The sequence below is a fragment of the Siphateles boraxobius genome, unplaced genomic scaffold (assembly GCF_051911475.1).
Source record: "Siphateles boraxobius isolate OS27281-9 unplaced genomic scaffold, OSU_SipBor_1 22, whole genome shotgun sequence".
NCBI classification, from domain to species: domain Eukaryota; kingdom Metazoa; phylum Chordata; class Actinopteri; order Cypriniformes; family Leuciscidae; genus Siphateles; species Siphateles boraxobius.
The window spans coordinates 12,593,364-12,876,226 of NW_027508833.1; the positions used below are offsets into that span (position 1 = coordinate 12,593,364).

Here is a 282,863-nt window from a genome sequence, read left to right on the forward strand (position 1 = left end):
TGTCTGCTGGCCCTCCAAAGGGTTTCCAGGAGGAGCGTTCCAACCCTAACTTTCAGAGTCGTTTTGACGGCCGCGGTGGAAGTTCATCAGGGCCAGCTTGGAATCGTGGACCCGGGCCTTCCTTTAACCCCAACATGCACCAGGACTACGACGATCGACGAAGACCTTGGGAAAGGCAGAAAGATCGAGACGACAGGGACATGGACTTCAGGGCCGAAATGAACGGCAATCGCCATAACCGGGAGCGAGACCGGGAAAGGGAGAGGGACAGGAATCGGGACCGTGAACGAGCCAGAGTGAGGAATCGCGAGAGAGAGCGGGAGTGCGAAAAGGAGAGGGAGAATGAGAAGGACAAAGAGCGGGAACGCTGGACTCCACTTTCTTCACAATCTCAGCCTCAACCGCTGCTTCCTCAACCCAAGTCTCAGCCACTTCTCCCTCTGCCGACCCCTCTGCTCGCTCAGCCTCAAGCACAAGAACAAGCGCAAATCAACTCTCTGTCTCCGTCAGTGTCCCAACACCAGCCTCAACCAGAACTGCAGCCAACAAAACCAGACGCTAAACTGCACCCAGAGGAGAAACCAGAGCCCAAGTCCCTCAGCCCCCCTAAAGAGACAGCAAGTAGTCAAGAGCAGGAGGAAGCTTCAATTATCAATGGAATGGAAACGGATTCAAAACCTCAATTAAACATTTTGGAGCCTGCGTCCCAGGCTGCTACAGAGCGCTCTCGTAGCCCCTCTCCTTCCCGTACCTCCACACCCAGCTGCTTCAAGAATGAGCCCTCGAAAGAAGAGGAGACTCCAGAAATGTGCGTTTCCTCATCTGTGGATGCAGACACTAAACAGACTGGGCCAAAGGTGAACGCTGAGACTGAACCTGAGCTAGAGAAAACTGACACTGAGGAAACATAATCATCACTCAGTAGGTAAAGATCATTTTGTATAGTCATCTCTGTAATCGTTTTGAAAGCTCTCGCAGGACCCACTCAGTTCGCTAGAATATTGCAGACACCTTAATGAATGATTGTTGTCTCTCAAGCTTCAAATGTATATGCATTCTAGGCGGCTCACACTAGAGGATCTAAATGGTAGGTGGGATTTTAATATTTTATTTTATTCCCTGTTTTTAGTTTTTAATGCAACCCCATTGTTTTAAACTAGGTGTGTTTTTTTCTCTCATGACACTTGCTTGCCAAAATATTATGTAGCTTAATTGTAAATGCAGGGGGAAAAGAGGTTTGACCTTCCTTTGGAAGAGTGTACGGATTCTGGCGGTCTCCTTTGGATTGATTGCAGAATTCTTGAAAACAGCACTGGCTTGTTTCGACTTTTCTTTTCAACACTGCAGCAGCGAAGTTTGAAATGAATGCTTCTGTGGTGTCCAGTGCTTGTCTCTAAAGCAGAATATACGTACATCAAATACAGTGAGAACAGTACTAAGTTTTAGTTGCTTTAAAAGGAAGCCTTACTAAAAAAAGAATTAAACTGCGATGTATTATCCCAATATTAAATGTCTGTGATTTTTCCTTCATCAAACTTCAATGGAAATACATGTGCTCAGAAAAGGCGTTTAAAGGAAAAATGGATGTTGGGTGCAATCTGTTTTGGTTTTAAATAAACATGCTCTGATTGTTAAAACATTCTTTAGGACTGTGTTTTGTATCGTGGACAGAAACCATCTGCACACAAAACCATTAAAGCCATGAGCCAAGTGATAATGGCCCCAGTGTCATGGATGAGATGAAATGTTTTTGGTTGTGAACTGATCTAAAGTTTGGGCGGCCACCAGATGTTTGACTGTGTGCTGTGAGGTTTGCATTTAGATCTCTCCTCCGTCTTTTACCCAGAAGATCAGCTTTGCATGCCACATTAAAGGGATAGTTGACCCAAAAATGAAAATCTGTCATTAATTACTCACACTCGTGTTGTTCCAAACCCGTAAGACTTGCGCTTCTCTTTAAAACACAAATTAAGATCTTTTAGATGAAATCTGAAAGCTTTCTGTCCCTCTATTGACAACTATGCAACTAACACTAGTTCAAAAAGAGATTGTAAAACTGATTCATGAATCGAGCGGTGTATATTCATCTTATAAAGCGATCATGTCTCTTCAGAAAATTAGGACTAAACTGCTCAATTCCTATGGATTAGTTTTACATTGTCAAAGTGGTAGTTGTGTAGTCGTCAATGGAATGACAGAAAGCCCTCGGATTTCATCAAAAAGATCTTCATTTGTGTTCCGAAGATGAACGAAAGTCTTATGGGTTTAGAACGACATGAGGGTGAGTAAATAACAATTTTCATTTTGGGTAAACTAACCCTTTATGTCTTGAAAGCATTGGAGATATGTCATGCACACATCAGTTTTGATACAGCTCTGCTTTGGCACACACTCCAAATGTAATAGCTCAGTGTGTAATTGCACCAGGTTTTGCTGCAGAATTCACTGCTTGTGTTTAATCACATAACACTCAGACATAAATGCTGTCCCTGAACTTAATAGAATGTTAACCAGCATTATTTTCTCTAATATTGTGAAGTAGATGTGTACAGAGTCATTTTTTAAGAATAAAAAAAAAGAAGCTAGAAATCAAATTTGAGTTCTTTTGTTGTTGTTTGTATAATGGTTTATGAGAAAGCAGGCATACTTTAAATTAGTTCAAAAGGAAGCTACTTTCACAAGAAGTTTACTGCACTTAGGTCTAATTTTATATAAATATATTAAATTGTCCAATTAAAAAATTCCCTGAAGTTTAACAATCAGTCAGATTCACAGTCTGTCATTAAAACCAAACGGCTCATTGAAACAGAAGTCATTTTCATTTTGCAACTTGAAATGAAAATTCAAGTTTCTGAGACATTAATCTAATTACTGAATGTAGGATATTGTGTCAGTAATATGGTATTTTAGTAAAGCATGACCATTTTGTGTCAAGCAGACATGCATGCTTTATCAAAACAGTGGTAAATTGGTGGCCCAAATGCAAATAACATGTTCATATTTGAAAGGTATAGTTCACCCAAAAATGAATATTGTTCTTTACTCATTCTAATATCTTTCCAAACTCATAAGACTTTGGGTTCTGGAAGAATCTTCGGAGCACAAATCAAGATCTTTTTTTAATATTCTCATTTTTGTCAAACAAAAATTTGCAACCAATATTTTCATGCTTCAAAAAATAAAAAAAAGCATTGTAAAACTAACCATTTGAATCGATCGATTTAATCTAAGCTGAAGTGAAGACAAACCACATTGGTGCTGAAGCATCTACTGTAGTGAGCATGTTTGTGCTTCTAATTATGTTGATCTTTGAAGTTTAAATGTGAATAAAAACCTAAATTCAAAAAACTTTTCATCATGTAATGCGATTGTCTCTTCAGAAAAATCTGATTCAACTGCTTGATTCATATGGATTCATTTAATGAAGTTTTTGTGTATATATTAACTTTTTAATGTGAGTAAAGTGTATCAGCTCTTTAAAACATCAGCTCAGCTTAATTTTTTTTGATGGAACTTTAAATGTGCTGTGTCTGCCAGATCCAACAGCTGTGATTATGAATACCCACAATTCCTATACAATACAGTTGACAAAAAGCAGTGTGTGAAATTAGTATGTGTGAATTTGTAGAATTCAGAAATCCAAATGACCTGCTACTAACACCTGAAGTGTGTGTCCAATGGACATCTAACTATATATGAGGCCCCTGGAGACGATTAAAAAGCGGTGGGGAAGAAACAACACTGGTGCCAATAGTCACAACAATGCCAACATTATGGCTGAATTGCATTCATATCACGCATACATTGTGACAATTAAAAAAGTATGTTCAATAAAGTAAGTCTTTCGTCAAATGTAGTACCTACTATGACTATGATTTTGGAAGCAGCCGTAGTATTTTGATTTGATGGCAAAGCTATAAGCCAATTTCAATGATATCACATGATTGAGTTCTTAAGCAGTGCACCGCTAATCAATCACATGTCCATGTGTGTCATGCTTACCCAGTGTCTGCTGCTGGCGTGAGTGCTTGAGGGGCGAGGACGGGGAAGGGGGGTTCATTCGCTCTTTCTTGCTGGGCTAAAATGTTTAATCAGCAGACATCTTTTTGACTTCGTAAAACATAATGCAATGCAATACAATATAACAGTCATTGTGAGGTTATAAACAAGTTCCTCATTTTTCAAATGATGACAAAGTAAACCTAAGCTGCTTCAGTCCAGTAGGTGTTCATCTTGAAATATTGCTAACAATATAAAAGTTGTTTGTTCTAAAATTTTCACAGCAAAAAGCTACACGTACAATGAACTGAAGGGGGATGTTTTATAATGATAATAAAAGGCCTTTACTTGCTAAAAAAAAAAAAAAAACCTTGTAGAAGATTTGTTCAAGTGTCGATCATGTTTATATTTTATAGGCCTTAGTAATACACGTATCAAATATGATACATTAGAGCAGGGATATGAGTCCTGGAGCATGGAGGACCAGGAGTGCCACTTAAAAATAAAATGAAGATTCAATATATCAATTTAATAATTCAAACCTAAAAATTTATATGAATAAATCACTTTTAAATGCACAAATTAATAGACATTTTTAAAGTTGTTTATTTAATTAGTGTTTTTAAGTGTATTGCAATAAATAAATAAAAACATTTAAAATGTATAAATAACATTTAATTTTTTTTATTTAATTCATGTTTTTAAACGTAGATTAATAAAACAATAAAAAGTACTTCAAAAAATCATTAAAGAGTGCCGCTGTCCTGCAGAGTTTTGCTCTAACTCTGAGAAAAAAAGCTCACCTCCCTGTAGCCTTAGGCTGTGTCCGAAATCACCCCCATACACTGTTTGAGGGAACAGCAATTTGTAGTCGTGTCCCAAACCATAGTGGATGTTATCGAGCGCACTCATTCAATCCCACAATGCACCACAATAACAAGTGTACAACCGATGTAAGCTCAACATCTAGAAAATATCCATAATGCACTCTGACGTCACGGTGAATGAATTCCTGCATCTCGCCAGAAGATTGCGCCTGCAGCTGAATCATCTATCCATCCATTTTCCAAATCTCTGGTCCAATGTGGCTACAGTGTAATATTGTATCTGTATTAATTGATTATTAAAATAGTTTATTTTAGGTTTATACATAAGCTGCGTTCCTTTCGACAGGTTCCCTACGCAGTGTTCAGTGTTCATTGCTCCCTGAGCACAGGATATCTGTTGAAGTGGACTTCTGACAATAATCACTCATTTGAGCCTGCAACGATGCACAGATTATGATATAAATATTGTAATTTATTTTACTTTAAATTTTATCATATCAGTATCATATAATACACATATCCAAAACAAACATTATGTATCTAATAATTAAAATTAAAACAATGTTTATTACATATACTACTTGTTATTTAATTAACCATTGCAGGTATTAATTGACTATTAATAGATTTGAAATAAAAAATGACAGAACCTCAGCTGCTTCTCAACTCTTTTACTTTGCTTGCACAACTATTCACACAATAGAATGTGCAAACGTAAAATTAAACGCAATAACCATTCATAAATATTCTAGTTTGCTAGCGATGCGCAATGACAGTTGTGTGATATTCGCTCTCCACTTCCTGTGAAGTGATGTATCAGCCCTTCGAACTGAACATGTTCCCTGTGTTCTTCGAACTGAACATGTTCCCTGTGCCCCTCGAACTGAACATGTTCCCTGTGCCTTCGAACTGAACATGTTCCCTGTGCCCCTCGAACTGAACATGTTCCCTGTGCCTTCGAACTGAACATGTTCCCTGTGCCCTTCGAACTGAACATGTTCCCTGCGCCCCTCGAACTGAACGTGTTCCCTGCGCCCCTCGAACTGAACGTGTTCCCTGCGCCCCTCGAACTGAACGTGTTCCCTGCGCCCCTCGAAATGAACGTCTTCCCTGTGCTCTTCGAACTGAACGTGTTCCCTGTGCTCTTCGAACTGAACATGTTCCCTGCGCCCCTCGAACTGGACGTGTTCCCTGTGCCCCTCGAACTGAACGTGCTCCCTGTGCCCCTCGAACTGAACGTGTTCCCTGGGCCCCTCGAAGTGAACGTGTTCCCTGCGCCCCTCGAAGTGAACGTGTTCCCTGCGCCCCTCGAAATGAACGTCTTCCCTGTGCTCTTCGAACTGAACGTGTTCCCTGTGCTCTTCTAACTGAAAATGTTCCCTGCGCCCCTCGAACTGAACATGTTCTCTGTGCCCCTCTAACTGAACATGTTCCCTGCGCCCCTTGAACTGAATATGTTCCCTGCGCCCCTCGAACTGAACATGTTCCCTGCACCCCTCGAACTGGACGTGTTCCCTGTGCCCCTCGAACTGAACGTGTTCCCTGGGCCCCTCGAACTGAACGTGTTCCCTGCGCCCCTCGAAATGAACGTCTTCCCTGTGCTCTTCGAACTGAACGTGTTCCCTGTGCTCTTCTAACTGAAAGTGTTCCCTGCGCCCTCGAACTGAACATGTTCTCTGTGCCCCTCGAACTGAACATGTTCCCTGCGCCCCTCGAACTGAATATGTTCCCTGCGCCCCTCGAACTGAACATGTTCCCTGCGCCCCTCGAACTGAACATGTTCCCTGTGCCCCTCGAACTGAACATGTTCCCTGTGCCCCTCGAACTGAACATGTTCCCTGCGCCCCTCGAACTGAACATGTTCCCTGTGCCCTTCGAACTGAACATGTTCCCTGCGCCCCTCGAACTGAACATGTTCCCTGTGCCCCTCAAACTGAACATGTTCCTTGTGCCCTTCGAACTGAACATGTTCCCTGTGCCCCTCGAACTGAACGTGTTCCCTGCACCCCTCGAACTGAACGTGTTCCCTGCACCCCTCGAAATGAACGTGTTCCCTGCACCCCTCGAAATGAACGTGTTCCCTGCGCCCCTCGAAATGAACATGTTCCCTGCGCCCCTCGAACTGAACATGTTCCCTGTGCTCTTCGAACTGAACATGTTCCCTGTGCTCATGTTCCCTGTGCCCCTCGAACTGAACATGTTCCCTGTGCCCTGCGCCCCTCGAACTGAACATGTTCCCTGTGCCCTGCGCCCCTCGAACTGAACATGTTCCCTGTGCTCTTCGAACTGCACATGTTCCCTGTGCTCTTCGAACTGAACATGTTCCCTGTGCTCTTCGAACTGCACATGTTCCCTGTGCTCTTCGACCTGAAATGTTCCCTGTGCTCTTCGACCTGAAATGTTCCCTGTGCCCCTCAAACTGAACATGTTCCCTGTGCCCCTCGAACTGAACATGTTCCCTTTGCCTCTCGAACTGCACATGTTCGCTCCCTTCGGATTGGAATCTCACATAAGATGGAGGAATACCCTGTGAATTCCACTTACGGTCGAATGGAACACACCTATAGTTTCCATGACAGTTCGTACTTACTGCTAGAACTGCCAGTTTGCTAAATAGCATTGAAAATGTTTATCTTGAACTCTATGAAAAAGCAGGAACCCTTCCGGTGCACTCAGTGCCCGAATTCACTGTGAACTATATTAGTGGACTAATGTAGGGAATAGTGAATGATTTCAAACACAGCCTTTGTAATCCCGAAGACACTGATTACCCTGTTCATGTGTTTGATCAGGGTTGGGGTTTAACTCTACAGGACTGGTGTTGTCTATCCCTGCATTAGAGGAATAAGAACCCAGCCTTTAGTGGTCCCTACATACACTGATCAGTTAGAAGCTTTTGGTTTTGAGGGCTGGAGAAGTCGAGGGAATGTGTGAAACTCCATCTGTTTAGCTCTCCGCAGGTTCCTCCACTCAGACTGTTCTCTGAGGACCAATGCTCAGTTCTGGTTAGTTTACAGAGCTTTCATATGTTAGTGCGTCAAACTTTTCTTATAGATTATGCTCTTACATTTTCAATGAAAAAATGTGAACCTCCTGCCTGACCTTCCAGTAACATTGCATGTAATGTAGATGACATTCAATTTCTTATATAAATATTTCACATTCTTTAAAGAAACTTTGTATAATTTCTTGCATTACTGTACATGGTTGAATATTTGTTACATATTGCAGTATGGTAGGATTTTTTTTTTTTACATTGTCTATTTACAAAAACTATCAAATATCAGCATGAATTCAACTGATCCTATTTATTTTCTTGATGCATGTTTCTGGTCTTATGAATGATTCATCCATGCATTTCTTTATAATTATTTTGACCTTGTAATATTTAGTCAAAATGTCAACTTGCTCTCTGCTGACCTATGGAATATGGAGTCGAGCCAGTCACATTCAGATATGCAACTCACTTTTCCTAACCCAACCTAAGGATAAAATCAAGTCTCTCACTACATTTTTTTGTTTCTTGCTCAATAAGACGTTTCACTCAGTGATGTCAAAACAGTAGTTAGTGTGTTTGCAACTTCCTCTTTATGCCAACTTTTTGTTTTGTCCAATAGAAGACACCTTTTCTCAAATACTGTGCCTCCATTGTCCAAAAACAACGGAACAATATTTTATTGTACTTTCAGGATTTTAAAATTTGATCGTGTCATCAGTACCCGCATGCGCATTTACTGCTGTTTGTGAAGATAACATTACGTTTTGAATTGTTTCAAATAAAGTTTACCTGTAATATGTATCTGACAGTTCTGAGCCATTTATGAGCCGGCGAGGTTTAAGTATTCAACACTTTTGAATAGTGCTTTTTTTTCAGGAAATAAACTGTTAGGGAAACTGGTATCACTTCACTAATATTTCAATAATTCAACAACACATTCGCATGTTCGTGGTTTTCTGATGTTGGTTAACGGTCACATGACATGCAGGTAAATGGATGAAATATTGAATCTTTCTTTAGTACGTTTTATTTTTATTGTTTTTATTTTAATATTTATATTTATAGTATTTATTTTATATAGGGCTGCATGTATTATTATTTATTGTATAGTTTTAACTAATTATAAAAATGAAGATATCAAATATAAAAAAATATATTTTACATGACGGTTGTAATTTACACTAATAATATATTTATGGAAGTTACAATACTAATACTTATGTCCAAAATTCCTTGGTTTCAAACATTCAAATCTTCAAGCTTTACAATAATGTTCCATTAGTAGACAATAGTTAATGCATTGACTAACATTAACAATGAGAAATACATTTGTTCATTGTAAGTTCATGCTAGCTAAGATCCATTGAATAATATTAACAAGCACAACATTTTATTTTAATGTGTTAGTAAACATCGAAATTGACAAAGGAAAAGAAACTTTTTTTTTTTTACTTAATTCTTTTAGTTTTAGATTGGAACATATATATTACACACTATTATTATATAGAGTACAGATATAGAATTTACTTTGTTTTATAAATTCTTGCCTGAGCTAAATTATTTGGGTAGAAATTACATTTATTGTTTGTTTGTTTTCTGTTGTATTTACTTCACCACAGAAACATGTTTACCAGTGCATGAACTAAGATTAATAAATGCTTTAGATGCATTTTTCATTGTAAGTTCATGTTAACTAATGTTAACAAATGGAGCCTTATAAAGTGTTCCAGTTCAGTTCCATGCTGTGAAAACCACAACCGTTTGTGGCGTCATTGACAGCTGTGACCGCGAGTTCAGTCCTTGCTATTGGTCCGAACTAGAACTGTTGTTGGTGGTCCAAAATCAATACGTTTGGTGATTATCTGGATTTAATGTCTATATATGTTTCACTAAAACAAATATAACCTCAGTTATTATCTGAGCTCAATCACTTCTCAGAGTAACAAAATCAATTATAATCTAGATGAATAAACGTTTCACCATATCAAGGCCTTTTTGTAATATTTTGTAGCAGATGCGGAGCATAACCAGTAGAGGTCAGACTGACTCCTCTTCAAGCTTCTTCAGAGATCCTGGAGGTTTTCTGAGGACCGTCCACTGGCCTTCATGCACTAAACCATACATTCCAAAATATACACAGAAACTTGTCTAATCATGCCATGAACCATGTCTCTGTGGACTCAAAAAGCGTTCCTATCTTATAGAAATAAATGAACTAGCTTTAGCTTCTATTCAGTGACTTTCCATGATTTGAGGACCATGATGGAAAGCTTCCATGACACACACCAGATGGGTGGTTTTATAGGACACCAACTGGTCCAGTCCATCAGCGGGCAGACTGACTAATGCAGCGACTCAGGCTTTGACACCTGGTTTTGTGCTCTGGAACAAAAGTCTTATTGTTTCCTCTAGAGAACCTCTGTTTGTTTAAAACAGATGTACATGATTTCAGCTCTTCGGCTTCGTTGATTTCCGGTTTGAACCAAAATTCCTTTATCGACAGCCTAATATGCCCCAAACTACCTAAGTTAACATGAAATAAAAATTAACAAAATTTCAGCATTTATTAGTTAATATTATTTTCAACATTTACTAGTACATTATTAATATGAAAGGTTGTATTTGTTAACATTAGTTAATGCATTGTGAACTAACATGAACAAACAATGAACAGCTGTATTTTTATTAACTAACATTAACAAAGATTAATAAATACTGTAACAAATGTATTGCGCATTGGTAGTTCATGTTAGTTAATACATTAGCGAATGTTAACTATTGAACCTTAAGTTTTACCATTGAATTTGTAAAAATGAAGCACTTTTGCATACATAATATAATTTAACGACAAAGTATGCATAAGATATTCACACAATTGTAAAATGTGACGAACATGTTACACAATATCTATTTCAGATTAAACACAATTAACCAAATTTTACAAAAATAATAAAGTAAGTGAAAACAGAAATTGTCCAATAAGAAGTATCCAGTAGATTAACCAATTTGAGAGTGTGCATCACCAAGTAAAGCCCAACATTTGGACAGCAAGATTCTCGTGACTTTAAATCTCTTAGTATACAGCCTCCCATGTGGTTACTCCAATCTGGTCCGTCAGTATTCACTCACTTATGGAGATTAATTATTCATGATCATGCTTATTAATGACGGTAAGCATCTGTGCTCCCCTGTGCCCTCCCTCACACTGCGAGCCAAACAAGCGCTCAGATTAGAGAAGGAGCTTTGAGTTTCATCCTCATTTAACAAGGGCATGGATATGGATCCATCAAAGCGTGAAATAAGAAAATGAACCCTTTTCCTGTTTGATCTTGTGGTCCGGGACCGGATCTTTGTATGAAAATCTGTGACCCGGTATATGACCTTTGGCCTGTTCAGAACTCAGAATAAATGCTCAGTTTTGTGTAAATATTTCAACAAAAGTTTGTAGTGTGAAGTAGAAGCTTAATAAAAATTAGCCCCTGCTCTCTCTTTCATTTAACTAGAGTTAGAAAGATCACATTTAATGAAGTGTCCTCTTCCTTTTAAAAGCAAGCTGAATTAAACCTATTTCATGTTGAACTTAGGAAACAAAAGGAAAGTTCCTATATGAGGCAGACAGAGGGTAATATCTAATACTTCCAAATGATTTCTCTAAATTGTTAATTCATGATTTGCACTTGTTTGTTATCTTTCCCACCCTGCTCACTTCCAAACCATGCAACAGAGACGCAGCTATGCAAACGATAATATTTGTGTTAAATGTGCAAGATAAAATGGAAATTTATAGAGGCTTAATGATAGTGTTCAAATATAATATTACAATGCATATAATACATATTATAATGTATTGAGGAAAATATTCGCACCCCATGATGCCGGATAATAAAACCAAAAAACAATTATCAGCACAAAATTGTTTTAGAAAAGACGCAGCAAATTCAGTAATTTTGGGCCTCAATAATCAGAAAAAAAGTCCCACAAAAGAGTTTAAGCCTCATGAGATGTATCCTAGGGTGCTCCTCCAGCGTTATTGAAATTGAAATTTATGTTAACTATTTAAATTTACCTACAAAACTAACTTCAAGCATTTAAGTGTAAGTTTTTAGATGAAGCCATTTTACTACTGTAAAGCCTGACACATGAAATCATTTTTTTTAAGGGAATGGTTTAACCTTTAGAAAAACATCTTTGAAAAAAATAAGTGTGTGTGTGTGTGTATTTTTTTTTTTTTTTTTTTGAGGATCATATATTGTATTATGATATAGGGAAATATAGAGCTCATACTTGAGAGGAAAAACAATCTTCATTTTATTCAGAGGCCCAAATTGAGCAGAAATGTATTGCAGTTGCTGATATTTATGGCTGGAATGTAAGATGGAATTCTGATATATTATAATGTACATCAATGTGATCTTTAGAACAGTATATTAGACTAATTGCATAAAATGCAGTATTTTTTATTGTGGGAGGCAAATAATGCAATTATTGAGAAATGTACAAATTAACGTTCCTCAAAAGCCTGATGGATCATATTTGAGACATTTTAAAATTACACATTATAAAAAGTGATGTATGGATAATCAAGTAAACCTAAGTGTCCATCTTAAATCATTAAAAACCATTTTAAATGTATTCTTGTGTTTACTTTATAAAATTCAAGATTTCAAAGCAAACAGTGGACAGTTTTAGAATTATGTTAAAAGCACTTGCTTAAAAAAGTATTAACTATCAATGAGATGACAATATTGTGTACAACAGGTTTTATAGTTTTGATCATGTTGATCATTTAGAGGCCAGAAGTTTGTGTATCAAAATTTTATGGTTACGGCCATAAGAAATATCAATTCAGCCAAGTGCATTTGATCTTTTTGCTGCTACTACAGTATATGCAGCTACAATTTGATTTTTGGTATCCATTTATCCATTTATTAGCTAATCCAGCCTTCCTCTCTTTTTGCTTGCTCATAAAATATATTTTTCTGTTTTCATTAAATCTAAACTGTTATTATTCAGATATTTCTTACAGTTCTCTCTCTCTCCCTCTCTTTCCCTCTCTCTCCCTCTATCTCCCTCTCTCTCTCCCTCTCTCTCCCTCTCCCTCTCCCTCTCTCTCTCTCTCTCTCTCTCTCTCCCTATCCCTCTCTCTCTCTCTCTCTCTCTCTCTCTCCTTCTTGCATAAACACTCTGCATGAGCAATGAACCAACTCACACCAATATGAACGTGAGAATTGAATGAGAATGACTGACAGCAGGGGGCGTAATACATCTTTACACACACACAGACCCTGCACACACTTCAGAGGTATATGTGGGTGTGATGACCAGGTCTCTAATGCTGGCTATTTTATTGATCGGAGGAGACAAATGGAAATTGTCCCATCAGCTTATGCATACATAATCCAGTGTTCCACCTTTCTGTCCTACACTCACACTTAGAGGACAGCAGCGAAAATGGGAAACCCTCCTTCATCACAAATGACAGTTAGGTTACATGAACATTTTGTCATAATGATCGTGCTGCTTGTTTGGAAGGAATAGATCGTGTTTCTCTGTCATTCTAAAGACCGTATGTCCAGACTCTGTTTACTCTTCAGCACATGAGAAATTGCTTTTCCTTGCAAAAGCAGTGGGAGTCACATTTTCAAGAGTTGGAACACAGGCAAGAAATATCCCTAAATTAATCCGCAAAGAACAGATATATTGTTTGATGTACTCTGTCAACTGACAGACCTGACAACTGTTTTCACTCACATTGTAATATAATTAACAGCTAAATGTGTGAAGCATGAAAGCCATATTTGGATTAATAATAATAAAAATGACTGCAGATGCTTTTATTTCAAAAGGGAGATTTATCCATTTATCATTAACCTAACCTTAAAAAACGATTTGAAAGAAGAAAGAATTGTACATACTCTTGATTTTCTTTATCTATGAACAGTTCACCCAATGAAGAAATAAAAAATTAGTTGTGGATGTCTAACTATTTACTATATACTACCTAACCTTACAACCTAACCTTAGGCACATTTCATTTAAATGGTTTATAAGTGTAAAGTATAAAGTTTAAGTTTATAAGTGTAAAGTAAAGTATAAGTTTATAAGTGTAAAGTATTTAAAAATACTGTAAAGCCTAACAATCTCTGTTCCATTTATATATCGCTATATAAATGAAAGTGACTTGATTTGTAGGTGACTTGAGCTGAGGAAGGCTCAGTGGAACCGGCAAAATGGGATACTCTGACAGCTGGAAGGATGATGAGCCAAAGCGAAGCCTTAGGAATTGCAGACCAGGATCGAGCCAGCGAAGCTGGAGACCAATGAGTAACCAGAGGCCTGAAGAACCAGGTTGACGGCGCTGGGCTGGAGAGCCAAGGTGGAGCCGGAGGATCCCAGGGGAAGCTGGAGGCTTAGAAAAAGTGAGGCAGAGCTGGTGGGAGTGAAGACAACAGTGGAGCCGAAGGAGTGGAGGGAATAGGTGCAGCTGCAGACCCGGAAGTCCACAGCAGAGCCAGAGGGAGGAGGAGCCAGGGCAGAGATGGTAAGATGAGGGACCCCGGTGGAGCCGTAGGGATGACAGGACATGGTGGAGCCGATGAGTTGAAGGGCTGAGGTGAAATCCAGGGCAGAGCCATAGTATCCAAACTCTGAGGCCTGTATTCTGCTGACCATGGTGGTTGTGGGTGGCCCAGAGACTGTGATCATAATAGGGGCTTTAACACCGGTTAGTTCTAGGAACTAGCCGCCAGGGTGGTTCCCCGAGAACTAATGGTTCCCTTAGGGACATTTTCCTGGTTGCATTCGCACTGCCAGTAGGAACTCTGAAGTGACGTAAGCCTTTATTTTGATGGCGCTGAGAACGTCAGAATTTACTGTTTAACAGTCCAGTCTAATATGTCATTAGATAAAACTGTTATACATAGAAATTAGACCGTATATGAAAAGGTATTAGCGTATGCCGTGAAGGTTAAGACCCATCTATCAATGTTTTCCATGTTTGTAGAGTTAGTTTCTGGAGTAAATATATAGGCTTTAATCTGTGTGTTTACACAGCTTTTTAAAATGGTGGTTGCTGGTGTTTTGCGTGCGTTTGGCCAATCAGCGTATTCTAACGTCACTGGTAGTTCCTATAGTGCTGGTTTAGACCCTACTCTGAAGTAGGAGCTAAATTAGTTCCTCCAAAAGGAGTTCCTTGAACTAAAATCCTAGTTCCTTTAGTGCGAACACGCCAAAATCCGGGTACTTCCGCCAATAGTTCTAGGAACTATGAAAAGGTTTCTCCGGTCCGAAAGCCCCCAATGGTGGAGCTGGAAGGCTGACTAGAGCCAGCGGAGGAGGCAGAGCCAGGGAAAAGGGCGGAGCCAGTGGATCAGAAAGGCGCACTAGTGTGGGGACTAGTTCTGTAGTCCACAAGTCTATAAGCAATTCCTCTCATACCTGTTCTGGGACGGACATGGCAGCAGGCTTTGGCTCCATGAGGGACTCTGTGGCAATCTTTCTTTCTGAGATGGACTATTCTGCAGGCTCTCGGTCCAGCTCAGGGTTGTTGGCGGCTGGCGTAACCTCTGGGCTTGGGGTGTTCTCTGGAGGATTTCACATGGAATTGGGGGAATGGGCATGATGGTGGTGGTGGAGTAGACGTCCTCATAGACCACCTCCACAATTAAGGGGGAACCAACCGGCCACAAAGCATACTTGACTTACTGGAGAAGAGAGCACTGTTGATTTCACGATAGGCATGGACTGCAGGAGGTGGTTGTCGAGCCCTTTTGATGGCACAGAACTAGTCCTCCACAAAATCTGTGACCCCCTTGATATAGGAGAATAGTCAGGAACTCACCGCGCCATCAAACTTGCACACTACCAAATAAGTTGTCATCAAATGCGAGATAAAAACAATATTTTACTGAAAAAATGGCAAACGTTTCAGTCCTATGTGACCTTTGTCAAGGCCAAGCTTACAATAGGTGTGTTGGACATCGGTTGCGGCTGGATGCAACTGATCGGTGAAATTTGCCGCGTGCAGGCGGTGCTGAAAACGGAGACGTGAAGTCGGACACTTTCTGCTTCCCGTAGTGACGCTTGCGCTGTGTTCGCATACTTTACCACAGCTGAAGTGAAATAAATGCAATATTTGCCAAATACACAGATGCTTCAGATACATTTCCATACAATACTTTAATACAGCATCTGTTTGTTCAAGAATAAAGTTCAACATAAGCCTATACTATCAATGAAGTGAGGTCTACGTTTTTTTATCAATTTTGCATGGATAAACATGACACAATATAACATCGTGACTATATGAAAAGAGATTTTACTGTTATAAAAAAACTGATTTGTGACCATTAGTGGAACTGAATGTGTGAGAATAAACACGAAAAATACGTGATTGGTGTCATGCAGTGAATCCGGCCAATCATAAGACAGTTGGTCATCAGAGCTTTTGCTGCCGCTCTGGAGAAACTGCACTGGCTGTCCTCCCGCTGCTCTCATGACATGTGTCACAGTCACATGGCATCGGCACTGTTTCAAGACGGACACAATTCCTAAACAGCATGCACTGCTTAAAGTCAGCCACCGATCAGTCTGGACAGCGCTGCATGAAATCGAACAAGTCAAGTCACATTTATACAGCGCTATTTACAATACAAATTGTTTTAATGCAGCTTTACAGTAATAACAGGAAAATAATGCCAGTTCTGTTCTGGCCAACAAACGAACAGTGTATGATGATGATTTAGGCAGCATTATAGGTCAGAAGTCAGATTGGATAAGAACATTCAGAATATTATCCAGTTCCATCTGATTGAAGATCAGAGACACACCGGTATCCTTAGTGCAGGAGCCATCTTAATTTAAGGAATCACATGGTTACACAGATCACATGATCAACCAAGCAAAATATTGTAAAGCATGCTACCTGAAAAACAAAAGTTACAGAAGGAAAAAAATGTCAACATACTAACTCAAAAAGTTTATAAATAAATATAAACCCATAAAAATATGTATACAACAGTTATATCTCGCAATATAAATAGATATTTTTTTTAAATTGTTTTAGAGAACAAAAACTGTATTTAGGATTAACAAGAAGATATAATTCATTAGAAACATGACAATTGAAGTTCTTCATTCAATCCCTCTGGATATACACAATCCATATAATAAATCCATTTAGCTTCATATTGTAACAGTTTTTTTTTTTTTTTTTTGTTAGAATCAGCACCTCTTCTTAAACTAGTCAGTCCCTTAAAGTTTGCATACTGTGTGCACAATATTATATATACTGCAACAATAGTGATGCTATTCCAATCATAGCCACAGACCCAAGTGTTTATATGTAGTAATTTAGCAATTAATGGAATACTTAAAACAAGTGAACCGGTGCTGCTCATAAAATCCTCATTAAAGACACCAAACTTCCCAACTAAGAATAAAGGACAATTTTAATACTACTCCCTCACATTTGGATTTTTTTTTTTAATTAATAGAATGTAGCTTTGATTAGGTCTTAAATGCAGATGCAGTTTTAACATGCCAATTAAATTTAAGTAGTATTATGAAATGTTTTTACCTCTACTTTTGTGGCTGTTCAGATTTTGTTTGGATTAGAAAGTGATTTGAGGTTTTCTAAGCGCCAGCACTGAGGAGGCAGAGAAAACCTGAGCTCTATTTATCATGTCAATTCACGTGCGTGTACTATTTTGTATAAATCAGATTATCTTGTGCACAAAGCCCAGCATTCCACAAGTTGAACACAGTATGACTAAAACCTTTGAAACACGTCTGCTTTCATTGTCATGATACCTCTGTTTCTATGGTTCTTTGAGGGCATAGAAATAGGCTAACTATATATTTGTGTGAAGAAGGTGTAGACTTGTCAAATGGTCTTGAAACATTAACATCTTTCAACTGCAAGTTTGCTGCACTTTCTTGAAGATAACTGTAGCTCAGACATAGACCTTTTGTTTCAGCATGAGTTCTGATCTAATAAACAATGTACACATGCATGTGACGAGCATCTGACCCATAATAAATAGTGCTATCTAGAGAAATTTTGGATGTAAAACAAGGATTTCATAACCATTAATTGGATGCAATCCTGACCTGGAACTCCCAGACGCGTATATAAGAGGTTGTTTATTATATCTATGTGATTGTCCTCACCTCTACTGTTTATTGCAGAAACAATTGATACAATATCAACTTTATTCAGTTTTACATGTAGGCCTACTGGCAAAGCACAATATTTTTTTAATCTGCAACTTACATTGTAAATCATAAATGACAAGGAATTTCCTCATAAACCACTCTGTGGTGATAAACTGAAGCGGTTACCATATGAGTGAATCAACAGTGAGATATAGGGAGCAAACATAATTTATGTTTCATGTGCAATAGGCTAACCGAAGGAGGATTTTGAAATATGCCTTACACCACTGGGTAACCTCAAAACCTTCTCTCAAAAATATAATAAAACTGCACAGCCACAAACCTAATTTTTTTAAACAAAGAGTCAGTTTAATACAGGAGTCAGTAGCTACCTGTCACCAAACAGCCATTTAAATCACCCTGATAATGTAACCCAGCAACCAAACACGCGTTTCTCGGATAAACATTGTGAACTCCACACCTCCTGAAATGTGATTGGATCTTTTGAGGGCAGAATCTAGATAGGTTTGCGACTGCTTCCATCTGATTGGTAGACTGTGCTGTCTGTTAAATTTAGGGGCGTGACAATCTGTTCAAGAGGCGTAGTAAGAGTTGAAGAGCTGGAGTTTGCGTGCTCAATCTTTACAGAGGAGAACGGGATTAAAACTTTGAGTCTTTGCTCTCAAAAATATTACATAGAAGCGCATATGTTCCAAACCCATCCAGTCGCTGTGTTTTATATGGTAAGCGCAAGTTTTCTGTGTCTTTGTTTGCAGTAGGCTATTTTATAAAATCTAATTTCTAGTGGTTATTGTTTTTCACGTGGCTTTATCTCGAGCGGGTATTTTGTTTAACTTGAGAAACTAAAGTTAAACTAGATTTTTTCATTTTCTTTAATTTCCTTTTCATGTATGGTTACATGGTTTAAATGTTTATATGAAGTGCTAAATATTTTATATATTTATTGTCTAAAATTAGCACATTTTAACAAAGTAAACACAGAAACCGTTCTTCTACATTTCAAAGTGTTCAACCGCTCAGGGAATTGTTTTTGTCAGCTTGCAACAAACGGAATAAACGCCTTTTTGCCGTTATATAAGATACTTTGTTCTATTTAAAAAAAAAAAAGTAAACAGACAATCACCAGAAATATTATCTAAAAAGCAAGAAACTTAAATATGTCCGTAAAAGTAACATGACCTAACAATGAGCAATACATTTGTTACAGTGGGCTATTTATTCATATTTGTTAATATTAGTTAATAAAAATACAGCTATTAATTGTTTGTTTATGTAAGTTCACAGTGCATTAATTAATGTTAACAAATACAACCTTTCATTTTAATGTATTAGTAAAGGTTGAAATTAATATTAACTAAGATTTATAAATGCTGCAGAAGTATATTGTTCATTCTTAGTGCATGTTAACTAATGTAAACCAATAAACATTATGATAAAGTGTTACCATGTTGTCTAATGTTTTTTGATAGGTTGGTTGTTGAAAATGATTAAAACCAGCCAGTAACCCTTATTTGTGCCTTCACTGTTCTGTGGAAGAAAATACTGGATTATTCTTGTTTAAGGAAATAATGATGACATGGAGAATAGTTGTAGTATATTATGTGTTATGCCTATTGCATGCAAATAAAGTGATAAATGGATAAATGGAAGTAGGCCTACTAAATTATATAGTGACCTGTTTTGAAACAAATGATAAGCGAACTGTAATATTCAAACTGCAATTTATATTTGGCTGTGAAATAACTGGATGACTGATGTGTTGATCATGTTCTCTTTAGGTTACATATCTAGGTTGCAGTACACATACCTTATTTGTTACTAGTCTTTCTTGTTTTACCATGTGAGAAATGTGACTTTATTTCAGGAAAGGTGGACAGTCAGTCTTGCATGCTAGCATCATTAAAGTTCACCTTTGGTGGAAAGAGAAGATCTATTCTAGTGGAAGGGTGTGGTGATGAATTTCAGAATGTAAAATAATAGTTTACAACATTAAGTGTGTTAGCGGTTACCGTGGTCTAATATGGGATTTAGGACCTCACTGATCTAAATTGAAGAGAGATCTCCTTTTTCTTGTATTGTTACAGTTCTCGTGTTATATTTGGACTATGCAATATCTATTTAAATTGTGGAGTTTATAAAGGTCTTCAACGTTACATATTTTGAGCTGCCGTTTTAAAACACTAGTTCAATTCACTGCCCTAAGGAACATTTCAAACTTATTTTTACAACTCGCCCTCAAAGTTCCTGGCCCTAATTCTGTGAAGCAAACCGCTCTTTGGAAAATCATATATCATGTCCACCCTTTACACATTTTCCCCATATAAGGTGGTGTGTGCTGTAAAATCTCTATTGTACAGTGTGTGTGTGTGTAGATTCTGCGGGACAGTCATTATGAATTTCTTTTCAAATGCTTTTAATGTTTACTATTTCTAAGTCCTGTTAACAAGCCTGTTAAAATGAGAAGGATTTTGTTATTCTGTGAAACTTAAGTCTTTTATATTTTGAGTCATTAGCGGTTAATCTTGGTCATTTTGATGACGTGTTTCTGTCTTTGGAGATTATTTTTGGTTCAGAAGTAGTCTAATTGCACAAGGGCAGCCTCTGTGCACGTGGCCAATGTGTTTAGAGCTAGCTATAAAAAGCAGGTGAGGTAAGGCGGGTGTTGAATATGTCCTGGAGCCAGTGAGCCACTGTCTAGAGTCCAGTCAACAGTTTCTCCTAACCATCTTTCCAGGCTGTCCAAGGACAGACTGCCATATCACAGTCATGTTTGTCTGACAAGAAACATATTTTCTTTTTTTTGTTTCAGACTGTCCACTGACATCATCTTGAAGAAAACAAATCCCTTTAGAAATTCTGGTTTGTGATTTACCAGAGAGACATAGTAAATGGGGACTAAATGAAAGTTTTCGGAATATTAATACGGCTATTCAAACTAAATGCATTTCTTTCATGTTACATCTCAGGGGTTTGTCAGCATGATTTATAAAACAATTTCTGTCGGTGCATTAGAGATTACCAATGTCACTGGAGATGTTGGTATTGTTGGGTGTGCTTGTGAGGTGTGCAGAAGTAGCTGTGTTAAAGGAATAGTTCACCAAAAAATGTTGTTCCAATCCTAGCCATCTTTCTTCAGGAGAACACAAAGGAAAAGATATTTTGAAGAATGTTGGTAACCAAACAGTTTTGCTGCCAATTGACTACCATTGTTTGAGCAAACAAACACTAAATATTTCTCATAATATTTCCTTGTAATTTTTTTTTCAAAGAAGAGACAAAGTAAAACAGTTTGGAAACAACATATTGGTAAACAATGACGACATTTTTGGGTGAACCATCCATTTAATGTTAAACAATAAAGAAAGGAACTCTATTGGAAGTAGTTGGGGTTGTCAAGGTACTTAACGGTAACATTTTATGGCTCTCAGTACCAATATCAGTACTATAGCAAAAAACTGTTGAATTAGCCTAGGTACTAAAAAAATTTGTCCTCGTCCATTGATTATCACTGTCAATCACTGCAGTTTCCGATTCAATCGCGCATTTAAAATGTGTTTGTCTCTCTAGAAACTTGGCAGAGATATAGTGTTAGAATGTTATGACTAGATGCTTAGTAACAGACAGCCAATTGTGTGCCTTATAGTCATGTGCTTTATACAGTAACACAGTTAACTATTTAAAATTGAACAACCCTTTGTGGTGATGCATATGGTGATGCATTGTTTTTTAAAAATCTTTTTTTCTTTTCTTTTTTTGATGAAAGCTGTCTTAAATGAATTTGTTTGCTTGGTAACTGTTAAAATGCTGTGGTCATAGATTTTGTAGTGTGAGGGAAGGAGGCAGGGAATGAGAAAGTGATTGATCTGGCCAATGTGCATCCAGCTAACATTTGGTTCTGCAGCCGTTCTTTCAACACTAATCATAAGAGTAAACACAGCTGGGACTGGAAGCTCTGAAATAAAGTGCTGCATTTCTAGGACAGCCTCTTTTGTTCTCAGTGATGGATATGTTTAGTAAAGCCACAAGCCAGAGGTTCATCCCTTTAAATCCTTTTTCTTGTCTTTTGTCTAAATCAAACTATATTGACTGATTATATTGCCTTGTCTGACTTCGGGCTTGAGAAACCCTTCAAAACAGTTCATTTGAATGGAGCAAACGTCTGGTCTTGGTTGGGGAGCCTGTATGCATGAAGACTTTTTTAGGTTAGACCTTATTTAACCATTTTTCGCTGATAATTAGATGCATTTTCAGTGATCTGATTACAGTGGTCAATCAAACTGCATTACTGCTTCCACCTTCCACCATTAACACACATTTCAAATGCATCCCCTATGACCATTTGTGTTCAGATTTCATTGTAACATGCCCCTCAATGTAATTTCATTACATTCTACTTCAATTTTGCAGGAGCACCGAGTACAGCGTATATTGAATGAATGAACCCATGTTACCCATGCTGTGCCAAGAGACTCACAGCAGAGTGAAGAACCAACAATTTTATGCGATGCATTGCAGACGCGACTCTCGACAGGTTGCTTTAATAATGGCCTCAGCAACTAAACTTCTGTTATGTTTGAAAATAACAGAGACAGTCAGTGGATCCAGCTCTTGTGGACTTGTTGCTGACCACTGTGCTTCAGAAGGACTATAACGTCAAATCGTTAAATAAAATGGTAGTTTCAAAAGTTTTTGCTATGGTACTGAAATTGGTACAGAGAAGAACAATGAAACTTTACTGGTATTGGAACTAACTACCGAAACTTTGGTATCATGACAACAGTAATTGTGATTGTGATCGTGAAAGCATGTTTGTGGCTATGGGAGGCCGACATTCACTTGTCATTTGAGAAGCTTTCTCCTAATCCATATCAGCTCAGCCTCTATTGCCTTAAGACGTGCCAGGAGAACAAAGCCTTAGATGCACAGGTTATAGAGAGAGATGGCAAACCATAGGGTGTTCAGTAGGACTCGCCCCTCCTCTAGCTGCTTAAGTAGCGGTATTGTCATTTCTCCCGTCCGGGACTGGGTTTGAGTGTGTGATTTGCCCTGAGGGATTAGATTCTTAGGGTCATCACTATCCCACCATGCCTCAGACACAACAAGCCTTTTGTTGCAATCTTCAGATGGGCCCTTTTGGACTAAAATGTGAGGGGGTTGTGGTGTTTCACTACTGCCACCATTTGTTTGTGCCATATATCTGTGCACTTGTTTCACCCCTTATACGTATTACTTATTGGTTTCATTAGAGCTTTCTAGAAAAGGATTGGAACTAATAGATCTGCCTTTTCAAAGGACTCAAGGATTGTTACTCGGTTCATTCCAGTCCAGCACCATGTCCTTTAAGTAGAACAGTGTCGAGCCAAGCACACCTTGTATTGTAATGAATAATCCGCCTGTTATCTGACTACAAGCAGTTTAAGAAGGCAACATCCAGTTATCCTTCTTTACAAAGTACGTTCTTCACATTTTGGGTTAACCTCCTTATGGCTTCTGACAGGAAAATTGACAAAGAAATCCTGACAGGAAAATTGACAAAGAAATCCTGACAAAGAAATTTTCAGAACGAAAGATTTATTTGTCCTTTTAAAAAGTGCTGTGACCCTGTGGTCTAATTGCGCATGGAGACTTGTGCCAGTCTGGAAACTTTGGGCTCAGTTGTTTATTTTGGTTTAAAACTGATTCACTGGTTCCTAATGATGCCGTTAATTATAGCCATGAACTGGTTTGTGCCATCTTGTTTTCAACTCTGCACTGTATATTCTCTTGCTAAATTTAAGTTGCTTAATCATATAATTTATTCTGTGATTCTGTTAAAAATCTGCTGGATGACTGCATTTTTTTACTATTTATTTGTCAAAGTGGTAGGCCGAAAAATATGGGGACAGTCTGTTGTAGGGCTGCACGATATATAATTTTAGCATCGATATCGCGATGTGCGCATCCACAATAGTCACATCGCATGATGTGCGATACAAGTAGCCTTAGGGATCGTAGTTGATCCGTGATTCATGATCAGTACGGGCCAGCAGATCACCGGCCCGTAACGCTTGCGATTCGCGGATTAATTGCAAAGTTTAACCATCATATAGTGAACGTTTATAATTTAAAGTGTATTTTGATGTGATAGATGACTGATTGCTGCGCTTGTTAAACAGAGAACGAGCAGAGAGAGAGAGAGAGAGCCCCGGTCGCGCGCGCGCACTCACCGTTTTCAAACTGTCATGATGTCAAACTGTCCCTCCCTCGCGCACATTAATGAATTAAGTTCACTGAATATCTTTGAGAATACACGATGGTAAAAGGTCGGAAGACCGAAGTTTCACGTGAAGCATTCGGATATATCTTTTTCCTGAACTACCGCTGGTTGTAAATTGTGCTAGAAAAATCTTCTCTGAAAAGCGTTCCCACACATTCAGATAAACCACACTTTCAATAAATAAACAAACAACAACAACAAAAAATCTATCCAGTGATGAAATGTTTTCTGTGTTGAGACAAATCTTGTGTGATGTCCTAACTGCCGGGATAATCGCACAACTGTGCCGTGGTCCGTTAATGACAGCTCCAATTTGCGAACTAATGACTCATTTGAACCGATTCACTTTAATGAATGGTTAAAACAACTGATCTGTTCAACACTGAACTCACGAGACATAACAAATCGGTAACACTTTACAATAAGGTTCCATTTATTAAACTCTAGTTAACTACATTAGTTAAATATAATAGTTTCTATGCAGATTTACTCCATTACAAAATCACCCCAGTCATTTAGATGATTCATTCTTTCAAAGTCATCTGGTGAAATTGTTTTCATATCGCGATATATATCGCAGAAAAATTAAATATCGCAATGTAATTTTTTCCCAATATCGTGCAGCCCTAGTCTGTTGTCCTGAATCCCTAATCCAGCTCTAATGGCGCTTTTCCACTGCATGGTACGGCTCAGTATGGTTTGGCTCGGCCTGACACGGTTCGGCTCGCTTCGCTTTTCCACTGTGTGGTACGACGCGGCTTGGCACAGCGCGGTTCGCTTTAAGCTTAGTTGCTTTTCAACTGCAGTTAGTATCGCTTCAAAGTGGGTGGGATTATGACTGATCGTTATAGTTTATCCGCTCCTCATCAACCAACAAGATGAACGTCTGCACTTCTCGTCCACTGACCACGATACAGCCATTTCTTTTTTGGAAGTTTTTTTTCTTCCAAGCGCCAAAGCGTGCAGTACCGAACCGTACCATGCAGTGGAAAAGTGCCATAATTGTCCTGAAAATTATACTAAAACAAAGTCTTGTAGTTATTGTCTGATAAAACATTAAAAACTGTTCGTGGAGGATGAGTCGTCCTGCAGCCATCCCCTGCCGGCTGCTCATTGGCTGCAGCATCTTTTGTTTATTTTTTTGATGTTCTTCTAAGATACCGTAGGCGTGAATTTAGATATGCATTGATAAGCTAATTTTCATTTATTCATTTCGTTGACATGGCTGGTGTACCAGAACCCCAACACGCCGCTTTTTTGTGCCAGACTAAAGACTAATGACAGACTGTTGATCTTTGAATAAAAATATGTTTGGTTCAGGTTTGAAATTCATTATTTTTTATTATAGGCTATGTAGTCTAATATCATAGTAGGCAATCATGCATAGATCCACACCAACCTAATCAGTCAGAGATTGCCTGTATGAGGTTGCCTCAGCCCGAAAATGAACTCTGGAGCATTTCGGTTGTGGTGAGAAAGCAATCAGATCCAATGGAGCATTGAATCAATAATTCATAATCATAATTCATAATGGGAAATGCATTACTTAAGAAGTAGCAGTGTCTGTTTCTGTGAGTGTGCACATTTGTTATGGCAGTTAAAAACCAAAGAGTGCTTCTTCGTCTTAAAATGTTGTCTGAATGCTCTTCTTCCCTTGATTGTCATTCTAACTGGAAAAAAGCAAACCAAACCAAGAAAATGCAGCTTTGTAACAATCAAGGTTGACTTCTGGTCAAGGCAGCTACAAGCGAGTTCTGGTACATGGAGCAAACACTTTCTTGTCTTCTTTGTGAACGAACAGTTTGACCTGTGCTAACCTCTCAGCGCTCGGGCATCTGTTTGTCTGCTCAGTTTCTGTGGAGAACAGCATCATATATCCTTTCCTGCAGGAATAAGATAAAAGGCCATGAGAAATTAAGGCACTCCATAGCTCTTTTACAAAAATTACCAACAGTAGACATCGTAGGTGTATTTATAAAAGTTTTAGATGAAAAATTTATCTGTTTAACCTAGTATTTGTGTGTGTTATTTATTTTGAATGCTAGTGTATGTAGTATTGCGCTGTTAGCGGGTCCCGGATCAACGCAAGATGTCAGCAACACCATATTGAGACATTGGTGGCTTCACTTTTTCTACAATGGAAGAGAGTGAAGTTGCTTTGTCCATCTTTTTTTACAGTCTATGGTAGCAACATGTGCTAGCGCCATGTGCTGTATTTGTGGAGAGATGTTTGTGTCACGCTGTCTACGAAAGACACCTTATAAAGGGTCCCTATGAAGGCAGCAAGGTTTTGGAACAGGGCAAATGTGTTTATATCACGAACATTTGTTTTTCTTTTGTGTTGAAAGTCTAATATGTAGCTGCATGATTAATCGTTCAAAGATTGTGATCTTGATTTAAACACCCATGTAATCTTATTGGTGAATAAAAAAAAGTTATCAATTTATCTACAATTGTGCAGCTCTATGCAGTACTATGTTTTTACAAATATCGGTTATATTGTTCTGTGTATGTTCCCAATTTGTCATATTCACAACAATCTCCCTCTGTGTCTCTCTGGTGTGAAACCTGTCCCGGCTCCTGCAGTTTGGCTCTGATCCACAGTCATTTATTACTCACTCACTCAGAGCAGCCTGGATGTGTTTGTATTTGAAATTGGTCTCATTTTATTGCACTGGTTTTGAGGCTGATACCCTGGGGATCGATACATTACATTCCCCTTGTAACACCGTATACTATCAAGTTGAACATCAAGCTTGAAATTACTCATTTGTACTACCTGGCAACAGTTACCTTTATGTAGTTGTGCCTTTTCAAAGTATAAGTATTTTGCTCATCATTTTTCAATATTTGCTGAAATTGAATAATACTTTGTACTGCTGCCCAAGTCCAGCACTAGCTTTTGTGTAAATTAAATGTCTTGTCAACAAAAAAAAAAATGGTTCTTGTTTTGGCGATGTTACCCCTCTAAGTCTTTTCTGTGCATGTCAGCATGTGTGGATGCAAAAAAAGATTTTGATGCACTCTGAAAACACACTGTAACTGTCAGAGTTCAAAACGTCCTCCCCGTTCCCAAAAGACCAGTAAGCTATGGCTCTTTACAAACTTTGTCAAGTTTCTGATATTTGACAGGTACAATGTTTATTTAGTAATTAGTAGGGTGATTTTTAGTATTTTACAATTTGATGAATTTAATTTTACTGTAACGAATATATATTATGATATAGAAGTTATATTTTATTTTAGTTATTAGAAATAAGAACAATGATGATAATAATACAAACAATAGGATGAATACAATAGAACAAAGATTAAAATTAAATAAACTTTCAGGTGCAGTAGGTTAATTTTACATGTAAGATATACTGCAGAAATTAATCAAATGTAAAAAAAAACAACAGTTAATCATCTTCTCTGTATGATTTAAATATAAATTGATTCTTATTAAAGATACAAAAGTTATTCAGTCAAGACAGCGAGTCATTTTCTTTGTCTTTTGTTTTTTGAGTAATATTAATGTCACAGACGGCAGCAGGTATATTAGACTCCTGTCACGAATGTGCGAACAGAAAATACTGACACCTCCGGTTTTCGCCCAAATGTACAGTTTGAAACGTCATCTAATTAATAATTGTTAGCCCAGGAAAATTATCAGCAGTGTGAAACGTGAAGCAAGATAAGTTTAGAATGACACAGGGTTAACTACGTCAAGTGTGAAAAGCCCTTAATGATCTCAGTCACAAAGAAACCATTGGGTGGTATTAACCCCAATCCAATTCGATTGAAACAAGATAATAAATCTACAGTACTGCTGGCTTATGTTTCATTTCTCACATAGTCAAATCTGATCTAATTAGACTCAGAATTACTGCATGAACCTGTCAAACATGCTTACAGGACTAACTGCTCTATATTAAGCTTTAAATGATCCCCACATGTGTTTAGACCACATACAAACAGTTATTCAATAAAGTTGTTTATTCTTAGAAAAATATCCACAAAAATGAACCACATTTATCCAGTGCAGAGATGCAAAGTTTTGCTCCAACCCTAATCAAACACACCTGAGTACGCTAATCAATGTCTTCAGGATTACTAGAAAGATAAAGGTGAGTTTTTATCGGGATGGAGCTAAACTCGGAAGAGGAGAGGTGTTATTGTCGTCTGTCTTCTGTTATCTTACACTGCACCCTGTAATTGATCAGGCTAAATCAAGAAAAAAAATCCTTTAATTCTTTTTCACCACTGCTTCAGATTTCATCTCCATTAACAAGAAGGAAGAACAAAGACAAGACGCTATAAACATCTGAAGGCAGTTTTCAGACTTACTTTAGGACCTGGATTTGACTAAACTACATTTGTTTATAGGAATGTTCATCCTTCGAGGGAAATCTTTTGCAGTCCAAGATATCTGATCTGGCTTCAAAATGTATCATGACAGTTGATTTTATTTTTATTAGCCTGGCCTCTTGTGAAGTGTTATGGCTATCGTACTGAACTGAATGACAGATTCTGCCTGTGAGGAGATGTTTTAAAGATACATGAAATACCGAGCTGAAAGAAGAAAGCTCTAAAGGCTTTTTACAAATAGATCCAGCAGTCTTGAGAGATGAGCCATGCAGTTGTCTGTCTTGCAGTGTTAAGATAACATTTAACCTTTTTGGCTCTGGGCTATGAGGTCACGTTACTGGCTGTCCTCATTACTGCTTATTGGTGTGTGTGTGTTTGTGTTTGTTTTTGTTTGTGTGGACCCAATAATTAACCCAAACTCAATAGGCTTGTTTGAGATGCGCCTTGCCTCGCCTGAAATGTAGTCGAGAGTAGGCGGCTGCAGTGAGAGGAGGAGTGAAAAAAGCGCAGGCAAGCCGGACAGTTCTCGCTTCTCGCAGTGGATCGGACACCTGCGAGATCAATGATGGATATCGCGGGATTCACGGGATTCACGCGCGTGCACAGTGTTGCTAATAAACTGGATGTAATTTAAGTTCTGTTGCCTTTATATGAAAATAAATATAATGAACAAGACAATAACAAGTACTTGTTATTTAATTCCATTCCAAATAAGTGTTTATCAATCATTTTTTCTTTAATACAGACATAGGCTGTGACATGGATGTTATTTTTTTGTGTGTGTTTTTTTTAAATAATAAAATGACATTGCATAACTCATAGAGATCGCACTGTCCGAGAGTACATATACACATAAAACATGATATCCGAGTTTTAAAATCAAACATTTTAAAAGAGAACAATACATCACGGTTGTTTAAACCAATCAACATTAAGCTGTGTCGTCAGCAAGTCGTTTCCCATCATGCTTTTGATCAGCGCAGTCGGTGGAGAGCAACTGCGCGCGACTGCAGAATCCGACACGTGCGCCTTGCGCTCGCGAGAGCTTTTTGACACACGTCAGCATGACATCAGCGCAAGGCGGACCGCACTCTGACACATTTCTAACCGGCATGCATTACGCGCTGATCACCGGTGATCGGTTCTGCGCAGATTTTGCTCATCTCAAACAAGCCTAATGCTTCCAGCTTGTTTGTTTATTTAAAAGGGACAATGTCCAAATGTAAATGTAAATTTCCAGTTATTCTCAGATTCCAGTTTATTAATAGTCATTGTCCCCACAACAAATTCAGAACTCTGTAGATAAACACTGATGTCATATAAAGCAGCTGTAAGCGAGTTTTATGTGAAACACAACTGTAAGTGTTTCCATGCTACACTCCCTTCCACCATTGTTTGGAAAAAACGATAGTTCTACTCCAAACCTTTGGTTGTTCTACAAGTTAACATGTCGAAACACTCAAACAAACATTTTTCAAAGCCGGGTTTAAAATTGCCTCAGAGTTACACTTTTATACAAACAAATAGATTACTGTTGACTCTGCACATAAACTGGATTAAATATTGTAACGCCCCAAACAATTACACTAAGAATCACATGTGTAAAAAGGACAATTTGACTGCACAGAAAATATTTAGAACTTGGTAAAGAGCCTGATCTTTCAGACTTTAGGGTGCCTGTGCTCTCTCAAAAAAAAAAAAGACAATGAATAACTCCGTTGTTATGCTGAAAAATTCAGACCAGTATCAGACCCTGGTTTTGTTCATTGAGAATGAACAAAGTCCCTTAATGCCAGAACATTTACTGTAACTACAGAATGTTTTCCAGAAAGAATCTCTGAATGAAAAGGGCTACACATTCAATCAAGAAATGACAGCAGGTTTCTAAAAGCTATAAACTGCCACACTACCACCATAAGCTCGAAAGCCATCTGTACTAGTACTTTATCGGCTAAGAATGGAAAGTGATCTGTGAGGAGGAGATTCCTGCTTTGTGTCTGACCTCTCCTGATGGGTCAGTTGTAAACCAGTCTCCTCTTGTAAATTTTTCTGATGGTGACTAAAGGCAGCATCCCACATTCCAGATTAACACAACACCGGCTGTGTGTTTACGAAAAGCATGTTTCGCCCGTTAATGCTAATATCGGTCAGGATGGCTGAAGTCGACAACAAATGGTTTGTGGTTGGAGGTGTCCTACTAGGCATGTGAAAGTATCAAATTTTCATATCATGAAAATCGTTTTTATCACGTGTTGTCTTCGAAGTAAAGCAAAAATAACTTGGAACATTTAAATGCAATAAAACAAGAAACAACATGTATGAAGTAACTAATGTTTCAAACAGATTAAAGTTGAAGGATTAGTTAGGATTAATTAGAATTTAGAAAATTTCCTGATGTTAACTGTCTAACACATTTTTGCTCCCATCTTTCCTTATCTATCTTCAATCCGAGGTCTTGTTCCCACATGGCTAGTCTACGGTGGCCGAGAGAGCTCAACTAAAGAAAACTCATGCAAATAGAAAGACACCCGCAAATTAAGAAAACATCTTCATAAGTTTCACAACACACGTGTGCTCCAAATACTCACAACACATCCAAATACAGAAACGCAATGCAAAAGCTCACAACACAAGCAAATACAGAAACGCACTGCAAAAGCTCACAACACAAGCAAATACAGAAACGTGCTGCAAAAGCTCAACACAAGCAAATACAGAAACGTGCTGCAAAAGCTCACAACACAAGCAAATACAGAAACGTGCTGCAAAAGCTCACAACACAAGCAAATACAGAAACGTGCTGCAAAAGCTCACAACACAAGCAAATACAGAAACGCTCCGCAAAAGCTCACAACACAACCAAATACAGAAACGCGCTGCAAATAACACAGACCACAACGGAAATGTTTCCTGGGGAACCAAATAAGTGACGAAGAGCCCTTCAAGTGGGGACTTTGGAGTGAGCATGGCACTAGTGTGCTATTTATGTAGCGGTTCGGAACGCACTTGATGAAGAGAGCAACGAAAGACAACGTAATTTAATCATTATTTTCACCTGGGATGTTCCCATGACAACGCAGCACGTTGTCCATCAGCTGAATAGCTTTTCTGACGACATAAATATAATGCTGTTAACATAACGGTTGCAAATAAATTATTTTTTTTATTTTTACTTTACAAAAATACTTTTAAAATATGCGTTATATATCTGTGTGCAGTGTCTCAACTCTAAAACCCTACATTACGTAACATTTCTTATGAAACTTTCTTTATGAAAATTTAAACATAACATGAAACAATTTGTACAGTGTAACTGATGTATAGATTAATATCTTTCCATGTTCTTTATCTTATTTATTTATTTTAGTTTTCAGCTCATTTGTTCTTTTCTCATTTGTATTCTGATGACATTGAACATATTGTTAATACATTTTGTATATTATATACAAGTTGTATGTCATAATGTAATCTTTGGTTAAGGTAAAATAAAGTAGAATTTTGAGCTGTAAGCACGTCCCAGCCGGGTTCGTCACTTATTTGGTTCCCCGGAAACCTTTCTGTTGTGGTCTGTGTTGTGTTCTGTGTTATTTGCAGTGCGTTTCTGTATTTGGTTGTGTTGTGAGCTTTTGCAGCGCGTTTCTGTATTTGGTTGTGTTGGGAGTATTTGGAGCATACGTGTGTTGTGAAACTGATGAAGATGTTTTCTTAATATGCGTGAGTTTTTTTTTTATTTGCATGCATTTTTTTCTATTTGCATGCGTTTTCTTCAGTTGCAGCATGTTGAGCTCTCTCGGCCACCGTACTAATCTGGATGTAGATGACTCCTGAGAACCTAACAATTACATGTTGTATAAACAAGATACAGGTCCTTCTAAAAAAATTAGCATATTGTGATAAAGTTCATTATTTTCCATAATGTGATGATAAAAATTAAACTTTCATATATTTTAGATTTATTGCACACCAACTGAAATATTTCAGGTCTTTTATTGTTTTAATACTGATGATTTTGGCATACAGCTCATGAAAACCCAAAATTCCTATCTCAAAAATTTAGCATATCATGAAAAGGGTCTCTAAACGAGATATTAACCTAATCATCTGAATCAACTAATTAACTCTAAACACCTGCAAAAGATTCCTGAGGCTTTTAAAAACTCCCTGCCTGTTTCATTACTCAAAACCGCAATCATGGGTAAGACTGCCGACCTGACTGCTGTCCAGAAGGCCATCATTGACACCCTCAAGCAAGAGGGTAAGACACAGAAAGAAATTTCTGAACAAATAGGCTGTTCCCAGAGTGCTGTATCAAGGCACCTCAGTGGGAAGTCTGTGGGAAGGAAAAAGTGTGGCAAAAAACGCTGCACAACGAGAAGAGGTGACCGGACCCTGAGAAAGATTGTGGAGAAGGACCGATTCCAGACCTTGGGGGACCTGCGGAAGCAGTGGACTGAGTCTGGAGTAGAAACATCCAGAGCCACCGTGCACAGGCGTGTGCAGGAAAGGGGCTACAGGTGCCGCTTTCCCCAGGTCAAGCCACTTTTGAACCAGAAACAGCGGCAGAAGCGCCTGACCTGGGCTACAGAGAAGCAGCACTGGACTGTTGCTAAGTGGTCCAAAGTACTTTTTTCGGATGAAAGCAAATTTTGCATGTCATTCGGAAATCAAGGTGCCAGAGTCTGGAGGAAGACTGGGGAGAAGGAAATGCCAAAATGCTCTGCTTCTCTGTAGCCCAGGTCAGGCGCTTCTGCCACTGTTTCTGGTTCAAAAGTGGCTTGACCTGTGGAATGCAGCACCTGTAGCCCATTTCCTGCACACGCCTGTGCACGGTGGCTCTGGATGTTTCTACTCCAGACTCGGTCAACTGAGTGCAATGAATCTAAAATATATGAAAGTTTAATTTTTATCATTACATTATGGAAAATAATGAACTTTATCACAATATGCTAATTTTTTTAGAAGGACCTGTATGTGTCCTCCACTTTGGCTTGGTTTAGATAAACATTTCTCCAGATTAGTTAGCTCTGGCTCAGCAAGTCCTTGTCCCTGGGAGGTACGTTTAAAATTCTTAATTAGCAGAATAACTGATTGCCTCTGGCTTTTATTTTAACTCTGATTCCCTGTCACGTAAAGCTCAAATAGTAAATAAATAGCAAATTAAGTATTTTTTTTAAAGTAAGGAGGACATGTCCTCTCCAGTTGTAATGGTTGCTATACCCCTGAATTTAACCATTAGGAAGAAGCTGCAGATGTTAAGGCTCCTATTTCCTTGCTCAGCGACTCACTATGAAAATCATCTGAGACACTGGCAAAATCTCCCAGCAACCAGACCACATCAGACCCACCATTGATTTCAATGAACTCCAGCACCTTGACGTGACAGATTGCTCGCCAAAGGACACAGAGCGAGTTGGGTCAACCTTATTCAATTTAGTGGTTTAAGTAATACGATTTAGGTTCCCTCCATGTGTAGCGTCAATGTCAGTGGAGACAGATTGCAGCAGGTGTGGGCTGTGGACAGGGTTAATAGATATGGGCACAAGGTTTTTTACACCCCTTTAATATCAAAATATGGTTCCCTTCACAAGTATCCATGCATGTTCTTGTCTCTTCCTCTTCATTGTCAGCATTTGGTCTTCCAGCTCTCTGTTTTATCACTGAACCATCACAGATTCATCTTTTGGTTCAAGTGATCTGACTGGACACATCTGTAACAGATTTGCCTTTGTGGCACTCGTTGATTCTCATACTCTGTTTGGCTCCAGAGACCAGAATGTCTGGCTGCGTGATTAATTAGAAATGCACAATGTTAGCTTTTTATATCCTTTATTCCAGTTTACTCCTATTTCTTTGTCTCTCACGAACCGTCATGATCAATCATAAGATGTTCTGCCAAGGTTTAATGATGTGGCCTGATGTGCACTGATGTTTACAACTGTCAATTTTGGCAGTGTTGCCTTTGTCAGTGACTTACTGCAACTTCATGATAGCTCTTCTGATCACTGCTGACATTTAGGTCTTCTATACAAGATTTTTAAAGAGCAAGTTCCTTCAGGCTACAGAGTCTAGTCAAGAGGGTGATTTTGTCTCTGCTGATCTCCAATGTGTGTTTGACCACTCTCATGAACTATACAGACTCACAAGAACACAGGTTGATTGAAACAAAGAACTTGGAAAAGGCAGTCCTTCCAGAAAAATTGAAAGAGTTTTTTTGTGATTGTTGCGGGCAAAAATCCTTGATTATGCGGCACGTTTTCTTAAAAAATGCGATGGAATATGCGGGATATTTATGCAATTTTATGCGATGAAATTGCGGGAACTTGCAAAAACTGTTTGAAAAAAAAAAAAAGTGATTCCCCAACACCCTGTTCTCACTAGGCTACTACCTTAATGTAAGGATCATTTCTCATTACTTCCTATGATAAGCAAGCATACTACATCACAGAAAGTCTGGGAATATTTAAGTTCTCATCTTTTTTTATTTCAGACTTTAATAAACACATGGTGTTAAACACAAACTTACAAAACATTGAGTCAAAGAAGTTTTGTAGCTTTACAAAATGAATATGCTACAACTTCTGTAAAAATGAATAAATAAAATATAAAAAAATATAATAAAATTGTGCTTCCTGTTTTACAGAGGTAGCTATACAAAACAGACATCTTTTGTTAAAATAAGTGCTTCCCATGCACAAAGTGCAATCTCTTACTGTAACGTAAATTTACATACTACTAATATACTTACAACTGTAAGGTTTTTGAAACTAGTATGATTTAACCCACTGGTAACAAAAAAGTGCAATCTTACAACTGTAAAGTGAATGAGACTGATGATTTGCGGGCTTCATCATGGCTTCGTCGCGGGGTTTGCAGCTTTTCGATGATGTTCACGTCGCGTAATTACGTCACTTCATAACGTTCCAATGGTAACAGGGGGAAATGCGCTCTTGTGTGAAGTAAACGCAACATCTTTCAACTTTCTGCTAAGATATGTGTCTTTTTGCAACGAAAATGCGGGGATTATGAAATCATGCAAGCCCCACATATTTTGCGCGGAAATCGGCAATTTATGCGACGAAAGTGCGGGGTATTTGAAAAAATGCGACCCCCGCATGAATATGCGGACTTTGGCTGATTATGCACTAAATCATGCGATCGCATAATTGCGTTTATCTGGAAGGACTGAAAAGGAAATGCAGTGACAGTAGTGAATACACTTTTAGGGGATAGGTCAAGTGGAAAGTAGTGCAAGTGGATTGGTCAAAACAAACATGATAGTAATCTATACGACCCCAGTTGATGAATCAATAGTTCCTTTCACATAGCAATCCCGGTAAATTACTGTAAAACCTGATCGACTTTTCCGGTAAATACGTGTTTCTCTGTTCACACAAGCAACGGCGTTGTGTCTCTTTACCGGTAAGATACCATTCACACACCAGTACCAAAATACCGGCAAACTCTGTGATGTTAATCATCGGAAATGGCCTTAATACACTGAGGCGTTTTCTTCATCCACCTAGATGAGGGGTAGTGCTTTAGTTTCATTTAGTCCAATTTGACTATTTGAATGACAGCGGTCAGACGTCCGTCTAGCAGCAGAAAACTTACCATAAACAGATTGGTCTAAAGTAGACTTCTTACGTCAACGTAGTCAACTTTACTTTTAACGTAAGAGTGAACGTAGCCATTTGAAAATTGAATGTGTCTGGCTTCTGGTGTCATCAGCTTCCAGTTATTTTTAGCTGTACAAAAAACAGCTTGTTATCCTGCTTGATATTGCTTGATATATGCTTACACTCCTCTCACCGCCTGATTTATGAAGCTCTGCGTACCTTTGAAATCCAGGTGTACGCAATACCTGCCCTTGATAAATGCGGCGGCTGAAAACGATCGTCATTTGAATAACACGCCCCTATATATTCAGGTATCCGCTTCCCCCACACCCTCATTTTACGCCATGGACACACGGAAGACGGCAAAGAGGAGACACTTCTCTGGAGATCGAGACCATCACCATCATGAAAAATTATTATTATTAAATCAAACAACAATATTGTTGATGATAAATTCAAAGTTAATTGTATTTTTTTTACAAAACGCTATAAATCCATCCATTTTTTGTCTAAAAAAACAACAAAAACAACAACAAGAAGAGAACATGCAACATATAATCAGGGACTCATACTATAAATTAATATAAATTAAATAACTGCAACTGCATGAAATAAATAAAAGCCAAACAAAATAAATAGTAAAATAAATTAAATAGTAAAAATAAAATAAATATTTCCAATGTCACGTTCCAATATTGTCCACCACATAAAACAAATAATTTAAAAATAACACACAAATACAGTCCTTGAATACTAAATGATTTGAATGTATTTTTAACATTGTTGTAACACATTTAGGCTATTAGTAATTCGTGCCGAACTTGAAAAAAGTAATGATAACAATATTCAGGCCTACTATTAGGCTACGTGTTGTAGCCATTAACTAAGTGCATTTAGTTTCATATTTGTTAAAAAATAATAATGTTATTTTTTTCCCCATCTATGTTGATTATGAAAAGTGAACATAGGCTAAGATAGGATGCGCAATATATCGGGAGACATGCTCAGACATGATTTTGGCCACTTAAGTTTTGTTTTGTAGAAAGCCTTTCTTTAAAGTGAATTTCGTTTTGTATAAATTGTATCTTAATTTTAATATTTTTTTCATCAACCAATTGCCTGGATTTAATAAATAAGAAGCAAATAGCAGACAATATAATCATGAGTCATGACATGGAGGCGCGGGCGCGGCCCCTTCCATTGCACGTGAACTGGAGCGCATCTCATCACAAATTAACCGAAACTCAGTATATGCCTCACAGACATGAGAAATATATCTATAAAGAAAGCTTGAAATGTCTTTAAACGAAACAATTATAAACGAAAAGAAATAGGCTACTCTCTCTATAGGCGCGTTCACTACGGAGATGGTAATCATCAATTTCATCTTTGCAGACACAACACTAGTTTATTAATAGAAATAATAGTCAAGTCATCCTCATTTATATAGTGCTTTAAACAATGTAGATTATTTCAAAGCAGCTTTACAGAGATAAACATATAATTTAAGGTAACAGAGATTGGTTTGGTTTTATAGTGGCTCTTGAAAAATGTTCTTTTCCAGCTAAAGTTAGTTTTGATTGATTCACTTCCGTCTAAATGATCATTTGTTATTAAATTAGGGGCCGCTAAGACGACACCGTTCTCTCTAAACAGACTTTAAACGTGAACCTGTGATAGACGCTGATGGCGTTCACATGCGCATTAAGAATTGATTCTATAGTTATGTGCATTTGAATATATGTGCGCAGGTTTGTAGTTCCTTACAAACCATGCCTAAACAAACTACTTGTCTATAAATTTTGTTGCAGAATTTTTATTTTATCTTATCACTTTGGGTAGGTACTCGAACCGAAAAATTCCACAACGCTTTATCTGTAGAGTGGTATAGGGATCCTCCATAGGGAGAGGCTAGTTGGCACTTCAGCACTGCATTGTCATCAGGTCCAGGCGAAAGTCCTTCGTCAGATCTGGAAATGGCCTGGATCCAGCAGGCTGCGGGAAAACCTCGGGATAAACAAAGACACTAAAATTAGCGTTGATGCCATTCTTCTTATGATGTAACGAGTACATCAGGATATGAGGGAAGTGTTCCCAGTTCCGGCTGACCTAATCTAAGCAGCATAATATTGAATTATAGAAGGCTATAGAGTGTTATGTGAATGCTAGGTCAAAGAGATGTGTTTTTAGTCTAGCTTTGAACTGACAGACTGTGTCTGCTTCCCGGACAATGTTAGGAAGATTGTTCCAAAGTTTTGGTGCTAAATAGGAGAAGGATCTACCGCCAGCAGTCGATTTAGATATTCTAGGTATTATCAACTGGCCGGAGTTTTGAGATCGCAATAGACGTGAAGGACTATAATGCGTTAAGAGCTCGCTCAAGTACTGGGGACCTAAACCATTTAGTGCTTTGTAAGTAATCAGCAATATTTTAAAATTTATACGATGTTTAATAGGGAGCCAATGCAGTGTTGACAGAACCGGGCTAATATGGTCGTACTTCCTGGTTCTGGTAAGAACTCTAGCGGCTGCGTTTTGAACTAGCTGTAGTTTGTTTATTAAGCGTGCAGGGCAACCACCCAGTAGAGCATTACAATAATCTAGCCTTGATGTCATGAACGCATGAACTAGTTGTTCCGCATTTGTCAATGAGAGCATATGACGTAATTTAGATATATTTTTAAGATGGAAAAATGCGGGTTTTACAGACACTGGACACGTGACTTTCAAATGAAAGATTGGTATCAAAGAGCACACCCAGGTTCCTAACTGACGACGAAGACTTAACAGAGCAGCCATCAAGTGTTAGATGGTATTCTAGGTTATTCCGTGTGGAAGTTTTTTGTCCAATAATTAGAATCTCTGTTTTTTCAGAATTTAGTAGTAGGAAATTACTAGTCATCCAATTTTTGATATCAACTATGCATTCCGATAATTTTGTGAATTGGTGAGTTTCGTTAGGTTTAAATAATATACAAATTTATTTTTAAAAATGGCGTTTATCGCGTTTTGGAAAAGAGCTCGTCATATCTTTTAGTTTGTCAGTGTGTTTTGTGGTGTTAGGAATTGTTTTTCTGCGCATTTCCGCACTAACTCAAAACGTGCGTACATGTACACCACCTCCTGACCTGGCGGAGGATTTGAGCGTGCCGTACGCCAACGTCCATATTGATAAATATCAAAGTCACCGTGGTTTTGGGTGTACGCCAGTTGTACGCTGGAAATTTGGTGTACGCACTTTTGATAAATGAGGGCCATTGACTACAGCCGAGTCCCCTAACTATACTCCAGGAAGTCTACACATCGACTACAGCCGAATCCCCTATCTATCCCCCTGAATGATCCCCTACTCCAGCGAGTCTACACATCGACTACATCGACTACAGCCGAAGAATCCCCTATCTATCCCCCTGAATGATCCCCTACTCCAGCGAGTCTACACATCGACTACAGCCGAGTCCCCTAACTATACTCCAGCGAGTCTACACATCGACTACAGCCGAGTCCCCTAATTATACTCCAGCGACTCTACACATCGACTACAGCCGAGTCCCCTAACTATACTCCAACGAGTCTACACATCGACTACAGCCGAGTCCCCTAACTATGCGCCAGCGAGTCTACACATCGACTACAGCCGAGTCCCCTAACTATACTCCAGCGAGTCTACACATCGACTACAGCCGAGTCCCCTAATTATACTCCAGCGACTCTACACATCGTCTACAGCCGAGTCCCCTAACTATACTCCAGCGAGTCTACACATCGACTACAGCCGAGTCCCCTAACTATACTCCAGCGAGTCTACACATCGACTACAGCCGAGTCCCCTAACTATACTCCAGCGAGTCTACACATCGTCTACAGCCGAGTCCCCTAACTATACTCCAGTAAGTCTACACATCGTCTACAGCCGAGTCCCCTAACTATACTCCAGTAAGTCTACACATCGACTACAGCCGAGTCCCCTAACTCTAACTTGCTGCGCAGCATTTATCAGACAGACTTCAGACAATGCCTTCAAATGTGCTTTAATCACGACCAGGAGAGTTCTCGAGCAATTCTCAGAGAATCCCACCCAAAAAGTAGAATACATCAGGTTTTATAGAATAGGAACATGGCAAAAATGACATGAAACATTACATAATTTCCCTACAATTTGATTGGTTCTTCATATGCAAACCCTTCTGTTACTAGGTAGGAGCAAATTCTGTTTTTTTTTTATTACTTCATAATCACAAGTTTTGAAACCAAGACATCTGTCTAGTTTAATTTCCCCTATTTGTAATTTTTACACTCACACACCCAAAGTCACGATTTTTCGACCAAAGGTTTTGGAAACATTTAAGATTTCAAAAGCATATGAATGTTGTTCCTGCAAGGAAAATAAATGTTAGTTCTGATTAATTAAAAAATCCATTACAGGCTTTAAAGGAAATGTTGTGCGGAAGCTCTTATATGTAGGTGTTTGGGCATGTTATATAAAAAAAACGGCCGCTCCTTTAGAATACTTTAAATTCACTAGAATTTAAAGTTAACATCAGAACAAGGTTAAGAACAAATTCATGTGCGTACGCATGCAATGTGAATTAGGTTGGCATTTTTCGTGAGAAGTTTTCCTGTGTGTACAAATACAAAATAATCCATTTAATCCAATTATTAGTCAGAGACCCTGTTTGTATCTATAGTTACTGATTTTCTTCACCGGTTGTTCCTTGAGTTACCTCATTAGTCCCTGACTGTGTCCGAAATTGCACCCTATACCCAAGGGGGTAATCCATCAGGCGGAAGTTGAAGCTGCCTCCGGGGGCCGCCATTGTAGCTGGCTATCACCTGCTGTTAGCATCCCATTGACTCCCATTCATTTTGGCGTCACTTTGACAGCGAATAACTTTACATCTGAGGCGTCCAAAGACTTCATTTGTCCATTATTTATTCCTAAAGAAACACGACAATGTATAAAAGGCTCCATTACTTTGTATCTTACGTTATAGCCCCGTAGAAGCCATTCTTGTAAAAATAGGCTAAAAATTGCGTCATAACCACGCGACTTCATGTCGCACAATAGAGACATTACCGTATAGACAGGAGGAGAAGCTCGCACAGTCTCGCAGGCGTACTGACGTTAAATTTTAAATAAATAAATATTAAGCAAAATGACAAAATAATTAATCAGAATACTTACCAAAAGTTGCTGCAGGTCGCGCTTCACCGTCTCTGTGCACGATTAACGTTGGGTGACTGTCTATGGGTGATTCAGATTTGTCTTGGCACAGCTACTAGAAGATTTACAACTGTCAGTCAGGTTGCTCACGTGACATCTACGTCATCAAGCTCAGTTTTAGCCTGCGCAGAACGCTTGGCTATCAGGAAGTGAGTGCCCATGTTCGGCTTCAACTCTCTCCGTTGAAATCAACGGGGTCGCTGTGTCCATTTCTTTTACTGTCTATGCCTATACCCTTAAATAGGGCACTGTTTGAGAAGACAGCCATTTGTAGTGGTGTCCAAAACCATAGTGAACATTGAGTGCACTCATTCAATACCATAATGCACCGCGATAAAAATTGTACAACTGATGTACGCTCAATGGCTAAAGAATACCCATAATGCACTGTGAGGGTCTTGCTGAATGAATTCTCTTGTCTTGTCAGAAGATGGTGCTCATAGCTATAGATATACATGCATAGATACCTGATTGGCAGCTGATACCTCATTGGCAGATGGTGGTGATGGTGCAGTGGATAAGACACATGCCTTTGGTGTGAGAGACCTGGGTTCGAATCCACTGTGAGACACCAATGTGTCCCTGAGCAAGACACTTAACCCCTAGTTGCTCCAGAGGTGTGCGACCTCTGACATATATAGCAATTGTAAGTCGCTTTGGATAAAAGCGTCAGCTAAATGAAGAAATGTAAATGGTTCTATGAGCCACTATACGTAAGCTGTCCGCCACATTGGAACGGTCAAAGCCAGTCCGTAGCCTAAATCGTTTTCATTTTACACAGCTTTTTGTTTTTGTCCTCTGTTTTGTTGACAGACCACTGACTGTGTGCTTATGTACAGTATGTTTCGCCCATTACCATTAAAGATGGTCAGGATGGCTGGAGTCTAGACAATTTGTTCCATTTAAGGTTACATATACTGATTTTGTCTATGAAGCTTGTGTTTGCCGAAATAATGCGAAATAGGCTTTGAAACCCGTCTCATACAGCACTACAGAAGACTACTTGTGAGTTCTTGCTCTCTTTAATGTTGGCTAGTGCACTTTTTGATTATGCCAACAGATGCTGTTAATGAGCTTTGTGCGCAGCCCAGTAAAGGCCAAAATCTATTGTTCTGAGTATAATTAGCAGGATCATGCCTTTAGTGAATATGTATGACCTTGTGTCCCTAATCCTCACAAAGACATTTCCCATTTCAAAGGCACCAGCTCCTTTAAACAATTAATAATAGAGACTCTCATTGTCACCCTGATCCGCTTTGCTCATTCCGCTCTTTTGTTGTTCAGCTTATCACCAGTCACTGCATGAAATCCTTTAAAGCATGATCTACTAACTAGGATCATCCACTGCATGCTTATCTTTATAAAAATAGTAAATTGTAGAGGCTGTACAGAAAAGTAGATGTTTACATCTTATCTTCAATAGAAGTGAGAAAAGTAATTTCTGTCCTGTGTATGCTTTTCAATAAAAATGCTTACTGAGCTTGCCATTACACTATAATTTTGAATCGAAATACAAGTTGAAGGAGTTTTCACACTCTTAATATGGTTAACTTTCATAATGAAGTATACACTGTGTTGTAACCAGGAAAGCTATTTCTTTTTTCATAACTAATTGGAGTTAAACAGCCATAATAGTGTTAAGTGATTAGAGAGAGTACATTTTGTCAGTCATTTGTTATCTGCAGGATCGTGCTTGGGTAGCTCTGCTCGCATTGAAACCTCAAACTTCAAAATCAAGCATAGACAAACCTAAAAGAGACTGATTGCTTAAAGTGCCCCTATTGTGTATTTTTTAAAATGTCCTTTCATGTAGTGCGTAACATAGCTCTAAGTGAATGAAAACATCCTGCAAAGTTTTAAATCTGAAATTGCACTGTATATAAAGTTATTGTCTTTCAAAAGTAAGAGTTGACTCTTGAGTCAATGAAATGAATGGTTTTTCAAACAAGTCATAAGCCATTTCGTTGTGACGTCAAGACTAAACATTAGCATATTGCCCGCCCACTTATTGCGCTTGCAGATACCCAGAGAAAACTTGAACCTCAAACACTGCAGCTGATTCCTGTGGATACTGGATAGCATCATGTCGAGAAGACTGCTCTGTGCTCTATATTGTGAAGGTAAAGCCAGTTTTTCTTCACTGCCCAAGGACGAGTATGTGAAGAATCAGTGGTTAAAATTCATCTTTACCACGATACCACAGCAGTATAATCATAAACTTTTGCTGTGTTCCCTTTATTTTACTGATGACTGCTTCTCATGAGTTGGGGACATGCCCCCACGGAAGAAATAGAAATAGAAATAACCCCTGAAATGATGAATTCTGGTGAATTGTATGCTATCATACATTATAGCATATTATAATACAACTTTTTTAGGCCTATATATTTATAGAATAGCAAAGTAGGCCTAATCAATATACAAGACTGAACCACATAGATATATAAAGGCTGTCATGATCATTTTGCCAACAATGAACCATGGATTTGTTTAGTTTATAATACGTTTTATTTTTTTACTTAAACAAATACAACATATAACATTCAAAACTCATCGGCTTAGACTGCATTTGAAGAAAAATAAACACAACAGTCTTCTGTAGCCTTGTGCGAACTTATTCAATAGAATTAGACTTCTTGAATGTTCTTTCCAGTGCAAAAATAATATTTTTAATTTAGTTAGACAGCATTTTAAGGAAGTGTAGTGCAAATATCTTTATATAATTATACTTCCATTATAGTTAACTTTCTTTTCGCCGGAGCCCTGATCGGAGGTAGTCATTTTTACATTTCCCGCTGTTGTCACTTGTCGTCATTGTTGCTACGATGCATGACTCACAATGACTAACGACCAATTAAAAGGGCATTCTCTGATGATGTTCCAAGGTGTTAAAACGCTACGCGGCTGATCATAGACAAACAGGGGGAGAAATAAGTATCTACCGCACCGTTTTTTTTCGTTTTTTTCTTATCATAGCCTACAAATGTCTTCGTTCATAGTCTGTCTGACATATATTAGAAGCTATGTGTCTGTCATGGATTTGCACTGAATTGATTCTCAAAAATACGGAACAAAGTGCGTTCCGTATCCGTTCAATACGGAACAAGCCTTTTATGTGTCAAATACGGGACGATTCCGTATTCTACGGAAAGGTTGGCAAACCATTTTTTTTGTTTTCGACATGCGCGTTGTACGCATTAGACCAATCACAACAGTCTACTGCGTACAACAGCCAATCAGAGCAGAGTAGCTCACAGAAAGAAGGGATTTAGAGAGATTGATTCATCTGACGAGTCGTTTGAGAATCATTGAAAATGTGGTGATTAGGGGTGTTACGGTTCACAAAATTCACGGTTCGGTTCGATACGATACAGTGGTGTCATGGTTCGTTTTCGATACAGCAAAAAGAAAGAAATGCCAGAGAAATGTCCTATGTATTAAAAGAATTTTTTTTTTTAAATAAGTGTGAGTTTTCCTACATCTTGAAACTTTTAGTTTTATAAATGGGGGTAATCTTTGAAGGATGAACAAAATAATGTTTTAGTCATCACATTAAAAATTACATTTAAATATGATAATGTTTGAGTTTTGAAGTGCTGGAAAAAGATGTGGGATGTAACCATGGAAGTTTGGCAGAAATAGTAAAATGCTTTCAAGTTAGTGTTACTACAATAAATCCATGGTGAATGTTGCTGATCTGTGGACTTACAACCTATAACTAGCTCATTCATGGAACAGTGTTTCTCCTGGTTTCCACGTCAGCGCTGTTTGATCCGTTAATAACGGATAAATTTGACTACTTCTCACTAGATCTCGCAGCAATGTTATTACTATAGTGGCGAATTCAAATGCTTTCTTTACTGGATCTTTTAGCCTTGTAGTAGTGTCGCTTGATCAAGATCGGCTCGCGCTGCACTGACATTGATGGTCCAAACTGATAAAAGGTCCGTGAAGCACAAAATAATGAGTAGCACAGTTTCGTTCCACTTTAATTACATTTGCCATTTGATGTTGTGCAACGTTGTGGGGATCGCACCAGCGCGGATTTTGGTCGGCAGGAAAAATGGTCCAACGACTCATTCGGTTTGTAATGTGTAGCCTACCGATTACTAGGGCTGGGTAAAAAATATCGATTCCTCGATTTGAATCGATTCTCATTTTTACGAACCGATATCGATTCTTAAATCCCAAGAATCGATTAGTCATCTTGTTTTCAGTTGATGAATTAATGGAACATCGTAACGCGCATCCCATCCAATAAACACGATAATCTTTGTGCTTTACTATTGATATGAAACAAAGTCTCAGATTTCAAATTACATTTTCTTACGAAATTCAAAAACATAACCGTTTTGGCGCTGTGGCGTGAGATCGCTCTGGCGCGCACTGCTCAGCTCAGCTCAAGAGAAGCAGCAGCGCCGATCACACATGATCTTCTCTTCCGCCTTAATAATACCAGTTACAGCGTGAAATAAACAAGAATGAGCATCTGAAAGTGTGTTAAAAGATAGAGTACAACTTATCGAAATCCGTATTGTCACATAGAATCGCTCAATCTTTTCAACCGTGTAAGACGTCAGTGAAACAGCTTGTACACAATGACATCTAACGTCACATTTACCTCAGAAAAACCCTATCCAGTGACCTTAAACGCGTTAGTCAGATAGAAAAATTAACTCTAGAGAGGAGCATTTTGCTAAATATATGCACCATATTACATATTCATTATAATTTTTTATGTTCTTCAATATTTAATGCATGTTTGAATAAATCTGGCAAGTTTTTATGACAGCCACCCAGAGGTGGGCTGTCAGGCCCATCAGGGCCTTCTCTGCTGGCCCTGTCAGAATCTAAAATATAATATAATATAATATGTAAAATAAATATTTTTGATTTTTACGTTTATATTTCCATAAAGAATATGGTTATTTTTTGTGAGGCTGAGCTGGATTTTCCATATGGTCATCTAAACGCATCACAGCTCCGTGGACCAGCACTAGAAGTATAGCTACCGTTCAGTTGAAGCTGCCATTTCCCATTTGATCATAACTTTGACTGAAGTGTATCATTAGCCAATCAAATTTCGATGCGCAGTGACAGAACGCCCTCAGGGCTCAGCGATGTGTCGGCGCTAGCCCCCGCTGATGTCATCAACCGTTTGAAATGTTGGCGGGTTGTGAGCAATGTCAGTGAACTGAGCTATGGCCGCTGCCTTCACACCTCTTACCAGTCCAGTTGACGATCTCCTTTGTGTGCCTTTTTCAAGGCGTATGTTTGGAGAGAAGAAAGAGATCTTTTAAAAAGGAAGATCTACACCTAAGCTGGATGGGCTGACCAAGGCCGGAAAAGGTTTTGTGCGGCACTTCACTGAGGGTAACTATGACCGCTATGATTGGCTAACAGCTAGCACTGAGCTGAATAGGTTATTTATCATTCACACAGGAAGTGCAGTGAGGAACGGGGTGCAGCCTTTCTTTTACTGTCTATTGGTGCAGCTGACAACACTGCGAGGGGTGTTAGTAAGTTTGTTACCCACGCAGTGCTTTCAGCTGCCCCCTGTTCTCTCTCCCTCACATGCACGCACACAGTATCATTCACACAGGAAGTGCAGTGAAGAACGGAATGAGGAAGCACGTTCACGTCTGTCTGTTGCCAGGCGTCTGGAGCCAGCAAACTTGTTCAACATGTTGACGTTAAAGGCCCTGTTGGGACCAAGTTTTTGTAAATGTTTTGTAAAAGAGTAAGAGTAAATTTTGTCGCTATGCAAGCATTTTCATCGACTAGCTTATTAATAAAAAAAAATTACGTTGTATGAATTATTTTTTATGTATAGAAATATTGTAATCAGTTTCAAATACATTTTAATCATTTTAAATAAATGCACAAAAATATTTTCAACATTCATGGTTGTGTGTTTCATATTATTTTTAAATCCATGTTATATACACTTTTAAACTATAAGTCCTTAGCTAAACTATGAGTTTAATGTAATTGGTGGCTAAGAGCCGTTTGTTAAACAGAGAAGAAGACTTATTATAAATACGAGCTGTATACAATAATATTAGGCACAGTAGCTTCTTTTCTTTTCTTTTTAACCAAGAACTTTATGAACAATGTGAAAAACCATAAATGGCCCGGTACAAAATAGGGATATCACGATATTCGATCAGTAAGACACATAAAGCTTGCCACAAAGAACCGGCAAATGTAGCCTAATCATTATGAATGTGTCAAATATAACAAGGAGACATTTTAATTGTTTCTTAATAAATAGTGTTTTCTGTGACGATGCTGACTCGTGCCCCTTCACAGTATTGTGAAGGTGCCTACAGAGAGAAATGCACACTTCATACGGATTATAAGAGAGTTGTCTGTTTCTTTTCGTTTTGAATTGTTTTGTTTAAAAGTAGACATTTCAAGCTTAGATATATTTCTGAGTTTCTGTTCATTTATGAGACAAGCTCCACTTCACGTGGGATGCAAGTTATATCGCGTCGGCGCCTCCATGTCCTGATTATAGGCTGCTATATTTGCTTCTTATTTATTAAATCCAGGCAATTGGTTAAAACATTGATTAAAATTAAGATACAATTTATACAAAACGAAATTCACTTTAAAGGGCTTTATACAAAACAAAACTTAATAAAGCGGTCAAAATGTCTCTCGATATTACGCATGATTAGGCTACTCATACTGGGTGATAGGCTGATCACTTTTCATATAATCAACATAGATGAAATGGAAAAAATAACATATTTAAACATAAGTATGAAACTAACTTTACTTTAATGGCTACAACACGTAGGCCTACAGTACAGAGAAATGTAATGTAATTAAATGAAATGTAAAGGGGGGGCGGGGTTTTGAATAATAATCAAATTATTGCAAGCGATCGTCAAATATTATTTTTGCTTGAAATGCCCATCCCTACAAAATACGAAATGTCTTAATCAGACAAAATACAAGCATCATAGAATAAGAAAGAAATGTAAAATAAAAATACATTACATTAAAGTAGGCCGCATCATAGCATAAGAAAGAAATGTAAAATAAAAATACATTAAAGTAGGCCTAAATAATAAATAAAGAAATAAAAGAGGCTCAGTAGCTTCTGAAGCAGGAACACAAGCATGGAGGTGGAGGGGGGGTTGTGCTTTACTGAAGGCCCTGACTGAAACCCCACAGTACGCTACTGCAGCCACCATTATATTTCATATAACTTTATTATTAGAAAAATAAATAAAAGTGTACTTTAAGTGTTTGTACACAAATCAGCAAATCTTTACCTTCAATATTAGGCAATAATAGACTAATGAAACAATTTTAATGATTCAACTGAGATTTGTTTTCCTTGAGAAAATTTGCCATGTATTGTGCCTGATATCCAAAATAATCAATATTGAGTCGAATCGAATCGGAATCGAAATTGGAATCGAATTGCAAGCTTGTGAATCAAAATGCAAATCAAATTGTGAAATTTGTGTCAATACCCAGCCCTACCGATTACCGAACTGAAAACCTCGTCCCGAAAGGTTCAATACGAATACATGTGTCGTCACACCACTAGTGATGATGTGCAAATGCATGTAAATGATGCATGTAAACATGTTGTAGGAGAGTCCAAAACAACATTAGTAGACTCCAAAACAACATTAGGGAACTTTAAAATAGTTGGGGCATTATTGGGGCACTTTAAGTTCTACAAGGAAAACCTTAAAGGTACACTATGTAACTTTTGGTCCTCTAGCGGTTAAAAAACAAAACTGCATGTATTTTGTGGACGAAAATTGTTTTGGTTGTGCTTCGGTTCTGCGTGACTGTGCGAATGAGTATGACCCTTCACAATGGATAATGCTTTACAATGAACTCTGTTAGAGAGCTACATATGGCAATTTGTCAGCACAATAAAATACCTTACTCACCTGCTGAGTGATAAAAACGAAAACGCCATCTCTGCATCACTTGTACAACATTTCAAATCCCTCAGTTCTTGCCATCTTCGAAAAGCCAAGCCAATGTTGATTCTTGTTTTATTACTAGCTCTGTCGGGTTCTCTTTTTCACAGCAGACTCTCCTCTGTCCTCATTTTTCTAAAAGGGTGATGTTCCCAGTGGTTCAAGGCTTAGCTGTTCAAGCTTTCTCGCTGTGTGTGTGTGTGTGTGTGTGTGTGTGTGTGTGTGTGTGTGTGTGTGTGTGTGTGTGTGTGTGTGTGTGTGTGTGTGTGTGTGTGTGTGTGTGTGTGTGTGTGTGTGTGTGTGTGTGTGTGTGTGTGTGTGTGTGTGTGTGTGTGTGTGTGTGTGTGTGTGTGTGTGTGTGTGTGTGTGTGTCTCAGTATATACACACAGACATATAATATATATATATATATATATATACGCATATGTTATGTTAATAAACTTTTATGTTAAATGCGATTAATCTATTTGACAGCACTTATTTATTTATTTGCCTTGCAATATAAGCGATTTTCTGCAATAAAGAATTACATTATGGCAGAAATTTGTGTTCAAACTTGTCTAATAAGCTGTGATCCTGTTTAATGAATTAGCCAGTTTGAATGAACTTTTTGTTTGATTGAAACTGAGAAAGAATGTTTGTTTTTAGGCAGCATGGTGGAATTGAGGGCTGCCAGGAAAACACAACATTCCTTGTACTTGTTTATACCTAGAAAATAAAAATATGTAGACTTGTCAGTGCCATCCAACCTCACTGTAATCAAATTTTGGGATTTTGTTCCCCATAGAGTTGAAAATGAATCCGTCTTTAACCCCTCCTCTTTCTTTAACCCGTCCATTTCCCCCATTTCTCTGGCTGCCCTCCCTGCCGTCCCGCCTCTCAGTGTGGGGGTGATGGTGCTATGTAGGGTCAGATAACACTGTGGACACGGGAACATTCGGTTAGCGTTAACCCTCCATGGGAAACTGCGGGGGTTCAGCTTCTGTCCTCAGCTTTGAATAAAGAACAACAGAGATGTAACTTCAGGTGGATTTCTTAAGGAGTTTATGCTACCAAAGAAACGAGAAGCACTGGCTTGACAGACATCAGATTTTCCCTTCACACCGAAGCAGTGCTGTCCAGGGCAGGAGTCACTCTCAGTCTGGGAGGGAGTTTCCACGTGTGCGCATGTGCTTTTGTGTCATTTTGTCTCTTAAGTGTGTGTATTTCTATGAGAGCTGACGTTGAGATCAGACAGACTGGATTCATCTTCCTTTTCAAAGACTTGTAGATTAAAGCTTTTTCCCGGTTTCAAAGGTAAGGGAAAGGTGTTTTTGTCTGTGTTTTTCGTCCTTGCTTTTGTTGCCTATAACTGGATTAAGAACAAAAAAACCAACAGGCTGCAGGTGTAGGCTTAGTGACAGACTGTTGCTGTTGTTCACTTTAGCTTATTGCTGTCTGAATCATTGACTGTTCATTGAAACTTCATTTGCCTACAGTTCTTTTTAAACCAAAGACTCCTGCTCAGGACAGATCTGTGGTTTACTGAACTGTAGTCAGTCAGTGTGTTGCATAGATTGATTCGTCTACAATACGTCAGAAAGATTTATGAGATGGGTGGACTGGACTGGAATTTAATCCCTCTTTTAATTTTCTTTTTAATATTTATCTTTCATTTAGAATTCCATTTATTGCAGGTGACATGAGCAAATTAAGTCAGATATGCAAATGCTGTACCAAAGTGACTGTCTGACAACGATGGAAGTGTTTGTTTCTACACAGTTCGTTCAACTTCTCTGATCTTTCTGAAAGCTTGTAGAGTGGTGAACCTGTATATATGATCTATTACTCTTAAGGGTGTAACGATTCACTTGTTTGCTCCATGCATTGATCCCAAATTCTGCCAATACAAATGCATCAATCTTGAAACATGGATTATTTGAATCTTGACTCATTTGTTTTAGTCAAGAATAATAGTTTGTCTTTTTCCTCTTCTTATGAGACACAAGAGAAGAATTTACATAATACTATGAATGCAATAAACAAAATAGAATTGAATCATTAATCAAAATCAAATCGAATTGAATCAGTCTCATTGTGAATTTGATAAAATCAATGCTTATCGCATTATGAAATAAATGTTTTTCTCCAAAACATGTTGGCCACAATTATTGGCACACCTTAATTTTTTTATGTGTAAAATATCTCTGAAGTATATTCCCATTAATATTTACATTTTTTTTAGCACACCAGGGTGACTAGGAACATGAAATTGTCTAGCTATGACTTCTTGTTTCACAGGAGTATAAATATGATCAAAGCTAGAGAATTTCAGAGATTACTTGAGTCTTGGGTCAGAAAGCCTAAAAAAAATAAAAAAAATTCAAACAACCCCTACATCACCACATATTGTTTGGGAGGGTTTCAAGAAAAATCCTCCTTGCCAATCCAAAAACAAACTCCAGCATATTCAGTCGTCAGACACGACTGGAACTTCAAAAGGGACCGGTTTCTATGGTCAGATGAAACTAAACGACAAAAAAAAAAAAAAAATTGCCAGCAAACCCACTAAATGGTTTTGGTGCAAACAGGGATTAAAAGTACCCCATTCCTACGGTTAAATATATACCAATGGATTTTTGTTGTGGGCCTATTTTTTTTGCTGGAGGTCCTGAACATCTTGTTCAGATACATGGTATTATATAGCAAATACCAGCAGATAAAAAATCTAAACCTGAATGCCTCTGCTAGAAATCTTATAATGGGCCGTGGTTGGATCTTTCATCCGGACGATGGTCCAAAACAAACATCAAAATCAACACAAAAATGGGTAACTGAGCACAAAATGAAGCTTCTGCAATGACTGTCCCAGTTCCCTGACCTGAACCCTGTAGAAAATAAGTAGGCTGGGCTGAACTGAAGAAAAGAAGCATGGCAATCTGAAGGATCTAGAGAGATTCTGTGTGGAGGAATGTTCTCTGATCTCTTTTCAGTTGTTCTCCAAACTCATCAGGCATTATAGCAGAAAACTCAGAGCTAATATCTGGGGAAAAGGAGGTCGCCAAAAATTATGCTCAACATGTTTTGGAGAAAAACATTTATTTCATAATTTACCCCCCAATTTCAATTTTCTTTTACTTCAATGAAAGGTTATATTTTAGCAATTTTTTTGAATGACAGATCAAAAGGATAAACTGCAGATTTATTTTTACAGCCATCTTTGATCATATTTACCAGGGGTGCCATTAATTCTGACCACCACTGTATTTTTTTTTTTATGTGCAGCTTGTCAGTGACGCATAGCTCTGTAAATGCTGCTCGATCTGAAAGAACTGTGAGTTTGAGTCACTTATAAAGTGCATTTGAAAAAGCAACACGTGTAAAACATCTTTCCAAACATGAGAAGCATTTATGAACCTCTTGTCCAACAAAAGACAACATTTTATAACTTGTTTTTACCCCAACTCACTTCATAATGTCAGTTGGGTGTTTGAAAACATCCTTTTATGAGCTGATCTGGCCTCTTACACAGAATAAGGGACACAACATTATTATTTTATAGTATTCTATACAGTGATAAAGGCTATCTAGCATTGAACTATACTTTAACCCTTCTCAGGTATTTTCATGATAATAAAGGAACACGCCGACTTTTTGGGACTTAAGCTTTATTCAACGTATCCCCCAGAGTTAGATAAGTCCATACCCTTTTCATCTCGGTGCGTGCTGTAACTCTGTCTGATGCACTTCACTTATAAACTTATTTAATTTTTATTCACTTATTGGGATTAGTATGCTAGCTGGAGCCATTTACTTCCAGTCTTTGTGCTGAGCTAGGCTAGCGGTGGGTGCGTCAGACAGAGTTACAGCACGCACGGAGATGAGAAGGGTATGTATGGACTTATCTAACTCCGGGGGATACGGTGAATAAGCTAAAGTCCCAAAAAATTGGCATATTCCTTTAAACTCATAGCTACAACAATATCTGGTTTATCTGAGTTCTTTAATCAATCAAAACTTTTCAATCTTCTGTTTATTCAGCTACAGCAATAGTATGATGCCCATAGGGATTTCCTAGAACGGCGAGCATTTATCATACTTATGCAAGGCATATTTGGGGTTTCTGCGCAAGAGCGCCCTCTGGCTTTCAGATGGAGCAGCATTTACTACTGATCACAGAGCCGTGCTTCACTGACAAGCATTAAAAAAATGCAGCCTTTGCCAAATCACTGGCGGTTTAACTTCGATTCATCATGCAGCCCAACTCCCAACCCACCCTGTTTTGCCCCTCTAAGGACAACAGTGAAATGCTATGCCTATATCTAAACGCTAGTCTCAGCTGCTGCTGTCAAGTCTCGGGACGGTAACATGATGAGGGAGAAAGTGATCTGGGGGCTGCATGTCTAATAATAAAGAGTTCTCTTATGTAACAACAATTACAGCAAAAGAGCCTCCAATACTTTCTCTGTCATTGTTCTCTTATGTTCTGCATGCTAGTTATGTGTCTTTTGCATGTGCCTTTTGCTTTTTGTGTCAACTTGATATTAGAGATTGTTCCATCAACTGTGTGTTCAAAGTTGTGTGATTTCTCATATGAACCTTTTGCTATGTAAAGTTCTTTAAATGCTTTCTTAACTTTTTTCACATTTTTCATTATTGATTGTAAGCCACATTCTGTCACTGAAATATTGTTATTTACATGTCTGCTAGGGTTTCTGCCTGAGTTTCTGCCAGCTTTAACCACCAAATTGTCAAAGCAACTATTTAAATAGTTAGGTAGTTAAGGAAAATTAGCATTTTAACTTTAGCATTGCACTGCGACAGGTTTATTTGTCAGACTAAAGCATTTTTTATTTCATTCTATGTGAAAAAGCATTCTGTGTTCTTCCAGTAAGCCTCAGCAATCATAATACAACACATGCTTTGCTTTCTCAGGCTGTTTTTTAATCAAAGTTCAGATGATGTTTGAGCCTTGTTTCAGCTAGATATTTTAAAGTACCAAAAAAAAAAAAAAAGATACCAAACCCTTTGTATATTTTAGCTTATGTGCAAAATGATACCACAGCGTGATTGTCTTTACCCCCTTTAGCAACAACACCACTAACCATTTCGGGTAATGGGGGATCAGTCCTGTCTAGGAAGAGCATTGGAGAAATTTTGGCTCATTTCTCCATATAACAGTTCTTCCACCTTCGTGACTTTTGTTGGGTTTCCAACATTTCTGTGTGTGTATGTGTGAACTGCTATCTTTAGATCTTTCCACAACACTTCTATTGGGTTACACTCATGTCTAGCCATGCTAAAACATTTTTTGTGCTTCAAACATGGTAGACCTTATATGTTTAGGGCTATTGTCTTGCTGCAGTGTCAGTGTTTTAAGTGTCAGTTCCCAGACTGACAGCTTTATATTGTCCTGTAGACTTTTTCAGTTTAACTGTGGTTCAAATCATTTTACTGCCACCACTGTGCTTTACAGTTAGGATTAGGTTCCTATTATTGCACACAGTATGTGGTTTTTATCCAAATGTAACACTTCTTATTTAAAGCCAAGAAGTTCTCTGGACCCATGAGACCACAGGACATTCTTCTTACAGTCCTCGGCCTCATCCACATGTTCCTTGGCAAACTTTAGACGGGAAGCAATGTTCTTTTTAGAGAGCAGTGGTTTCTTGTTGCAATCCTGCCATATACTGTAAAATGTGTTTTGTTGACTACCTAACAACTGAGAAAAACTTCACAAATGAAAACAAAGTTTTGTTGTAGTTAATTGGATTATCTTCACAATGTGTTAAACTGAAATGCTTTCACAACTTTCTACAACGACTGCATTATTGTCTTGAGTTACGTGAATTCATCTGGATGTTCTTTATTAGTGAATGTTAAAGTATAGCATGACTTCTAGGTTCAATCGTTAGCTTTGATTCAGCAGTGAATAAATTGAACATACAGAAAACAAACTACCGTTCAAAAGTATGGGGTCGGTAAGATTTTATGTGTTTGAAAAGTCTCTAATGCCCTGCAAAGTGTATTTATTTGATAAAAAATACAGTAAAAACAGTATTATTTGGAAATTATGAAAATGATTTGGTGATTAAGAAACTTTTCTTATTATCACAGTTTAAAACGACTATGCTGCTTAATATTTTTGTGGAAACCTAATACTTTTTTTATTTTTTAGGATTCTTTGATAAATAAAATAAAACATTTCATTTGAAATATAATTCTTTGTAACTGTGACCTTTGGTCAGTATAATGCGTCCTTAAAAAAAACAGAGGTTAAATAAAATTAACTACTGTAACCCCCTGCTCTCTCTGGAATTTTCTATAGTGATCTCTGAAATTCACTTGATTCCTGATCTCTCCTTCCGCTAAAGCTGATGAGGATTTAACCTCTTTTAATAACGGTTACGACATCTCTTGGCTTGAATACACATGTTCTTAGAAATGTGTAGGACACCGTTTTCTTAAAGGGATCGTTCACACAAAAATGAAAAATCCGTACAGACTAAGAGTCTAAGGTTTTTTTTTTGGCAACCAAGCGCTGGGTATTTGACCAACTGTTTTATTTTATTCAATTATTGTTTAAAAATTACTTTATTGATGGGTTAAAATGAGCCCAAAATAGGTTGGAAATGAACGTCACACTCAGAATTACTAGAGCATCAACACAAACAACCGTAATAATCAAAAGTTGAACATTTATTAAGGAATTGACATTTAACTCAGGAATTGACAAAAATATAGTCAAGAGTAAAAACATGTGTGTGTATATGAGGAAACATTTTTAATACTTAACTAAGTAGAACAAATATTATCATATTTCGCTTATTTTTCTCCCACCAAGGAACAAACTATTTAGCACTACAGCCAGAACCATCAGGCTAAGTGGGGTGGTATAATGCCCTTTTCACAAGATGTAAAATAAGTCCTTGATGTCCCCAGAGTGTGTATGTGAAGTTTTAGCTCAAAATACCCCACAGATATTTTTATATAGCATGTCAAATTGTCACTTTTTGTGGGTTAGCAAAAAGGCACATTTTTTGTGTCTGTCCCTTTAAAGGCAAATGAGCTGCTGCTCCGTCACAGAGGGTGGAGCTTCAACAGCTTGTGTCCTTTTACATCACACAGACAATTTCAAAAACTTTTCGCCTTTTATGTTCAAACCAGAGTCAGAACATGATGGAGAAGCTCTCGAAGAAGTGACATGTAGAATGCAACAGGACATTTCTGAATGGTTAGTTGAAGAGTTTTTGCAGCTGCTGTTGAGTTAACTATCTTCTAGTCATTGATTAGCATATTCTGTCATGATAATCTATAAATCGCGTTCTCGGGGGCGGGCTTTATGTAAATTCTAGGGTTGGTGATGTCACTAACCTGGGAGGAAGGTCGTGTAGTCCCTACCAGCCGTTTGTTGTAGTCCTTAAAAAAACAATTTCTTTAAAAGCAAAAAAAAGTCGATTAAGTGAAATCTTAATCAACCATCCCTTTAAAAGAACATATTGTCCATTTCAGTCAGTTTCAAAATTCTCTCTCCTTTGCGCTTTTATTAGTTTTCTTCCATTCTATTCGTCTATTTTCTTCTAGTATCCACATACTGTATCCCTGTCATAAGCACAGTGGTGTGTTGACGAAATCCTGCAATCCTGCGTCAGAGGGTGGGTGGGGGAGGGGTGCATTGTTTCAACTTTTAGTAAGATTGACACATCCACTAACCTAGCGGCTGGGTAACACAAAAACTACCCAACAGGCTCAACCCAACATTTGGACAGAAAAATAACCCAGAGTGTAGGGATGTGTAGCCTGTGTTTGTGTGGTCCAGTGGATCACACAAAGTAGGCCTACTGAGAGCATGTTCTGACCACAGCTTTATTTGGTATCTAGCTCAAAGCTTTTTTAGCAGTGTAGCCAAAAAAAGGTTGCTGGAACTTGTGTGTCAAAAAATAGTAAATGAAGTCAACTTTTTTTCTTTTTTTTCTTCAAAACCAAAACTGTCAGGGCAAGATATGGACAGCTCAGGGATAAAAGAAGTTTAAAGAGGATATGAAAATGCCAGTGAGTCTTCAGATATAATTAGTCTTATTAATCAAAGGTTTTCCAGGGTTACATATTGAATGTCGACCACATTTCCTGAGATGGTAAAAATGGTGGACCATTCTATTGATATTTTTGCTGTACTGTAAATGTTTTTCACCTTTTAAAACTAATGCATTCTAAGACCAGTATTTTTTTTGTCCCCACAGATAACCAAGGACAGAATGGTGACTGTGCACACATCAAGGCCATAAGAGGCCTAACTGCCTTGGTAAGTGTGTATACTATGGCGTTTCACTGCCAATCCCATGGATTGCTTACTTTACTGGAAAATCTCAGTAACTTGTTGCAGACTTTTATATCACTTAAAATTCACAAACAAACACTATGGGCCAGATTTACTAAACAGGGCAAATTAGAATGAGAGCGCAATTCCAAAACAGCGCTGATGGGGGTGGAAAGTTCTGTGCGTGATCTACTGATGACTCGCAAATTAAAGAACACAGACGCAGTCAGATCATTTCCATAATGACCAACGCAATCTACCAGGTAGTGTCTGGTTTAAGACATCCTTTTTTTGGGTGGGAAATAAAAACACAAGTAAATTGACGAGCGCAAACCTTAGTAAATCACCTTGCATGATTCATTTAAATACTCTCCTCCCATACATTTTGCGCCTGAAAGGGAAACTACAAATGCATAAGCAATAAGGTCAGCCGCAAAAATAACTGTGTCTACGCCTTTTCAGTGCTAATTTTTCAATGCGTGTCTTTAGTAGATTCTGACAGTAGTTTTTTAATGCCAAAAGAGGGTTTGCGCTGGCGTAAACTGTAAATCTGGCCCTAGAGCTAAATCAGAATCTCAAAACACACAGTAGTCATAATCCATAACAGCAATATTTAAAAGACTTAGCATAGCTTTGTGTACTGACAGAATCTTTCTCTTGCTCTTCTAGATCCAGGATGGGAAACTCTGAGAGCCAGTATAGCATCCAGGGCTCTAGAAACAATAGCTTCATCATCCCTGGCAGACAGAAACCCTACTCATTCAAGGTCCACTCTGCCAAAGAAGACGCTTTATCACCTCTTGGCTTTTGGAGTGCTGGTTCAGGATTTTCTGCATTGAAGTCCAGAAATGTAGATCGTGGTTCCTCCCTATCGAAGAGCAGCCACACCTTTATGTCCCGCCATTATGATTACATCACACATAAACTAAAGAGTGGTGCAAATAGTCAGTGGAATGGGGTTTCAGAAGACTTGTTGTCTGATGGCTGCTTGACATTGCCTTCAAAAAATGGCAGCTTGTATGGTGGTCACAAGGAGAAGAGAAAACCCTGTAATAATTATGCTATTAACACAATGAAGATGCTTGAGAAAAGTCCCAGGTTTGAGGATATTGAGGACCAGAGCAGCCCCAGGGTTGTTATAAAGAAAGATGGTAGTGTACGAGTAGAATTTAACAGCAGTTCAAACAGTGCCCTTACTTTGGATGATTGCGCTGGACCAGTTCAGCTCCTCAAGTTTTCCCCTACATTAGAGTCCAGTTCTAGCTTATCTGGTGTAAGTCCCTCATTAGACGCCCATCTTGGAGCTGCTCAGGCAGTTTCCTGTTTCAAGAGCAGTAAAGGTAGCTCTCTGAGCTCAGATGGCTCCTTGTACGACTTGCCCTGGGGGACCAGTGTCGAACATAACGATTCAGACAGTGCATCCCCTAACAGCCAAAGACAAATCATTTCATCAAACGTGGGGTTTTTAGATGAGCAGTTGGCTGCCAATGCTTCAACCATCCTCTTCAGGGATCCCAGAATTGCTGCCACCTTCTCTACAGTTAAGGATTTGCAGTTTTCAAATGACAGCCATTTAAAGCACAGATCCTCCTTTGTGTCTGTGATGGAGGAACACTGTTCGAAAGGAGGCCCAGAGGAAGAGCAATATTCCTCCTTCACCTTACCTTGTCGTAAACCTAAGCCTTTTCTAGACAATAATGGAAAGAAAGTGTCCACCAGGAACAGATTTAGGCGCATCAGTGACTGGACTGGAAGTTTGACCAGGAAAAAGTTTCAGGTAAGGACAATCCTTTTATTCCATTTTATTTTAAACATGCAAATTTTGAACCTCTCATTTTCTGGTAATAGGGCTGTTTTGTGAATATTATCGTTGTTTTAGTTTTATTTAGTAAAGTGCATTATGTAATAAGATTTAAAATCCAATCCCTGCCTCTGTCTGCAGTTCTAGTCAGAGTTAAAATCAGTTCTATATTGTTTGTGGTGCTTGTTACTGCAAACAACCATTTCTATTGCTTACTTTCAGTGTTAGGGGTTGTGTCTCTCCTTTTTTTTTTGTGGAAATCGCAAATAAGATTGTTTGTACTACAGCTCCTCAACAAGCCACACAATTTAAGGAATCATTCATGTCACGTCTTTCACATCAGCACAAACTTCAAAAGTGGCCATTGTAAATCAGCAAGATCACAAGTGAGCATGAAGCAATGGCGAAGACACGTAAAATAGTGGCCCACCCAATCAAAAGTTGGTCATTTTCCAAATATGTGAAATAATTTAATAAACAATAATAATTGTAATAAATGTCTTATTACACTATAACTTTATTTATTTTGTTAAAATAATAAATAAATGTAAGTTTTCGTGGTAAATTTCAGGCAGTTTCCTATATCCCTTTAGGTGCGCGCTTGTCAAAATGACTAGTCAGTTTCTGTTAGTCCCGCCCACAATGCAAGGTTGTAAAACTTGTAATAGTATGAATTGTGGGTTTGTGGAGATAAATTTGAAATGGTGAAGCCATGGGTGATACTTCAAAAAGCCTAAATTGGTTATCGCAGTCGTACAGCGGCAAGAAACCAAGCCTAGCATTGAAACTGACAGACACTTGATTATAATGAGATCATCTCCGTTTTTAAGTTCTGTCGTCTTAGACTAATATTGTAGGAGGAAATTAAACATTTTCTCAATGTTTATAGTTACACAATTCTAAACATTATTTCATATAATGTTTATATTGACAAACTTAGGAAAGAACTTAATTAGGAAGAGCCAGTTTATTGTGTCTTGCACTATAAAATATGATAGCCTAATTAGTAAGTCATGGCAACGTATGATTTTACATTACTTATAAAAGAAAAAAAAAGCTTAAATTATTTAAGTTATACGAGATTCAACTTGATTTTTTAAAGTCAGTTTTAATATAGTTTAAGTTGAAATTACTTGTACAGCCAATTTGATTATAATTAATTTAAAGCAGCAAAAAAGTTTTTAAGTTGAAATAAGTGAAACATTTTTATAGTGTAGTTTTTATAGGTTGTTGTTGTTGTTTGCTGTTTTGAAACTTTGAACTTGAAACTTGTTGGTAATTTGGGGTGCAGTTTTCATACTCTTAAGGCCTCATTATGCTTCTGCGTCAACTCCACTGCGTAGCTACGCCGTCACTCCTACGGCGTCGTGGCTGTTTTATGGTTCTGCGTCAGGTCGAGTTGCATCGCAGTGCATCTGCCCAATCACAGCCCTTGTGGTCTGCGTCACCTCGACGCGTAGTTAAAATTTTTTGGAGGTGCATGTCGAGCTACGGCGGAGGGGTTCGCGGCGACGCAGAGGGGTCTGCGGGGGTACGCCGTCGATTCGACGCAGAAGCATAAAACAGGCCTTAGCCTATGGTTTTCCTATGGCCTTGTGTTATGAAGGCCCACTCCCTTGAACATTACTGGCCTCTCCCCTGACATAAGGTGTGCCATTTGGGACAGGGACGATATCTAGTTTACATTTTTACTTATTTAACCTGCCCAGTATATTGGTGAGCAGTGAGGTAACAGGGAGAAAGAGGCTTTTAGCCAATCATAACAGTGGGTGCTTACTTGGTTGTGGGCTCATTTAACTCAAGCCAGTAAGCAGCCACCTAGAAGAGCTGACACATTTTCTTATATCACCACTTACACAGGGATTAAAGTTCTCTGTCAATAAGATGGAGCGTGTCATTTGGAGAGGCCACGCACTGTATATAGTGATGTGTCATTTGTGAACAAATCTGTGTTTTTGAACTAATATTTTTAAGTGAATGAATCAATCTTGTTTAATCTCATACACACTCACATTTCTTGTTCACTGAAGACTCTTCTTTGAAGCTCTATTTTGAAGCATGTAACTTCTTTGGTGGCTTTTCCTGCCTGTAAAGACAGATCATGAGCCAGTAGTTTGCTAGTGAAGGTGTATTTCACTGGGTTGGACCTACTGAACGGATATGTCCAGTTTCAATAAACCAGTCACTGAAATAGTCAGCGTTTACTCTGTTAGTGAATGAAATAAGAGTCAGACATCTTGTTCATGAACGTAGATCGATCAATCAATCAAGTCGTTCTTGTTCACAACAAAAAACAGAATGAATACATTTTTAATGTACTAATGTGTAAATTTAATATGACACACAATATTTTACAATACCATAAAGACATGTATGAAGTGTATTTAAGACTATTATTGTCTTGTTGTATATTTTGATCAAAGCCATGCTCCGCAGTTTACACAATGGAGAAAATAGATCCTTTTTTTGTTGTTGTTTATGAGGAAAACGCTTTGTAAGACCTGAAGGACTCTCTGGACAGTCAGGCCAGTGCTGCATCGTCACGAAAGTTTATCATGCTTGTGCCTTAAAGTCTTGCCATTTAATCTTTCAAGCAATTTTGAACCATTCAAACACAAGAAGTCTTGAAAGAGAAATTAAATTCTGTACTTGAACCACTGACCTGACCGAGCCAGTAGAGAAAAAAATCCTTGGCTTTGAGCCCTGATAGATTTATAGACACACACAGCCGCACACATTTTTAATAAAGTGTTGCATTTTAGTAAAATCAATTCAATGACTCACTCATAACACTTAAAAGACGCTCGAAACATATAATATCTAGTGGAAACGTATAATATCAGTAAACGAATAAGAAATAATCTTTTTGGTTTCTAAAGACTCTGCAAAAAATAGTTTCATTTCACATATTTAAACTACTTTTCGAAATTGACCAAACTGAATATAGAAAGGGTGATTAGAAAAGATTCTAAAACATTGTCCCTTTAAATGCTGTTGGTCTTGAGTCCCTAAATAAATGTAAAAAAGTTTTTCAAAATCAGAATTTTTTTTTTCTTTTTTTCTTTTCTTTAATCCCTGCTCACATTTTCTTATTTTTTCACAAATTAAAGTTTTTATGCAAGTTTTTCGTCTTTTAGCCACATGGTTTATAGTCAGTGCATTCCTTAAGTCCAAGTCTTGCCTGTAACTTGTGCCAGGTGCCACTGTGGGCATTGTTGCTTTGCCAGGAGCACATGTAGGGCAAAATATTGAAAGCTGCAACATGCCAGTTCAATGAGACTGCATACCCAAGTTTAGATTTAGTGCTCTGAAGATGATGGGTATTCATCGCAAAAGCAGTGCTTGGTGTTTGGTGAGTCCAAAAAGGAAACAGGGGAGAATTTCTGTTTATGGTGTTGAAGAAAGCAAGGAGTCGATTATTTGAAGATTGAATTGGAGAAAGACCAAAACCATGAGTACCTCATTTCATAAAATAAGTGTTACATTTACTTTGTAACATGTAGGCCTAGTTTATAAGCTATATTAATTCTGATTAGATCTTATATTCATTTGATTGGCTGAATGTGTATGTGAATTTCAAATTTCATATTTCAATTTTCGAATTTGAATTTCATATGTGTCTTTTTCATTCTGCCTTACTATAGTACTCATAGCCATCATTTTGTTTTTGTAATCTTATATGTTTGGGGGTTTTTTTTTACCATCAGTAGTGAGATATTCCTGTTCTATGGCTTTTATGGTGTGTTTGAGTAAGAGTAGAATAGCTCTTTGATATTTTTTTTCTGTGGAGTCTGTGTCTGTAGAGTTTTTTTTTTTAACAGACAGCCATTACTCTGGTATTACACACTTCAGACTTGTAATATGATATGATACAGTCTAGTTCTTCTTAATCAGTCATTTGAAGCGGCTGTTTTCTTCTGCTCTTATCATAAAAAAGCAGTGAATTTTTTTTTTTTTTAACTAAAGGCATTTTTAGCGTAGTAATCTAGTCTAAAACAGATACGCAGCCGTGGAATTTGGTTTTAAAGTCATTTTTAGCAACTTAGTACGGATTAGCTGCTGAGGTAGTCAAGACCTTATTCAGAGCAGCTTCATGACAGTTATGAGAGCGAATCTGTGAGGGATAGACTTGATAGACGTGTTTTTAATGACATCCAATGTAAAAAGCTGTATAAAGCTCCCAGATCACTTTTAATTTTCCACAGCTCATGTTGTCTGGAGATTTTGTCTACTGAAATTCCTTGGAGATTTTGTCTACTGAAATTCCTTGGAAATTTTTACAGTGTTTCATCAGCAGACCAATCCTAAAATTAAATGATAGAACAAACCTCTGAAGAGATGTAAGACTATCCCTCACAGCCGATTTCATTCCTGTTAAAAATCAAAGATCGTGCTGCTGTGAATAAGATCTATTGTCAATGACAAATTTCTTGCCAACTTTGTAATAAATTATAATGCAGCTTTTTAATGTAGATTACCGAGATCAGAAAATACATTATAGGGGATAGGGAGTTTTAGTTTCTAAATATATGAGTTCTCATACTTTTCCATCAGTGACCTGGAATGTGTGCTGAATAAAGATTTGGCTCTGGACAAATTTAGTAAAAATCTATTTTTTGCCGATATCGAGATAATCATAACCGTAACTATGTAAAGCAATCTAAAATGTATCATTATGAACCAGTCTAAACGCTTCAGCCAAGAAACACTCTGTCAATTTGACAGCGTCAAAAACCATTTGACAGAACTCTAATCTGCCAGACTGCCTGGTAAGATCATCGCCCTCTGGATCACTGGACAGCTTCAATATAGATACATAAACTGTGGTATGTCATGTTGTCATGAATCAATACACTGGAGGCGAGTTGGTGAGAACCCAAACACAACTTTAATAAAAACACTTATCAAACATAAAACAAAAGCATGGCAAGGCATGAAACTGAAATGGAAACAAGAACAACGATAGGCAACCTGGACAAGAAACATTCAATCACCGACAAAGAAACAGGGGAAACATGAGGGCTGAAATACACTGACTAATTACAAGACAAGGAACACCTGTGGACAATGAGCAAACAATTACCAAATGACAAGACGCCTGGCAGGATCACATGACAAACAGGGAATCACGAGACAGACAAGACCAAACCCACACCGTGAAGCATGTCAACTTGTTCATTTATTTAACTTTAGGAATTCATGTTAAACAATATTTTAAAAATAAGTTTCCGTTCTCTCATAAATTTCCACGTCAAGTCACCTTCATTTATATAGCGCTTTTAACAACGTAGAAGTTTCAAAGCAGCTTTACAGAGATAATCGGTAATTAAAGTAACCAAGATTGTTTTGGCTAAACAGCAGTTCTAGAATAAAGTTATTGTCCAGCTAAAGTTAGTTTTTGATTGATTGACTAATTTCCGTTTCCGTAAATATTAACTTAGGGGCCGCTAACACGACACTGTTCTAACAGAAAACCCTTAATGCGCTCTGGCCCGGAGCGGTGAAAAATTTGGAAAAAACGCTATCTCCGCGTAAACCTCAAAATCACGAATCTGTGAAAACTCTAACAGCGTGCACATGCGTATTACGTGTTTAATCTATAGGTTTATAGGCCACGTGAATGTCAGAGCTCAGCTGTAGTGTAAAGGTTTACTCAGTGTTGTTGGCACGTCTGAACCCTTGTGTAATTAGTGTCAGCTGCTGGAGATGTGTTGAATTTGAAGGATGCTCGAGAAGGATCCTACCCAGATTTCATTTGAAGTGCACTCCTCATAAGAGCAGAGGGGAACTGATGGTCTTATTAGTGGGATTTTCAAATAACACGCCTGTAAACAATACTGTGATGGAGGAATGGGCTTTTTTATTTTTAATAAATTTGTGTAACATTATGAAAATCTGCGCTTGAGCTTACTCTCATACACGGGCCATAACTGACTTCTCTGTTATTCTGTTTTTTTTTTTATTTTAATAGTGGCTGTTGCTTAGTTTTACTATTGCTGTTTTAAAGTAGCCTACCTTGGGTCATACTTTCAGATGCCTTAACTGCTATGTACTAATATTAATTAACTACAAGATTATGTATTTACTTTGTAACTACAAAATAACTACTCATAATTGTTGCCACCTAATGATACCTCAAATTGATGTAATTTGTGTTTCTATGGTTTTCTGCTTAAAAACCACTCTGAACATTAAAAAATTAATAGCAACTCTATTAAATTGCTGTGGCAAAACATTTGCATAAACATTTGCACCACTCATATTTTCTTTAGAATATTGAAGAAAAAAAATTGGTCTGAAATGACCAGATTTCAAAATCAATGATGAATTTTGTGCTATGTACAAGTTTAAGTTCATTCTTTGTTTTAAAAGCTGATAATTTGATAAAGTGAACAGGATTTCAGCTCACATTTCAGCATAAATATAACACCATTCTCATAATATTTACTCTTTACTGTTTGTTGTAGGAGCCCAGATATAGTGAGTCCGTCGATTGCTTTGACAGTGGTGTGGATGTCCTCACTGCAGATACCAGCTCTCCCTCGCAGGTCTCCAGCTTTAAGACTCTCCCCAACGGCATGTCTCAAACCCGCTCTCACTCTCTGACAATGAACACCTGCAGCGGCTCTGCTGGTGCCCTTCATTCGGGGACTGATGCTTTGCGGCAGAACATCTACAAGAACTTCATGAGGGAGTTGAAGACTGGTCGGCCTTCAGAAGACTGGTGTGAGAGCTCCTCAGAGGAGACAGAGAGCAGTAGTCAGGAAATCCTAGGGTCTCTAGAGCAGATGGACTTGCTGTTTGAGAAAGAACAAGGTGTAGTTAGGCGGGCCGGATGGCTCTCCTTCAAGCCCTTGCTCACTGTACACAAGGACCACAAACTAGAGCTAGTGGGCCGTCGAAAATGGAAGCAATTCTGGGTCACTCTAAAGGGTAAGTATGCCATGATTCTTGTAACTACCACTGTGATTTACAGTGCCACTCACGTTTGTGCAGTAAAGAAACTGCTTGAACTGATCGATCATGGCAAGGTTTTTTTTCCTGAAGGTTGCACATTACTGTTCTATGAGACCTATGGAAAAGCCTCTTCGGAACCAGAGTCTCCATGCTATGCCTTGTTAGCAGAGGACGGTGTAGTCCAGACTGTTCCTGAGCACCCCAAGAAAGAGAATGTGTTCTGCCTCAGTAATACCTATGGTGATGTCTACCTTTTTCAGGTCAGTTAAAAACCTGAGCTTACAAACTCTTGTTCATTTCACACTGGACGTATTAGTGGATTGGAAGCAGTGCAGAAGCTGCGGGTTTGCAGAGCAGAAGCAATGTGCCGCAACTGAAGTGGAGCTGAAGGTGTAGTCCTCTAATCATAGCATATGTCCCTTTCTCCCACACACTCACCCCATATGACCATAGCACATGTTAAACCATTTAACATGCTGTGCATTGCAATTTATATGATGAAAATACTTAGACTTTAAAATGTTTTAGCATGCTTTTTGTGTTTGCAACTGAACTGGGAATAGTGTGTTTTAGTTTTTTTCAGGTTACTAATCGAAATGAGAGTAGATTCCAGTATAGTGTCAGGCCATTATGTCGCTGAGTACCAGCCAATTGCTTGTTCTTGGAAGAATGACTGATCATTTTTGATGAAAATTAATGGATAGAACTTTTTTCTCAGTGTAAGGTCTGGCATTCCATTTTTATATTATGCAACATTTTCTGGCTTAGTTAGCCAGACAATCTCTTGCTATTCCAAATGCTGATTAGTGCAGTGTGTAAATAAAAAAAAACTACACACACATTACCTGTCAGTAATGTTTATGGTGGAATAAGTACCTTTTGATATCAAGCATAAACTTAAATGCTTGAAATCTGTTTTTAGACAAATACAAAGTGGGGTCCAAAAGTCTGCGACACTGACAATCTAGGCCACATAATATAATTGAAAATACATACATTTTTAGGAATTTGAAAAAAATGAAAACAAAGTAATGTTGTTATTATATAAAATGAAGTGATGCAAAATTCTGCAACGCTTTCTAGGTCACTAATAAAATAACATTATTTGTGATACTGATACAGTAATTTCTATGTATAAAATGTCACATTTCCTTCCTTGTATGTTTTTTCCCACTCTAGGCCTCCAACCAAACTGACCTGGAGAACTGGGTAACTGCCATTCATTCGGCTAGTGCGTCTTTGTTTGCGAAACGCTACGGGAAGGAGGACACACTGCGTTTGTTACGTGGGCAGATCCGTGGTCTTCTCCAGAAGATCGACATGGATGGCAAGATGAGGAAAATGGCAGAGCTGCAGTTGTCCATCGTTGGTGACCCCAAAAATAGAAAGGCTATTGAAAACCAGGTAAGCAACCAATCAAGTTCATTAGGTGTAACACCGTTATGTAGTCCTTTTTTGTTTCAGCTATGCTTGATAAGTACTAATAAGTGAGATATGTTGAACAAGGGAAGAGAAGAGTGCATGAATTTCTTAAAGACTTTTAGGTGCACATGTGAAGATTTGAAGTTTAGTGCTTTTAACCAAGTCATTATGTTTGAGGCTTTGTGGTGTGATTGTATGTGTTGACGAATTTAAGAATTTACTAAGTTCGCCGTTTTGTCTGAAACATTGGGATTAATCATTGAGAGCTTAGTCATGCTAACAGAAGGCATGTTAATCTTACTGCCACATACCGCTTTAGAGGTTGCATGACCCACATAGCTTTAGTTGACCAATGGTATTAGTTTTCTCCCACTGCCTGATAAACAATCAAGGTAATGCTTCATGGGAACCTCTAAAGTTGATGCAAAGGTCAAAGGGGGTGTCAGGGGGGTGCCAGGCTGGATGAGGGATTTGGAGAAGGGGAAGAGGTTAGAATTGCCTGAGAAACTGGACTACTTTGAAGTCTTGTCTGTCTCCACAAGTCAGTGCCAGCTGGGCAGTTTAAAGTCTCCACTGGACTCCCCTCACCCTTCCTCCCAAACTCAAGTCTCATGTCTTGCATCCACTGCAACTTAACTAAACATATGCCTTTTATATGAATCAGGGAAAAGGTCAGATGAACAAATGAAAGAGAAATCTGTAGAACTACACATTTAGAACTACAATCAGAAATGTTGCCCATCCAGAAGTAGTAAGCATTGGTTATTTATTTCAAATACATATACCTCAGAAGGCAAAAATAAATTTGGCCAGACTCATGCATAATCTAGTTTACTTAAGTGTGTCAAACTCGGCATCATTTAGAAATTCAGTGACACGAAGCACTGAATGTAAAAAATCATAAAAAAGTATCAATCTTCATTATAAGCTCATTATCATCCTGGTACCTCTTAATTGCAACTTTGTTTCAAGTCTCAGAAGTTGTCACTGACTTTATGTCAGTGGGTATATGTACACATTTGATGTTTGTGTGTCCTAATGGCCTGGTGGGAGAATTTCTGGTAAACTTGCCAGATGTTCTGGGTTGTAATCTGTCTTTGTTAGGGTTGGGTACTGTTCACATTTGAACCGGTGCCAATATCCAGCGGTACCTTTTTTTCTTTACTTTAGGCATGTTTACCTCAATAACTGTAAAGAAACTGTAGGCTAAGTCATTTATAGAAGTGTTATTGACATTATGCCAGAGCTGCCTTGGTCGCTGTCTGCCATTTTCTGTGATGCTTGAATATTAATAATAAACAACCATTTTACTAACAATAAAAAATAAAATGTTTTGTTGTGAATTTTCTAGTAATCCAATTAAGACATATAACATCAATTTAATTGATCTCTTATATGAAATTAAACTTTTTTTTGTCAAACAATATGCAGCACAACTGAGATTATACTGTTAAAATTACAACATAGAAGACAAAATATATTAAAATATAATATGAAATATAAATATGATCATTTATTATTATTATTAGTGTTAGTATTATGATTAAATTGAGATATCTAAATTGTACTGTACAACAGTAATATATTGTCAAGTTAAACCAAACTTTTATTTTGACGGGTTGGGGTGAAGACCTTTTGAGTTTCCGTGTGTTAATGATATAACAATAGTTTTTCTTAAATGTAACTCTTAAATGCTGATGAACTTCTGTGACTCTCAGAGCGGCTCTGGAAATGCATTCATGTTCTCATATAATGAGACTGCAGAGGCTGAAGAACACAGCGTGCTTCAGTGTGTGTGTGTGTGGTTATTGAAACCACGCGCCACTCATTCACACAGACACGCAGAACATGCAGGATGCGTATTTAAATAGTTTTACTCAGATGCGTTCTCAGGTACCGCAATTTGGCATCGATTGATTAAATGTGAATCGGTACTGTAATTCGGTCGGTGTCATTAAAACTACCGAGTTCGGTATCCAACCCTAGTCTTCCTATATATAAATATTTTTTTTGTTTTTCTTGAACCAAAAATGTTCATCAGTAATTGTGCACCAAGAGCATGGACACATTTGTGTGCATTTTGTTTTGTGATTTCACCGTAATATATAGAGACTCTGCTCCTTGCAACAGCGTTAGATTGAAGCACCCGTCTATTTGTGAAGACTGTGCATGAGCCGCGAGAGAACAGAGCAAACACTGTTCAAAAACAACACATTCCCTCGCCAGATTGCCTCTTAACACAAACTAACTGAATGAGTATTCTACTACACAACTGGAGATTTTTCCTTTGCATTAGGTACATCCATGCTGTGATATGTTGAAAAAGGTGGTGGGGACATGTCCTATGTGAAGCCTATGTTAAGCCTATGTGCATCAGACAGTCAATGAACAGACTCTGATAGAACTTTCAACTATTATATCTTCACTTACAGTAATCAACACAAGTGGTTATCAGTTGATGCTGTATCAAATACCCTGGGACACAATTAGAACAAATTTCTCAAACAGGTTCCAAGACTTAGGCAAGCTAGTGTGTTTGTAATGGGCTCTGAGCTACAGCAAACAGGCCTCTTTTTTTGTAGTAAATGGGAGGATGCCGGTATCCAGTGTCACACTTCTAAAACTGCACTCCTGTGTTAGGGTAAGTTCCCATGACTTATGGTTACTTATTCCCATGACCCATGATTAACAGCACAGTGTCTATCCAGCCTCATTATACTTGTTTTAACAGTGTGGGGTTGAGTTGGTAGGATTTAATAAACCAAAAGCCAAGAAACTGTAATGGCACAGTGTCTCTAGACTCATTGCCAGTGGTATGAATTGATGCTGAAAGCTCAAATCAAAGCATACAGGCAACACACAAAAGTAACATCAATGCCAAAGTGCTGTAATTGATTAACTGCAGGGTTTGACATTAACTTTTTAGCTCGACACCCTGTGGCTAGTGGTTTTCCAAAGTTTCTAGCCACTCAGCATTTTCACTGTTGAAATTTTGACATCAATTCCATGGGGAACTGCCATATAGATATTTGTAATATTATATTATACTGTTATACATGCGTTTTCTTTCTCAACTGTTTACATTCACATAAAACATAAATGTCTGGCATTTTGACATTGTTTTGTGTCTATTTGACCGCAGCTTGTATTTTGTATCTTTTTTGCGGAAAATGAGTATTGGAAGCATTTCAGATATTTCAGTATTGATATGTAATTAAAAATCTATATTTTTTGACAGCACTACATTGCACTTTATCATTTCAGATGCGTCTTTAAAAGACTACATCTAAAAAAGGTATATATTCTATTAAAAAAATTCAATCCAAAGTGGCTAGTATGAATGACTTCTTTACACGCCGCTGCTGAAATCCACCCGCATTTGGCGGGTGTTAATGTCAAACCCTGATTAGCTGTGTGATTTTAAAAAAAAATGTATCTATTGCTAAATTAAATATTTGTATTTATTTTTCTTAAAAATAATGAGTGAACAATATACAATTACATTATTGGTGTTGATAGACTTTTATTAATTGTGGCCTCAGACGGTGTAGAAAGGGCCTATGATACATTAAAACAAAACAAACACTGGTCATGTTACATGTCAGACGGACAATCTCTTCCTGTTTAAGTGGGAGGGGTTTTTGTCTGCAATATTGACCAGACTAGTTGAATGTCTAGCTTTGTGAGATGAGTGTTTTTCATATGCAAACTGATAACGTTCATAGAGCTGTGACTAATGGCCCTGGCATGTTCTTTTTCCTTCATCTGTTTTGTCAAAAGAGCAAAGCATTCAATCCAATAGTTTCCCCTATGAGATTTTATTACAAAGTATAATGGCAATTGAAGATTAGAGGAAAAAACTCCCTTTATGCCCCACTCACATCTGAGAGCAATTACAGCCCCGGAGATCCATTACTCATGCTGTTTCTGCCACCATAGATCACAGATGATTCTTGTGAAAGGAAGTTTGTTAACTGGTGGATGCGATTTTCTTCCTCACCAACCATTTTTTTAATTTGCGGACAGATCCAACAGTGGGAACAGAATCTTGAGCGCTTCAACATGGACCTTTTCCGCATGCGCTGCTACCTGGCCAGTCTGCAGGGCAGCGAGTTACCCAATCCCAAGAGCCTCCTGGCCACGGCCAGCCGCCCAACCAAAGCTGCACTGGCCCGACTGGGAATCTTCTCCGTCTCCTCCTTCCATGCACTGGTTAGTATCCTTGAACACTACAGTTACAGCCCTACAGTTTCCAATTAATTTTCTCCATGAAGATCTAAAAAAAATCACAAGTTGAATCACAACTTTGTCTTCCAATGACATTGCTTTAAAACAAAGTTTGCAAAGGTACATAAGATATAAACTACTAAGCATTTAACTATTCATCTCATGAAGCATTGTAAATTACGCGATTGAAGCAAAACAACAGTACAATATAACATTTTTAGTGCTGGGCAATGATTCATTGCGATTAATCACATCCAAAATAAAAGTTTGTGACTTATTATACACAAAATAATTATACACAGTACACACACATTATGTAAACACAAACTTTTATTTTGGATTAGATTAATTGCAATTAATCGTTGCCCAGCCCTAAAAAATTTTGATTTAGAGACATTTATAAGATTAAGATTAAAATACAATATATTTGCAGTTTAATTGCAAAATATTCACATATATAAGTTGGTTGAGTGTAGGGAGACTGGCTTGATTGCCATTTGCAATGCTTCATGGGAGTCTGTAGTTGCTGCTTAGCTCTCTTGGCATGATTCTCATTTCCATGGCGACAGTGACTTCTCTGATCGATGGATCAGGACTGTGGGTAGTATTGTTCTTCATGGGGAATTCAGCTATTATACACTTCTTTTTTTTTTAAATGAAGTTGTGACAGGTTTACACATTATTGTTAAAAATTAGAAAATTAATGGGACTGTTGAGATAATAAACAGTTATGCTCTAATCCCAATGTCGTTTTCATCATAAAATTACTGCAAGCAGATGCCATTTCCAAAACAGAAATACTTGTCTAGTTACCATTAACACTAATCTCTCTGTTGCTCTACAGATCTGTTCCAGAGACGAGGCCACAATGCGAAAGCGTTCTCTGTCTATCTCCCATCGAGGTTGCAGTAAGAAAGGGGTCTTTTCATCCCTGAAGGGCCTTGATACTCTTACCAAGCGAGGTCATGAAAATAAGCCTTCTGTCTCTCAGGTACTGCACTCACTCTGTCTGATTTAACCATTCATGACTGTGTGCCGTTACACCAATGCTTGGAAAGTACATTTGCATATCAATTTTCCTACCTTTTATGTTTTGAAACTCATGCGTCATGCTGGTGGGAAATTCCTCCCACAGGTGCAAATAACAGGACTTTGATAAATAAAGACTCTCTAAAGGTAGTAATTACAGAGCTGACAGGATTAAAAATGTTGTTCTTTCTCCCATCTCAACCTCCGTTCTCAGAAATGCACCAAGATAATAAATGGGCTATTTTAGTGTGTAAGGTTTCATTTCTGGTTATCCAGTGTAAAGCCTTGTGACTTTGAAGCTGATGATGTTTCCTCCCTGTTGAGATGTTTCTGCACTGTGCTAATAATGGTGGTAAATCGGCAGTTAAGGAACTGCACTGGGCCGTTTGTTTAAACCCAGAGACAGGTGACAGATGAGCCGGAGAATTTTATAGATTTCCTGTCATGTCTGTGCCCTTGAGCAAGGCATTTAATCGCAGGTTGTTGCTGGGGGACTGTCTCTACAATTAGAGCACTGTGTTGTTTGGAATAAAAACTGGCAGCTAAATAAGTAACTAATGCTTGTTTTGTTGAGTCTGTTTGCACTTCTTTGCCACCCAGTAAACTACCTTAGTCTGTATACAAATGGAAAATCCCTAATTTATTTCTTTTGGTTTTGTCCCTGTGAAAAGGATATCAGTGATTTGAGCTGCTGTTCTTACAGTGGTCTTCCTCAGGTAAGGGGGATGCTGTTTTGCTGGATCACAGTCTAGCATGGCTCCTTGTAGAAATATAGGTGCTTCTGAAGTTTGACCCCTTGTTGACCTGCAAAATATAGCTATATCCTAAAACATAGTAAGCTACCTAGTAAGGGTGCTCCAATTGATTGGGCAACGGTCGTTATTGGGCGAAAATAGCTTTATGTATTTTGATCAGTGGTCTCTATAAAGGCCGATCAGAAGAGCCAGATAACGCAAGACTCGCTAGACATTTTCTCTATGCGCAGCTAAAATTCCTTCACAACATTCACCGGTCTGGCAGATCTACCAGGTGTTTGAAAAGGACAATACATTTGCAACGTCTTTGGAGACATTACAACAACAGCAACCCTACACCAATGACAGCAAGAAACTAGAGCTGTGATATATTAGTGCATTTTTTTTTTGCCTTCACAGCGGTGCACTTTCATTCCTCCCTGAAAGCCCAAACTTAATGTCCAAATCAGCTAGATCAGTGATTGCCATGAAATACAGTCTACTGTTGCTAAACTGCAGGATGTGCCCCATAGTAAAAAGAGTTGTTTAAACTGCATTAAGCCGTAAAAAAGAGATACTCTTCCTCGAGTGGCTTTGTGTGGATGCGCTCCGAGACTGAGTTGGAGACAGACAAGCAAGGTGAACGGTCAAATACACACAGAAATATGTCATAATGCCTGACTTGGTGAGTATTCGCTTAAGCACAGTCGTGTTTAAGTGAGCATAAACAGTTGTGAAATAAGTTGCATGTATAACAGTTTACGGATTCGTACATTAGCTCTTAAAGTGACAGCAGCATAATATTACTGCTGCAGTCTGTGTGATTAATGTTAATCAAACAACACAAGACCAAGAGAAAACACTCATTGCTCTTTAGTAGATGTAGTGGGAAAATCTAAATTTTATATTAGTGAAGACTATGCAGTGTTTTTACATCTGCTCACTTTCTGTTGATAAAGACTGTTTTGTTTTTTATTTATATTATTTATTTCACAGCAATGCTATATTTGTTAAACTCTAAGCTGTTCCTAATCATCTAAGAGAGGGAATGGAATATGTTGCACATGTTGCTTGCCAATAAATATAGAGTTGGCAAATCATGATACTTTCTCATCTCTTATTTTTTTATATACTTAAAAAATATTGTTGTTAAGAATACTATTATTTATTATTGTGATCGGTATCTGTGATCATATCGGCCAATACTTCTTCATAATCTGTAATTGGACCAACAAATTCTAATTGGAGCATCCTTGCTACCTAGCTAGAAAACCTTTTAAGGCGTCATAGATGCAACTCCAAGAGCTTGATCTTCTAAATTCTAAAGCAAAATCTCATATGCTTCTCAGATAAAGCAATTCCAGAATGTATTGCAATGAGCTCAGTGGGAATTTTTTTAATTGCTTTTTTTTTTTTTAATTGTTAGTACTAGGGGTCGACCGATATGTGATTTTCAGGGCCGATACCGATTATTACAGATCAAGTAGACCGATAACCGATATTTTAAAACCGATATATAGCCTATGTCTGGTGTAAAAATGTAAGTTAATGTCAAAATTAAGAATAACAAAGAGTTTTGACAAATACTTTCTTTAAATTATTTTAAACATATCTTTAAATCTGAGAACTGTTAATAATAACATTATTATTATTATTATTAATAATAACTAAAAAAAAATTGCAGGGAGCACCCAGCAGCATTCTGTAAAACTTAAAGACTCTACTAAAATTTAATTTAACCATTAAAATAATCAAAAAGCATTTCTCATTCATTTAACTCATCAAACTTATTCAATTTATTTACAGTTTAACAAAAATTACATGTTTAGGGCCCTATGAAAAAACTAACTTTTATTTTGACGGGTTGCCGTGGAGATCTTTGAGTTTCTGTGTGTTTATGATATGACTATAACTTTTCTCAGTTGAAGCTTTAAAAAGCTCATGAAGTGACTAAGCGGCTCTGGAGATGATGTTTATGCAATCATGTCCTCATATAAAGATGCAAAACAGCGCAAGCGTCACGCGTGCTCCAGTGTGTGTGTGTGTGTGTGTGTGTGTGTGTGTGTGTGTGTGTGTGTGTGTGTGTGTGTGTGTGTGTGTGTGTGTGTGTGTGTGTGTGTGTGTGTGTGTGTGTGTGTGTGTGTGTGTGTGTGTGTGTGTGTGTGTGTGTGTGTGTGTGTGTGGAAAATGAAATCACGCGTCTGCACCATTCATTTATCACAGGCAGGATTCATATTTAAATAGTCTTTTTGCGGTTTGAAATTCGATTTGATATGTACTGACCTGCTTTTTATTAATTCATCAAGAAGTTGACAAATTCCGTGACATTCCGCTTTATACAGTAAATTCCGTTTTTATGTCTGGATTCCGCGATGCGGTCCGTGTTTTCTGCATCACGGAGATCACAGGACCCTATTATATTGAGGTGTTTTGCAACTTCAGTGGAGTAATGTATTGCTACTTCAGCAAAGTCTGCTGCTGCCTTAACTTTGAGAGACAAGACAAGTGATGCGTGATCAGTGCAGCAGCTCCAGTCAGCGAGTGCTGTTGGTGTGAGTGCTAAACTTTCAGTGCCTTCAGCTTTCCGCATTGATTGGCCGGACTCGTGACTCCCAACAAATCAGATTGCATTGGTCTAGTCTACAAGCCGTTTCTCAATGTCAAGGATACTTCCTTGGCAGGATTGATCCTTCCAAGTCATTTCGTTCAGAGGCTAGGCGAGGCTCCTCTTTAGCATTCGGAGAGAACGTAAATGGAACAGGCTAGCAAGTGCACGTCATTGCGTCATTACGTCAGTGAAAAGGTCCGCTTTTGGCGCTGCAAAAAGTAAAAAAGATCAAAAAGTTGTGATGTACACTACCGTTCAAAAGTTTGGGGCCAGTACGATTTTAAATGCTTTTAAAAGAATTCTCTTCTGCTAACCATGTTAAATTACTTTGAACAACTTAACTAGTTATTTATAAAAGAAATGCCGGTGACGGCAACCAAGCTAAATGACAGGTCTGGTTCAGTTAGCCATCAATGACGTAATTTGTATATATTTGCATAATTTGTAATATCAATACGGTAGTAATTTGTACTGGCATTTAAACGTTAAACTTCACTTATATGTACAACGGTTATAACAAATGTATGGTAACTTACATGTACAAGCATATTGCCCCGTTATTGCTCCGACTCCGCTAACGTCTGACATTTTTTATTTTTTAAACAAGATAGCAAAGCTGGCGCATAGGATTGTGGGTGATTTGAGAGCGCGAAGGCTACACATATGCATCCTTTCCTGTGTATGGGATATTTTTCGAACGAAGGACTCAGTCCTTGGTTGAAATTCTGAGGATCCTCGACATTGGAACAGTCCTTCGACGGATGTCGATGACGTAGCATCCTCGAAATAACAGCTTCCGAGGATCCTTCCTTGACATTGAGAAACACCTAGAGTGGTGAGTTCCGACAGAGGTGGCTGCGTCAGAGCCAAATATAGCGCATTTCAAAATTTAATTATTTTATCGGCAAATCGGTTTTGAAAATGGCCGATACCGATAACCATAAAAATGCTCAATATCGGCGCCGATAATCGGTCGACCCCTAGTTAATACTGAACAAAAATCAGTACTAAAAAATATCCTTTGAAAATAATGAAAATGCATTAGGAGTAGCTTGGTGAACCAAACTGGCTCTTGCATCGATTAGATATCCAAATAATATGCTAAAATATTAGAATGTTACTATAGTCACTTCAAGTCACATTTATTTATATAGCGCTTTTTACAATACAGATTGTTTCAAAACAGCTTTACAGAGATAACAAGAAAATAATGCAAACAAGTTTGTTTCCAGAAGAAAATAACAACACAGTCCAGCTCAATAAAATTCAGTGATGTTTCATTTTTATTTTAAAAAAGTTATTAATTTAGTTAATTTACATATAGCCGCTCTGGAGAAAACCGTAATGTCATCGTCCAGCTCAGTTCAGTCCTCATATAATGGTGTCAATGCAGGCAGATCAATATTATTGTTGAATATTAAATTAAATGTTAAATTTAATGTCCCCAACTAGGGCTGGGGCGGTTACCGCATTACCGCAATACCGCGGTCACGTGACTCCAACCGCGGGTCTGAGCTCGTCACTGTCATCACCGCAAAAAAAACAAAAAAAACAAACAAACATTGGCCTGCACATGTGTTCACGTTGTGTCTAATGGCATGGATTCATGATTCTCATGACATTATGTCTAATAATATTGTGTCTTACATGGATTCAAGGTTTTCTAAACAAAACTTAACATCAAAAGATGGAGCAAATCCGATCTTTCGCGAGTTGTGGAGCGCAATGTTCCATGACACATAATAACATTCCATTTGTATTAGAGATGCGCGGACGGGCTATTATTATTTCATCCACAACCGCATCACAAAACTCATCTGTCCGCATCAACATTTTTTGATAAATTTCCGAAACTACATCTGTTTTAAGGTCTAAGCGATGTAAGGCGCTGCTGCAGCGAGGCTAGAAAGCACTTGGCTGTTCTAGAAAGGAGACCGTTCCAATGCAGCAAAGATATTTAAAGGCTAAAGTCCCTAGTATAGCCTATTGGCTATGTTGTATCCCCAGATATCAGCAGTGAACTCCGTCTCCGATCGGCGCACAGGGATAAAAATAAATAAATAAATAGTCTATAAGGCACATCGGCAAACCTGACCTTACCTGACTAGGCTACTGCCTAAAATTTATCATTTTGTTTTAAGCTTTCCATTTATTTCTCATGTCTGTGAGGCAAGTAGGCCTAGCCTATACGCAGAGTTTCGTCTCATTTATGAGAGTAGCTCCAGTTCACGTGCAAGAGATCACACCGGCGCTTCCACATCCTCCTGATTATATGTCTGCTATATTTGCTTCTTATTTATTAATTCCAGGCAATTAGTTAATGAAACAGTGATTAAAATTAAGATACAATTTATACAAAACGAAATTTAATTTAAAGAAAGGCTTTCTACAAAACAAAACTTAATAAAGTGGTCAAAATCATGTCTGACCCATCTTATGATCCTATCTTACTCATGCTGTTCACTTTTCAGTCGGGTTTGTGTGTATTTAAAGCAGTTTACCGCTATACCGCGGGAATATCTTGCTTTTCAACCGCGGTTAGAAAAAATCCATACCGCCCCAGCCCTATCCCCTACTGAGCAAGCCAAAACCAATGGTAACAAAGGTGGAAAAAGGCGACAGTGGCAAGGAACCAAAACTCCATCAGGTGGCAGAATGGAGAAAAAACCTTGGGAGAACCCAGGCTCAGTCGGGGGGCCAGTTCTCCTCTGGCCAACGAACGAACAGTGTATGATTATGATTCAGGCAGCATTAGGTCAGAAGTCAGATTGGATTGTAACAATCAGAATATTATCCAGTTCATCTGGTTGAAGATCAGAGTTACGTCGGCAGGGCTGGACTGGCCATCGGGCATACCGGGCACTTTCCCGGTGGGCCGACCTGCTTTTTGGGCCGATACAGATAATTCTTTAAAAAAAATGCAAAAATGTTTTTTGTCTGAACGGCCCATAATACTCGTACATCGGCGGCCCATTCGTTTAGTTTTGCTTGAATGGCGGCGCTGGGATCTTTGTGTCGGTTTAACGTTAATGCATTGGACAGAAAAGTCAGCGTAGGGTTTTTTTTCACAGACCGGGCCATGAAACGCGCCGATCAGCGGCCCATTGGTTCTTTTCTTGATTGACACTGGGCTGGTCCAATCACGTCTTTAAACTCCTCCCCCTTTGGGCTCTGACCGAGCCTGCAGTGTCAGTGTGTATGTGTCAAAATAGTCAGAGATGGAGAAGAAACGCAAGGAATGTGCAGAGAAATAGCGTGAAAAAAAGAAACGGGCCCTTCAAGTGGCTGATGAGGATATTGAGGAGGATCCAGAGAGAATGAGTGAGTGTAGAGAACTGTGGTAAGCAGAACTAGGCAACTTTCAGAACACTTAGGCTATGAGTGTAGGAACCCATTACCCAGTTACGCATTATTTACACATATGCATTATAGTTGACGATTACGCATTTTACTAGAATTGTAATGAGACGCGTTTGTAAACCATGTTTTCTGCCAAAATAAAAGATCATGTGTTTATCTCCTTTAAAGGTGCCCTAGAATGTTTTTTTTTATTATTTTATAATGTTTCCTGGGTTACCCTTATAATGTTAGTATGTTTTTTAGATAAAAAATAATCATAATTTAGAAATAAATGGCATTTTTCCTAGCCTGCTTTTAGCCTCTGATTTGAACACTCTGTTTGAAGGGGCGTGTCTGCTGTGGGATTCAGTGTAACCGCGGCCACTGCTGTGATTGGCTGACATAGTTGCATATGAAATAGCTACGCATTAGATGTGAAACTCTCTCCCGAATACTTTTACTACTGCTATTATACGTTTTTACTATAACAGCTATCGAGATTAACGAATCGTGAGATGTTTTTAAAGTATTTAGATCTATTCCCATCACATAAAATGTTGCCGTGATGAGCATTGAGCAGATGACAGTGTGTTGATCGCGAGAATGAAGATCTTATCATTGCAAAGCAGTTTCTGCACTCTCTAATGCTTTCACCAATGCAAACACGATGATGTAAATACAGTAAGAGCTTCGTTGTGCAGTAACGTGCGGCATTGATTTCATAACGAGTTTGGCAAGTGTCCAGAAACTCGCGCTGTGTGGAAAGATTGTCCTTTGATCGCTTTCTGTATATAATTTGTTCACAATTTAAATACGATTATCCATTACAATTTATTCATCCTACTAAAAGAAACGATGTGAAGCTGATATTTTAGTCACTGGCTTGACTTACTGATGCATAAACAGTATTGAACGATTTTGAGAGAAAGATTACCTGTCTGGACTTGAACAATTACACATCAGAAAGTGTTGCTTGGTAGCTCGATCCGAGGCCAGCTCTGTATTGGCCCAAGTTGAGGAAACAGTCGGTGAAATGTTTGGAAATTTCCAGAGAAAATAAAATTAACCCATTGTTTCTTCAGAGGCTCAGATGAAGGAACTAAAAAATACTTTTGTGTTCATGTGTACATCCACACTGAGCAACTGCCATGCTTCGGCTGCGCAGTTCCGCCTGGCATTGAGGGCTGGCATTATGCAAATATTTGGAGGCGTATATATTAATGATCCCGACTATTGCGTCACAGTCGGCATTGTGTGGAGAACCGACCGTTTTTCAGGGGTGTTTTTCATAAACGTGAATTAAATGAGAACGCGAAAACAGTCCAGTTTGAGATTCACTCTATGTCATGTCCATGCACTGAACTCTTGTTATTTGACTATACCAAGGTAAATTCAATTTTGAATTATAGGTCACCTTTAAGCATAGAAATTAGTACAAAACTAATTATGAAAGTTGCTTTTATTTTTCAGTGCATTTGTTTTACAATATATGGCTATTACTGTCATGGGATTAATATTATAACTTTTATTATGTAGTAGTGTAATGCAGACAGACACTATATCACTATATCAGTTTTTCTTTGTTCAATTTGCACACTGAACATGGATTGGGGATCTTAATTTTAAACTCTTAAAGTGCACCAGATTGATGAATTTAACATTAAAAATCACACATTTTTCTTACGGGGGGCTCCCCCGAACCCCTCTAAAGGGACAAATGTCCACCCCCCACAGATTTACCAAAAATCCTGTGTCAAACACTGTATTGCTATGCCAATGCAGCTTTATAGCTTGTTTTAGGATTCATCATTATGGAGTAGTTCGATTTGTATTTTACAGTTAGTAGTTATTATTTGATCTATTAACTCTTACTCATTCCTACTCACTCATTACATGGCATTAGTGGTTTTAATAGGAGTGAGTATACACATTCAGGGGCGTGCAAAGATCGGTTGTGTTTATGATTATATGTAGTGGGCCAGTCTGGGCCAAAATGCCAGGGCCGATTTTTAGTCCCAGTCCAGCCCTGTACGTCGGTATGGAGACGGGTTTGTCGAGGATCAGTACAGATGGCTGTCATGTCGATGAGGCCTTCACAGGGGAGAGTCTAGTTGACACAATCTCTGTTGTGGTCGTGTCTAGGTGCAGGTCCTCCATCTGGTCTGGATACGGCCCGGATCCGTCTGATTACAGTAAACCTCAGAATAAGCAGAAAGACTAACATTAGTGTAGATGCCATTCTTCACTGAAGTAATCGACACGTTTTTTTTATATTCGAACTTACAGTAAAAAAAATGCCACTGAAAACCAATTCCAGGGGCCAAATTTCTGCCCTTAATAAAGAAAATTAAAATTCTTAATTTCTGTCACTAAATGAATCCTGTAACATCTTGGTAGCATCCAGTAGGGAAACAAAAAAAAAGAATTTAATCACAGAGTCCTTGTCCCTCCCTGATATGTGTTGTGTAATGGGAGATCCAGCCATCTTGGCTAACAAGCCCCATTTTCATTTCACACCACAGAAGGCAGAGGTGTGGAGACAGACAGAGGGAGAAATGTATGAATTATTAAAAGCCATATGTGGTAAATTGCAGCATGCTATACTCTACCCCGCAGGGACACACAGATGGCTGCTATAAGTGCCCTATGATAGTTGCTAAATATTAAACAGGCCAACCTTTTGCTAAGGATTCTGTTGTAGCCATCAAGTCAAAGTGTATTTTTTTGTTTCTTTCTCCCTCTTTGTCTTTCACTTAGTTTTGAGAACCTTGACATTAATCCTGTTTAGCCTTGGGTTTGACAGTTATGTATACTCTAAATAAACTTACTGACCAAACTTTTGACATTAATTTAATTAATTTATTTATTTAAAAAAAAAAGAAAGAAATGAATGCCTTCATTTAGCAAGGATGGATTAAGTTGATCAAAAGTGACAATAAAGACACAATTTTACAAAAGATTTCTATTTCAAATAAAGGCTTTTCTGGCTTTTCTTTGAATCCTGGGAAAAATTAGCAGCTTAACTGCTTTCAACATGGATGATAGTAAGAATTGTTTCCTTAGCAGCAAATCAGAATCTTAGAATGAATTCTGACACTGAAGACTGCAGGAATGATGCTTAAAATTCACATTTGATCATAGGAATAAATTACATTTTTAAAAACGTATTAAAAAAGTTACCGTAATTTAAATTGTATTGTTTTATGTTTTGTAGCACAATATAAGTGTCCTTAATATATTTTAAATAAAATAAAAAGCCCTTAGTGCGCATTAGAGATGTGTTTTTTTTTAGTCAATGGAATTTTTTTCCAATTTTTCCCCAAGATTTGCAATCTTTTTTACACAATAAATTGATTAATGTTTTTCCTGACCAAAACAAAAATGAGCTTTCCCTTTATTCCAATTTAGACGTAACATTACCTTGAAATTATGAGTAGCCTAACAGCATCATTGTTGCCAATACCTATTTTACAAAGGTAAAAAATGATGACTATTTTTTGGTCGAATATTAAATAAACAAGAAACAATGTATACTTTGATTAATCTCATTATAATGGTCGTGTGATGGTGTTAAACGCCTCATGTCTTAGGCACAATAAGCTGTCTGGATGGGAGAGTTCAAAATACAAAAATGCATCAAATAATGTACACTTATTGATGGGAGTTTTTACGATTAGTTTAATGATTATGAACAAATTAGGTTAACCATTGGAAAAACAATAATAATTGCATTAATATAACATCAGTGAAACTACAAAGCTGACACAGAAGTTTGTATTATTATAATGTAAAGTTACCATGACTCTTTTTTTTTCTAAAGTAAGCTACAAAAATAACATGTTTCTGCGACACACTGTGTAAGCTACAAAAATAAAAGTAGCATAAATGACAGTTGTTTCTGCGACAGCTCTTATGCACCGTGTAATATGTCAGTGTCGAAATTCCTCGCTTCGCTTCGTTCACTCCTTGGTGATATAGTGCGTGTGTAAAGATCAATTATGTTGTTTAGTTTAGTTTTCCCCGTTTTCTGTGCCTGAATTCTGCTTGTTTGTTTCCATGGTTGTTGATTAAGTTACACACCTGTTCCATGTTACCTTGATATTATCCCTGTATATTTAAGCCAATAGTTCCTTCTGTTGCTTGTTTTGTGTCGTTTATGTTGTTGCGGATCTGTTTCTACATTGTTTGCTTCTGCATGTTATTTTTAATAAACCGTTTGTGTTGAATTCTCCATCGTCATACCCTTTCTACAGCCACAGATTCTGACAGCATTCAACTTCCAATGCACAAAATAGGGATTAGAAAAAGAATGAAATCTTGAGCAATTTCGGAAACAACAACAGAGTCAACAGCGAGGCTCAATTCCTGTGCTGGAGTCAGTCACAACTCTAGGGCTATTCAGAATCGAGGAATCGACTTCCATAAATTACTCACGATATACATTACAGTTAAAAATGTAATGATGGGAAGTAAAATAATGGCAAATGTTTTTGAAACAAAAAGCCTGTTGAATTGTACTACTTGAAAAAAATATGCATTGCATTAACCCTGCTTGTATTTTAATGCATTGTATTTTTAGGGCTTGCATTTTTATGGACTGAAATTTAGCATGGTTGAATATTTAAGCTGTGAATATTTAAATTCAAAACATTTCAGACACATTTTCATTAGTAAAATTTCAATAATCCATATTCACCTTTCATATTTCACTTCCAAAATATTCAAACTGATTAAAAATACAACCTATAATATTCAACAGGCGGTTTTCAGTCAAATTCAGTGGTTCAAATTCGACAGTAAATTCAACGTTGACATACAGGAACTGCAGGAAAAGCAGTAGATTACCGAGCATAATCTCCTTCTGCTGTTAGTCGACCTCACCAGCAGGGCGTGCAAGCGCGTGTTGTTGACGAAGACCAGAGCAACAGTTAGAGCAACCCATTCATTCATAAAAACTCCTTTACAACAAAGTTAGCGTATCGGTGATTATTATGTTTTTGTGAAATTCAGTGTCTTCACGATTACTTTTCCTGTGTAGCCTACATCAGTGGTTTTCAAACTTTTTCAAGAGGGACCCTTTTCTTTTTTTTTTGATGCGACCCATTGGCTTGTGCGCAGAAAAAAATCGGCTCAGCACTTTTTTTAACCACTTTTGATGATGCACGTGCACTTGACGCGATTGCAACGCAAAGTCGATTCTGAACTAATTTGATCAAGTTATAGGCCTACATACAGGATTTTTCACCAATTAATAGCCTATCGTTTGCTGCATGCTTAAAAAATACACAAAACATATTCCACAACAATCTCTTTAAATGTAATATTCAGAACAGAACAAGAATTTAAAAACTAATAATAACTATAAACAAGCCAAAACGAAATAATTTAAAGCGAAAGTAAAAGTAAGGGGCATTATGCTCACGTAACTCTCTCATTAGAATCAAAATGTTTCAACATTCAACATAGTCTATGATGGTAAACTATTCTTTATTATAGGCTTTGTACAGTGCTTGAAGTGGGAAAAGAAAGGTGCAGGTACTCTTGCATTGGCAAATCATGACATTTGAGATTTCTACAGTAAAAAACAAAACTCATAACAAAACTTGTTGTTTATTAACAACATAAATGTATTAAAACAAGTCGTGCGTGCGAAAACGGAACTCCTCCAAGTCTGCAAGTCCAAAAATACATTTAGATTACTACATTTTAATTAAATGCATTTATGGTGGGATTATTATATTTTCATGTCAATCTGTGTTTTGACCACTAACCATGAGCTGTCACTTTAATTCAGCGTGTGCAGCACTGCAAAAATAGACTCGGAACGATCACTGCACTGCTGTAGGCCTATACACAAAGCACCAGGAGCACATTGACGGACCGCATGCGCGTGCAGTGTGAAAGCTCGAATCTGTTAACATGAAGGCGGAAAAAATACGCACTGCATACGCACTGCAAACGAAGTATATCAACGGGCGTGACACTGGCGCTTTTTTGTCAGTGGTCGAGTACCGGCTACATGCGAGAAGTAGCGGTACGCAAGAAAAAGTGCAGGTACGCTTAAGAGTAAAATGTAGAAGTGCCGGTACTGCGTACCGGTGAGTACCGCCCCACTTCGAGCACTGGTTTTGTAGCAACTTCACTCACGTTGCAATATCGACAGGAAAAAATAATCCTTTTCACATGCGCAAAAATGTGCATGGAATCATCACAGTTGAGCGGTGCTTACGCTGAATGGTACGAATTGTAGCTGAATGGTACGAATTGTAGCCTAGTACTGCCATTTAAACAGAGCAGTGTGATTTTTATATTAGGTAGTCCATTAAATTTTATTATTTTAAAACACAACATTGTGCTTTTGTCAAAATGTAAACTCTTGTCAAACTTAACCTACAACTGTCACTCTACCAAAATCACACACAGTTTAAAAGCAAACATATTTATAATTCAAATGAGAATAAAGTTAGTGTTAATTACAATTTTAAGGAAAACAAATATATTGATCTGAAATGTGTGTGTTGCTGCCAATGGAGTAGAGCTTAGATCGGGCCCAAAAAATCAAGCCCGATCCGACCCGAGCCCGTGCACGTTGTGTCCGAGCCCGGCCCGGCCCGACACATTAACTGTAATTATGAGCCCGAGCCCGATTTAAACCCGACCATTTTTAATATGTGGGCCGTTATAACCAGGGGCGAAGACAGATCATTTAACGCAGGTGCTGAATGGGTGCTAGACCATTGACAGTGTGGAGCTGCGCAATTTTATATACAGGTCCTTCTCAAAAAATTAGCATATTGTGATAAAGTTCATTATTTTCCATAATGTAATGATAAAAATTAAACTTTCATATATTTTAGATTCATTGCACACCAACTGAAATATTTCAGGTATTTTATTGTTTTAATACTGATGATTTTGGCATACAGCTCATGAAAACCCAAAATTCCTGTCTAAAAAAATTAGCATATTTCATCCGACCAATAAAAGAAGTGTTTTTAATACAAAAAAAAAAGTCAACCTTCAAATAATTATGTTCAGTTATGCACCCAATAGTCAATACTTGGTCGGGAATCCTTTTGCAGAAATGACTGCTTCAATGCGGCGTGGCATGGAGGCAATCAGCCTGTGGCACTGCTGAGGTGTTATGGAGGCCCAGGATGCTTCGATAGCGGCCTTAAGCTCATCCAGAGTGTTGGGTCTTGCGTCTCTCAACTTTCTCTTCACAATATCCCACAGATTCTCTATGGGGTTCAGGTCAGGAGAGTTGGCAGGCCAATTGAGCACAGTAATACCATGGTCAGTAAACCATTTATCAGTGGTTTTGGCACTGTGAGCAGGTGCCAGGTCGTGCTGAAAAATGAAATCCTCATCACCATTAAGCTTTTCAGCAGATGGAAGCATGAAGTGCTCCAAAATCTCCTGATAGCTAGCTGCATTGACCCTGCCCTTGATAAAACACAGTGGACCAACACCAGCAGTTGACATGGCACCCCAGACCATCACTGACTGTAGGTACTTGACACTGGACTTCAGGCATTTTGGCATTTCCTTCTCCCCAGTCTTCCTCCAGACTCTGGCACCTTGATTTCCGAATGACATGCAAAACTGAGCAACAGTCCAGCGCTGCTTCTCTGTAGCCCAGGTCAGGCGCTTCTGCCGCTGTTTCTGGTTCAAAAGTGGCTTGACCTGGGGAATGCGGCACCTGTAGCCCATTTCCTGCACACGCCTGTGCACGGTGGCTCTGGATGTTTCTACTCCAGACTCAGTCCACTGCTTCCGCAGGTCCCCCAAGGTCTGGAATCGGTCCTTCTCCACAATCTTCCTCAGGGTCCGGTCACCTCTTCTCGTTGGGCAGCGTTTTTTTGCCACACTTTTTCCTTCCCACAGACTTCCCACTGAGGTGCCTTGATACAGCACTCTGGGAACAGCCTATTTGTTCAGAAATTTCTTTCTGTCTTACAGAGGGTGTCAATGGGTGCTTGAGGGTGTCAATGATGGCCTTCTGGACAGCAGTCAGGTCGGCAGTCTTACCCATGATTGCGGTTTTGAGTAATGAGGCTGGGAGTTTTTAAAAGCCTCAAGAATCTTTTGTAGGTGTTTAGAGTTAATTATTTGATTCAGATGATTAGGTTAATAGCTTGTTTAGAGACCCTTTTCATCATATGCTAATTTTTTGAGACAGGAATTTTGGGTTTTCATGAGCTGTATGCCAAAATCATCAGTATTAAAACAATAAAAGACCTGAAATATTTCAGTTGGTGTGCAATGAATCTAAAATATATGAAAGTTTAATTTTTATCATTACATTATGGAAAATAATGAACTTTATCACAATATGCTAATTCTTTGAGAAGGACCTGTATATATATATATATATATACTATTAATAAATGTGCAAAAATTGGCCACTTAATATTTAATATTCAATTATTTTAATTATCACAATGATAGTTTTAATTTTATTAAAGGGTTAGTTCACCCAAAACTGAAAATTAAGTCATTAATTACTCACCCCCATGCTGTACCAACCCCGTAAGACCTTCGTTCATCTTCGAAACACAAATGAAGATATTTTTGATTAAATCTGAGAGGTGGATCACTGCTACATAGGCTGCCAGAGGGAATGAAACTTGACGGCCCAGAAAATCATTAAAGAACATGTTTAAATATTCCATGTGCCTACAGTGGCTCAACTATAAGTTTATCAAGCGACGAGAATACTTTTTTCCGAAAAAAACCCCATAAATAACGACTTTATTCGACTATTCCTTTTCTTCCTTGTGGGCCTGAGACGAGAGTTCAAGAGATTTCCACGACGCATGCGCGAGAACTGAGAAGAGAACGTTCTTCTTCTAATACTTCTTGTTCAGTTCTCGCGCATGCGTCGTGGAAATCTCTTGAACTCTCGTCTCAGGCCCACAAGGAAGAAAAGGAGTAGTCGAATAAAGTCGTTATTTATGTTTTTTTTTTCGGAAAAAAAGTATTCTCGTCGCTTGATAAACTTATAGTTGAGCCACTGTAGGCACATGGAATATTTAAACATGTTCTTTAATGACTTTCTGGGCCGTCAATTTTCATTCCCTCTGGCAGCCTATGTAGCAGTGATCCACCTCTCAGATTTAATCAAAAATATCTTCATTTGTGTTCCGAAGATGAACGAAGGTCTTACAGGGTTGATACAGCATGGGGGTGAGTAATTAATGACTTAATTTTCATTTTTGGGTGAACTACCCTTTAAATTGAACAATTAGTAAATTCGGTGACAAGCGTGCCGAGAATTGATTTAATTTTATGATGAGATGCTCCAGTTCACGTGCTATGGTGAACACGGCTCGCCGGCGCCTCCATGTCATGAATACTGCCGGCTATATTTGCTTCTTATTAATGCTTCTTCTTCTTCAGGCAATTGGTTGATGAAAAATGTATTAAAATTAAGATACAATTTATACAAAACAAAATTCACTTTAAAGAAAGGCTTTCTACAAAACAAAACATAATGAAGTGGTCAAAATCATGCCTGAACCATTCCATGTCTCCTAATATTGCGCATCCTCCTATCTACTCTGTTCACTTTCATAATCAACATAGATGGAAAAAAATAACATTATAATATTTTAATAAATATAAACTAAATGCGCTTATTTCATGGCTACAACACATACAGACTCTCTAGCAGCGCGCCGCACTTGGACTCAACAAAGCCAACACATATGTTGTCACTGCCCACGAGTTTAAAATATTTCCATACCTCCGACTTTCCTTCATACTTGCTCAAAGTTAATTCTCCTGTTTTCATTTTTTTCTTTACTTCAAGCTCCATGTTGCACTTAAGCTACACAATACAGCACAGCGTGCGAGTGGAGGAAACGCTGCGCGTGACACGTGACGTGCTTGATCAAGGTCGGGCTCGGGCAGAGAATCTAAGCTCTACAATGGAGCGAACGAGAATGTGTTGCGGAAGTCGCAAAGAACGACGAGTGTTTGTGTGTTGCTGCCGATGGAGCGAACGTGTGTGTGTTGCGGATGGAGCGAACGAGTGCGTGTTTTGTGTAAATATATTAATGAGAAGGGTGGGCCTGCTTATTCTGCATATTCTGGTCCCAAGCCGTTCGCAGGACAAGAGGGCAACACGCATGTCAGGAGAAGCATTCAGTTTGTTTCGTTGTTTCGTCTTCATTTTGGTCAGGTGACGTGGATTATTTATTTTGCATGAATTTGAATGGTTTTTTAGTGTACTTCTAATCAAAGCTATTAATATTATTAGAAAACTGATTTTTTTTTTTTTTAAATCACTGGCGAGCCATTTTTTACGGGTGGGTCGCGAGAATTAAAAAAATGGGTCGCCAGTGATTTAAATTTAAAAAATAAATAAATCAGTAATTAATTTAAAAAAAAAAAATTCAAACCAGGGTTTGAAAACCAGTGGCCTACATGCATCTCAACCGTGAACGAGATTATAATGTTATTCCCCCGATGCGGATGTATACAGATCCAATGTTACATTTGAGTTTGACGTATCTATTGGTTGTTTAGTTGCCTCAACGTTATATTGCGGCGATTGTGCTGCATGAATTAGGCTACTAGGGTTTCCCTCAATACGTCAGGATTCCCCTGCTGGGCATATAAAACGCTTAACGTAGCTTATAATGGACATAAACACAGTGATATAAAAGACCAAACTCGCAGGCAAGCAGAAGGACTCAGAATATGAACTTGACGCGCAAAGTTTAAAGCTGAGCGTTTCTCAGTGATACTGGTATAAATTGGCTTGACATTGGACATTCGCACATTTAGGGACCGTCTCTAAAGTTACATACGACATTGGTATACACGTTTCTAACTTCAATAGCATTTGAAGAGAACGACGTGCAGTCATAAAACCAACTGTAAAGTGTTCATGTAGGTGTCAGGCATAATGCGCAATTTATTCAAATAAATTGAAGTTTGCTATTGAAGTTTGAAACATTTAGGCCTATAGGACTACCAATCTTACTTTAGAGACGGTCCCTAAATGTGCGATGTCAAGCCAATTTTACATTTAGTCATTTAGCTGACACTTTTATCCAAAGCAACTTAAGTTACAGTTAAACTAACAATATAGGACAACAATATGAAAGTGCTATGACCCTTCCCAGATTAATCATGTATGTAGGAATATTAACATGTATGTAGGCATACTTCCACAATAAGGTGCGAGTTTCGTCTTTTATATTACTGTATTAGTCCATTAAGCTATGTTAAGCTTTTTGTCCTGATGGAAGGGGAATCCTTGAGTATGATGAGGTATTAAGGGAAACCGATTATAATCCCGTTCATGGTAGAAAAAGTTGATAACATGTAAGGCTACACAGGGAAAGTAACAATGAAGTTAATAAATGAAACATAAAAACAGCTTTTGTGCCTTTATCATCTTTTCCGCATATATACTGACCCAGATAATCATCACAAAAAACTTAATGCATGCTCAATTGTTGTAAATTAGTTTTTATGAATGAATGGCTTGCTCTAACTGTTGCTCTGGTCTTCGTCAACAACACGCGCTTGCACCCCTTTCTGGTGAGGTCGACTAAAAGCAGATGGAGATTATGCTCGGTAATCTACTTCTTTTCCTGCAGTTCCTGGATGCCAATATTGAATTTACTGTCGAATTTGAACCACTGAATTTGTGGAAGTGAATTGACCCTTCGCAAAGCCACGCCTGAAAACCGCGACTGGCCAATCGTGTCTTAGCAACCGTAACTAGGCACGGGAGGTCTGGCAAGCTTTCGAGCGAGGGAAACATGCCGAAGCGGTGTGCGTATGGATTGTACAAATCTGATACCCGGTATCCTAAAAGTTTGGACGCGAGAGTGGAATTTTTTTTCCTTCCCGAAAATCTAAAAGCCGATGGGAGTAATTATGTGCATGGATCCAGCAGTGTGGGAGACCCCATTCACAACTAAATGTCGACAGGATTAACAAAAACACCTATTGCTTGGAAATAATGATGGTTCTTTGTTGATAATGCATATATGTGAACGTAAAATAAAATTATTAAAGACAAGACGGAGGCTCACTGACATACTTTAATATATATTTCAGCATTTTGTTAATCGACGGCATACTACCCCAGACTGAGTAACTTTAACCCAATCCAATCGCGGCTCTCCCGGTGTTAGTGTTATTCCACAATATTTATGGATTTATTACTGTTTGATATATAATTATTAGATTATTTTCACATTTCACTTACCCTGCCATGCACGACCATAGTTGTTCCTCAATTTGTGTGTTTCCCATTTGAATGGTAAGCGGGCGGCTGCTGCTGTGCTGGGACTATAGGCTTTAGCTTAAATTTTATGGAATTATTCTCTAATCGGTTGCATATGTCGTGGATATATCCATCGAATGCATACTGCAGTCCCTTTTGTCTTGCTCTCTCAGATATTTCACTTGTTCGCCAAAAATTACTAATTATCTCATTGGGAATGTCTGACACCGGTGCATACACACTGTAATAGACGTGCCAGACGCGAAAGCTTGACAGGCGTAGCAACAGTAACTAGGGAGGGCGAGGCTTACCGAAGGGTCAATTTGCAAAGCGAAATAAAATGGACCGAAAACCGCCTGTTGAATATTATAGGTTGTATTTTTAATTAATTTGAATATTTTGGAAGTGAAATATGAAAGGTGAATATGGATTATTGAAATTTTACTAATGAAAATGTGTTTTAAATGTTTTGAGCTTAAATATTCAACCATGCTAAATTTCAGCCCATAAAAATGCAAACCCTAAAAATACAATGCATTAAAATACAAGCAGGGTTAATGCAATGCATATTTTTTTCAAGTGGTACAATTTAACAGGCTTTTTGTTTCAAAAACATTTGGCATTATTTCACTTCCATAAATTACATTTTCCTTGTTATTTTAAGATTATGGTCACATGTGAGATGTCAGATTATCCTCTCTTCACACATTAATTTGCTCCAACATTTTTTGAGCCTCAAAAGTGTCTCATTTCACATGCAAAGAGGTAATTTACAGGTCTTCAAGGCAAATCAGCGAAAAACACCAGGTCTGTTTCTAAGGCTCAAAGAGAGGAAAGAAATCCGGAAAAAAATAACATTATAAATGGGCCTCAGGGAAAATACCAAAAATGTATATGACCACATGTTAGGGAGGGACAATTTTATCCAAAGCGACTTAAATGAGGAACATCACAAGCAATCTATTATAAACGCTTACAATATTTGAGTCCACATAGGTATATGTTTGATTAATGGAGGTTGGCGGACTGTTCCAATGCACTGGGTGACTATTTTAAAAAGCCTATAAAACAAGGACCTGAACTTTAAGAGATTGGATGACTGTGTCCTACTAACCATTATAATGCCCTTTACTTCCAGTGAAGCCTCAAAGCGTTTGTTTAAGATCAAAATAGATTTACTACAGGAAATTTGCTTGCGGAGGTTTTTTTAGCAACGAAATGATAGTTTGTCTGCTGCAGTGTTTGTAACCATGGCTCTTGTTCTGTCTGACAAAATATGACTAAGAGTTTAATGACTATGCAGTGATACGTTTTTTTCCTTCTTGTTTTAGGTCTTTGACAGTGATGTTGGAGGACATCTAAACACCATTCCTCCTTGTAGTTTTAAGGTACGTTACAGTGTACTTTAAGTCCTGCCAACTAGAAAAAGTTCTGTTTTACTGGGTTTAATGTTAAAAATACAGTTATACTATACATTTTATACTTATATTAGTAATGTCTTTTTGTTCACTGTACAGTATATATTACAATTGTTTTTTTGTTTTTTTTGTAGCTGATAGATGGTCAAATATTGATTGGTATTTTGTTGTGCTGCTGGTTTCATTATGAGGACACTTGTCTGGAACTGAGAAATTGTGTGTCTCATGAGGAGAAAAAGTGTCTGATTTTGTACACATCAGTTGATTTATATAGTTTCCAGTCTTGTTTCAAACTAACACGTTCTATGGAATGAGAAACGTGTATAATTTGTGTTTACCTGTCCATGGTTCCTCTCTGTACGCCACTTCAGTAATCCACGGTGACCAATACACCCATGTTGCTGAGAGACCTAAGAGTTATTCTCGACAGCAAGTGTCTTTTCTTCATCATTCCATCTTTAGTATGTTCCGGGTGGAGGTTAGCCTCCATAAATGATTTTTCCCACTTTGCAGAGGAAAATCTGAAGGCTCTGGTGCTGAGAGCCACACACACACACACACACACACACACACACTGAGAACCGTATACTGGGCGGTTGCCCTTGGCTGCTCTTTTGGAAAGTTGACCGTTACTGTGTAAAATGAATGCGCACTCATTCTGCTGCTGGTCGGGGCTTCATTCACACCACTCACTGGACAAACAGAGGGTTATACAGCTGCTCTTTGGTAACTCTTTCCCTTGCTAAAAAAGGCCATTACTTCATTGAGTGGGATGTGTGAACAGTCTGTACCTGTGGAACTGAGACAAGACATGTTTTCTCTGGTGTGTGTGAATGTTTGTTTCCGACACCAAAGACTTAATCCCCCATGAAAGAACCATGGTGTATTTTGTTTTTTAGTGGCACATCCTTAAACAAGCATAGATCGATGCCACAGAACGCCATGCTATGAGTCATGGAACAAGTCAGTGTCATATACTTTAGTTTTAGATTAATTTATAAGTGCTTATACTTGGCTAAAAAACCTTTGGTTACTAAAAATCTATTAATGTATCTAGATCAGATCTTCTTCTTTTTTTAGGATTTATAAGGAAATCCTATCAAATCTGTCTTAAACACAAAAATAATAAATAAGGAGACATGATAACATGTGTTATTAATAGGTAACTAACTAACCAGGGAAAAAAGTAATATTCAAAAAGTCTTTATATTTGACCTGATGAAAATTTCTCATCTTTGTCATCCTCATCCTCTTTGTTTTCTTTCACAGCGGTTGGGTAGTTTGGCTAATGTTTACTCAGTCATGCCACCTGAAGGCAGCCAGTGGGATTGCAGCCAGGAAAACACAACATGCGTCTGTATGCCAGATTACCAGACGGTTAAGGTTCTTCTGAAAAGTCATCACACTGTCATGGATGTCTTGGCTGAGACCTGCAGGGTAAGATCACTGCATAGTGTTCAGATTAATTACCTTGATTTACCAACACACCCATTTTGATTTGTTTGAGTCAGCGTATACATGCAGACACACTATTGTATCACTCCTTTACCTGAGGCTAGACCGCATCTGGGGAAATTCATTAAAAGATGACATTATGCTTTCTGCATGACAGCTGTCTTATTCTGATATCTGTGACAAAAGGCTGACATTGCTTCAGCAACTGGCTTTTCCCACACAAATGAATTTCATGTCAAGTCAAGTCATCCTCATTTATATAGCGCTTTTAACAATGTAGATTGTTTCAAAGCAGCTTTACAGAGATAAACATATAATTTAAGGTAACAGAGATTGGTTTGGTTTTATAGTGGTTCTTGAAAAATGTTTTTTCCAGCTAAAGTTAGTTTTGATTGATTCACTTCCGTCTAAATGATCATTTGTTATTAAATTAGGGGCCGCTAAGACGACACCGTTCTCTCTAAACAGACTTTAAACGTGAACCTGTGATAGACGCTGATGGCGTTCACATGCGCATTAAGAATTGATTCTATAGTTATGTGCGTTTGAATATATGTGCGCAGGTTTGTAATTCCTTACAAACCAAGCCTAAACAAACTACTTGTCTATAAATTTTGATGCAGAATTTTATTTTGTCTTATCACTTTGGGTAGGTACGCGAACCGAAAAATTCCACAACGCTTTATCTGTAGAGTGGTATAGGGATCCTCCATAGGGAGAGGCTAGTTGGCACTTCAGCACTGCATTGTCATCAGGTCCAGGCGAAAGTCAGATCTGGAAACGGCCTGGATCCGGCAGGCTGCGGGAAAACCTCGGGATAAACAAAGACACTAAAATTAGCGTAGATGCCATTCTTCTTATGATGTAACAAGTACATCAGGATTTAAGGGAAGTGTTCCCAGTTCCGGCTGACCTAATCTAAGCAGCCTAATATTGAATTATAGAAGTCTATAGAGTTTTATGTGAGTGCTAGGTCAAAGAGATGTGTTTTTATTCTAGCTTTGAACTGACAGACTGTGTCTGCTTCCCGGACAATGTTATGAAGATTGTTCCAAAGTTTTGGTGCTAAATAGGAAAAGGATCTACTGCCAGCAGTCGATTTAGATATTCTAGGTATTATCAACTGGCCGGAGTTTTGAGATCGCAATAGACGTGAAGGACTATAATGCGTTAAGAGCTCGCTCAAGTACTGGGGAGCTAAACCATTTAGTGCTTTGTAAGTAATCAGCAATATTTTAAAATTTATACGATGTTTAATAGGGAGCAATGCAGTGTTGACAGAACCGGGCTAATATGGTCGTACTTCCTGGTTCTGGTGAGAAATCTAGCGGCCGCGTTTTGAACTAGCTGTAGTTTGTTTATTAAGCGTGCAGGGCAACCACCCAGTAGAGCATTACAATAATCTAGCCTTGATGTCATGAACGCATGAACTAGTTGTTCCGCATTTGTCAATGAGAGCATATGACGTAATTTAGATATATTTTTAAGATGGAAAAATGCGGTTTTACAGACAATAGACACGTGACTTTCAAATGAAAGATTGGTATCAAAGAGCACACCCAGGTTCCTAACTGACGACGAAGACTTAACAGAGCAGCCATCAAGTGTTAGACGGTATTCTAGGTTATTACATGTGGAAGTTTTTTGTCCAATAATTAGAATCTCTGTTTTTTCAGAATTTAGTAGTAGGAAATTACGAGTCATCCAATTTTTGATATCAACTATGGATTCCGATAATTTTGTGAATTGGTGTGTTTCGTTAGGTTTGGAAGAAATATAGAGCTGAGTATCATCAGCATAACAGTGAAAGCTAATTCCATGTTTCCTAATGATATCTCCTAAAGGTAGCATGTACAGCAGCGGTCCTAGTACTGAGCCTTGTGGTACGCCATACTGAACTTGTGATCGATAAGACATCTCTTCATTTACTGCTACAAACTGATAGCGGTCAGATAAATATGATTTAAACCATGCTAATGCAATTCCACTAATGCCAACATAGTTTTCTAGTCTATTTAAGAGAATGATGTGGTCAATGGTGTCAAATGCTGCACTAAGATCAAGTAACACTAATAGAGAGATACAACCACGATCGAATGATAAGAGCAAATCATTTGTGACTCTGAGAGCTGTCTCAGTGCTATGGTGCGGTCTGAATCCTGACTGGACCTCCTCGCAGATACCATTTCTTTCAAGAAAGGAACACAGTTGTGAGGATACTGCCTTTTCTAGTATCTTTGACAGAAAAGGTAGATTTGAGATCGGCCTGTAATTGACTAATTCTGTAGGATCAAGTTGCGTTTTTTTAACAAGCGGTTTAATCATAGCCAGCTGAAAGGTTTTTGGTACGTATCCTAGAGAAAAAGACGAATTAATGATGTTAAGAAGAGGATCTATGACTTCTGGAAGCATCTCTTTCAGTTGTTTAGTCGGTATAGGGTCTAACATACATGTTGTCGATTTAGATGATTTAACGAGTTTGCAAAATTCTTCCTCTCCTATGGCAACAAATGAATCAAATTTTACCTCAGGGAGACTATAATGCACTCCCTGATGTGATGCTGTAGTAGACGGTTGCATAGTTATAATTTTGTCCCTAATATTATCAATCTTATAAGTGAAGAAGTTCATAAAGTCATTACTGCTGTGTTTCTTGGAAACTTCTGGGCTTGAAGCTTTCTTTTTCGTTAGTGTAGCCACTTTTTCAAATAAATACCTTGGATTATATTTATTTTCTTTTAATAGGGTTGAAAAATAAGCAGATATAGCAGCTTTTAAAGCCTCTCTGTAAGCAATCGAGCTCTCCTTCCATGAAATCCTACAGTAACTATCATTCATACTATCAGAATTCATACAGTAACTATCTACACTACCATTCAAAAGTGTCAGTGAGATTTTTTACCTTTTCATTGAAAGAAGTCTCTTATACTCCCTGTAAAAACAGTAGTTAAAGACACAATATAAACTGGGTCCTTTTAAACTGAAACAATATTTCACAATATTACTATGTACTAACATTTAAATTAATAATTTGATGCAGTGCACTGTTTGTGTACATATGTGTTTTTACATTGTACCTATATTTAAAAAAAAAAAACTACATATAATTACATCTGTTATTAATTTATGTTATTACATCTTATACCGACCTTACCCGTTTTGCAATACAACATCAACACAATAAGTTCATTGTACTTAACTAATATTTACTTAAGTAAATTAAAAAATTTAAGACACCTAACATAAAGTGTGACCTTTAAAAAGAACTTTTCTAATTGAATATATATTTAAAATATAATTTATTCCTGTGACCAAAGCTTAATTTTCAGCATCATTACTCCAGTCTTCAGTGTCACATGGTCCTTCAGAAATCATTCTAATATGCTGATTTGGTGCTCAAGAAAAATGTCTTATTAAATTTCTTATGAATATTGAAAACAGTTTTTTATAAAAAATAATAATAATAAAAAAAAAAAAAAAAAAAAAAAATATATATATATATATATATATTGGTGGAATCCATAATACATTTTTGTCTTTTTTGTAACTTTACTGTGCTTTTGATCAAATTAATGCATCCTTGCAAAATGAAAGTATTATTATTATTTTAAATCTTACAGACCCCAAACTTTTGAACGGTACTGCAGTTTACCGTTCACTGATATGCCAGTGACTGACCATTGTCTAGTTTGTGCTAAAGAAGAAAAGTCCTGAAAATTTCTTGACTGGAAAATCTCATACTGTTGCTACATTGATGTAGCTGGAAAGGACCACATATATTGTGTTGTCAAAGAATTTTACATAATACAAATAATTCACCCAAAATAGTCACCATTTACTAAACCTTATCTCGTTCCAGTCCAAAATGACCTCCTGTGGAACAAAAAAAGTAGATGTTTTGAAGAATGTTCACACTGCTCTTTTTCTTACAACAAAAACATACAGTGACCTTCATTACAGCACCATATTCCAACTATCCTGAAGTCATATGACTTACTTGTTATTGACTTAAATGTTGCCCGCTACTTTACTTTTACATATTTGGCAGATGCCAAAAACTTACATTGCATTCAAGGTACACATCTTATCAGTTCTTGCTTTCCATAGGAATCGAACCCATGACCTTGGTGTTGCTAGTGTCATGTTCACACAACTTGGTACACTAAGTCTTGATGCTATACATTAAATTTATTGTATGTGGAAAGGGCTGAATCTTAAGATAGATTTCCCTCTCTTAGCTCATAGACCTGGACCCCAGCATGCACTGTTTACGGCTGAGAAGGTGTGTAGGAGACATAATGGAGGTATTAACACCATCAGCTGTTGAGCTTCTGCAGACCTTGGTAAGATGTTGATAATGGCAAAGCTTAATGTTCAATGAATAATGGCTCGGTTTATAAAAGTTGAAGTTGGTGAACTGCATGATTTTTGCACTAACCTAGACGTCTTTGTCACCCTAGTCATATGACGAACTGGAGGTCTGCCAACTGAGCATCTGCACTCTGCACATGTCTAGACCCAGTCTAACTGGTGACTTTGGTAAGCAAGTTATTGCAAGGGGAAATTTAAGTGGCTCTTTTAAAGCTCATCAGGGAATGATGGCACTTTATGATGCATGCCGTTTCTCACAGTGTTTTTTTCTTCTTTTCCTCAAGGCTTTGCTGTGACAGGCTATGTAGACAACCTCCAAAACAGCCGTATCATTGTCAGTGAAGTTCTTCCTGATGGGCTTGCTTTCAGCGAAGGTACTTTTGCTTCTGTAGATACAGCTTTTATCTCTGAGGTTATGTAGGTTATGGTGTTTGGATATGTTGATCAAATATCTAAAAGATGTTTTATAAAGACCAAAAGATGTCCTGTAGTGAAGACACCAGTTTTATAACTGGATATTATAATTTTTTTTCCCCTTCATTCCTGTTTTATATCATTGATAGGTCTGAGGCCTGGTGATGAGATCGTGGTTCTGAATGGTTGTGAGGTGTCTTCTCTGGACCTGGCTCTGATACAGACTTTATTCAGCGATCAGAGTCTGCAACTGACCGTGAAACGGCATCCGCCCTCCATTCGGCACAATTCAGACACTGCAAACACACAGTCTCTGCGTAGGGACAACCTCCAAAACCAAAGAGCCAAGTCCTCAACAGGTAGAGAAGACATATGTACTACATATGTTCCAGAAAAATGTTTTACATTTTTTGTCAGCACATAAATGTATTCTCACACAGTGCTCAATAACAAAACTTTGAAAGTCAAGTCACATTTATTTATATAGCGCTTTTTACAATACAGATTGTTTCAAAGCAGCTTTACAGAGATAACTGGAAAATAGCATCACAGTTCAGCTTAAGTAAGTTCAGTGTGCTCAGTTCAGTTCTCATAAAATGGTGTCAATGCAGGCAGATCAATATTATTGTTGAATATTAAATTAAATGTTAAATTTAATATCCCCAACTAAGCAAGCCAAAAGCCAATGGCAACAAAGGTGGAAAAAGGCGACAGCGGCAAGGAACCAAAACTCCTTCAGGTGACGAAATGGAGAAAAAACCTTGGGAGAAATCAGGCTCAGTCAGGGGGCCAGTTCTCTGGCCAACGAACGAACAGTGTATGATTATGATTCAGGTATTGGTATTGTGTTCAATACCTTTCAGAGCTTTACAAACTTGAACAACTGAAATAGTTTTAATATCAAACAAATCCAGATTTCTTTCAGTTGCATTAACATTTGAACTGTCAAATGCAGACCCAGCACAGTGTCTGTTTAACTGACTGACCATAGCAGCTTTATCCTTTATTTCATCTGATCCAACCAGAATATGTTCAGGGAGGCTTGAAGCAACATGTTTACCTGAAATTGATTTAATTACTTTCCAGAATTTAGAGGGGTTATTTAGATTCTCTGTAACTGTCTTCAGATAAAATTTTGATTTTGGAATTTCTTATCATCAAGGTGCACATCAAGGTTCTAATCGTAGTCCAATCAGCAGAGGAGTTTGAAAATCTAGCTTGGAGTTTGAAAATCTAGCTTGGGCCCACGATTTATTTCTTAAATGAATTAGCTCTGAAAGACTGTCTGAGAACCAGGGATTTTCCCTACCACTGATCCTAAACTTTTTAATGGGAACATGTTTATTAGAGTACAGTTAATCTGTTAAGATCACTATGAGATAAATCATGCAGGAAAGCCTGCTCTTGAAAACATTTAAAATATATTTTAAAAATGAATCAGGGTTTTACCTTGGGGATTTTTGTATTCCTGACACAAGCAATTGCACAATGATTGCTTACATCATTGCAAAATATGCCAGTTGAGGTGTATTTGTGAGATGTATTTGTTATAATTAAATCAAGCAAGATAGATTTATGTTGTGCTTTAGAATTTGGCCTTGTCGGAGCATTAATGAGTTGCACTAGGTTTAATGAATCACACAGTTCTTGAAAACAATCTGACGTCCCTGAAAGCCAGTCCCAATTTAGATCACCCATAAGGATGAATTTAGAGTCATTGAATTCATGTAAAATATGTGAAATAGATTTGAAAGCAACCTTTGCGGCAGATGGGGGTCTATAGCAACCAACAACAGTGATGTAGTAATCCTTTGATACGCCTGCTTTGATGGCCAAGACCTCAAACTGTTTAGCTTTAGTAATTGACAGTTACAGAGCTAATGAGCTTGGATTTGACATACATGGCAACCCCACCTCCTTTACCCAACCGATCAGTTCTATAGACTTTGTAACCATCAATAAAAATTAAGTCATCAGTTACAGATTTCTTAAGCCAAGTTTCTGATAGAACCATTACAACAGTGTTTATCGTATTTGCCCAGATCTTGATCATATCCATTTTAGGGACCAGACTTCTAACTTTTAAATGTATGAAACCAAGGCCTGATCTACTTTAGAAATCTGAGGGAGTGGGTAGACATTGCACAGATGTAGTAGGCCCAGGATTTGGCTGAACATTTCTAGATAACAACAATAAAAGCATTACTATACATCGCAGTTTTAGTTTAACAGGAGATGATTTATCAGAACCACTGTTACCTGCACACTGTGAGAAAGAGTCCTCTTTGACAATAAAATAGTCAGATAACAGCATTATATTCTGAAGATACTGGACTTCTTTGACTTGCCCTTCACAGTAGTAAATCGTCAGTTGATGAAGTGGACTGATTGTCTGGTGATGTGACTCAAGAATTCTCGTCTGAAAAATTGAGAGTTGCCTGGAGTGTAACTAGTACAACAAGGATTCACTTGTTGTACCTTTTGTGCCCAGTTGTGCCCAGTCGACGTTGTGCCCAGTTAGTACATTTAGACCCGGGTTACAATGAATAAGCAACAGAATTATAAAGAAATACATGATGCCAACTTATCTGCTGTTTTATTGCGGACATGTAGCAGTGTGGAATGTGGCAATTTGTGAAACAGTGACTGTGGGCAAATCTGCAGACCAGGAGAAGCACAGTCGCTCCACCTCACCCAGGGTCCACAGTTATGACAGTCAGTGTGCTACTAGGCCTTAAAATACAAAATCCAGCAGCAGGAGTAAGTCCCCACTCAGAAGATCCGCAAAGTGTTATGTCCTTAGGAGCTGTACAGCAGCAGGTGGACAGCAGCCTCAAACGGTCCAGACTTCCAGAGTTCTTTGGTAATCCAAAGGCATCTAATAAAAAATTGACCATCCAAAGATCCAAGCTGAAGGAAAGTTGTTTTTCTTGGTTCCACTCATTCAGGCCCAAATGACATAAAACCCAAATGACATAAAATATCTTGCATAAAAACTCAGATCTCACATACTAACACACAAACAATGGACTGACTTGGCTGCCATCTTGGGCCTTAAAGTAGCTACATGGACTTAACATAGGTTTAGGTCATAGTTATTACCAAGTTATTACCATAGTACTGTAAGTACCTAGTATGTACATTCAGAACAGAATGTAAAATTAAGTGCCATCACTAAGCCCTCTTATTCACCTCTACACAAATCTGTCTTAAAGAGAAAACTTTACATGATTCAGTCAATTCTCAAAGGTTAAAGTCGAGTCTAGGGCTATGCAATTCATTTTCGATTTTGATTTTGGCTCCCAACGATCACCAAAATAGTACAATTGAGTAAAAATGATTATTTTGCCATCTTCTGTTTTGCAAGAACACTCTTATTTTGTGTTCTGAATGACACGCGTACATCCGCCCCTCCCGGAACCATAAACTCTCTCAGCTTGAATGTTTAAACTCATAAGACTTAAAAAGAAGTGAAAATTATCAACTTTAGTTATGATGCAATGCTTGCCCGATTGTGCAAGTGACAATTCCGTCATGTCCTGACTCCTAAACGCGAGAACGTAGTTTCGACGCTTGCCTTGTCCAACCCATTTTGAGAGACCGAGAGAGAGAAGCACAGCTGAACACTGAACACTCACGTGGTTTGTGAAATTTGTGATTAATTTAGGCTACTCATACAATCTACATGCTAAAGTGAATCAATGTTTGTGGGGGAATTTCCTGCATTATAAGTGGTAGACCTGCGGGAATGATTAAATACTTATTGAAGTATTATCTGTTATATTATTTATTTTAATAGTTAAAGTTAGCATAAATGTTCAAATTGCGAATTATTATTATTATTATTATTTTTTTTTTTAAGAATTGTTGAAATAAATCTTTTTAATAAATGCAACGCTCCCAAAGTCATGTGAAATAATCGTGTTACATAATCGGGATTTCAATACTGACCAAAATAATCGGGATTATGATTTTTTCCATAATCGATCAGCCCTAGTCGAGTCCCAACCTACATTTATTTTCCCTTTTATTTTTCCTATTTTTCCCTTTTTTATTTTTTTATAGTTTTGCTCAGACATCCATTACGTTTAAGAAATAAATTGGGTTGTAATCGTATGTTATCTTAAAGCTATCACATGTGTACTTTTCGGTAACACTTTAGCCCTTGTACATCAATTAAAAAAAGTTACACATAGGTCACATTGTCCACATAGTGGATAAAAATGTCCGTGTCAAAAAACTGTCATACAAATTTGAAGCCTGGGAGCACAGGCTTAAAGGAGAACTCCGGGCAATTTTTAAGTTAATCTTGATCGTTATATCTTTGTGAGTACTGTCTATAAAAAAAAAAAACGAACCGCATTGGTGCTTGCAACACGGAGCTGTTCCCGCAAATGCCCAGAGCTCCCCCTCAGCTAAAACGGCAGTTATGGGGGCATATACATAAAGAGTGTCTTTTGTGCCACTTAACAGACACAAAATGCAATTAAAATGTCTGTCCAACACGAACAGGGCCATTACATGTGAACAAGGTGCGTTTAGCAACTTAGCCATTGTTTAAATTCACCTAAATAGTGATTTAGACGGCTAGCTGTAGTCTCGCGCTGAAGCCCTGTGGGAAGTCAGTTGTCAGGGCCCTGTTCATGTTGGACAGACATTTTAATTGCACTTTGTGTCTGTTAAAAGGTACAAAGACACTCAAGACAGTTATTCCCCCATAACTGCCATTTTAGCTGAGTTGGAGCTCTGGGCATTTTCGGGAACGTCTCCGTGTTGCAAGCACCAATCCGGTTAATTTTTTTTTTTTTATATAGACAGTACTCACAAAGATATAACGATTAAGATTAACTTAACAAATGCCCGGAGTTCTCCTTTAAGTTTGGTCTCGTTTTTAAATAAGACCCTTGGCAAATTAAGTTTACACATTTTAAATAAGACCCTTGGCAAATTAAGTTTACAAAGTAAAACCAAAAAAATTATTTAGGTTTAAGTTTATGACAATTTATTTTGGTTACACTTTATTTTAAGGTGTCATTGTTACAGTGTAATTATATATTTAAGTACTGATTAATAATAAGCAACTACATGTACTTACTATAGGGTTAGGGTAGGATTAGGATTTGGTTGTGAGTTAGTTTCATGTAATTATTCATAATTTACTGTTATTACTGTGGAAAGTACATGTAACAAGTACACTGTAAAATAAAGTTCTACCTTTATTTTATGTAAAACTTATATTTGAAGCAGTTTGATATCTCAGAAAATGAGCTTCCAGTAAGATTTTGTTTGGGCGAAGTATCAAATTTTCCCCATTAGATGCCAGCAAAACTCCACTGGGATACAGTGGTTGGATTTGTGATTTGTCAAGTCAAGTCACCTTCATTTATATAGTGCATTTAACAAAATAGATTGTTTCAAAGCAGCTTTACAGTGATAATAGGAAATTAATGTAACAGTGATTGTTTTGGCTTTACAGCAACTCTAGAATAAAGTTATTGTCCAGCTAAAGTTAGTTTTGATTGATTAACTTCCGTTGCAAAGATAATTAGTTATTAACTTAGGGGCCGCTTATACGACACAGTTCTAACAAAAACCCTTAACGCGCTCTGGCCCGCTCATCCCCACAACAACAGTGCCTGGTGGCTCGAGAAAGCAAACCATAAAATAGGTTCTAAGGTGAATAAAAATAAAAGTAATCTCCACGCAAACTTAAATGCGAATATGTGAAAACGCTGACGGCGTGCAAATACGTATTATGCATTTAGTCTGTAGGTATGCGCATTGAATATTAGAAATTGATAATGTGTATGCTAGGTCAACGAGCTGTGTTTTTAGTCTAGATTTAAACTGACAGAGTGTGTCTGCTACCCAGACAATGCTAGGAAGATTGTTCCAAAGTTTTGGTGCTAAATAGGAAAAAGATCTACTGCCAGCAGTCGATTTATTGATATCGCAATCGCAATAGACGTGAAGCACTATAAGTATTTAAAACGAGGCCAGTGTCTGCTGACGTAAGACGCTGCTGACGTGTTATCTGGTGCGTCCGTGTATTCGGGTTCAAATAAATATGTCTGGTTAAAAAAAAATGCAAGTCTTCCCCTGTGTCGAAATCCTTAGACATGTTTGCAAAGATTGTTTTTTTTTACAGCGTCCATCTCCCTCAGACTGTAAACGAAGCTCGGGCGCACCAGATAACACGTCAGCTCGTCTTACGTCAGCGGACTCATGAACGCGGATTGACAACAGAACCGGAAGAGAATACAATGCTGAATAAAGTCGTGGTTTTTGTTATTTTTGGAACAATGTATTTTCGATGCTTCAAAAAATTCTAACTAACCCACTGAGGTCACATGGACTACTTTGATGATGTCTTTATTGCCTTTCTGGACAAGGACAGTATACCGTACATAGATTTTCAATGGAGGGACAAAAAGCTCTCGGACTGAATCTAAAATATCTTAAACTGTGTTCCGCTTGGAACGACATGAGGGTGAGTCATTAATGACATAATTTTCATTTTTGGGTGAACTAACCCTTTAATTGGCCAGCAAATCGCCTGACCTTAACCCTATAGAAAATCTATGGGGTATTGTGAAGAGGAAGATGCGATACGCCAGACCCAACAATGGAGAAGAGCTGCAGGCCACTATCAGAGCAACCTGGGCTCTCATAACACCTGAGCAGTGCCACAGACTGATCAACTCCATGCCACGCCGCATTGCTGCAGTAATTCAGGCAAAAGGAGCCCCAACTAAGTATTGAGGGCTGTACATGCTCATACTTTTCATGTTCATACTTTTCAGTTGGCCAACATTTCTAAAAATTCTTTTTTGAATTGGTCTTAAGTAATATTCTAATTTTTTCGGAGATACTGAATTTGGGATTTTCATTAGTTGTCAGTTTTAATTATCACAATTAAATGAAATAAACATTTGAAATATATCAGTCTGTGTGTAATGAATGAATATAATATCCAAATTTAACTTTTTGAATGGAATTACTGAAATAAATCAACTTTTTGATGACATTCTAATTATATGAATAGCACCTGTATATATATGTATATATATATATATATATATATATATATATGGTCCTTCTCAAAAAATTAGCATATTGTGATAAAGTTCATTATTTTCCATTATGTAATGATAAAAATTAAACTTTCATATATTTTAGATTCATTGCACACCAGCTAAAATATTTCAGGTCTTATATTGTTTTAATACTGATGATTTTGGCATACAGCTCATGAAAACCCAAAATTCCTATCTCAAAAAATTAGCATATCATGAAAAGGGTCTCTAAACGAGCTATTAACCTAATCATCTGAATCAACTAATTAACTCTAAACACCTGCAAAAGATTCCTGAGGCTTTTAAAAACTCCCAGCCTGTTTCATTACTCAAAACCGCAATCATGGGTAAGACTGCTGACCTGACTGCTGTCCAGAAGGCCATCATTGGCACCCTCAAGCAAGAGGGTAAGACACAGAAAGAAATTGCGGCGTGGCATTGAGGCAATCAGCCTGTGGCACTGCTGAGGTGTTATGGAGGCCCAGGATGCTTCGATAGCGGCCTTAAGCTCATCCAGAGTGTTGGGTCTTGCGTCTCTCAACTTTCTCTTCACAATATCCCACAGATTCTCTATGGGGTTCAGGTCAGGAGAGTTGGCAGGCCAATTGAGCACAGTAATACCATGGTCAGTAAACCATTTACCAGTGGTTTTGGCACTGTGAGCAGGTGCCAGGTCGTGCTGAAAAATGAAATCTTCATCTCCATAAAGCTTTTCAGCAGATGGAAGCATGAAGTGCTCCAAAATCTCCTGATAGCTAGCTGCATTGATCCTGCCCTTGATAAAACACAGTGGACCAACACCAGCAGCTGACATGGCACCCCAGGTCATCACTGACTGTGGGTACTCCAGTGCTGCTTATCTGTAGCCCAGGTCAGGCACTTCTTCCTGCTGTTTCTGGTTCAAAAGGGGCTTGACCTGGGGAATGCGGCACCTGTAGCCCATTTCCTGCACACGCCTGTGCACGGTGGCTCTGGATGTTTCTACTCCAGACTCAGTCCACTGCTTCCGCAGGTCCCCCAAGGTCTGGAATCGGTCCTTCTTCACAATCTTCCTCAGGGTCCGGTCACCTCTTCTCGTTGTGCAGCGTTTTTTGCCACACTTTTTCCTTCCCACAGACTTCACACTGAGGTGCCTTGATACAGCACTCTGGGAACAGCCTATTTGTTCAGAAATTTCTTTCTGTGTCTTACCCTCTTGCTTGAGGATGTCAATGATGGCCTTCTGGACAGCAGTCAGGTCGGCAGTCTTACCCATGATTGCGGTTTTGAGTAATGAAACAGGCTGGGAGTTTATAAAAGCCTCAGGAATCTTTTGTAGGTGTTTAGAGTTAATTAGTTGATTCAGATGATTAGGTTAATAGCTCGTTTAGAGAATCTTTTCATGATATGAAAATTTTTTGAGATAGGAATTTTGGGTTTTCATGAGCTGTATGCCAAAATCATCAGTATTAAAACAATAAAAGACCTGAAATATTTCAGTTGGTGTGCAATGAATCTAAAATATATGAAAGTTTAACTTTTATCATTACATTATGGAAAATAATGAACTTTATCACAATATGCTAATTTTTTGAGAAGGACCTGTGTGTGTGTGTATATATATATATATATATATATATATATATATATATATATATATATATATATATATATAGTATATCACCCCAAATTTAACTCCATATATTCCCAACACACACACAAAAAAAGAGAAACCACCAAAAAAATCACTTATGGAGCAGAGATTACAATAATGATGGAGAGGAGACGGAGAAATCTCAAAAGAAAGTCTCTGCTTCGTCAGGGCAACGGAATAGTTTAGGTTTTCCGTGCACCATCACCCTCAACGTACAGGGATACAGCAACGAGTATTTAATGTCCGCAGCACAGAGGTTCTTCTTCACAGCATCAAACTGCCGACACTTCTTGATCAAACCGGCACTAAAATTCAGATAAATGTGCACTCGAGTACCTTTTATAAAGGAGTTATTTTTTTCTCCCTGGCCAAACGTAAAATCTTTACTTTGTCCTGGAAATGCAGAAACTTGGCCAAGATTGGTCTGGGCGCAGGCCTGGAGCCAGAACTAAATGTAGGAGAGCGCTCTCTATAACCGGTGCAGCAGAGAATTGATCTCTGCCGAGAAGAAGCGGAATCAATTGTTTCAAAAAGGCGATCGTATCACTGCCTTCACTCTTTTCAGGAAAATGTATGTAACTAACATTAGATGACCGGCTTTGCATCCCAAATTGTTTGTAGAGAAAACCTCGGCCTGATCCATTGCTGAAAAAAGTTGGGATGGGAGAAAAATACTCCAATAAAGAAAATACAAAAGCAATACGCAAACTTAAGAGGTTAAAAATAAATTTAGAATGGTTGATGATTCCAATTATAGCTAGGCCCGATTTACAGAGCAGTCGAATCCAACAGCAGACGCTCAAGCTAACGCGGCCATCTTGTTTTGTTGGCTGAGACTGGAGTTGCAATCTTTGGATAATAGTCCAAACAGTAGGCAGGGAACAAAGCACAATGACAGGAAGCTGAGAGGGTGCCCAGCCCAAGGTGAACAGACTGGTGTTCTGTGGTAGATGTGCAACACAAGGCCAATGGATGCACCGAGAGCCAGACAAGATCATACAGCACACGTAGATGGACTCACGGGGCACGATCAGTCACTGCACCAGTCTTGCTGCTTGGTAGAGAGAGGAAGCAATCAGAGAAGCTCAGCTTGCAGGGCTGGAACACAGCAGACACAAGGACAAGGTATCCAGCCACTATCCACAACTGGAACCATGAGCAATAAGTAACCGGTAGCACAACACACTCAATGACAATGAACTGGCAAAACATGAGGGAAAGAGAACACAATATAAAGGGAGCAGAAAACACGAGGAACAGGTGACAATACTCAGACAAGGAACAGGTGAGCACACTCAGACAAACGAAGACTAATCAATGACTAAACAAGACGGCGTGGCAATTGGAAAACAAGAAGGCATGAACAGAGGAGCACATGGTGAACACAAAGACAGAGCCATGCGTTCAACCACAACACAAACAAAGATAGATTAAACAAAGACAAGACTGACAGAGGAGAACCCTGACATGAACTTGTGATCGATAAGACATCTCTTTATTTACTGCTACAAACTGATAACGGCCAGATAAGTATGATTTAAACCATGCTAATGAAATTCCACCAATGCCAACATAATTTTCGAGTTTATAAAAAAAAAAAAAAAGGTGGTCAATAGTATCAAATAAGCTCTAAGATCGAGTAACACTAATAGAGAAGTAGAGTAGAGTTTTGCAGTAGGGTTTTTTCTCTCTCAAATATTACAAGCACACACACAGAATTTTTTTTAATTACATACATACAAACCACACTCTGACATCCAAACCAACACAATTATAGCTGCATAATTTATCCAATTGGATCTACAATATGCAGAAGCAGAAAACAGGAATAAAGCGAGTATTTGCTTTATAGGCCAAACCTGAGAAATGGCACCATCTGGTAAAAGAAATTGCAAAAATTAAAATGTCAAAATTAAAATGTGTCTGTTGCCAACAGAATAAAAGCCTATTAACAAAGATTGTATAATCTTATAGTTAAATTTCCCTGGGATTAAAAATAGCAATTTCAATTGTGACCAATCTGCCATAATTTATGTAGTTGGCATTAACAGTGCATAAAGTACATATTAAAGGGTTAGTTCACCCAAAAATTTAAATTCTGTCATTTATTACTCAACCTCATGTCGTTCCAAACCATTAAGACCTTTGTTCATCTTCGAAACTCAAATGAAGATATGTCTGATGAAATCTGAGAGCTTTCTGTCCCTCTGACCTTATTCTGCATTATAAGGAGGCCTTCTTGAGGCCTCTATACTTGGGCTTCACGTCACTTCACTTAATACTGAATATGTGTTTCCTAAACTAAAGTGTAACCTAAGTTTCTAAGAAAATGCAGTTTGTTAACCACCTTCTAAATTACATAAGCCGCCCAGTTCCCTACTTTCAAGCTTACACGTTAGTTCACAGCTTATATAGTATTGTGCTGTTCTTAATGTTTTTGTAGTTGCAACACTTGCAAACAGAAACATGCAGCAAACAAGGTAGACGCCCACCATCATTTCTCATCTGCAGGACAGCTGGTGAGAAAAGAGCATCACTTTCTTGCTGATTTTATACTTCTTTTCAACATGGTGATGACACACTGTTACTATCGGATTCTCTCTATTCAGCCCCACAATCCGGTACTAAAGCTAACCTGCTGCCAAATTAATATAATTTTAATGTATGAGAAATTGTAGGCCTATTTGTTCCTGGTTTGTCATCTCTGCCATGCTGCAGTATTGAATATCAGATTATATCTTTTTCTAAAAATGGGGTCCATTGTGGTTTAGGCGGTGTTTTATTTTTATCAAATATGGCCTAAATAGATCATATAATGAAAATGCATATATCACAACTTTCTCTTTACTTGTTATGTGTTCAAACTTACTGTTGTAGACATTTGACACTTGTCACACTTCCCCCGTAAACTTCCTTCCCCCTGACTTCCTCAAACTAGACTGTTGTCTGTACCAACTCAGTCATTTATAAAAACTGATAAACAAAAAGCAGTGTAAATGCTGTGAGGAGGAACAGTGCTGGATTTGAACCTGGCTGCTTTTGGGCTTGTCTGGTAGGTGTTTTGATTGAATGAACATCATAATGTGTGTTTCTGTATTTATTTATGATGTTGGGTAAAATGTGATGTTATAAAGTTAAATTTAAATAACTAAAATTAAATAACTAAAGTTAAAGTACTAATTTTCTGTCAACCACTATAATCACAACTAAGGTTTAAAGTAATCATTCTGCAGTGACATTGAAAAGGGTGACCTTATTGTTGGTTTGCTTCTTTTGTCTAATTATGCAGCATCTTTAGTAAGCAGTGAGCAACAAGGTTTTTATGTTCCGAGCAATGGTTGGTTACACAAGTGTTTTTCAAGCCAAGCTTTTTTTACCCCATAATAACTGTTGAAGGTTTGTGTGCCGCTTTATATTAGATGTCTTTAACTACTAAGCAATTACTTAAAAAAACAAAAAACATTTGATTAATTTATTTACTTCTTTTTTAAATGCATGTTGTTCTGCAAAAGTATTGCCAGATTGACATTTGCTGCTGATAGTGATATGGGTAGAGTTAGAGCTAGAGCTAAAGTTTACGGTTGGGATATGGTTAACAATGTAAATACATATTGTAATTAAATGCAGGTACTTTAAATGTAACGACATGACATATTTTACAAATATTTTGTACATAGTAGTTAAAGACATCTAATAAAAACTGGGTCCAAGAAAATAGATTTCTGCATTGCAGTATGGATAAATATATAGCAATATATAGTATATTTTAGTTATTATTATTTATTCATGTCCAATTCAGTACAGATTAATTATGTATCAGAACTAGTACTTGTCTATATTTGTAATTATACTGTAAGGATGTCCACTAAAGGCAAGTTTGTAGAGAACCCAAGTGCAGCTTATTTACAAAACGTAATCAAACATAAAACAAAGGCATGACGTGGCATGAACTCAAAACATGGACATGAACAGAACGCTCACCAATAGTGATTACAGTGAAAAATTACTTGATCAAGACACATGGCAAACATGAGGGCTTAAATACACAAGACTAATAACTAGACAAGGGACACCTGTGAACAATGAAACAATGAGCACATGACAACAAAGAACACATTGCAGGATCACATGACTAGAATAGGGGATCACATAACAGACATGTAACAAGAACATGAAACAAAACCTAAACAAGACGTGACATACAAAAACATGCAAAATGTTTTACTTGGAAACACATGATGGATGATTGAACTGTGTATAACATTGAAAGACAATTCAGTGAGATTTAATTATGTGATTGTGTTTATCTTTTTTTTAACAAACTTCGCAAAGCTTAAAGTGATGACCTTTGCATCAGTCTCTTAGCATTTTGTTGCAGCTCTTAAACTATTAGATCAGTGGTAGGTTGAGATGAAAGTGAAATTTGCTCTTTGACATATACAGGCAAATTAATATATACATATCTAATTACCCATATTTTATTTGAAGATATATCATATTATCAACATTAATTCAAACTGAATGATTTCACTCTATCACTCTAATAATAGTTTAACAATAGGTTTAATGAATAGCAAAGATGTAAAAGAAAAATGTATGTCTAATACATGTAATTATAGAATTATCCCATCAATTATACATGTTTTAAACAAGAAATAATGACACTTGTCACATGTAGACACACATGCAAGGGTCAAAGATAAACAAAGTCTTTTAATGAACTAGGAGAATAAGAGTCACAACTACACACTAACATAAACAATTCCTGACGACACAGGGAACTGAGGGCTTAAATAGACGTGGTTTGATTAACTTAAAGAGAACAGGTGAGATGGAACTGATTAACAAACGAGGAAACTAATTAGGAAATCAGGAATGATCGAACATTATGAAAATGGAACTATAACAGGACTTATCCCGTCTTATCCCAATGGTCTAAATTTATATCTAAAACCATAAATGTCATAAACCCACAGATGTCACAGATTATTATCCAGAGACACAAAATTAGATCAATTAACTTTGAAAACGGTTTTGACTGACTAAATCTCAGAAATGTTAATATTCAGATGAAATTACAAAATCAGGAAGAGCATAGCCATTCATTAAATTTGAGATTTTGTGCCATCTATGCTTGAGGCTCAACCTTAGTGAGTACAGGTGCCAAGAGGACATATTTATTTTGTTTCCAGAAACCATTTTTAAACGCAGTCTTCCTTGCATCAACCACCTATGTACACAAGGGAATATGTGTACTGTTCTTGCTTTTTGTCACCTGTGTATTAAAGCTACAATATGTAAAAAATTTCACCACTAGGGGTCGCTAACCTCTTACAATAACAAAGGCGTAGGTTGATGACGCATAAGTGGAATTATGGAACTTCGTCATGCTGATGGATCTAATAATGTTTATGGATGAGGAATAAGGACATTTCGTTCTACCGAATACTCGCACAGGTCAGTTTTTTAGACGAATGAAACTTGTGAGCTAACGCAGCGCTGTTTCACTTGGTCCACACTATCACACTAAACTGCATTTGCAATGCTAAACTGCAATGCTATATAACATTGATTAGTTTTATGTACATTTGCTCACCTGTCTAATAAAGTACATGCAAGAGTGGCATCTCTGGCAAGTCGAAGTTTGTCACGAACGTGGAGCTCTCTGCTACTCGAAAACGCCACTCTGATATTGATTCTCGTTTTAGTTCTCCTTTTGTCCCAAAGTCTGCTTGCCATGGTCCATAATGCTTGAACGAAACAACAACAGCATGAGCGTGCCTCTAGATGTAATGGTTGTCCACGTTTGTCGCCATGGTTACTATGGCAGTACAAACGGAAACCAGGGATAACGTGGATATACGTCATTGAAAGGTGAACATTGACGAGCCATTATTAAAAATTGGAATTTCTCTGAAATTAAAAATCTTTGGGAACTTTTGGGATATTGTAATTACACAACTGCAGGAAATATCACTGTGCAAGTGATTTTTGGATATTTTATTACAAAAATCTTACATATTGTAGCTTTAATGAAAGACTACGCTAACTAGCTATTGGCGTAGCATGACATTGGTAATTGTTTGAATTGAAGTCGGGTTTATATACCAGAATGAAAGGGAAGGTGATGAAAATTAATAAGGATTGGTGATACCAATTTGGGGCTGTCATGGCCTAATGGTAGCAGAGTTGGACTGGTGACCCAAAGGTTGCTGGTTCAATTCCAGTACCGGCAGGAATATGACTGAGGTGTCCTTGAGCAAGGCACCTAACCCCCAATCGCTCCCCGGGCGCCACTCAAGGCTGCCCGCTGCTCCGGTAGTGTGTATCCACGTTTGCAGTGTGTGTGTGTTCACTACTCACTACTCTGCTCCTAATGTGTGTGCACTTACTTGGATCGGTTAAATGCAGAGGTCAAATTCCAAGTATGGGTTACCATACTTGGCCATCACGTGAGACTTTCACTTTCACCAATTGAAATGGAAGGTTGTTTCTGTTCATAGATTAGGTATGCCAATTACAAGAGCATTCTGTAAAGATATCCTTGGATACAATCTCAATATTTACAAGCAACAATATTTTTGCCAACATGGCCCCATGAAAGAGTGTGCAGGTGTTTGGTTTATTTTCACATAACAAGAAAATTAAAGGGTTAGTTCACACAAAAATGAAATTTCTGTCATTAATTACTCATCCTTATGTCGTTCCAAACCCGCAAGACTTTCGTTCATCTTTGTAACACAAATGAAGCTCTTTGGAAGAAATCTGAGAGCTTTCTGTCCCTCAGCTACACAACTACCACTTTGCCACTTCAAAAAGTTCATTAAGAGATTGTAAAACTAATCCAAATGAATTGAGCGGTTTATTCCAAATTTTCTGAAAACACTCGAAAGCTTTATATGATGAACAGACTGAATTTAGGCTTTAATCCATATATAAACATTGATCAGCGAACATGAACAGAAGCTTAACCGAACCTGCTTGACACATGAGAACAAACCTCTTGCTGAAGCTCAAACATGCTGCGTAACATGAGAATGAACCTTATTGGTTCTCACACATCAAGCGAATATGCTTGAGTAGTTTACCACAACTGATGTGTGCGTTTATCAATGTTTATATGTGAATAAAAGCCTATTTTTTTTTTTAAAACCCGTCTTTAATCTAGTTTTAAACTGGGACAGCGAGTCTGAGCCTCGAACAATATCAGGAAGGCTATTCCAGAGTTTAGGAGCTAAATGTGAGAACGCCCTCCCTCCTTTAGTGGATTAGATATCCTAGGAATGACCAGAAGCCTCAAATTTAGTGATCTTAAAGAACGCGATGGATTGTAGGGCGATAGAAGGTCCATTAAATACACAGGAGCTAGACCATTTAGGGCTTTATAGGTCAGTAGTAATACTTTGTAAATGATACGGAACTTAATAGGTAACCAGTGTAGAGATGATAAAATAGGTGTTATATGATCATATTTTCTTGATCTAGTAAGAACTCTAGCAGCTGCATTTTGCACTAACTGTGGCTTGTTTATTGAGGATGCAGGACAGCCAGCTAATAAAGCATTACAGTAATCTAGTCTCGAGGTCATGAATGCATGAACTAACTTTTCTGCATCAGAAACATATAGCATGTTACGTAGCTTAGCAATGTTTCTAAGGTGGAAAAAGGCTGTTCTTGTAACATATGAAATATGATTTTCGAAAAGACAAGTTGTGGTCTAGTATAACACCCAGGTCTTTTACTGTAGTGGATAAAGTAACAGGACATCCTTCTAAATTAAAGTTGTATTGTACAAGATTTTGTGGGTAGTTTTTTGGACCAATAAGTAATACCTCCGTTTTATCTGAATTTAATAGCAGGAAATTACACGTCATCCAGCATTTTATATCTTTAAGACACTCTTGTCAATTTAGATAAGTTAGCGTTTTCATCTGGTCGCGATGAAATAATTGAGTGTCATCAGCATAACAGTGGAAATTAATTCCATGTTTTCTTATAATATTACCAAGTGGCAGCATATATATTGAGAATAGCAAAAGGCCTAACACCGATCCTTGCGGCACTCCATAGTCTACTGACGTTATCTTTGTCATTTTTCCTTATTTTTCCCCATTTAAACAGACAAAATGGTAACGGTCTGATAAGTACGATCTAAACCAGTTTAATGCCTGTCCCTGAACACCAGTGTAGTTTTGTAGTCAATCCAAGAGTATTTTATGATCAATAGTGTTGAACGCAGCGCTAAGATCGAGTAGAACTAGTATTGAGATACAGCCTTGGTCAGAAGCTAAAAGTAAATAATTTGTAATTTTAACTAGCGCAATTTCTGTGCTATGATGCGGTCTGAATCCTGACTGAAATGTTTCATAGATATAATTTTCTTGCAAGAAAGAGCACAATTGAGCAGACACTTTTTAATTTAGACATAAATGGAAGATTTGAAATGGGTCGTAATTTGCTAGGTTATTTGGATCTAATTGTGGTTTCTTAATGAGAGGTTGTATTACTGCCAGCTTGAATATTCTTGGAACATGACCTAAAAATAAAGACGAGTTAATAATATTGAGAAGAGGCTCTTCCACTACAGGTAACACTTCTTTCAGTAGTTTAGTGGGTATTGGATCTATTAAACATGTTGTTGGTTTAGATGCAATAATAAGTTTATTTAGCTCTTCCTGTCCTATAGTTGTAAAGCGGTGTAGTTGTTCTTGAGGAGCGATAATTGAGGCTGAATCATAAGACACCATAAAAGATTGTACATCTACAATTGTGTTTCTGATGCTTTCTATTTTCTCAGCGAAGAAATTCATTAAATCATTACTACTATATTGTAACAGAATATTTTGCTCTGGTGATGTCTGTTTATTATGCATAAACGTATTATTTACTTGTTATTATTATGCACATATGCATTGTGTTTTACAAATATAAATAAATGAGCCTAGATAATATTTCACAAATAAATACAAACCATCCTACAAATTGCAATTAACCTTTGAATCAGTGGTGGGCCGTCAGGGCCAGCAAGGCCTTCTCTGCTGGCCTAAACACTATCAGAATCACTGACTTGCACTTTAATATATTTTTCCATGAATGAGTATCAAATTATTTCCAATAGTCCATTCTCTTAATTTCCTAGCTTTTCTCTTGGTTGCGCTGCTTCCAGTAGTGTATGTTTATGTTAGAGCTTTTATCCAATCATATTTCAGCCATTGTGTTGTCAGGGTCAAAGAAATCTGCCTTGAGGCCTTCAGAATCGATAGTGCGGGCGCCTCTAGCTTAAAATGAATGGCAATGAAACTGTTGCTTTTACCAATCAGATAATCAGTCAGATTTAATCAGCCAATCAGATTTCGATTAGACTGCGCCAGGGCCATCTAGCAGGCGTACGGTAACGTCGGCATTTTCACATCCTTTGATTGGGTGTTCATAGCGCGTACTATTACTGGTAGTCAGAGCTAGCTTACCGCATCTGTAGCGAACTGCGTAAACTACAATATATTCCTGTAGATTTAATAGTTTTTAAACCCACAAATTAATGTTTTTTTCCCTCCTCGACCCCCAGCAGGTTTAAACCTACCGGAAAAAAATCTCTTATTAAGCCTGAGCTTAACGCAGAGTCACGGAACTCTATTCGATCTGTCCGGGTAAAAACAGAACCGACTATGTATGCCACGAATGATTTTGAAGGCAAAAGTCCCACTGATTTCATTGATTACCTTCAAAAATCTGTGTGAGAGCATGGGGCAGCTGTACACATCGTCATGTATTGCGGTGACTGTCCCTGTGTCCACTGCTTCTGTCGAGCAGACAGTCTCAGCCCTAAAGCGAATTAAAACTTATGCCAGAAATATGACGGGACCTCGACTTTCAGCATTAGCCTCGATAGAAAAGACTTATTGTTGGAACTGAAACGCACAGATAACCTGTACAACAGAGTAATTGAAGTATTTGAAGGAAAGAAATAAGGATGAATTTTGTGTAAAAAATAATCAGTAGTTTTGGTGAGTATAATGCTTTTTTGCCCCCGTTTTTTCCATGGTGAATATGATTTTCTTAATTTTTCTTTTAAATTTATGATCGAAACTTCATTTTTTTTTCAAACATTCATACTATTGTAACGTCTGAAAAGGGACTATTGTAACCCTTGAAAGACACTTCAAAGGAGGCTCCGTTTCTGAACTTATAATTGGAACGCAAGAACCACTGTACGCAAACGCACCAGCCGAACTCACTCGCTCGTTTCTCTCTACCCGGCCTTTTCCGAACTAACCGCATTAACCCAATAACTGCTGGTGCAAAATAAAAACAGCAATTTCACAACAATTATAGAGAGTCTATTCTCTGCTACATTATTAAAAGTTATTAATTCAGGTAGGACGCCATTGATGCCCTAGGTGTGAAATGCAAGGCCCGCCACTGCTTTGAACAAATACAAAATCTAGTGCATACAAATGCATATCTGTTTTGATTGTGAGACACTTGGCTTTTTATGAGATCTCTCGGCTCGATTTTCTCACAAATGTTAGGTTTTCAAAAGATATTCAAACTTTTGATTAAAGAGGTATGTCAACACACTTGTCAAAAACAATGGTGCAGTTTATTTTATTGTTTTTTTGTTTTTGTTTCAGTGTAGATATTTAACATGTACAATTCATCCCAGTGGCTTAAACTAAAACTCAGTTCACCTTATGCATTTTAGCTCAGGCCACACAGACACACTGCCTATGCTTGAGTGAATCTTCATTGTAGTATGGGTAATAACTAATACTTCCTTAGTATCAGGGCTTTCATTAGATTCATTAGATATACTGTAGCAGCAGACATCACCTCTATATTTTCTATAATGACTAGGAAGAATTAGTACAAACTATGGTTTTCCTGTGTAGTGGTGCAGTGTCATTGAAACCACCCTTCAAACATCATTTAGCAACATGGGGTGCAACCATGGTAAATCAAGAACTTGCATAACCATTAAGAATTTGAAGCATCAGGAAGCTGAAAAAAATGGCATAAATGACACTGTGAAAAGCAGAGACTAAAGTTTGTTACTTTCTTACTTACATTATTTTATTTATAAAGCACTTTACAACTGCACCTGCAGACCAAAGTGCTGTACAATCAGAAGCTTAAAAAAACACATAAAAGCAACATGCAACTTACTAATACAGGTACAGACTAATACAGGCCCAACCTCTCAAAAGCTAAAGACATGAAATAATTTTTAACACAAATTTTCCATTATTCCAGACTATTCCAAAGCCTCTGACCCGCAGCAGCAATGGCCTGATCACCTTTTAACTTTAAATGAGATCGGGGGACAGAAAGCAATGACTTAAATAATTATTTGATCTTAAAGACCTGGGTGCTTGATGAAGAACAATAAGCTCAGATACATAAGCAGGAGCTATCCCGTGCACTGCTTTAAAAACAAACACCAGAGTTTTATATTTTATCCTGAAATCCACTGGTAGCCACCTTATAGAAGCTAAAATAGGAGAAATGTGATGACTTTTCTCAGCACCCACTAGCAGCCTTGCCGCCGCATTCTGAACTCATTGCAAGCGTGATATAGTGGTCTGACAGGACCCCACATACAAAACATTGCAGTAGTCAAGGCGGACTGAACAAAGGCATTAATAACCTTTTCTAAATCTTTTCTCAACAGAATAGGCTTTAAACATGCAATAGTCCTAATCTGGAAAAAGCAACTCTTAACCATGGCATTAATTTTTTAATTTAGATCGTGTTTGTTTTTTTTGTGATAAAATGTGTTTAATATTTTAAAATATGAAGTATAGTCTAGTCAAGTCACCTTCATTTATATAGCGCTTTTAACAATATAGATTGTTTCAAAGCAGCTTTACAGAGATAATTAAAGTAACAGAGATTGTTTTGGCTTTACAGCAGCTCTAGAATAGAGTTATTGTCTATCTAAAGTTAGTTTTGATTGATTCACTTCCGTCGCAACGATCATTAGTTATTAATTTAGGGGCCGCTAAAACGACACCGTTCTAACAGAAAACCCTTAAACGGGTCATATAATGCCATTTTCATTCAAGTTAATTTGATTCTTTAGGGTCTAAATGAAAAGTTTGTAACATACTTTAATTAAAAATGTTCGTTAGTATTGTAGGAAAACACAAATTTTACCTGGTCAAAAACAGCTCTGTTTTCAGCAGCCATTTCAGTGCATATGCCTTTAAATGATAATGAGCTTCGCTCACTCCGCCCCTCTGTTCTGCGGGCGTTCATAACAGCGTTATGACCACACCGCACGTGGAGTGTTTCCTTGACAACAGTTGAGGGCATAGGGAAAAAATGGCTGCGGGAGTCTCTGAGGAGGACACATATGTGCAACCATAGATATCATGTGCAACCGTATCAGTTTGAACCGGAGTCGGAACAAAATGACGGCCCGAAGAAGTTCGACAATTAAGGCTTGAACATGACGTTTCTGAATGGTTGGTTATTATATTGTCACTTTGATCTATCTTTGTGTACTGGCAGCCAGGCTAGAGTAACTTAGTGAGATGTACGAACGCTATGTGTTTACTGATGTAAGTTATACGTACTCAGTTTGTAATAACACAATAACCATAACGCGTTGTTCATTATTAACGTGGGATTATGAATTATATTGAGAACGTCGTACATAGAAAACATGCCGTATGTACCCTGAGTGTAAACCTTAGCCGCATTCATCGTGAAGCGATTTGCAATATAAAAAGTAAGTGTAAAATTTTATTAACCTTTATATAGGTTTATAAAATTTTACACTTACTTTTTCTGGAGGTTCAGCAGGGAGACATGAATAGTTGGTAACGATTCTTTTTTCAGGAGCAGCTTCTTATCAAAATCTACTTTATAAGTTACTTCATTCGTTAATAAAGCAGTCTGGTGAGAAAATATTTGTGAATCGCGCAAACATGAAAGCATTGACGTTGCTCGTGGGGAATATTCCCTTCGAAAACAAAACTCAGCCACTGAGTCTTCAGCGGTTCGGATTTAGGAACATCAAAATTACTGCTGTGTTCGTTATTACAAGAACAGAACACCACAATCGCTTAGACGCCATTCTGCTCCAGCGTATCAACAATGACGGACTATGACAGGGTTTCTCAACTTCAGTCCTGGAGGGCCGCTGTCCTGCAGAGTTTAGCTCCAACCCTGATCAAACACACCTGAGCAAGCTAACCAAGGTCTCCAGGATCACTAGAAAGTCACAGGTAAGTGTGTTTGATCAGGGTTGGAGCTAAACTCTGCAGGACAGCGGCCCTCCAGGACCGAGTTTGAGAAACCCTGGACTATGATGACTGACAGCTCACTCAGGGCAGGGATCTGTTGAAACGCTGCTGTCAATCAACAATCGTGGGAGGGGCGTACGATTTAGTGACGTCACAAAATCGAACGGCTCAATTTGAGGCAGGGGAAAACATATAAGGAGATTAAAACAAAAACACTGGATAGATTTTTATCATTATATGATGGTTGTGTACAGGCACTGCCAACACACATTTCAGTACAATCAACTTGAAAAAGTGCATGTACCATTATATGACCCCTTTAATGCGATCCGGCCGCTCATTGCACAAAACAGTGCCTGGTGGCTCGAGAACGCAAACCATGAAATAGGTTCCAAGGTACAAGCCTTGAAAAATTTATAATACAGAATTTTCTATCGCTTCCACGTAGCTTTGTGAACCAGAATTATCCCGAAAATGTTTTATCCGTACAGAGGTAAAGGGAAGGAGGCCTTCACAGGGGAGAGACTAGTTGACACTTCAGGACTGCGTTGTCGTCGTGTCCAGGCGCAGTTCCTTCATCAGATCCTGATACGGCCTGGATCCGGCGGACTGCAGTAAACCTCGGGATAAACAGAGAGATTAATATTAGCGTAGACGCCATTCTTCGTATGATGTACAAAGTACATCAGGATTTATGGGAAGTGTTCCCGGTTCCGACTGACCTAATCTATGCAGCCTAACATTGAATTATAGAAGTTTATAATGTGTTTTGTGTATGCTAGGTCAAAGAGATGTGTTTTTAGTCTAGATTTGAACTGACAGATTGTGTCTGCTTCCTGGACAATGTTAGGAAGACTGTTCCAGAGTTTTGGTGCTAAATAGTAAAAGGATCTACAGCCAGCAGTCGATTTTGATATTCTAGTAATTATCAACTGGCAGGAATTTTGAGAACGTAATAGACGTGAAGGACTACAAATGCGGTAAGAGCTCACTCAAGTACTGGGGAGCTAAACCATTTAGTGCTTTGTAAGTAATCAGCCATATTTAAAAATGTATACGATGTTTAATATGTAGCCAATGCAGTGTTGAACCAACCAAATGTCAAAAATGTAACTTGCAAGAAATTCAAGTGTGCTAAATACTTCCGGTAAGCTGTGATTTTCTGCATGTTTTTAAGCAGCACCATTTCAGCTGTGTTAATGAACAACAAAAAACATCTCTGGTACTAATTTGTAACTTTTAGAATATTTTTTTTAATGATTATGTAACAGTGCTTTTTATAGTAACTAGAGTTGGCTAAATGCTGCTGAAAGTGAAGCTTTGCCATCACACATAAAATGTATATTTTTAAATGTATACAAATAGAAAAGAAACACACATAAAATGTGTTTACACATAATAACAATTTACTAAATAAAATTTAAATAAAATGTGGCTTTTACTGTTATTTTTACTGTTTATTTAATAAACGTTATATATTAATGAACAGAAACATCAACCACTTTTATAATCATAACTTCACAACTTTAGTGTAATGCAGAGGGTTTATAATAAATTATTTTGGCAGTGGTGTTCTGTAATGAGGCAAGCTTTTTTTCTTGTTGTCACATTTTCCTGGTTAAATAAACAATACTTGCGCTATAAAAAAAGAAGAAACCAAATACAAATCTATTATTTTATTTTTACATTAACAATGTTTTATTTAATAAAACCAAGTAGAATATCAAGTTAGATCATCAATATTTTTAAAGAAGTGTGAATAATGGTTTCTTTCTCCTCAGATGTGTCCTGTGTGGCAGATGTCTTAGGCTTGGTTGTAGATGATGGTCGTCAGGATTCATACAACAACCATCGAACAGTTCAGCACAGCAAGGTAAAGAATATATAAAAAAAATTTCCATCCAATTCATTAATTTTACAAACACTGATATATTGATATTATATACTGATATACATTGCAGTGTCTTTTTGTCTTTAATGTTGGTGAAATTTAAGGTCCCCCTGTGGTAAAAATCAAGCTTTTAATGTTGTTTATATGTCTATGTGGTGTTTTTTAATATGCTTTAAGACAAACCATGGGAAATTTCATGTCAACACCATTGCTGAGTATTTTCTCCTTAAAACTGCAGTGCAATGAAATTGCTGGTGTTTCTGACTACACAAACTTTAATAACGGTTTTATTTTATTGATTTGCAGTGTACGGTAGGTGCATGCCCTTTTTTGTGTTCGTAGAGGTTTTACTTGCACTGCGAGGTGCTCCCAGATGTCGCACAATTAGAACAGATTAATAAACATACTAAATGTTTTAATTCATATCTAAAAGTGCAAAGTGTTTTTTGTAAGAGTTAGGGGATAGGAAATATCATTACTTCAGAAGTCAATGAACAAAATCCCCACAAAACTACAAAAGAAGCGTGCGTGCGTGCGTGTGTGTGTGTGTGTGCATTTTGAGCAGCAGCTACAGTGTCAAAGCTTGTCTGTCAGTGTTTGTTATCACTTAGTAATTAGCCTCTTCAAGGAGCTTTGGCCTTCACACTTGCTCGCTCTTTACTGTCACCAACACAAGAGCTTGTAATGCTAAAGGCTAAACGCTCAAAGACAAAAACTTTGATTGATCTTGGTAAGTTCTTTAATTGCTGAGCTGAGGGATGTCATAAACATTTCAGAGATGCATGTTTTTGTGTATGGACATTGCTTTAAGTCTGCATAGGAAGTATGAGTTTCTCTTAAACTCCTCTTTAAATTAATTCTGCTCCATCCATCATCTATCCCACGAGGCTTTTTTTTTTGGCAGACCAGAGCCCCATTTTTGTATGTTCTATTAATGCAATGCTTGTGATTAAATCAGAACAGATTATTGTGATTTATATAAGGTGTGGCATTCCTCTTTAATTATTTCCAAATAATTTGCTTTTGATTCTACTAATTGCTGCACTTGATTCTAATTTACGGCACTCAGTGTAGTAATAAATATAGGGATGTAATAACGTTTTCCCACGCAAGAAATGGGAATTACTGTTAGGTAAAGCTTTACAAAATTACACAATGTACGTAAATTCCTAGTGTAATTTATTAAAGTATATTGTCCTTTATCTACATCATCATACTTCAAACCCTCTTTGAGAGAGTTATAAGAATTAATGCTATTCTTGATATATGTAACAAGAAATCATTTTTAAAATCTACCAACAATTTCTGGACCTTGTAAGAGCAAAGAAAACAAGGTCAAAACAAGAAGAAACAAGTGTTCTTCTGTTGTCATTGTGTCAGAGTTGTTAATGTGCAAGTAGTCCATTGCCTGAGAAGTTACAACTACTTTAACGTTCTACTTATTAAAACTCAGGAGTTTCATGTAACAGCGTTCAGCACGCATACATACATGAGAATGCAGATGCATTTTATGACTGTCAATTGATTAAAACAATGAATCATTTTCGCTGTGTTAACATGAATTATCTTGAAACTGCTGAAATGTTGCTGTAATTATATTTTCTTTCCAACTGTGCATTCTGAATAATAAATAAATATATTTTGCCACTAACCTACAGCAGTCCAGTGCGCATCTTCTCATTAACAGTCTTTTTCTCTTACTGATCATATTTCACACTTGTTGAGTTTATATTTTTAAATGAATTTGACTGATAAAAAGGATTGCTTGTGTGCGCTGGTGCTCTTATTCCAGTCTTTTAAAATATTTGATTGAATGAATGAATGCACGGTCCTTACCTTAAATTTAACAATGTTATATATTTAATTTAACACTTAACATTAGAGTGTAGAGGAGAATGATAGTCAACTACTTTGGTATGTTTATGTCCAAAATGCTTAATTAATATTCAGTTACATACAGTGACAATGAAAAATGACATTGAATAGTGATTAAATATTCCATGTGATGTTCTGTTGAGTTTAGAAAATTCTTTACACAGTAATCATCAGAATATCTCTTCTCATGTCTCTGAAAATGTCCAGATTTTTCAGTGCGTTTAAACTGTAGTGTATCTGTGCATATTTGCTGTTTTTGTGTTTGCTCTATAGACATGCACTGTAGACTCATATGTGGAATTTCATGTGGAAGTCCCCTGTGTTTGTTTATATTTTCATGGCAAAATATTGGTTGCTTTTGTAGATTTGAAAGTGAAGTGTCCCTTGAAGATTTATATTTAAAGTCTGCTAGTTTCTTAAGCCATAAGCTGTGCACAGTAAACAAGGGGTCTCCCCATCTATAGAGATTTAGTTCTCTGAGTTGCATGCCTGCTCCACTCTTGATGTGCAAATGTATTAATTAAAGGCTCATGTTGATGAGTTGCACTGCTTATTGCTGTCCCACACCAGGACAGAATAAATAAAATTGGAAAACATTGAAAAATTTCATTATTACTTGCCCTCATTTTGTTTCAACCCTTTAAGACTTTTGTTCATCTTTGGAACACAAATGAAGATCTTTTTAATGAAATCTGAGAGCTTTCTGTCCCTCCACTGACAGCCTAAGCAATAACAATATTAAATCCCAGAAAGGTAGTAAAGATATCATTAAAGTAATGTATGTTACTTCCGTGGTTTAACCTCGATTTTATGTAATGACACAAGCGCTTTGCTCAAAAAAACAAATTTACCACTTTATTTACAAAATATCCAACGAGCGTTCACAAGATCATAAAATGAGAATTTATATAAATTTTCCGCTAAATTATGCGATCTGAGGAGGTTTGAACGGACTCTCCTGTCTCACTATACTCTTATTCTTTTAGCCAGAGCAACAGAGGGCGCTCCTGGGCAGAAAACAAGAGTTATATGAGTTAAATTAGTTAATTGGAGTCTGATATCAACAAAAAAGGCACATGGAAGAAAAATGAAACGAAATAAATACACTATTATAATCCCATTTAATTTGTTCTTCAAGTGGTCTCTGTTTTTTTTCCATAATCATATGTATTTTGTATGGCAATGGTTAGCATAAGTAGCCTTTAACATTGCATACAAGTATATTTCTGCCTCATACAGGGATCAGAATCCCCATCGGATCACAAGGAAGTTATTTAAAACACTGGCCCAACAGTGGAAACGTGGACCTCTAAGTGTATTTATGTGCTAGTGGATATGATGTTATTTTATATATTACACCATAGATTGTAGGCTGTCTTTCTGAGTTCATGTTAATGAAGTGTCCTCTATTGCAAAGATTTTTTGCTTGTGGAAATAAGAAACTTCAACTGTCCTTCTATAATTAATCTGCTGAGGAGGTGGATTAGAAGTGGAGGGATTTTTTTATATTGTTTGCGAGGAACAACTGTGAGTCTCTGTGCAGATCTGCTGCTTCTGAAAGCTTTGTAGAAAGCTAATATGAATCTTCAGAATCAGTGTAACTGACTAAAGTGTAATGAAAAGCTCATCCTCGTCTTGGCATTAAGTCGTTTGAATATTTAAATGGTTCAGTTCCACTTTCCAAATTTTCACAAATGATTTAGACCAATCTACGTGTTTATGTAACTGACTTAAAAAAGTTATGAACAGTCATAAAGAAAGAAAAATGTGATGACTAAGTTGTAAGACTAGTCTTAGCATTTTATGCAACGGGCCGCTGTTGAAGTCTCTATGAGTGAACAGTGATAGACACCTGTTCACGTACCTACTCTCTATAATGTCATAGTGGTTGCTATATAATGTATTTTTGGAGTATGTATGGAGGGTAACACGTTATTTTACAGTGTCCTTGTTACATATGTTACATGTTCTTACAATAGTAATAACAGTAAATTAGGCATAATTACATATAGTAAGTACATGTTGTTAACTAATATTAAATATATAATTACACTGTAACAATGACACCTTAAAATAAAGTGTAACCATATGGAGTCTTCTGGACCATTTTTATACATATTCTCTCAATCGCTCCTGTTCCCTAGATTCTGGCACTGTCAACCATCTGTCACAAAGATATGGATTAGGAAATTAACCCTATTTCTAAATGGGAAAAGGGGCTGTATTATTTAGCAAGAAAGCTCTTAAATATCAGGCAATGAACTTAGCTCAGCTTTTAAGTTGATCTCAAACATGGCTTGTCAAAACACTTTTACTAAAATAAGGTGGGAAGTCTTAATCATTAAAAAATATATATCTTTGCCTGCAAAAACTTTAGCTGAACAAAGTGTTCTCAAAAGCCATTTTGGGAGCCACTCCATCATTTTCAGATTCCAGACCCCCAGTGTTTAGCATTGAACTAGGGGGATGGGAATGACTAAGCCAGTCAGTCAGCATATGGCTGTGAGCTGACTAATAATCTGGGCTTATTTAACAGTACTGTACACAGCCAGAGGTCGGGAAGAGATCCGAAGGAGAGGAACAACAAACTCTAGCAGCGCTGCCCATGGGACGGGGTCTGCTCCAATGGTGGAGCAGAGCAAACGGGATGCCAGGCCATGCATCTACCTCACTGCTCTCATCGAGCTCTGCCTCTGTGAGCACTCGCCAGTCGAGTTTCTCTGCTCGTTCCTTAGCATGTGCTGGTTCTGGCCAGACTGCGTCAAGGAAGGCAAGGACATCTTCCTTAACTCAACCCTTTTCACTGTACATCTGCTGCTTCAGAACAAGCTGGCCCGACTGCTAGAGGAGATCTCTGCCTGCGTGGCCTGCCAGAACGCTCCCGAAGGACCCGTTTTCATGGTATCAAATGCTATTGTATTTATAGTAGGGGGGATCAACTCCTGGTCAGTTTTAACCAAAAAGTTTATGTGGATATATTTTTAACAGCGTTGATTGCATTGGTGTTCCTGTCTGAGGAATCATGGCTGTCATAGAAACATAACTATTTTAGCTGTAGCTCATTATCCAACTGTGATAATTCAATATTTGTCATTATCACAATGGTATATTTGTTGGCTTCCTCCACCTTGGGCAAAGCATTTGCTTTTGACACAGTGGGCTTTATTATTAAAAAACTGACTGGATGCTGAAGAATAATAACTGTCTAAAATGTGCACTAGAGCATATAACTGCAAGTGCCTTTCGGGTTGCATGGCACGTTGATTTATGTGTTTTTGTCTTTATTTATCGGGCTTTAAAAAGAAGATGGCTACATGGCACAATTGCTGTAACCTCAGGGATGAATCCCAGCCTGTCAGAGCTCGACTGCGCTGTGACAGGACATTTTCCTCTGAGCAATGGCCATTACTTTCTCCAGGGACACTACATCCTCTTGGCTTCTCATACATTTTTATTTTATTTTGTTGTATGAGCAGCACTCTTGTGCAAGCTCTTGTTGTTAGTTGGAAGTGCCTCGGTTTTCAGATATTAACACAATAACATGAGAATGTCAGACGTTAAGTGGTGCAAGAGTTACTAGCTGTTTGTTTGTGGTGACTTGTTGAGGAAGGGAGTTAGCATTAGTTTAACACCTTGCACACAAAATATACCAAATGAGGTTAATCCTTCTCTTTGGCAAACATACAAGACCTGTAATCCTTCTGCCTCTCACAGTCTCTCTCATGCGACCTTAGAGAAGCCACCACTGTTTATTTCATTCAGCTAATAAAGTGAGAAGTTTGAAGTGCTCAGTGATTGTATTTGTACAGTTTCCTTTTGTTTTATGAAACAAGTTTTGTTACAAATTCAAGTCTGTTTGTGTAGTGTCGGTTTAACGAGTCAATAGTATGTTTCGCAGCTCTAAAAATGGCCTTGTGGAGAACTTGACTTTATGAATTTTTTATGAAGGGTACATTAAGAAGTATTAATCATATGCCCCAAAAATATATCCCACTTTACACTTTTAGAGAACTGGGGGAAAAGATCATGGCAGAGGCAGCTCTCGTTATTTTTTGATATCCTAAAGCAATTGCACTGGTAATAAAAGGTCAGAAGAGCACATTTTATCTTCCGCACGACCAAGACATTGATATTTGTTGTGATGCCAGGGAAAGCCAAACTGAATTTCCGCTTTTCCTTGCCTAACAAGCACAACGTGTTATAAAATTGATATTGATAAAGACTGATATCCACAAAATAATAAAAGCTTGTACTAATGCACACTATTAATGTCGGATTCCCAAGAATTTGTCATTTACCAAATTCTAATAGCTTTCTGTCATGACTGGTATAAAAGTATCTGGTTTACAGTGCTTTTTTAAACTTTACCTCAGTAAAGGATGAGCATATACGGTTAGAGATTCCAAGTGTGGTCCACTCAAATACTTTATGAAATAAAGTTTCAATTCATTCCAATTTATTGGAAATTGGGTGTCAGATTGCACAATAGAATATAAAACTGGCATGGCTTATTCCAAATTTATGGACTCAACTTCATTTGGTATGAATCCAACATGCTTGCATATTGGCGACGTAATGTTTGGTTGCTAACTGTGTTATTACTCATGTAAACCAAGCTTTGTGCTCTCAATGTCCAAACCCGTAATTGTTTCTGATTTATTGTCAGTGTCACTCTAGCACTTGCTCGGGGCTTGTATCTGAGCTGTTTGCCAAATATTTTAGGAACAGCAAGGGCAACAAAATATATTTATTAATAAAATACTGTTTCATGGCTAGCTGGTAAGAAATGTTGATTTTATATTTATATTATATTATATTACATTTTCTCCATTCAGACCACTGACAGATGTGGTTAAAGGTTAGTTTTGATGTAAGGATCTGACTGACAGGTGTTTGTGTTGTTGAGATCCTGCCAGGGTTTAGTGTTACACGACCTGTATGTGAAATAAACCTCTCTCTGAGACGCCATGGGCATCATATTGGTAGATTTTTGTCTAGTGCGCAGAACCAGGCAACACATGTAATTTTGTTTTCACATTAATCCTTCTAAGAATATTGATATTTGCCCGGGAGCTGTGTGATAGCCCGGAGCCAAAATGAGGGGAGTCACGCTCAGTGTTAATGGAAAACTTCAGACTATTTTGATACCGTTAGAAAGCAGATTACATTTTAAAAGAATAAAATAAAATAGATGTATTTTTCTTTCTCCTCTCAACTGTGTTGTTCTGGTTTATATTTTCAGACAATTCACCTTTCAGCATGCATGGTCATGTTAGCCTTAGTGTTCACAGGCCATCCAGAAATGTTTCCAATGTGTTGATGTTATTGTAAGGCTATAGGCCACTGGCAGTGTTTGCAAACTGTCTGAGCGCTTCATTATCCTCTCTGGAAACTGCAGCGGGGTCATGCGAGCCTGCAATTGATATGCAGATTTCAGTGGACAGCAGCAGTTTTAGTCTAGCTGCTTGTATACGTGTACAAAACCAGCTAGTGATCGATTTTTAGAAAGCACCCAAAGCTTAAAAAAGAAATCTAGCCTAACACTTAGAATTATGGAAATGCTTGATGGTTGACTTGCAGTTTGAGGAAGGAGACATGTCTTGAGTGAGTGTGAGTGTGTGACACGACCAGAGCTGAAGAGTAACTCGACAAACATGCCAACTTTCAGGGTGGGCAAGATTAGAAGGAAGAGCAGTTCTCTGGCCAAAAGGACAAAATACCAGGCCATAGCTGCCTGGAGGATACTTTACAGGCTGCTTTTCATGGTGAGTGTATTTATGGGTTCAGAGACAAAGCATCTCAAAGGTGTCTTTATTGACCGCTTGATTGCATTTCTTTTAGGGCGGATCAATTTTGAAATACTGATTGGTGTTTGAGAGAATTGATCCTTATATATACTTATAGTATTTTTTATTATTAGTAATGGGCTTATTTAATTAACAGGTTATTTACATTAATTATTTCATTGTTTATTTGGCAGGTAAATTGTGTATTATATTATATTGAGTCTATTTAATGTTAACAATGGCTTATTAAAGTTTGTTACAAATACATTTCTGGGTTATAGGCAGATGGAACACCATTTACCTTACAGCATAAATATGATATTTATTTTTATTTTATTTATTTTATTTATTTAAAACTTTTGAATAATTTATGCATTTTTAAACATTGTTTCAAAAATAAAACTATAAACAGGAATAAGTACTGTAAAACGCACATTTCGCATAGCTGTTGTTTTTTACCACCAACTATGTTCTGGCCACTATTATATATATATGATTAAAATTCAATTTCGTTTCAGTGTAAACACTGCAGGTTTAGTGATGGTCGCAGACAGGGAAGTGCACTGTAAAATTCAACACTGTAAAGAGTTGTCCCTTTAGCGGTTGAGGCATTACTCGTGAATACCTCAGCTGTGAAGCAAAAAGGCCAGCGCTGGGTCTGTTTTAAATACTTTGAAGTCTTAGGAGTTGTCACCATCTTTGAAAAGCTAGTCTGAAGTTGATATGAGTATTATTATAGGCTCTGTCTCGTTTCCTTTTTGCTTGTGAACTCCTCTCTGAACAGGCTGTCTTTCTTTTAACAATGGCTGTATCCTCGAATGGTTGCCTCTTTGAATGCTCCATTGTGTTAATGATGTTGCTTATTAGTTTAGATTTGGCTATGCTCTGAAATAGTCGGACAATCTTCTCTTTGTTTATGGACGTGACGCAACCACGCAGTGATATGAAACTGACATTTCCTGTGAAATCCAACCTGACAGCTCAAATTATACATTATTATTGTAAAGGTTCTGAATTAGGGTGAGGGTCCCTGTAAAGAGAATTGTTTTTTTTACGTACTATGTTCTGTAGTGCACATTTAACACAGTTGAATGCTCACTAAAAAACAGTTGATTCAGATCATTTCAGATAATTTAGACATGTCTAAAAATGGTAATATATAAGCAGTGGTGGAATGCAACGAAGTACAAATACTTTGTTACTTTACTTAAGTAAAGTACAGATACGTAAAAAATTTACTTAAGTAGAATCAATAGAGCATACTTTTGACTTTTACTTCGTTACATTTTACATCAATTGGTATACTTTCTACTCCACTACATTTCTACAAGATTCCGTTACATTTTCTGATCAGTTTTCCCCCTGCCAAAACGTCTTCCTGACCGTCCGTCTGTTGCATGTTTGTCTCACCAAGTTTGGTTGCCATAGATATTAGTGATGTCCGGTTCGTGAACGAATCATTCTTTTGAACCGGTTCTTTTTAGTGAACCGGTCAAACCAGTACACTAAATCGGACTGAATCGTTCGAAACAGTTCGCGTCTTGCGTCAGCGCTGATTCCGTGTTACTAAAGTTACTCACTTTCAGACATGCCTGACAGTCCCTCTTGTACATTTACTTAAGTACTGAGATTCAGTACTTCCTCCACCACTGTATATAAGTGAATAAGTTGTTTACTTTGTAATTAGATTATCCATTTCCACCAGTTTGACCTATTCAGGGAAATGAACAAATCATAGTTTAGTAGAGGCACTGCCTCCTCTCACATGACTTTTCGCCTGTACTTTGCAGTTATGCTCTTTACATTCATGGTGTTTTAGTAGCTCTATAAGAGCATAGTGAAACCAGGGCATGTCAATGAGACGCTGTATCCCTCTGAATCTTTATCCGCTGTTGGACTGTGACCTCGTTTACACACACTTAAGAAAACGGCTTATTCCAGGGTTTCTGCAGAAAGCAGGGCTCTGAAACTAACGTAGACACATATTCCTTACGTTGTTGAATGGATTAAGAGAAGGTGCTTTTTTACTAGGCAGAGGTGGGAAAAGCAGCGCATTTAAATAGAGGGAATGCATTGACGTCACTTTCCTGCCGGAACACACACCCTCAGCCGGACTGAGTGGCAAAAGAGCGGCTGGGTAACTGGATTCAAAAGGGGAAACTGTGAAAACACAAGTTAAAAAAATCTATTTTCAGTATAAACTAAAGGTTGGACTTGATCTATTGTTCCTTACAACTTACCAAAGATTCAGTTATTAATGTTTTTCATGTACTGTTGATTATTTTTGGCGGCACTGCCTCCACGTGCCTCTGCTACAAATGCAGTTGTGAACAGGGGCCTCATTTATAAAACTGTGCGTAGGATCCTTACTAAAAGTGTACGTGCGCCAGAAAGCTAAAACCGTGCATACGCCAGAACCTGCGCAGAATTCACTTTATAAATCCCAGTTAGCGGAAGATTGTGCGCACATGCGTCTCCTCCCCGAAACAACCATATATGGAGCTTACAACGGCTAGTTTTACTATGCATATCCTCATCTGCATATCATTTGCATATGATTATTCATCCACGTGATAACATGTTTAACGGTACAAGACATTAAGAAAATATGAAATGCAGCTGTGCTGTCACATTAGTTACATATAAAAATTAGTAGCCTATCCTTGACTTGTTTTTGAATAAATAAATCAAATAGTGTAAAATATATTTCGGAGAAAGTTTTTCTCAATCTTTTCCACTGGCCAAAGAGTATTTTTAATTGATTTAAGTTTTTAATGGAAACAGATAGACCTTGTTGTGCATTATTTGCACAAAACAATATTCTCAGACAATCTGCTATTATCATGATAAGAAATTATCTCTTTAGTTAAAACATTAAAACACAGCATGCCAGAGGAAAAGTGTTCGAAAGCATTGCATCCACAACAAATATTTCTATTTATTGAATATAAAAAATGTTGTAACTTCTCAGTAATAATTTAATTTAAGTGTTTAACTCCATTAATCAGAATGGCATATTTAATCTAAAACTTTACAACAGAAGTAAAAGAAAGTTTAAATCATTGTTTTATTTATTTAAACTGTTATTGTGAACATGAACTGTATTTATGATTAGGACTTATAATGAAGATTTACCCTCACCGTTTATTGTGTTAATGATGTTGCTTATTAGTTTAGATTTGGCTATGCTCTGAAATAGTCGGACAATCTTCTCTTTGTTTACGGACGTGACGCAACCACGCAGTGATGTGAAACTGACATTTCCTGTGAAATCCAACCTGACAGCTCAAATTATACATTATTATTGTAAAGGTTCTGAATTAGGGTGAGGGTCCCTGTAAAGAGAATTGTTTTTGTTTTTTTATGTACTATGTTCTGTAGTGCACATTTAACACAGTTGAATGCTCAATAAAAAACAGTTGACTCAGATCATTTGAGATCATTTAGACATGTCTAAAAATGGTAATATATAAGCAGTGGTGGAATGTAACGAAGTACAAATACTTTGTTACTTTACTTAAATAAATTTTTTACGTATCTGTACTTTACTTAAGTAGAATCAATAGTGCATACTTTTGACTTTTACTTCGTTACATTTGACATCAATTATTATACTTTCTACTCCACTACATTTCTACAAGATTCCGTTACATTTTCGTTACATTTTCTGATCAGTTTTCCCTCTGCCAAAACGTCTTCCTGACCGTCCGTCTGTTGCACGTTTGTCTCACCAAGTTTGGTTGCCATAGATATTAGTGATGTCCGGTTCGTGAACGAATCATTCTTTTGAACCGGTTCTTTTTAGTGAACCAGTCGAACCAGTACACTAAATCGGACTGAATCGTTTGAAACAGTTCGCGTCTTGCGTCAGCGCGGATTCCGTGTTACTAAAGTTACTCACTTTCAGACATGCCTAAAGTCCTACGGTTTTAGATGCGTTATGCTATGCATCAGTTTCACTAAAGGGCCCAACGCGCTCGCTGGCGTGGACATTTAAGAAGGGATGGATGTCTGCTTCATGTGATAGGCTTGGTGAGTGAAATTATATTTGTATTATCTTTCTGTATATGTATACATTTCTTTAGATGTTATGTCTAAAAGTGACCAAAAAGACATTTAACTCCAGCTCACCATCGGTGTCGCCAAACTGCTCCATCTCCAAAATGTTCATACGCATGGGTCAGAGTTTGCGTGCAGGTGCGCAAATTTTCCTGTCAAGTTTGTTTTTTATAAATCACAACTTGTGCGTCGGAAGTGGCGTACGCCTCTTTCGGGCCTGTTTTGTGTGTACGCAATGGTTAAAAAATGAGGCCCCAGATGTGCCCTGACCACCTCCAAAAATGTCTTTTCAATTTTCAAAATGCATTGAACCCTGTCTTTATTTAGTGTTGTCCATCGTATTCAGATAACCTGAAACAGATGTTAATAAGGTCTGAGTGGGGCCAATTGTGTCATTCGGATCGCAAGCTTTCAAAACGTGCTCTGCCAAGCAGTTTTGTTCCTCTTCAAACCGTGAGCTGTGAAAATTTTCTGTCAAGTAGGATAGATTGTCAGACTGAAGCTTTTTGACAGCTGGTATCAGAGCACTAGAGGAGCCATCATCTAGGGAAAACCTGAACTGAAGTTTAACTATGTTATGTCTTGCACTATGTTGCATGTCTTTTTCACCTCCACACAATTCATTTATTTTATCTTAATTAGATATTTAAGATACCTAACATGCAAACAGACATTTTATGTTACCACTATGCAGTACCGTTCTGTAATTCTATATCTATATTTGGAGGTTTGCCCTGGTTGCTGGTCATATTCTCAGTGACTTGAATTTATACAGCCAGTTCACACTAAGTGTAAATGTGTGTGTGTCGTGAGGAGAGCCTCACAGATAATTTGCAGGTGCTTCCGTGAGGCTAACAGGAACCTGTATGGGGTCATCACAACCTGCAGAGCTTCTCTTAACCTCCTGGTGACACAAGCACTAGCCACAATTACTTTTATCTGTCTGTGCCGGGCTGGGCTTTCCCACCTATTCTACAACAGGTGCTCCATTAATGCGTCAGCATGATGTCTCCTGCCTCCCTCGGCCTCTTATTGATGTGTTTGGAGTTTTTATTATACCCAAAATCTTGCTGTTTGAGAGTATATCACGTGAGAGCATTGGGAAGGATCGGGTATTAAAGGGATAGTTCAGCCAAAAATTCTGCTATAATTTAGATACCTTCATGTTATTCCAAATTGGTTTGCATTTCTTTCTTCTGTGAAACACAGATATACTATCACTTTAATGGTTAGACCCCCATTCACTTTTAAAATGTCTTTTAAAAGAAATTCATAGAGTAAATGATGACAGGACAATCTTTTTTCTTTTTTTTTTTTTTTACTGATTTTTACTATTCTAATTAAATTTCTGGTTAACCCTTATCAACTGAAATTAGATGAAAGTGTCTATAAAAGTTCTTCAGTGGCACAACTTTTTTAATAACAGATTTAATAACTCTTGATCCCATAACAAAGTTTTATCCACATTATTGTCAGTCAGACAGGAAAATAAATAATTTTCAGTATATCTGAATATAGTGAAAACATTTTGTAATAGTATGTTGTATTGTGTTTGTTTGCAAAGCTTAGTTGAGCCACTGACACAACTTACCCCAAAGCTGATACCAGATGCTTCATTTGATAATTGACTGCCAATCTTTAGCCAAAAAAATTGGCATGATTTTATACAGTACATTGAAAATTCACCAACATGTATGATATATATTTTTATACCTGGAAACGTTTGCAATGAAAAAGAAAATTGACCTGTCATGAAGAAAATAACTTGTATTACTATGCAGGGCTTGACATTAACTTTTTTGCCCACCAGCCACTCTGGCGACTGGTTTTCCAAAGTTTCTGGGCACTCAGCATGGGGAAAAACTGTAATATTGATATTTATATGATATTTTCATTTTCTCATACAGTAATTTGTCAGCAGGTATATTTTAGCTGGTGTCACTTTTTATGCTCAATTTTTTATCACCATTTATGCGCAATAAGCAGCAAAAATAACAAAATTTAGTACTGAGAGTCGGCTTTATGCTTGCAAACTTTGTATTTGAGCACAAACCCTGTGGGAATTTGTAAAATTATGTGTAGTACGCGCAATCCCACGCCGATATTCAAGCCCTGTAACACCAACAATATTCATCTGGTGCAAATGAAAGGAGTGAGTGAGGAGAGGGGGTTTGTGTGTCACTCGCTGTCGGAGAGATGAGAGAGAGAAAGACCAGCTGGTATTTTGTATCCGTTCTGCGGAAAATGAGTATTGGAAGCGTTTCAGATATATTCAGTATTTCAGGTGCCTTTTTAAAAGACTAGAATTTGTTTTTGTTTTTTTAGCCTATATATAAAATGAAACCCAGAGTGACTGTGTTAGTCACTAGTCACACCGCTAAAATCCACCTGCATTTGTCAAGCCAGGTTACTATGTATGCTGCATATGAGGGCCCTTTCTAAGTATACTGTAGGGTCATGTGACAAAAAATATGCAGCTTGATTACACCGTTTACTCACTGACAAATTTTACCCCACTCATGCTGTTTGAACATATTCATTAATATTATTTTTCTACTTGTGTGCATACAGTTCATGCTATTTATACTTCATATCAAGATGTGTCCACAATGCATATTTCATGCAACCTATATGCTGAGGCATAATGTTGATTTTTCACTGCAGTATTTTTGAGGCTTCTTAATCTCTGTTTAATAATGTCTGAGAAGATGTCCTGGGAGCCCCAGTGTTTACTTTGGGTGGTCCTACCTAGCGTTCTGTCTTACCCCTTTTCCACCAAAAAAGAACTGGTTCGGAACTGGTGCTGGTTCAAAGTTAGTTCGGAGTTGGTTCAACTTGCGAACCTTCTCAGAACCGGTTTGTTTTCCCACTGACTAGACCGCCCAGCGAACGACGTCGTTACGTCACTGTGAACGTCGCCATACAGAAACGCTTGCAAGTACATTATTTTGGGATTATCTCTAACTTGCGTACCATGAAGGCTTTAAAAACAATTGAAATAAGTAAGTCTTTTAATCTTTTCCTTTGATATGTAATCTTTTCTGATTAGTTATGTACCTCTGTCTTGTCTTTTATTTCTTTCCGTTTATTTGTTCTATAGTTTTCTTCTTTGCTTACATAATGTTTTCAATAAAAAAATAAAATTTAAAAAAAGCTAGAAACGCTTGCGCCAACTTCAAGCATAATAATTACAATGGTGGACTACATCGTGTTTCTGCAAATGTTTCTCCTGGCTTTGCGGTCAGAAAATATGTTTAGGACACATCTAAACCCGCCTCCAGCCCCGCCGTAAGCATGACACGGTGGTAAAAGAACGGTTCTCTGGTTCTAGTCCAGCAAAGAGTTGGTGCCGCTTTGGAACCAGTTTTCCTGGCCGAGAACCGGTTCTTTGGCTGTCGAAACACAAAGAACCGGTTCGCGAGTAGGCACCGGCTCCGAACCGGCTCTCAAAATGCTTTGGTGGAAAAGGGGTATCTGATGATCGGGCTGAGCTTTACCGTACCTCTTGCTCTTTCTCTCTCGGTACACTAAACTGACTTTGAAGCCGCTGCTGCACATGGTCTCTGGAGTGGCCGGTCTGTAATTAGTAAACCCAACTGCAGAACAATCTGTGAGATCCCTTTTTTTCTCTTTTTTTTTTCTCTTCTGGTTTAGTCACGACTCATTTCACACAAACACACTTTGCAGTGCTCTCCGTTTCCTGTATATTGATCGGTTGTTGTAAGGTCTTTGGTCAACTGGACTCAAGTTAACGTACATGTTAAGACAGGTCAAAGTGCTGAATTTATATATTTTTTGCAGCAGCAGGATGTATGTACTCTGTTCAATATGGAGTTTGTCTGGCTGGTTTAAAGCCAGAAAAGGGCTTTGGTGTTGTTTTTGTCCCCTGTGGGCACATATCTGTCCTTGTCAGCTGTTTCACTTGTTCACAGCTCTCTGAGAGTTGAAACTGAGATGCTGAAGCCTTTATTTTGAGACATTCACTGTAAGCGATATTGCTGTTTGTATTGATGTACGACCTTAATAAGAACTTGGCTGGGATCCTTACCAGTGTAAGAGCTATACACATGAGATGTGACCCTCCAAATCATCAGTGTCGTATTATTTTGAAACCGATCACAATGTTTAAGAAGATGTGAGCAGCTACGGTCTCTGGGGTGTAGATCCAGCATAAATTATGTAATTTTTGCACACGCTTCTTATATGGACCACTTCTGTCACTTTGTCATCTTTGCTCATCACGTTCCTGACTGTTTCTTCACAACGGCTAGGAAAAGCATTCAAATATGTGTTTTCCCAAAAACGCATTGATAACAGTGGAGAACTAATGACTTGTTAATATTTACTCTAAATTGCACTAAAAACTGTATTTTTAATTACGAACTGTCATTTGTGTAGTACAACATACATTTGTTTCATATTTTATAAAACACTTGACATTTGAACTTAATAAACATGCCAATTTCATTCTCATGTCCAAATGAGTAATTTGTTTTCTTTTAGTCCAGTAGTTTTCTGTCTATAAATTCGTCGTTTAGGTCTACTCGCACTAAAGCAGTTGTTCATATATATTTCCGGTCTTAACACCAGTGTGTAGGGTTGCCAACTGTCCCGTATTAGCCGGGACGTCCCGAATATTGGGCCTAATTTATTTGTCCCGTACGGGACCTCCCTTGCCCGTTTATTGACTGCTACGCTGATCTAACCACTGACTGTTGCATACAACAGCAACACGACACTTGAGAATGATCACGACACCGGTCATCATCCACTCACAGCCCACACTCGTGCATTTCAGACCATACAAATAACAAACTCTAATTTGAGAATTAATTATTCTTTTGGGACAAATCATTGTTTGATTTACGCTTAGAGTCCTCTGCTGTCTGGTCGCTCCAGGTTCGATCCGGACTCGCGCTAACGGCAAATCCCTTTCACTGTCCGGCCGGGTTTTGATTTTGGCAAATCAGTTTTGGCGAAATCAAACAACGTGATTATTGTTCATGAATCCAACATCCAGCCACGCAAGAAAACATGAAATCTTCCTGAGGGAAAATATGCTTAATTGATTTGCTGCTAAATAAACATTTCTGATTATTATTAATGTTTAAAAAAAAAAAGTCAGGATTCTTTGATGAATAGAAGGTTCAAAGAAGATATATCTGAAATAAAAAAGCTTTTGTAACATTAGAAATGTCTTTACTGTCACTTTTGATAAATGTAATGCGTCCTTGCTGAATAAAATTAGGATATTACTTTCTTTCATTTCTTTAAATTTTAATAAATTTTCATTTTCAATGTAGTGTATAATTGTACAAAAGCTTTCTATTTCAGATAAATGCTATTATTTTGAACTAAGGTTTGTGTAATGTGACTCTTTTAGTGTGACCTTAAAATTTGTTTTAGAAATAAATTGTACATAAATAGGTTAAGCAAAACAAATGTGTTTATGTCTGAGAACCATTTTAACACAGTACAAATATTTTAAGTGTCCCTTATTTTCCTGTAAAATTTTTCTTTTCTGAAGTTGGCAACCCTACCAGTGTGTCTTAATCCCATAAATGATAAATGGAAGTTTACTGACATCATCAAAGACTGGTAGCCCAGCATACAGTACATGTGGGTCTCGTCCATCAGGGGTGAGCAGCGCCAGTGGACCATCTGAGAGCTGGATCATACAGTGGCGCTGTGGGGAACACATTAGCTAAATTAGCATTAGCTACTTCAGGAATTGGCAAAGAAGATGCTTCATTAATTTTGTTTAATGAGCTAAACAACAAAAGTTAATTGCAGAACTTTTTCCCAGCTCTAATTATATCATTATGTATATAATTGATGGAAGGAATAAATTAAGGCGTTAGCCAAGTTAGACTGAAAACAACAGGTGATTTGCCAGTAGATAAATGCATTATGGATTATCTCTTTCTTTAAAATGCAGAGCAGAGGTGTGGATTCGGAAGACAATTAATTTATTTGGTTATTTATCAAAAACAGACTGGGTATTTTTTTGTGGGAAGCGGGAAAAACGGGAACATATACAAACCAACAATATTGAAACAACAGTGGTATGAAAACTAAATGGGACAAAATGAAAATGTGTTTTGGTATATATTTTTATTATATTCATTACTATTTTATATATGTTTCTCACCTTACATTATTACTGTTGCTGCTGTACTAATATTACTTAAAGGGATAGTTCACTTCAAAATGAAAATTCTGTCATAATTTACTCACGCTCAAGTTGTTTCAAACCTTTCAAACGAATTTCTTTCTTCTGATAAACACAATGGAAGATATTAGGAAGGAATCCCAGTAACCATACAGTTAATATACCCTATTGACTTCTATAGTAGTAAAAAAAAAACTATGGAAGTCAATGGGGTATATCAACTGTTACCGACATTCTTCAAAATACCTTAATTTGTGTTCAGCTGAAGAACGGTTCTGTTTATCGCTGCTCTCCCTGGTCTTATCCATGCTTGGCTGCATGTTACCCAAAAAAGAACCGAACCACCAATCCAAACTGTATGCTAATTATCAATTGTCTTTGACGGAATTGGTGAGTGAAAATTGTTTCAAAGATCAGAGCCATAGCCGTGTGGGCAAGTCCGACATACAGTGGGGTTGCACTTCATGCCACTAGTCCTAGTCTAATGTCACACATTCTAGTCCTGACTCGTTCAAATTCCTCTCTCTCTTCTCTCGTGATTTCTGTCTTATTTAAATAAAATCCAAAAAAGCCACACAAAAAAAATCCTATACATTTGTGTGTGTGTGTCCTCTATTGTTTTCCTAAATATTTGATTGTTTGACATTGGTATCTAATTTAGTGTTACCTTAATTGTGTCTCCTACAGAGTGTGGATACAGTGTGTTCGCTTTACAACTCCTTCCAGGAAGGCTCTGGGGGTCTGATGGAGGGCCAGGAGGAGCAAACGGTGCCAGAGGTCCCCATGCTCAGGCCCTGTCCGCGTCACATGTCTGCCACAGAGAGACTGCGAAAGGTCATCCAGGAATTAGTGGACACAGAAAAATCCTATGTAAAGGTGAGAACCGAGCCTCTAATCCCCTATTAACATACTTCAGCTGAAAGAAATGATCTCTCACGGCGAGTAGAAATCCATGTGCATGTAGTCATCTGTACGATACTTCGACTTCATTAACATCACATCACAGATTTATCCGGAGCTATGTTGATCTGCAAGTCATACCTCAAAATAATGATAAACCTATGAGGTGAAAATGGCTGTTTTAGCAAAACACGTTTGATGAATAGAGTCCCGAAGGACCGCCTATTAATTAACTGAAAAGATAGCCTCCCCTCTTATCGGTTTCCTCAGTAATACTGAGACTGGCAACACATAAATGAAATGAAGGGGGTCGGTCCTGCGCTGGAGCTATTTGTCTGTCATATGCTGCATCGGCACTGGCAGACAGCTATAAATCAGCCTAATGAGAATGTTGAGGTTGATGCACCGACAATCTGCCGATGCCATAACATAGCCACCGCACATGGCAATGGGTTGAAACAGGTGTCAGGGGAAGACTTTGGCTGTTTAAACCTACTGTGACAGGAATCTCCCTGATTAATGGCACTGCTAAACCATCAAATTTAATTACTTTTAATATGAAACAAAATCTGAGCTTTCAGATTGTGTAAATTTTATAACGAAATTCAAACAATAAATGTCGTTTTGATCCACGTTAATGTTTGCGTCAGATGGTGTGACGGAGCATAACTTCCTTTTCGCGGCTTTCTGTGTTTTTAATTTTATACAGTAGGGGCGCATTTAGGCATTTGTGTAAGAGTACTGAATCTTCTGATCAAAACACAGGTGACGAAGAAGCAGAAACAAGCTGTCCCTGCGTCTCAATGTCCATATTATCCATCATTAATAGTATGTGAGATCAGAATAAGTGTGTCCCAAAGCATAGTATGTTGAAAAGAGTATGCCAGAAGTCCCCGGATGGTCTAGCCTATTATTCCCGATGGATTTTCGAAGTGTGGATCCGTGCATACTATAGAGGCTAATATTACCCACAACCCATTGCGCTTTTGGTGGAGGATCTACAAACACAAGTAAAAAATTTTAAAAAACTACAAAACATGGCAGATTTGTGCGACCAATGATGCAGATAAAGGTTTGAGTGACTAATCAAAGTTTAACCTGCTAAAAAAAATATTTATTCAATGTTATCTGTGTTATATTTCATCTGCAATAACAATGTGGACTTTTATAAAGATCTGTTTGGCCATTAACTTTTAAATGCATCATTATGCATTAATATGAGGAGAGTTCTCCGCATGAGAGACCAACGACTGCAGATCAACATGCTATTTGCATTTCTCTCTGATTTTAGAGGATTTTAACTGTGACAAGATGATTGACAGGTCAGTTTACTGTGTCAGGATGTGACAGAGCAACCATTAAAGGCGCAATTGTATGACGTGATAGTATGTCCCAAAGCTTGTCTACTTTTTGCTACACTCTAAAAAATATCTACTTTTTCTTCACAGTACATACTTTTAGGGTGCAGTGTAAGTAGACGAATTGAGACGCAGCATATATCTTATGTGAGCAGATGCATATGTAAAATAACGCGATAATCAACAATAAAAAGCATATAAATCAAATCTGCGTAATGCTTTTGATTGAAATGCCGACCCAGGACAGGCTATAGGACTGTGCAAACATTAGGTGTGTTGATGGATTTTCTCAGCTTTTTACTCAAAATGTTGCTTTTTTATTAAACTTACACAAATTCAAGTGTTAATAAAAAGGAATGCATGAAGCTAGAATAAAATGTTTACCTCAAGCTGATTGGCCTCTGCTGATCCTGCAACCAATGAGATTTAGAAAAATTTAAATTTTTAGAATTCCACTAAACCCTCCACTTCCCCCAGCTCCACCTGCCTAGATCTGCTATGGGATCTAGGCAGGTGGAGCCTAGAGCCTGCTCACAGCAGCACATCTGTGTATTTATTAGCAGTAGCAAGTCCATACTTGCTCTGCAGCAGCGTAGCAAATCTAGTCCGTCAAGACCAAATCATGAACATATTCAATAACATACTAAAACTATTTCAATAGTTGTCAGGATTGAAATGTTTATTGACAATTCAGTCTTTATTTGAGTGTTGATTTATTAGGTATGTAAGGGATAATACAAGCTGTGCATTAAACAATTTTAGTGCACGGCGTGGAGGCAAAGCATAGTGGTTGTGCATTCAAATTGTTTAATGCACAGCTAGCTGTGGATTATCCCGCTTATACCATGGTCATTTGCCAGCATTGACAAGTTAAAGCTGTTATTGATGCTTGCAGCGCAGTATTTAACTGGAAAGGTAAAAACGGACTATATTTTTTAATGTCTGTGTGTGCAAAGCAGTGCATTAATAACTAAGTTAATTAATGAATAATTAATAATTAAGTTAAATTTGTTATTGATAGAAACTGAGATTAAATCGAGTATTCCGACAGTCCATGGTATTAATGAATGATGTGATTGATAAATTATTAAATAAACATTTATTTTTAGTTTCACTTTTTAAGCTGAATGAAAACTTTGATTTCAGTTTCAGGGTTTCAGTAAAAAAAAAAGAATAATTTCGTTGCATCACTAAAAATGTTACTCTATCTTAGGTAGGGGTTCGAGTCCTTACACATTTTTTACTACTTGATATGTTTATTTAAATGTTTTAAATCTTTTATGATATATCTGAATTGAGTGTATGTAGTATTTTAGTTGATCACTGCTGTCAAATCTCTGATTTCTGAGAGATGCCCAAAGGCAATTTGATTTGCGATAGCGCTCCACTCGTTTCATTCATAAAGTTTACACTCATTCGTGTATCATATGTCGTTTAAATGCTTTAAACCTTGTACGATATCCAATAGTAGAAAATGTGTATGATGTAGTTTAGTTGATGTATCACTCTTGTCAGAGCCCAGGCAACACGACAATTTTATTTTACATTCATTCACCTCACATTCATTATTGCATAGTGATTTTAGAGGTTTATGTGTAATATATTGCTATGCTATCCCTGGCTCACCTATTATCCAGCAAACACGAGTGAATGGGTCTGCCAAAACAAGATTATATTATTCATTAATAAGGCATTCAACCTCGGGCACATTCCTAATCCTAACAGGTTGTTTTTTTTCTGACCTTAAATTTATGAACCGACAGTATGAGGATACTATATTACCCATATACAGCTGGATATAATGTGGTAAAAACAATTCTGGAGATGTGAAAAGCTAATTCAAAGAGTGCTCAGGATTTCTTATTCTCCTCTGTTTCTTCTATAAAGGACCTGAACTGCCTGTTTGAAATTTACCTGAAGCCCCTACAAAAGGAGACCTTTCTCACCCAAGACGAGGTAAAGCTAAACCCATACTGGAAATAGATTCAAGGGGTCAGTGTTAGATTGAGTTGTCAGATAACCGATAGCACAGTGATAAATCTTGCTTCATTTGCCACAAGCTTGCATGTCCCCACTTTCCCTTCTCCTGTGACTGATGCCAAAGACTCACACGTTTAACTTGCCAGTTTTCAGACTGCCGCCCAGTGAACTGGATATGACCCTGACACGGCTCATGATGTCCCTGAGGAAAGATCAGTCAATATGTGCTGAGAAGTGGGCCATATTAAAGCCCCGTTAATGGACGCAGGAGCATGCCCTCGCACCCATTAGACAAGGACTAAACATAAAGTGGCTTTAGCGCTGGAAGTTACTTGTGACAATGTGGGTGGCAATAACAATTTAGTAAGAGGCCTGTGTAAGAAAGTCTATGCTAGACAGCTGAAACGAAATCTGCAGATTTAAATGGAGTCCGTTTTCTTTGAAGTATTAAATTTGTACCCTGTTATGTAATTTTTATGTAAGCTTTTACATTTATTTTTTTTAAACAGCCTTACACACTGAAATCCCTTGCTTGCATGCTGTTTTTAATAAATTAATATTGAAATATTGAATGTTCTGTTTAATGGTTGTGGATTTCCTTTCCCCAGATGGAAAGTCTTTTCGGCAGCCTTCCAGAGATGCTGGACTTCCAGAAAGTTTTCCTGCAGACCCTGGAGGAGAAGATCAGTTCCTCTCCTAACTTCCACACACTCGAGACCCCTGTGCAATTCAAGGTGGACATCCAAACTTGGCTTTCATTTATACTCTCGTCCGTAATATATGAGCATTTTAGTAGAGAGCTCCCTGTAACATTTTTTTTTTTAAGTAAAAGGAATAGATCACCCTTTTTTTTTTATTCTGACATCATTTACTCAAGTTTTTTCTTCTTCCATGGAACACAAAAGGGTTTATTGATTTAGTCACAAAATGTGGAAATTCATGCCAAGTTTGAATGTGCAAATGCAAATGGGAGAAAGATTTTCAATTAAAAAGCTTTGTATAGCGCATGAGTCATATAGGCTATGTTTATTGTTCTTAATGAATTTTTGTCAGTTTTGGAGCCCTGTGTGGTTTAATTATGATAAAGAGCAGCTCGAGCATATTCACTGCAAAACAGCTCCTTTTGTGCCTCATGGAAGAAAATCAAAGAGGTCTGGAATGACTTGTGGGATGGGTAACATTAAAAGTGTTACTCAAAGTGATTCTGACTCCAGCGAAAGACTTTTTGATCCTACTTGTCTCTTGATTTCAATGCTGTCTTTCTTTCTTTCCCTACCTACTGTAGAAGCTGCTCTTCTCACTGGGTGGTTCGTTTCTGTATTACGCAGAGCACTTCAAACTTTACAGCGGCTTTTGTGCCAACCACATTAAAGTGCAGAAGGTTCTGGAACGAGGTACAGCATTACTCCTAACTCGCTTCATTTGTGAGCAATAGAATATAATATTAAATATAGAAGAATTTATCCAACTGAATGCAGTTGCTATCAGGACTTGCTATCTGTGTTGGTCCTTCGGGGATGTTTTGAGCTGTTGTTGGTTTATCTTCTCATCATAATCTACAGAGTATTAATGATTAGCGACTATAAATGTTGAAAATAATTTATGCATGCAACATTAGCCTGGTTCTCCATCTCGGACAGTCTGCCCAGTAAGAAATGAATTAGAGTCTGCCCTGCCCACATTTAAAGTGGAAAACTGTACCATGGCCTCCTTTTTAATTCATCCCATTACAAGATGAGAGCAATCCTTAGAGCAGCCACAGAAATTGCACTGCAATGGCTATAAAACACAACACACTGTTTAAACACTGCAGGGTGAGGACATGAAACGCAGGCGTGACAACAGGAGTGTGTGTGTCGCTGTCTGTCAGCAGTGCTTGTAATTATATATTCTCACACACTGCTTCTGTTGTGCCCAGATTTCCGTTTGCAAAGCGAAAACGACTTTTTGTGTCGTCTTGTTAATTGCCTGCCAATTGCTCCCTGAAGTGTCAATCCATCTGGGGCGAGGAGTGCCTCAATTACTGCTCTAATAGCTCCTCTTGATTTGAACCACATTTATCATTCTGCGTGCTGTCGTGGTGTTTAACTCCCCTCACAAACTCCAGCCAAGACAGGTCAGAAGGCTTTGTGACATACAAAATCTAGTCCCTCCATACTCACCTTGGTGTTGTTTATTGTCTGCAGTGTTGCATTTATACCGCAGTGTTTTAATGAGGTGTCAGGGAGCCTGTGCTGCCTCCTTGTGGAGGGATTTTTGTGCCCTGTGTGCATTTTACCTGCAGTGGCCATCCAGAAAACACTATCTAACTCAGTGGGTGGCGCTGTAATTTATGATTTGTCTTTTCTCTCCAGCCAAAACAGATCAATGCTTTAAGGAGTTCCTCAATGCGAAGAATCCCACCAAGCAGCACTCGACCACACTGGAGTCCTACCTCATCAAACCAGTGCAGAGAGTGCTTAAATACCCCCTGCTGCTCCGCGAGCTGGTGTCTCTGACGGACACGGACAGTGAGGAACACTACCACCTCACAGGTACATCACCTGGGCTGCTTTAGTTTCGTTTTAGTGGGTGGGTTGTTAAGAATTATAGAGAGTTTTGAGGAAATCTCTGAGCTGCCCTTTTCATGCTATGAAAGCATGTTGTGACCAGAGGCCAGTGTGGAAATTGTTCAAAATGACATGAGGGTAAGTAAACTAAGAGGGGAACTAAACACAAAACAAATTCTGGGATTGTTCCCAGTAATGGTCCCAAGGGATTTTTTTTGTGCATTCCCATTACAAGATGATATCAGGGTGTAACAATATATCGTGTCACAATATATCGAAATACAAAAATGCAACAATATGTATCGTGAGTAGTGACAATATGAATTGTGTATAATTCACCTAAAATAAAACTTACTGTGAGAGAAAAAAATCTAGTTTTCAGAATTTTAGTGTTAGTACTGCAATATATAATGTTGATTATAATGTATTATAATGCCATGGGGGGAATATTTGTGGGTCCTGATAATGCCAAATGTCTGATGTTACCAGTAAAAAGTGGCCCACATTATTTTAAATATATCTAGTCAGTGACGGAGTGCAGGCATATGCGTCTAAAATAATTCTGTATTTTCAGCTTCAAAATCATGAATATTTTTATTCTGGTGTCACTATTGTCCTGTGCACTGGGTTCAATGCATCAAGTCTCAGCCTATTCATTTACACCCACAATGTATTATCAAATTTAAAATTTTAATCAACAGTAAATTTTTTGTTAACCTTTTACCATATGTCTTGGAGTATCACAATAATATTGTATTATGAGTTCAGTATTGTGATATGTATCGAATCGTAACATGAGGTTATCGTTACACCCCTACAAACTGCAGTGAATTGGTGTATACTATATTTTCTGGAATCGAAGCCCAGTATGAATGTATCTTAAGACAGTTTGTTATTATTATTACAGAGGCACTTAAGGAAATGGAGAAAGTTGCAAGCCACATAAATGAGATGCAGAAGATCTACGAAGACTATGGTGCAGTATTTGACCAGCTGGTATCGGAGCAAAGTGGTGCTGAGAAAGAGGTACAGATGCATATATAGTGAACGCACCAGGGTAATACCCTGATTTAACTGCATATTCAGTTATTTTCTGTCTCTCTCTCTTCCATGTTTTCTCTCAGGTCACAGAGATTTCCATGGGACAGTTCCTAATGCATTCCTCTGTGATTTGGCTCAACCCGTTCCCATCACTGGGCCGAATGAAAAAGGACCCTGAGTTGACTGTTTTTGGTGAAGCTTTGCTCTTTTCCCATGAAACCATTACATTCTTAGTTGTGCCAAAATAAATGTTTTATACCTTAATGTGTTAGTAGTTTTTAAACAAATATATATATTTACTTCTTAAATATTTTGAGGCAATATATGGGAAAGTTCTTGCGTCATGCAACACTTTGCTTGAACTATGCAGAGCTTTTTATAGCTTTGTGAAAGTATGTTGTGGGCTTGTTTTGGCAGCAGTTCTGTAGACTCAAAGACAAATAATTCTGTCGTTTTCTAAAATTAACATATCAGCTTGACTCTGATTTATCTTAGTTTTTAAGAGAGCTGTGATACTGCTGTACAGGGAGAACAACAAAGTGAGAAAGAAGATGGTGAGTCTTGTTTACACTTCGAGTCTAATTCCTCTCGCAGCTCCTTAATGGGGTCTCGTCATTTTGTCATTTCTTTTTCATGCATTATACTGTGACAAGTTTAGAAAACAATACTATATATAAATATGAGCTGTCATTTAATTATTCATCCTTTTTGATGTAAAAATACAGATTTTGGAACAAAATGGTTTTGAAGATTGCTTTTTTAGAAATAGTGTTTGGTGATTTGAAGTTGTGAGCTTTATACATTCGTATAGAACAGTTTTATTTAAAAAATAATAAAATACATTCTTTTAATTTAATATGCATCCTTTGTATGCCAGCCAACTTCAAGATCAGCCCATGGAGATCAGGATCCATTCAAGTTTCGTTGGCTCATTCCCCTGTCAGCACTACAGGTCAGACTGGGCAATACTGCAGGTAAGAGACACGTCTGGCTTGTTTGAGCTCATAGATACGGTAATAATTAAGTTATTTTTAAATGTACAAATAACCAACCTTGCTTTTTAATGCTGTCTGAAGACACAGACTGCATCTGGGAGCTGATCCACACCAAATCCCAGAAAGAGGGCAGGCCGGAGACGCTGTTCCAGCTGTGCAGCAGGTAAGAATTATCTCATTTATTATGCTTATTATGAATTATTTTCATTTATAAACCATTTTATTCCATACAGAGCTTAACATTTGACATTTTCTCTCCCTTGCAGCACTCCAGAGTGCAAAGTCAACATCATCAGGGTGATTCGCTCCATCCTGCGGGAGAACTTGCGTCGAAACATGCAAAGAGTTGAGCAACATTCTGAGAGAGTCTGTAAAAAGAGACTCAGTCCCCTTCGGAAGACTTTGCCAGCTTCTGCTAAGCTAGGTCAGTGTGACCTCCCCTTTACTCACATGTCTGATAATGTGTCTAGATTGGAAGAAGTGGCCAACATCGTGATGCGTCACAGTGGAAGTGTTAAAGCTGCACATTACAGATCAATAGCTATAATCTTGAGGCAAGACTCCAAAGTCTGTTGACTGTTGGTAAAAAATGACTACATCATAAGCTTTGAACTTCAGAACTTATTAAAATATATAACCATGGTCATAGCAACCATATGATAGTAGTTAACTTTTTAGGGTCGCTATGCTGTCTGTCAAACAAAAGGATATTGCGAGTTGGCTTGTTTGTTATTGTACATGATAGTTTATCATAAATTTGAAAAAATAAAAAAAGCTTTTGTATCAGGTTATGTTGAAAAAAAAAAAGACGAGAAAATAGTGAAATTACAAGGAGAAATACAAGTATCATTAACACGTGATATTAACACACAGAAAAATGTGTACCAGATGCAAACAATGGTAAATTATGTTTTTTTGTACATTTTTCATAAAATAAAGTTAACTTTGTTAACACAGCTGCATGTCATATCATGTATTACTTATCAGAACAACCAGATATTGAAACCAAGCTTCACACCAGAGTCCATTCAGCACGATTCTGTTTTTTTCAAATAAAACCAAATAATCCACACATATGATGGCCTAAACATACACACTTTATTCATAAACTTTTTATTTGATGGAGAAAATATCACAATATGTTAAAATTAAAAACAGGGTTCCCGCGGATCCTTAAAAAGTCTTAAATTAGATTTTTAAAATTTAAGGCCATAAAAAGTCTTATAAAGTCTTATTTTTACTTATGAAAGGTCTTACATTTTAGATGACACTTCGACTTAGACATATCTAAATGTTTTCCAAATTAAAACTATCTAATTAGCGTAATATTATTTTTTATTATTCTATCTTTGTGGATTTGCTTGTTCACGTGACAATTCGCATCACATTCGCGGCCGGCAGAATAACGTCTGTCTCCTGCACGCGAGAGAGGAGAGAAGAAGAAAGTTGGCAAATGTCAGTTCAGTAGTAAGTTCATTCTTTGTGCGTAGGGGTGTGCGATGTGTATTGTCTACTATGATATTGTAATCATTGTTTTAAGGATGTACGAGGCACTGTGAGCTGACATCGCATTTGTCTCTCGTGCTTTCACTGCGTGATGTGTCAGTGCAGTTATAGGTAGGCCTATGTCCCCAAATTAGTTTTTGTCTTATATTTATATTATGTTCTTATATTAGAATATCACATCAGTAAGAGTGCCGTTTTCCCGTGCACAAGTGTGATATTTTGTTATACAATAGTTAAATTAAAAATAAATTAACATTGTGAGTTACTTTTTAGACACCATATTGACAAAATTATTTGTTTTCCCTTTATTTCGCTGACGAGAATTTCAAAATGAAACCGTAGCAGAGTCTAATGCAACAGACACCGATGATTTCTTGACTGAAATCCACGTTTTAAACGAGTCATTTTAACGATTCAATGAACAATCACTTGTTTCTTTCCCGAATGAATCAGCCGTTTGAACAAATCGGTTGAATGAATGAATGACTCCCTCAACTCGCTTACGGTATTAAGACAGTGACTTGCTGCCGCCTACTGGCGGTTTTAGTTTCATATTTAAAGTAGGGGCCTACCCTTTAATTAAAACGTTAAAATTAGAAATCATTTCATATTTAAATATTGAATATGGATTTTTTTTAAAACTATCTCATAGCTTTATTTATGCAATTGTAAATGGAGTGTAAATATTAATGCCTCTTCTGATGCTGCTTCTGTGTCACCTCTGAACTGCAAAGATGGATTTTGATTGAATGATTTAATTTGACTGGTAACGGTGGTACTGTATAATTATTGTGTAATTAAGTATTATTTTATAAATAAGTATAATTACTGTATAATTTAATTTGAATAATTTGAATGTTAGTATTTGACATAAAAGGTGATGCAGAACTCTAAATAAGTTTAGAAAAAATGTCCATATATAGGTGAAAATGCCCCTGGAAATCAATTTAAGGTGGCAAATATTGCACGTTAATTAATCATTTCTGTCACTGCTGTGAACTGACCACTGCATAGAATATGAAAAATATGAATATCTTAGTGAGTCTGCTGTCAACAACAGGCCTAAACCAGCCATTGCACCAGCACAAAAACATAATCAGTAAAATATCATCTAATTATTATCAACAAAACGTTTAAAATATCGAGATATATTTTTGTCAATATTGCACACCCCTAATGTACGGTCTTAATTTTGATTTCTTCAAGTCTTAAAAAGGTCTTAAAAAGCCTTAAATTTGACTTTAAAAAGTGTCCAGGAACCCTGAAAAAAGGTCAGTGTCATAAAAAACAACATCTGATCAAACGTTTGCATTTTTTGAGATTACTGCCTAATTTCGAGAACAGAATTAACAAAACTTCTCTAACAAGTCATTCCGGATAACTATTATTGAAAGGAAAAAGATATTAGATGGACAAAATGGTGGACCGCAACAGCGCAGCAATTTGGGCTGTCAGTCATTTATCAGTCGTAGGGTCAATTCACTTTAAAGCAGTGGTTTTCAATCCTGGTCCTGGAGACCCACTGCTCTGAACATTTTGTATGTCTCTCTTTTTTGTGAAGAAATACATATTTTTGAGTGTGTAGCAGAAACTTAGTCAAGTTTTGGGACATACTACTTCATCATAATTGCGTCTTTAATGGACAGCTCCGTCGCTCAGGGCAGTTTAAACAGTGATAGGATGCCTGTAACTGTCAATCATCTTGCCACAGTTAAAATCCTCCTCTTTCAATTTAATTTAATCTCTTTCCATATCGGAGAGAAGTGTTGTAGCACATTGATCTGCCAGTCGTGGGTTTTCCATGCATAGAACTCTTTGAGTGTTTGCAATTTGCATATTGATGCAATTAAAAGTTAATGACCAAACATATCACTACAAAAGTTCTCAATGCTGTTGCAGATTAAATATAATGTGGATCATATTGAATAAATATCTCTTCGTCAAGTTAGATACGGATTATGAATCACTCAAACCTATCTAAACCGCTCTACTTATTTGTACTACTTATCTACTCCGCTATGTTTGTAGTTTAACACTTTATTCATGTTTGTAGTTCTAACCGAATACTTGTCCAACGCGCAATGGGTTGTGGGCAAATATTAGCCGTTAGAGTGTGCACGGATCTGCACTTCGGATTCTAACCGGAAAAAATAGACCATCCGGTTATCTTTAAAAATACTCATTTCAACACACTATGCTTTGGGACACTAATTCTAATTTCAAATACTATTTAGGATGGATAGTATGCAAACTGGGACGCAGCACAAGTTCAGTTCATGGACCTCTCACCTAATGAGCTGACGATCTGAATCTGTGTCGAATTAGAGAGACATACAAAATGTGCAGAGAGGTTGGTCTCCTGGACAAGAATTGAAAACCACTGCTCTGAAATGCCACAGCTACACAAGTCTCTTTGTTTTGACAAGTTAAAAACATAAATAGGTGTCTTGTCAACTAGATGCATGGGATGAAGCATTGCATTTCGACAGTGTGTGATGTGCGTTTGTGTGTGCACCACAGGTTCTTCTCGCGGATTCTGGCTCTCTAAACTGCCTATAAATGACAGTTCCGACCCCAACAATGATCCATTGAGGCCGTCTCTACCAGATTCAGATTCAGCCAGTGTGAGCAGTGGAAACACCAGCAGTGCCAGCACTCCTCTGGATCAGCAGAGCGACCTCAAGGAATCCAGCATCATCAGTGATGAAGACCAGCAGGAGTGGCTCGATCGCAGTTCCATCGAGGCCCAGTTCTGCAGGCTTCGGGTGACAGAGGACTCCCAGACTCCTGCACCCCGTGTGCAGCCGGAGAGCACAGAAGTGGACTCTCCTGAAAGACGGTCTTCTATAAAGCAAGCTCACTTTTACGCGGTCAAACGTAAGTCTGGCAGAGGCACGGGTAGCCTCAGACGCAGCCGGGTGGACCTAGTGAACATGCGTCGACACAGCCACTCGTTGGACAGCCAGACCGAGGTGATGGCGAATAATGTGGATATTAACTCACTACTGGAGAAGGAATTCAGCGTGCAGAGCCTAACCTCTGTGGTCAACGAGGATTTCTTCTATGACAACACCACTGAGGCAAAGAACGCAACCGCTTCATAGAGCATCTGTTCAACACCTGTATGCTTGATCTGGTGTGGAGCCACATTATCCCATGCAGCCTTTCCAAAGTTATCAGACAATTTAGGGAAGCACCTGAAGGCCAGTCAATTCAGAATCTTTTTTCTTTTGTGGAGCCACAGTTTGACAGACCTTTATTAAAGATGGCGTTAAGCATTGAGTAATTCTCCATGTACTGAACCAAATTACTGGTCTTGGTTATGCTGTGTAAGGTTTCCCTCACACATTAAAGAGGCATGTGTGTTTTCCCACACACATATATTAAGAGCTATCCAACTTCAGAACCAAATTTTGTCATGTTTTTGATTTTGCCTTGTTTTGGACAATACATACATTTCTTGCTTTAAATATAAGCATTGCTTCTATTATGGATTTTATCATGGAATTTATTTGTATAAAATGTTTTATTTATTAGCAAGTTTTTATAAATATACATTTAATTTTAATAGGAATCTAAAAGGTTGGTTTAAGAATTTGTCAGGAGATTGATTGTTTAACAATCATTTCTCCTTTGTTATAACAAAGTGGTCAGCTGTAAACATTCAATCAGGAATTTAAATGTGCAATGATGGAAATGTACCTCTAAAATAAAGCCTGCAGTTGTCCTTTTTTTTAGAATGTTCAAATGTGTAAATATTGTTTTTTTCATGGATTACTCTGACTTAATTTGAAGAGTTTATATACGTTTGACACTTCAATCAAAAACTCTAATAAAAGGTGTCTGATTATGTTATTTTTGTCCTAATGACATCCTGTAACCTGCAAAAAGCCCAAACTTTGTTTATTACTTTTTGCTGTTTGATAAAGTGCATATGTTGTAAAATGACACAAACAAATCACGCCAGCTTTCAGTTTGAACATTAAAGACAAGAGTAAGGTCTTAGAGACGCAAAGAACATCAATCTTACTAGCACACATGTATGCAAAAGAATATGTAAAATAATTTGTTCATCAAAGTCAAACTATTTTTAGTTAACTATGGCAAACGTTTTTCTTTGACACGTGGATGTCAGCCTCTAGGTGTAAAATGATTAAAGCATTCCTATAGGTGTTTTATGATAAAGTTTTTCTGGGCAACCCCGTCTCTTCCTCTGATCAATAGAGTGACGTCTCAGCGCAACAATTAATAAAGTCTCACAAAGACTTGTTTTTATTAATATAAACGTTGGCGTGGATTTTAATGTATGCACACTCTAAGATCAAATCTGTGCATACAGGTTTTATAAATAAAGCCCATCGAGCCTGATTTGACTCATGTAATTTTTCTTCCCATTTAAAAAGGATTCCACGTTTTTTAATTTTTACCATAATTTTATTTTAAGCTCCTTTCATCTTTTAAATGCATTTTCTTACCTAGCCCTTATTGAGTGCTTAAGTGTCAAAACCAATGCACTTTTTTTTAGTTGAAAAACTTCAGGTGATTTACCTCACTGCTGGCTAGTTGTCTGCATACTTCATTCAAGAACTAAAAAAGAGCAATTCATGCCAGCTGCTGAAAATGTCACATTAAGAGTCAGCTGTTTCCTGAGTTAGCGGTTGCCAGTAACATTTTCCTCTATTGTGGTGTGAAGGTGAAGCCCTTTACGGTTGCTGCCCGACTGTCTCTTTCCCTGATGCTTTAGTTTCAGCTCCTCTCTGAATTCATAGTTGATGAGGCCTTGATTCTCCTTACAAAGCTGGCTGTAGGCGTCTGCTAAAGCCCTGAATTCAGAAATGGAGATCTCAGTTGGCCGCAGTGTGGGATCCACATCAGCACTGCGCAGCAACTCTTCCGTCAGTTCTAGACGCTGAGACTCGGGGAACAGCATCCTGCAGGAAAGAAGAAAACCCTGATCACACGCTAACACAATAAGTTAATGTAGAAAACTTGAAAAGTTGCATGGAAGTGACGTTGTGTGGTCTGTGCGGATGTTCGCTTTGCTTTTCTTGTTTGACAAGCGTTGTGACGCATGTGGTTTATGCATCTGCTTGTATTACAAATGTTCCATCTTAGAATTGCCTTAATGTATTTATTGCGTCCGGATGTTGTTTTAGAATGTTGCAAGTTAGGAATTCCATTTTTTTAAACAAACACAACAGAACTACTGTATATAAATGCTATTCACATGAGCACGTTTAAACTATTTTATACTTTCATTAATGTGATTCGCTACTCTACATAGGAAGAAAAGACATGGCAACTAGTAACTAACCTGATGCAGACACAAAGCTAAAGAGCGTCTTGTTCTGGAGCGGGGTTCACATGAGGTAATGTGAAAATAAGCAGGGCAGCCAGAAATCTGCCCAAATGGCCCTCACACTCCTCAGTCCAATAATACATAATTGCAGAGTTACTTCCAATCCTTTTTTTGTAACACTTTACTTAAAGCCTTTATCTATAATGCATTATGAAGTTATTTATAATGCATTATATCTTTTCATAAATAATTGTAACCAAAGTTAAAATGCATTATAATACTTGCAGATTCCTAGTTAAATCTGATATTGATTGGTTGATATGTTTTAAAGGATTATACTCTACAGGTGTTCAATGAATAATGCATTATAACTGTGGTTCCAATTATTCACGATACCATACAATGCATTACAAGGCATTATTAGTTTCATAATAGTTTTATAATCCATTATACATAAAGGCGTGTATATATATATATATATATATATATATATATATTGACCCTAGTCTGAGTAGTCAGTCTTATACAAATGACTCTGCCAGGGATAGACTGGTGTCTTGGGTGTATTCACACTTGGCATATTTGGTTCGATTAAAACAAACTCTGGTGTGATTGCTCTGTTAGTGCGGTTCATTTGAACAAGTGTGAATGCTATTCAAGCGGAAAGATGGGTCTTGGAGAACCAATTTCCTGCAGAATTTAGCTTGAACCCACTGCACACCTGCCTGGAAGTTTGTAGTAATCCTGTTTCTATTAAATATCTTGATTACCTTCAGGTTCAGGTCACCCCTGACTTTTTTAATAGACATATACAATGTTTTGCTGGATGCACTAAGGTACACAACATAATAAGCCATTGTGCAGACTGCACTTCTATCTCTCATAACCTTGTTTCATTCACCTCTAAATATGTTGTTGTCTAAGATTAAGGTAGCCAGATTAAAAACATTGAGAATAGAAGCAAAGAGAGTATTGAAAAGTAGTTGATAGAAAGCCTGGGAAAAGCTTACTGGAGTCCTCTGCGACAGTGCTTCCTCCGGAACTGGAAGGCGTTCTTGACAATCTTCTCAACCAGCTTGAAGGGCTGCTGGATCTGGGGCTGAGCCAGAGGAGTGAAGTGCACCACCCCCACATCCACCTACGCACACCGCGGGGTGATAACACACACACACACACACACACACAATAGTGTTAGAGTCAGACATGGAGACCATATTCAGGAGCTACTCCCATTAGATTGAAGGGGAGAAACGGAATGGAAACTAGCCAGAAAAAGGAATATACGCATGAAGAAAAGCAGAGGGCTGGGAGAGGAGGCAGTCGGTGATGCTGCACGATGACAGGCCAGTTACGGTTGCTACAGTAACACCTGTTTAAAGGACCATCAAAACAAGCCTCTTCAAATGTGAATAGTAAGTCTCTTATTACACTGTTGCTTCCTGAATGTTCTTATTACCAAAGCCTAGTGATGCTGTAGGGGGGATGCACAGCTTTTCTCTCCCCTGGTTCACCGACCAGCACAAGGGACGGTGATTCTATTCATTATGCAAAAACGGCACAGACATCTGCGGTGCCCAGACTAAAACCTGTTTCTCTCACGTGATTATGGTGTGAAAACATTTTTGGTCGCTCCCAAATCAGTTACAAACCTGTAGCAGTGCTTTATACCTGTGCATTATTCAGTCTTCTATAAAAATGTGCAGGAATGTCCTTATAATGGACATGTGGAATGGAGATAAACAAGTAAATGCAAACTGATGCGAAAAGCTGCTTGGCTCACCGTAGTTTAACATAAACCCATCTAGTTGAGGTGCAATCATGCAGGACTCTTGACTTCCTAGACTTTGGTTAGATTATACCACTCTTGGACTTTAAATACGAGCAGGATACAAAGCTTTGAAGCTCCTTTCTAGGGTTTAAGGCTACAAAAAAAGCAATAGACTGGAGATGACAGAGAAGTGAAGATGTGACAAGAGCTTTCAGAAACCATTGACTCATCTGCCTCAGCTGTGCAAGAGAACACATTCAGGAAATAAATTTGGCCCACTGTCATTTACCCCACCCGGGATGCTGGTTTTAAACTGGAAACACTCAAGCCCCTTTTTCCCAGGGGTCTGAAATTTTGACCAGTTACAAGTCCCTAACAATTCACAAAGAAACAGGATTTAGGAGCAACCAGATAAAGGGTGGAATATATATGGATATACGCAGCGGCTTGCCTATAATATACCCTTACATTTAATTAAATATTCAACAATAACAATAATGTTGATCTGCCTGCATTGACACTATTATACAAGAACTGAGCTGGACGATGACATCATGGTTTACTACAGAGCGGCTATATATATATATATTCAATTTATATATATATATATATATATATGTATATATATATATATATATATATATATATATATATATATATATACATATAAATTGAATTAAATGGTTAGTTCACCCAAAAATGAAAATTATGTCAGTATTTACTCACCCTCATGTTGTTCCAACCCCGTAAGACCTTCGTTCATCTTCGGAACACGAATTAAGATATTTTTGAAGAAATCTGAGAGCTGGATCACTCCTCCATACTCCTCCATAGGCTTCTTGAGGGATTGAACTTGCAGGCCCCGAAAAGTTATTACAGACATCGTTAAAATAGTCCAAGTGACTACAGTGGCTCAATCTTAAGTTTATAAAACGACGAGAATACTTTTTGTGCGCAAAAAAACAAAAATAACAACTTTATTTCAACTATTCATGTTTTTCTCTGTGGGCCTCGAGTCAGTTCACTAGCAAGTTTCAATCCTTTTGAAGCCTATGGAGGAGTATGGAGGAGTGATCCAGCTCTCAGATTTCATCAAAAATATCTTAATTCGTGTTCCGAAGATGAACGTAGGTCTTACGGGGTTGGAACAACATGAGGGTGAGTAAATACTGACAGAATTTTCATTTTTGGGTGAACTAACCCTTTAACTTTTTAAAAACAAAAATGAAACATCACTGAATATAATTATGCTGAACTGCTGAACTGTGATGCTATTTTCTTCTGGAAACAAACTTTTTTGCATTATTTTCCTGTTATCTCTGTAAAGCTGCTTTGAAACAATCTGCATTGTAAAAAGCGCTATATATTTAAATGTGTCTTTACTTGACCTTGACCAACCAATAATTCTCTTCTGATAAAATAGACTTATGAGAAACCGTCACCTTAAATCAGTTCCATGCAAGTGACCATTGAAAATACATTGTTTGTAGTCAGTATTATGGCCTGCGATTCCATAATTCTCTCTGACTCTCTCCCAGACAACATTCCTGTCTTTGAGTGTGATCTTACAAGAAGAAAAACATTACACACTACTGTCATTAACAACCTTCACACATTGCAAGTAAAACGTACCACTATTTGCACCTGAGCAGAAGTGCTCCATTACTGCAAAGGGTGTGAAGTTTAATTAGTCATTTCAAATGGGAAATGATCAAATCGAGGTGGCAGTCCCTCAGGGCAATCTGAGTAACCATTATTTCCTTTACATAACTGCCAGAGAACAATGGAGTCCGCAGCTGGGAGTGCATACAGTGAGGGGAAGGAGAAAATAGTCCTGCAATGAGTATGGATAGATAAATCATGACAGCACTTTCAAAAAACAACCACTCTTGCTTCGGCTCAGATGAAGAAGCAGAACGAGAGGATGTAACAGTGGAGGCTGACAGGGCTTTTGATAGAAAGGCTTGTTTTTACTGTAAGGTTGTTCGTCCAATGCTCCGTGAATCGCCCAAGGCATTGATGGGAACCAAAGGCACTACTGATGTGCTTCTCAGATGTGAAATGATTCTCATGGAGTATCTCTCCAGCCTATGAGAATACCGGCTTTTAAGGTGTCTGACTGAAGAAAAGACAAGATGGACATTGAGAGTAATGTCACCCATGGTATGAGGGCCAAACACACAGTGGCCCTATATTTAAAAACTTTAAGAATGCCAGGTCAGTGAAAAGCATTTTCAGGGTACGTTTACACAGCAACGATATGCTTAAAACGGAGAAGTTTTTCCTTTGAGTTTTCCGCATACAGACGACACCATTGTCAAAACGATCCCCATTCACACGGATCCACGAAAATGACTAAAAACGCTGTATTCTGCTGCCAGGCCATAAGAAGGGGATGAAACACTCTAGACTGAACACGTAATATGCATGTGCATGACGCCATCGTCTTCAGAGATTTGCGTGTCTGTTGTTTACACGGAGACCATTTTCAAAAACTTGCACTTTGAAACCCGTTTTCAAAAGTTTGTGTTTTCAGGCACCCAAAAGTCCATTGGTTTTATTGGAATTCAAGCATTCATTCGTTCATTCAAGCATTTTCTTGAACAGTAAATTCACAAGAAAAAGCACACAAGCAATAAATCAAGGTAGTGTGGAAACCCATGCACTCCCCTCTTGAACAGCAGAGAGTAATTTCCATTTATTATCATGAATTTAAACAGCCATTTCTATAGCAGTCGCAATAAGACCATTTTGACATCTGCGTTACAGGCAAACCGCTACAACAGCAGGGTAATGAAATGACTCCAAAAGCAACTGTGAATAAACAAATGGATCTCATCCTAAACAATAAAAAAAGCACACAAACAAATAGGGGGGGGGGAAACACCCCTTCCCTGAATAAATTACAGTTTCGATGTGCACTCAAGCTTCTGCACATGAAAGCTATAGGTGATAAACTCAAGGTAATACGCATATAATAAATTGCTGTGCCTTAACACGTCAGCTCCCAACACATCTATATTACCTGGATACAGTAAATGTTAACAGCTCCCCTTACACATTTATTTATTTATTTTTCAGCACTATACAAGCATCAGCACTTAATGTATGTCCTCCAATGCGAGGGCATACATTAAACCCCCACTAAGGCCCAAATGCATGTCAACTGAGAATCACTTCCAAATATACGAGTATGCTACAACTTCAACTTCACCTGTCTAGAAATCCTGATTTTTAAACCTGATAAGAGTTTACAGAACTTGTTAACAAAAAACAGGATATATATATATATATATATATATATATATATAGGATTGGATTTTAGATCTGATTTTTAAACTTGATAGGAGTTTACAGAACTTGTTTACAAAAAAACAGGAGATAGGAGAACATAGATAGATAGACAGATAGATGACATTGGTTTTGTCCGTTTGTCTTTTCTAAACGAATGGCATATAGCCACTCCCACCCTGCAGCACGGAGAAGACGGATGGAGGACGGAGGGTGCGGGTGCAAGGTTTTATAAGGGTGGGGGTGTAGAGGTTTGGAAGGGCAGCAGCTGTGAGTTCATCCACCTGCAGAGTGAATGTTGCTGCTCAGTGTCAAGTGAAATTATGATTAGAGTGATAGTGGTGCGTTGCTACTATAGTAAAACTCCTTGTATTACAGGTGAAAGAGACATTCCCATTTACCATTATCCATAATTTTGTAGCTGCCAAAGTGGGTATCATGGTCTGTAACAGAAAAAGGGACATGAGTTTTGGTATACAATACCAAAGCATCTTTTTTTCCACAGCTTGTTAGAATAGACATTTAACATTTATTAGAAAAATAAATGTATTACAAAAAAATTAACAGCATATATTCTAATAAAAGGCTGTTAAAAAATAACAATGATGGAGAAGTTAGGGAAGTTAGTTTTGCTTATCGTTTTCAATATATTTAAGCGTCTTTCCGTATTTTTCACTAAGAATTTATCTACTCAATATCCAAAACATTTAATCTATATGCCGGTAAATAAACTATTAAAATATGAAAAAACCAAGCTCTCTTTCGAAATGAATGAGTTATCCCTTTTTTTTCATAGAAAAAAAAAGTTTGAGTTAAAGCGTTGAATATTGACGTTAAATATAATCAAAAATCTTACTAAATGCGATAATAGACGGGGTTTAAATCGCTAAGAGAGCAAATAACAGACTTTCATGCGCGGGAAGTTGAGAGCTCGCTGCTGTATGACGTAGAGCATCATTCGAGCAGCTTTGAAAACAGCCTCGTCTCTCCATCACTAATGTCCGCTGCTGCTGGAGACACAGATACCATGAACCGATCGCTAAAGATACATCTAAGGGCGTTTATACTCGGTTTACATATTTAGCAGTTTGTAGGTTTGTGTGTGAGTGTATGCTCGGAAACCTGACGCGTCATAGCTCGCTCTGCACCAGCCGAGGTAAGTACAGGATTTCTGCATTCCGCTCCGTGTTATAAACCGCTATGAGTCATAACCTAAAATATTTCTGTTATTGCCTTAGTAACACGAAATTAAAAATGTGTTGTGTGCTCGTATGTCTGAAACGATACTTTATTTAATTTACCTGACCGTATGGAAAACTGAATCAGACTCCAGTTATCACATATGCATCAATGCGTGCATGTACTGCCCCCCTGCTAATAACTCAGCTCTCCAGTCTAGATATGTGTGTGAGCCATGAACAGGAAAGCACTAAAATCACAGTAAGGAACCTGCTTCCTCATCATCCTGTGTTCACGCTTCTCTTTGTTCCCAGTGCGCTGGGGGAGGAGGAGGGCACTGGTTTAATGCTCTCACTTGTTTCCTCAGGCAGGCGGTGGTGCTGAGGAGTCTCTGCCGAAGGAGAAGGGACTGAGCAAAGCCTGTGTGAATGTTGGCCGGGTTCAGGAGCACGGCAGGATGGCGTCCACAGGCACGCAGATCTTCGCCTTTGTGCTGGCATTGCTAGGCATCCTCGGTGCCACGGTGGCTACGTTACTGCCCAACTGGAAGGTGAGCGCAGATGTTGGTTCGAACATCATCACGGCCATCTCGCAGATGCAGGGTCTGTGGATGGACTGCACCTGGTACAGCACTGGTATGTTCAGCTGTACGCTTAAATACTCAGTGCTGGCGCTGCCCGCGTACCTGCAGACGGCACGCACCACCATGGTGCTTTCATGCGTGTTGGCAGCACTGGGGTTGTGTTTGGCCTCTCTGGGTTTGAAATGCACTCGGTGGGGTGGAGGACGCCGGGCTAAACGCCACGCTGCCATGGCAGCCGGCTCATGCTTTCTGGCCTCGGGCTTCCTCTGCCTCGTTCCTGCCTCCTGGTACACAAATGAGGTTATAGTCAGTTTCCTAGACGCCAATGTGCCCGAAAGCAACAAGTTTGAGCCGGGCGGTGCCGTTTATGTAGCTTTCATCTCGTCGGGTTTCCTTTTTGTCGGGGGATCCATTTTCTGTCTGTCCTGCTCGGCTAAGCGACACGGCCCACAGGATTTGATACTTCTCCCTCCAGACAAACTCCTCTTGCAGCAGCAACAGCAACTTCTGCAACAGCAGCAGCAACAGGAGCAGCTCCAGCACCAGTACTGTTCTCTCTCACCGCTGGATAACAAGACTGGATACAGCCTGCAGGACTACGTGTAAGAGACCAACCGTTCAAGAGCAAGACAAGTGCAATGCACTGCCACTCAACCTCTTGTGATAACAAAATGAAAGGGCGAGAGGGACCCTTTTCCTTTTTCTATCCACCTCACCTTTTTAAGATCAGCAAGCACAAATGGTGGAAGTATTCCCTGAAGCATCGTTTTGAAACCGACAGATTGTGAATACTAAGGGGCGAGTGGCAGAAACGCAGCTGTAGCACACGAAAGCAGTGTGAAAGACTGAGCAAGATGATAAATAAATGCACATATCCAGCATTATAGTTAATCTTATTAAAGTGTTCCTCTGGGAAAGGATTAGCAACAAGGAAATGTTTATGCTACTTATAAATCCCCAACGCCCCCCTTCCCAAAGATCTGAACTCAGAAGCAATCGTTTCGCTGCTAACAATCGTTCGGTAACCTCGGTTTAAAAGTAAGATGGCAATATGTCTCAAAGAGGCAATAGTATGGGAGAGCCCTTGTTTGGGAGATTCTTTGCTTTTCTTTCTACTTGAGTAATGGTTGTGTTAATGAAATCTCTTGTCTTATTTTGGTAGCTGATAGGATGATTGATATTCTGCCTAAGCATGCTTTCTGGAGCCTGTGCATAATGCAGTGGAATGCCTGATGTAGACTGAATTGTAGCCATATAGCCTGTGCCTAAAGAGCTGTAGTTCATAAACCGCTGAAACTGTTTGGAAACAGTAGGAAGAGAGCGTGAACAGGGGTTGCTGTGTCAGGCATGTTTGGGAAACCCATATGGAGGCTGAGAGGAGACTGGCCCTTCTTACGTCAAATGGACAATGTAATGTTGTTCTGTTCAACATTTTAATACTTTGCCCCAAACAAAACAAAAGCAAGCTGCCTTCAGCTCAGCGCATGCTGTTTGCCGTTCTATCTGACACACACACACACACACACACACACACACACACACACACACACACACACACACACACACACACACACACACACACACACACACACACACACACACACACACACACACACACTGCTGCATGTGTGCTTTTTACTCATGCTGCTACTCACTGCCATGGAAACAGTCTTTTACACCCAAATACATGTATTGTCTAGGGGTCGTACCTCTCTGCACACTCTGAGGCTGTCATGAATCTCTCCAGATAACAAGGGAGGAGGGGGGGGGGGGGTGATTCTAGAGACAAAGCCTGTGCAACACACTCTCTCTCAGACGGGAGGGTCCCTGTCCTGCTGACCAACTCCAGTATAATCAGTACAGAATATATGTGCAGCAGTTTTGTTTTAGAGACGTAAATAACATAAACAAAAGTGAAGACGAGATTGAGTTTCAGTAATTGGCAGCTCTTTCATGGCACCTGATGAGTCTGCAATATGGTTATGTCCACTCTCAGTGGAAATCTGCTTTGCCAAATGACGTCTGCTTGTCTTACAGCCACACGTCTCGAAACGCCTCAGCAGTGGATCTGCTGACAGATTGTGCCCTACAAGGGGCTCTTTAAATCGCCTTAAAGCAATATTTCGGGTTATTCTTAACGTCTATGGACATCATCTGCGGCATGCTGTCAATTACCACAGAAAGGGAAACGGTTATACATTTACAGCGGTTTATTTTATTTTTTTTGTCTTCCATTGTTTTTACTGTAAAAGTGTAAAAGCATTTCTCATTTGTTTTCACAGACTTGATAATACCAATGACCGCTAGCCACCAATGCGGTTTTGTATATAAACTGAAGTCATCAAACATTTTTGGTAAACAGACAGCATGCCACAAATGCTGCCCATTGACCTCAATATTCGTTTAAGAGTGAGCAACTTCACAATCATACTCGATCTCCCTCAGTGCTTGCCATCCCGTTCTTCCTGAGCGCTTGCAGTGTGAATGCCGCCTCTGACAGCCAGAACAGTTGCATGCCATGTGCCAGTTTGCCAATGCATGTACACACAAACCCCCCCTCCCTTCATAAGCATGCAACATAACTTGTTCCAAGAGTTGAGTAAGTGTGTGTGAGCTTGGATGCAGCCGTGCGTTTCTATGCTGCTGAAGGGAGGAATGCAATTTCAGTGTTGTTCTACTGGCAAAAAGAGCTTTGGCAGTGATGGATGGCACAGCACATTCTTCCTCTCAAGCAGATTCCCACAGGAGAGCAGATGGTTGTGCCCAGATCGCCCCCTGCAGGCTGAGCGGGCACTCGAGGGCAGATCACGCCAGCGCATGGACAACAACAAATGCACATGTACCATTACTGAACGCAATAACCACTCCTCCTACCCTCCAAAGTGACAATGCACTGAAATGTTACAATTGTGCATGTGCCAAACCCATGACTACTTTGCAAATGTATGTGCAGGTGTACCGTTCTGTTTGCCAAATGCAAGGTGATTTAAAGTTTTTGAAAGACTGTCATCTGTAATGAGAAATAATTTATAAATATAAAGTTGATCAACTTGCAAACTTTCCCCACTAAAATTCCAAAGCACAACGATTCCAGGATCACAAACTGTTCAGGATCACCGTGGGCAGGCTTGAAAGGACTGAGACCATTTCAATTGTGCTTTGGGATTTCATTCATTACAGTTCTGCAAAGATTGCGTTTATTTTTATTAATTTAATGAGAGCACTGTTCAACACCCAAGCATGTTCACAGCAAATCTTCTTTATAAGAAGACAAACATTTTACACCTTTAATTGTGTAACCTCATTTGAAAGCAATTTATTTTTTGTTAGCCAAACATGCTAAAAGATACACTGAAATAAGGGTGATCATCTGTAGATAGTATTACCAATAGAGGTTTTGTAATTATAAAGACAAACAATTCATATATTGTTATGGTGCAGCTTGTTTATTAGCACGCTAGGAGGAAAAAAAAAGTTTCATATGACCCACCCCTCGTTTTTGTTCAGGGGCCAATTTAATGATTCCTGATTGGATAAATAAGGCTTAGGCTATATTTTGGTGTATGCTTCTGCACTTCTTAATTTTGCGGAGGATATGGTTCAAATATTTCTGTACTGTTCTCTGTGTGCTTGTGCAAGTAGTTATATTTTTACTAATAAAAAATGGTGGAAGCATATGTTCTTAAAAAACATTTAAGTCTTATTTAATTATTTTGTGCTGTTTTGTCCATGTAAAGACAACAGTTTCAAGCACCAAATGACATACTACTTCTTTCTGAACAGAACAGGGTGTACGGAACACATTCTTTCATATATATACCATTTACTGTATCTTAAGACATAAAAAAATAATAAATAAAATTAGAATTCATTGGTTTTCTAGATAACCACTGAGAGAGTACTGAACAAAGAAATGTATTCTTTGAGTTGTTCTGAAAACTGAATCTCATAACAAGAGATGCAAATATATAAACTATGCAAACTTTATTTTCTTTAAAGGATGATGCATTTCAATAATAAAGTACATTTATATACACATCACGGCATATTTGTTGCACAGCCACACAGCTTGATTCCTATAAGAGATCTAATTAAATGAAATCTGTGTATTACCCTAAATTAATTTCAAAGGTCTTTGCCCTCCGCGGCAGTAATGACAGAGCCAGGGATTGGGGCTCAGATGTTTGAAAGATCCTCAAATCACAAAGCTAATATAAGCAGGGAGGTTATCTTCACTGCAAATGTGCACACTCCCAACCCTACTGTAATGACCATATTCTTCGTTACATTACACAAGGGTGAAATACTCCATTGATTGTCTTCATGCAAATATGAGGTGCTAGTTAAATCATTTCTGTCATGTAACACCAGCTAAGCTGATTAAATACCATCGGCCATCAAAACCCCATCAGCAGTAATGGCGGCCGAATCCATAGACAACCAGTCCGTCAGCAGCCCTCAGTGACTACCTTCAGTCATTGACAAGCATTTTCCTTTTTAGCATTATTATTTTCTTTTAGATTCAGTGTATTATCTTCATAATGAGCAATGTGGAAAATAGAATATGACTGTCAGACACTGTGGATGACCTTGCCGTGCTGGAGACATTCCTGGGTCTGTACTCTCACACACACTCACACACACACACACACACACACACACACACACCCACACCCACACACACACACACTCCCCCACACACACACACACACACACACACACACACACACACACACACACACACACACACACACACACACACACACACACACACACACACACACACACACACACACACACACATAGACACACACACACACATAGACACACACACACACAATAATACTGCCCTTGCTTGGTGCATTGTGAACTGCTGAGACAGGCAGTATAGAATGCCAAGATAAAAGAGCCTGCATGAAAACCACATTTTTTCCAATTCATAGAATTAGATATTTCCATCCAAACAACCACTCTAGTGTTAGGGAACATTTTTTTAAATGCTAGTGTAAATAAAAGATTACTGCAGTAGGTTTTACAAGAAAATACAACTTCAGTCTTTCTACTTCAAAATATCATGTTTTTATTCAATGTGTTACTTTTAATTATGAAATTTACCAGCAATTTCTGAGTGAAAAATTGCTTCAAAAATCTTAACCAATTTTTTAAGTGTAGATCTTACTCTACAAAATATAAACATCTTAAAATTCTGGATATTAACTACATTAAGTCTTTTTAAAATGTAAACACACAAAGGAGAATAAACACATTATTAAATAAAAACTGGAATATATAATAAATTACTGGAACTGCAAATTTGCAGATCTCTAAAATATCTTTAGTCAAAACTACTATTGATATTTGTTAAAAATTCTAAGCATTTTATATTAAATAGGATATTTAGAGTCAGCCTGAATCATAATAGGACGTCTGCAGGCATTCGGAGACATTGAAATAACCTTCCTTTACTCCTGATACCTAATTTGACCCCATTTATTAAAATGGAACACTACTTATACCAAATCTGACCCCATTATTCACTCTCTGAGGTTTCATTGGCTGTTGGTCCATGGGACCGTCATGGAAAATGGAGAAAAAGAGTTTAATGATCCTTAAAATGGACACAAAAGAAAAAAAAAAGTGTGGGGGGCTGGTATATCTGGCCTTGCTCTAAAATATCATATAATGGTTGTTGAAATGACACCTCTTTTTATGTCCAGGGAATCATTTCAAACTATGCATTTATAGAGAATATTGGCACTTTTCAGAGTATGTAACCTCCTAATGTTTTGTTATTAGTACACTGACAATGGTTAGTACATAGAAACTACTACTGCAAAGACGTCAAATGCTCATAAAACCAAAAGAACCAAACCCAGAAAAACAACCCCTGCAGGTAGAGGATACATGTACTAGATGTACACAGGATAAAATAAAGATTTTTTTTTTAACGTGAAAATAATGCTGTTGTCAGAAATCTTTAGACGAATACTTAGATTACCATTTTTATAATATACTGCATGGTTTTAAAATAATTGGCATTAAAAAATAATAGTTACATATATTTGTGAAATGAAAATAGAAGAAACTGGGATAAGCTGAGAGTTATGTCAGAGTCCAGAAATGTTTTTGCATTACATCATTTGTTGTTTCAAGTAATTTAAGTAAGTTTGTGTTCTGCAGGTTTCCTAATGAACTGAATGACTTTGGCAGGCCTTTTAGCTTTGTAAGGCCGTCTAACTCGATCCAATGGCGGTATTCGAATTAGCGGTGAAGGTCTTTGCGTATTATTGTATTTTCTCGCGGCAAAGTATTTTTGGTTAAATTCAATACATTTTTTCATATGTATATACTCGTTATTTCATCTGACTCCATAAATGAAAAGGCTTTAATGATATCTGTGCATCATTAAATGTGAGTGAATGTTTTACTATTCTTTTAAACTCTTGAATGAAAATAATGTCAAAGTCAATTAGAATAATCAAATGTCACAATTTAATATGTCAGGTAAATGTATCATTACAATTTCATAATCAATTCAAAGATAATCAATGCAAAACATCAAATGCTCTAGAACAAAGAGGAAAAAGTTTACCTGACAAGAAATGCGTGAGGCTGAGAGTCTCTCAACTCTCAGCCTCACGGGCCGATCTCAGATACAGAAAAGGCCCCGAGCTCTCGCTGCGTTTCATTATGTACCCAGACCTGATTTCAAATCTAAACATCATCCACAGTGGAAATTTAGCTGTAAGTCACCATTTGCTAGCAGTGGAAAATTAGCATTCAGTCAAATGGTCAGAAGGTGTTAACTCAAAGACACACCCTCCAGTGTGGAAGATATTTCTAAACTTCCTAAGAACTTTATTACCTTTTGGTTTACTTCTTTGGGAATGAGACATTTGTACCAGTCACACCGAGACATTTCAAATAATACCAAACATGTATAAAACTCGATGATAATCATTCACATTAAACCATTTAGATTCTTGTGTGAGTTTGGGAGATCTCTGTCATGATGAAGAATGGGGGAGAGAAATGTAGATTAGGATGAGGGAGGTGAGACCTTCGTCTCAATAGTGCATGAGGGGGAGTTCAAATGTTAATTTCCTTTGTTTTCTCAGAGAGTGGCCCTCTCTTAAAGTCCTTCCAGTTTTTCCAGTCTTACAGCTTATTTTAAAAAGACAACCCATTCTAAAGCCATTTCTAATCAAAGACATATTTACAAGGATTAAATAAATAAAAATCCAGCTATATTTCCAGGGTGGCCATATGTACGTGTCCTTCCCCAACATCATGTGCAATTGTCATCCACCCACAAGTGTATTTGTGTATGATCATCTACTAAGAGGTGCCAGTTCAGACATTCCTCTCAATATCCAGACAAACATCTGCTGAAGGAGCGCTTCACTCTCTCTCAGATCAATCTCTGTCATGAGCCTTTCCTCGAGGCGTCTCGCTCTTCTCTCCTGTGTGTGTGTGTGTGTGTGTGTGTGTGTGTGTGAGAGTGTGTGTGTGTGTGTGTGTGTGTGTGTGTGTGTGTGTGTGTGTGTGTGTGTGTGTGTGTGTGTGTGTGTGTGTGTGTGTGTGTGTGTGTGTGTGTGTGTGTGAGAAGGACACTGCAGTAGCAGCTGGCTCCGTACACGCGTTCGCTCCGGGGACGTCGGTCGTGAAGCGCGTGGGGGGTTACTAAAACACTTTCGCATCTGATGACGAGGGGAAGATAATTACATTCATTTAGTCATTCTAAAGAAAGTCTAAAAGCAGAATTTTGCAGCAGACACAATGTGGGTGATGACAAGTTCATTTGATTGCATTGCAGCTGAATAAGACAAACATGCTGGAAATGAGAACTTTTCTTTAAATGTGACTAATGTTAACATGTGGCTTAAGTGCTGGGGTTGAAGCCTTGTGATCCACCAGGTGGGGGTGTCAAGAGCGATCCGTGACAAAGGAGACCATCAAGTGCATTGTGGGCCTGAGGACATACAATACACGGCCAATCACAGTGGACACGAGGCTTCAAGGACAACCCCAGTCACTTAATGTGACAGAACAAGGTGCCTTGCAGCTCCCACACAAAACTGCCAGACAAAAAAAAAAAAGAGCCAAATAAAAAAACACCCCTTGTGGCATGCCGATATCAGCTAATGCTCATGATTATAAATAGACCTCAGTTCTGTTCGGAAACGCTGCAGCTAATTCCCTCTGACCTTACAAAGGGCTTCTGCAGGGAAATGAAACATGCTGAATCTAATAATTCAATCCATAGTCCTGAATTGCTCTGCACTACATTTACACTGTTCTCTAAATACAGTGAATGAGCTCCTGCTAATTACCAGCTGCACAATATTCAGTTCTCTAATCCACTTCATTTGACTAGAGCATAACAGGAGGCTGTGTATTATACCACATGTGTGGCAACTTATTCCCAGACGCAGCTTCTGTCTAAACCTTCAATAAATCCTATTAACTTCACACCAACTTATATCAGATAGTTTTGTGCATTGACCAACAATAACACAAGACTACTATACCCTGCAAAATATGTTAAAAAACAAAAAAAGGTTCCTTTTTAAAACATTCAGCGTTAAATCATGCACAATGATACCAGTAACGTGAATTAAGTTCAACAGTAATTTTTACAGTCAAATATATCACTGATTTCTTGTAATCTTAACTAAATTTTATGAAAGCTATTATACTCATCTCTGTCATAGCCATCTAAACTCTTTGCTCATGGTCAATGTTAACCAAATTAATGTAATGACAAAAGTACTGCAGGTTTCTTAATTGATATTCAAATTCACTCAAAAATATTCATATCAATATTTATTTTCTAAACATTTTTAGCAATGTATTTTCATATTTGCTAGAAATCATTTTTTTCATAAAAATGTTTAATGTCTTTACACTTTTCCCCCCATTTACAAAAAGAAAATCTGCAACAACTTAAAAGTAAATTAAAGAGCTATAATGTTATACTTCCATTTTTTTTTGCAATTTCTTCAAAACCTCACAAATTAGAAGAATTTGCAAGGCATAAAAAAGATGTTCAAGTTCAACGAATAAAAGATTGTCTGATCCTTATTGTAATCTAATAAGATCTTTATTGTTGATCCCTGAGAATCTAAATGATTTGTATTTCATGTTGACTTTGTATGACATGTTGAAGTTTGCAGAGCAACTAGAGCTGATTTCAGTCCTCTAGGGTGAGCCTCTTGAACATAGATGGCAGTTATGTACAGCGCAGTCTGTACAGCAAATAAACTGGCAAAGGCAAATTTGCAGTATTACATTCTTATACTAATATCAAAGAGAACTCGCTGCTTTTAATGCAAGCATAAAAATAACACATTGGATCTATCAGTCTCTATGGCCAATATACTATGTGTAAATAGATTTTTACATTTCCTGAAAAAAATGTGAATGGTGCTTGCTAGTGCAAAACTCGCCACAGTGATGCTAGGGTGATCTGGATGATATTAATATGCGGTCAATATAGGGTGATCTGGATGATATTAATATGCGGTTAATATATGGTGTTCTGGATTAAATTAATATGTGGTTAATATAGCGTGTTCAAGGTTGGCTACTATGCTAGATGTTTTTGAACCTCAATACTCCCTTCCCTCAAGTGTGTACAATATTCTGGTCCCTAAAATATGTCTTGAGTCTCTCCATCAACCCAAGTATATTCATCTTTCTGGATGATTTTATTATCCACCACACAGAAATCAGATCTTCTCAAAAAATAAAGACACACACAGTTTGAGGTGATTATATCCACAGCACAAACAGTGTGAGATGAGTAACACACTGAAACTGTGAGCAACAGTAATGTGATGCTTAATTGGTAACTATACTATTACATTAACAGCATATTAGGTCATACTCAATGTGAACAAGATAATAAGCAGTTATTTCTAATTTAATACTGATTATCATTCTACCTTTCCACAAGTTTAATGTCTTCCTGGCATCAGACACCTGAAGACAAACACCAGCGAAATCTGATGATTAAATATCACACAACTAAGATTAAGGTCTAAAGGCAAATTCCCACTATTTCAGAAATGTGATTTTCTCACAAATCTGTCTTCCAACAGGAAGGGAATAAGTGGATGGAGAATGGGCCTGTCATTAGATCTTACAAGTGTTAGCTTATGTTTTTTTCCCCCCAAAGAGCACAATTAAGCCTTTTTTTCTGTCTACTGCATTAACACTCTTGTACAATTTTTCTCTTGAGGAGATGTTTCAGTAACTTCTTGTGTGAAACCTCATGAAGCAGCATATTTCTTTCATCAGCGGCGTAGAAGCCTTGGTGTGCAATGAAATAATCGTCCATGCCATTTAATCCAAGAGAATGCTCAATTCGTCCCACTTTCCTTTCTTCTTGGTTAAAAAGCACTCTGGCTAGATAAAATATTTACAGACAAGGGAACTTTATGCGTAAGGTACTTTCTTTCTTAAGACCCCTCTTATCCACAAACCCCTGGCTTTCCCCAAAAACCCCCAAAATCAGTCCTACACAAGCCAGTGGAGTAAAGAAGCAAGGCTAAAATCTCAAACCTTCCCACCCTGTACGAAATAGAGGCGTACCAAATACCCTATGGGCATCATTAAACACTATACGTCGCCATTTCTGATTCCATATCTGAGACAACATTGACTCTGTGCTCTTCTAATGAGCGAACACCCACATCCTTCCACATGAGCAGTCAAACACAGAGATACAGAAATGTAAATGGCAGAAGAAAGAGAAAAAAGACTTACGATTGGTTTTGGAACAAAGGCTCGTCCTGGGATGGTAAAACAGCTTTTGACAGTGCAGAGATATTGAGCCATGACAGAGAGACGGCTTCGCTGACGGCCTCCAGTGCTGGCTGTTAACCTCTAAACATTAAACGGGACAAAGAGTGCAAGTGCAAAATCTTTGAATAAGAGATGTTTTAAAGACCTTTTTAATGCCACTCCAAATGAAATTCAAGACCAATATCTCATTCTAGGCCTACTGAAAAAAAAAAAATCTACTGGTTGTTGACCCCTGTTGGACAACAACAACATTTGTAATCTAAATTGTTTTAAACCTTGTTATTCGTGTTGGTGTTCCGTTTGGAGGCAGTGTTCAACTTACTTCAGCCACCTCTTTCTGGAAGGTCAGTGTAAGCCTTGTACGTCCAAACATAAAGGACCCAGTTCTGTTGGACATCTGTTCCAGCCACTTTATAATGAGGGGAGTCGACACACTAAAGGGCAGGTTCCCAATGATGTGCAGGTTGGGGGAAACTGAAACACAAACTCATATTATACGCTGAAGAACCTTTCACAGACGCTACAACAACAGAGTACACAAATTATGTAACTGCCAAACACCAGCATAGGCAGCTGAGAATACATGACCTTTGTTAAGCTGGTCCTTAAATCAACCAAAAGAGGATCCTGCTTTTGATACTACAAAAATACAAACCAAATTCAGTTGCTGATCAGTTAATACATAACCTCATTATATGCTACTGTACACAAAAAAATGCATACATTCATAAGACTGAATACAGGGTGGGAGACATTCAGGTAAGCTGACCTAAGCTTGTTTTGTGCAAGTAAGAAAGTGGTTGTTCTATCTTGCTGTTCTAATAAGGTGCTGAACAGAGGCAATACATGGAAGGACTGGAGTGTAAATTTTGAAAGATTGGGTGTAATGCTTGAACCAAATTCTAGCAAGAACTGGCAGCCAAAGCAAAGACTTGTGAAACGAGAGAACTGACAGATTAAAACAAAGTTAAACTGCAGCATTTGGGCACGATCAGTGGGATGTAAGGAAAATAACAAATGTGAGCCTATTTTCTCTTATGATTGAAAATCCTTTTAAACCAACTCAAATAATAACATTTCAGACAGGACTTTAAGAGTCCAACCAATTCTGTTCATAAATGTAATATATACAAAAAGCCTCCTCCACAAATATCGACACCCTCATCAAATATGAGAAAAATTATAGAAAATGATTGTGAAAAATTAATAGATTTTACTGGCACCCTTTTCATAAGAGTAAAATCTAAGTCAATAACTGGGTAACTTCAGTCCTGGAGCACTACTGTCCTGCAGAGTTTTGCTCCAACCCTAATCAAACACACCAGAATAAGCTAATCAATGTCTTCAGCATTACTAGAAAGATAGGGGCAGGTGAGTTTATCAGGACTGAAGTTCCCCATCCCTGATCTAAGTGAAGTATGTTTCCAAATTTCCTCGGAGGGATTAGGAAAACTTACAGGAAGTTGTAAAACATGATTTCCAGTTTCACAGAGGTATAAATAAGAGGTGACTGTAGCCTACAGTTTGCCAAGAATAACAGGTCCCATTCAAAGGTCCAGAAAGGCACACCTCAAAAGCAACGCAAAAATTAAAAGGTTCACTGACAACAGTTTTCTCATGGCCATCCCTGTCCCCTATGGAAAACATGTGGGATGAGCTAAAGAATAAAGTACACAAGTGTGGATCTCTGAATCTGAAGAATCTGACATTTGTTCATCAACCTAATTACACATTAAAGGACTCAGAACTGTTATCTAAACAAAGGTAAAATTAACTGAAATAATTAAAAGGTGGCAATAATTGTGGCACACATTTATTTCAAAAAGAATTGTTTTAGTGTAAGACTAACTATTAGAGTTCTGAGGATAAGAAGATAAAAAGCTAAGGCATTTTGCCACAACCTGTTTGGCTCATATTTACCATGGATGCCATAAGTATTTATTGAAATTCATTTTAATGTTTACCATCTTCCCATGTCTTGGCTATGTGAGCTGGGAATCCTTTTTCCAGGCTGTGTGTGAGAATATCTCCATGTGCTATCCTCATTCTTCCAGGGGCAGCCTCAGACAAAAGCTGAAAAACCAAAAGAAAACTCGAATAGTTTAATCTTAATGCTTACAAACCTATTAAAACAATAAAAAATAAATGTACTGACCCAGTAGAATTTAGTAACATGCACTGTAAGATAGGAAAAAAATCATAGGTCTACAATGGCACTGATAACTACTAGAAAACATTTGCTTTCACACAATGACAGGTGTCATTACAAAAGTACAAGACTATCAGTTAGTGAACAATAAATATAAACATTACTCAGTGCTCCTTCAGACTCTGAGGCTTCTAGGCTAGACTACTACTTAGCATTGAATGCTAGAATGAGACGCTCTAGTAAGTCCACATCAAGGTTTCCGCCACCTGCGCTCACTGTGCAAAAATACTATTATAATAGATTTTGTAAAATACTTTATATTAAAAAAGAAAAAATGTCTGACTTTCTATAAATGCAACCCATGTTTTTTTTGTCTTGCATTTTATTACTTTATGAACTTTTTCACTAATTCTTTTTCATGAATTGTAATGAGTGCAAAATATTTCACATTTCTTGAAACCATCACTCATTTTCTCAAAACCTTAAACACAAAACCAAATGTTCAAGCCACATTCAGAGAAAATCTGACTATTCTGGCAAAATCAAACAATTGATTTTATCTGTGGTATATCTCAAAACCATTTTATCTGTGCTCAAAATAAAACAATGTTTTTAGATCATACACACGAGTCAATATTAAAAACACTACAGATCATTTGTTAGACACTACATCAAAAAATGGAGAACACATAATTCAAAGCATGCAACTGCAGAAAAAAACAGAAAATACAACAGAAAAAATTTATATTGTAACAAAGTAAAAAAAAACTTGCAATTATGTAAAAAAAAGTATAGTAATGACAACTTGCAGTGGATACAGTATACAATTTAAAAACCTTACTACTCTAAGTATTGTATTGTAATTGTATAGTATTGTACTGAATATTGTATAGTAGGCCTATCAAAAGTCTGTATATTCACCACTTGAATGTATATTCATCTAAAAGTGCCAAATTTGGCACAGACGTAGCTCAGGTCATATCGAATGATTTAGCTAGGGCGCCGTAGCCAGCGACCCTCGGGGGCCAAGATGGTGGCCAAATCCAATATATTCCGGCTAGAACTTTTGAACCACATGAGTAACAAATACAAACTTGATAGGTTTTTCAGCTTAATTGATCATGAGAAACACAAAGGAATGTTTATATTTATGACCCAGTATATCTGGACCCCTTGATCCTCCAATTCCAATAAGGCCGCTGTCCAAAAAAGCAGTTTGGGCTGTGGTTTGGCCTTACACCCCATTGTTCGCGCAAATTCATCTATTCAAGCACCAAAATTGGCACAGATGTAGGTGAGCCAATGGTCCCTGAGACAATGGTCCCTGAGACCAAGGTGGCCGCCACCCGAAAGGGGATTCAGGTGCAAATTTTGAACCAGATGAAATACAAATACAAACTTGATGTCTATTTCACCTTTTTTGGCTATGGTAAACACAAAAACATATTTATATTTATGATCGGGTATATGTGGACCCTCAAAGTCCCCAAATCCAATCTGGCTACTGTTCAAAAAAGGGTTTTGACAACTTTTGAAACAAATGAAAACTTAATGTCTATTTAATTATTTTACCATGACAAACACACGGGAATGCTTACATTTGTTATTGCCTATGTTTATACCCCACATTTGCATTTACAAGAAAGCAACTACCTGATCATTCATACTTTCCAAATATTCCCACCAATTTTCTAATTGATGATGTAGGAAAGGCATATATGAGGGAAAGTCAGAATTCCAGCATAGATTTGGGCAATACTGAGCAAATATTGAGAATTCTAGTTTATAATTCTAGTTTAGAATACTAGGCCTATATTTCCTTTTTTAGCTACGATAAACTAGGTTAGATTGAAAGAAGGTAGAAAATCGACATAAGTTTATGTATTTTTCTCTTGTGACCATGACATCCTTCAGGACAAAGTGAAGTGCCACTTGCAAACCATTTCCATAATGTGATGCATTTCTGTGGAAAATTGTTGCAAGAGCAAGTTGATTTTGATTTAAGATAACAAAGACAAAGCATTTTTTAGGGATACGCCAATATTACAATTCTTGCCGATGCAATAGGCCGATAAATCTTTTGTTTGTTATGGCCAATAATCAAAAAATGATAAAAATCTAAATTAATTTACACTTTATAATAAGGTTCCATTTGTTAACATTAGTTAACTACATTACATTAAATACCAATGAAAAATACTTCTAAATAATTTATTAATCTTTTGTTTGTTAATTTCAACATTCACTAGCTAATACATTAATACAATCAAAAGTTGTATCTGTTAATATACAGCTAACATGAACTAATACTAATCTAGCACTAACTAATGGGACAATATTGTAAAGTGTTACTCAATTCTATAGTAATTTAAAATAATACACTAAATAAATTAACAATAACACTAAAACCTAAAATAATTAAAATGCTACAAGTGAATTTGTGCATTACGTAAAGTACAGTATGAAAAATGGCTAATCATTTTTGAGATTTTCTAAAGATTTCATTGTCCACTGTTTCAGATCCATATTGGTTGGAGTAAAAGAAACTTGCTGAAAATAAATAATAGTAACTTTTTGCCTTCATGATTTTGGTGTTCATATTAAACAAACTTTATTATAACAAATGATTAAATTCTAAAATGCATTCTTTGGATGGACATTTGCTTAGTGGCGTATGCGTTGTCGGCTATAGGAACATTCAATTAAAGATTCAAATTTAAAGATTAAGATTGTTTAATATCATTCGATATCTACCGATAAATCAGCTGACAATTGATATGGTGCATCCTTCATTTTTTTTTTTATTTCTAATATACACTAATGATTCATTCAATAACAATAAGACCAAGAACATCCATTAAGAAAGTAAATGGGGTCCAAATTGCTTTAATGTTGGGTAAACTCCTCCTTTCCACCAAGAAAGATGCTGTACTCTCCAACAGACCAGAGTATGACATGTCTGCCCTTCAGCCTTGTAATCATCCAAAGCAGACACAAGAATAATCCTGCATCTTGCACATGCTGGGGCCTATGGCCATAAAAAGGCATTTTTCCGGACTGTCGACAGCGATGTTGTCATCCTTGCCATCCGCTTCTTCAACACACTCCGCCTCACAGAGCTCTGGATTGGCTTTACAGGTGGAAAAAACTATAGGAACATTCCTGCTCATGAAATCAGCACGGATCTTGGTCCCCAGAAGTCACTGGCCTTACCACTCTTCCACGCTTTAACAGGCTGTGTCACAACCTCAGCCTTCCTGGGCCATGGGAAAAAGAGTGCATGGGCTGCTTGGGAGGCAACACCAGATCTCGCACAATCCCTGGTTTCCCTCCCCTTGGAGCCTGAACTTATCAACAATGACGTCCATATCCAAAGACTGGAGCTTATGGTCGTCATCATGTACAGCAAGAGCTGTGGCTACAGCCGTGTAGATTAAGCTAGATATCACCTTTTCTTGAATGGTACCAAGTCTCTCGAGAACCTGCCTCCCACCCAAGCTGCACTGATTCAGCACATCAAAAGAGCACTGCTGCAGGCCAGCTTCTACTGGAATCAGGCAACGGCTGTCCAGCAAGATATCCCAGAGTTCAATGCATGAGGATGGTATCGGGACTCTACGAGCAAGACTTGGGAACCCTACTCGACTAATCTCGGAGACACCAGTAAAGCCTGCACCATTCTCCTCCACTGTGGCTGCAAGACAGCATGTAGAGGGCACTGTAAGTGCTGTAAAGCCGGAGTTCGTTGCACTTCTATATGTGCATGTCAGAATTAGAAAGAGCTTTATTGCCAAGTGTGCTTGCACACACAAGGAATTTTCCTTGGTACTGAAGCTTCCCCTGCACATATACAAATACAGATACAACAAGAAACATAGTAATACAAATTCTACAAATAAAATTATAAAAAAAATATGAAAAAACTAAAAATATATGGTCACAGTTGGGTTTTGTCAGAATAAACATTTACAGATTATGAACATTTACAGTATTTTGAACAGTTTGAATAAATATAAATAAATATAAATATCACCTGAATTTTTAAGATATTGCGTTAAACAGTGGGAGTATTACACTTACAGGCATATGCCTTGGGAGATGTGTTCAGAAGGGAAATGGCCTGTGGGAAGAAACTGTTCCTGTGCCGATATGTTCTAATGGCCAGTGATCTGAGCCGTGTCTTGACAGTAACAATTCAAAAAGGAGGTGTCCAGGGTGAATGTAGTCTGTGATGATTTTACCTGCTCTCTTCCTCACTCTGGAAGAGTACAGGTCCTGGAGGGATGGCAGGGGGGCACCAATGATCCTCTCCGCAGTCCGGACTGTCTGTTGTAGTCTCCTGATGTCTGATTTGTTAGCTGAACCAAACCAGACAGTGATGGAAGTGCATAAAACAGACTCAATGATGGCTGAGTAGAACTGAATCAGCAGCTCCTGTGGCAAGTTGAACTTCCTCAGCTGGCGAAGGAAGTTCAGTCTCTGCTGGGCCTTTTTCACAGTGGAGCCAATGTGATTGTCCCACTTCAGGTCCTGAGAGATGGAAGTGCCCAGGAACCTGAATGACTCCACTGCTTCCACAGTGCTGTTCATGATGGTGAGTGGGGGGAGTGCTGGGCTGTTCCTCCTGAAGTCCACGATCATCTCCACTGTTTTAAGCGTGTTCAGCTCAAGGTTGTTATAACTGCACCAGGCAGCCAGCTGTTCAACCTCCAGTCTGTAAGCAGACTCGTCACCGTTTTGAATGAGACCGATGAAAGTGGTGTCGTCTGCAAATTTCAGGAGCTTGACAGTGGGGTCTTTAGAAGTACAGTCATTAGTGTACAGGGAGAAGAGCAGTGGGGAGAGAACGCACCCTTGGGGGGCGCCAGTGCTGGTGGTGAGAGTGCTGGATGTGTGTTTCCCCAGTCTCACTCGCTGCTGCCGGTCCGTCAGGAAGCTGGAGATCCACTGACAGATCGAGGATGGTATGGAGAGCTGGGTCAGTTTGGCTGTGAGAAGACCAGGCATGATGGTATTGAAGGCCGAACTGAAGTCTACAAAGAGGATCCTTGCATAAGTCCCTGGTCTGTCGAGATGTTCCAGGATATAATGCAGTCCAATGTTGACTGCATCATCCACAGACCTGTTTGCTCTGTAAGCAAACTGAAAGGGATCCAGCAGGGGTCCAGTGATGTCCTTCAGGTGGGCCAGCACCAGTCTTTCAAATGACTTCATGACCACAGACGTGAGAGCCACAGGTCTGTAGTCATTAATCCAGTGATTTTGGTGAACTTCACACTGCTCCAATGATTTATTGAAGATCTGCGTGAAGACCGGGGCCAGTTGTTCAGCGCAGGATTTTAGACAAGCAGATGAGATGCCGTCTGGGCCTGAGGCTTTCCTAGTCTTCTGTTTTTTGAAGACTCGGCTCACGTCCTCCACACAGACCTTAAGCTCAGGTTGGATGGCAGGAGGAGGGAGTAATGGGGGTGCAGGAGGTGATGGTGAATGTGTGAAGTGCAGATCATGCAGATCGGGTGTGTGGTGTGAATGAGGGCTTTTCAAACCTGCAATAAAATTTAAATAGAGTTTAAATCATCAGCCAGGTGTTGATTATCCACAGATCGGGGGGATGGTGACTTGTAGTTGGTGATGTTCCTCAGGCCATTCCAGACTGATGATGGGTCGTTGCATGAAAACAGTTTTTTCAGTTTTTCAGAGTAGCTTCTTTTAGCAACTCTGATCTCCTTTGTCAGTCTGTTTCTGGCCTGGTTATACAAGATTCTATCCCCCTTCTGTAGGTATCCTCTTTGGCATGACGAAGGTGTTTGAGTTTCCCAGTAAACCATGGTTTATCATTAGTAAATGATAAGAATGTCCTGGTAGGAATGCATGTATCCTCACAGAAACTTATATGTGATGTTACAGTATCTGTGAGCTCATCCAGATCATTGGTAGCAGCTTCAAAAACAGTCCAATCAGTGCAATCAAAGCAGGCCTGTATATTCTGCTCTGCTTCATTAGTCTATCTTTTTACAGTCCTTATTACAGGTTTAGCTGATTTCAGTTTCTGCCTGTAGGTCAGTATGAGATGAACCAAACAGTGATCAGAGAGCCCCAAAGCTGCCCGTGGGACGGAGTGATACGCATTTTTTATTGTGGTGTAACAGTGGTCCAGTATATTACTGTCTCTGGTGGGACATGTTACGTGCTGTCTGTAGTTCACGGGAAATATTTGCTTTGTAAAAATCCCCAAGAATGATTAAAAGAGAGTCAGGATACCTTTGTTCTGTTTCAGCTATTTTTTCAGCCAGCTGTTGTAGCGCCGCGCTCACACACACGTCTGGAGGGATGTATACATTCACGAGAATGAAAGAGGAAAACTCCCGAGGCGAGTAGAAAAGTTTACAGTTTATGAAATGTGCCTCTAAATTAGGAGAGCACATCTTCTTCAGTGTTTTTACATCTGAACCCCAACTTTTGTTTATGTAGAAACACAATCCACCACCTCTTGTTTTCCCCGTTAGCTCCGCGATGCGATCCGTTCGGAACAGCTGGAAGCCCGGCAGATGTATTGCGTTGTCCGGTATGGCTTCACTCAGCCAGGTTTCAGTGAAGCACAGAGCAGCAGAGTTTTAAAAATCCTTGTTAGTGCGGGTGAGGAGAAGAAGTTTGTCCGTTTTGTTAGGAAGGGAGCGGAGATTCGCAAGATGAATACTGGGGAGTGCAGTGCTGAGGCCGCGCTCGCGGAGTTTAACCAGCGCGCCGGCTCGCTTCCCGCGTTTGCGTATGACCACGCGTTTGAACAACAACGCTACCCCTCCGACGAGAATGTCCTGCAAGACATCCGAATAATCAAAAACTGTAGAAAAGTTATCTGGTGTGTGTTTCCTAAAGTCGAGTAGTTCGTCTTTGGTGAAACTGATAGGAAAAGAATGACTAAAATGACTAAACGCAGAACAAAAACTCACGGTAATTGTGAGTGATAATGATATTTCATGTGAGAGACCATGAGAATATACTGTTGTTGTTTTTTTATGTTATTGCTGGGTTTTTTTTGTAATGCTAAGTAAACCTTTAAGAGTTTGACAAATTGACTATATTATTCTTTTAACAATTTGGCATAATATAAATTTTGCCTTGCAATAATAATTGTGTCTTATTCTTTCTTACATGTTTACACTTTGAAATATATTCACCTGTGGTACACTGAAAAGCATTTCACTTTTATAAGGAAATGAATCAACATTAAGAATAACCTTCAAAGTTGTGGTAAAGAAAAAAAAGGATTTTCATCCACAGTCTTGAAAAGAATACAGGTTCCAGACTTACACAAGTATAAATATAAATATGCCAATGGACTTCCTGTGGTCAATAAACATAAAATAGATACCAGATCCTCATTTGTAGCGCATTTGGTTCAAAATTTGTAGCCAAACCCCTTTTTAGGACAGTGGCCATATTGAATTTAGGGAATTTGGGGGGGGGTCCTGATTTACCCAATCATTAATGTAAGTATTCCTATGGGTTTCCCATGGTCAAAAAAGGTAAAATAGCAACAAGTTTGTATTTGCATCTCATCTGGCTCAAAAGCTATAGCCGAATCTCTTTCAGGTGGCGGCCATATTGGATTTGGCCGCCATCTTGGTCTCAGGGACCACTGGCTCGGGCGCCCTGGCTAAATCATTTCAGTATGCCCTCAGCTACATCTGTGCCAAATTTGGTGCTTGTAGATGAATTTGCACGAACAATGGTGTGTAAGGCCCCATACTTCAGCCCAAACTGCTTTTTTGGACAGTGGCCATATTGGAAATTGGAGGATCAATGGGTGCAGATATACTGGGTCATAAATATAAACATTCCTATGCGTTTCCCATGATCAATTAAGCTGAAAAACATATCAGGTTTGTATTTGTAACTCATGTGGTCCAAAAGTTAAAGCCGGAACCCTTTTTGGAATCCTTTTTTTGTAGTTCCGCCATCTTGAAAAACTATAATAGCAGAGAGGGTCAAAAGGTACTAGGCCAACACGTTTCCACAACGCGTTTTCGTTCAGGGCCAGCGTCACGTAACTGAAAGCAGCAGAAACGGAGGAGCAGAGCAGTGAGAGGCGCTTGTCACTGCCCCGGCAAGTTCAAAAGGCTGCATTGCACTGTTATTTTTAATGGCATATGCCGAGCCACAGAAGAAGATATTCTCATCGCCAGAAAAGTACAAAATTGAACGTTTTACAAAAAACAAGAGTCAATGTCGGGATAGCTTTTTCCAGGTGGAAAGAGCTAATGCAGGAGAAAGATTTAAAAAGAGGGGAAAAAGAGGGGAAAGCCCCTTATACTTTGCAGTGCCACGCAGGCAACAAATGAAGTTGCCTGCTTTCTCCTCGACAGGTAAATCAATGTTACAGTCTTAATTACATGCTTTTTTCATTGCTTGGTTGTGTACTTTATTATATAGACAGTAGAACATTTATAGTTAAAAGTTAAATAGGCCCTTTGATGAATAGCAGCTATTGAGTAAAGTAGAGAAGGCGCTAAAACAAGGTTTCTAAGTTTACTTTTGTAACCTAGAAATTAGATAAGAATATATTTCCCGAAGGAAAACTCGACGAAGTGATATTAGAAGACATCCTATCATAGCTTTTTGGTAAATAACAGCTACCGTAGATGCAACACGCATTTGAAAAAGCAAGGCGCTGGAGAGCACAATTCGTTTGAATGCAAAATACAATTTCAGATGGGAGAAATTCATACACAATGTCCCTTTAAGGCCCACAACTATAATGTTTTAAAGAAAGTGTGATTTATTCAACAAATTGGTTTAGGCTATTGAGAATTTGGTTCAGAGAATGGGATTTAGTGTTTTAGCAATTCAGAAAAACTGTAATGTATACTCAGGACGTTGGGGTCTCCAGAGACTCCAGAGAGCCCAGGCAATAAATTAAAATTTTATAACAATTTAATTATTTTTAAAAACAAATAATATCACTCACTTTATTAGTGTTTTTATTCTACATGTGTTGAGGGGGGGGGGGGGGGTTAGGGTGTTAAGGTATTTTTTACATTTATATAAATAAATGTAAGAATATTTTTTAAATATTGTAAAAAATTTTTTATTGAAAATACATAAAAAAAACAACTTCCCATGCAAAAAAGTTTAATGGAAGATTGCTGCCATCAGCTGGAGAACAAACTTTTAAAATTAAAATAGATGAAATTTCAACTACAAATTTCAAAAACAGTAGATGGTTTCAAAGCATTCTTTTTTTTTGCAGGCAATTCGAAAAAGGAATATTGAAAATCAAAGCTTGATTTTTGGAATGACTTATCGCACGAGAAAAAAAGACGTTTAGTCTTAATTAACATCTTACATGACGGCGTTTCCATTATTTCCATTACTGATGTTATGTCGCTTGCAGTTTTTTTATCCACGTCTAGAAAATATCACAAAAGTTTTGCACAAATCTGTAAAGTAAACATTGGCTTCTTAAAACTAATGGCTTATTTCCTTTCACAAGTTCTCATATTTAGATTTATGTTTAGACATAAAATAATTATTTTTTTACCGTGAATAGCGTATATGGGTTAGGCATAATTGTTGTACAAAACATTGTTAAAAACAAAAAAAATGAACACTACTTATTTAAAACTACATTTCATTAAAATTAAAAAAAATGTATTGGCCTGGTGACAAATTTTGAAAAGTACACCAAGTCGAATGAACACTTCTGTCAGCCAGTCGAGCAGTTATCAGTTGGTGTCAATCTCAAAATGGCCACATAATGGGCATGACCAATTTATCGCTCTACCAAATACAGGTCCTTCTCAAAAAATTAGCATATTGTGATAAAGTTCATTATTTTCCATAATGTAATGATGAAAATTAAACTTTCATATATTTTAGATTCATTGCACACCAACTGAAATATTGCAGGTCTTTTATTGTTTTAATACTGATGATATTGGCATACAGCTCATGAAAACCCAAAATTCCTATCTCAAAAAATTAGCAGATCATGAAAAGGGTCTCTAAATGAGCCATTAACCTAATCATCTGAATCAACTAATTAACTAAACACCTGCAAAAGATTCCTGAGGCTTTTAAAAACTCCCAGCCTGTTTCATTACTCAAAACCGCAATCATGGGTAAGACTGCCGACCTGACTGCTGTCCAGAAGGCCATCATTGACACCCTAAAGCAAGAGGGTAAGACACAGAAAGAAATTTCTGAACAAATAGGCTGTTCCCAGAGTGCTGTATCAAGGCACCTCAGTGGGAAGTCTGTGGGAAGGAAAAAGTGTGGCAAAAAACGCTGCACAATGAGAAGAGGTGACCGGACCCTGAGGAAGATTGTGGAGAAGGACCGATTCCAGACCTTGGGGGACCTGCGGAAGCAGTGGACTGAGTCTGGAGTAGAAACATCCAGAGCCACCGTGCACAGGCGTGTGCAGGAAATGGGCTACAGGTGCCGCATCTCCCAGGTCTAGCCACTTTTGAACCAGAAACAGCGGCAGAAGCGCCTGACCTGGGCTACACAGAAGCAGCACTAGACTGTTGCTCAGTGGTCCAAAGTACTTTTTTCGGATGAAAGCAAATTTTGCATGTCATTCGGAAATCAAGGTGCCAGAGTCTGGAGGAAGACTGGGGAGAAGGAAATGCCAAAATGCCTGAAGTCCAGTGTCAAGTACCCACAGTCAGTGATGGTCTGGGGTGCCATGTCAGCTGCTTGTGTTGGTCCACTGTGTTTTATCGAGGGCAGGGTCAATGCAGCTAGCTATCAGGAGATTTTGGATCACTTCATGCTTCCATCTGCTGAAAAGCTTTATGGAGATGAAGATTTCATTTTTCAGCACGACCTGGCACCTGCTCAGAGTGCCAAAACCACTGGTAAATGGTTTACTGACCATGGTATTACTGTGCTCAATTGGCTTGCCATCTCTCCTGACCTGGACCCCATACAGAATCCGTGGGATATTGTGAAGAGAAAGTTGAGAGACACAAGACCCAACACTCTGGATGAGCTTAAGGCCGCTATCGAAGCATCCTGGGCCTCCATAACACCTCAGCAGTGCCACAGGCGGATTGCCTCCATGCCACGCCGCATTGAAGCAGTCAATTCTGCAAAAGGATTCCCGTGTATTGAGTGCATAACTGAACATAAATATTCGAAGGTTGACTTTTTTTTGTATTAAAAACACTTCTTTTATTGGTCGGATGAAATATGCAAATTTTTTGAGATAGGAATTTTGGGTTTTCATGAGCTGTATGCCAAAATCATCAGTATTAAAACAATAAAAGACCTGAAATATTTCAGTTGGTGTGCAATGAATCTAAAATATATGAAAGTTTAATTTTTATCCTTACATTATGGAAAATAATGAACTTTATCACAATATGCTAATTTTTTGAGAAGGACCTGTACATTAATATGCAAACCTGTAATCCTGGCATGAAGCGTGTGTCCTTCTCCACCACTAATAAATCTGCCACTCCAGCTTTTAGAATAGACCTGGTGAGACCCCCAGGTCCAGGTCCAACCTCACACACATGCGCATCCTTCAGGTTTCCCGCCTGCCGGACAATCTTATCTGAAATACAATCCATTTTGTTTAAAGTTTACATTTATTCAGCACATAAAGAGGGTGCTACTTAATTGAAATCCATCAAGTCTTGTGAACACATTTAGAAATAGAGTGAACAGTAGTTGGACGTACCTGTGAGTCGCATGTCGAGGAGAAAGTTCTGAGAAAGCTGTTTCTCGGCTCTCAGGTTATACAGTTTGATAATCTCCCCTATGGTAGGCAGGGGGGGTAACCGATAACAGGCCAGTTTCTGTGTCGCTGCCATCGAACTTCAGTTCAGTCAACTGAAAAACATGAGTCTCTTCTCAATTACAGTGCGGATACAAGAGTCAATTGAGCAAAATTTGAGTTGTATTGGACAATTAACATGATTTTCAGAATTTCTTAGTATTTGGTATGTTCCCCTTTTGCTTTACATGCACTCAAAGTGACATCATGGATCAGGTTTCGAACAAACTTCTCTGTTACGGTTATCAGAGAATGATATCAGAATGTTCCAAAGAGCATCTTAATGACTTTGTGTGCAATTTCCTTCCTTCATTTAACATTTCGTGAGCTTAGAATTATACGGTTCTATCTCCACTTTTGGTCAAAATTTAGTTTTTGACATAATCTTATCCATTAGGTGTGTATTAATGCCGGTGTGGTGTTATTTTTGTACAAAAATAAATTTTGCAGGAGTTATTAATAAAATAGAAAGGTTCCATCTCACAAAACTGCAGGGATGTAAAAACTTTGATGCCCAATTTCTCAGAACTACCCTAAACGGAGATAGAACTGTATAATTCCAAGCTCACGATTTCCTGTAACAAATTTGCCCACGTTGAATCTTAAATGTCTTAAAAGTTTTATATAAATTTTCATTACACGGAAAAAATCCCAGATTTTCAATGTGCAGTGGGGTTCTCAACAGAAGTCTGAAACCAAAAAGACAAACGTATTCTGAGTCAGTATGGACAGTCCTGTAGTGTAACAAGGCTTCCTCATGTCTCGGGACTTCAAGACTGATCCAGAGGATAGTCTCGATTGAATTCTTAATATTGGAGCAACACATTGTGGTTAATAATCTGAACTGCAGCGACTTTGAGTCAAACTGTCGATTTAATACTTCAACTGACATTATTAATGGCAAAAAATAAATAGCAGTTTCTGAATTTTCTCAATTTATGAAAACATTTTGGTTTAATTAAAATATATATGTATAAACTATAATTCACCAACGGAACCCTGCGGGTAATAACGACTAGTCTGCCCTGGCTCAGAGTACTTTTACTTAGATAAACAGTGTATAACAAGAATTTGTATGAAAGCAAAGGCATACATCCCTGAATGAGAGATTTATAGAAAAGATTGCATGTTAGAATGTACCTCTAAATAGTAAAAAGACTACGCTATGCTAAAAAGACAACACGGTGTCTCGGTTTCATCAATTTAAAATGCTTTAACATTTGTTTTTTTTTAATATTTTATTTCTTACTTAGCAACTTTATTAAACAACATCTATCTTCAATAAGAACACCGCTGTTTTAAGCCAAAATACAACAAACAGGAAACACGTTTTCCTCACCAGTGCAGCTGTCTTCCGATAGCAGACGCGGTAACCATGACGCTGTAATCGATTTATACAATGAGGTGTCTTCAATGATCAAACTAACCAATCATGCCGAGAAGGGGCGGGGATTTTGGTGCCCTTGAGTTAGCCTGGCTCCGCCCTCCTACGTACTTCCGCTCAATTTTCATTTTCCTTCAGTACTAGGTCCAACATTATCTGTCTGCAGTCCCGGAGGCTGCATTTTCAGGAACCCACTTCTAGGACCGCATTTCTAAGACCCTAGTTTTTTGTGACAGCGCCACCTACCGAGTCGAAGAACCGCAGTCCCAGGAACGCATTTCCAGGACCCTAGTTTTGGAGGACCGAAAAAAGTGCCACCAATGCAATATTTCCACCCAGTTTTAACTACATTAGAGTGTTTTTTTTCTTTCAAGTTTTATTACACCCAAATACTACTTTCTTTATTGCAATTAAACCAGGTTCCTAGGAATGTTGAGAAATTATTGGGTCTAAGTAGCATATAATAACTCAAGTAAAATAAACAAGGAATCATTTTATAGTCTTTTCAGTCACTATGGACCACATTTTCAAGTACAGAGGGAAGACAAGGATGACTCTGGGGGTAGATTTAAGATTTTGTATTTTACAAAATAATATAAAACACCTGAACTTGAACACACAAAATATTTTACAAAATAATATAAAACACCTGAACTTGAACACACAAAATATTTTACAAAATAATATCTAAAAACTGAAATTGAACACACAAAATATTTTACAAAATAATATATAACCACTGAACTTGAACACACAAAAAAACAAATTTGATCATGACCTGAACCACATAGACAGAACTTCAATGGATGGACAAACACATGGACAACATCATCACTGACTCCTAAGAGAGAGAAAGAGAAGTGATTTAAATAAGGAACATTTAGTTGACCATGTTCTACTGTCTAATTTTAAATTTCATATTTAAAAGATCTTAGTTACCACAGAGTAATGATAATGATAAAAATAATGATATCAATCTCCATACCAATTAATTTTCATAATACAATTATTGCATACTGTTCGTAGATTTGAAAAAAAAAATGATTTTGATGTTCTCGGAACAAAGGTTCTAGAATCGCTCATGTCGTTTCTTGAAAAACATTTTTAAGTTAATTTCATAAAAATAAATAGACATAAATTTGGCCTAAGCCTAGTGCTTAACCAATTTATTTATTTATCTTTTGTCATACTATTGCCTACCCTGAGCTGTTTCCTTGATAGCACTTCATATAGAGTACAGTATACAGTAAATGACACAATCTAACACGTGGGATTTCAATTATTATAATGGCCTCTCGGATATGTCTGACTATTAAAATGTCATATGTCTCAACCAACTTTATAAAACCATGTCAAAATGAAGAGACGTACACATAACATGTATTGTGGGTAACGTTAAACAGGCTGACTGTGAGCACGTGACAGTGAAAAGATTAAGATTATTTTAACTGAATTAAAATGGAAAAACAATGAGTAATAAACAAGCTTTCAGAACAAACATGCTACAGTTTATTGTGCTGTAAATAAGTCAACACAGGCTTATCATGCAACAGTTCCGTTAAATGAACGTGCAATTCATTTTCCAGCATTAGAGGCTAATATATGATGGCTATGCATTCAAGACTGTTTAGCAAATCACCAGCACGTTGGCAACGTTAACTTTCCAATGAAATGCATCAAAATTGTTTTTAAAGTTAAACAAATAAAAATTGATTCGCATTTGATACTCACACTCTGAATGTCATTCATCTTCGCTGGTCCTCTAATTCGATAGGTGGCGTTCCAAAAACCTAGGGTCCAAAAACCTAGGGTCCTAGAAATGCGGTCCTAGAAGTGGGGTCCTGAAAATGCAGCCTCCGTGTCTGCAGGCAGATGCTACTCACTAGGTCTGGGATTGTGCTGTAGTCAATTTTTTACCGGGCCAATCAGCGAACAGAGGGAGTGGCTGAGAACGATGACATTGATGTCGTGCGTTATTTTGAGTTGTAGTTCAGTAATGGCAGTGGAGAAAGATGCGAGCGAAGCCATTCGGTCCGTTGTGGCAACGCTGCCGAATATCAAGAAGTTAAAGCCGGAGCAAGAACAATCTTTGCTCAGTTTTGTTGGTGGCCATAATGTTGTGGCCCTCCTCCCCACTGAGTTCGGGAAAACTTTGATTTTCCAGCTCGCTCCGTTAGTGGTGAATGAGTTGGCTAAGGCGGACGCTAGGCATACGTCACGACCAGACGTTAAGCGATTGGTTATGGCAGATCCAGAGTGACTCTGGGCAGATCCAATAGTTTTAGACTTCAATAGAGTACCCGCCTACAAGGAAGTTAAGGCTTGTCAATGGAGCGGTGCAGACAAATGAAATGTACGAGTCTGGTGGGACCAGGCTAGCTCATAGTAGCAGTAGCACCTCAATGCAGTACATGAGATCCACGGGGAGGAGTCGGATCAAGATCCAAGGGGCGGAGATGGGTAGGATTAGGGGTGGGTTTAGGGATTAGGGGTGGGTTTACCAGAGAAGTTTTACAGACACTGTATATTTTCTTTTCCTATTTGTTGTAGTCTATATTTGTTCAATGTTTTCATACTATAAGTTGGACTATTGTCATGTTTATTATTTGTAAATTGACTGGCATTTAATAATAATAAAAAATAAGTTTTACAGACTAAATTAGTTAATCGTTATAGAACAGCATATCACAGGGCATTTGGGGGGAAATTAATAGGTACACTAAAATAAAGTGTTACCTAATATTGAAACCAACAGAATTCGTATAACAAACAAATCACACCCCTCAACTAATATTTGATTGAAACACCTTTTGCTTTTAACACAGCCACTCCTTTTGAATAAGAGTATAACTCATTCCACAAGGTTGTTTTTTTTCTTCCTTTGGATTTAAGTCAGGGCTCTGGCTGGGCCATTCCAAAACATTCTTCTACTTCTGAAAGCATTCCTCTGTTGTATGGAAGCCCGTTTCCGCCATAGTTGAGAAAAAAAAAGATTATCTAATGCATAATAATGAGAAAGTTGCTTATAATTATGACTTAGTATCTCATTATATTGAGAAAGTTTCTCATAATTATGACTTAGTATCTCATTATATTGAGAAAGTTTCTCATAATAATGAGATAAGTCATAATTATGAGAAACATTCTCGTAATGACTTAAGTATCTCATAATGAGAAATTTTCTCATAATGACTTAACATCTCATAATAAAGAGAAACTTTCTCGTAATAATGACTTAGCATCTCGTAATAATGAGAAACTTTCTCGTAATAATGACTTAACATCTCGTAATAATGAGAAACTTTCACGTAATCATGGCTTAACTATGGAAGCCCATTCCCGCCACATAAAAAAAATAATTGAGCATTCTTATGACATAAAAAGTCGAATATATGACTTACTAAATCGAAATTATGACTTTAAGTCATAATTATGAGATGCAAAGTCGAAATTTTGACATACTAAATCGAAATTATGACTTACTAAATCGAAATTATGACTTTAAAAGTCATAAGTATGAGATAAAAAGTCGAAATTTTTACATGCCAAATCGAAATTATGAGATTAAAAAAATCGAAATTATGACTTTAAAAATCAAAATTATGACTTTCCGACTGGCACTCTCATTTTCCTGAAGCGACCCGACACATGATGAATTATGAACAGATTTAATAGATTGACAGATTGACTTAGTATGTCAAAATTTTGACTTTGTATCTCATACTTATGACTTTTAAAGTCATAATTTCGATTTAGTAAGTCATAAATTCGACTTTTTATGTCATAATTATGACTTAAGAATGCTCGATTTTTTTCTTATGTGGCGGGAATGGGCTTCCATACTTAACATCTCATAATAATGAGAAACTTTCTCGTAATAATGACTTAGCATCTCGTAATGATGAGAAACTTTCTCGTAATAATGACTTAACATCTCATAATAATGAGAAACTTTCTCGTAATAATGACTTAACATCTCGTAATAATGAGAAACTTTCTTGTAATAATGACTTAAAATCTCATAATAATGACAAACTTTCTTGTAATGACTTATTTTCTCGCACTTCTACGCATGCGCAAAGCAGTGGAGCAGAAGGGAGTGCCACGCTAGCGACATCCGCTGGTCAAAAAATTTCTCATTATTACGAGATGTTAAGTCATTATAACGAGAAAGTTTCTCATTATTACGAGATGTTAAGTCATTATTATGAGAAAGTTTCTCATTACGAGATGTTAAGTCATTATGAGAAAGTTTCTCATTATTATGAGTTAAGTCATTATTACGAGAAAGTTTCTCATTATTATGAGATGTTAAGTCATTATTACGAGAAAGTTTCTCATTATTACGAGATGTTGTCATTATTACGAGAAAGTTTCTCATTATTACGAGATACTAAGTCATAATTATGAGAAACTTTCTCAATATAATGAGATACTAAGTCATAATTATGAGAAACTTTCTCATTATTATGACTATATCTTTTTTTTACTCAACTATGGCGGAAACGGGCGTCCATACTATTGAATTATTTTTGTTTGATGTTATTACCATGTTATAAGATACAATTCATTTTCATCTTTAGATTTTTAATAGATTTCTTTGCTGTGGAAAGATTTAGACAGGCTTATAGGCCATATTTCCTTGAGTATACTTTTTTGTGTTAGTGAGTATGAAGAATACAGGATGTTGTTTTAAAACACAGTGACCAGTACTTCCCAGACATTCCTGCAGCCCCTTTAATGTTACTGTAAGTCTGGAGTCTGCTGGCAGCCTGGTTGATTTTGATTTTCAACAAGTTCTCGATGTTCTTTGCAATGTCATTGATCTGCCCCTATGTCTCCACCTGTTGATGATGACCTTTCATGGCACATCTGTTCTGGAAAATGGTAATACTTCTGTACTCTTCTCCTGATTGGAACTTCTTCACGATGAGATCCCACACAGCCTTTGAACGCTCTTTGCGGGCATTGCTCAACAAGATGCTAAGAAAATCCTACAGAAACAGCTCATTTCAATCAGCATCACTTAAATGAAAACTGGAGGATTATAATTACTTTTCTGTAATAGTCTGAATGTGATTGGTTAATTCCAAACAGAGTAACAGGACCCGATTATGAAAAAATGTGGACAATTGTGGAGACAGGTTGTTTTTATTTTTTTCTTCCCTTAACAGCTATTTGTTTGTTACATTAATTTGTATTATTTTCAATATTACATTAAAGGTTGAAAAAGATCTGGCATGATTCATGATTCTGAGCAAGTAATAAACAAATAATTGCTCGCTTTGCGGTTAGGAACTATCCTAATGCAAAGTGTATTCACAAATAAAAATAATCTTCAACCAGCACCTAATTTACAATTATTGAAATGGCTTCTGTAATTGTGGAATTGTTTTATTTATTTATATTTATTTGTATTATGTTCTTATAAATATAATTTTGAATATTTCACTATTGCCTACTTCCTGTAAATAAAGTTAGAAAATTAACACATTTTCTTTACAGAACTCTGTCACTTTCAAATATTGTAATAAAAAACATTAATCTTTCAAATTAATTTTCATGTTTATTATCTCTTATAGTTTGATCAAATTAAAACTTAACAGATCCAATTAATTCAAATATTTGACAGACATTTTTTTTTAATTCCAATTGTAAATTAACAAACGGTAACAAATGTAAAAAAACAAAACAAAACAAAAAAAACTTGCATGTAATACAGCTGACAGTACAAAATACAGGTGTAGTGCAAAAAGCATACACATTATTTTCTGAATGTCAGGGCCAATCTCTAGTGTTCAGGAAACAGTGATTAGTAAATTTTTCTTTAACATCCTCCCCAAGTCAGTCTGGCCACATGATCAGTTTTCTGTTTTGTTGATTTAATAAAGCCAAGAAATTCCATCTCAGAAACAGCCTGAATGAAACGAGCACTGTTAATGTTAAGAACAATACATATAAGAAATGTGCTTTCATAGACCTTTTTAAAAGGAAAGTAAGAGTGCACATTAACAATCTGTTCCTTTATGATAGTCACATGCTTTTACCTTAAACATTCTCTCTAAAGAATGCATTAACAGTACTTTTTAATAGTTAAAATGTTATTATATTAAGATCAACACTTTCATAACTGCAACCAAGAAAAAAAAGAGAAAAAAAGGATACTGCTTAAGGCTGTCAAATTTGCCATTCTCCTCAGAATTAGCATCTTGGTCCTCAGCTGCTGACATCACAGTTACAAATCCCTGGAAATATCACAAACGATGACAGGTCCCATCCACACTGTAAGAAAAAGATAACCCACCTCTATATGTGATTTTGATTTAGCATGTTCATACCTCAAGCCAGTCATATAGATTTATGAGTCTTCCACACTCGAGATGAAGCTTGTACACAATGCAGAGGTCTGGAGCAGCACTGGAGATTGTGCCAGCATCCGTTTTCAGGCTTTCATTCTGCAGCAACAACAAAACACAGTAGCAAAACTAATAAGACAGCTATTTTGAAGAATGTTGGAACATTGTATCCCATTGACCTTCACTGAACTTTTTTTTCTTTCAAAATATTTTCTTTTATGTTCCATATCAGAAGGAGTCAGTTTTAACATAAAATGAGGATCAGTAAATGACAGAATTTTACTTCAGACTGCCAAAGACATAACTCAATCTGTGACTTAAAAGTGAAAATCAAAATATCGTACGAGTATGTTGACCAGCTTGACCTTAAGGTTATTTATAATAATAATACCTTTTATTTATAGGCGCCTTTCAAGGCACTCAAGGACACCGTACAGCATAAAAGCAAATCAGTAAAATACAAAGCTATACAAAAACAGACATACAGATCAAGCATACAATCAAACAATAAAGTTTATAAGCTAATGTGCAACAAAACAATGACAAACTTCACATTTAGTGGATATATGTTGAAAATTAACAGTTTCTATGCACCACCACTGCGGATCAAAAACTTTAACATTAGGGCTGTGCAGTATGACGATATAAATCGTTTCCACGTTATAAAAAGTCTATAGTTAGAGATTTTGCTATATCGTGTATATCACGGTATGTAAATATATAGCACTATTGACACTTCAGAGTGATGAAATGCATGAATGAGAATATAAAGAGCGGACGTACTTGATGTTAAAACAGTTATAAGCGCAATAAGTCAGCTGTGCTGTTAGTTTCTAGTAGGCACATCTGTGTATCCACTGTATCAGGTGGATTTCTGCTTGCATTCACGATGGTAGTTAAAACACAAATGTTGCATCACAACTCTTTAGATGAATTCTTCACTGCAATTAAATATTCTAAAATTCACACTGCATTTACCTTTCATATCTATACAGCGATGCTTTCCAACTATTATCCATCTATTCCAAAAATGCATCAATGGATGCTCACTAAATGAGTATGACAGTGCTTCAGCTTTATCAAGTGGACCTGATCGACACCTATAGAAGCCATTCACAAGAACCTTTTGCTGATGTTTTGGGGGCCTTATGCCTTTGAGTTTGGGAAGCTCTGACAATAAAACATATTGGCTAATGAAAATGTAGGCCAGAAATTAAGATTGGAATTTAAATGGAATCCCACTGGCAAGTCAGAACGAAAGGTCAGTTACCTGCAGGTAGTGGAAAGGATGACTGAGAGCCGTCTGAATGGATGTGCGAGGGGTGACATTGAGTCGCTGTCGCAGGACCCCTGAGGAACTGTAGTAGCACACTTCACTGAGTGGCTGGAGTTCTGCTGGAGTCAGGTATTCTCTGAACAGAGGCCCACAAACATTTTGGAAGATAAGCAAATAATTAAGCACACCACGCACATAAGCTGTGTCCCAATGTGAAGGATGCATCCTACGAAGGCCGCGGACTTCGAATTATGCAGCCTATTCGTCCTTCGAAGGACGCACAATGCAGCCTTCGTAGGATTTCCTAATTGCGCATCCAGGTGTTCGCGATTACCACTCCTGGCGCCAAGCAACGGTGCGAGAGTACGGCTGCCATCCTGATAATTCATTTTATATAATTGAATAAACAGCTATGGTTCCAGAATTGGCTATTGACATTTTTTTGTTTATATTTTACTGGAAGACATGGTGAGTCATGTATTTTCGGCTTTAATAGCCAAGATCATGGCCAGAGGTTTTCTACATCCCAATTAAGAAGCTGCTTCCTGAATTGCCAGATTCAATTTTAAACTTTTCAAGTATTGGGTGTTAACTTACGTAAATAGTGTAATGAAAAAAAAGAAAACATACATTGGCATATGGTTCAAATGTTCACTTATATCTTACCCTGATGCGATTTTTTTGGCTAGTGTATTCTTTTTATTATGTAGCATACATAGACAATATAAATGATGAATATGAATATGGTAAATATATATTTCAACCCCGTATTATGGAGGGAAAAAACCTCCATCTGTGGGAAAAAAAAAAAAAATCCGTGGCGACGGTTGTGCAATCTGTCCCTTCAGTTTATAAACTGTATTCACAATATTTTTTATGTGTAAACATAAATGTATAAAAATACACAATTGTATTTGTGTAAACTCACAATAACAAGAAAACTTTGTGCTTTTGTAAAATAAAATAAAACAATCAGGCGCGCTTTCATGATCGCCGTGAACTGGAGCGCATCTCAAAAATGAACTGAAACAAAATATAGTCTACCTATACTGTATAAGCTTGAAATGTCCACTTTTAAACAAACAAATTCGAATATAATTTCCAGGTTCTAATTTAGCCTTAGAAAACCAGTAAAATCGAAAAAAGAAATCCATATTAATTTGTGAATATTTCAAATATTTAATAAAGGGGAAAAAAGTCATAAGTCTTTTTTTTTTTGCGCAGCATTTGGTGTGTACGGTTCAAATTCAAATTTTGGTGCACAACTTTGCGTTTTAAAATAGCCTAACAACCTTTTATTTTTTGTTTTTCAATTACGGGTTAAAAAAAGAAAAATGAGTGGACGCAAAAGTAGCCTACACGGTCCTTATACTATTAAATTTCAAATAATGTATGCTATTTGTAGAAAAAGTTAGTCTTGGGTCCGTGTTCTTTTGCGTCCATTCGTTTTTGCACAAATAAAAGTAGTTGCGAATGATGTATTATTATTTTCTGTATGACCAGAAATTAAGCCTATTTTAAGTTGTTTACACTGTTGATAGAAAAATGCAAGTGTCCGCGCCCGTGCCTCCACACTCCACACAAACACTTGGATATGCGTCAAAATCTTATGTTTATTTATGATAATCTTAGCCCTGTATTATTATTGTCTAACCTGTATTATGACTGACATTTGACGAATTGCCTTGTTCCTTTTTTTGATAAAAGCGGCTTCTAAATATGTTGCCTAAGTGTACTAATAATAATAATTATTATTATTATTTTTTGTGTTTATAAGTTTGAGTTCACTGAAGACAGTAATATGTTAATCATAAAATAATTTATGAATGTTTTATTTTTATATAATAAAACCTAACCATGTGTTTGTGCTATATTTTTTTATTATTTGTGAAGTCTTTTTTTTTGCTTATTGTATTGTACTGAGCTTTTTCCTCAATTGAAGAAATTATCCATTTTAAAAAATGAAGTTTAAACACAATGCGAAGCATCCCTCATAAACAGGTGGCCTGGATGAATCATCCTGGGCACGAATTCTTAAACTGTTCCCTCGGTTTAAGAAATCCTGCCCACGATGATTCAACCAGGCCACCTGGTTTATAAACTGAGTGAGCGGATTGCACATCGTAGCCACGGATTGTTTTTTTTCCCCCACAGGAGACTTTCCGGGCTCCGTACAACGGGAATATAAAACCCAGTTGAATATAAAAAAGTGCAGTTCAAATCTCCCGCTTGTCATCGGTAGCTGTCACAGTTGCTAGGCAACAAGAACAATCATCCGTAATTTTTTTAAAATAAAAATGCTGTCGTCACCGGCGCGCAATGGGGTAGGATCGGGTAGGATAGGCCGCGATGGATCCATTTATGTATCCTTCCTTTCACGGGGAAACGAAGGGTCAATTTGGTGTCGCTTTTGAATCAGGGTAGCCTTCGTCGCGCCGCGATGACACAACCGGCCTTTGAATACGGCCTTCGAAGTATGCGAAATTGAATTGGGACAGCCTTCATCGCGCCGCGGTGACGCAATCAGCCTTCAAATACGGCCTCCGAAGATGCAGCCTTTCAATCGGGACATCCTTCGTCGCGCCTCAGTGACACAGTTGGCCTTCAAATGCGGCCAATCAGCCTTCAAATACGGCCTTCGAAGGACGCAGCCTTCACATTGGGACACAGCTATAGTGTTTTATTGTCTCCTTACCTCACAAGGCTGTCGATAAACTCGATCACCTGGCTTCGAAGCACTTCATATGGATTCATTCTCTTTGTCCTTCGAGACTCTTTTTCGAGCAGCGTCTGCACATAGAATCATGTCAATAATTCATTTTAAATCCACCAATACTATTTTTCCAAAGCTGAACCAAAGTACTTGATATATAGTATGGTCTGAGGACTAGTACTTAGTGTTTCCACGATACCAACATTTCAGTAGTCAGTACATATTAGGGGCTGTGTATCACCAACAATGTCATGATACGATACGCATCCCGATACTAAAGCCACAATACGATACATATCACGATATGGATCAATTTAGAATTCAAATTTCTTGTTTATTTCAAGTTTATTGAATACCCAGGGTTACATATAATATTTTAGTTTATAGACTTATATAAGTCTAAAATATAACTTCTAAAATATCTAAGTTGTTATTTTATTTTATTCTTTTATAGTTGTTCTTTTAAATTGGGAGCAGAATGAATGCGTTTATGATCAGCGTGGTCTCGGCGTTGGTTGGATTGGTGCTGGCGGGCGAAGCCTTCGAAGATCAATTGGCTTCTATGTTGTCGAGCCGGACTCATTCAAGACACTTCTTGATATCTTTACGATATAATAATCATGCTTTCGAAATGGAGATTCCATCAAGTATATGTCTGCACAATTGAAGGAGGTCAAGAACTAAGCAGCGAGGGTCGAGAGGAAGAATTAGCAATATATTGCAGAGACGAGGATGCCGTCATCCCCTTCTAGTGACCACGCTGTCTAACTTAAGATCTCTTAATAACAAGACGGATGAGGGATGCACTCCAAGATAAACGAGGAGGAATTTAGGAGCAGTAATCTCATCTGTTTTACGGAAAACATGGCTAAATGAAGAGCATAGTGTGGACATAGAGGGATTTACCACTATATGAGCCGACAGAGACAAGGTAAAATCAGAAATCTGTTGGCGGGGGACTCTGTATGTATGTTGATAAGAACTGGTCATCAAAGTTTACTATAACTGAACAGACTTGTACTACGAGACTTTGGGTGTATCCTTATATCTGCCACAGGAATTTGGTCGAATATTCCTAGTTTATGTACCAGGACCTAATAATGGGGAAGCAGCGGAGCATATTGCAGAGAACTCTACTAGGATCCTAACAAAGTCGGCAGACCAACCAATCGCCTAGTCTTCAAACTAGGGGATTTTAACACACTTTCATTAACAGAGACTCTGTCACACTTGCAGCAATATATTGATTGTCCAACCCGTTTCTCATGCACACTGGATTTGTGTTATGGTAACATTGACGACGCATACAAGGCAGTATGACGAGAACCGATTGGTAGATCGGATCACAATGTTATCCATCTACTACAAAATACAGACAACATGTTCGAAGGGACAAACAAGTGGAAAAGGCAATTCAGGTTTGGAGCAAGGATAAAGAAGACATTTTAAAGGATTGTTTTTGCACTACAAACTGAGATGGCTTTTTTTATTCATGCAGAGACCCTCACAAACTAACTGACTGTATTACCTCCTATATTCAATTTTGTGAAGAAACAGTTATTACACTAAAGTGGTTAAAGTCTTCTCAAATAATAAGCCATGGCTCTCTAAAGATTTAAAGAAACTCCTTAATGAAAAGAATTGGGGAATTTTGTGAAAATAATCATGATGGTTTTAAAATTAAAAGGAAGGAAATGACGCCATGATACAAAAAGCAAAAATTGATTTTAAATGTAAGGTAGAGGATCAGTTATACCTGTGTGGTGGATTTTTTTAATAGATAAAGATTAATTATGTTACTAACCATAAAGATCTGAAGTATCTTAACATTTCGTGATAAACTTTAACACTTCCTTTTCTCCCTATGTCTGAAGATGACTAAAATTTCCATTCCTGATACTAAAAATAAATAAATCAATCTTAGGGGAGAGCTGGGACGATTGAAACGCGGGACGGATGAAACATTGAGATTTCCTTGAAAACCACTCACGTCATGTACGTCAAATTTCGTCAGCAGGTACAGCACGCAATGCCGAACAGACCCGGGAAAACATTTCTTCTTTACGTCTCGCCGTTTTAAAGTTAGAGCCGGAAAACTGTTTTTGTGTGCAGTTAGTGAATTCTTTCGTGCGGTACTTTTTTTTGACTGACAAGTTGTATTTATGTTTTCATGTGCCATTGTAATGATAATACGGAAGGTGTATTAGTACTAAAACACACCCTTAAGTGTGTAATATCAGAGTTTTTAGTTAAAGGGCAAAACAGGTTTAACTGGCAGGAGGCGCTGTCGGGTTTCAACTGTCCCGACATCACCTTCTGCCAGTTAAATCTGGTCACCAATGCAGCAGAGCATTACATCTGTGACCATTGTGACATGAATTAAACCGGTTATTTATATATATATATATATATATATATATTCCTATATATATAACATATATTATAACAAATATATAATATATTATATATTTGTTATTTAGCCTATAGGCAACTGTTCCTAAACGTTTAATTGGCCTATACTTTTCATAGATTCATATAGGCCTACTGTTCCATGTTATCTCTTTAATAATCATCAATTGTTCAATCCTAATTTTCTTCATAATAACAGGCTATTCAACTAGCAAACACTCAATATGACTAAAGGAAGAAATGTAAGAAAATTAATTATAAACGGATTTGTCGGTCTTCTTCAAAATAGCCTATTAGAAAGATCACGCAAAATGCGCATAGGCTGATCAATTATTCTTTATTGGGCGACAGAACAAAAATGTTAATATGAACCTTTAAATAAAAAATTTAATAAAAAATATGTTTTTAACAATATATACATAAGTTACTTGTCAGGTATTGTTCATAAAAACAAGCATTAGATGAATATTTGCCGTTTAAACTGTTATGTTTCATCCGTCCCACCCCTGTGTTTCAATCGCCCCGCTCATGCGGGATGATTGAAACAAAGCACAACTACCGTTCAAAGTCAGTTTTTACTTAAATCATTCTATATTTGTACCGAATAACACATGATACTAAGAGAACACATATGTGATTTGTTGATCACAAAACAAAACAAAAATCTATCTGTAACCTTATCTTAGAAACCAACGTTTATCTGAAAAGTGTTTCAACTGTCCCGGCTCTCCCCTACTTCCTTTTTCTCTAGGATGTAGCCATCAGACGAACTCTAACCTCCTAAACTTTTGACTTAATATAACTTTGGTCAAAGGAACTTTGAAATTGGACTACCCATTATATTGTGAAATAATTGATTAAAATAGTAACCCCTCACAATGTTTTTGATGATGCAGGATATTTTTACTGATGTTACTAACGGTAATGAAATCGGTAATGAAAGGGGGGACATGCTTTGACAATGTAACCAATCGTGATGATTAAGAGCGTGACATGTTAGTCATGATGATTCTGTTTTGAGATGTCTGGGTTTGAAAACTCGTGGTAATGTATCATGTCTTTTCTATAAAAACTGTTGTATTCGTGTTTACTTGTGGGATTCTCAATGGGATTTGTCAGAGATCCACCGGCCTTGCTTCTTCTTGGGAAGTTCTCTGAGTATTGCTCGAGAACTCTCCCGGCCGTGATTAAAGCATTTAAAGAACATTTGCAGGAGTCTGTCTGATATTACGGCTGTGCGACAGGTTAGTTTAGGGAAGTAAGTAAGTAAGAGTTAGGAACTCGCCCAGTGTCGACGGAAGACGCAGAAGCCAGAGTATAAAGGTTATTAAGTGTCGTTTGGAGACGCTGTAGATTAAGTGTCGATGGTAGATGCTGTAAAAAGAAGGTTATTAAGTGTCGACGGGAGACGCTTGGGCGATGACTGGGCGCCCCAGATAAATTTATTTACGAAAGTAATTAGGTTCCAGTTACGCAGTTAGGTTTAGGGAAAAATCTACTACACCTGGCTCACACTACAGGAGTTATAAAATCCTAACCGATTTTGAAATCTGGTTGCAGCACACACTTAAGGAAAATCTTTGCAGATTTTCTTCTCTCAAATCTTAAACATGCTCACAGTACAAGATACACTTCGTTTCAATGCGCTTTTAGTTTCGGTTTCATTACTGAACATGTACTAGTGTTCGTGCCTGCTGACAACAGTGTAACATTTATTTATTTAGCAATAAATAAATAAATAAATAAAGATAATACCGCAAATCACGCTGTTGAGTCACTCAAAATTACCTCAATGGAAATTCCTTCACCACGACAGCCCTACTAGTTTCTTACTGGCTATTGTGAGAGTACTGACGTAATCACAATCCTGATCATCCCGATAAATATCAAACATGATTTGTGTGAGAGTAGATCGGGAGGTGCAAGATTCGATCTGTGAATGCATCACATTACCAGATAATCTGCGCCAAACATCAGAACCGATCGAGGTCCTCGACAAGATATTTTCTCAGATTCTCGGGAGGGGGAAATTGGGCATAAATCGGCCTAAAACTCCTGTAGTGTGAGCCAGGCATTAGCGAATCAAGATGCAAGGAGTGCTTGGCAAGGCTTGAATAAGATGTATGGCATGGCATGACTCGAGAGATGTAAATATTATTACAGTTAATATTATTATAGGGACAGATATTTTTAAATCGGTTAATGGTTTGAATTTGTTTTATGGAAGATATGATGCAGCTGACAATTGGAACAAGATTGAAGAAATCAGTGATAGGATTCCAGTGGGGCCGCACATTTGGCTGACAGGTGACCAGATCAGAAGGTGCCTTAAAAGTATTAGGCCCTATAAAGCATCGGGTCCAGATGGCCTTAAGGGCCGAGTTTTAAAGATATGTGCAAATTAACAAAATTATTTCAGTTTTTATTAGACTTAAACAGAATCAGATCGTACCAAATACATGGAAGTTATCATTTATACAACCCCTTGCTAAAAGAGTGACAGCAAAAAATCTAGAGGACTTTCGTCCTGTGGCTTTAACATCAATACTCGCTAAATGCATTAAAAGAGTAGTTAGTTACCACCTTAAAACATATATATCAGAGCAACTAGATGTACTGCAATATGCATATAAATCGCAAAGAGGGACACAGGATGCCACGCTTACTATGGTTGATGCAATTACTAGCCATTTACAACAAGCAAAGGCTTTTGTGTGTGTTCTTTTTATTCATTACACCTCTGCCTTTAATACTATACAGATACATTTACTCTTGGAAAGTCTCCTGGTTCTTGGTGTAAATGGAGGAATAGTTCACTGGATAAAGAATTTTTTAACAAACAGACCACAGTGAGTTTGTGCTCGGGGGGTTAAATCCGATATTATGTTTTTAAACACTGGGGCACCCCAAGGATGTGTCCTGTCACCTCTGTTGTTTTCTGTTTATACAAGTGGTATGAGAGTGCAGCATGATAATTATAAATTATACAAATATGCAGATGATATGGCACTTGTGAGACTTTTAAGGAAAGACTGTACATTTTGAGTATGAGGAGCAGGTTTTGAAACTAGAAAAATGGTGTGAAGCAAGTTCTTTATTGATAAATGTAACAAAAGAGTTAATTCTAAATTATTCAGAGCCTCTAACAGAAATAATTTTATGTGATCAAACTGTTGAAATTGTGAAGACTTAAGTATTTGGGAACCATGATTGACTGGAAATTGAAATTTTCTGATAATTTGGATCTTATTTGTAAGAAAGCAAATCAAAGTCTATTCTTGCTAAGGAAATTGAGAGAATTTTCTGTGAGACAGGTTGTTCTGCAAAAAAGTTTATATACGTTTAATTGAGAGTCTTTTAGGGTATAACATAACTGTGTGGTTCGGTTACATATGTGAATGAAGTAAAATTAGACAGAATTACAAGAGTAGCAGGAAAAATTATAGGATCTAAGCAAAAGTCAGTCGCTCAATTATATCAAATTTGTGTTCAGAGAAAAGCTTTGACTATAACAAGAGACACAACACACCCCTTGAATCATGTTTTTTTTTTACCATTTATTACCAATTATTACCATCACGTTGTCGTTATAGAACACCAAAAGCGATTAAAGCAATATATAAAACTTTTGTACCAAATGCAATAAGTCTTTTTGTCACGGTTCATGGATTCATTGACTCTCTCCCGCTATGTGTGTGCGTGTTGAGTGAATGGGCGCGGCATATCAGCACGGCTCGTTATCTCTGCTGATGAGCCGATCAGCGCCAGCTGTTTTGAATGAGGATGTCCTATATATTGTTTGTCATTTCGTCTTGTCTTTGTCAGATGGTTGTGGAGGTTTATGTTTCGCTCATTGTTATTTCTCTCGCTCCAGTTCCTGTTTTCCTCGCTGTGGACTCTACACTGTTCTGTGGATTGCTGGATCTGTCTCGTTGTCTGCCCACTGAGTCCTGCGTTGCCTGGCCTTGTCTTCTGCTGCCTGCCTGCCTACCATTTGGACCTGTACTGCCTCTTTTGTGTGTGTTTAAATAAACACCAGTTCACTTGCTATTGAATCCTTGCTTGTTTCCTTTGTGACGTTACAGAACCATTTGACCAGACCATGGATTCAGCGAGTGCTGCCGAACTTGGGCATATCTTTTCGGAAAATCGTGCCCGTATGGATCATCAAGATGAGGAGATCGGAGCCTCGGGCCAGGCAATACAGGCTTTGGTAACGAAGGTGTCCGAGCTCACCTCTCAAATACAACGGATGAGAGGTCACACTGGGCCAGCTCCGCCCCCGCCTGTTCCCCCGGAACTTCCCAACTTCAATCGACCTGAGCCGCGCATCCCCACGCCTGAGAGATATTCGGGAGAACCGAACATGTGCAGAGCTTTTCTAACTAAGTGCTCAATTTTCTTTTCTCTCCAGCCTGTGACGTTTTCCTCCGAGGAGAGTAAAGTGGCACTGGTTATGACGCTACTGTCTGGACGCGCGGCTCAGTGGGGAACAGCGGTGTGGCGGAATCAACACGACTGCTGCTCCTCGTTCCAAGCACTCGAGGAGGAGATGGGACGAGTATTCGACCGCGCGTTTGCCGGACGCGAGGCGGCTCGTCAACTGGCCGATCTCCGACAACAACTCCGTGTCTGACCTCCATCCAGTTCCGGACATTGGCCGCTGAGTGCAAGTGGAACGAGGAGGCCCAGTGGGACATGTTCCTGCATGGGTTGGCTGACCGTGTTCAAAAGGAGATATATACACTGGAACTACCCAAGACGTTTGATGGACTGGTTGATTTGGCACTACGAGTCGATGCACGACTACAACAAAGAGAGAGACGACCGTTCCAGACTCCAGCGGTTGATTTCGTTGAGTTTCCCGGGCTCAGAGGTGCGAACACGGTCAGCCCCGCGAACGATCCTGAACCCATGCAGGTAGGTCGAGCTCGGCTCTCCCGGGAGGAGAGAGAACACCGCCGCTCGAGGGGTCTGTGTCTCTACTGTGGAGAGCCCGGTCATTTAGTCTCCACCTGTCCTTTAAAAGGCCAAGCCCGGCGGTAGGACGGAGACTACTGTCGGCCGGGCTTTCCATGACCAGACCCTCGAACGCCACCCTCCTCCCGGTGAGACTCCAGTGGGCAGACCAATCCTTCAACGGCCAGGCGCTGGTAGATTCAGGAGCGGAGGGAAACCTGTTGGACTTTTCTCTGACGAGGAAGCTTCACATCCCCATCACCGCTCTCAAAAACCCCATCACCATTCATGCACTTAACGGACAGGAACTCCCGGGCATCACTCACGCCACTGGACTCATCACACTCACCACTTCGGGTAACCACACGGAGAAGATCTCACTCTACCTCACCCAGTCACCTCACGCTCCCATTGTCCTGGGTCATCCGTGGTTGGCGAAACACGGACCCAGGATAGAATGGGGTCATAACTCTGTGTCCAGCTGGAGTAATCAATGTTATGCCTCATGTCTTTCGTCTGCCGTTCCGTCTGTTTCTCGTTTTGTGTTGCAGGAGGAGCCAGTGAATCTGTCTAACGTGCCACCGGAGTATCTCGACCTGATGGAAGTGTTCAGTAAGTCCCGGGCTGCTTCTCTTCCTCCGCATCGTCCCTATGACTGTGCTATAGATTTACTGCCAGGTACGTCTCCGCCTAAGGGCAAGTTATATTCGCTCTCTGCTCCAGAGAGGGAGGCTATGGAGAAATATATTTCTGATTCTCTAGCAACTGAGTTCATCCGCCCTTCCTCTTCACCAGCGGGGGCGGGATTCTTTTTTGTAGGTAAGAAGGATGGTTCTCTGCGACCTTGTATTGATTACCGAGGGCTGAACAGCATCACGGTAAAGAATACTTATCCTTTGCCGTTGATGTCTTCAGCTTTCGAGAGGTTGCAGGGAGCATCAATCTTCACAAAGTTGGATTTACGTAATGCTTATCATTTGGTTCGCATCAGGAAGGGGGATGAGTGGAAGACCGCGTTTAACACCCCCAGGGGGCACTTTGAATATTTGGTTATGCCGTTCGGGCTTTCCAACTCCCCAGCGGTCTTCCAGGCACTCGTCAATGATGTGTTGAGAGACATGGTAGATCAGTTCATATATGTTTACCTGGATGACATATTGATTTTTTCTTCGTCTCTCCAGGAGCACGTTCAACACGTCAGACGAGTGCTTCAGAGGTTGCTAGAGAATGGGCTTTTTGTCAAGGCGGAGAAATGCGCTTTTCATGCACAGTCTGTTCCTTTCCTAGGGTACATCATTTCGTCTGAGGGAATGCGGATGGACCCTGAGAAGGTTAAGGCTGTGGTAGAGTGGCCAAGTCCAGATTCCCGTAAGGCCCTACAGAGGTTTCTGGGGTTCGCCAACTTCTACCGGCGTTTTATTCGCAATTTCAGCCAGCTAGCCACGCCTCTGACTGCCTTGACCTCCCCCAGAACGACGTTCAGGTGGTCAGACACAGCTGAGGCTGTGTTTGCTAAACTAAAGGGCCGCTTCGTTTCAGCCGCTATTCTTATTGCCCCTGATCCATCACGTCAGTTCGTGGTGGAGGTCGATGCGTCAGAGGTGGGGGCAGGAGCAGTGCTGTCTCAACGTTCTCCCACAGACGACAAGATGCATCCTTGCGCGTTTTTTTCCCGTCGTTTATCGCCTGCCGAGCGTAACTACGACATTTGTAACAGAGAGTTGTTGGCAGTCAAGTTAGCGTTGGAGGAATGGCGTCATTGGTTAGAGGGGTCGGGGGTACCCTTTATCGTCTGGACCGATCACAAGAACCTGGAATATATCAGAACAGCCAAAAGATTGAACTCCAGGCAGGCTCGGTGGGCACTTTTTTTCGGACGTTTTGATTTTTCTCTCTCGTACCACCCGGGTTCCAAGAACATCAAACCCGACTCTTTATCTCGTATTTTTGACAGTTCCGAACGCCCGTCTACTCCCGAGTGCATTTTACCCGAGACCCTATTTGTCTCCACACTCACATGGGAGGTCGAGTCGAAGGTCAAGTCGGCCTTAGAAGGGGTAACGCCTGCACCCGGGTGCCCACCGAATCGTTTGTTTGTGCCGGAGGGATTACGGTCCGACGTTATTCAGTGGGGGCATTGTTCCAACGTAGCTTGTCATCCAGGAGTTAATCGCACTAGGTTTTTAGTTAAGCAACGGTTCTGGTGGCCACGTATGGCTCGTGACATTCACAGTTTTGTTTTGGCTTGCTCGATTTGTGCCACTGGTAAGACTTCCAATCGACCCCCTGATGGGTTACTTCAACCGCTGCCTGTCCCTTCGAGACCCTGGTCCCATATTGCGCTAGATTTTATCACCGCCCTCCCACCCTCTCAGGGTAACACGTTGCTTTTGACTGTGGTGGACCGGTTTTCTAAGGCGGCCCATTTCATTCCCTTGCCCAAATTACCTTCAGCCAAGGAGACAGCGTTGGCAGTCGTAGACCACGTCTTTCGCTTACATGGCCTCCCGGTAGACGTGGTCTCCGACAGGGGACCCCAGTTTGTGTCCAAATTTTGGCGAGAATTTTGTAAGTTGCTGGGGGCGACTGTCAGTCTGTCCTCTGGGTTTCATCCCCAGAGCAATGGCCAAACCGAGAGAGCCAACCAAGATTTGGAAAGAGTGTTGCGATGTTTGGTTTCCAAGAATCCTTCCTCATGGAGTCAACAACTGTCTATGGTGGAGTACACCCACAACGGGTTGCCAGTGTCGTCCACGGGCCTGTCTCCGTTTGAGTGTAGTTTAGGTTACCAGCCACCAATTTTTCCCAGTCTGGAATCCGAGGTTGCGGTCCCTTCCGCTCACGCCTTCGTCCAGAGGTGTCACCTCACTTGGACTATAGCCCGTGAGACTCTACTCCAAGCGGGGGCTCGCACCAAGGCTAAAGCCGATCGCCAACGGTCTAAGCCTCCCGTATACGTCGTTGGTCAAAAAGTGTGGCTTTCAACCAGGAATATTCCTCTCCGCTCTGTTTCTAACAAACTTGCTCACAAATTCATTGGCCCATTTACTGTCACCAAGATCATTAGTCCGGTGGCAGTCCGCCTCAACTTGCCTCCAGCGTACAGGAGGATTCACCCCGTCTTTCATGTGTCTAAAATTAAACCCGTGTTTCATTCTCACCTTAATCCGCCTTGCCCCTGACTCAAGATGGAGGGGACGCGGATTCCAGTACTTGGTGGAATGGGAGGGTTACGGTCCGGAGGAGAGAGGTTGGGTTCCTGCCAGGGACATCCTGGACCACTCCCTTATCGATGATTACAATCGACAGGTAAGGGTGTCTGGGAACGCCAGGCGGCGTTCCTAGGAGGGGGGGTACTGTCACGGTTCATGGATTCATTGACTCTCTCCCGCTATGTGTGTGCGTGTTGAGTGAATGGGCGCGGCTTATCAGCACGGCTCGTTATCTCTGCTGATGAGCCGATCAGCGCCAGCTGTTTTGAATGAGGATGTCCTACATATTGTTTGTCATTTCGTCTTGTCTTTGTCAGATGGTTGTGGAGGTTTATGTTTCGCTCATTGTTATTTCTCTCGCTCCAGTTCCTGTTTTCCTCGCTGTGGACTCTGCACTGTTCTGTGGATTGCTGGATCTGTCTCGTTGTCTGCCCACTGAGTCCTGCGTTGCCTAGCCTTTTCTTCTGCTGCCTGCCTGCCTACCATTTGGACCTGTACTGCCTCTTTTGTGTGTGTTTAAATAAACACCAGTTCACTTGCTATTGAATCCTTGCTTGTTTCCTTTGTGACGTTACACTTTTGAATAAGAGGTAGGAAATGTGAAAATTTTAATCTTTGATGAAATTGTGTATTGTTAGATGTATCGGGTGGATGTTGTGTATTGTTAATTGCTTTTGTGATTGTATAGTGAGACCGAAGAACAATTTTCAGCTAAGGCTGAACAATAAAGTACTACTACTACTAACAGTTGTGACAACTGAAAAACTATTTAGTTTTCGTCATTAAAAAAAACAATGAGTTAAATTAAATTAAAAAATTGTCACAAAAAAGCTTCTGCTTTTAAAGTCTCTGCCTCAATAACTGAAATTACAATTATAGTGTCAATTATAGTTGCTCAATGCTCAATGACTAAACAAAACTTAAAACATCCCATAAAAGCAAAAACTGTAACAACTTAAATTTAACTTAGTTTTCTCAAACACCTAGTATTTAACGGTTTGGTCTTAAGTGTTGGAATGTGCACCAAACAAAGTAATTTCTTCACATTACATTGAAATTATTTTTAATGATTACATCTTCAGATTTTCATGCAGAAACAACAATTGATCGACCTGCTCTGGATTAAGAGTGAAACTCTCTGTGCAGAAGAGAGTGACAGCAGAACGTCTCGCTTAACTTCATCATACAACCGGGGAATTGCTGTTCTGTTAAAAACTGACGTGTTGTAATATGTATCGTGGCTCACTCTCGTGAAGCAATTGTCAGAAGCCGGTATTTTCGACAACGCTGTATGGCCGTAAATCCTGACATATGAAGCGCATTAATGCATTTGTAATCTTTTGAGATTGATTTAAATCTTTGAATTAAATTTTAAAAAGTTGTGCGAGTACTGAAGTTACTCATTCGCTTGAATGTTTAAACTGGTAAGACTTTAAAAGACGTGCAAATGGTAAACTTGAGTCACGATGCAATGCTGGCCCGATTGTGCAAGTGACATTTCCGTCATGTCCCGACTCCTAAACGCGAGGGTGTAGCATCACCGCCTGCGCTTGACGTTTGCCTTGTGGTGAGAGAGAACACGCAGCACCGTTGAACACTCACGCTGTTTGAAATTGCATCTCGCAGAAAGCTTTAAAATGATTGTGGATTAATTTACTAATACAATCTACATGCTAAAGTGAATCAATGTTTGCGGGAAGTGGGAGACCTGCGGGAATGAATCAAATTATGCGCAATACCCGCAATCCCACGACGAGCCCTGAACTGGCTACATTCAAAAGCACCACAGTATCGATACGCGCATCGTCAGGAGTTCATGACGATGTATCGCTGTATCGATATTCTGAGCACAGCCCTAGTACATATAACAAGTGAATTGTCACAATTAAAAACTAAAAATGCGCATTGCTAAATGAGGCTGTCAACACAAGATGTGTCAAAGTGAACGTTAAAAATTTATTTGATCTGTTAGTCAATGTAGCACAATCACATGATGTTAAAAATCTGAGGTGTTTGACGTGTTGACAAAATCACTTAATCTCACGTAAGTATGTTGCAACAGTGCGCATCATACACTACACTAATCTGATTGTAATTGGAATAACAGCACAGTCGGAATTCTTTTTAATTATCACGTAACCACTTCAATCTGAATGGAATGGCCCAATCCGATTTAAATTTTATTCGTATTGTAAGGGGTGGTTTAAACCTTTTCTAATCTGTTTCATAGGACATTAACACTTGATCGGATTGAAAACTGAGACTGGAAAGTTCTGTGGACGTGCAATGACGTATCATTATCAATATAAATATTATTATAAATGATAAATATTTAAGTCTGCATTTTAAAACAAAGAAAATAAGCTATAGTAAGAGGATGGTTAGTATCCGGCAACAGCGGGAATCTCTGTATATTCATGCATTGTGCGCATGTTTTAAAGTCTGTGACACAAACGCACACATCAACCATATCCCTTTATTTAGATTTCATGTAAACGTCATGTTCATTCCGACTGAAACAAATGGTGTCCAATTAAACGTGGCTAGTAATTATAAACACAAACCAGCATGAATATTAAGTACTTCACACTGTCAGATTGACTGAAGATTGGGAAATGTAGTAAGGTTTTTTGCAGCTAAATGAGGATAAAACAGAGGTTTTAACTCTAGGTTATCCTGTAAATTGCTCCCCTGCTCTGGAAGCCCAGTTAGATCCTCTCTCAACCAATGTACGCAAACAAAAACCTTGGGGTGATCTTTGACACTTCACCATTTTTTGATAAACAAATTAGTGCCGTTATTAGAGAAATCTTTTCTATTAAATCTTCGGCAAAGATTTAGAAGTTGTGATTCATGCACTTGTAACATCACAATTAGATTATTGTAACTCTCTTTATTCTGGTCTCCCTCAATCTTCCTTGTCATGATTGAAATTTGTTCAAAATGTGGCCGTAAGACTTTTGATTGGGTCTAAAAAGACCCCTATTTTAGCATCGCTCCACTGGCTTCCCATTAAATTCAGAGTTGATTTTAAAATCCTTATATTTGTATTATTGTCTGGCCGTGCACGAAGGAATATTAGTGATCCTTTTGTCCCATACTGTCCTGCTAGAGCACTTAGATCTTCTAATCACTTGCTCTTAACTGTGTCACTACAAATTAAAGGGTGATCGGTAGGTTTGGGAATCGAAATTCGATTCCAATTCTGGAATTGAATACTTGAGGTCAGGAATCGGATACTTGTTATAAATTTAAAATTTCGACTACTCTTAGCGAGTCCTTTGTGAGCATTTCAATATGACTTTAAACCATTCAAGTGCGAGACGACTTGCGCGCTGTCTTTTTTGTGCTGCACACACGCCTAAGGCTGTTACATAGTCAACGCGAGCAAGCAATGCGAGCGACACGCTCCCTTTCATAGTCTAAACAGCAGACGCAAGCGTCACGGGCGATGCATGAAATTCAATACACCGCTCACGCAACAGGGGGTAGTAGAGTCGGGTGATATTAGTAGAGTCGGGTCACGTTATATTCAGATCAAAATGGCAACTGAAGAGGAGTGCATATTGCTGATTTTACATCGGCGGCAACAGGCAGCGCAGAGATAGGCTCAGAGATAGATTCTTCTTTAAACCGAAGAAGAGATCAGGATGGGGAGTTTGTGTCTCTGGTGCTTCCCATGCGAAGCCTGGACGAGGAGAGACAGTTCCAGTACTTTAGGATGTCGGCGCCAAATTTTGATCAATATAATTTGGTCATATAAATGCGGATGTATACGTATAAGCTCGCATAATTTTCCCTCTTCGCCCGCCATTGTATTCAAACCTTCTTCTGTAAACATAATATACTTGAATTAATGTACAGTACTTGCAATGTCGCCTGCACCGACAACGCATAGTATTGCGTGCATCGGTGCGTCGCGCATCAAAAACTAGGACAACACATTTGGCTACTCATCGACGCATAATGGTGGCAGAAGCGTAGCGATGAGTAGCCTTGCGGACACGTATGCGTACCGATGCGTTGACTATGTAACGGCCCTAATCGTCCTGCTGGCATCTCTAAAATAACACTAATCAAACAACAAAAGACTAAGAGATAATTCACTCGTTCTTGACTAAATAACTTTTGTAACTATATCTGTAATGTATTTTTTTTATAAACTGCAGTGTTATTTTACATTTGATTAGTTTCTTTACCTGAAAATCTTAAAACAATTTATTTCAATCATATCTTTGTTCAGTTGTATCTATTTGTTGCGATTGCTAATTTTTTATTTGTTCTTTTTTATTGTTTGTCTTTAATAATGCTTGAAATCTATATTAGTTAGGCTAATTGTTTTTCTATGGTATTTTTAAACCACAGGGAAACGTTCCTTGCGTAAGTGTTCTTTAGCCTGTTGATATTTGTTCATGATATTCAGCTACAATTAAATGTTTGGCAATAAGACTAAATGAGAATGATATCTACGTTTTTTTTTTACCTTATTGAAATCGAAATAAGGAATCGAAATCGGAATCGTTAAAATTAAAACGATAGCCAACCCTAGTGATAGTCTGTGGCCCGGCCCAAGCTTGGGAATGGTCTTCCCTACCATGTGCGGTCTGCTCCATCATTGGACATTTTTAAATCTACTCTTAAATCCATGTAAAATGTGCTAGAAAAAACAAATTCCAGTTTAGCTAAATAAGACAACAAATACTTTACCTTTTGAAGCTGAAAGAGATCTGTTCTTCTGTTCTTCTCCAAGATGACCCCATCCCCAGTGAAATCTTCTGAAGTGACACCTGACAGGCAAAGCAATGTATTACTACGGGTATTTACTGTTCATCGAGTGATTACATTTTTAATACACTCAATTCTTTGCAAATTATAAGCAACTCAGGCTGGCTTATTGCCACACAAACTCTAAATAACCAAATACAACATAACAGAAGAACTCCTATTATAAAATATTATATATCTTAAAGATCTCGACAAGGAACAAAAAGTGCATTATTTGCATGCCCTGTTATTGAAGTGAAAACAACCCCCTAAAAAAAAAGGTTCCGACCCGTTGTCTAGTCTTACAAGTTATTCATCAAATTTTTTGCTTCAAGACTTTAAGTTTAGTTTCATAAAAGTCAGTTACATAAAACAGTAGATTGGTCTATCTGAATCATAAAAATAAGACTACTCTTTGGCAATCTGCTAGTTGGTCGGACTAGTTCTTAAAGACTAAATTTTCAATTTTGGGAAAATTCCCTATAAATCGCTGTTAACACTACATCGGGGAGATACCTGGCCATGCCCACCAACCTTGTAAATGAGAAAAAAAATAATAAAAAAATTGCCCAGTAACATGCTGACAAAAAGGATTTATTGTAACACTATAATTTTTGTAAATATTTACATCTACTCAATCATCAGCCCAAACCAACGGACATTAAAAGGGAACAATTCAGTTTTTTTAGCTTAACTGAACAGCTTCGGAGTTACTGGAATGGTTATATGACTTTTTTCGGGTTGAATGGTGGCCGTCTCGCCCCCCTTGTAATTAAGCTGCAATCATGTTAAAACGTTATAAGCCATCGAACGCGGTAGGCTACTTTATTATTATCTTTATAAAGTGCAGAGATGCTCTGCGTGAGTGGTATTTACGACAGTAACGTTAAATACAAGTACTCTACAGCGACTCTAGGGGTCGCTGTTTGACAAAAATGGAATTCCTGCATAGTGTGCCTTTAACATTGTTTATTATGAGCATGAACTGCAGTTATGTTGTCTGCGGTTTTAAAACCAGATGTATTCTGATTGACTTTCAAAGTTTTTATCAGTTGGAAAAAAATGAAAAGTTATTCTAATGATATAATTTGTCAGTGTCATTATTGTTATTGTGTGGGCTTCTCTATTCTCAAAGAATTAGAACGATTATTAAAACATTATCATTATATCTGATCTCCTTGGTGTGAATGGGCCTTAATTCTCCTTCCATTGTGAGGTTTTGCAGAAAGCAGAGTACTGCAACTTCATGTGAATACAAATTGAGTCTAAGAGATGTGTGTGGATAAAATTGTCAACTGGTGATGCCACATGTATACTAGTGTTAAGAATACACTGCTAACACAGTGAACATACATGGGACTTGAGGACGGTCACTTGAGGTGGATACATGTTTTATTAGATAAGAAAATGAGCATGAACAACCGTGGAAACATGTTTACAGAATAAATTGCTTGATGTGATGTGACTTTTCAAGTCATGTTGACTTTGTAAACTTGGAAAAGCAAATAGTTTGTGATATTCTGTTTATTTCTATAAAATACATTTGAAACTTGGATGGAAACAACACATACTGACTTACCCTCCAGCGCTTCTAATCTGCCAATAAAACCTTCCAATTGTTGCAGAACATTCTGAATTCTTTTGGTTTTGGCAGATTTAAGAACTTCAGCACACTTCTCTAAAGCTGCAACAAGCTCATCTTTTGCAAGAATCCTGGGGAGAAATAATCAAGAGTGACACTGAAACTGGAGCAATTCCTCCAATAAATACAGGAACCACTGAATCATAAAACTAAATAAAACAACACACATACACATTAGGTGTTTACATTCCAGCTTCTATGACTACGTCCATAGCAAGAGCCAGGTTTAGTTATTCAAAAATAAAACTAAAGATGTTTAAGATTCAGTCGTTTTTCACACAATTTAGAAGATTAATATTACCCTTTTACTAAAAAAAAAAAACCTCACTGGACAGAAGCGAGTGAGGATTTGGGAAAAGAAACAAGAAATTCCATGTGTAGTCCAGTGTTATAATTCATGGAATATTGTTAAAATTGTGGAAAAACAATTGCTCGCAAAGCAGACAAAGCTTAATCCGAATGAATAGGCTCACATCCCTTTCACTCGGCACAAAACAAAAACAAAGGTTTATATTTTCACAATGTAACAAATGGTTGCTAAACTATTATTTATTATGTAAACAAGGCTTTGTAATTCACTTATGTCACAATAGCCACATAAAAAACACATTGTTTGGTGTACCACCACAGTGGAGTGGTTGTCACGCTGACCGGAACAGCTACAGTATACTGTACAACAGACAATTTCATTTGAGCCTTGTAACTTTGGTTGACTGCATTTTAGTTTGATCATAAATATTCTTGGATGTGAATGTGTTTGCATGCAAACATGACTTTTATATTCTGGAAAATATACGGTATTAGAGGTCACTGACAGAGAACATGTTTTTGCGGTTACCGTTTAGGTCAGTGGAATGAAAAAAACGCAAGGTCTATAGATGCATGAACTTGAATGCTGCATTTTTAGAACACCATTTTATGCGTTAGATACTGCAAAGACAAGTGTAACGGTCCAACACATCTATCTAGTGCATGTTTACATAGAAAAACAATGGAAAAGCAGCGCAGTAGAATGTAAAAACAAGTTCTGTGGGAATGGACCTTTAGTGTCTGTGTTTTAAGGGGGATTTCACACTGGGCACATTTGATACACTCGAAGTATGAGCCTGATAGTTCCCAGACCCGCAGTGTTGATCTAGCAGCTGGTCACACTCATTTGATTCTTTCAAACCCTGGAGTATGTACATTCAACTTACGTCATTACAAACCTGAACAATTGCACAACCGAGTCAGAGTGGCTTTCACAATCACGCAAATCGCGCCACAGTTTCAGTGCAACTGAATTCACAACACTTCCTACAGTCCTGGGTTCAGTAAACTCAAGTGTTGTATAGACCCAGTGCGCTCCCGAGTCCCTAGGACTGCTTTCACATTACCAATATTTCATGCGAACCGTGCCCCTTTACGAATTAAACTGCCAGTGTGAAAGCACCCAAAGTTGCTCCATCCATGTGTCTGATTAATGATTGCTCACACATGATTACACTTGCCTTATTGTGTTGTTATAACTCCTGTGATTGCTTCAGTTAACAGATCTGTACTCTCGAGTCTTAGAGATGTCAAACATGTCCCCCCACTGCACATTTTCTGTCTCCCTCATAAGGCACACCCAAATCAAGTCTTGCAATCTGTAAGATCGCGTTGATGTTTGAATCCAAATCGCAATCTTTTAAAGGTTACATATTATGCCCCTTTTCACAAGATGTAATATAAATCTATGGTGTCCCCAGAATGTGCCTGTGAAATTTCAGCTCAAAATACCCCCCAGATCATTTATTATAGCTTGTCAAATCTGCCCTTTAAATGCAAATGAGCTGCTGCTCCCTGCCCCCGTTCAGAAGAGGGAGGATCCTTTACATGAGCTTCGGATACTCTGGCAATAACAAAACACACCATTCTCACATCCAAAATCTCAGAAATAACCAGTAGGGGAGTGCAGCCTTACGGAGAGACTAAGGTTGCAACTTTTAGACACAGCTGGATGTTTCTGAATGGTTAGTGGATACATACATTAATATAGAGGGGTTGTGGAGTTACATCGATTCATCTCATCGACTTGCATTTACGGTCATGTTTAACTTTTACACAAGTTGACAGTTCCCTGAGGTCTTTATAATACAGCTGTGACATTTTTTGGTCAAATAGTGTTCTGTGCTCGTCTGTGCAGCAATGACAGAACAGTTTGCATGCTTTGCTCGAACTTTTGCCACAGCGATAGAATTTGCGAAACCAAATGGCCGGCGTGGGTGGAAACGTGCAGATTAAGGGGCGGTAATATTATAATAAGATCCCCTTTCTACGTCAGAAGGGGAGCAAAATCTGTTAGGCTTATTGTGATGAGGGGGGCGTGGTTTTGCGGAGTTTGCAGCGGGAGAGTGAGGGAGGAGCTGAGCGATAAGTAAGTAGGTCAAGTGCAAAATGACGAACACCTGTGTCTGATTGCAGTAATTGGCATGGGGAGACCGCATAAAAGCCGGCTTGTGCAAGAGAGCGAGAGAGAGAGAAGGACTGGGGACTCGTACCAACACTCGCGACCTGCTGGCTGACAAACGAACTGAGGTTACACATCGGAAAGAGTTTTATGAATGGACTGAGTTTACACATCGGGAAGAGTTTGATAAAAGTGGACTGAGAGCTGAGCAGGCAAGAGTATTTTTCAACTGTGCTTTAGACGTGTCTACGGTGAAGGCGCATGTGGCACACCTTTTCTTTTGTTTCTTTATTTTTCATTTAATAAAGTGTACAAGTCCCCGTTACGCCGACCCTTGACAAGGGTTTTAAATTTAAACTCCTCTACAGAGGACAAGGATCTCAAGGATACAAGGAGCCTATTCAGCCTATGACAGACAACTGCAAAAGCACGATCCCCTCTCGACTTTAGTGGTGCATATGGTTGGGACAGATTATAGCTGCTTGTGGACCGTAGACACCTACCAGGCACGTTCAAAGTTAAAAGTTCAGATAAATAAGAGGGTGCAAGGCCATTTAAGGATTTAAAAACAAACAGTATTTTTAAATTGACTATGACGCACCGGCAACCAGTTCAGAGACTTTAAAATAGGAGAAATATGTTCATGTTTGCAAACCCCAGTCAGCATTTTGAACCATTTGAGGCCTCGTAATGGAAAACTGGGATATTCCTGCATATAAAGAATTACAGTAATCCAGGCGGGATAGAACAAAAGCATGTGTGACTCTTTCAAGCTCTTTCTGTGATAGGTGATAGATGCACCGGGGACCCGATTATAGCACTAAAACACGAAAAAAGTCAGATTTTCATGATATTTCCCCTTTAATGATTAATCATGCAATTTTATTGTGCTATATTTTTGTGCCATTCGTATCGCTTTTGTAGTCTATTGAGTAGGGCTGGGCGATATGAGACGATATTATTGTATATCAACGATGTCTCACAAGTATCACAATGTCGATTATAACAGTTTGTTTCAGGACGATAATCGCCAATATCATAAAATGACATATTTCACATAGCCCTATAGTTATACACATATTTATTCACATGCAATAACATGAATGAAATATTTTTATAGGCTAGTTAGTAGGATTAGAAATAGAAAATCCATTCTTATTAATAGCATTCTTTAAGCGCAAGACGAAAGAACACTTCTGCATGCACACTGTTTTATGAGCTGCACTCTCATACAAAGCGCGCAAAGAGCTGCCGCTCACATAGTGCACGGACAAATAGGCCTACACACAGAATTATATCTCACAATTATCCTTCTAGTTAATTTATAGTATCAAATAAACATGAATAAACATCAGAAGAATTGTTGTTTCAACCATGGAAAGACACGCACCTTTTTTCAAGTTCAAATATCCCCGTAAACAGTCGGTTTTGTCTTAAACGGTTGAGAAAGAAAAAGATTAGGCCTATGTCTATTGAATCAGTGCACTGACAGCCTATACTTGCTGCCACCATTAATTTTGTTTAAAGCAGCACTATGCAGTTTTTTTAGCTTAACTGAACAGCTTCGGAGTTATTGGTATGGTTATATGACTCTTTTCGGGTTGAATGGTGGTCGTCTCGCCCTGCGTGTTGGGGGTACTCCAGGACAGGTTTGGGAACCACTGCCATAGAGAATGACACAATAACAACATGAACAAGATCGTGGCAGCACAAGCACACCCGCCAAAAACATTTACAAACTGAATCCGCAGGGCTGCCAACTCTCACGAATTCACCGTGAGACACACGCAATTGTCCCTTTTTACACGCTCTCACGCCACACATCCATTTTCTGAGAGAAGAGAAAAATCACGAAGCAAAGAGGACACTGACACCAACAGACAAGACAGAGAAGGTTACTATTGATATGAAACAAATTCTCAGCTCTCAGATTCTGTCAATTTAATTACGAACAATATACAATAAACAATAAAACAATAAACACCATTTTGGCGCTTGTAAATGTGACGTGACAGATCGCTGACAGAGTTCAAGCAGCACGTGAACCGATCATTTGTTACTCTTTACTCTTCTACTAGTTAACAGTAAATAAACACGAATGATCAATTGGTAATTTGAAAGATACAGTTCAACTTACTGAAATGTAATAAAATCGATCGATGATTGTTTTTCCAACCACGGAAAGAGGTCCATAAAACAGCTGTAGAACAATGTCACATAATGTTACATTTAAGTTACCTCAGGAAAGGCATTTAATTACCATAGCACGTTAGTTGAACTTAAAAAAAATTGCTATAGAGAGGAGTATTTTGCTAAATATGATAACCATATTACATATTTATTATATTTTTATCTGTATCATTAAAATATTATAACGTTGTTATTATAAAAAACGCATAATATTTAATTTGAGATGTTATTTTTAACCTTTAATAATAATACCAGCTGACTGTAACGGTCATCAGCTGGAGTGCCCTTTAGAGCCACCAGAGGGCACTCCACTTCAGTTTTTTGTTTTTCCCTCACAACTACATTTCCCATAACTCATTCATTGCCTGGACTCATCATCACTGATCACATTCACCTGTTTGTCATTAACTTGTTTAGCTCACCCCTTATAAGCCTTGTTTTCACATTCAGTCACTGCGTAGTTTTGTATGTTGTTGCACTGCATTTCTGAGCATTTCTCTGGTTCCCTGTATTTCGGATTTTGGACTCTGCCTGCCTCTGGATTATCAGTTTGCTTTGTTCCAAACTTTGTGTGTTTTGTTTGTTTGGACTGCCTTCCTGTGCTTGACCCTTTGCCTATGTTTGACCACGATTCTGGATTACTCTATTAAACTGCATTTGGATCCTCAACCTTGTCTCAGAGCAGTTTGTGACACTGACAGGGCTCTGTACGTTGACAGCATTAGATTTTTTGGGAATAAAAATGTACATATAACATTAACAAATCTACTGTACTTAATATTCATCCAAAGGAATTGATATTGAATCAAGATCAGAATCAAATCACAAGAATTTAATTGAAATTGTGAAATTTGTGTCAAGCAATAATAAAAACAGTAGCATACCAGTCACTGTACCATGTAAACATTGTGTTGTCACTAAACTTAATAAAATTCTGTTTAATTATCAAATGTTTTGACAATCACAATACACTTATTGTGATGTAAGTTTTTTTCTTTTTTTTTTTTTCTTCATCCACCCAATCCCAATCCAACCATTTTATGTTACATTTTCACTGTTTACAAAGGCAGGGCCTGCCATCTTGTCTTTTTGGCTTATTGTTTCTGATTGCACTTTAACCCCAAGGGGGAAATCCAGATCAAATCCCAGAAGGGAAAATCAAAATAAAGTTAAAACTTGTTTTGAACAATTTCTTTGTCATCTGCAGATTGATTTTAAATGTGTGTGTGTGTGTGTGTGTGGGGTGTGTGTGGGGTGGGGGGCCGATTTAAATCGTAAATCGGATTTATTTTGTACAAAAAATTGCCTTTTTTAGGCCATATCGCTCAGCCCTACAACTAAGAGTTCTCCCAAATAGCAGTAAAAGTTCTTAGGTAAGAGTTTCCTCTTAAAACCTATTTACAAAGCTCCTGAGAGAAGTCTTAAGCTAAGAGAAAGGGTGGGGTTGACCTCGTTGCTATGGATGATGTCAACACACTTACTAACTATGACCACATTGATAAGCTAATAGGGGAGGAGTCTCTGTCAGTGATTTAATCATAGAAATAGTGTAGAACGAGGGATCACGTTGCCATATTCAAACAACGATTTGAAAATAAAAATGTTGTCATATTCAAATAAAGATTCTAAAATGTAGGACTTTATTTTTTAACTTGACCACAAAGTTTTATTCTCCATCATTCAATGCATTTCGTCTGTACATAAATGAACCTTTATGTTATGTCATCGCAGATTAAAATCTATAAATCAAAATATTTATTGCATCTATGAAGAAAATGAATTTTCTCAGCACCCAAGGCTCTATCGCTATTGCCTCAATGGCGTACAGTGTTTTTGGGCGAATTGCTGAGGAGTATTTCCAGCAGTAGCCATTTTGGGATTATTTGTGATTTGGTCTTAGTAATTTAGGAGTGACCTAATTCTGTTTTTTTCCTCCCATGTGGCACTGTTTGGAATTGACACACAAATGTGTAAGCAGGAAAAAAGCACATGGATTCCGATATTCTCAGATTAGTTTCAGGCCTTATTCATATGTGGAAATAAATCTGATATAAATAGGAAGCGTGCATTTGCGTCTGTCAAGAAGACAGATCGGATATTCAATACATCATTGAAAAAGCAATGGTGACGGCCAACCTTACTCACGCAAAGACAAGTTTCATTGGTTCTTGCAGAAGCTCAAACGTGCTGGTGTAACATGCGAGAATGAACCTCACTGGTTCCTGCATGTTAAGCAAGCATGCTTGACGTCAACTCAGGTGGACACCAACCGCGATCACATGGTAAAAAAAACAACACTCAGACTCTTTTTTTAGATTCAGACTATAATTCCATCCAAAATAAAAAATAATTTAACTAAAAAGACAAAAGGTAATTTCTGACAGGTTAGTAGACTGGGTTACCTCAGAAGTTGCATGGCTGAGTCATATTCCTCTGTCTCCCACAGATTCTTCTCAATGCAGGATACATGGAGTTCTCGTATCTAAGCACAAAAACATTAAACACTAGCCATTGTCTTTAGTTCTTACTTCAGCTGAAAAAAAGTGTGTATATATATATATATATATATATATAAAAATCAAACTTTTTTTCAAGCAAAATGTACCTATTAATGTTTAACGGGACACCAGTGTCCTGTTTTATGCTTTTTTTAGATTCACTGCATGATATCCAATAAATCCTTGTTTGACAGGATCAACAAACCATAAATTGTTTGGTTTTACAATATAAATTTAACAGTAACAGTGTCCGAATTTCTGCCAAAAATATGTGAATCAAGACAGAGACTGGTTGGCCACATGACAACGGCAACATGACAAATGTAGTACATCTTGATTATATTTATACTATACAATCTACATCGTGTTCTGAAAAAGAAAAGATAATTTGACCATTTTGTCTTGGAAGTAAATGATTACTTGGTCACTTCATTTGGTTTAAATACTGAGTAATATTAATTAACATGTACTTACTATAAAGTTTGGGTTTGGGGTTACCGGTAACCCTTCATTTTACAGTGTCACTATTACGTTACATACAGTGGGGGAAATAAGTATTTGACCCCTTGCTGATTTTGCAGGTTTGCCCACTTAGAAAGAATGCGACGATCTATAATTTTAATCATATGTAAATTCTAACAGTGAAAGACACTGTTGAAACAGTGTCTAACAGTGAAAGACAGTGAAAATTCCAGAAAATCACATCATATGAATTAATAAAAATTGATAACCATCTGATGAGGAAAAACAAGTATATGACCCCCTACCAAACAGCAAGTATTCTGGCTCCTACAAGCCACTTAGTCTTTCTTTAAGACACAGCCCCAATCCCAACCAATTATCTACATCAAATACACCTGCCTCACCTCGTTACCTGTATAAAATACACCTGTCAACACCCAAACAACCAGCATCCAACATCACCACCATGGGCAAGACCAAAGAGCTTTCTACGGATATCAGGGACAAGATTGTTGATCTGCATAAGGCTGGGCTACAAGAGAATCGGAAGGCAACTTGGAGAGAAAAGATCAACTGTCGGTGCAGTTATCAGGAAATGGAAGAAGCACCACACCACCGCCAACCTACCTCGGTCTGGGCCTCCACACAAGATCTCGCCTCGTGGGGTGTCCCTGATCATGCGAACGGTGAGGAATCATCCCAAAACCACAAGGGGGGAACTGATGAATCAACTGAAGGCAGCTGGGACCACAGTTACAAAAGAAACGGTTGGTAACACACTACGCCGTCATGGATTGAAATCCTGCAGCGCACGCAAGGTCCCCCTGCTCAAGAAGAAACATGTACAGGCCCGCATGAAGTTCGCCATTCACCACCTGGATAACTCAGAAGAGGACTGGAAGAAGGTGATGTGGTCAGATGAGACCAATATAGAACTTTTTGGCCTCAACTCAACTCGTCGTGTTTGGAGGGCAAAGAACACAGAGTACAACCCAAAGAATACCATCCCCACCGTCAAGCATCGTGGTGGCAACTAGGGCTGCACGTTTTCAAGTTTTTCATTAACCGTTAATCGAGGCCCTATAGCGGTTAATACTCGGTTAACCATAGTGTACGCGCCGCAACCCCGAGATACAGACACACGAGAAAGGGGTAGTTCATTTTTAACACCTTTAATAACTGCACAAAACATCTTTAACTTTTAGGTGGCAAAATATTGTTTTAGGCTACCTAATTCTGTGAATTACACTGCACAAACCAAAAGTACTACTGCCGAATGAAGAAGGGTCAGTTCTCCCCAGAACATAAAATATTCATTTTATTTTATATTTCGTGTTCGCATTTATATGGAACAAACAATTGGACGTGGCAGTTCTGGAAGCGGCACTAAAACTTTCACAGAGACCTCAAACAGAATGCACAAAGCCTTTCTTTAACCTGTTAACCTTTGCCAGAGCGTCGGCGCACTGAAGCGGTTTTTTTTTTATTTAGTTCAAATTTACTATCAGATTAATGTTATACCTTGACAAACTATACATCATTAAAAAGATATAATACTCAAGATTCAGTATTTGACCACTATTGTATTCTGAGAAACTTAGTGACAGTTATGTCTTAATTTGTGTCAGGAGTTATGAAATGAAAAAATGAGTCGATACCTTTAATATGAATTATGATCGTCAGCTGGTCCATTCATAAAAAAACACTCCGTGCTGTCGTCATGACAGCGATTCGCAAAACATCGTCCCTCAGGGCTTTAGCTCAAAAATGTGCAGACTTGGAGAAATATTGATATATTCTCATAGATTCACATCATATTTCTATAGACAGGAATAATATTAATTGAATTTATACCCAAATGCGTCGATGTAATCATTATGATCGCTTCTTACTGAGATGTGCTGTGTTTTCAATTCATACCAATAGCCTGAGGGCGCTATATGCACAATAACAGTCCATATATGGACCACGAAGAAGACCCATAGTCATGTGACATTCCAGGACGTCACTGATACAGAAAGTAGCTGACAGAGATCGCTGTAACATGCAGATAAAGATGTTTTGAAGACAATAAACATGATTGCAATGATATTTGAGTTACCTGTGTTCTTCAAGCCATGCCAGGTATTTCATAATAATAGATTATATTTATAATGTAATGCTAATCGATATAGATTTCATCATCGTGCAGAACACTAAAAATAATAAATTTTCCGTCGGATTTTTTTTTATCTGAAGCCAAATTAGATCACAGAAGATTATTTAAAACACTCGACTTGCGTTATAAAGTAAGTTTGGAGCACAAACATGGTTTAAATCTCATAAATGGTCGTGTATTGATGGTGTGCTAAGCTAACATGCTAGCTAGCCCAGGTGCACCTGCCACCAGCAGTTATTGTTTTATGATTTTTTTCTAAATAGGAATGCTTACTGAAATGTTTCAGTGCATTTGATACCAGTTTCAAATATTTAGTGAGAACTTTGATAAAAGAAATTAGGGTTTGAAACCCTATGAATAGCCTGTGAATAGCCAGTCGTTAGTAGCTATAATGCAGACAAAAGAAATGCATATTTAGAGCCATAACCAGTCTGGAGAGGTGTAAATGTGTGCAGGGAGAGACTCACACTGAATGGGGCTCGTTTGCACCACAAAATAATAGAGACAATAGACTGAATAGATGACTCAGAAGATGACTAAACATCAGTTTGCATTTTAGAGTCTAATCAAAATAAAGTAATTTGACATGATCTTGAAAAAAATTTAACTAAATACAGAGTTTTAGACTTATCATTTGCAGATTTTAAATATAAAATGGTCACACATATGGCTTTAGCTGCAGTGCATTTCTAGATTGCTCCAGGGCCAACATCAATTTTATTTTAATGAAGATGTTTCATAAAAATAAATTTCTAATAACTTTACAAAACTTTGAAGCTATTTAAACATTTTTTTTTTCATTATGACAATAATTATTTCTACATTTACAATAAACTACTAGGTGTCAGCTTTCAAATGAGATCATACTTGTGCTTTTAGTGCAAAGGGTTCATGAACTGTATCTGTTTAAGTTTGGGTATGCCATTTCTGGGGATTTTTCAAAAGTGGCCTTGAAGGTTAACAGTGAATTTCGTTTTGTATTAATTGTATCTTAATTTTAATCAATGTTTCATCAACCAATTACCTGGAAATAAGTAAATATAGCAGACATTAGATAATACGGAGCCGCCGGCGCGTGAACTGGAGCTCATCTCATAAACGAATTCCGAAACTCAGCGTAGGCTATAAGGTAGCCTAGTTGTCTCACAGACCTGATAAATAAATCTATATTGAAATGTCTACTTTTAAACACAACAATTCAAAACGAAAGAAAACAGACTGCTCTCTGCTTATGTAATCCGTATGAAAAGTGCATTTCTCTCTGGCGCGTTCACTGCGAAGATCGCGAATCAGCATTGTCAACTTCATCTTTCCAGCTGAGTGAGCCTGGAAACAATTAAAATGTCTCCTTGCTATATTTGACATATTCATAATCATTACTTTTGCCTGTTCTTTTTGACAGCTTTTAGGTTATTGGCAGCGCAACCCAGGCTACATTACATGAACGCGTCAGCACCGAAATTTTTCAGCACCGATTTTTAAATAATCGCACAACCTATTTGATATTCCAATTAAATAGGCTACTCAGTTAGGCTACTCATCCCAACCAACTATTAAAAAAATGTTTACTTGTAAGCGGTCTTTTTACATGTTAGTTTTTTTCTGTGAGCGGGAATTGAAAACCAGGAGTGGACTGTTAGCGAAGTGATTACAGAATGCTTAGAGTGGAGAGAGGAACGTGCTTTCGCTCCAATCCAGGCTTTGATCACATCCCCCTCAGCAAGGTGAATACACCTCGTCTTTCCTTAATTTAAGACCTATTCAAACTAAAATTAAGACATTACACTATTTGATAAATGAAAGCCTATTTACGGCCTTAAAATTATGAAAAGTGAACTTCTTGTGGACAATTCAAATGTCTGGGAGCGCTCTGGCGGTGAAAAAATGTATTACAACTAAATTCAATGCACGCCATTGACGCCACTTACCCGAGCAAAATGTTTCACTCGGTTACGCAATTTTTAACGGTTAATCGGTTAACCATGGACACCCCTAGTGGCAACATCATGCTTTGGGGGTGCTTTTCAGCCAAGGGGACGGGACAACTCCATCGTATTGAGGGGAGGATGGACGGTAGGGCTGGGTATTGACACAAATTACACAATTCGATTCGATTTCGATTCACAAGCTTGCAATTCGATTCGATTTCGATTCCGATTCGATTCAATTCAATATTGATTATTTTGGATATCAGGTACAATACATGGCAAATTTTCTAAAGGAAAACAAATCTCTTAACCAATGCTGTAAACTATGGGAGTCAGTTGTATCATTAAAATTGTTTCATTAGCCTAGTATAGCCTAATATTGAAGGTAAAGATTTACTGATTTGTATACAAAAACTTAAATTACTCTTTTATTTATTTTCTAATAATAAAGTTATATGAAATATAAACATTTAAATGGTGGCTGTCATAAAAACTTGCCAGATTTATTCAGACATGCATTAAATATTGAAGAACATAAAACAATTATAATGAATATGTATTATGGTGCAGGTGCATATATGTAGCAAAATGCTCCTCTCTAGAGTTACTTTTTCTAGCTGACTAACGAGTTCATGCCGGTCACTGGGTATGGTTTTTCTGAGGTAAATGTGATGTGACGTTTCATGACATTGTAGCCTATACTTGCTTTTCACTGACGTCTTTCCACGGTTGAAACACTGATTGAGCGATTCCATGTAACTATAAGGATTTCGACAAGTTGTACTCTGTCTTTTAACACACTTTCAGATGCTCATTCTTGTTTATGTCACGCTGCAACTGGTAATATTAAGGCGGAAGAGAAGATCATGTGTGCTCGGCGCTGCTGATTCTCTTGAGCTGAGCTGCGCGCGTCAGAGCGATAATTTGAAATCTGAGACTTTGTTTCATATCAATAGTAACAAAGCACACAGATTATTGCGTTTATTGGATGGGATGTGTGCTATGTTTCATTCATTCATCAATGGAAAACAGGATGACTAATCGATTCTTGGGATTTAAGAATCGATATCGGTTCGTAAAAATCAGAATCGATTAAAATCGAGAAATCGATATTTTTTACCCAGCCCTATTGGACGGGGCCATGTATCGTGGAATTCTGGACCAACATCTCCTTCCCTCAGTGAGAGAGCTGAAGATGGGTCGAGGATGGGTGTTTCAGCACGACAACGACCCTAAGCACACTGCCAAAGCAACAAAAGAGTGGCTGAAGAAGCAGCACATCAAGGTTCTGGAGTGACCTAGCCAGTCTCCAGACCTGAATCCAATTGAAAATCTTTGGAGGGAGCTTAAAATTCGAGTTGCCAGGCGACAACCTCGGAACCTGAAAGATTTGGAGGCTGTCTGCAGGGAGGACTGGGCCAACATCCCTGCCGAAATGTGCACAAACCTTGTCACCAACTATAAAAAGCGTTTGACATCTGTGCTGGCCAATAAGGGCTTTTCTACAAAATATTAACATGCTGTTTGTCTAGGGGGTCAAATACTTGTTTTTCCTCATCAGATAATTATCAAGTTAAATAAATTCATATGATGAGATTTTCTGGAATTTTTGGGGGGATTCTGTCTTTCACTGTTAGAATGTACATATGATTAAAATTATAGATTGTTGCATTCTTTGTAAGTGGGCAAACCTGCAATATCAGCAAGGGGTCAAATACTTATTTCCCCCACTGTATAGTTAGTTTAGTAATGGCTATAAATTATGCATAATTGCATGCAACTAACCCTAAACAAAACCAAACCCTAATCCTAACCCTATAGTAAGTACATTAACTTACTTAAAGGGGTCATATAATGCCATTTTTGTACAAGTTAATATGAATATTTAGGGTCTAAATGAAAACTTTGTAATATAGTTTTATTAAAAATTCTCATTAGTATTATAAGAAAACACTAATTTTACCTGGTCAAACACAGCTCTGTTTTCAGCACGCCGTTTCAGTGCATATGCCTTTAAATGATAATGAGCCTTGCTCACTCCGCCCCTTTGTTCTGTGGGGCGTTTTGGTTTTGACACAACTGCACGTTGAGTGTTGCCTTGACAACAGTTGAGGGTATATTTTGGAAGAATGTCAGCGGGAGTCTCTGAGGACACATCTGTGCAACCATACCAATTTGAACCGGAGTCGGAGCCTTGTTAGTGGTATTAACTAGCGATCTCTTTTTACTTATTATATGCCCCATATACTAGCGTTATAAGCTAAATAGTTTTTAGAGATAAAACTCTTTACACTCGATTATCATGAAAACAAATCCCAGAGAAAAGTCGACACGGTACCAATGTGTTATTACACCCCAGGCTCATTTTGCGCCGGAGTTCTCCTTTAAGGTTTGGGTGAGGGTTAGTTGCAGGTAATTATGCCTAATTTGTAGTTATTACTATAGTAAATACATGTAACGTGTAATAAGGAAATATTAAAATAAAGTGTTACCGGGTTTAGTGGCATGTAATTATGCATAATTTACTGTAATTACTATTAAGTACATGTAATGTGTACTAAAGACAATGTTTAGAAAAAGTGCTGCCAAAAGGTCTACTTACGTGCTTTCCGAGAGGAAACTTAGGCAGTAATGATGTCAAAGTGTGCAGACATTGAAGAATTGGACAGTAATTTTTGTGGTATTTATGGAGGTTTTTCAGTAATTTTTGACATACATCCTGAAAAGACATAAATCACAAAAGAAGATTGGTTTATTGCTTGTATACAAAATAAAGAAAACAAACAAGATTGCCCTTTTAATCTTGATTTTGGAGCGTGTCACAAACCAAAACTCTGCATATACGACTTTTTTACTTTCGTTTTGTTAGTGTAACCAAAACCAATGGATACAGCATGACCCAAAGAATCCATAGACACAAAGTTCATAATTCAGGCAAGTAGTGTTGGGGTAACATTACAGGTAACAGGTGTTATGTAATCATGACAAATTCGCCGACACATTCATATTCCTCATAACAGTGGAAAAAACTTAAAATAGTCATTTATATGTTTGGTTTACTGTATTTTAACTTAAAATACTTCAACATCATTTGAAACTGTAAAGGGTCTACTTTTATTTGTGTACATTCAGAATAAACAAAAAACATTGTATTTTTGTAAAATAAAGAAAACAAACAGAATGCTGCTTTCTGCCATCTCTGTTTCCTTTCTGTGAACTTGTTTTTGGAGCGTGTCACATTGCAGGTAGAAGAAGATCACAAGAAGATTATTATTCACCTCGACACTAATGATGTTCGACTTCGCCAGTCGCAGATCACTAAAATTAATGTTAAAGAGGTGTGTTCATACACAATTGGAAAAGTTGTTATGGCAGACCTGACCTGTTGAAAATAAATGGTATTCCTCCTTTCTGTGATGGTGCAGCTCTTCTCTCTAGTAATATTCCACAGTCTTAGAGCTCAAACATGACAATCTGGGAACATGACAAACCGACCGACCGTCTGCTAGCTGCCTCTCATCACCAAGGTCAGATAAATCCAATCACATAGAGGCTCTTTCACCCAGATTAGGGATGCTAACCGATGACCGTTTGACCGATGGTTGACCGTATCAACGTTAATCTCTAATTTAGGCTATTATCAGAATCAGAATCAGAAAGAGCTTTATTGCCAAGTGTGCTTGCACACACAAGGAATTTGTTTTGGTACTGAGGCTTCCAGTGAACTATACAAATACAAATACAACATGAAACATGAAACATAATACTACAAATTATAAGAATAAAAAAAATAAAAATATAAATATAAATATATGAGAATAAAACTATCACAGTTTGGTTTAGTCAGAATAGACATTTTCAGATTTACAGATTATGAACCTATTTACAGTGTTTTGAATATTATAAATAAATAAATCTACATATAAGTATCACCTGAGTTGTAGGATATTGCACTAAACAGTGGGAGTATTGCACTTACAGGCATATGCCTTGGGAGGAGTGTTAACTGTTCAGGAGGGAAATGGCCTGTGGGAAGAAACTGTTCCTGTGCCGAGATGTTCTTGTGGCCAGTGATCTGAGTCTCCGTCTTGACGGTAACAGTTCAAACAGGTGGTGTCCAGGGTGAGTGGAGTCTGTGATGATTTTACCTGCTCTCTTCCTCACTCTGGAAGAGTACAGGTCCTGGAGGGTTGGCAGGGGGGCACCAATGATCCTCTCCGCAGTCCGGACTGTCCGTTGTAGTCTCCTGATGTCTGATTTGGTAGCTGAACCAAACCAGACAGTGATGGAAGCGCACAAGACAGACTCAATGACGGCTGAGTAGAACTGAATCAGCAGATCCTGTGGCAGGTTGAACTTCCTCAGTTGGCGAAGGAAGTACAGTCTCTGCTGGGCCTTTTTCACAGTGGAGTCAATGTGATTGTCCCACTTCAGGTCCTGAGAGATGATAGTGCCCAGGAACCTGAATGACTCCACTGCTTCCACAGTGCTGTTCATGATGGTGAGTGGGGGGAGTGCTGGGCTGTTCCTCCTGAAGTCCACGATCATCTCCACTGTTTTGAGCGTGTTCAGCTCAAGGTTGTTATAACTGCACCAGGCAGCCAGCTGTTCAACCTCCAGTCTGTAAGCAGACTCGTCACCGTTTTGGATGAGACCGATGACAGTGGTGTCGTCTGCAAATTTCAGGAGCTTGACAGTGGGGTCTTTAGAAGTGCAGTCATTAGTGTACAGGGAGAAGAGCAGTGGGGAGAGAACGCACCCTTGGGGGGCTCCGGTGCTGATTGTGATTGTCTTGGATGTGTGTTTCCCCAGTCTCACATCACATGTGGGATTAATAGCGATGCTGCCGGTCCGTCAGGAAGCTGGTGATCCACTGACAGATCGAGGATGGTATGGAGAGCTGGGTCAGTTTGGCTGTGAGAAGACCAGGCATGATGGTATTGAAGGCCGAACTGAAGTCCACAAAGAGGATCCTTGCATAAGTCCCTGGTCTGTCGAGATGTTGCAGGATTATAGACAGTGGACTAAACGCTACTACAGTTAGGAATCTCATTCCAAGATATTTTTGTGTGAAGTGAACAAATCCCTCACACTCAATTTTTCATAACTCGCCTGTTTGTACTTAATAAACCAATAAAAACATTTGGCGCGAGGTCACAACGTTTGGGTTTGCGCGCTCACAAGGTTTGCGAAAAGTAAAGGCTACAGGCTAAAACACTCGAGGTTAGAGTCAGGGCAGACGACAGGATGAAGCGTGCAAAGAAAGTAGTGTGTGGGACCATTTCACCAAAAAGAATGACACAGATGTAAGTTGCAACTTGTGTGATACAGTGCTTAAATACAGTAGGCCTACATCATCTATGATGCATCACCTGAAAACGCGACTTGTTCTGTCCGTTATTAGAAGGTGTTGTAAACTTCTTCCGTCTTCAGTGTAGAAAAACTCAGAAGCGAAAACCAGGAGACTTGTTTAAGCAGGATTCTTTATTTGCTGTAGTCTGCTTCGTCCAAAATCAAAAGTCAAGTCAAGTCTAACTAAGGGAACTCTACACTGTACTAGTTTATATACATTTCAAGGGGGAGGGATTACATTGTGATGAACAAAGCATGTAAATGAGCTGAGACATGAGAACAGAACGGTGCAGGACTTCTCGCACTGAGATAAGAGCTCCAAGACAAAGGTCTCATTAATAAAATAGCAGGTGTTCAAAAATGCTCAGCATGACTCTTCACCCGGTAAAACAATGAGAACAGGAAAAGCCTAGCCTTCTCGTATTGAGACGGGACAGTCAGGAATATCCCGCTGGGAACCCCTACCGTTTAGAGATTTCCTGGTCTCATCATCTATAAACTTGCTCAATATAAAATACTATTGTATTGGAAATCTAAATTAAACATTTAAATATAATTTGTAATTCTACAAAGGCACACAGTGAGTTAGACCTGCCTTGGCCGGTGCGTCTTTTACGCATTCTGAAGGTGCCTGTTTTTTCCATTGGTTTTATCGTGTTGCAGTCTATTAGGCAACATTCTGCATAAGATGGGCTTAGATTTGGAAATACATTACATCTACATTTCAGTGGTAAGAGATAAGGTGATGATGATCATCTTTCTTTATTATTGTTAGCACTACCTCAAACTAAAGCGGCGTCTCTTCAGAGCTGTCATTTTCTTAAATGAGTCGCGGCAATGTTTCAAATGAGCTTCTAACGCTAGACTAACGCCTTTACTTTCAACGCGATCACCTTGTAACCAAACCATTTCGAAACTAAGGAGCCATTTGTCCTCTGATTACATACAAGCTCCTCGGCACCAAGTTTGCGGGACTCATGTTTCGCGCTGTAGGGGATTTAAAAAAAGTGATTTGAGTGGAAGGGCGGCCCTGGGGCAGTGTGTGTGTGTGTGTGTGTGTGTGTGTGTGTGTGTGTGTGTGTGTGTGTGTGTGTGTGTGTGTGTGTGTGTGTGTGTGTGTGTGTGTGTGTGTGTGTGTGTGTGTGTGTGTGTGTGTGTGCGCGCGTGCGGGACGCAGAGAGATGCAACAGAGTTGCGAAATTGCAGGCGCGCGGCTCGAAATGGCTGTTATTTCAAATAGCGTGGCATATTTTAAACTAATCGGTTTCAACTGGCTAATGAGACTAGGTGGTCAGTCAAGAAAGTTTTTAGTTTTCGCCATCCCTAACCTAGATATCATCATATAGAGACTGTGTCTGTTCCCTGAATTAGGAAATACAAAAAACTTCCAAACCCATCTAAGGGGAAAAATTTAATTGATGTTCAACAAATAAAAACAGATTTAATACAAATGAACAAATGATAAAGCTTGGGTTGCTGAATATTCAATCCCTTACTTCAAAAGCACTTATTGTTAATGATATGATTACAGACTATAACCTAGATGTGCTGTGTTTGACAGAAACCTGGCTAAAACTAAACAATTACATTACTTTAAATGAGTCCACCCTACAAGATTACGGTTATAAACATGAACCTTGTCTGAAAGGCAAAGGGGGAGGTGTTGCTGTAATTTATAGTAATATTTTCAGAATTACTAAGAAGTCTAGTTTCAAATGTAAATCTTTTGAAGTGTTGGTGCTTAATGTAACAACATCTAGTGTAAATGATAAATCACGTTTGAGATTTGTGCTGGCTACTGTATAAAGGCCACCAGGGCACCATACATATCCCAAGTAAGGTGTTCTTAGTTATTTGATTTTGTTTTTCTCCCCTGGTTTAGTTATTTTAGTTCTCTCCTGTGATTGTTTTCATTATCACTACTGTTATTAATACCTCTTTCTGAGAAGAACTTTTGTTGGATTTCTTTTGACTTACAAAGTACAATTTTTATTAAATAAATCTACTTGGCCTGGAGTATTGCCTTGAGTGTTTCATTTGGGTCCAACATTACCTCATCTGTGACTAAGTGATAGATCTCTAAACTCACCATACCTGAGACCCGAGTTCGAGCACAGATTGTGACAACTATATTAAATATTTATTATATTTTTACTTATATCATTAAAATATTGTAATGTTGTTATTATAGCCTAGTAAAAAACACATTATATTTATATTTGAGTTGTTATTTTTAACCTTTAATAATAATACCAGCTGACAGGGCTCTTGTCAAATATAAAAATAAATAAAACATTTCTTGAGAAAAATTAACAAGCATCTTCTGTACCTAATATTTATCCAAATGAATCAATATTAAATCAAAATCGGAATCAAATCACAAGATTGGAATTGAAAACGTGAAATTTGTGTCAAGCAATAATAAAAACAATAGCCAACCAGTCATTGTACCATGTAAACATTGTGACATATTGTCACTAAACTTAACAAAATTCTATTTAGTTACCAAATATTTTGATAATCACAATACACATCCTGCTTAAATGCCCATTTGTCTGGACAGAATGTTCAAAATATCTTATTTTCATGAGCATACTTGTTCTTATTTATTGTTTTATTAATTTTATACTATTGTACTATTGAGACAATAACAAGTTTGCAGTAATGCAAAGATGTCATTATTTAATTTTGTAAAAAATATTTTTTTAATTTGAAAACACTGTGCATTTAAGTTGTTGTTGTTGTTAGTTTGAGTTGAGAAATGCACATTTCAGCATTATCATTAATCTGTGTGTGCATTTTCCTTGAGAACCAAGCAAGTTGACTCATGAAACCATTTGTTTATTACATCGCAATCGCATATTGACCTCAATAATCGCAATATGACATTTTCCCCAAATCGTGCACCCCTATTGTATAGTTGTGCTATCACCGTTTAATGATGTCATTGTATGTTCCAGGAAAACTGAAGTTGTAATATGGTGAGTGTCGGTCACAGCGCCTTTTAATTGCTATTTTTGATCCCGCAATTATTCATTTACAAATTAAGCATTGCGCTCAAGTTTTTCTTTTAAACCGGTATACTGCCCACCAATGCAAATCCTATGAATTTTATGGGAACAGCAAAAAGATAATTTTGGTCATTTGTCAGAGTCTTCAGCAGTAAGCGGTGGGAGTTGCAGCAATAAGTTTGCCCACTTATATTATACCAGGCATGAGTTAACGTATTCTGTATTTCTTAGGTTTGTGGTGCATCATTTAATAGACTGTTGAAATTGTCAACCAGACTCACAAAACAACTACTACACAGAACTTGTTACACTCTGCATGTAATAGAAATAAAGAGGAGACAATTCAGTCAAATACATGGACTATTGTGGAATAATAATAATAATAATAATAATTAGTAGTAGTTACCTTGACGTGTTCATCACTGGTAAGTAGCTGCACCTGCTCCTGGGGCTCTTGAGTCTCCACATACCTAGAAAAGACACATGTTGTGTAGTTACAGAACTGTTGTGGTAGCCATTTACTGGAGTGAAAAATTGTGTATACCTCATGAATGAGGGTAGATGACGGATTCTTTCCACATTTTTTTGGCTCAATGTTTTGGCACAAAGCAAAGCCTCTTTCTTCTGACAGCAAAGCAAACTGAGAGGCTGGCCATTAAAGTGCTCTAACATAGAGAACTGAAAGACAAAAGGAGCAATTACTGAGTCCAAATTCACATTAATAATAACGTTTTAGTTGCTGTTGTAGAGTTGCACGAATAATCGTTAAAAAGTTAGTAATCTCGATTCAAACACCCACGCGATATTATTCTACTCGAAAAAGATTTGTCTATGTCTTTTAAACCTTTGACAAAAATCACACCGGAACATTCAAATCTGCATTTGCGCTGCCGCTGATCATAAAAAGTAGCTTCACAAAGAGTATTTTCAACCACACATCTTTATTTCTGCATTACAAATATTACGATTAATACAGAAGTACTTTTAGCTTTTTAAAGATAAAAAGTTCATAGTTTGGATATAAACAAAGATGTCTATGGAAGGGATCAAAATAGAGCAAATCACCTTTTAAAAAGTAACCTGGCTCTTCAAATAACAATCGTTATTTGAAGAGTCAGGTTACTTTTTAAAAAGTTAAATCAATTACATTGTTGTAACATGGTGTAACAATGTAATTTTTGTTAATCAATTACTTTGTTACACCAGAAGGTGTACAAAAGCCAACAATTAAAAATTGCGCATGTGAAATATAAAAACAAAGTAGGGCTGTACCGGTCAACTTGACACTTAAGTACCACCGGCAGTGGTACACCAAAATAATTTTTTTTGTATGTGAATGCTGTTTTGCAAGAATATTACTACACGAGTGAAGCTCAAAGCTTTGTTCAAATTACATTAGCCCATTTATTTTAAGCCATTTGTCAACTTTGTATTGATTTGTGATATTCTGAGGCCAGGTGCATAAACATAGCCACTAAGGTAAGACTGTTTATTAAGAACTAATATGACCAACTAGCAGTTAAAGGGTTAGTTCACCCAAAAATGAAAATTCTGTCAGTATTTACTCACCCTCATGTTGTTCCAACCTCGTAAGACCTTCGTTCATCTTCGGAACACGAATTAAGATATTTTTGATGAAATCTGAGAGCTGGATCACTCCTCCATGGGCTTCTAAGGGATTGAAACTTGCCAGCCCTGAAAAGTTATTAAAGATATCGCTAAAATAGTCCAAGTGACTACAGTGGCTCAATCTTAAGTTTATCAAGCGACGAGAATACTTTTTGTGCGCAAAAAACCCCAAAAAGAACGACTTTATTTCAACTATTCATTTCCTTCTTGTTGGGCCTCTAGTCAGTTAACTTAGTGTGATAGCGTAGAGCTACGTCACACGTAGGCTCACTATAGGCTGACGCTGGTCATGTGTGTGATGCGTGTGACGAACAACAACAGAAGAACTGCGCTATATCACTAGTGAACTGACTCGAGGCCCACAGAGAAGGAAACGAATAGTTGAAATAAAGTTGTTCTTTATTTATTTTTTGCGCACAAAAAGTATTCTCATCGTTTGATAAACTTAAGATTGAGTCACTGTAGTCAGTTGGACTATTTTAACGATTATCTTTAATAACTTTCAGAGGCTGGCAAGCTTCAATCCCTGAAGAAGCCTATGGAGGAGTGATCCAGCTCTCAGATTTCATCAAAAATATCTTAATTCGTGTTCCGAAGATGAACAAAGGTCTTATGGGGTTGGAACAACATGAGGGTGAGTAAATACTGACAGAATTTTCATGTTTGGGTGTATGCACCGGCGTCCTCGAAGCGAAAAGACTGTCCTAGCCAACCAAGGAAGACACTTGCTGAAATTTTTCCTCCTTTTTGCCTTTACCAGGATGCTGCTGTAGTTCGCCATCCTTTGCCTGCAGCCAACCAGAGGGCAGCCGCAATCGGACATCCAGAGGTGGAAAGTAACGAATTACATTTACTCGCGTTACGTAATTGAGTAGTTTTTTTGTGTACTTCTACTTTTTAAAGTAGTTTTTAAAATCTGTACTTTTACTTTTACTTAAGTACGTTTTCTTTGAAGTATTGTACTTCGCTACATTTGAAATCATATCCGTTACTGAGTAAAAAATAATAATACAAGGGGGAAAAAAAAAAAATCACACACTCCGGAAACTACTGAATTGATTGAAGGGCGGGAGAACAAACGCGCAAAAAAGGTGATGCAGACCCAGCTGAAGCTGAAAGCTAAGCGCCAAGCGAATTATGGCCAGTATGAAAAGTAGAAAAAAAGCGTGGTTGTCCTCGAGGATAGGTATCCAATTTGCAAAAAATGTGGACGCAAAGTGGCTGCAAAAAGAGGATATAGGACACCATCCCTCCTGCAGATAAAGGTATGTCCCGATTTACGTGATGCAAAGGGAATCCCGGAATCCAGTCATGAAAATGGAATTCACTTAATGCAGATGTCACGTAAAACATGCAAAAAAATGGATGGATGAATACATGGAAAGTAGAACTGTGCAATAAATCCAATCGCGACATGGTCTGTGAATATTTAAGCTAAGCACAAAAATACTGCATGTAAATATATAACCCTATTTGTTCTGCTGAGCTGCGTTTGTCTACTACATACTCAAGTACTCGTGACGTTCATGGTGTTTTCAGCGTCTCACAAACAATTTGAGGATATGAATACATGAACATTTCCAGAGCTGCTCTGAGAGAACGCCTAATGAGCATTTTCATAATTTTATTTGAGAAAAACCATTGTCAAATACACTTTGAAACAGGTCTTCACAACCCGTCAAAATAAAAGTTCGGTTTTACTAGGAGAAATTATGACAGAAATATATTACTATTGTAGGCATACAATAGAACGTAGCCTACTCCTCAAAATAATAATAACAACAACAATAATAATACATTTTATTTGAACATTATTTAAAGGAATATATTTTTTTGTCCATGGTTCCATTTAGTAAATCTGTTTTTGCAGCGCTTCCCCAAAAAATAAAAGGACACAAGTTTAAATTTACATTTGATTACCACCGTTTTTTGATAATATATTTGGATTAAATCATAAAAAGTAGGGGTGTAACGATACACAAAACTGACGGTTCGGTTTTCCCAGGGTTTTGACGTCTCGGTTCGGTTCGGTTTAGAAGGCTAAAAAAGAATTGTAAACAGTGGTTTAATGAAAAAATGGTGTCTTTGTCTTTAAATTAATTCAATTACAATTAAAAATCTGCTAATGCTGTATAGGGAGCCGCAAATTACTATAACATTAAAGGTTAACAACAGAGCCTAAATTTAGATGCTATTTATTTTTTAGATATAATAATCAACACCCAACACATTGTATGAAAACATGTAAACTGAACATAAGGCAGTTTTTGCATTAACTTTACTTTAATTTGTTATTGAAATATAATAATTTACACAGTTGCTGTCATTTTCATTAAAGATATTTTAAACATACTTTAAATAATCAAGATATAATTAACAGGTTAAGTAAAATATAATATATAGGATAATATTGTGCATTTATTTAGTGCAAGAGTTAATTTCTCTAGGAACCAACAAGTTGTGGACACTTAATCACTTCCTGCTGAGGTAAATATAATGCTAGTGACAAGCTATGCAGTTTTATTGACGTCTTTGCGCTGCTGAAACACTGATTGAGCGATTACACGAGTTATGATGCCTTTCAGTAAGTATACTGTATTTTTCAACATACCTTCAGGTGTCCATTCATGTTTATTCTGTAACTGAGGAAGAGATGATCGCGTTTACTCGCGTTTACTCCGCACTGCCGCTACTGTTACAATCCGTGGTGACAGATAGTTTTAAACTGTGGGTACAGATTGTCAATTTACATCCATGTGGACAGATTGGTAAACTGTGCCTAGTTTTGTAAAACTGTGCACACGGTAGTTTATTTTTCTTCTGTAATGAAGCTTGGCTGTCCATCTAGTGAAAAATATTGGTACTGCGGCCAAATAAAATCTTACTGAAAGCTCATTTTTTGAGATATCAACCTAAAATTTGGAACACAACTTCTTCAGATTTTTGGCTTACATTTTCTGGCAGTTTTAGAGTAAAATATATTTAGTAATATATATATATATTTTATATAAAATATAAATAATTATATTTTTACATTGTTCATTTTCATAAACTCAAACTTGTATAACTTTTTTTCTGTTTCACTTTCATAATTTCATAATACTTCACTTCAACATTAATCTGGCAAATGTCTTCTTTAAAACAAGACCAACCATAGGTCTATATTCCAAAGCATTCTTGAATTACAACCATTTAAGTTTGAATAGGGATTTTCATGTCTATGCGAAAAAAGGGGGAGTGACAGTTAAAGGGTTAAACAATATTAAACTATAATATCTATATCTATAATATCTAAAATATAATTTATATATAAAAACTCTCCTACAGTCCAGTCACCATCAGTCGCGACGGTCGCGACTCGCACGTATTTTCATTTAAACGTCACTCACTGACGTTTTCCTAACCAGAAAAAAAACCGATTGCCCTGCTCTGCCTGATTGGCTAGTACTCATTGCCATCTGGGTCAGAGCCAATTAGAAGCAGGATGTGGGTGGGAAAAAACTCTGTGTATAGGGAAAGGGGAGAGACAGAGGGAACAGGCAAGACAAACTCCCACGTTTAAATAACATATAGAAAATATCTACTTGACAACGAGCTGAGAACAAGCTCAAATAAGCAACTACACTTTAGAAACAAGCCCAAAAAAAAACGCGACCCGCGACTACCAATATTTGTAAGCGACTTTACAGAAAAACAAGCCCAAAGTCGCTTATAATAAGCGGACTTGGCAACACTGATTCCAGGTCCAATCAATGAGCCGGGCTGGGCGGGGCCGGGGTAGCTTGCAGGGCGGGGCGTGTTCGGTACGCCATGAGAGTATCGCCATTCGAATCGTGGGTTCTGTATCGCGGTTCTTCGGTTTGGTTCGAATATCGTTACACCCCTAATAAAAAGAAACATTAATTTTCTGAATAAAATACATTTCATAGGACAATATTATTCTTAAACATTTTAATAAATTATTAATGTTAAAAATAAGTTGTTAATCTAATTCATTATTAATTATCGAATTTAATTGATTAGACATGTTTTATTGAAATTTTAATAAACAAACAAATTATTTCAAGTTTGTTATAATAAAAGCATTTGTTCAACCAAAAAAAATTCCTGTTTTCATTAATTTAACTGTCATTTTAACTGATGATAATAATAATAATACCTATAATTTAGTAATACAGTTTATTTATTTAACAATTGATTAATACTGTAAACCGTGATATTTTCTGAGACGTTACCATACTGTGAAAATCTTATACCATTACAACCCTACACGGGAGGGTCCCCCACCCCACCCCCGCTGTTAAAAAAGTAACTCAGTAACTTTTACTCTGAGTCAATTTTAAATTAGCTACTTTTTACTTTTACTTGAGTAGATTTTTAGACCGGTACTTTTACTTGTACTTAAGTAAAATTTCATTGAAGTAGTACTTCTTTTACTTGAGTAGAATATTTTATTACTCTTTCCACCTCTGCGGACATCATCTCAGCAGGTCCAGCATCAGGCATCGTCCTGAGGGAACAACCGGGACTCCTGATCACCAACTGCAGGACCCACACCCAGAAAGTGTATGTTCGGCTCGACCCCAGCAAAGTCTACCGAGCACACTACCCCAGCGCTGTTGCCCAATACAGCTGGGCAGGTGCCCGATGGACAGAGGACTCCCTCACTCAGGCTGAGGCCCACGTTGAACACATGCTCAACCAACTTGAGAAAATGACTTGCACACAAGCGGAGTTAGGTGGACACAACCGCCGCTCCTAACGGTTCCTTGGAGCTTTGCTCTGAGCCGCCGCTGCCGTCGGAACTCTGTTTAACATTGGTATGTCCAGTGTCAACACAGTGAATCTAGCCAACGTGAGGCGGCATGTGGTTGAAATTCGGACTGAGATCCCAAAGCTAAAGCAGCAACTCACAACACAAAGTGCATCCCTGCAGACCATCGGCAAGACATTGAAGGGAACTGTGGTAATTCTCAACACTCACAGCGTTCTGCTAAACCAGAGAGTGAACTCCATGAAAAAGCTGTTTACTGTCTTCCAGAATGACTTTGCTCAAACTCAGCTGGTCACAGCCCTGATGACAGACATGCTGCGGGAGGTGGTCTCCTCCATTGACAGCCTAGCCATGGGTAGAATTCCACCGTACCCGATACCCTTGAGCCTTGTGCAAACCGTGCTGGCTTCTGCCATCACCATGCCAACTGACCCTCTACAAATACACCTTGCCTACTCTCTGGGTACCGCCATCCCACTCTACGTCGACCCTGAGCAGAGGGAAGAGGGTTTTCTCCTGAACCTACCATCATAGAGTCAAGCCGAATCTACAGACTCAATGTCAGGTTTTGTAAAAGTAACACTCACCTCAATATACGCACTCTGGACGTGGTGGCCCACCACGACAGCGACACACAGCGGTACCTGGCCCCGAACCTGCACATGTGCAACTTGACCAAAGACATTCCCTATCTCTGCCCTAGCAAACCCTTCCTCAGAGACAACACTGACGGAATCTGCGGGTTGCAACCCATGATCAGCGACACATACTGCCCTGCCGAAGCCTCGCACTCAAGTCACCGAGACACGAGCAGAGATGGTAGGCAACAGGTGGCTCGTTAACACTCCTGTGCGCACAGCTACACTCACTTACGACCAGCATGACACTGCCACCCGTGTCACCTTGCTCAACCAGAGCCTGTGGATTCAAGTACAGGAAGGCGCCATCCTCCACCTTGATGACCTGCCACTGTACCATCTTCCAAGCGAAGAGTATCAATCAGAACTGGAAGTCCCATCCTTCTTCAAGAACTACAATTTCACCCTAGATCCAGAACTGGAACTGAGGATTGAGGAAGCGGGGTCCCAGCTAATTGACATCACTTCCATTGACACAGCCCTCCAAGCACTGTCCCGACTCCCTCCTCTGTCCAACTCACTTGTCATCCAAGCCTTCATGCTGTTTAAAAGAGTCAATGAGATGCGTGCATCCATGACCAAGCACAGAGATGCTTTTTCTCCAGGCTCCAAACAGAACCTGCAGAAAAAAGGTACCAAGACAGAGATTATGTCAAACCTCATCGAAATGGATCCTCAGCCTGAGGAACCAAAGGCAGAGGACAAGTAGGAACCACCTGCTAAACGACGGTCATGATTCACCTGCCATCCGCCCATTATTTTGTGATTCCTTGTCTCTCAAAGGTTAATTGTCCAGATAATTTGCCATTCTGTGATCCTTTCGTGATCTCTCTCATCTTCTCCCTCTTTCTATCACTCTCTGACTCTCATTCTCTTTCATTGTTTGTTGCTTTGTTTTGTTGTATATACATTTTATTCCATGTAGTCACCGGTATATGTAGTTTCCTTTATTAAATAGATTATATTAATTTATTGACTCTGTCTCTTGCTCATATTACGAAGTCCCTTTAATGTTCTGTCAAAGCTGCAGCTTTCCAATTGTTGATACTTTAAATAGTATTTTCTTTTATAGAACGAGAAAGCTGTTTTTCATGGCCAGAGAAACAGTCTTTCTTGAAAGTCTATGAGAAGTATAGTTAGAAGATAACTCCTCTTGAGATTTAATAAAAGATCGTACAGTCGGTTTGCTTGACAAACAGATTATTCGATAACAAATTAATTCCATTAAGAGTTATCCTGAGAATCGATCTATTCTATACAATTGATTTAATATTTACTTATAACACGTTGTGATTGATTATTGATATAAAAATTGATCTATTTTTCCCTCCCTGTATGGATAATTGATTATAATCCGATGTATTGAGTTGTCCATACAGATATGTTGGCAAAATATTCCCGTTAAGGGTAAATTATAATTTGTAGGCGATTCATGATCATATCCATGATCAGTTATTAAAATTATATTCCCTTTATTTGAGCTAAGAATCGCTACACAGGTGATAAATATTTCTTCCTTTCATTACATTTTTTAAATAATTATATATAAAGCCACTGTCAAAGCCATAAAGCAAAGTGAAAGAAACAGCATTAGCACCTCCTGTGATGGCTTCAGGTAGACTTTAGAGAGGTTTGGAATAGTATATGGCGATATGGTTTGGGGGTTTGAAGTTCCTAATATTAATTTGATAATTACAATAATATTAATAAGTGTTAATAGTAATAGTATATTTACACTTTAGCTGGGATACTGTAAGACAAAACAGGCATTGTGACAAACCTACTATGGACAACATTAGCATTATATCTTTCATCTTTCATTTGTCATGTTTCCTCAGAAGTTCCTGTTGTCCGCACACGTATCAGGTCTCGTTCAGTTTGGCCTTTATGTTCAGCAGATATAGGTTAATTAGATGACACCAGGGGTCTCATCTATAAAACTGCACGTAGGATCCTTACTAAAAGTGCACGTGCACCCGAAAGCCAAAAATGGCATACGCCAAAAGAGATATATATATATATATATATATATATATATATATATATATAAAATAAAATTAATTATAAGAATAAAATTACATATAAAATGCCAGAGTGGTCAGTCAGCCCGTCTTCTCCCCGAAATAACCATATATGGAGCTTACAATGCCTAGTTTTACTATGCATATCCTCATCTGCATCTCAATTGCATATGCATATTCATCCACGTGATTCCATGTTTAACGGTACAAGACTTTAGGAAAATGAGATATGGATGTGCCATTACATTGCTTAAAATCATTTAGTAGCCTATCCTTGCCTTGTTTTTTACTAAATAAATCAAATAGTATAAAATACATTTCAGAGAAAGTTTTTCTTAATCTTTTCCACTGGCCAAATGGTATTTTTAATGTCTTTATAAAACAAAAAGGCCTTATTGTGCATTATTGATCATTATCTGCATGTAAATATTTTCTCAGACAATTAGGGTTGGGCGGTATTACGGTAATATCGTATACCGCGGGGTCTTAAAATAGCAACGGTATCAGTTTCAATACCGTCATTACCCGCACTTATATATAATATATAAATATCATTTATTCAATGCCTAAAAATGCTTAAGTAGTTGACATCAAGTGACAGTGTGGAGGAGAAAGAGAGAGAGAGAGAATGGAGAGGCGGTAAATACTGACGACGCAATTTGTAAATGTTGCAAGAAAAAAGGTGAGCGCGAGAGATGGAAACACCTCTAACCTAATGTCGCATCTCCGAAACAACCACTACTGTAACTCACTGATGCAAGGATGCATTTTGCCCCGAGTTCATTAAATAAGCGCATTAGTTTATATTTGTTAAAATATTATAATGTTATTTTTTTTTACGTTGATAATGAAAACTGAACAGCACGAGTAAGATGGGATGCATCGGGAGTCAGACATTGACCACTTAATTAAGTTTTATTTTGTAAAAGGCCTTTCTTTAAAGTGAATTTCGTTTTGTATAAATTGTATCTTAATTTTAATAATTTTTTTATCAACCAATTGCCTGGATTTAATAAATAAGAATCAAATATAGCAGACAACATAATCATGACATGATCGTGCGCTGGCGCGCCGCGGTCACTTGCATTGAAATCTTATCATAAATTAACCGAAACTCAGTGTATCTCTCACAGACATGACAGATAGGCCTATATCTAAATAAAGCTTGAAAATTCATTAAACGAAACAGTTCAAAACGAAAAGAAATAGGCCACTCGCTGATTATTTAATCCATGATGTGCATTTCTCTCTATGCGCGTTCATACGGAAATGGCGATCATCAAGTTCATTAAACGAAACTATTCAAAACGAAAAGAAATAGGCTAGCCTACTCTCTGATTATGTAATCCATGATGTGCATTTCTCTCTATCGTTCACTACGGAGATATCAATCGTCAATTTCTTTAAACGAAACTATTCAAAAGGAAAAGAAATATAGGCAGCATACTCTCTGATTAATCCATGATGTGCATTTCTCTCTATATGCGTGTTCACTACGGAGATATCAATCGTCAATTTCTTTAAACGAAACAATTCAAAAGGAAAAGAAATATAGGCAGCATACTCTCTGATTAATCCATGATTTCTCTCTATAGGCGGGTTCACTACGGAGATATCAATCGTCAATTTCTTTAAACGAAACGATTCAAAACGAAAAGAAAAAGGCTAGCCTATACCTTCTGATTATGTAATCCATGATTTGCATTTCTCTCTATATATGCGCGTTCACTAGGTGATGGCGATCGTCAACTTAATCTTTGCAGCACTGACAGAAAAGTTGTATTAATAAAAATCAATGGACGCGTGTCACTGGATTTACAAATGCACTTCTTGCTTATTGCTTGTTAATTTAATTTAAATTAATTAATAAAATGAATACTTTAATTGTCATAATTAAAATAATTAAATATTATTAAGTGTCCCATTTTTGCTCATTAGAAATAGTATTTATATCTACCACCCCCTCAGCACCTGGGTTAAAAAATTATTTGGCGCCACCATTTTATAACGGCCCACGTATTAAAAATAGTCGAGTCTAAGTAGGGCTCCGGCTCATAATTACATTTAATGCCGGCAGCCGGGATCAGACGGGTGCACGGGTTGGCCTTGATTTTTTTTTTTTTTTTTTGCCCGATCGGGTTTTCAGTTTCTAAACTGTGTAGGCACAAGCCAACAGTTTGGTGATGCTGCCTGAGCCTTATGTCATAATTTTTATTTAGTCACGGTAATACCGTATACCCCGGGAAATAGCGAGGAGGTTTGACGGTATCAAAATTTGGATACCGCCCAAGCCTACCGCATCCACTACAAATATTTACAGGTGCTGGTCATATAATTAGAATATCATCAAAAAGTTGATTTCAGTAATTTCATTCAAAAAGTGAAATTTGGATATTATATTCATTCATTACACACAGACTGATATATTTCAAGTGTTCATTCCTTTTAATTTTGATGATTATAACGGACAACTAATGAAAACCCCAAAATCAATATCTCAGAAAATTAGAATATTGTGAAAAAGTTCAATATTGAAGACACCTGGTGCCACACTCTAATCAACTAACTAACTCAAAACACCTGCAAAGGCCTTTAAATGGTCTCTCAGTCTATTTCTGTAGGCTACACAATCATGGGGAAGACTGCTGACTTGACACAATCATGGGGAAGACTGCTGACTTGACAGCTGTCCAAAAGACGACCAATGACATCTTGCACAAGGAGAGCAAGACACAAAAGGTCATTGCTAAAGAGGCTGGCTGTTCACCGAGCTCTGTGTCCAAGCATATTAATAGAGAGGCGAAGGGAAGGAAAAGATGTGGTAGAAAAAAGTGTACAAGCAATAGGAATACCCACACCCTTGAGAGGATTGTGAAACAAAACCCATTCAAAAATGTGGGGGAGATTCACATAGAGTGGACTGCAGCTGGAGTCAGTGCTTCAAGAACAACCACGTACAGGAGGAATGGTGAGGAGGAACGTTTGAGTGGCCAAAGACTCTTCAAGGATCACAGGTGGAGAATTGCAGAGATTACTTGAGTCTTTGGGTCAGAAAGCCTAAAAAATAATAATCAAACAACCCCTACATCACCACATGTTGTTTGGGAGGGTTTCAAGAAAGATCCTCATCGCTCCTCCACAAATAAACTCCAGCATATTCAGTTGTCAGACACGATTGGAACTTTTAAGATCCGATTTTTTGGCAGCAAACCCACCAGATGTGTTTGGTGCAAACAGGGATAAAAAGTACCCCATGCCTACAGTTGAATATACTGCTGGATCTTATATGTTGTGGACCTATTTTTTGCTGGAGGTCCTGGAGCTCTTGGACAGATACATGGTATTATGGATTCTAGCAAATACCTCTAAAATATTAAAAAATCAAAACCTGACTGCCTCTGCTAGAAATCTTATAATTGGCCATGGTTGGATCTTCCGTCAGGACAACGGTCTCAACCAAACATCAAAATCAACACAAAAATGGGAAACTGAGCAAAAAATGAAGCTTCTGCCATGACCGTCCCAAACCCTTAAACCGAACCCTATAGAAAATGAGCGGGTGAACTGAAGAGAAGAAGCACCAACATCTTCTTGTGAATCTCATCAGGCATTATGGAAGAAAACTCAGAGCTGTTATCTTGGCAAAAGGAGGTTGCAAGAAGTATTTAATAACAGGGAGCCAATAATTATGGCTAGCGTGTTTTGGAGAAAAGCATTTATTTCATGTGATTTACCCCCCACTTTCAATTCTTTTACTTCAATGAAAGGTTAGATTTTTGAGAATTTTTAGAATGAAAGATAAAAAGTATAAACAATGCAGATTAATTTTTTACAGCCATTTTTGATCATATTTACCAGGGGTGCCATTAAGTGCTTAACTCCATTAATGAGAATGGCATATTAATCTAAATATGTATATCAGATGTAAAACAGTTTAAATCATTCTTTTTATTTTTTTAAACTGTTATTGTGAACATGCACTGTATTTATGATTAGACCTCATTATGAGGATTTAAAGTGGTTTTCCTTTATCTGCCGTCATTCCCTCAGCTCACCATCGGTGTCGTCAAACTGCTTTGTCAAGTCAAGTCAAGTCACCTTCAATTATATAGCGCTTTTAACAATATAGATTGTTTCAAAGAAGCTTTACAGAGATAATAAGAAATTCAAGTAACAGAGATTGTTTTGGCTTTACAGCAGCTCTAGAATAAAGTTATTGTCTATCTGAAGTTAGTTTTGATTGTTTCACTTCCGTCGCAACGTTCATTAATTATTAACTTAGGGGCCGCTAAAACGACACCGTTCTAACAGAAAACCCTTAATGCAGTCCGGCCTCTCATTTGCACAAAACAGTGCCTGGTGGCTCGAGAACGCAAACCATGAAATAGGTTCCAAGGTACAAGCCTTGAAAAATTTATAATACAGAATTTTTTATCGCTTCCGAGCAGGCACGTGAAACGGAATTATCCCGACAGTGTTTTATCTGTACAGAGGTAAAGGGAAGGGAAGGAGGCCTTCACAGGGGAGAGACTAGTTGACACTTCAGGACTGCGTTATCTTCGTGTCCAGGCGCAAGTCCATCATCAGATGGTAAACCTCGGGATAAACAGAGAGGCTAATATTAGCGTGGACGCCATTCTTCTTATGTAACAAATACATCAGGATTTATGGGAAGTGTTCCCAGTTCCGGCTGATCTAATCTATGCAGCCTAACATTGAATTATAGAGTTCTATAATGTGTTATGTGTATGCTAGGTCAAAGAGATATGTTTTTAATCTAGATTTGAACTGACAGAGTGTGTCTGCTTCCCGGACAATGTTAGAAAGATTGTTCCAAAGTTTTGGTGCTAAACAGGAAAAGGATCTACCACCAGCAGTCGATTTTGATATTCTAGGTATTATCAACTGGCAGGAATTTTGAGATCGCAATAGATGTGACGGACTATAATGCGTTAAGAGCTCGCTAAAAACTGGGGAGCTAAACCTTTTAGTGCTTTGTAAGTAATCAGCAATATTTTAAAATGTATACGATGTTTAATAGGAAGCCAATGCAGTGCTGACAGAACCGAAGCTAATATGGTCATACTTCCTGGTACTGGTAAGAATTCTAGCTGCTGCGTTTTGGACCAGCTGTACTTTAAGCGTGCAGGGCAACCACCCATAATAGCATTACAATAATCTAGACTTGATGTCATGAACTAACTGTTCCGCATTTGTCATTGAGAGCATATGACGTAATTTGGATATATTTTTAAGATGGAAAAATGCGGTTTTACAGATTCTAGACACGTGACTTTCAAATGAGAGATTGGTATCAAAGAGCACACTCAGGTTCCTAACCGACGACAAAGACTTGACAGAGCACCCATCAAGTGTTAGACAGTATTCTAGGTTATTACGTGAGGAAGTTTTTTGTCCAATAATTAGAATCTCTGTTTTTTCAGAATTAGGTAGTAGGAAATTACTAGTCATCCAGTTTTTTATATCAGCTATGCATTCTGTTCATTTTGTGAATTGTTAGGTTTCGTCAGGGCGTGAAGAAATATAGAGCTGAGTATAGGGGTGGGCGATACGGCAAAAATATCATATCACGATTTTTTCAGGAAAATCACGATTCACGATTTTTTATCACAATTCTTTTTCAAATTGATTTTACTATTTTGCAAGTAACTGAGCATTACAGCCAAACTAATGTCCCTATTTTAAAAACAAAGCCTTGGGTAACAAAATATAAAAGAAAAAAGAATGGCAGACATTTAGGCCAAAGTGGCAAAGATAAAAATCATTGTCATTATTTTTTTTGTAATTAAAAAATAAGAACAAAGATACACATTACGATACACATTACACAACTTAATAATAATAAACAGTAGAGATGCACCGATTACAATTTTCTAGGCCAATTCCGATTTCTCATTGAGTTTGACCTGCCAATACCGATTTTAGCCGATTACGATTTCAATTTTTCTAACCACTTTACAGAACACACAAATATTTATTTTCTCTCTTTTCTTTAGTAGAACATTTTACATTTTGCATAGAACATTTCTTAAACAGTAATCAGTAACAGTATCGCTATAAAATAGAACTATATAAATTACTCCTGGTGTGGGAAATTCACACATCTAAAGTGCAGTGTTTTGGAAGAACCATTTCCTCCTTTTCACATTCAATATCCAACAAAAAAATGTGTTCATTTTCAAAAAGAAAATTAATTTTCTTTTCTGACATAGCCTACTCCAGTTCTTGTTAAAACACCCAAATTCTGTTCATTTTGGACATTTGTTGTGTGAAATCATATTTATTTTGTCCATCAAAAGTGTGCTCTGCACGGTAAGCTCCTGCTCCCGGTGTGAATGCTCATTGATTAACACTCATTGTATACACTCCGAAAAAAATACTCGTTGCTTACGCTTGCGGTTTCCATGCCAGAACTCCAATTTGTACTCCACTATTGACCCAAAAGCACAAGAAAAGTCCTCAAAATCATATCAATAAGCCACAGAAGTTTAGGGATTCTGTTCTGTGGAGCGATGAAACAAAACTGGAACTTTTCACTTTAATTGAGCGTGAGCAGTGCAGCAAAAATCTCTGACTCTGACGCCCGTTTCACACATACTCCGTTTGCAGTGTGTATGCGGTGCGTATTTTTTTACGTACCCATGTTAATAGGTAAGGGCTTTCACACTGCATGCGGGTGTGGTCCGGCGATCCGTTCCAGGTAAATTAAAATGGCAGCGCATTGTTCACATTAAAATAGACATAGATTGACAAGAAACTGTATTAATTTCATCATATACGCATAATTACAGTTAATGTGTTCTACAGTTACTAAATTACAGGGTCAAGAAAAAGAAAAAAGCATGATTATAGTCCAAAAAGTTGCAAAATGCCATCATATATGATTTTTTTCCCCTCAAAAAATATATGATATATATATCTTGGGGAGGGGGTTGGGGGAACACTTGCATCACAGCAGGCAATCACGTGATAGGCTGATGGACAGAAACTGCGGATCAGTAGCGCACTGCAAACGCAGCATATGTGAAAGCACTATAGCGCATGCTGCTCCTGTACCGTATACGCACCGCAACACGCACCGCATACGAGATATCAGTGCCATAGAGAGAAAGAGTTGCGATACCGCCATAGACGCCATAGAAACTTTGTAATGCGGAAGTAACGCGTGTCGTGGAGCAGCCAATAGTTCCAAACACTGATAGTTCCAGCATTGAACCCAATTCATTTTCAGTGTTTCCGAAGTACGCTCGCTGGTAAATTAATGAAATTACTTTTTTTTTTACTTTTAAACACATTAGCCGACCTCTCGTGAATCTTGTCAGTAGTTATGTTTTATGTAGCCAGTTTAAGTTAATGTTTATTGGAAGATAATAGGTTAATTGCAGCTATAGCTTACGTGACACTAACGTTAGCTAACTTACGGTAACCTGTATATATAATATTATTAATAATAATATTTTTTTTAATATATATATATATATATATATATATATATATATAAAATATTATATATACATACACACACACAAAATGTATTTATTTAAATGGGTTAGGGTTATGTGTGTATATATGCATATTTGTCGAAATATGTGTTTGTGTAATACATATAGGCTTACATAAATACACATGCATTCATATATATATATATATATATATACATACACACACAATTAATATATTATGTGTATGGGTTAGGGTTAGTAATGTGTGATTGAAATATATATACATGTGTACTGTACACAGTACATCGTATACATGTATTTGTGTGTGTTTTCTGATGAATGGTTTAGTTTATGATTAGGGTAGGATGAAGGGGTACATTAGCCATACTGAAATTAATCCCGTTAACAGTTATTTAGCTACGTATTTAGGAACATAGTTAATTCACTCATTAACTATCTCTCCGGTTACAACATTGCTGCAAATATAGTCGTTGCTTTCTACGTTATGGGAGCAGTCCATTTCCCTCCTAAATCATTCATTTGTACATGCACAGCGTAATTATTTATATTTTATGTTGGTTGGAATTCTGAACGGACCGCCACTGCAGACCTCTGCGTGATCACGAAGGTAGGCTAATGGTTGAATCGGAATTTATAAGCAATATCACGGATCAATAGCCTAATACAGCCCAGTTGTGCTAAAATAAATATCATGAGACGTCCATCATCAGATGAGCCGCTAAAGCCAGTGCTACTACCCATGCGAACATGAACACTAAGCTTTTCCCTCCAAAAAAACCCTAAAACTTATCTAAGTAATATACAGTATTTCGTTGTCACCCTGCCTCTCCAAATGCAAAACTGACATTAACTAAATGCAATAATGCAGTAACAGCTGTAAAAGTACTTGGGTGTGTGTTTTATTTTATATTTACCGTTCAATAATGTAATCGCTGCTGTCTGTCCCATGTAAGAACATGACAGCCAGCATATTTTTTTGAACTATATTGGGGCTTACATGAAACCACGTGACAGCCATACCGGCGACACCAAAGTGTGTCGCAACTTTTTCTCTCTATGGCATTGCGGAGTATGTGTGAAACGGGCGTGAGCCGAAACCCCCGCTTCACTGCTGCTCACGCGACACTCCTGCTCGATCACGTGAAAATCGGCCAATTCCGGTCACCAGCCGATCAATCGGTGAGTCTCTAATAAACAGTGCTTTACTTTTTCAGGCACACTAGGTGTATTTAGCAGTAGCATTGAAGAAAGTAATTACATTAACAAATCTTAAATTAAAACACTACATAGACTTCACAGTATAAATTATACATTGATTCTTATTAAAGCTACTATTAAAGTCCTCAGTCAGTAAGTGATTTTCTCTTTGTGTTTTGTTGTTTTATTAACATTAAAGGGAAAGTTCCCCACCCAAAAATGTTTTTTCATAATTTACTATCTCAAGTTCTTTTAAACCCGAATAAGTTTCTTTCTTCTGTTGAAAAAAAAAGTTATTTTGAAGAATGTGGGTAACCAAACAGTTGCAGGTCCCCAGTGTAAAGTTTTTTCTCCTATGGAAGTCAATGGGGACCAGCAACTGTTTGGTTAACCACATTCTTCAAAAATATCTTCTTTTGTGTTCAGCACAAGAAAGAAATTAATACAGGTTTGGAACAAGATTAGAGTGAGTAAATAATGACAGAATTTAAATTTTTCGGTGAACTATCCCTTTTAGGACAAGCGGCAGCATTTTTACTATTAGGCCGTGTGTCGACCAAAGCGTTTTTTCACGCAGCTGCCGTATTTTTCCAATTGTTTTCAATGGGAGCGCCGCGTTTTTTAAACGCCATGAGCATAACGAGGCGCTGAGCGTGTAAAACTGCAATTCATCGACTGGCCGCTTGAGGCAGGCTGCAAAAGTGAGTCAAATCTGTATCTCCCCCATGTTAAAATCCCCAACTTTACAGCAGAAAAAAATATGTTTACAGCCTGGAGCAAAAAGTGGTTTTGGTCTTTATAGCTAATTTTGCACTTCATGACAACTGTGAGGGGGGTGATTTTTTTTACAACTCTCAAAATGATATTAAGCATTAAAGTTCTGCATAATTAAGGGCGTGGCCACTTGAGTGACTGGTGGATTGAGGCTGCTGTAACTGCTAGCCGACGTTTATCTATCTGTTAACATCACCCTCAGCTAATTCCAGCAGCTGCTTTACTTGCCATCTCTGTAGCTTTTGTGCTTTTTTTGGGATTATTCCATACAATTTAATACACGCATTATACCTATGCCCACACCGTTGGATTCCGGCATTGTCGAGTATGGAGAGAACAACCAGCGCTGTATTTCCAGTTGTTTTCCTTGAATGCACTAAACGATGTCTGACAGTTTCGATGCTTTTTGGAGTATACAGGCTACACTCGTTATGCGGTACCGTTGCTCTCACGGAACAGATATGCTTATTTAACTTTTAAGTGTTAAATGAAAAGTACCGTGAGATGAAATCCTGCAGGTGTCAGTGCTTTCTCTCCGTCCATGCAATAGATGCACACCCTTGAATGAGCGCGGATTTCTAGTGCATTTACTTGAACTTCTGAGGTAATATTTTTGGTTTAACCCATTTGAGGAATTGAGAGGCGGCCAAAATCAGATTTTAAAATCGACTGAACAGAATAAAGCTCTTTACGAACTTGACGTGCGATGCCGCGCTGACTGACATGTATGCGCATGAATCACTGTCACATGACAAAGCTCAGAGCAATATTGTAAGTTACTGCATGATAATACATTTTTAACTAGTAGAATAATAATGCATCACGATACACATAGTCTCACTTTTAGTTACGTCTTTTAATTATTATAGTGTTTCGAAGGGCAAAAACATGAAGTTTAACTATTGGCTTTACTTCTAAATTTAGCTGTCACTTCAGCGCAAGGCCAGTAGCTTAGCATTAGCACCTCAGCTCCACCCACGTCCCGCCTCTTTGCCCATTTTTTGGGCACACCACGTCCATATTTTTTTACAGTCTATGGGTAAAACGCAGCGCTCATCACTGTCACTTTTTACCCAGCCGTCCAATCACAGTGGAGGAGGGCCGGGAAAAATACCATACCAACCAACTGTCACAACATTCTTTATGTACAACGACGTCAAACAGCAGAACTAACCGAACAAAATGGATGAAAAATATTTTTTTAGTATGAAACATTATCTACGAAATCAGTTACAAGTAAACTGTGCTGCGGATATTCTGTATCATAGCAACGGATCGTCTCAACTGAAAAATCGCAGCGCTGCCAAAACACTTTCAAGCGCCCACAGACAGGCGTTTCCAGCAGAGCGTCTAGCGTTTTCAGCTGGCTAAAAACGCTTTGGTGGACACACGGCCTTAGGCTACCATAGGGGTTGCACAGACTAGTCGAGTAGTCGAGAGATCGACTACTTCAACCACTAGTCATCGCTGTCGGAAACAATCGACTACTCGAGCGTGCATGCCATCAACCATAAATGAATTCAGAATGGCGAACGTCACTAACAGACACCACACATTAGATGTGTGGAAGTATTTAATCAAGGATGACAAAAATATCGCAATTGGCCAACTCCGTAAGCATACGTTAACATATCGTGTCTAAAACGCGAGGAAAGTCTCCTCCTTTCCACAAGCGCGTGCGCTCCCGTGGCGTCTGTTGTTGCTATGCAACCATGAACTGTGCTCTCCATGATGACGATAAAGTAAGCAAAGGATTAATTGATTTCTAGCCCTTTCATTAGCTTTACTACTACCGATATCCGATACCCGTTAGATATATTTATAGAGATGAGAAATAAAAAGCCACCCCGTACAGCTATGATCAGCTGTCCGGCTGTTTTTGTCACATGACCTGCGGCGCGCTTGCGGCATTCTTAAAAGCTGAGATGTTCTCATCTCAACTTTGAAAAAATTATTTCAAAAGCCTACATTTGAATAAACTTGAGACGCGAAAGACGCGATATGTGAACAAGCTCTAAATGCGGACTTTGAATCTGAAATGAAAGGCAAGAACGGATATTTATTTGGTTTTACTCTGTTAACGTTACATGAAAATTAAAATATGAAATTTAATGTCATAATTCATTTTGAGAGTTCTTATGTAATTGTTGCATTAGGCTATAAATTAATTCACATTTATTGATAAGAACTATCTCATGTCTTTTCATTTACAGTAGCATGAACCACGAGTAGTCGAGTAACTCGAGTATTGTTTTGATAAGAAATCGACTAGCAAAAATCAGTAGTCGTGCAACCCCTAGGCTACCATCACGTGACTAATCTAATATACACGCATATAACACACACACACGATTTTCTCTCAAGTGTCTGCCTTCACTTTAGACATAACCAACTATGTTTTTGTAAACGTGTGCATTTGACAGTATTAGCACAATAAGACTCGAAATATAACTTATTCCAGTAACCCGTAGTACGGTGTACATTTTAGGACATCCTCAGACCTCAGACATATGAAGACAAGGCATCATGCCTCAGACTAAAAGGCTTCAGTCATTGGACAAAACGGCATCGCGTCTCAGACTGAAAATTAAGCTTCAGGTCTCAGGATAAACAATGTCAGGTGCAAGGTCTCGTAAAATTAGGCATCAGACGAAACAGCCTCAGACAAAAAGGCTTCAGACAAAGGCATCGGACGAAACGGCATCAGACATAAAGGCTTCGGACGAGGGCTATTGCATATATCCCAATACAAATGAAAAATGTTTACAGCAATGTTAAATCAAGCAGTTTTAATCAAGCAGTCTAATAGCTCGAAAGAACGCTTTAACTTCACGACCATGAAAACTATCGATAGTTTGCCAACATACAAGCTATAGCTAGTTGAAATATGTCATCTAACTTTTTAAACGTGCAAATAAAACTTGTGAAATGCATGTTCTCGTCTATATACAAAGTAATTAGTGTAACATTTGATAAAAGCAATTATATAAACATATCATGACGGGTTACCGCCTCCATCAGCTGTTGTTGTATCTGATCTGAACCGCGTACATGTGACGTCACATGGGGCGGGGCAATGCGAACCTCTAAACTCCACCTGAGTCCGTTCCACCCGATGCCTTATAGCTGATGCCTTTTTGTCTGAGGCAGCTTCGTCTGATGCCGTTTCGTCCGATGCCTTTATGTCTGATGCCGTTTCGTCCGATGCCTTTATCTCTGATGCTGTTTCGTCCGATGCCTTTATGTCTGATGCCTTTTTGTCTGAGGCTGTTTCGCCTGATGCCTAATTGTACGAGACCTGACACCTGACATTGTTTTTCCTGAGACCTGAAGCTTTTCAGTCTGAGACGCGATGCCGTTTTGTCCAATGCCTGAAGCCTTTTAGTCTGAGGCATGATGCCTTGTCTTCATATGTCTGAGGATGTCCTAAAATGTACACCGTACTGGCGCTGTTTGACAGGCTTTTAGTGCCTATGCGCTTTTGGTTTAAGTGCTAAGAAAAGTGCATGTTAGAACAGCGCATCAGCACGCGAATGAAATGTTTAACCGGCAAGGCTTTAAAGCACATGCAAATAATGAACTTTTGTGAATTGCATTGTCCCATACCTCTGCATTAACGTGCGGTGTGATGTTCGTCGAGTTGCAGAATATTGAGACAGAGGCGTCAGAACTCCAACTTATAGAATGCACTATAACCCGATACTATGATATTTCTTCAAAAGCAGATCGTGGAGACATTTTAATCATCCACGATCAAAAATCGTGATATCGCACACCCCTAGCTGAGTATCATCAGCATAAAAGTGAAAACTAATGCCATGCTTCCTAATGATATATCCTAAGGGTAGCATGTACAGAGTGAACAGCAACAGTCCTCGTATTGAGCCTTGTGGAACACCAGACTGAACTTTTGATTGATAAGACATCTCTTCATATACTGCTACAAACTGATAACGGTCAGATAAGTATGATTTAAACCATGCTAATGCAATTCCACTAATGCCAACATAATTTTCAAGTCTATTTAAAAGAATGTTGTGGCCAATGGTATCAAATGCAGGACTAAGATCGAGTAACACTAATAGAGAGATACAACCACGATCGGATGATAAGAGCAAATCATTTGGTACGGTCTAAGTCCTGACTGAAAATCCTCGCAAATACCATTTCTTTCTAAAAAGGAACATAGTTGTGAGGATACTGCATTTTCTAGTATCTTTGACAGAAAAGGAAGATTCGAGATCGGCCTGTAATTGACTAATTCTGTAGTTTACGCACAGGTGCGCACATTCTCCCGTCAAGTTTGTTTTTAATAGCTCACAACCTTTGCGTGGGAAGTGGCGTAAGCACGTTTCTAGACCCGTTTTGTGTCACGTTTATAAATGAGACCCCAGAGCATTTAATAGACATATATCTTCAAAACACTTTTCAATAAAATCATGAGGATCTTGGAATGATGCATGCCCATTTTTTGTGAATTGGACCAAAGACTTGGGTTAGTTATTGACTAAAAACACAAATGTACTTTTGACGGCACTACCTAGTATCCGACAAATATATTTGGTGAGACATGCGGTGTGCAGCCCTGTAATAATGAAAGTAGTGTGCTCGAAAAGGCAGAATACAATAAAGGCCAAATAAGTAACACTAAGGTCACTTTGAAAAACATTTTGAAAAACAAAAATATTTGTTTTTCAACATGCATTCAATAACAACACATGATCAACAAAGAAACCATACACATGCCAGAAAGACATTTGAAAGAAGCATGGCACTATATTTGACAGCTCACCTGTAGGCCCTTAACAAAATTTTTAACCGAGAAGTCATGGTAGAGGAAGATGCCAACCAGCACCTGAATCACCCTACTGCTGAGCTTGAATGGAAACTGGGGGTTCAGAATCAGCTATGAAAGACAAACAAATAATGAAACCAGATGAAACAAAAAGAGAAAATTATTGAAATACTAAAATGTTAACTTGCATTACAAAACATAATGGTTATTTACCTTGTCAAAAACAGAGGCTAAATGCTGAGTACATGAGAGAGACTGAAAGACCTCAATACAGAGCAGAGATGACACAGAATGGGGAAGCCTGTGCTGGATAGCACTAGGAGATGTGGCAATGCCAAAAATAAAGATGAATGGAAGCTCCTGGGTGTATCGACTGTTTGTAAGGTAAAAAAAAAAGATTAGGATTTCTCAGGTCACGACTTTCAATTAAATGCACAATATTAAAATTTCCTGCAAATAATAGTGCTTTCAAGGCAGGCAAAAGACAGTTGTCTTAAAATTTTAATCTCAGGTATTAGGTTCTGTTTAAATGAAATAAAAATGCTGAGTTTTTCTGCGGCCATAGATTTTTGTCATCCAATCTCAACGGAAAATTTTCAACCAACACCGTCAACACGACAGAGTGCATATGTATACACTGACTGGGCTGTAAACAGTCAAAATGCATTACAATATTTGTAAAAAAATTAATTGTGTGTCTTTTCAAAACCAGAAAAGGTGTATCCGTAAAATGAAACCACATTGTAAAGCCTACAGTGATAATGGTTTGCTGTTTATAATTGAAGCAATTTACAATATGATACATCATGATGCACCCCTCATGTCCATATACAGAGGGTGTAAATAAAAAATAAAAAACTTGCAAGCACTGTAACAATATTATTCTATCACACTTCACATACTACAATTTCACTAGACAAATCCCACCTGCAGATAAGGATAAAATCCTGTAAAACTTGAGAGTTGAATGCCTCAAAGTCTTTGAAGATCACAACAACAGGCAAACTCCGAGGCAAGTCATTATTTTTCAAGTTTTCTTTCCTTTGCGGAGAAACTTGTGGGAATTCCTGCAAAAGACCAATTATTCTGAATGTTTAAAGTACAATGTTCAGTAGATAACAGGACAGAATCGCTTTCAGGCTTCTATTAGAATTTACCAAACTCGTTTACAAATTTTAAATCTGACTCAAGCATTCTAATATTGCTGCTATAATCACATACAGTACTTCATCATTTTGATAATAATATACACATACATCAAATCCAAAATCATAATCCAAAATCATAATACTAAATCATAATACAAATCATAATCCAAAAAAGAAACCAACGAGCATCATATCGGGGTGTACTTCACAATGGAATTAGGCCTTTTCAGGAAGTAGCGGAGCTAAATCTATTCTTTCAGAAGATAAACATCTTTTTTTTATTGTAGTTAAGCATAGTTTATCTTCTCGTCTTCTCCTACCTTGGTAACAGTCTTGTACCACTGACACAGAACACTAATAGTACACTGTGTCCTTTGCACTAAAGCAGTTTCAGCCTCCTGTTCTTCATCCACAGACACTCCTTTTCCCATCAGCTGCTCTAAAAGCTTCTGAATCAAGAGCTTCACAGCTGTCAAAAAAATGACATAAAACTGCAGGATTATTGTTAAACCTGGTGTTATCACGCCTTGAGGACCACATGCAAATGCTTTTTCTTTTTTTGCAGATGAGGCTATGCATAATAAATCATTGTGAGCTCAATATATGCGGATGGAGAATAAAGCTTGTCAGCTCAATTTTCCAATAACTGAGATTTATATGAAGCAATATGTGAAGTTACTGATGTACATGCATTTTAATAAATCTGAAATTGATTCTACAAGCTGCCTTTTGTGTTTAAGCATATTTCAGGATGATTTTTTTGCATTAGGCCCCAGAACTCAAGGATGATTTTATACAGTAAGTGACATTTTGTGTGTAAAGTGAGACAAAACATACATCTGTGTTTCAGAATATATAAAACTTTTTTAGCGATGTGGAGAAAAAAAATCCAGCAAAAACCCAAATTGAATCCTCGTAATCAACACTTTGCATGTTTGAAAACCTCAGCTTTTATTAAAAGGTAGTACATATGTACTTGTTTATTTACATTTAATAGTGTATAGTTTTATACATACCTGCACATTCTTTGGCATAAACAGACACCACAAACGGGGTGACAGAATCCTGAAGGAGATTACACAGACTTTGAAATGTCATGGCATGATCCGGCACATTTACCCCTAGAAGACAATAAAAGGTTTAACTAAGCCCTAAAATAGGTGGAACTAGGAGTGGGGCTATAGGGCAAAAAACGTCAGGGTTTGTTCTTTCAAGGTAGCCAGAGTACCACGAGATTGCAAGTCCATTCTTTATATTCTTAGAATTGAGAAAGAGCCTAGCTCTCCAGGAGCAGGATTGGAGACCACTAATCTAAACAGACTTGGTTTCCAAACATTAAACGGGTCAGATGAAACAAAAAAAGGCTATCATATTATTTGGATGGATTTCATGATATTAAAGTCATCATGAAATCAAAATTATATATTTTTTCAAGGAATATTGCTGTATTTATTATAAATGATTTATCTGTGCACATAATTGTTTTTAAAAATCATGTGTCCTCGTCATCTTTAATCAAAATAACTTCCACTCCCTCTTGCAGCAACATATTTTCCCTAATGACAACCTGTCACTCACATGACATCACAGCAATAGCAAACCACAACCATTCAATGATCCAATCAATTCTCGATGGACAAAATCAAATCCTGCCCTACATTTTTTCTGGTTCGAAAGACGTTTCCCTCAGATATACATCACAATAGGGAAGGAAAGACTATGGCAACTTTCGTTTCATGCCGACTTTAATGCCTGCTACTGTGAGATTTTAGCAATCTTATAAGATCATTACAAATCACACTGTACGACATGGATCTAATACACTAGGATACGACATGTATGTAGACTGTACGAAAATGCCAGTAGGCTACGTAGATGTCGTAGGCGACAAAGCAAGTTAGTATAGAAGAATAAAACCTCGTCAGCATGCACTAGTGGTGAACAAATAGACCACGATGAACTTGTGCAATTGTGTTTTTTTATGTGTGTAGAAAAAAAAGAGAAGGAAGAGAATACGGACACGCGGTCAAGGCTAGGGTAAAGACACCAACTTGGAATGACAATTTTGCAAATGGAGTTTGAGGGAAGTAATTTTAAGTTTTAGCGCCATGTCACGTTGCCATTTCATATTGCATTTTTATTGGCTAGTCAGTAAACGTAGGTCGTAGAAGCACTGTGAGATGATCATGCTGAATTTCTGGCACTGTCACAGGCTATCTCCTCTCTCACTGCACACCGTAGGACCACTGTTTAGGAGCCATGACCACATAAATCGACACAATGTGTCATATTTTGTCTGGGAAAGCCCAAAATCGCACAATTTGTAACAGGTATAAGGGGAGCACACAAGCTTAATGTATATGTGCATGCGGCCATGCACAATACTTCAGTCTTTTTCACAATACTTCCACAACCTTTTTTATTAAAGAAATGCAAGAAAAGAATACAAAGAACATCTCATTAAAGAATGTTAAAATTAGACGAAGGGTATACATGACATAAAATATTTATTAGTAGTAAATTAAAAATAATTTATAAATACAAATACATGTGCTTTTATGCATGTACTTTAAGCGCTTTCAAATATTAGATCAAATCGAAGTTTTTCAAATAAAGGAACATTTCTATTCTAATTATTTAGAGAGTTTAATATAAGGATAATAATAAGGCCATAAGTTACCCAGCATTAGAGCGGCTGTGGGGATTTCACTGGTTCTCTGTCTCCAGACATCAGATGAGTTGCCGAGGTTATGCTTTTTAATAAACTCGACAAGACTGTCAAGTACATGTTTATTCAACTGATCTTGTATTACCTGTAAAAAAAAAAAAAGTTTATATTTATTAAGAAACAGAAATAGATGAGTTAATGACTGAGACAATTCAAGCGTTTGCAAACGCAATGAGGAAATATATACCTCTGTGTTCATTTGAACCGTTTCCCATAATTTCTGACAGATCCTAAAGCGATCGCTTCCGTTATCGTCACTACCACCCACCAAATATCCACCTAACGTTACATGGAAGAAGAAAAAAACGAACAAAATGCTGGTAATGGCGATAAGTATTTTTTAAGTTGACAGGGATGAATCGATTTGTTTTTGTAAAGGTGGTAATAATGCTTATCGTTACTCACCAGCTCCGACATGTCTCTTTCTCTTTTTAGAGGTTGACTTAAAAACAAAACATCCCTGAAAAACATAATATATTAGACTGGGTGGGTGTATGATTTTTTTATTATGAGTGTATGTATAATTATCCTGGAAAAATGCGATTAATTCGGCAAATATGGGAGGATGAACGCACGTCTGCTCAATATTACCTTTGACACTGATGAAGTTACAGGAGTTTCGCTCATTTCTGTTCTTCAAAATTCAGTGGTGGACAAACTTCAATAACACAAGTACACCACGCGTTGATTCTGCCGCTCTTCCTCTTCTTTGTATAATTCTATATTCGCTAAACCATCGTTAGGCGTTTTACTGCCACCAACTGCCCTGGAGGACCGCTTATGCATAAAGCCATTGCTAGAGAAGAATGACAGCAGAACTACAAAGGTGGCTAAAAATTCTTGCTCTGCAGGAGCAGGACCTGCCTGTTTTTACTGCATTTGTAGTATCTGGTGTATATTGAACTCGATTACCAGATATTAAGATACTATTTCTTTATTTGACAAATTATTTGACCTATTTTCATCTCAGGCATTTACATGACATGTTTCTTTTTGGCTAAAAAATAAAAAACACTGCTGAACAATATTCTATAATTTGTATTCTAATATTTTTCCCCTCTAAATTTCCCTAATTTTATGATTGGTTTATGTACTACAAACGTGTGCAAAGTCATCATGGATTTTATAATGTACATTTTTTTAATTTTATATAAAGAAAATATGTAAGCTATTTTATAGTTTCTATAGCCTACTGTAATGAAGACAATGAACACTGCATTACTGTCAATCAGCACTGACTTTTTTTTAAATAAAAAAATACCCAGAGATGGCTTGAAAAACACACAAACATTATTTTCGCAAACATGTGTTTATTGTTTTCACGCAGGGCTACAACTCTCATCAAGGACATCTTAATTTGAAGGATCCTTGAAGGCAGCCTTTGTTTCACGTCCTTTATTAAGCTCATTTTGAAGGATGCTCATAAATCACCCGCAATCCTTTGCACATATCACAATTCACGAAAAAGAGCTGGAAGTGAGCAGTGAGCACTCAGCTTGTCTTGAGTTCGTTATGAAATGTAAGACAAAAATAAAGTTTTCAGAGATGAAGGCATATGTTCTATTATGTTTAGGTGTAATTTAAATTCATCACTTTCACTAAACTGTCAATAATGTAAGCCACTGGGTTGTCAATAATGTAAGCCACAGACAGTTGTCAATCAACTGCAGAGGCAGCCTTTGCAATTCGGAGGCCCTTTTCAAAGAAACAGTCAGAGGCCCCCCACACCCCCCTTGAAAAAAAGACAGACAAATATTAAAATATTGTATGTAATGCGACTGCAATTACTTTATTATATCGGTTATAGTTAACAATGTTAACTCATATTTCACTCCTAAAGGTACAATAAGTAAGATTTGTGTAATAAAATATAAAAAAAACCCTTTCACATTGTGATATATTTCATGCAGTTGTGTATATATAATGGCTCATCCCTTGTCATTGTCGCCTATCAATGACGTAATATACATATGTCGCTAATGAGGGGTCTATACATATCTATGATACAGTATCTCGCCGCTGTTGTGTCGTTCAATCATCATGGTTCACGAATTACAGTTATTGATTGACGAGTACAGAAATTCCAAAAAACTTAAACGTAGATCAACTGAGACAAGCAGGCTTTGTGAAAAACAGAGAAATAAAAGGATCAATATCGGTGTAGCGTTTTCGAGATGGAGAGAGCTTCGCGACAAACTTGGACTTGACAGAGACTCCGCTCTCATATGTGTTTTAATAGACAGGTATGGAAATTTTACACATTTTGTTTGTACTTCAGTAAAGCTTTTTATCAAATCTGGTGACAGTCTATGGCAGTGAAATTAAATACAGTATGGGTTCGTTCAAATTTACTTTTAGTAAACGATTGTTTTAAACGTGTAAAACTGTGCAGCATTAATCCACCAAATCATTTGAGCAATAGTCACATATCAGTAACAGGCTAATATCATTACAATTCATGTTCCTTGCTGATAATTAATTTCGATGACTTAAAATAGTGTGATCAAACGTACAGGTAATACAAAATCTAATTAATTAACTAATATGTCAAGTTAAGTCAAGTCACCTTTATTTATATTAATTTCAAAGCAGCTTTACAGAGATAACATGAAAATAATGCAACAAAGTTTGTTTCCAGAAGAAAATAGTGTCACAGTCCAGCTTAAGTAAGCTCAGTGATGTTTAATTTTTGTTGTAAAAATAGTCTATTTATAAACACATCCTATCCACCACTACCATAACTTACAATCACAACCAAAAACAAAATAAACGTTAATACAATATTTTCTCCTCAGATAGCACTTTGGACAGCGTAATGACAGGCATTGAGTCAAGTCAAGTCACCTTTATTTATAAAGCGCTTTTGACAATACCGATTGTTTCAAAGCAGCTTTACAGAGATAACTGGAAAATAATGTTGCAATAATATTGTTAAATATAAAATTAAATGTCCTCAACTAAGCAAGCCAAAAGCCAATGGCGACAAAGGCGAAGAAAGGCGAAAAAGGCGACAGTGGCAAGGAACCAAAACTCCATCAGGAGACAGAATGGAGAAAAAAACCTTGGGAGAACCCAGGCTCAGTCAGGGTGCCAGTTCTTCTATGGCCAACGAACGAACAGTGTATGATTACGATTCAGGCAGCATTATAGGTCAGAAGTCAGATTGGATCAGAACTTTCACAATATTTATCCAGTTCCATCTGGTTGGGGCTCAGAGTCATCACGCCGGTATGGAGACGAGTTTGTTGAGGTGTCCATGAGGCCTTCACAGGGCTGGTGAGGCTGGCACTTCAGGGATGCGTTGTTGTCGTGTCCATGCGATACCTTCATATCTGGATATGGCCTGGATCCGGCGGTTTGCGGTAAACCTCGGGATAAACAGAGAAACTAATATTAGCGTAGACGCCATCCTTCTTATGATGTACCAAGTACATCAGGATTTATGGGAAGTGTTCCCAGTTACGGCTGATCTAAACTATGCAGCCTAATATTGAATTATAGAATTATACAGTAGAATATGTTATGTGAATGCTAAGCCAAAGAGATGTGTTTTTAGTCTAGATTTGAACTGACAGAGTGTGTCTGTCACGGTCCGTGGTGTGGAATAAATCCGTGGATTCAAGTGCAGAGCAAGAAGTATTTAATAAAGACAAAAACATAAAATAAACAAAAGAAAACTACAACGTACAAACTTAATCCAGAACAAACAAGGCAGGGCAGGAACAGAACTCAACACGACGAATACACGTAACAAATACAACGAACGAGCACAGGACAGCAAACACAGGAAGACTAAATAGGGAGGCAAACAAAGGAGGGTAACGAGAGAGACAGGGGGAGCAATTAAACCAATACTCAGATAACAAGGGGGAGGGATTAAACAATGACAAGAGCACATGGCTCAAAATAACAAAACACCCACGTGCATAACAAGACAGGACAAACATGTGACATAACCCCCTCCCTACGGTGCGGCTACCAGACGCTCCATCCGACCCGGGCGGGACAGGAGGGACAGGCCAGGGGGGAAACAGGAGAGACAGACCAGGGCAAAACACACAACACAAGAGTTCAGGAGGGAGGTGGAATGGTGGAGGATCAGGGGGAGGGATGGGGGGCCAGGTCCATGAAAGGGAACAGAAACAGGGGGTGATGGTTTAGCCGGGGGCCAGGGCGAAGCAGACAGTCCATCGGGCGGCCAGGGCGAAGCAGACAGTCCATCGGGCGGCCAGGGCGAAGCAGACAGTCCATCGGGCGGCCAGGGCGAAGCAGACAGTCCATCGGGCGGCCAGGGCGAAGCAGACAGTCCATCGGGCGGCCAGGGCGAAGCAGACAGTCCATCGGGCGGCCAGGGCGAAGCAGACAGTCCATCGGGCGGCCAGGGCGAAGCAGACAGTTCATCCGGCGGCCAGGGCGAAGCAGACAGTCCATCCGGCGGCCAGGGCGAAGCAGACAGTCCATCCGGCGGCCAGGGCGAAGCAGACAGTCCATCGGGCGGCCAGGGCGAAGCAGAGGACCCCTCGGGCGGCCAGGGCGAAGGTGAAGACCCCTCGGGCGGCCAGGGCGAAGGTGAACTTCCCCCCGGGCGGCCAGGGCGAAGGTGAAGACCCCTCGGGCGGCCAGGGCGAAGGTGAAGACCCCTCGGGCGGCCAGGGCGAAGGTGAAGACCCCTCGGGCGGCCAGGGCGAAGGTGAAGACCCCTCGGGCGGCCAGGGCGAAGGTGAAGACCCCTCGGGCGGCCAGGGCGAAGGTGAAGACCCCGGCTCATGCACTGGAACAGACCCCGGCTCATGCACTGGAACAGACCCCGGCTCATGCACTGGAACAGACCCCGGCTCATGCACTGGAACAGACCCCGGCTCATGCACTGGAACAGACCCCGGCTCATGCACTGGAACAGACACCGGCTCATGCACTGGAACAGACACCGGCTCATGCACTGGAACAGACACCGGCTCATGCACTGGAACAGACACCGGCTCATGCACTGGAACAGACACCGGCTCATGCACTGGAACAGACACCGGCTCATGCACTGGAACAGACACCGGCTCATGCACTGGAACAGACACCGGCTCATGCACTGGAACAGACACCGGCTCATGCACTGGAACAGACACCGGCTCAGGAACAGACACCGGCTCAGGAACAGACACCGGCTCAGGAACAGACACCGGCTCAGGAACAGACACCAAAACTGTAACAGCCACAAGAACAGACACAAACACAGAAACAAACACTGGCTCTGGCGCTGGAACAGGCACTGGCTCTGGAACAGACATTGGCTCCAGCTCTGGAACGGGCACTAGCTCTGCCTCCGGCTCAGGAACGGGCACTGGCTCTGCCTCCGGCTCAGGAACGGCAGACACGGGCATGTCCAGGATCCGGGCCAGACGCTCCAGATAGTCCGTAACTGCCTTGGCGGCCACACAAATGGGCATTTCCGGATCTGTCTCAGACTGGGCAGACTGGACGTGCTCAGTCTCAGACTGGGCAGACTGGACGTGCTCAGTCTCAGACTGGGCAGACTGGACGTGCTCAGTCTCAGACTGGACGTGCTCAGTCTCAGACTGGGCAGACTGGACGTGCTCAGTCTCAGACTGGGCAGACTGGACGTGCTCAGTCTCAGACTGGGCAGACTGGACGTGCTCAGTCTCAGACTGGGCAGACGTGACGTGCTCAGTCTCTCGCTGGGCAGACGTGACGTGAACAGTCTCTCGCTGGGCAGACGTGACGTGAACAGTCTCTCGCTGGGCAGACGTGACGTGAACAGTCTCTCGCTGGGCAGACGTGACGTGAACAGTCTCTCGCTGGGCAGACGTGACGTGAACAGTCTCTCGCTGGGCAGACGTGACGTGAACAGTCTCTCGCTGGGCAGACGTGACGTGAACAGTCTCTCGCTGGGCAGACGTGACGTGAACAGTCTCTCGCTGGGCAGACGTGACGTGAACAGTCTCTCGCTGGGCAGACGTGACGTGAACAGTCTCTCGCTGGGCAGACGTGACGTGAACAGTCTCTCGCTGGGCAGACGTGACGTGAACAGTCTCTCGCTGGGCAGACGTGACGTGAACAGTCTCTCGCTGGGCAGACGTGACGTGAACAGTCTCTCGCTGGGCAGACGTGACGTGAACAGTCTCTCGCTGGGCAGACGTGACGTGAACAGTCTCTCGCTGGGCAGACGTGACGTGAACAGTCTCTCGCTGGGCAGACGTGACGTGAACAGTCTCTCGCTGGGCAGACGTGACGTGAACAGTCTCTCGCTGGGCAGACGTGACGTGAACAGTCTCTCGCTGGGCAGACGTGACGTGAACAGTCTCTCGCTGGCCAGACGTGACGTGAACAGTCTCTCGCTGGCCAGACGTGACGTGAACAGTCTCTCGCTGGCCAGACGTGACGTGAACAGTCTCTCGCTGGGCAGACGGGACGTGAACAGTCTCTGGCTGGGCAGACGGGACGTGAACAGTCTCTCGCTGTGCAGTCGTGACGTGAACAATCTCTGACTGGGCAGACGGGACGTGAACAGTCTCCGAATGGACAGGCGCAGGTCTCCTCCTCCTCCTCCGTCCCTTCTGACGGATATGCGGAGACTCAAGGCTGGCTAAAACCATCGATGGAGTGCCAACACTGGACGGATCCAGTGACGATGATTCTCTTCCCGAAGAGACCAGTGGAGAAGACTCTGCTGCCCTCCTCTCCTCATCCTTTGAGCGCACAGGGAGAAATATTTTAAAAGAGAAATCCCATTCTCCCTTTCTGCAGGACAAAGTTCGCTCTGCTGAATCCACATAACGGCTCGTTCATTCTGTCACGGTGCGTTGTGTGGAATAAATTTGTGGATTCAAGTGCAGAGTAAGAAGTATTTAATAAAGACAAAAACATAAAATAAACAGAAGAAAACTACAACGTACAAACTTAATCCAGAACAAACAAGGCAGGGCAGGAACAGAACTCAACACGACGAATACAAGAAGACTAAATAGGGAGGCAAACAAAGGAGGGTAACGAGACAGACAGGTGGAGCAATTAAACCAATAATCAGATAACAAGGGGGAGGGATTAAACAATGACAAGAGCACATGGCTCAAAATAGCAAAACACCCATGTGCATAACAAGACAGGACAGACATGTCACAGTGTCTGCCTCCCGGACAATGTTAAGAAGATTGTTCCAAAGTTTTTGGTGCTAAATAGGAAAAGGATCTACTGCCAGCAGTTGATTTTAATATTCTGGGAATTATCAACAGACCAGAATTTTGAGAATGCAATAGACGTGAAGGACTATAATGCGTTAAGAGCTCGCTCAAGTAGTGGGGAGCTAAACCATTTAGTGATTTGTAAGTAATCAGCAATATTTAAAAATGTATACGATGTTTATTAGGTAGCCAGTGCAGTGTTGACAGAACCAGGCTAATATGGTCGTACTTCCTGGTTCTGGTAAGAACTCTAGCGGCTGCATTTTGGACCAGCTGTAGATTATTTATTAAATGTGCAAGCCAACCACCCAGTAGAGCATTACAATAATCTAGCCTTGATGTCATGAACGCATGAACCAATTGTTCTGCATTTTTAATTGAGAGCATATGATGTAATTTAGATATAATTTTAAGATGGAAAAATGCGGTTTTACATATACTAGACACGTGACTTTTAAATGAAAGATTGGTATCAAACCGCACACCCAGGTTCCTAACCGACAGTATTATTGTGTTAGACAGTATTCTAGGTTATTACGTGAGGACGTTTTTTGTACAAAAATTAGAATCTCTTTTTTTTTTCAGAATTAAGTATAGGAAATTACTAGTCACCCACTTTTTTATATCAGCTATGCATTCCGTTAATTTTGTGAATTGGTAAGTTTCGTCAGGGCTTGAAGAAATGTAGAGCTGAGATCGTCAGCATAACAGTGAAAACTAATGCCATGCTTCCTAATGATATCTCCTAACTTAAGGGTAGCATGTACAGAGTGAACAGCAACGGTCCTAGTACTGATCCTTATGGTACACCAAACTGAACTTTTGACTGATAAGACATCTCTTCATTTAGTGCTACAAACTGATAACGGTCAGATAAGTATGATTTATACCATGCTAGTGCAATTCCACTAATGCCAACATAATTTTCGAGTCTATTTAAAAGAATGTTGTGGTCGATAGTGTCAAATGCAGCACTAAGACTGAGTAGCACTAATAGAGAGATACAACCACGATTTGATGATAAGAGCAAATCATTTGTGACTGATGAGAGCTGTCTCAGTACTATGATATGGTCTGAATCCTGATTGAAAATCCTCGCAGATACCATTTCTTTCTAAAAACTAACATAGTTGTGAAGATACTGCCTTTTCTAATATCTTTGACAGAAAAGGTACATTCGAGATCGGCCTGTGATTGACTAATTCTGAAGGATCAAGTTGCGTTTTTTTAACAAGAGGTTTAATCATAGCCAGCTTACTTTTTTTTGGGTACGTATCCTAATGACAAAAATGAATTAATGATATTAAGAAGAGGATCTATGACCTCTGGAAGCATCTCTTTCAGTAGTTTAGTCGGGATAGGGTCTAACATACATGTTGTCGATTTAGATGATTTAACGAGTTTATAAAATTCACCCTCTCCTATAGCAATGAATTAATCAGATTTTTCATCAGGGAGACTACAATGCACTGTCTGATGTGATACTATAGTAGACGGTTGCATAGTTATAATTTTCTCCCTGATATTATCAGTCTTGTAAGTAAAAAAGTTCATAAAGTCATTACTGCTGTGCTGCTTGGAAACGTCTGGGCTTGAAGCTTTATTTTTCGTTAGTTTGGCAACTGTTTCAAATAAATGCCTAGGTTTTTTTTTTTTTTTCTTCTAATAGGGTTGAAAAATAAGCAGATCTAGCAGCTTTAAAGGCCTCTCTGTATGCAGTCGTGATCTCTTTCCATGAAATGCGAAATGCCTCTAGTTTTGTTTTCTTCCAGTTGCGCTCCATTTTTCTGGCCATTCTCTTAAAGGTATTGTAGGTAGAAATCCACAAAAATACTTTGTCAAAATTTGTTTAAACTGTCTTTATATATCAATGCATAATTAAAATGTAAGTACTCTGGAAAAGAAATTATAAAAATCGAGTGTCTGTAGTCCTCTTAGGACTACAATAAACACAGCTCATTATGCCATTAACTCCCACTCCCTCCCTACTCGGCTCCTTCCAAAGCCACGCCCCCAAAACAAATGAACGCGCGATCCCGGCCATTCGCTCAGCTGGAAGAGTCGGACGTGTTTACCAGCTTTACCAGATGTAGTGACATCATGTCAGAATCACAAGTAATAAAATAACTAACTTTATCAGTATGAATATAAACAATTAACATGGCTGTTAGTACTCACTATCCAGCTCGCATAACGATACTTGTAAAGTTTAAAATATTTTACTAGCTCCTAACGGAATCAAACTCAATATAAGGCAAAGCTATAAATAGCTTCATTGATACACGTTTGCCGTTACTATCAGTTACACTGTGATGAAGGTGAATTTGTAAGATTCATAACATAAGATTGTTTACAGATAAACTGAATTACATACACTCAAACACCTTCTCACAACTGCATTGCAGACCCAATAAGATAATATAACACACACACACACACACACAACATATATTGTATAGCACATACAGATACAACATAAAGACATATATAAACATATGTAGAGCATATAACAACAAACCAAACGTGAAAAAACGGAGTAGGTAGAGTTCACGGTGAAAATAGGAACACAGTTTAGGCAGAGGGTAAAGCTAGGTATAAAAATAGATCCCCTAAACTTTTTAACCTAAAGTTAGATTCGGCGAAATTAAATAAAACAGCTTTCGACTGCAGATAGGCCTATTGCTTATTTATCGTCTCAAGTTCCTCAACCCTGGCTCACTAACAGTAACGTTATACTAGTCGACACCAAAGTTACACTGTCATAGCTAAGCCAGTACCGTTAGTTATGCTACGTAACGTTAGGTAGCTAATATTAGGTAGTTAGGTGTGCTAGTGATACATGCTTCATGAAAAAATAAATGCCATCAAAATGAAAACAGCAAGATTACCTGTCCAGCAGAAATAAAGCCATCATGGAGTCACTTTTCAACCCCTTGAGATCACTCAGTAGTAGCCGACGCTGGAAAGCCACGCCGACTCTCTTATGATTTCTTTATTTATCCAAAGACTTTTTGTTCATAGCCTTTTCAAATACTGTCTTCCTTTTTTTAACTCGTTTGACTTCGCTGCCTCTATATGCAGGTAACGTTACTGAGAATTGTGACTGTTCTTTCTCTGCCATAATTGTTTGTTATTACTAGCTTCCGTTCCTTTTCAAACGGGTGCGCGCATTTGGGCTCCTCCTGTATCAGCAGAGGTGGTATCCATGGTAGCGAGGGAGAGTGACAGTCGCCCCAGCCAATCATTTCTTTCGTCCCGAATGGAATAATGAGCTGTGTTTATTACAGTCCTGAGAGAACTACAGACACTCGATTTTTATAATTTATTTTCCAGAGTACTTACATTTTAATTATGCATTGATATATAAAGACAGTTTGAAAAAAATTGGAAAAAAGTATTTTTGGGGATTTCTACCTACAATACCTTTAAGCCAGAGTGTGCTCGTTGTACCACGGCGTTGGACTATTTTCTTTAATCTTCTTTAAGCGCAGAGGAGCAACTGTGTCTAAAGTGCTGGAAAAGAGAGATTTAAAAGTTTCTGTCGCAATATCGAGTTCTTCTAAGCTATCTGGGATGCTGAGATGATGAAACTGATCAGGAAGATTATTAATAAAGCAATCTTTAGTGGCAGAAGTGATAGGTCTAACATATTTGTAACATGGAGTCGGCTTTTTTAGCCTTGGCTAAATGAAGTTTACACGAGACTAGAAAATGATCTGATATGTCGTCGCTCTGCTGCAGAATTTCAATGGCAGCAACATTGTTTCCATGTGATACTATTAGATCTAGAGTATGATTACGACAATGAGTAGGTCCTGACACGTGTTGTCTACTCCAATAGAGTTAAGAATGTCTTTAAATGCCAATGCCAATCCCAATGCATATTTTACGCAAAAATCTATGTATATTGAATGCGTCTTTGTTAAAAGCTGTGCCTGATGGTTTGGTTCAGCTGGTTAAAGGTGCATTGTGTTATTCACCGGTGATTCCAAGACTGATTAATTTAATCATTTCTGGTCTTAATTTTATGAGTGCTCTAAGATTAAAGTTTTAGGAACATTTGTAAATACAGAGACATTCCCTTTTAAAGTTAGAAAGATACCTCTTGTTTTTGATTTTCCTAAAGATAAATTGGTTCAAATTAGAACAAGATTTCTCACTTTCCCACCTCTGCCGAAGGTAAAAGAGGTTCAGTTTAAAATTATTAATGATATTTATCCTTGTAATGAGTTTCTCAGACAGATTTAATTTGTGATGAATGCACCTTTTGTGAAACAGTCGTTGGAACATTTATTTTATATATGCAAATTCTCAACAAAAAAATTCTGGAATGTCCTTTGATTTTAAAACTATAAAATATTTGTCTTTTTCTTTCAATTATAATGCTGAATTTTTGGTTAACAATATTGTGATGTTGGACAATTACTTCATACATAAATGAAGATTCTTAAAGAACCCTCCCAAATTCTCACTTTTCCATAAATATTTAATGATGTTCTTCAAATCTTTAAGAATAATGTGTAACAAAAAAATCCCTTAAACTATGTAATCTTCTGAAGGTATTTTTTGATGATAACCCCCTTGTGTAATGTTATTTATATTTAATTTCTTTTCTTTCTTTTTTTGTTTTACGTTTCTTTAGGTTTATGTTGTTTCCGCAATTTATTCAGTTTTTTTTTTTTTTTTTAGGTGTGGTCTCCTTTATGTTTCTTCAAGCAATAATTGTAAAAAAAGAAATTCAAGGTTCATTCTCGTGTGTTATGCAGGACCAAAACTAAGTTAAAACTAAAAAGAAACATGGTTATTTCAACGAATATACATCAAATGTGAAGTGTCAAGCAGGGAATTCCTATATGGGGGAGGCTGCAGACCTGGAACAGGCAGATATACGGCCCTGTTGTTCCTGATGCGTCCCGATATACGGCAAAATAACATCTTTAAATCGACCCTCGAAACTTTCAAAACTTGTGTTGAATTTGAATATAAACATTAATATATAAGATAATGTGTAATGACTACGGATTAAAATATCTGTAGATAATTCTTCATACATAGCCTATAAGAGCTATAATTGAACTGCAATTGAATTTAGAGTTTTTGTGAAATGAAAATTAATAATACACATAGTTGGATCAGATGGACAATGTAATATTTCAACCAGAGACAGAACATTTTTTTTTATTTAGTATTAATTTAGCAAGGCAAGGCAAGTTTATTAATATAGCACATTTCATACACAATGGTTATTCAAACTGCTTAACACAGATGGAATTAAAATAATCAAATGGAATAAAAAATTATTAAAACAGTTTAGAATAAAAAGGAAATAAGATAGTGCAACAGTCGGACATACAGTGACAGTGCTCATTCAGTAAATGCACATCTAAACAGATCATAAATAATAAACAAATGGAGAGACAAAAATATAAATAAGTATAATGAAAAGATATATTTTATTCATATCTTATGTTATGTCCTCTGTAGTGAAACCAGGACTCAGTTGTTTAAAAACATTAAATGACATGTATAGGCAAAAACTGTTATGTGGATGCAGGAGATGAACCCAAATGCAGACAGAGTGCGATGAACACAAGGTTTATTGGTAACAAACAAGAAAACAAAACCCACGAGGGGGCAAAATACGGACAGGGCAGGGAAACTTAGACTGACAAGACTAGACTATGACTATACGAAAACAAACAATACTACTAATAAAATGTTCACAACGACACGACCTTCCACAAAGTACTCACAGGTAAGATAAGCGCGGAGAATGATACACACATTGTTTGACACAATGAACCGACACAGGACAGCAAACACATTTAATAGGGAACTCTTTTTAAATTTAAAAAGGGAACACTAAAATTTAAATAGGGAACACTAATGACGAGGACAGGTGAAACTGACTAGATAATAATGACAAGATGAGGATAACAAGGGGGCGGGGTTACGTAACGTTCCTCAAAGGGAAACTAAACACAAGACAAGACAGACCGTGACATGGATAAAAACCAACAAAACATGGAAAACACAAATAAAGGCATACAAGAAAAAATAATAACAGGGTTGGGATGGAACAATAGAAACATCAAACATGGCAGGGGAGGAATAACAGAGTTCATGGGGGGTGGTCCAGGGTGGATGGCTGTGCTGGGGGTCTTAGGTCCACGGGATGAGGGCGGGGGACGAAGAATCCGGGCTAGGCTTGGAGGGAGACACACGAGGACAAGACTTGGGCAAAACAGTCCGGGGTTTCGTGGTGACAGGGGGAACAGTCCGGGGACTAGTGGCGACAGAAGAAACAGTACGGGGACTAGTGGCGACAGGGTCGAACAGAGAAACAGTCCGGGGATGAGACATGACAGAGGAGACAGGGGAAACAAACGGATGACCGGAGACAGCGGGGACTGCCGCAGCAGGTAGTGGAACGGAGACAAGGGGATTATCAGGTGGTAGGGGGGCGGGAACAAGAACAGAGCTCCCAGAGGTAGACCCAGAATCAACGCTCCAGAACTCCGATTCGGTGACCGCCATAGGCTCTGAAACTGCAGCGCTCTCGGCGGCAGGCTCGGGTGCAGCGCTCTGGGACTGAGGGCAAGACAGGACGGACAGGGACTTCGAGGATCTTGACTAGACACGACAAATAATCAGACAGGGTCCTGGGAGCTATGATGACAGGCATTTCATGTTGAGACGAAACAGACTGCAAAACTGCATCGGCCGCTCGATCGGCCGCGGCTCTCACGGCAGGCTTCACTGCATCAGATCTCGCCCTCTCAATCGCGGGCTCAGGAATCACGCTTCCAGCAGCAGATTCAGGACAAGCGATCACAGATGCCGCCTCAGGAACAGCGGTCACAGCTGCAGACTCAGGATCAGAGGTCACAGCTGCAGACTCAGGAACAGCGGTCACAGCTGCTGACTCAGGAACAGCGGTCACAGCTGCAGACTCAGGAACAGCGGTCACAGCTGCAGACTCAGGAACAGCGCTTAGCGTTGCAGCCTCAGGAACAGCGGTCGTGGCTGCAGACTCTGGAACAGCGCTTACTGTTGCAGCTTCATTAACAGCACTTGCGGCAGCAGACTCAGGAGAAGATGGTGATGGAAAACGGGAAGCTCCCCTTCTCCTCTTTCTCTTTGGCCGCGGGGCAATGGTCACAGCAGGGCTCGCGATCGGCTGGCCGGGCTCAACGGAAGGCGAAACGAGAACAGGGAAGGCCACTTCTGGTTGGGTGAGGTCAGATGACAATGACTCCGAGGGGGAATCCCAAGAAACCCGTCTCCCTCGTTTCCCACGGAAGTCAGCGGGTGTGGAAGACACCTCTGGAGTCGTGGGGGAACCAGCCTGGTCCCCAAGCGTCGGGACGCCTATCATTCGACCCTCGGGAATGATAGGTAGGCGGGCAGAAGGTGAAGACCTCTAGGATGCCGCCTCGGACTCCTCCCGGGAGAAGTGGTCATACAGACGAGAGAAGTTCGACAAGATCCACTCACCCTCGGGTGAGTATGGAAGGGTGACAGTCCTCTTGTTGAGGGGAGAAGACAACCAGACTTCTCTAACGGGGTCCGGAAAATGCTTGGCAGGGACGGGCAAACGGTCTGCAGGGTTCGGTTTTAGTCGGTTCATTCTGTTATGTGGCTGACGGATGAACCCAGGCGCAGACAGTATCCAATCACAGAACGTTTATTGTAGACAGAAAACAGGGAAAACAAAACCCACGAGGGGGTAAAACAAGGACAACTCTGACAGGGGAAGACTAAACTAGACTAACACTTGACAAACTAGACTATAAACTAATAACAGAAATAGGATCAGTAATACACTAGACAAAATGCTCAAAAGGTACTCACAGGTAAGTTAGCAATGACTCACACAACGTATGACAAAGTCAAACAATGAACCGACACAGGACAAAAAACACAAGGGGATAATAAAGGGAACACTAATGACAAGGACAGGTGAAACTGACTAGACAATAATGACAAGACGAGGAAAACGACTCAGTTACTAACGTAACCTCGGTTCCCTGAGAGGAGGGAACGAGTATTGCGTAAGTAGCTTACGCTATGGGAAAACTCCTTTTCTCGAGAATATTGAAGTCTTTATGTAAAACGCATTGCAGCTGCACAGCTGACAGCAATGAACGAAGGAAGCTCGGTCATTGGCTGTGCTGCGGCAACTTGCTCGAACCAATGACTCTGAATGCGCGACCAATGAGCGCGCTTCGCGCCCGTGCGCGTCAGAGCCCGCCAAGATGGGCGTGGCCAAGAGCTATTTATTGGGCGCCCCGTCATGGGAGTTCTTTAGGTTAAAACGACTGAAGCGAACTAACCAAGCACGGCAGCTTACGCAATACTAGTTCCCTCCTCTCAGGGAACCGAGGTTACGTTAGTAACCGAGTCGTTCCCTTTCGAGAGGTCTCTCCTATTGCGTAAGTAGCTTACGCTATGGGAACACCATGCAAAACGCTGTGCGTGCTGAACTTCGCCTTATGATAGCCAGAGGCAGGTGCCTGAGCTGAAAAGCAGAGGCGAGCTTTATATGTGGGAAAAAATACAGAGCGGCTAGAAGGCGCTCAGTGTGACACAAGCACATACATAATCTAGATACGAACTCGTAGTTCAACTAGCATCATGCTGATAGTACATTGGAATGCAATGTCGGGACCTGTAGGTTGTAGAACCTGATAAATGTGGACGGTGAGGCCCAGCCTGCCGCCGCACAAATATCCTCAATCGGTATCCCGCTCGACCATGCCCAGGAAGAAGCCACACTCCTGGTGGAGTGTGCTTTGACTCCCCAGGGGCATTGAAGTCCCTTAGCTTCATAAGCCAGTGCTATAGCCTCAACTATCCAGTGAGAGATTCTCTGCTTTGAAACGGCGGAACCTTTCGTACGGCCGCCAAAGCATACAAACAGTTGTTCTGTCTGTCTGAATAGGGCAGAACGCTCCAAATACACTCTGAGAGCCCTAACGGGGCAGAGTAGATTAGCGTCGTGTTCGGAGACGCCGTGCGTGATCTACATTCATGGGGCGCGCAGCCTGAGCTGGGAATGAATTTGGCGCTGTTTTGACAGTATCTGGGAATGCACACTTTGTGGACATGTGAACTCTTAGTGACACAGGTAGAAAAATAGTCTTTTTGTGTTTTCTGTGCGTCGCTGTAAAAACAGCGTTTGTTTGCAGGTGAGCGAGCTCTTTGCCTGGCCCATTGACTGCTGTATGGACATATCCAGCCGCCTGTAAGGGGACTGGGTAATGTTTGAGCTTTTGCAGAGAGAGTGGTCCGGCTTTTGCGAGACATGCACTCTCTCTTCTCATTCCTGTGGCTAGGACGGCTTTCGAGGCTCAGGGTTCAGCACAATCTTGGGCCGAGGACCCCGTCGCTCAGAAGGCGGCTTGCGGTTGTGAGAGCGCGAGCGGCGTCGAGCGTCAGCCTGAGGCGCGGGCTGAGAGGCGGTGGGAGCTGTTCTAGCCCGCTGCGGCTGTGGCGGTCTCTGTCTGCTCTGCGATGAGCTGGAGCGCTTGGGCAGGAAATGGCGCATAGCTTGTGAAGCGTTCTGGGCCTCAGTGAAGCATTCGGCGAAACCCTTAACCGCCGGTCCAAACAGCCCGCTGGTGGAGATAGGCGCGTCGAGAAATGGCGCCTTATCCGCGTCCTTCATCTCCGTCAGAGTTAACCACAGATGGCGCTCGAGAACAGTCAAGTTAGCCATGGCACGGCCAATAGACTGGGCAGTGGCCTTCGTGGCTCGCAGAGCTATATCAGTTGCGCTGCGTAGGTCCCTGAAGGCTTCGGGTTCGGGGCCAGACTCGTCCATAGAGCGGAGAAGCTTGGCTTGGAACACTTGAAGTACCGCCATTGAGTGAAGCGCTGATGCAGCTTGGCCGGCGGCGGCGTAGGCGCGACCGGCGAGAGCAGAAGTAGTGCGGCAGTGCTTCGAGGGGTGGGAAGCTTTGGCTTTCCATCCGGTGGTGGAGGGCGGGCAGAGATGATTGGCCACGGCCTCCTCGAGGGGCGGTGTTCCCTCGTAGCCTCTTTCCTTCGCGCCGTCCACAGCGGAGAGCGAAGAAGAAAAAGAAGGCTTTAGGCGCGCAGAGTGGGGGGCTTTCCACGACTTGGTGAGCTCGTTGTGAACTTCCGGGAAGAAGGGAGAAGGCCTTTGCCGAGGGGCCTGCTGGCGCCCCTGCAGAAACCACTCATCCAGTCGGCTCCGGGTTGGTTCTTCGGGAGAAGACCAATCGAGCCCGAGGTCTTCCATGGCCTTAGAGAGGACACGGATAATCTCGGTATCCATGGTGGAGCCCCCGCTCGTGCTAGCTAGCGTCGACGGGGCGGGGTCGAGAGTGGAGCCCGGCCAGTCGTCCGATGCAGCGTCGATGGACAAGCTGTCATCCATTCCCCCATCGTCCTCGGACGCGCCGAAAGTCACAAGGCCCACCGCTCTGCTAGAGGGGTGTGGGTCCGGCTGGGTGAACTGAACCGGCGGTGGGGAAGGCAAGAGCGGCGGTGAAGCACGCGGAGACTGGCTCGGCGTGACGTCACTGAGCTCAGGTTCAGGAAGCCTCTGTGAGCGGCGCTTTTTCTTAGTGCGCGGCTCAAACAGAGGGGTGGCGGCGATGGGCTCGCTCACGGCGAAAGCAGCGAGGCGAGCCCGCAGTGCGGAGAGACCCAGGTCATCACATTCCGGGCATCCGCCCTTGGTCAAAGCAGCTTCAGCGTAGTGCCGGCCCAGGCAGCGAGCGCAGATGATGTGACGATCCCCGTCCGGGAGAAGGTCTCTGTACGACGTGCAGGAAGGCATTTGAAACAACGCCTCAGAAAATTGCTCTTTTACAAGTGTCGCGGGGCGAACAGATGTAAAGATACTTGCGTGTGTGGCACGCCGGATGGCTCAGTAGGATGGCGTTCGAAGGCGGCTGAAGGTGCCGATGTCCTCGTAGCAATCCCGCTGGTATGCTTTCCGACGGCGGCGAAGGCTTCAATAATCCGGAGGATCCAGCGAAGAAGATGTTCGCTGAAGGAGATTAAATCTAAAGAACTCTCATGACGGGGCGCCCAATAAATAGCTCTTGGC

General features: G+C 38.5%; 5 protein-coding genes across 18 annotated transcripts in view; 3 read left to right on the forward strand and 2 right to left on the reverse strand.

The window, feature by feature from the left end:
• Positions 1 to 1,637, forward strand: part of scaf8 (SR-related CTD-associated factor 8) — a 75,865-nt gene extending 74,228 nt beyond the window's left edge. For all 4 annotated transcript variants that reach the window (XM_077238651.1, XM_077238652.1, XM_077238649.1 and 1 more), the window contains one exon: positions 1 to 1,637. This exon is cut by the window's left edge and continues 609 nt beyond it. In XM_077238651.1, the coding sequence (XP_077094766.1) occupies positions 1 to 911 (911 nt within the window). In that variant the 3' untranslated portion in view covers positions 912 to 1,637.
• Positions 1,638 to 18,587: 16,950 nt separating this feature from the next.
• On the forward strand, positions 18,588 to 156,159 carry tiam2a (TIAM Rac1 associated GEF 2a). 5 transcript variants are annotated; one of them, XM_077238645.1, is made up of 28 exons: positions 18,588 to 18,722; positions 57,622 to 57,683; positions 58,368 to 59,475; positions 65,967 to 66,432; positions 66,547 to 66,716; positions 67,636 to 67,860; positions 71,905 to 72,090; positions 72,950 to 73,096; positions 73,806 to 73,850; positions 93,397 to 93,453; positions 94,753 to 94,920; positions 99,177 to 99,281; positions 99,399 to 99,477; positions 99,594 to 99,683; positions 99,873 to 100,082; positions 123,461 to 123,552; positions 142,150 to 142,338; positions 145,608 to 145,676; positions 146,309 to 146,434; positions 146,986 to 147,094; positions 148,055 to 148,234; positions 149,157 to 149,275; positions 149,374 to 149,482; positions 149,786 to 149,844; positions 150,168 to 150,264; positions 150,367 to 150,448; positions 150,552 to 150,709; positions 154,312 to 155,646. In XM_077238645.1, exons 3-28 carry the CDS (start codon positions 58,375 to 58,377, stop codon positions 154,893 to 154,895), a joined length of 5,022 nt encoding a protein of 1,673 aa, XP_077094760.1. In that variant the 5' UTR covers positions 18,588 to 18,722; positions 57,622 to 57,683; positions 58,368 to 58,374; the 3' UTR covers positions 154,896 to 155,646. The 5 variants fall into 5 exon arrangements, with proteins under 5 accessions (XP_077094760.1, XP_077094762.1, XP_077094759.1 ...); XM_077238644.1 differs by lacking the exon at positions 18,588 to 18,722 and adding an exon at positions 50,277 to 50,698; XM_077238646.1 differs by lacking the exon at positions 18,588 to 18,722 and adding an exon at positions 50,564 to 50,581.
• tfb1m (transcription factor B1, mitochondrial) lies at positions 151,365 to 190,879 on the reverse strand. 5 transcript variants are annotated; one of them, XM_077238677.1, is made up of 8 exons: positions 189,994 to 190,850; positions 188,559 to 188,710; positions 188,281 to 188,432; positions 176,685 to 176,793; positions 175,043 to 175,194; positions 174,682 to 174,801; positions 158,101 to 158,228; positions 151,365 to 156,722 (listed from the first exon to the last, which is right to left on the reverse strand). In XM_077238677.1, exons 2-8 carry the CDS (start codon positions 188,689 to 188,691, stop codon positions 156,443 to 156,445), a joined length of 1,074 nt encoding a protein of 357 aa, XP_077094792.1. In that variant the 5' UTR covers positions 188,692 to 188,710; positions 189,994 to 190,850; the 3' UTR covers positions 151,365 to 156,442. The 5 variants fall into 5 exon arrangements, with proteins under 5 accessions (XP_077094792.1, XP_077094793.1, XP_077094794.1 ...); XM_077238678.1 differs by having other exon boundaries at positions 156,204 to 156,722; positions 190,817 to 190,879; XM_077238679.1 differs by lacking the exon at positions 189,994 to 190,850 and adding an exon at positions 189,795 to 189,872 and having other exon boundaries at positions 156,204 to 156,722.
• On the forward strand, positions 158,290 to 167,603 carry LOC143746690 (claudin-20). Of its 2 annotated transcripts, none has more exons than XM_077238686.1 (2): positions 158,290 to 158,502; positions 163,696 to 167,603. In XM_077238686.1, the coding sequence occupies exon 2, from the start codon at positions 163,786 to 163,788 to the stop codon at positions 164,515 to 164,517; it is 732 nt and encodes a 243-aa protein (XP_077094801.1). In that variant the 5' UTR covers positions 158,290 to 158,502; positions 163,696 to 163,785; the 3' UTR covers positions 164,518 to 167,603. The 2 variants fall into 2 exon arrangements, with proteins under 2 accessions (XP_077094801.1, XP_077094802.1); XM_077238687.1 differs by lacking the exon at positions 158,290 to 158,502 and adding an exon at positions 163,083 to 163,305.
• Positions 190,880 to 195,170: 4,291 nt separating the features above from the next.
• orc3 (origin recognition complex, subunit 3) lies at positions 195,171 to 265,317 on the reverse strand. Of its 2 annotated transcripts, none has more exons than XM_077238675.1 (20): positions 265,179 to 265,317; positions 264,993 to 265,047; positions 264,775 to 264,866; positions 264,540 to 264,672; positions 262,876 to 262,980; positions 262,180 to 262,328; positions 261,639 to 261,778; positions 260,925 to 261,084; positions 260,709 to 260,822; positions 237,944 to 238,077; positions 237,806 to 237,869; positions 231,639 to 231,755; positions 224,393 to 224,472; positions 217,307 to 217,440; positions 215,671 to 215,750; positions 200,366 to 200,460; positions 197,665 to 197,806; positions 196,377 to 196,493; positions 196,204 to 196,283; positions 195,171 to 195,971 (listed from the first exon to the last, which is right to left on the reverse strand). In XM_077238675.1, exons 1-20 carry the CDS (start codon positions 265,212 to 265,214, stop codon positions 195,866 to 195,868), a joined length of 2,133 nt encoding a protein of 710 aa, XP_077094790.1. In that variant the 5' UTR covers positions 265,215 to 265,317; the 3' UTR covers positions 195,171 to 195,865. The 2 variants fall into 2 exon arrangements, with proteins under 2 accessions (XP_077094790.1, XP_077094791.1); XM_077238676.1 differs by having other exon boundaries at positions 195,171 to 195,955; positions 265,179 to 265,302.
• Positions 265,318 to 282,863: the final 17,546 nt, after the last annotated feature.

Coding starts and splice junctions, on each gene's coding strand:
- LOC143746690 (XM_077238686.1), top strand. CDS start 163,786: ATGGCGTCCACAGGCACGCAGATCTTCGCCTTTGTGCTGGCATTGCTA.
- orc3 (XM_077238675.1), bottom strand. CDS start 265,214: ATGAGCGAAACTCCTGTAACTTCATCAGTGTCAAAG. Junction 261,779..262,179: donor GGTACAAGACTGTTACCAAG/GTAGGAGAAGAC, acceptor GGTCTTTTGCAG/GAATTCCCACAAGTTTCTCC. Junction 196,494..197,664: donor ATCCTTTCCACTACCTGCAG/GTAACTGACCTT, acceptor TTGTTGCTGCAG/AATGAAAGCCTGAAAACGGA.
- tiam2a (XM_077238645.1), top strand. CDS start 58,375: ATGGGAAACTCTGAGAGCCAGTATAGCATCCAGGGCTCTAGAAACAAT. Junction 99,684..99,872: donor TGGGCTTGCTTTCAGCGAAG/GTACTTTTGCTT, acceptor TATCATTGATAG/GTCTGAGGCCTGGTGATGAG. Junction 147,095..148,054: donor GCAGAAGGTTCTGGAACGAG/GTACAGCATTAC, acceptor TTTTCTCTCCAG/CCAAAACAGATCAATGCTTT.
- tfb1m (XM_077238677.1), bottom strand. CDS start 188,691: ATGGCAGCGACACAGAAACTGGCCTGTTATCGGTTACCCCCCCTGCCT. Junction 176,794..188,280: donor GCTTCATGCCAGGATTACAG/GTTTGCATATTA, acceptor TTGGTTTTTCAG/CTTTTGTCTGAGGCTGCCCC. Junction 174,802..175,042: donor TCCAGAAAGAGGTGGCTGAA/GTAAGTTGAACA, acceptor TTTAATGTTTAG/AGGTTAACAGCCAGCACTGG.